Source organism: Molossus molossus, unplaced genomic scaffold (genome assembly GCF_014108415.1).
Source record: "Molossus molossus isolate mMolMol1 unplaced genomic scaffold, mMolMol1.p scaffold_m16_p_20, whole genome shotgun sequence".
In the NCBI taxonomy this organism is placed as follows: domain Eukaryota; kingdom Metazoa; phylum Chordata; class Mammalia; order Chiroptera; family Molossidae; genus Molossus; species Molossus molossus.
Genome location: NW_023425356.1, coordinates 41,543,999 through 41,832,356, shown reverse-complemented (window position 1 = coordinate 41,832,356; position 288,358 = coordinate 41,543,999). Strand labels below are relative to the sequence as shown.

The following is a 288,358-nucleotide window of genomic DNA, read 5'->3' as shown; positions in this document are numbered from 1 at the left end:
TTGAATATTTATGTTTATAGTCTACTTGCTGAATTTGAGATGCTTTGCCATAAAAGACACAGATACAAATTAATTAACATAGAAAAGATGATGTACATGTCAGAAAGATATATTGAATTTTTAATATTCGAGTGGAAATAAATACATCGGACAGTAGCCTACTCAAATTGGACCTAATTCAAGGTGCTAACGTCACCACCACCTCCCTGTCTCGTTGGGACCCGTCCTCAGAGTTCCTGTCGGGCTGTGGGATCTGAACCCGCGCCCCACACCCAGCACTGGGGAAGTTCACGCTCTGACTCTGCACCGAGTCTGGACCTGCCTGGCTGCAGTTTGGGGTCAGATCCTCCTTTCCCATCAGCAGTGGGCATGAGCGATAGCACGTGGAGCATCTTTCTGTCTTTGCTGCAATCACACACCGGAGACGTTGTCCATCGCTCACCCACAAGTACTGTCTGGAGCCCTCTCTGCTCAGGACACTGTTATAGGCCAAAGGAACAAGATACATATCAGTTTGGGCGCTTTGGAGCCCGTATTTTGTGGGACCGACAATTCAAATGAATAAATGTGTCGGGCAGTGATGGACGGGCGTGGGCAAAGGGATCGCGTGTGCTCTCTCGGAGGCTGGTGTTCGTGGCATTACGTGGCTCCATGTTCATCTGAGGACATCTCCTTTCCCTTAGCGACACGGGATAAACATTCCAGAACCAAACACCCTTCACCAAGTCGTCCGTGAAGGATGGCAGGGAAATGTTCTGCTCCCATTTGAGGCGGGGGCTCTGCCGAATTGTTCATCACAGAAACAGCAGCCGTACCAGCCAGGTCATTTCCGGTCAGTCTAACCTGACCCACGCCCCTGAGTCTGAGCTCTTTCCATGTGCCCTCCATGTGCAGTGCTTAGATGGGCCACACCCTCAACATCTGTTAGCTCACTGAGTGAGATTTCTGGGAATCAGGAAAGGAAAAAGCCAAATAGAGCAGATAGTTAGGAAGCTGGGTCTGGAGCCGGGCTGCCTGGCTCTCCACCTGCACCCCAGGAACTCCCAGCGGGGTGATCTCAGACAAGCTGTTCAACCCCTCTGAGACTGGTCTCCTTGTCTCTAGAAGGGGTGGTGCCGTCAATACCTAATAGGGTTGTTGTGAGGATGACATTTGTTAATATATGTACAACACTAGGATATTATCTGGCATATCACACTTAATACGTGCTTACTGTCATTATAACTCCAATTTCTGGATGAGGATATTGAGGCTCTGAGAGGTGAAGTAACTCACCCAAGGTCATACAAGTAGTGAGTGGCAGATTCAGAATTTGTACTGAGGTTTTTCTGACTCCAAACCCATGCTCTTCCTGCTGTGACTGCCTCTGTCACTAATTCATAGGACTTAAAACAACGTTCCTTATAAGAGACCTAGATCCAGGTAACAAGCGAGAGACAGGCAGGCGCGCTCATGAGAAAGTAGGGTCATAAATGATGCTGGTGAGTGATCGGCGATGTTTATCAAGTGCTGTTGTGCCCAAGGCCCCCCGTCAATAAGCAGTGATAACTCAAAGCAAATGGATTTTCCTTTGGCTTGATGATTTGCTTCATTCCTTCCTTTTTTTATTTGTCTGACATTTAACTGAGGCTGTGGAAGGTTTGTAGAAAAAGATGCAATAATCCTGCTCTCAGGCTGGGGGAAGAAAGAGCAGAAGATACAAATGACCAACCAGGGGAGAACGTGAGCAGGTGCTCAGGCTGGTGGGTCCGTCGCAAGGGGACCAGAGTGAGAAGCGAGAGTGTGGTTGGTTCAGGTTGGGACTAGTGACAAAGGTTGGTTTCCGGTCCTGTAGGAAGTAACCAACATTAATTAGCCAGGAGCTCTGTGAAACAACGATGCCAAATTGAAGATCTAGTGAGGGAAGTTGCACTGGGTTCAAGTTACCTGCAAAAACATAGCAGACTCAGTGCAATCTTTGGAGGTCAATGTTTGTGACGGATCATTTGTGTTTGCGAAATACTTTTTTAATCCCTCAGTATTTCCATGGGAAGAAGTCTGAATTAGATACCTAAAGGATTTCTTTGGTTCTGTATTAGTTGAGGTACAGTCAGAAAATGAAAATCACACCAGTTATTGACACAGAGAAAATGTAATCTGCAGAACTGTTAACCAGATGGTAGTTGTTAACTAGGTAACTGAAAGTGTAAAAAGAGAGTTTGACGGCATCACTAGGTAGCAACTGCAGGAAGCAGCTCCCAACCTCTGTGGAACAAGGAAAGAGGTTGGAATTATTAAAACTTAGGAGCTTGGAGGAGGGGTCCGTAGGGGCTGGGACCAAGACCTCTGAGGACAGGGTGCTGGCCCCTACTGTCATCTCTTTGTGGAGCACAAGGAGGCTGATCTGCAAGGGCCAGAGAAATTGCAAACTGTATCCAGTGGCCACTGCAGGAGGGTCAAGAATCGCTGGAGTTCTGCTCACAGCAACAGGAAGCAGACCAGAAGCCAACAGCAGCCGACAGAAAGAGGCAAGTCCCTTCCTCCGCCAGTCTTGCCACTTCTCTCTGGCGCTGCTTTTGGCGGGGCCTGGCATGGAAACGGCTGGCAATACAAGTGTGAATACAGCACAAGGACGACCACAGCTTCTTCATCCCTGTCTTCAGCCCGAAAGGGAAGACAGACATGGGAACCAGGAAGCACCATAGGTATGTGTGATACCGGAAGACCATGCAGGTGTCAAGGGAACACTGACTTAGAAAGGATTCTTCTTAAGGGAGTGGACAGGAAAGACTTTGTAGATCATTCTTGAGCTGAGCCTTCAAAGGTGAGCTTTTGGGCCAGGTAGGCCTGATCACTAAGAGAACATTCCACACACGGAATCCTGGGCAAAGACCTCGAAGCAGCAAGGAGTGGGGTGCATTCAAAGATCATGAACATGCCCTGGCCGGTTTGGCTCAGCGGTTAGAGTGTCGGCCTGCGGTCCTGAGAGACCCGGGTTCGGTTCCCGCTAAGGGCGCGTACCTCGGTTGCAGTTTGTCCCCGGCCCTGGTTGGTCGTGCGGGTGGCAGCCACTCAATGTGTCCCTTTCACGTCGATGTTTCTCTCTCTCTCTCTCCCTCTCCCTCTATCTGAACAAAATATCGAAAAATGTCCTCGGGTGAGGATTAAAAAAAAAAAGATCATGAACATAACTGAGCCTGGCTGGACTGTGGGATAAGAAGTGGGGGGCTGTGGTAAAGGATAAGGTGCACGAGGTAGGTGGGGGTCAGATCATCAAGACTTCTCTGTGCCAGCTGAATTGTTTGAACCTTATCCTGGAGGCAGGGAAAGACTTCAAGTAGGAGAGTAACACGAGCAGAATGGTGTTTTTGAACAATAACTCCTGGGTCATTCTGGAAAATAAGTTATAGGAGAGCAAGGGAGGCCAATTAGAAGACTTGAAACATTCCGGTTGCACAATGGTGAGAACCTGATCGGGGCAGTAGCAACAGGAATGGGATGGAGGGACAGACAGGAAAAGTACTAAGAGAGTAGTAATGAGATGAGCAGGAATTGAGATGAGAAATAACCGAGGAGCCTGTGTTATTGGCTTAGGTCGCTGGACAGATAGATGGTAGTGCTGCGCTCCAGGATGGGAGGTAGCAGAGGTTGCCCTATGGGTAAGGAAGGAAATACGATAAGGGCATGACTTAATCTTTCTCCATGTGGCTTGACCACTTCAAGTGATGAAGAGATTGTTACCTTAAAAGGCAGCTGAGTTGGTGTTGAGCTCATGTTTAGCAGGACTCCACAGTCCAGATGACGTCCCTACTGCTTCCCAAGAGGTGTTGCTCATTAAGAAGGTGGAAACCATTCAGCGATTCCAGGAAAGATCTCCGGGATTTTTGACACTTACAGCAGATGTGGTCATCATTTCCCATATTGTCATTTTTTCCCTTTCCACAGGATGGCATTTAGGTCCGGGCTGGCAATATGGCCGATGACTGCAGAGATTGACAAGTGAATAGATTTGTCCTGGCGCTTAATGACTGATTTCTTAATTTAACTTCTGACTTGAAATCTCCTCCTTAGTCGACATCCAGAAAACTTTAAAAATATCTTTTATATTGTGCCTGAAGTGAGCTCCGAGCTCACATGATGATGTCACCGCTATTCTCAAGTTCTAGAGGACTCCTGTTGCATTTTAGTTTGCTAAGGACTACTGTCATGATTGGAGTCTACAGCTGTTGTTTTTTTGTATCTTCTACATTGAGAAAGCCATCACACCATGGAGGTAATAGAAAGCCAGAGCTGCAATAGGGTATCTAGGAGGCCTCCCTGGCACTTGGTCTTATTCATTCAAATCATCTTTCTTTACGTACAACACCGCTGCCTGAAAAGGACAGAGAGGGAATAATTCGTGGGCATGCAGGGGGCCCACAGATTGCCCAGAATCTCTCTTTTCCTTCTACCTCTCTGACTTCCCTTTACACGTCTTCATGCACCCAACTATTCAGCACTGCGTGCGATGCAAAGTCCAGCTCAAAACCGCCTCTTTCCAGATCCCCAAGCTCACTGCAGTCCTCTGAGCTCCTGCGACATCAAGACTGTAACTCCTTCAGCCCTTACCCGTCAGTACTGGGCATGCCATCTCACCGCTCTTGTGAGCGGAGTGTAGATCTCAGGAGAGCGGAGACCCTCATTTACCTCTTTATGGACTTGGTGCACAGACGACTTCGGTGACAGCCTTGACCCATGTTCTCCTGGGCTGAGCCCAGAGGTCACTGGATATTTACTTGGAGGCTAATCCCTGACCTTTCTGTTGTTTACACTCATGTCTCTGAGTAGCTCTCACGTGGATGGGGAACGTCTAGCCCGTGGGCCGTGTAAGGCCCTCGAAGTCAACACCAGCTAACACCATACGCCTCACCAAAGTAGCCTGACCGAATAGAGCAGGCTAACTTTTAAGCTGATAATTCTGTGAGGCCCATAAATGATGTTATAAATATCCAAATGGCCCTGGGCAGAAAAAAGCTTCCCCACCCCTGCGAGAGGATCTGGGCACAGGACACAGACATTAAGGAAGCTGCTCCCTTTCTGTAATCACCCTGGTCGTGTCGTCTATTCCTCCCCAAAGGCGAGCCACTCTTTTTAATTTGCACCATATTTATTAACTTTCTGTCTCCCAGTAACACACAACACACAGTCTTGATAAATGAGATCCACTTCTGCTCTCCGAAGAAAATCAGCTGCCATAAAAGTTAATGTGTTTAGTTCAGACAGAAAAAAATCTCCCCCATGCTTTGGTTTCTTGGAAATTGGTGCATTCACTTTATGACCACATTTGTTAGCCAGAATGATGCCTTGTTTGATCTCTGAATTTGTTTAAGATCCTTAGGAAAGAGCTCCTGGCTGTCACTCACCGACAATTTACGCACTAGCCTGGCACACAACCCTGGACATAAATAAGGAAATGGAAGCTTTCTTTTTTTCTTTTGGTTGTAATTTCCTCCCTCTGCCTAGCTGGTACCTGAGTATTTCTCAAATGGTTTCTATTAGCAGGTTTTCTGAGCATCTCAGTAAGACAGTGTTGGTTTAGTATCTCCACACTGGAAAAGAGAGCAGAGTTATTTTCCAATAGTAGAAAGAAACGATTTGGGGCTACAGTGGTTCCATAGAAAAGTAAATATCGGAACAGAGTTCTAATATTGCACCATTGAATATTATTTTCCCTTTCAGGCAGCTCTCTCTGCCCTGAAACATCAGAGGATAAGTCTATCATCTCCTCCTGCTTGTGAGCTGCTGGCTGCCAGAAACAAAGAATTTGAAAGAATAGCTGAGAAAATGTAAGGAAACCTGTTTGCTGATCACTGTTCCTAATGCTCAGGTCTTTTATCTCTGTCACAGAGGGTGAATGGGAGAGATACACTCCATGTAATTTTTTACTTCTTCAACTTCTCCTCACCTCTCCTGGCCACAACTGCACCATCACCACTATCACCACGACCACCATCATCACCATCATCACCACCACCATCACCATCATCACCATCATCACCACCACCATCACCACCACCTCCTCCATCACCATCACTTCCTCCATCACCACCACCACCTCCACCATCATCACCACCACCTCCTCCATCACCATCACTTCCTCCATCACCATCACTTCCTCCATCACCACCACCACCATCATCACCACCACCACCACAATCATCACCACCACCACCATCATCACTCTGCTAACAAAAACACATGGTATCTTACCTTTGCTTCTAACCTTGGTTTTTAGCAAGAATATGTTTTGGATGAAATGAGATTTGTTTTCTCCATCCAGTATTTGAATTGGGCATTTTCTATGTGCCAGAGGATGTGATAAAATACTATTTTCTAATAAGGAGGTAAAATTTGCACTATTAGCTAGGCTAGTGATACCTTCTGGGCTACAATTTGTAGCTATTTAATGATGAGGTTAAATTTGTTAAGTACAGGGGTCATTTAAATTTCAGAGGGGGTTGATCCAAGGGTCCAATGTTGTCCTCAAAGACCTGATCTTTCTTGCCTTCTATGGGTAAGGCTGTCATCCCTCATGGTGTCAACATGGCTGCAGCAGTTCCAAGCTTCACATCTATAGAGCATGCCATCCAGGAGAGAGTACTTTTCTCTCCAAGACCACAAGCCATCTCTGAACCAGTAGTTGTGGCTAAGGTGATGGGTTGTGCTGATCAGTTTAAGCAAATGAGGGTCCATCCTTGGAGCTATAGGTCAGATCAGCTTCTCCGGAGACATTTTACCAGTTCCTAATACTCATCACATTTTACCAGGCCAGGTCTGAGCAGATAATACCTGGTTACTAGAGAATTTCCCAGCTGAACTCAAACGTGCCTCTTCTTCATTCAATCTATTAACTTATTTAGATGTTGCTCACAAGATGAAATCTCAGTCAGTGACACAGACAAAGGGCATCAAGAGTAGATGCCCCAAACTTAGAGCCGAATGTAAACTACTTGTGTTTATACTTGAAAAATTTTACCTTTGCACCTGAAATTTGACCAGCACTAGCTCAACATCGCCTTTCAACAAGTAAACAAATAAACAGAAACCCAGATGCTTGAGTCTTGAATTCAGGAACTTGAACCAGAAACACAAATCTCAGAGTGAAATCTAGTCAATAAGAATGGAATGCAAGTTGGGGCGTGTACGTTATCTTGGTGTTCAAATAGCCCTCAGGAGCTGAGATTTTTATCCAAGTCTCAAGATTGGAAGTCTCCCTCTCTGGGTTTCATACTCTTAGGCTCTTCCAGGATTTGGTGATGTGATATGAAAATCTTTGTGGTGATTGTGAAACAGATTTTGGACAATTTTCAAAACCTATTATTATTATTATTCACCTAGGAAGTGCTCCATCCATATACTTCTCTGGTTTTGGGTCACTTTAGATTTTTTCCTAAGAACCCTTCCCCATTGTTCCAAAAGCAGTTCTCTGAAAAATCTATTTTAGAGACATAGTTAGAAATGACAGGAGTCAAAGAACCCGTCAAAAAGAACAGATGGTTATTTTCTGTGAGAAACAAATGCTTAATTTAAAAACTTCTATTCAAAGATTTAACCAAGACAGACTGGTCCAACCCTTGTTGTTACTGAGATCTGTCAGTCGGTTCCTTGCTAACACTGACATAAAAGATTTGGCTTTACTGTTAAAAATCTTTATTAGTCCATAAAGATACAATGCCATCAAACAGGGGCTTGATTGAATACATGAATGCACAAACAGATGGATAGGTACACCATGAAGCAAATCACCTACAATATTAATGGACTCTAGGTAGTCGTGTGTTTATGGGTGTTCACTGTTTGCTTCTTTCCATGTTTCTGTGTTTGAAGCCATTTCCCTAACCAAGTCCAAAGTTGAGATTAAAACTCTCCTTTTTATTTGAACCCTGAAAAGCCTGAAAAGGGGACAAGGAAAAGGACGGGCTTACACCCTGGATGATGTCCAGATCGGTGGTTACAGAACACTCTTCTAATTGTTATGTCACTACAGATTTAGTGCTCACAACATGTGTCTGCGCAGCTTTACTCGGGACATGAAATAATAATTTAATTATGACAGGCAATTAAAAATGGTGACTACTATATTTGTGTCTCCTTAAGAAACGTGCCAATTTTCTTATTCATTCTGGCATACTGTGTGTGTGCGTGTGTGTATGTGTGTGTGTGTTAGAGACGAGTGGAGAGGGCAGTGGAGGAAGAATTGAAGAAATGAGTCATGCAATCTTCTGCCTCACTGAAGAGACAAAGAACATAAAAGAGTTTAAAATCTACTCTTCTAGCATGCGTGTGCTATAAAACTGAAGCGAAAGTGGCAACCCCTATTGCCTTAAACAATGCAAGATTTAAGAGTTCTTTTGTTTTTCATTTTAATTTTTACCAAAACAATAATTGTACTTGGTAAAAACCAAATCATACAGAAGAACTCAGGAAGCCTGATATTTTTCCAGCCAGCTCCTGATTTAGTTTCATCTCTTTTCATTGTTTCTGTATTTAATTATTTGGCCACTTATTTCCACAAGTATAGTTACTATAATTATAACCCTATATCCTAATTACAATTCATAGTCATTATCAATTAACTCACAAGAAATGAAAATGTATTTCACATTAACCTCTTCTTTCTCATCCTCTTCCTAATATTTAGGATTTGTATTATTTTTCATTTTCCATTCTTTACTTTTGTGACGTTAAATAACACGATTAAATTATTTGTTTCCACCAACTTTCTGCTGTGTCATTCCAATTTGGAAAATGGCCACACTCTTCCTCTCCATATCACCCCCCCCCATTCCATCTGTCAGCTATGTCTTATTTTATGTTGTCAAATACTTATTAACAATTACAATTTGTTCTGAAATTTTACCAATATTCCTGCTCTGTCCATGGATTGACTCTGAAATTTAAAAGTGAATAAATAGTATCTACATTTGTATAATAATGTAAATATAGTTTACTGCTTGGCGAAGTAGTATGTTAGGATTACTTTGCATTTTCTATAGGTTTAATACTTGGGTTCTTGAGCCACTTTAAAGAGACTGTTCCTGGCATCAAAGCCACATAGATGTTTCTGTTTCCCACTGTGTCATTTACCTAAATTCACATCACATTTGGCTTTGCTTCTTACTGCACCCCGTTTTTCTTTTCTAGAGACAGTTTATTTGGTTACATGGAGTATAAACGGAATTCTTAATTCCTTTGATAGTCAAATGGACAGTAACATACAAGCGTTATCTGTGGGGAGTCCTTTGTGTCCCCACCTGTTGCTGGTGAAAGTAGGATTCTTGGGGTACCACAGAAATAAGAATTTCCAGAGGCCCCCATGGGAGGATGAGGTATCATGGAAAGCTTGATTTCTGTGGAATGAAACCCTGAGTTTCCAAGGTCCCATCTCCTTCCATCCCGCCATGGGAGAAGTCCCATTCTGTCCCCTTCAGGGCCAAGATCAAAGCCAGTGCCCAGAGTCTCCACTCCACATTGGCACAGTCCAATCCTGCATCTGGCTAAGTTAGCGTGTGTCCCCAGCTGCAGTCCATTGTGTGCAGGGTCCACATGGCTATGGAGAGAGCACAGGCCAGTGCAGGGAAGCAGAAACGAAGCAAGAGGAACTAGAGAAAGAACTTCTTTGTCTTCAGATTATATATTCCCAAATTTTTGCATGCTTGCCTTGACTCCACCCCTCTAGCCAGTTACCTTTTTCCCCAGTTAGACTCACAGGCAAGCACCTTCCTTAGGTCACCCCAACTTCATCGTGTATGTGCCCATCTTCCCTTTGTTGGATCCCTTCCCCCAGTGATTTGCAGGAAATGGACCAGTGGTTCCCTGGGTAGTGTGAAGTTGCAGCTTCCTGGTGAAGTTGCCCAGATGACCATGCTTAGAACATGTGCCCTCGCCTTTGCTCCTTTCCTATTATTAGTATTAATAAACTAGCTAGTTATGACAGTAACACAAGGACTCCCTTGAAGTCCTTGATTTTTTGCAGAAATGCAAAGTTGCCTGAGTTATGTGACTTGCAATTATTATTTTCTAGACAACAGTGCCAGTTGTGTGCTTTCCAATGTATCAACGGTTGCCACGTTTTCTTTCTAGTCTTTGAATTTCATGGCAGGAAATAGGAGTACTTCCTGGATGTTATTGGAGCCTGTGAGAAACACGGTGACTAGGTCCGGCTGTACTCATGCCCAGCCATAGTCCAGGGGAGCAGCCCGTAGTCCAGGGTAGTGCGGAAGTTTTCATCTATGAACATGGCCTCATCATTACCAGTTTCTTTGGCCTTGGCCTGTTTTTCAAAAAGTGGCCACTGCTCCATGGGTGATTCAGCTCCGTGTAGGCATTGCATGTGTCTTTCTCCAGGACAGACAGCTCAATGTGCTTAGTTAGAACCTCTTTAGAGTGCTGGTATTTGGCCAAAGTTCTCATTATCTGAGAGTGTTCACGGAAGAATGTAGAATTGACATATGTCACTTCCAGAAACTCCCTAACACACCTATCAAGGAGCCTGGCTGTAGCCTGAGGTGGAGAACATTCAGCAGCTTTTTCATGAAGTTAGTTTCTGGCAACATCTCCCCCAGGGCTTTCTTAGATTCCTGTAAAGTGCTTCATCATCCCTGAGGTCATCCCCATGATCTCCATGAGATCAGCACAGTCTGCATAGGCCACGCAGAACTCCCAGGTGGTGATCACAGGACTGTGAGTCAGACCGGTTTCTTCATGACAGGACTGGCTCCCAGCTTCGTGAACCCGGTCAATGCCACCAAACACTAGCATCTTCTGGTGGAGTTCTGGAGCAAATCTCCTCTATAAACTCAGGTTCAGCTCATCGTGGTAGGTGAGGAAAGGCGTGGTCACAGCTCCCCCTGGGTTGATGCTCATTATGGGAGCTCTAGTCTCTAGGAATCCTAACTCATCTGAGAAATTTCTTATATATGTGATGATCTTAGAGCAGATAATAAATTTCTGCCTCACAGAGTCATTCAGGATCAATTCCAAGTATCTCTGACAGTATTGTGTTTCTTTGTCTTTGAGGCCAAGTGGAGATGAGGTAACATACGAGCGAGGAGACAGCAGTGTGATCTCGTAGGGGTTGATGCTCAGCTCACCTTTCTTGGTTTTCCCAGGATTCCCCGAATGCCAGTTATTCCTCCTGATGCAGTTTGTTATTGATATGAATACATTCTTCTGATTTTAACTCCTGGGATTGGCCATGACTTGCAACTAGGCCCCCTCTCCTCAAAGGTCGTAGGAAATGAGCTTCTCCCCAGAAGCTTTTGGACATGGATCCTACCTGCCACCTTTTTTTTCTTTTAGTCCTCACCCGAGGACATTTTTGTATTTATCTTCAGACAGACCAGGAGGGAGAGAGGGAGGAATAGAACAGAGAGACACATTGATGTGAGAGAGACACATTGAGTGGTCACCACCCACATGACCTCAACTGGGGCCGGGGACAAACCGCAACTGAGGTACATGCCCTTAGTGGGAACCGAACACGGGTCTCTCCAGTCCATGGGCCGACACTCCAACTGCTGAGCTAAACTGGCCAGGGCCTACCTGCCACCTTTAAGGGGATGTCACTCAGGTGGTCCCCAGGCTCTAGATAGCTGTATTCTTGAACGAAGTGAGTGAGCGAGACATTTACATGGAGCATATGTGACTGTAGGTCTTCCCCATTGACCTTTACTTGGTGGACTGCTTGGCTGTGACTATTGTCGTATGGGTTTGGGTCCAGGCTGTCTTCCTCGGCACCCACGTCATTGTCAGTGGTGTGGCTGGTGGCGGCAGCGTTGGCCTGGCTTCGTTGTTTCTCACTGGGCTCCTTCTGCTTGGCCTCCTTCTCCGCTGCCCTCTCCTCAGCTTCTAGGCACCTCGTAAGCTCATCTTGGCTCCATTTTGGCTTGGCACTGTCCACAACCACCTCAGCCCCTGCACCGGAGCCCGGCTGGGGGCCCGGCCTGAGGGCACCCCTCTGTTCTTACAGGGTTTTTGTTTTTCCTATTTGCACCTCTCTTATTTGATAGAAGAGGGGACATTTCAGCATTTTATTTTATCCTCAATCATTATCAGTTTTAATCATACATTTTATTCCACTGAGTCTTCCCTCCTGGTCCTGTCCGGCCTGGACTGAGGTTTTCCAGATCTGCGGTAAAGAGCATCCCTACAATTCCCATCATTGTCTGACTTAGTTGCATTAACTGTTCCTTGACTCCTGTCTCCCTTTTTCTTTTTTATTCCAGTTACGCTGAAGTGCCTCCTCACATTTTAAAAAATGCCTTCATGCTTTAATCTTCTCTCGTTATTGGCCAGGTAGAGGATTTGAGGATGAAAATAATGTTCTTCAGCATCTTTAAAGCGCCTTTTGCTTTCTAGCTTCCAGGATAATTCTTCACAAGTCTGATGACAGTCTGATTCGTTCCTCTGCGGGTGAACTGCGTATCTCTCTGAAGGCTTTGGGGACCTTTGTAGTGTCGGGTGACTGGACGAGCTTGCATCCAGGTGTAAGTGTTTTAAAAATTCATTGTGCTGAGCACTGTACCTTGTTTTCAGTTCCAGGAATTTTTCTTCTCTCTGTAATATAATTTTTTTTCTTATATCCCCCCCCCCAACCCGAGATTCCTAATAATAGGATAATAGCTTTCTTGCATCACTTCTAATGTCTCATTTAAAAATTTTCATAGCTTTCTATTTCTTTGACTCATTCTACGTTTTGAGAGATTTTTCTCAACTTTAATTTCCAATCCAATGGAATGTCTCCTTTCGGGAATCACTCTTTTGGCCTCTGAGAGCTTTCTTTCTTTCTTCTCTGATCGCGCGTGGGGTAGCCCACCTGTGGCCACCAAGGAGGCGCAGCCCTCATACCTCCCTTGGAGCAGAACCTGTTGGAAGGAGTGCAGGTAACTGACAAGCCCAGGTGAGGACCAGTGGGATCCATCGCAACATCCACCTGAGCCCTCGCTCGCTGGGAGGCTGCCAGGCAGTGGCTGAGCATGGTGGTGCCGAGGGCCCGGTCATTCTGCCCGTCGGAAGCACCCCAGTGGGCTGGTGAGACTTCCTCAGACGTCACTGCAGCCTGCGTGCTGATTTCCAGCCTCTTTCCTTCCCCCTCTGCTTTCACGCTGTTAGACTTGCGTCGCAAGCCGAAGGCTCTCCAACAACTCCTGGTCCCTCTGCCCTTTGTCCTTCCTGGGAGCTGCCCGCCATCCCCTGTATGTCTTACTTTATCTTGGCCTTTGCTGCCCAGAGACTAGAAATGAATTTACCATCGTCTCGCACCTCTCTGAACATATTGTACTTATTCTCATAACACCCCATACATCTAACAAATAGCATTTTAGCTCTTATAGTGACCTCGTAGATTAAAGTCACATTGCAGTAACCTGAAATTAACTGGGAAATAAACATGTCACCGACCCATTAGAAAAAAGTCAGGAAGCAGGGCTAGGTGTGTCCCGGCCCCAGGTTTCCAGAGAAGGCACATTTTTTAATCATTCTAAGAGATCAAATAATATTACAACAGTACTGAACGTGTGATTCTGTTCCATCTGTTACTGCATAACATTTTCAGATGTTCTGGCTGGATATACAACTACCTCATTCAAACAGTCTGCAGCAGGTGTCAACAGTGCCCGGCACTTTTAGTTATCCTAGTACTTGCCCAGGTCTTGTCTTGCCACTGGATTTTAGGGTCATTGAGGGCAGGGATCATGTCATATCCTCAATTTCTGATAAAACCAACAATAGTAATAGTTGCTGTGTTCCTGTATGGTAACTATGCACCAGGTGAGGTAGTAAACTTTAACTCCTTTGTTTCCTTTAATCCATGCAAACCATCCAAGCCAGTGTTACAGATGGAAACACGAACTCTCAGAGAGATCGTGTGAATGGCCCAAGTTCCCACAGTTAGGAGGAGATGCCCATCAGCCTGCCCCCAGGATCTGTGCCCTCAGTCACACCCACACACAGCCTCTGCCTGCGCCCGACACAGAGACACCCATAGCTTGAGCTACATAAACCAACAGGTCATAAAAACCTAATGTCACGTCGTGTGTGTTCTATAGACTTGTGATGGGGATGGATATAGAGGTCTAAGCCAGCTGCATAGACATCGAAACGATCTTTCTGGAAGGAAGCGCACCGTTTATCAATATCAAATCTGACTTCATTTGGTTTCCTAACCCTGTGGAACTCTAATAATAAGCTCTTTTTTCGTCTTTGAAGTACAACTGCTGATTATGAGGCAAAAGATCACAAGTCTTTCCTTTGCCCTCTTTAGGGCTCTGGGAGGGAGGTACTATGTTAACGTGTGCATGCTTGCTCTCTTACAGAAAACCGCCTACGTCTCCGAGCTTCTCCTCGTGCCCCTGGGGAGGGGACTGAACCAAATCATCCACCTCTCCTGCGACCACTCGTAAGAAAATGTCCTTGATCCAGAATCAGGCTGGGTAAGTGTACACAAACCATGTGTACAGGAGCTTTGGTTGTATCTTTTGTGATCTCTTGTTTTGCCACTACTCAGAAACATGAACTTTTAAAATTTTATTTATTTTGTATTAATTTATTTTTGTTACAGATGTTTCTCCTTTTCCTCCCATTGACACCCTCCTCCCGATGTACAGCCCCCACCACACCCAGTACTATTGTCTAGGTCCATTGGTTATGCTTATATGCATATAAGTTCTGTGGTTTATGTCTCCCCCCTCACCACCCCCCTTCTCTGAGGTCTGTCAGTCTGATCCCTACTTCCATGTCTCTGGGTCTATTTTGTTCAGTAGCTTATTTTGTTCATTATATTCCACAAGTAAGTGAGATAATATGATATTTGTCTTTCCCTGGTTGGCTTATTTCACTTAGCATAATATTCTCCAGGTCCCTCTCAAAGGATAGGAGATCTTTCTTTCCTACAGTTGCATAGTACTCCATTGTGTAAATGTATCACAGCTTTTTTATCCACTCATCTATTGATGAACACTTGGGCTGTTTCCAGATCTTAGTGATTGTAAACAGTGCTACTATGAACACAGGGGTGCATATATTCTTTCTGATTGGTGTTTCAGGTTTCTTAGGATATATTCCCAGAAGTGGGATCACTGGGTCAAACGGCAGTTCCATTTTTAATTTTTTGAGAAAGCACCATGTTGGAAACATGAACTTTTACAACAACAAATGTCGTCCTTTCTGTTCTTGGAATTCCTCTGCGCTTCACACATAGCTCATCGGGGATTGCTTGTCATGACAGCTTCAACTTTGCACTCAGCAGTCTATCAGAAGGTTAGAATGTATCCAGGAATGAAACACGTGACTCCTCTGCCTCAGTATAATTATTTGGCAGCAAAATTCCATTTGCTTTTCCTCTTAATCGTTCCTACCACCAGCCTGAGATGCCAGAACATACACATTCACCTCCCTGCTCATCCCTTTAGGAGTTACCAGAGATCCGTGGTCACAACCCCAGAATGTGAAGTGGTGGTCCTGATCTTTAGAACTGAGGACACATGGACCAGGAACTCGTGTGCAAAGGATGTTTACCAACTAAGGCTGGCTAGCACCCGGGTCCCATTTTAGTCGATGGGCGACCTAAAGGTCTATAAACAACACATACACGTATGCTCTCTTGATTCTAGTTGATAACGTTTCACTTGTCTACTCGAAAGTGCCTTGTCCCCTAGCCCAGAGGTAGTCAAGGTGTTGCGTTTTCTCAAATCTCACTTAATGAAAGCAAGACTTTGAGAATTTAAAACATTTTTATGACAGATGGACTTGGTCTGAAGGACCAGGAGACAGTTGCCTAAAGAGCTGACGTTCATTCATTCTACAAATATTTATAAATTACCACTCAATTTTGCTGTGGATCTAAAACCAAAGTCTATTTAAAAAAAAAAAAAAAAAAAGGCAAAACAAAAACAAAGTAAAGAATATAGTTCTACTGCATAAGAAACTCTTGAAGGGTCCCCCCAAATCTAATAAAAGTGGTTACCAATGACAGCGAGGCCACAGGCAGATGGGGAGGGGAGGTGGAGCAAGGCCTTGCATTATATACCTTTTTACCTGTTTTTATTGATAAGGCACGTGAATGTCTCATTCGTTGTACAATTAAATTCCTTGATGTCAATGCATTAGGTTCAAACCATCTAGTTTTGATCCCCCTCCCCTCTGACAGCTGTCAGTTGGTTCTCACCTATGAGTCTCTTTCTATTTTGTTTGCTAGTTTATTTTGTCCATTAGATTCCACATACAAGTGAAATTATATGGTATTTATCTTTCTCTGACTGGCTTATCTCACTTAGCATAATACTGTCCAGGTCTATCCATGCTGTTACAAAAAGTAAGAGTTCCTTCTGTTTTATGGTCAAGTAGTATTTGGTTGCATAAATGAACCATGGTTCCTTGATGTGTCATAGAAGTCCCACTCCGGCTCCAGGACCTAACAGCTGTCCTGCCTCTGACCTCCAGGAGTAACGTGTGCATTTGCTTACCATTTGAACCTTGATGGCACTTAAATTTGGATGTGAACCCACCTGCACTTTGTCTCCAGGGAACCATTACAGATAAGGCACGCGTGGCTGTCACCATGGGTACACCAACTCTACTGCCCCCTAAGCTGGGGGAGGGCTTGGCGAGGAAGAAGTTACGGTAATTCACAGTTTATCAGAAGGTATATTTATTGGCATGGTGAAAGAGCTGGCATCTGGGCATGATTTCCAATCAGAGAAGTATAGAATTTATAAAAGAGCCATTTGACTTTCTAATGTGACACGAGAAGCATGACTTCTTGTAAAAGCATTTACAGAAAAGCAGGAGGCACGCCACCAGGCTGACGGTAAAGACGGTTCCGTCCACGGCAGCTGGAGCTGTCCCAGGCAGCAGCCAGGGTCGCTCGGTTTGGACAAACCCACGATAAGAAACAGTCGTCTGAGAGAGGGAGGTCGAGCGAGCCGTATAGCAGTGCTTGGAGTTTTGAAGAAAGGAGGGCGATGCGGGCACATTTCCAAACTAAGGGCTACCTTGAATGTGACAACCAGAGGGAACTTGTCCTGATGGTTGGTCCTATGCAGAATCTTTGCATTCTGTGCGTTCTCTGCTTTTCCAAGAGGTAGCGAACATGAATCATGACTGTGGTTTATGTTAACTAACATCAACGGGCAGAATGTGTGCACCAGCACACGCGCAACGTTTAAATAGTTCCCTTTACACTGACATAGGAGAGGAAAACAAAGAGGTAAAACAAAAAGCTAATCATTCTGCTGGCTTGAAAATATCAATAGTCTATTTCCAGCCATTCTCGTAGAAATATCTACTCTGTATTTTCCAGTATAATTGTTATGCTTATGTAATTTTCTAGAGCATGCTTAACGTTAAATTGGTGTAATGTAATTTTCTTTTCCTGTAGGTATATTTCCCCTCAGTATGTACGTAAACCCAGGTACTATGAAATCTAAAATGTATGTTTTTATTCCTCTTCCACCTCCTCCTTCTTCGTGAGTTGTAGAAAAAGAAGCAGAAAGTGTGCTTGATACAGAGAATCATGATCAAAAGAAGGCGGAGTCGCATCAATTCAGTTTGCTGCTCAACTAGTAGCAGTAGTCAGACTCAATGCACAGTTCTGGGCGCTCTGGAAATGCCCTGTGACACTGGAGAGTGGGCTGCGCTTTGCAACCATGTCCTGAGGGGCCACCATAAAAATGGAGCCACGTAAAAAGAGAAGAGAAAAGAAAATACCATTTATCAAGCATGTAATTTGTACCAACCCCACGCTAGATGCATTCTATACCTTAACTCTTTTATTCTCCTCAAGGCTCTGTAAGAGGGGCACCCCTGTCCCAGTGATGACGATGACGATGATGACCATGGTGGTGGTGATCATGATGGCTCCAGTTGTCAAGCCTTGGTGTGGGCCAGGCACTTATTACATCTCCACTCAACCTTTCTTTACTCAACAGTCACTTATTGAGTGTCTACCCTATGGGCCATGCCCTGTTCTAGGCACTTGAGATGCATCAATATACAAAACACACAAAAACTCTGGCTCTTGGGAAAGATTTGCTGGTGAGGTTAGTGCAGGAGACTCCCAGGAAATTCACAAAAAATAGGGAACAGTAGAGACTATGTTAGAAGGGGGTATGTGCTTTGAAAAAGGAATGGATCAGCATATCATGAACAGGATTGTGGTTCAGGTTGCAGTTTTAAATCAGGCGGTGGTAGGTCTTACTGAGAAGGTGGCACCTGAAGCGGCAGAAGAGGCTGGTCGTGTGGGTATCTGGAGAAGAGGGCTCCATGCAGAAGGAACAGCCAACGGGAAGGCCCTAAGGCAGCAGTTCGGGGAGTGTTCAAGTCGGAAGGCCAGCGTGGCTGGGCCAAGGAGGTCGTACATGGGCCAGATGCTGTCGGGTCTTGCAGGCCAATGGAAGGAGTCTGACTTTGGCTCTGAATGAAATGATAAGTCACTGGAGAGATGTGAGCAGAGGCCTGACATGGTCTAATGTATATTTTTAAACAATCACTATGGTGGTTGTATTGAGAATAATACTCCACCTTGCAATGGTTCTCTGAGTGTCCTAGACTTCGAAATTGACCAATGAGAAGCTGGGGTAGAAAAATCAAGGGACCTCTAAGTAAGTGGCAGAGTGAGGAGTCAAACCCAAGCTGGCATTGCCGGACTCCACGCCTGGACTCGTTTGATGACTGCCTTGGAAGAAGAGAGTCTAGGTTCTTATCTGTTCAAGTTCATGATGACTGAAATGCAGATGTCATGTACAGAAAGAAGCGGTGTGTTCGATTTGGCTTGGCATTTGAAAGGCTAAAGAAATAAAATCATGGATTAATTGAGTTCCTATGTTTGTAGTCACCGTGTGAAGGATTGAAGGTATAAACTCCCCCCTTAGGTAGAGGAAAGATGGGTATAGGAATCCTTTTAAAAGAATCCATAAGCGCAGTGGGGGCAAGAAGAAGTGGTCAATGCCAAGGTGGATGGGGGCAGTTGTGGTGTGTGGCCCTTTGGAGTCGGCCAAATCCTTTCTCGCATCGAATGTTTAGTTTTGTCTAGTTGGTCGTTGGCTCTGTGTTTTGTTCAAATGGCTTTTTTCTCTCTTGAGGTACTTTCTAGGAAACAAAGCAAAGATTTTTTTTTCCTCTGAAGATTCCCCTCCGGGTCTTGCCACTGACTTTCGTTTCCCGATTTCAGTCTGTTGACTTTTTCTGTCTGGGACACATGGCAGAAATCCAGAAAACAGAAGGGGACAGACGGCTGTCCACGCCTTTGATGTCAGTGCGCTGTGTTTCATGGCCTGTGTGTGTGTGTGTGTGTGTGTGTGTGTGTGTACCTGTGCAAATCAGATTCCTGCCTGGGCCGTGCTTCCTGTCCAGGGGTTCTCCCGACCCCCCAATTTTTTTGTTGGAGAAGCTTGATCAGTATCGCGTCACCATGTTGGAGGTGGTGCCTCTGCTGGTAAAGCAGCCACGGTCCCCTTCCAGCCTTCTGCCTCTGCTCCTCTCCCACCCTGCCGCCTTGGCCGTCCCCTCGGCCTGACCCTCCCAAAGCTCCCAGCTGTCAGAGAGGCAGTATTGTGAATGGAAACAGGATGGTCTGTGAGCACCCGGCCTGTGCTGACTCTGCAATGTGCTAAACCGCGTGGCACTGAGACATCCCCGGACCCTGCTCATCTATAACTCAGACATCGAAGTGCCTGCTCCCTGGGGTTGTGTTAAATAAGGTAACCCACGCCATGAGCTTGCCTCCTAACTATGGCTCATGAATGTAGCTAGTCATAGGGTTATTGTAGGGACATTATCTCCTCACGTATGAATTTGCTGCTGTTCTGAGCCCTGGGCCATGGCTTTAGCCAACAATAACAGCCATCAGTCCCTTTGAGGAGACGTCCAGAGGGCTGGCCACTCGCTTTACTTCATCCTTGCTGGCAGGGTGGGGACAGAGCCTGGGGAAGGAATCACAGCCCCTGCTGAGATTTCACCTCAGTGCCTTCCAGGCAGTAGCTTCACCCCAGGAATTAAGGAAATGTCTGTGTTCCCCAAATCCTGCACTGGGCACCATCCCAAGGGAGCTCAGTGTTCGGAATGCTGTGTCCTTGGCAGTCTTCTGTCACATTTTATGAGACGAGAGAAACTGCAGCAAACAGGAGCCTTCCTTGGAGTGTTTCTAGGGAGGTTATGAGGACGTCACTGTCAAATCACCAATAAACACAGACTGAGTGTATCCTTCCTCCGGGGCAGTTTGCTGGGGGCCCAATCCATTCAGTCCTTCAAGTCAGCTTAGTATCTGCTTACTCCCCACACCACTGTGTGCTCAGGGTGGCTTAATGTCCCATCTTGTCACCCTCTGACATGAGACACTGGGGACAGGCATCCGCCCTCAGTGTTGGAGACAGCTGCTCCCTGAAAGAGTCGACCACTGATTCATGGGCTTGAAGATAAAGCAGAATCCAAACTCCTCAACAGAACGCATACACTGCACACAGGAAGTGCTCTTCTGTTTCGGGGGCACATTCAGGGTGGTGGCACCCAGTGGTGGCGGTGGGGACCTGCAGAGTGGGCTTTCTTGGTTTGCACATCGTTCCACAGACACGCATGGACCCCCCCCCCCCCACGAAGCCCTGCACACCACGAAGCTCCCGGCTGGAGCCTGGGGCGGGGAGGAGGAGGACAGCCTGAGACAGCTACGTTCAAGGCAATGGGGTACACGCAGTGACAAAATAAAATGCCTAAGGAGCACGGAGGAGGTGGCAGTTTATCCTGACCACACCCCAAACAGCCTAAAATCTGTACTTATAAGAATGTAACTTGGTGAGAGCCGGAAACCAGACAGATCGCCCGATGATTTAAGAACTGCTGAATGGCAGGCTCCTGCGAGGGCAAGGATTAAGCCTCTTCGATTGGCATTGTGTATCAGCCACGCGGTTGAGAGCACACGGACACTGGATGTGGCGGAAATGCGGCAACAATCAGGGAGAGGGTTCGATGGCAGAGTGGGCGGGGTGGGGGAGGGGCACCCTAAGTATGGACGAATTGGCTCAGTGCTGACTCTGGATCAAGTCACCTCTCTTCCTTCCAGAATCATTTCCATCCATCTTCTTGGTGACTCCGGCTAAATCAATTAAACTTCGAGCTGTAATCTGTCCACCACGTCGGAATTTGGCAGCCACCCTCCCTGACAGAAGCATCCAGGAGGCTGGTAGTCTTAGAAAGGGGCTTTGTGTTTCCAGAAAGAAAGATGTTTTAAACCTCCGAGGTTTTATCATTTGCAGGGTGTGACTCAATAAGAATATCATTACCCTTGGGGAAGAAAACCAGACCCAAGACACATGAGCTGGGCAAATGTGTTCAAGCATGTCAGGATGGGCCAGAGGGTCATCGTCAGAAATAGCCCCCTGGGGCAAGCCTGAGGTCGGAATGCAGACCTAGAATGTGGGGACACTGGAGCAATCTTCCCTTTATACTCAGATAACATCAGACCCTCTGGGGTCAGGTGTCTCATTCCGGGAGCTGCAGCTCAGAGGGCTTTGGACAGGCATCAGAGGAGAGCTGTCAAGGTGATTGAAAGTCTGGAAAATAATACCTACGAGAGAAGGTTAAAGGACACAGGTCTGGCACCAACTAGCTGTGCGATTTTAGACGAGTCACTTCAACTCTTTGGAGCTCTGTTGGCTCTTCTGCAAAATGAGGACAGAGGCCTGGCTGAGCACCGGGGTCCTCCCAGGTCTCCCAGCATTCTCTCACCAGGGGAGGAAGCTAGGCAGGAACTCGATCATTCGTTTGAATTCCGTGCCTATCTGTTACACATCCGTCTTCAGGGAGACAGGGTGAGAGACTAAAGGCTGAGGCTGTGGACGGGGACATTCCGCCGGAGCAAAAGCAACGTGGGCTTGCGAACAGACAGCAGCACTCAGAAAGATGAAGAAAGCTCATCTTGAAAGTTTTTCTTCGAAATGACGTTTCAGTTCGCGTGTCTTCAGAAATGATAAGCCGACTGCCCCGCCTGGAGCCCTTGTCCCTTGTCCCTTCCATGCAGTCGTGAGAGCCTCTTGGTTCCTCACCGGGGTCAGGTGAGATGGGAGCGATGCCGTTTCTGCTCCCAAAACGATGCCAGTTGTTCGTACCTGCGTGCAGACTTCAAGTCACCATAGGGCTTGTTCTCTGTGTACGACCGGGAGGGGCACCTACAGAGAAACCTCGCCCTTGCTTTCAGGATGCTTCCTGAGTCAGAGGCTGCCTGCCAGCTGCTGGCATGTCTCCAAGAAGTCCCCAAGGGTGACTCGCCCCTGAAAGTACCAGCCTCAGAGTTCTACCCCCAGCCTCTTCATCCTCTACGTCCTGTCTGGAGGAGCAAGACGGGGAGAAATGTGCAAAACCTGGGACGAAGTTTGAAGAACAGGACTCTCGAGCCCACGGCCCCCATTCCTCACTGCCCGGGTGTGAGGGACTCAGCTGGGCACAGAGTGTGGGACACAGCGTCACGGCCATGCTGACTGGGCTACCACCTGGGGCCCGAATGTCCGCCTTGGACCAGTACTCTTGGCCAGGACGGATTCTCAACCCTGGCTGCACCAATCACCTGGGGGGTGTTTTTTTTAAAAAAATACTGATGCCCAGGTCTCCTCTGAGATGAATCAGGATCTCCGGGATTTCAGGAGGAATTTCATTATACCATAAACTGTACCACTCTGTGCTTCCAGGGGCAATGAACTTAAAGCGCACAGGATGTCAGAAGAATCCCAAAGGAATAGAAACGCCAGCTCACAACCCCCGTCCCTGATGTGTGTAGCCCTCCTTTAAAACCCTCTTGTGGAGCCGTGATGCTCGTTGGTGCCTATGCTAAGCGTGCAGTGGACTTACCACATTTGATTATTTCACGTATATGAAGAACACTCTGCAAAAAACAAATTGGTTGTAGGTCATGTTTTTTCTTTTAAACCTTCACCTGAGGATATGTTTTATTGATTTTATATAGATGGGGAGAAATGTGCAACAGCATTTGAGAGAGAGGGAGAAAGAGAGAGAAGAGAGAAAATCATCCATCCATTGCCTCCCGTATGTGCCTGCACTGGGTATTGAACCCACAACTTAGGTATGTGCTCTGGCCAGAAATTGAACTAACAACCTTTCCATGTATGGGGCAGCGCTCTAACCAACCGGACCACACTGGCCAGGGCCAGGTCAGTGTTGATATCCACTTACCTGTTGCTGTTTCTCCAGCCACTGGGATTTTGTCATTGCGCCTAGCACGTACTAGGAGGTTGGCATGTTTTTCATAACTGATGGGCAATCCTTGATCTTGCCCCTGAAAATTTCAGCCCACTAGGTGCTTAGACAGTGTTGGGGTAATTTATTCAGAAGCTAGAACTGTGGTCGCACTGAATCGATATTTCATATCCGTCGGGGCCACGGGGTGGGATGCCGATTTACAGAATCGTATTTTCCATCTACACTTTTCCTGCCCTGCCTCATCTGTCAGACAAACAAAGGGCTGGCATTTGCATTATCACAGCAGGATGTCTTCACCCTGTCTGTATAGGAACCGTTACATAGTTCAAAATCCCTTGCAGAAGGGCTAAATAGCGACCTTTTCACTGTTCAGGACCACTTGAGAGCTGGGTCCTTCGATTCCTCTTCCACCTGGGTGTTTGTTGTTGATCCTGAGTATTCCTTTGAAGCTCTGTGTGTGCCGGAGTGTGGATGGGGCAGAATGCCCTCCATCAAAGCAGAGCACTTGCATACAAACTGCAAAACCGATTATGCCAGCCATCAGTACCCACTTGGAGCTCCTGTTTCTCAGCCCTGTTCATCTTCGTTCAAGCTACCCGAAAGGCTTCATTCACGACTGCCCTCTCCTCGTCACCTCCAGATCATTCTTCAAGGCACCTCCCTCGGAAGCCTTCCTCGGAAACTCCGCGTCCTGACGATATCTACTGTTCCTCCCTGACCACACCTACCACTGCACCTAAACTCCTTGAGGACCCAAACCGTGCTCATTCATGTCTAAATCCACAGCACTTAGTAATTGTGAGCACGTGATATGTTTTTGATCAGTATGTACACTCGATATACAGTTGTCTGGCCATCATCCAAAAGTATGTTCTGAGACAAAACATTTTCTCCTTATCACCTGAAGGAAAAAACAAGTCACAAGTCTTTGCTACTGAAGGTTCCAGGCTGGAATGTGGTTCCTCTTTGACCTCCAACCCCTTCCTAGAGTGAGTGCCCTCTGCCTTCTGCCACCTCGTAGCACTTCTCAAGTCTCCCTCCTGGTTCCCTACCGGCCTCGGCCTTGACCTGCTCCCAGCCTCTCACAGCAGAGCACCGGCCTCCTCACCGGGCTCCTCACCGGCCTCCTCACCGGCCTCCTCACCGGCCTCCTCACCGGGCTCTACTCACCGGCCTCCTCACCGGCCTTCCTCCACCGGCCTCCTCACCGGGCTCCTCACCGGCCAACTCACCGGCTCTCACCCCAGGCCTCCCTCACCGGCCTACCTCACCGTTGCCTCCTCACCGGCCTCCTCACGGGGCGGATTTCCGCCTCCTCACCGGCCTCCTCACCGGGCTCCTCACACGGCCTCCTCACCGGGCTCCTCACCGGCCTCCTCACCGGCTCCTCACCGGGGCTCCTCACCGGCCCTCCTCACCGGCCTCCTCACCGGGCTCCTCACCGGCCTCCTCACCGGCCTCCTCACCGGGCTCCTCACCGGGCTCCTCACCGGCCTCCTCACCGGGCTCCTCACCGGCCTCCTCACCGGGCTCCTCACCGGCCTCCTCACCGGCCTCCTCACCGGCTCCTCCCGGGTCCTCACCGGCTCCTCACCGGCCTCTCACCGGGCTCCTCACCGCCTCCTCACCGCCTCCTCACCGGCCTCCTCACCGGCCTCCTCACCGGACTCCTCACCGGGCTCAGGCCTCTCACCGGGCTCCTCACCGGCCTCCTCACCGGGCTCCTCACCGGCTTCCTCACCGCCTCCTCACCGGCCTCCTCACCGGCTCCTCACCGGACTCCTCACCGGACTCCTCACCGGCCTCCTCACCGGACTCCTCACCGGCCTCCTCACCGGCCTCCTCACCGGCCTCCTCACCGGACTCCTCACCGGGCTCCTCACCGGACTCCTCACCGGGCTCCTCACCGGCCTCCTCACCGGGCTCCTCACCGGGCTCCTCACCGGCCTCCTCACCGGCCTCCTCACCGGGCTCCTCACCGGCCTCCTCACCGGCCTCCTCACCGGCCTCCTCACTGGGCTCCTCACCGGCCTCCTCACTGGGCTCCTCACCGGCCTCCTCACCGGCCTCCTCACCGGCCTCCTCACTGGGCTCCTCACCGGCCTCCTCACCAGACTCCCTGTTGTTACTCTCTGCCACCTCCAACCACTTTTGCGATCCGTTTCTGCACTCATCTTGATAAAAAGAAAGGCTCACTTTTGCCTTGAACTTGCTCAAGAACCCATCATGGCTCCCCGTTAGTGTTTATTTTTCCCTAAAACACTTCTTTTAGTCATTGTCAAACTGCTTATCCTAAGTCTATTCCCTATTCTTCCTCTTGCTCTACCCACTCAAGACAGATGGTCCACTGTGGTTCACTGGGTTGTGTCCCGGCCCATCTGGTTGACATGCTCACAGCCCTCCCTGTCACTCACCCTGACAGTTTCTCCCTCTGCAGGTGACGCTCTCACCTCCACTGCGCGCTTGTACCCTACCCTTCTGCAGGCCCCTCCCCCATCCCCCCCCAGGCCCCATCATCTCTCCCGCCCTGGTTTCCTTTTACATTCACAGCTGGTACCGTCGCTGCTTACTGATCCCTGAATATTACCTAATTATTGTATCTTCTCCCCAAATTGATTATAGGCTTCTGAGACGATTACACTATTTCTTTTCAATTTTTCACTTTGCCCATCACAGTGGCTCTGACCAACTTGTTGATGCTGATCATCTCTTAAGGAAACCATGCTGTGGCCGATACAAAGGCTACACAAGGCCAGACTGAAAGGTTATAAAACACCAAGGAACAAGCTCTGAATTTGTTCAGGGAAAATCAAGTTGGTCCACATAGAAGGCTCTTGTATGGGATTATTTTTTATATATAATTAAGATACTTGAGGACAATTATTTTGATGTTAGGAATAATCATAGTAATCATAACAATAGTAACTGTAACCATTATTTCATTTCAGCACATGTGAGAACATTTAATGAGTGTATGCCACGTGCTAGCCTTGGGGTAGGATAGAGCTGGTGGAACTGGAAGTGAATGAATAACCTGTAAGCAGATAATAACAACATCATGTTGAGTGTAGATAATGTTATAATAGTTGAAAAAAATTTTAATGTATTTTGATCTACAGTTTATGGAAAAACTCACTGAATCAGGGCCTTGATACGGGATTTTTTTATTTTTATTTTTTGATATTTTGTTCAGATGGAGTGGGAGGGAGAGAGAGAGAGAAACATCGATGTGAAAGGGACACATCAAGTGGTTGCCACCCTCACGACCCAACCGGGGCCAGGGACAAACTGCAACCGAGGTACGTGCCCTTAGTGGGAACCGAACCCAGGTCTCCCTGGACCGCAGGCCGACGCCCTAACCGCTGAGCCAAACCGGCCAGGGCCAGGATTTTTAAAGGGAGAGGGTAGAACCTTGCAGAGTACTGGGGTGTGGCGGGGAGGGGGAAGGGAAGGGTGGAGTAAAGTACTAAGAGCAGAAAATTGCATGAAATTTGAAAGTACAGGATGTTTCTAGAGAACAGTCAGTTATAAATAGTTTAGTTGGAACATAAGGTATTGGGAAGAGGGAGGTGTCGTAGAAAATATGAAAGGGTAGGAAAGTTCATGGCTACCAGGTTGCATAGGACTTTTTATGTAAGAAAAAAAGAAGCCGTTGAAAGTTTTTGAGCAAAATTCTGATTGCCAATTTGTGCAGGATCCTATGGCACAATTCCCTTGAGGATGTCGGAGAAGTAAAAACGTGGCCTGAGGCAACCAATTTCCTTTTTGCTTGAAATGCCAGACCCGAAAGGAATATGTCAAATAAAACTGAAAACTGTCGAACGCCGCAGACAGCCAGGGGTTTGCTCTCTGATGTGTGGGATTTGGCTAAAAGTATAATATTTGCATGTTTCCAGCGTTGTCATAGAAGCAAGTGGCATGTTTTTGAGGATGCGGATCTCTGGTGTTTCCTGGCCAGTACAGGGTGGTCTTTATGGGTGGGGTTGGGTGTCTAGGGACACGTGCACCTCTCAGAGTTGAAAGGATGGAATGGTTCTTTCAACCTTTGGCAAGAGTGCCCACTGAAATACCAGCAAATCAGGCAGGCTGAACTCAAAAGCCATTCCTTTCACCAACTGTTTTGTTTTGCATTTATTTAGTCAGAATTAATATTTACTGGAAGTGGTAACTTGCGTTCATTTTCTATGGATCGCTAAAATGTGCTCATCGGAGCTGTAGAACAAAGGCGGCCATGCCCAGATATTAACTAGAACAACTTGATTAGCGATGATGGTATCACAGCTCTCCTGTAGCATTTCGCAGAGACTCGTCCGATCACCATGACGAAGGGCAATCTTAGTAGGAGGGTAATAGACAGGTGGTTCTTTGTGGTTTCTACCCCAAGACAGATCTGAAGGAGAAAGGATGCTGCCCTATAACTACTGTCCCTCAAAAGCATTTCAACACCTCAGTTAAATTGGTGGGGGGAGTAATGTTATAATAGTACTAAAAACTTTTAAAATTTATTTCGGCAGTGGTTTTTGGAAGTATTCATGGAATCAGGGCCTTGATACAGAACACAGAATTTCAACAGGGAGAAGTAGGACCTGGGTGGATAGAGTAATAGTGCTAAAAAGAGAAAATGGCACGTGATTTGAAAGTATATCATAAAATAAGCAATTATATGTATTGCTATTGTTTGATTTTTAAGCATGCGCGTTTTAAATTTTACTTAACTGGTCTTATCACTCCAGTCGCATGGATTATATTTTGAGAGCCACTTCTCAGATCATTAATAAATCGAAAGCAAGATTGAGGGACTCTAATGCAGCAAGCAGAGGCGGGAGAATGGGCGGGAGACAGCACGTTTTGGAAAGTGCTAGCCCAAAGGGCCGGGTGCACAGCTCTTCTGGGAAGTGAGCAATCCTGAATTTTAGATTCTTGACTAGAAATGCTTCATCTTAGGGTCCCTCCGGTTCCAATCCAACCGAAGACACATACATGCTCTCTCCCTGCAGTCTCTGGACACTGCACTTTCTGCATGGAGTGGGCCTGTGAGATTGTGCTGGACAGATGCTCACAGATGCTTCGACGTCACGCATGTCCGCGGACCCGGACCTGAGTGAAGAAATCCCCGTGCCTGCATAGGGACCCCGCCCTGTTTCCAAAAGGGGTAAATGCCGATTGCTGACAGATGTCCTCTCTCTGTTGATTTGTTCACAGTTGTCTATTTTTTTTTAATGTTAGTTTGTTTTCCTGTGGTTTTGATAAAGCTAAATTGATTGCAAAGGTGAAAATAAGAATTTCCTTTCCCCCGGGGCTATGGTCAGTTTTTCCACATTGAGCTGGAAAACACTCATGAGTTTTAGCGATGCTTGTGAGACCTTTTGCCTAATATATTCCTTCTAGGCGACACTGGGTAACCAATATGAAAGATAGAGAAAGAATCAAATATAATGACAATGTCTGAAAGAATCTGTTATCTTGAGCAAACCGGCCTATCGAAAGGACTAGTAGTAGTAGTGCCTGGCCAGTGTGGCTCAGTGGATTGAGCATCATCCCATGGACTGAGAGGTCCTGGTTCGATTCCCTGTCAGAGCACATGCCCGGGTTTCAGTCTCGATCCCCAGTAGGGGGCGTGCAGGAGGCAGCCGATCAATGTTTCTCTCTCACATCAATGTTTCTATCTCTCTCTCCCTTCCCCCCCTCTCTAAAAAAATTAATTAAAAAATTTAAAAAAACTAGTACCTTAGGCATATGTTGACTAACTGTCTTAGAGGAGTTACTTCAGCGCTCTGTTCCTGAGTTTCCTCATCGGTAAAACAGGGATAATAAAGAGGGTTGTGACTTATAACATGTGGATGCTTAGCTGAGAGACTAACCTGCAGTAGTTCCCAACTAATTCTAGTTTTCATTGTTTAAAATAATTATTTTTTTCTTTATTGATATTACAGAGAGAGAGGAAGGGAAAGGGAAAGAAAGATAGAAACATCGATGAGAGAGAGCATCGATTGGCTGCCTCCTGCATGCCCCCCAGTGGGGATCAGGCCTACAACCTGGACATGTGTCCTGACCAGGAATCAAACCAGCGACCTCCTGGTGCATGGGTCAGCGCTCAACCACTGAGCAACACCGGCCGGGCTAGCTTTCATTACTTTTATTAATGTTACTTTTTTCTGAACTTGGGACCATAAATGTGTACAATCACAATCTATCCTCCTCAGGGGTTTAGAAATAATACTCACCATTTACTGAGTATATATTGTGCTCTGGTTATTTGGCGCTTACCTGACTGGGTCCTCACAAGAATCCTATGAGGAAGGTATTAGAAACCGCGGATCGGAGAAAGTAAATAACTCGGCCACACCTAACAAGGGGTGGAGCAGGGATCTGAGCTCAGGGCAGAATGGCTCCAAAGCCCATTTTCCCACTGCTTTGTATCCCAACATGAAACTGAACTCAGTTAAAAATAAGCACATAGCTGTCTGGCCAGTGTGGCTCAGTGGCTGAGCGTTGACCCCTGCACCAAGAGGTCACCAGTTCGATTCCCGGTCAGGGCACATGCCCAGGTTGTGGGCCCGATCCCCAGTGGGGGGCATGCAGGAGGCGGCCAATCCATGTTCTCTCTCATCGCTGTTTCTGTCTCTCTCTCCCTCCCTTCCCCTCTCTCTAAAAATAATTAAGAAAAAAAATATTTAAAAAAAAAAAGCAAACGACTAAAGACATCTCTCTCACAGGGCAGATTGCTTGGTGCGTCTCAGAGCATTTCAGCTTAACACCGAGGTTAGTTAGCTTGGTGGGTCTGTCTGTAGACGTCTGTTTAATGCCAGTCACATGCGGGCATTTTCACTCCAATTATAACGTCAGTTCTAAATCTGTTGGTATGTCACCAAGGCACAAGTGAAAATCCAGAGAAGAACTGGAGTGCCACTGTCCCCAAGCAGAAACATCCGTGGAGGCTTATCTGAACAGAAGGCCCATCTGAAAACCTTGGAGGTTTGCCCGGCCCGTTTCCTGTCTAACTGAAGGCAGAGAGGCCCAGACCCGGAGCCAGGAGGTTCACGCTCGTGGGATCAGCAACCTCAATTTGCAGCTTTGGACCAGCAAGGCCAAGAGCAGCCCGCAGCCGGGGCCCTGCCCGTCACCGCTCCGCCGGGCCCACCAGCACAAGAAAGAGCTTAGACAAGGAAAGAGTGATGAGCGAGATAGCAATGCCGGGCGACAAACCAAGTGGAGGAGAAGAGGAGACAGATCCCCTGGGTCATTTTTACCGATGACTCTGCTACCCTCGGCATCCAGAAAGGACCCTGTGCTCTCTGGGCGATGCTGGCAGCGGCCGTGTCTGGGATACTGTGCACCATGCGCCCTGTGTCAGTGCTGAGCGATTATAATGGAGGTGGCTGAGGAACTGGAGCGCAGCCAGAGGGCATTATTTTGGCAGATTTTTTTTTGCTAAAAAGGAGTCACCTCCATTTAGAGCTGCAACACCTTACCCGGTGGCACTGTGTTCTATCCCTCAGCACGAGGTCACCGTGCAGCAAGACGCTCTGTGGTGGCGGAGCCATGGCCGTGGCTGCAGGAGTAACGCCGGCACCTGGTTGGGGAAGCAGAACCCCTGAGGCATCCAAGGCCCTTCCGCAGATATTCCGCCACCTCCTGGGATGGTCCTGCCTGCCCTGGCTCCACGCCAAGCCAGCTGCCCCCTGCTGAGGTCGCTCCCCTCCCTTAGAGGAGGCAGGACAACACCTGTGGGAAGAAAGGGGATCCGTCTCTTCATGTGCTGTCTTCTTAGGGGGAGGAAGCTTTGCTAGATATCCCACGGAGACTTCACATTTCGTTGCCAGAATTATTTTTATTATTGATTTTAGAGAAAGAGACATTGATGTGAGAGAGAAACATCAATCCGTCGCCTCCCCTATGCACCCCAACCAGGGATCAAACCCACAACCTGAGTACATGCCCCTACAGGGAATCGAATCTGCAACCTTTGGGCATACGGGATGATGCTCCACACTGGCCAGGGCCAGAATTTTTGTATGTCCACATTTCTGAACCCAACCTTCACAGGAATGTGACTGGCACGGTTATTGCAGACTCTCTGGGATCTGCCCCTGATGTTGGGGTGGGGTGGACTTCCCCAGAACCACTGAGCAGAGGGAGACGCCTGAATGAATGGAGGTGAGGCAGAGAGAGCTGGGGGACTGGACAGTGGGTAACAGCCAGCAGTGGTCTCTACAGGCCTCTGCATTGCAGGGTGTGACTGTCCTGCCCACCTCTGCCCCAGGCAACATCTGACTTGCCTTCATTTGTCACCACTCCACGGCTGGGCCCTGCTGTTCCCAAGGAGAACAAATCCCTTCCCCCTGAGGTTTCTGTGCCCCTCGGCACCTAATCATCATATTACTTACACCTATTTGGTGTTTGTTTACAGATACCTTATTTTCACACCTATCTCTCCAGCTAGACTGTGAGTTCTCTGATCATAGAGGCCATACAGTGTTCACTTTTGTATTTCCAGCACCTAGCATAATCCTGGAATAAAATAGGTGCTCAGTAAAAGTTCAAGTAAAATTCTTTCTGAATATCTTTTATGAACATCTATTTCATCATTACCCAGAATTGGGGAGGGGGAGGTGCAATTTTGCTTCAAAAAGTGGGAAAGAATGGAGGATGGCTGTTGGTTTGTTTTATTACCATGAATGTTTAATCTGCCTGATTTAGAAAAGGGATGTAGGGCCCCAGGGTGCTGGCTGTAACGTGCTGTGCTTAATGCCACTGTCCCTACACTTCCCATAGCTCACAGGACAGGGTGGGATGTGGGCATTCTGACCTCATCCATCTGTGCCGAGTTCACAGACAGACGTATTTCCCAACTTGCCCAAGGCTCTGGCAGGGAAAGCTCAGATCCCCAAACTCAGGTCATCCTTGTGCAGCAACAACCAGCTGGGTTTTCAGCAACTTGGATGGAGCCATCTGTTTTCCCAGCCCACATAAAAATATGCACGAGAAGGGTGCAAATCAGCAAATCCACCGCTTCCAGGGGACCCAGCTGGGCTGCGCCCTCCCTTTGGGGACCACTGAAAGGTAAATCCAACGCGGGGAGACAGAGGGCCAGCAGGAAGACTCAGGAGCTGAGCAAATCCTGACGCTGTCATCCCTTTTCCGCCTTTGCCGAGAATAGAGCCCATCTGGCTCCCCGGCCACGTGGGCGCCGTGCTTGTGCGAGTGACACTGCGGAGCACACTGAGCGCCCGGAAAATTACTGGCGGCCTCACGCAGTTCCCACCAGGCCCCAGGAACCGGCCACAGAGGGACACCCTTCTCTGGCTGCCTGGTCAGCTCTCGCCTTCCCACATAACAAGCCTGGTGAGCCCAGGTGGTCGGGAACAGAGGGGCTTTTTGTGTCCTGATCTTAGAGAAGAGAGCCCCGTAGCTTTTCCCACACCCCACCCCCTTCTGTGGCTGTCGTCTCTCCTTTCCTACCACGCCACATCACAGCCGCCTTGACTCTCCAGTGAAGGCAGAGGACAGTGGGTGCCACATGAAAAACAGAATAAAACGGGGGTGCTGTTAGCCAGCCACCCAGGTGCAGATGGCTTTTGGCAGCCCAGAACCCAGCGGTGATTTAGAAGGGTCTGTCCCAAAGTCATTACAGCTAATTGCCCAGAGTTACAGACTCATCAGCGGGCAAAGAGCCAGCCCGAAATCCGCAGGGAGTTCTGGAGGGATTAATAAACAAAGTGGCAGGCATGGGAGGCAGCTGATTCTCTCTAAAGAAATGATTTCGTTCACTCTCTATTCCTCACTCCTGGATCCAATGCCCATTACCCGCCTCTTGGAAAGCGTTCGTCCAGCAGGGCTCTGGGTCAGGGGACATTATTGTGGGTCTTGTTTTTCACGTGGTAACACAAACACTTTCACCATGGGACTCGTGCGTTCTTCACGACTCCTGGGTCATCCGGGAAGAGGCGTTTCATCCTGGGCATCTTCTGGGCTCTGGCGCGCGGCATTACACCAGAATTGTGCGTAGAGACACGGATGCAGCGTGAGAGGCATCACCACCGCCTGTGCATGGAGAGCCTTGTGCAACGGGGAGCCAGAGCCCTAGCTTAACTGACCCCATCCACAGAGTCGGGGGATCTGTTCATCAGAGCTGGTGCTGAGGGGAAAAGGCACGACAGGGACCTCCTCTTCAGCTTTCTTTTCCTTTGACTTTTGTGCTGAGGTGTCTTCGATTGCTCCTGAGAAGCAGGGATTGTCTCAGGAAGTATAATGCTCTTTGGCCTACACCCCTGCAGGCTCGCCCAACCCCACCACCCCTGCTGGTCCCGTGTAGAGGGAGCAGCCGTGTGTCTGCTAAAGCCACAGTGGTCTGTGTCCTGCTTGCTTTCCTTGCTGCTTGTGAATGTCCACTTCCTCTAAGCACAGCCCGAGAAGTACAGGTGAATGAAAACACCAAGAGCTTGACTTTAAACTTAAATGCACGTATGTGTAACCAATGGACACAGACAACAATGCTGGGAGGCAGACGGGGAGGAGTGAGTCCTGGGGGGGAGGCGAGAAACATCTGTAACCAAAATAAATTAATAGAAATTGAAAAAAAATGAAAGATACTTAGAAACTTCAAAAAAAAAAAAAAAAAGAGCTTGACTTTATCAATGAAGAGGAAAATGCATTCTTTATTAAAGCAGAAACTAGGTGAATGAATATCTGTGCAAGAAAAAGAAGTTTTTCTGGGCTATTTCAGAGGAATGATTTAATGACCGTGCTGCTCCTTGAAGATATTCTTATTTGGTTCTTTTCAGTGCTATTTCCTGCTCCAGTTGCTCAGCGTGACTACAGTCTGTCAGAGGGATGACATGCTTTCAGTAAGGAAAATCTCATGGAAAGGGTTGGTGGCATTGACTTGCTCCCAGCACACTGGCCAGGCAAGACCTCGGAGGAACAATGCTCCATAGCAGGGGCCGGCACTCTTTCTGCAAAGGACCAGAGAGTACATACTGGATGTTTTGTGGGCCCTGTGGGCTCTGTCTCAACTATTCAACTCCATCCTTGTAACGCCAAAGCAGCCATGGCCAATATGGCAATGAATGAGTGTTTCTATGTTCCAATAAAACTTTATTTTTAAAAACAGACCACATAGAAGATTTGGCTCATAGGTCATGGCTTGCTGACCTCTGCTTTGTACTAAAGTTCTAGTAAGTTTTCTTCTTCGGCTAAGTAGTGAGTGGGAGCTCATAAACCCAGCTCATTCTGAGAAGATGATGCCCCAACATGAGATGGTAACCACACGAAGGTGGGGCTTCTTCCTTCTACTTTCTCGCAATAATAATAACTAACATTCAACAGCTATTGAACCCTCCAGACATCTTTCAGAAGCAAATATAAATCCTCTCCGGAAGAAGGTACATGGAATTAATTCTGGGCCTCAAATTGCTCCTACAAATGATTTCCCAAATGCAAAGACCTAGCATATAGTCAAGAAAATTAGGTAGCAATTAAACCAAGCACCATGATGTCAACTAAAACTGATTTGCAAATATGTTAGCTGGTAGAATTATCAGATACAATCACAGAGCAAAAGTGCTTACTATTCTTACAGGGAAAAAAAAGGCAGGCTTGATAGCAAAACAACAAAAAATTAAATAAGACAGCATAATGTTTTCTTTATAGAAACAATAGTATTTCTAAAAAGGGAAAATAAAACAAGCAAAAATTAAAAACTTAATAATTTTTAATAGCAGTTTAAATACACCAAAAGACTCAGTTAGATACTGGTAGCCCCATTTTGGGGAAGTACCCACTTTTCCACAATTAGCAAGCACCTCCAAAATGATGTTTATTTTGTTGGACCTAAAGTTGCACATACTTTCCAAAACGTGGCCAACTTGGTGGGAAGAAGTGTTTGTATTGCTAAGGGAGAAAGGAAAATGTGTCTTTTTCTCTTCCCCACATTAAACCGATAATTTTCAATCCAGTTTTAGAGTCACAGTCTGCCTCCTAATGCCAGCCTTCCCATCAGGCCCCAGGACATTGATGCTTCTGTCCTATCTAGAAATGTTGGTCTTATGACCACATCCCCTTGATCTGCTGCAATGGAATTCAGATTCTTACTTCTAGTTTCAGTTTGTTCTAGATAATGAAATGAGAAAAAGAACAGCCTGCTACCAATCAAAGGGCCCTGGTGTTTAATAACCAAGCATGAACAAAGTTGAGAACAGAAAAAAGAAAAAACAGTAGAGGAAGTATTCAGAAAAATATTTCTTCATCTAAAATTATTTAGAAGTGTCTACATGAGAATGACGTTAGTTCCACGGTAGTCCCACTGCTCAGAGAGAAGACTATGTAATCACATTCCTCCAACAGCCCTGGACACTGCCCTGAGCTGGATGTTCTCATAGCTCCCAAGGTCAGCCGCAGCCCTTTTATAACTAACTTCACTGTGACTGGGCTCTGCTCAAATGCCTTCACAAGGGCCCTGGAGATTTAACCAATTCAATTGGATTTTTTTCTTCCTATAATCAACAGCCCCATCCTATTTTGTGTTATGGGTTTTCATGAATTTTAATTCCCTCTATATTTTAATCTCCACAAGACTATTAGTATGAATATAATTTACCATCTACTCTTTCCATTTTTCTTCATTCCTTCTTGGATTTCTGAGATGATGTTCCTCCTGTCTGAAGAATTCCCTTTATCATTTCTCTTAGTGTAGGTCTCCTGGTGATGAATTCTCTGTTTTTATCTAGAAAAATGTTTATTTCACTTTCACATTTGAAGGATATTTTCACTGGTTAAACAATTTCAAATTGGCTTTTTTTTTTTTTCTTTACGTGTGTTCTTTTTCTTTTGGCATTGTATTGCTTTCTGGCTTTTATTTCTCTTTTCAGAAAATAGCTGACAGTCTGATCGCAACTTCTTTTAAAGGTAATGTGCCTATTTTTTCTGAATGTTTTCAACATATGGGTTTGTAGAAATTTTACAGTCATGAGCTTAATGGTAGTTTCTTTGTCATTTGCAGAACTTGATATTTGATATTTTTCACCAGTTTGGGGGGGAAGAAAATCTTAGCTATTATCTTTTCAAATACTGCTTCTGTACTATTATCTCTCTCCACCCCTTCTGTGGCTCCAGTTAAATGTATGTTGGATCTTTCTCCATGTCCCATGTATGTATTACATGACTTTCTGCATTCTTCATCCATTGGCTCTCTGTACTTCAATCTTAACCAGTTATCCAGTTAACAGTTTCTCTTTTTTATGTCCAATATGTAGTTAGACCCTCTACTGAGACCCTAACTTTAGTTATTACATTCTTCTGTTGTAGGAGTTCCATTTCATCATTTTATAGACATCAGTGCTCTGGTGAACTTTTCCCTCTTGACATCTTTTTGTCTTGAACATATTAATCAGTTTTTTAAAATATCCATTTCTCACGATTCTAATATCTAGGTTAACTATGGGTCTGTTTCTGTTGCCCATTTTTGTTTTAAATTCTGTTTTTTTGGTATGTCTAGTAATATTTTATTGAATGCACATTGTTTATGAAAAATTATGGATGTTCAGGATGATATCCTTTTCCGGAGGGAATTTATCCTACCCCCTCACAAACAGCCAGAAACTGGGCTGATGCAGGCGTGTTCTCTTTGTAAGGCTTGCGCGCTTCCGCACATCAACAGGGAGCCTCGGGTGTTTATCCGAGCTCCTCCTTGGCCGATTCTGAGCTTCGATTTTTATCTCTTCACCCTCCTGAGACTGCCCCCAAACTCCTTTTTTGGCTTGTTACCTGCTTTGAGCTTGACGCTTTAGCGTCTTATCTACATTCCTTAAGAATGTAACGAATGCCTCTAGGTGGAAATCAGAGTCTCTTCCACACCTCCCTTCTCTCAGACATCGTGGCTCCTCGGGTCCTGTCTCCCTAGATAGTCCTTTCCTTCCGTCCAAAACTGTCAGCTTCCCTGAATGTAGCACAGAGAATATTGGAGTTACCTTAATGAGGTTCTCTCCTGCTAGGGTTTGATTCCTCAAATCCTGGATATTTTGGCTACTCTTTGATGTCTTATCAACATGTGTATTTTTTTTTTTTAATCCTCATTCGAGGACATTTTTCCATTTTTTGTACAGACAGAGTGGGAGGGAGAGAGAGGAAGAGAGAGAGACGGAAACATCGATGTGAAAGGGACACATCGAGTGGCTGCCACCCGCACAACAAACTGCAACCGAAGTACGTGCCCTTAGCGGGAACCGAACCCGGGTCTCTCCGGACTACAGGCGGATGCTCTAACCACTGAGCCAAACCGGCCAGGGCCAACATGTGTATTTTGTGTCTTATATGTATGGATTTTCTAGGTGTTTTTAACAGGAGACTTGGTCTGCTGTGAGACACTCCACTATCACCAGAATAGGATGAGCTTCCTGTAATAGCAGCATACAGTGTTCATCTTTCCGCTCCCACCTTTCTTCTTTGTTGGGTACAAGAAAATGAGGCTCTCTATCCCTTCTCAGATATGAGACTCTTCTAATTCCACGTAAAGGTCTTGTGTCTTCATGACGTTAGGCCAAAACCTACCTTGTTCATACTTCTGAACATGCCTAGACCTTCAAGTAGAAGAATGTGGCCGTCACGTATTTCCTGGCGTGTGTTAGTCCAATGTCTGGAAGATATATTTCCTTAAGCTGGGTTTCCAAGGCTCAGGTTCCCCTTTGCTAGTTTCTAGATTTCTCTAATTTAGTGAGGCTATTCCTATTATTAAGGTGGTGTCTCTTCACTTATTCAGAAATGTTTATTTGACCTCAGTCATTTCTTGGTCCTTTACTCTTTGAACCTGTAGGTTTGTTACAAAATGTCCCAAGATGAGGAAAGTACGAGACAATTCTGTATAAATCTGTTAATATGCTCATTGCTATTTTTCTTTTTCTTTTGTGACTCCTTGAAAGAAATATCTTTTAACTATATTAAGAATCCATCTAGTGAGGCCCATGTATTAAAATCCCATTAGGCACTATTAAATCAATTAAGATATATCATTCAGTAGCCATTACATTGAGCCTAATTTAAAATGCGAAGGTTGGAGCCATAATGGATCACTGTGTTGTCCGATATGGGGGCTCTTCATCTGTTGCCAATAACGATGAGACTGGTTTCTGAAAAGGAAAAGCCATCTGCAGTGGCTTTGAAAGTCAACTGACATTTTGTTAATTAGCATTTGTTTACATCAGCTGAATAACAATATCAGACTACAATAAGGAATGAGCAGTTAACAGTAAAAAAAAGGCGACATTAAGTTTTACCATTTGGCATCTAGTTAGAAACACAAATTCTGGGATGTAGAAGGGGACTCAGTGACGTCTATTTAAATGTAAAGTAAACTGGAGAAGGGAATGAGAACTCAGCAAGGTGAGTTACCCTGTGACTCTTGGGTCTTCCAGGGGACCAGAGGAGCAAACCACCAGCTGAGAAGTAGTCAAAAGGGGAGAATATGAAGAAATAGATGGAATTGTTTCCTCATTTAGCAGCTTTGTGAAACACGCCAGATCTCCCGGATTTCGGCAGTCAGCAGATTCCAAATGACTTGGGTAATCAGATTAAGATGTCACATTCAACTCAGGTCCTGAACTGTTACATCAACCTCTGGCCACGAAGCAGGTGGGAAGTGAGTAGAAAGTGAGGGGCCTGGTTTATCAGGAACATGTTGACATATTAAAATTAGACATCAGGCAAATAATGACACCGTTGTGATTTCTCCCTTGCTTTCTTCCCTCCCTATGATGTCCAGGAAGTAAGAATGTCAAAACTGAAAATGACTAAGATTCTTTCATAAAAAAATCGCTGGTGATACGTTACCAGATTTCCAGTTAATCTTAAGTGCTGTTATCAATAAACAAATAGATCACAATTTCACTGTAATCCACAGAGAAGCCCACTTGCCACCTCTGTATTTGTCGCGGTAATTGATGCCATTGTTAATGTTTGCTAACAAAAGAGAAAAAATAAATTCTGCAATTTCTGTCTTTTCGGAATGTTCATGCACTTTCTAGCACAGAGGTCCAACGTGTCGAAACTTTCATACGGATAAGCAGGGCACAGCTTCTTCAAACAGCGGGCAAGCTGGGTTTGCCTCACATGTACAATACTCTGTAGCATTATGTTCTTCTAGGAGAGCCAGAAACAAAACAGATTGCCAGAAAACAGCTCATGATTTCCACGATGGTGAGCGTGCGAACAGCTATGCAGTTATGGAACTAGATAAGCATTTTCTCCTATCTCAGAGGTTTGGTGTGATTGTCCTGCCCGGCCAGAATTCCCCGTCCGGGAAGCAGGGCGGGTAGTTGGTGACGTGGAAGTCTGCCTCGCTGTGGCGGGTGGGATCTGCAATGCTGCCTATTTCAACATGCTCATGTACAAATTAGGAATGAAGATACAGAACATTTTAACACACACACAAACATGCATCAACTTTTCCATTCTCCAGCTCACTCTGGCCAAGTGACACTGACCAGCAATGACCAGGATCCAAAGCTAGTTTTTTAAACCACCCTCATTTACTGAAAAGCAATGGATGAGATACTTGAAGGACCAGTTGCTCAGAGAATTTTCACTCCACTGGAGCCTGTAATTGTGTCTTAAAATAAGTGGCTGATTTATATTTTAATTATTAATCTCACTTTTAACAGATGTGTTCTGAACCTGCCCACTCCTCATTGGATCAAGCCAAGTGAATTATTTCCCTGGCGGTGCATGGGGAATGCTCGTAAGTAAAATATGTGCACTATGATTTCTCTTACGAAGATGATTAGCTAATACCCACCAGTTTTCCTAAAGATTTTGAAGGGGAGATTTTTTTTGTAAATAACCAGCCCAAAGTGCAACATGATGGCTGAGCACTATTTTATTTTATTTATTGGATCTCTATTTGATGTTAAAATTCTTGCAGTTACCCTTTGGCTTCAAAGCATGGAAAAGTTTAGATGTTTTATTAAACATTTCCCTTCTTCACCAGTAACTTTTATTTGAGATTTACTCTGAATATGCGTATCCTGTTCTGATACATAGGAGACTAATTCCTTGAAAAATAAATTATATTTTTCACACTGAATGATCAACCATTTTATATTTAATCAAAGCGTGTCAAGCACTGTAACAAATAGCATCTCCTTTATAAAAAATTTTTTTTTCCTTTATTGATTTTAGAGAGAGAGGAAGTGAGAGGGAGAGAGAAACATTGATGAGAGAGAACATCGATTGGCAGCCTCCTGCATGCCCCCCACTGGGGATCGGGCCCACAACCTGGGCATGTGCCCTGACAGGGAATTGAACCAGCGATCTCTTGGTGTGTGGGTCGAAGTTCAACCACGGAGCCACACCGGCCAGGCTAATGTAATCCAGTCCTCCCACTACCTTGGAAATTAGGCATTATTATTTGCATCTTATGTATGGGGAACTGAGGCTTCCAAAGGTTAAGAGAGGAATTCAAAGTGACACAATTAGAAAGCAGCTAATGAAAATAAATCTTGTTCTGTGATTCCAGGGACATGCTCTGTCACAGGACCCTTGGTCATTTCATTGAGACAAACAGGAAGATAGTTGACATTGTTAAGGTGAAGGATAAGATGGTATCCTTATCTCTACATTTTTAAATCAATTTGAGCTATGCCATCTTTTATTTAAATTGGTCCTCTTTTCTCTTAAAAATAAAAAGTAAAGCCAAACCCTCCACTGTGACTAGAACATTCAAAAAGGTTCCTATTAGTCTCCGATTTCACCAGTTTAGGAGTGAAGTAGGCATATCTGCTATTGAGCTTTCAGATTCAGAAGTCAAAGGGGATTAAGAGACCCAGAAGGATCTCTGGGAGTTAACAGAAACTTTCTTATCCTGCCATAAATCACTCATTTCTTCCATTTTGTTAGGGATCATTTCTTCCCGCAACCTGGACAGTGTTTGCATTTTCTTAAGTGTTCATGTTCCTTTAAAACCGACAGAGATATGATCTTCAGTATTTCTAACTCAGTAAAAACTCGCCTTTTAAAGTATGGTTTAGGAGAGGGTGTAGGCTTTGTTACAGACAGACTTGGCATGAAATGCCTTCTGTGATACCCCCATGCCATGTGCACAGTCACTAGTAACCTCTGAGCCTCATTCCTGATGATGTTTGCCCTACAGAGTTTTTGCTGAACAAGATGAGATTAGCATAATATCTGAGACAGCAGGAACATTTCACTGTGAAAGTTATTCCCTTTCTGTCCACTTCTCTGTGTTAGTTTATTTTCTATAAGCAAGTTTCTCCATTGTTGCTTTTTCTGGCCTGGACAGGCAATCTATTATTACTATTATCCTTATTGTCATCATCATCATCATTATTATTTTAATTTTGGTAAAATGCACATGACATAAAATTGACCATGTTCACAATATTTAGGTGCACAGTCCACTGGTATTCAGTGCATTCACGTTTTTGTACAGTTTGCACCCCCATCCATCTCTAGAACTTTCTCATCTTCTCAAACTGAAACTCTGTTCCCATTCAGCAGTAACTTCCCAGTCCCTCCTCTACCAGCCCCTGGAACCAACCTTCTCCTTTCTGTCTCTGTGACTTGACCCCTCCAGGTACCTTAGGTGGAAGCATACAGCATTTGTCCTTAGTGTAATGTCCTCAAGCTTCATCCACATTGTAGCACGTGTCAGAATGTCTTTTTTAAAGCTGGATAATATGCCATTGTACATACACACCCCATTTTGCTGATACATTCATCTGGACAAATCATTTTGATTGTATGGATGCTTGGGCAAAAATGTAACTGAGATCCTCTTCCTTCAAAAGGGACTTCCGTGCCCGGCTGGTGTGGCTCAATAGTTGAGCGTCAACCCATGCATCAAGAGGTCCCTGGTTCGATTCCTGGTCAGGGCACACGCCCAGGTTGTGGGCCCGATCCCCAGTAGGGGGCATGCAGGAGGCGGCCAATCGATGTTCTCTCTCATCAATGTTTCTATCTCTCTCTCCCTCTTCCTTCCTTTCGCTCTAAAACTCAATACAGAAAATAAAAGGGGGGACTTCTGTAGCTCAAAGCTTTGTGGTCCTCAGCACCTCCCTGCTCCTCCTATTTGTAATCCAGCAGTTTTGCTTAGTGTCTTTCCCTCTCCACTGGGTGTGTCATTTAAGTAGCAATGGCCAAACCCTACACCTGAGCTCTCAGCTGGACCGTAAGTTAGGCAATCACCCAGTGTGAGGAGAAGGTAAATAATATTTACTATGAGTTTAGAAATCTTCCCTCAGTGTGGATTATGAGGGCTCTGAATTTTTGTGCCCGGGAGACTAGGAAAGACGATGTTGTCAGTCGTCTGTTTCTTATGTCTGTCCCTCTTTCTGCCTCTCCCTTGCCCTCTTTCTTCCCCACGCTCGTGACACTTCTCTCGCTGTCATGACCTATCTGAGTCTATGTTCTGTCCCCGAAATGGGTGCAAGGGAGCACAGTATTAACCCAGCTAAATAATTCTCTATTTCGAACTCGTCCTGAGGAATTCTCCCGTTGTGTTCATTTTGTTTTGTATTTCTAACTCTCCAAGTCTTAGGAGCAAAAGAACAGTGACGCACGGAGCACCACAGTGTCGTATCGTGTCGTTCAGCGGGGCTCTGAAAGAGTGGGAACGTTGGTACAGATGCAGTCCCCTTACACCAAACTTCAGGCCGGTTCTCAAGACGTATATCTTTTTGAAGAACTGTTTCAATCTCAAACCCACTGCAGGTAGAAAGAGCACATGTAAACATTCATCCTTCCTTTTAGAAAGTGAAGAAATATAAATCAATCTTAGTTGCTTGCCTTCAGAACAGTATGAAAAGTCACCATTGGAAATGTGTGTTCTCCCCAACCTAGGCAGCTTTACAATTCTCTTAAGAAAAAGGAATGAGTGGTTTTGAACAGAGCTGTTTAAAGTCCAAGTCTCAAAGCAAACATTTTTGTAACCAAACTGTCCCTAGAAATTCTTCTGTCACAAAGACTGGATGATTTGTCGAATTGTAGCCCTGGCTGGGTTTGCTCAGTGGTTGGAGCATCAGCCTGCAGACCAAAGAGTCATGCATTTGATTCCTAGTCGGGTAGGTACCTCGGTTGCAGGTTCGATCCCTGATCCCAGTTGGGGTCATGGGGGAGGCAACCAGTCAATGTGTCTCTCTCACATCAATGTTTCTCTTTCTTTCTCTCTCTCTCTCTCTCTCTCTCTCTCTCTCTGCCCCTCCATCTAAAAAAAAAATCAGTGGAAAAATATCTTTGGGTGAGGATTAAAATAAAAGAATTGTAGAATTTTAGAGCCAGACAGATCTGGGTCCAAACCTAAGTGATGCTTCTCTTCTGGTTCACAAAGTGGAAGATGTAGGTGAAAATGAACAAGCACGGTGGTTTGTGTGGTCCGTGGGCCTTTAGGATGCTGGAACAGGATCAGGATATTTGGGCATCAGAGAGGTAGAAGAAAGAAAGGGAGAGACAGGAAGGGAAAAGGGGCTCAAGGGAGGGAGGGAGGGAGGAAGCAGGAAAGACAAGTAGTATTCATTGCATTTTTTCCAATAGACATTACCATTCAGATTCAAGAATTAAATTATCGCAACAAACCACTAACAAAGATATTAAGATCCTGAATTTGGAATTGAAAAAACTGAAGTTCAAAGAATGTAAACACGTATATTCTTAGCATTTACTTGGAGAAAGGAGGCACAGATAGGAGGGACAGAATTCCTGCTGAAGGGGACACAGGGAGCGAGAAAGGCAGAAAGGACACGTGTGATGGACTCACCCACCAAGTGCTTCGTCTGCGGTACTGTAATGAGGAGATCACAGCGGTGCCATCAGTTACGTGGACCCTGGGGTAACATTGACGGAAGTGAATTTCTTCCTCATTTGTCTGTTGTGGCAAAATAAAAAGTGTTAGTACTATTTAAAACGTCTTCTTTCTGTAAGCTCTGTTATACCGCTGATGTCTCCTTTGACCCCCTCACCAATATGGGACGTAGTAGATTATAGAAACAGGTGGGAAATGGCCTAATCCCAGGCACGATGCTAGAAAAGAGGAAAAAACCACTTTGATCCTGGCAGTGTTTGTACCCCAAGACGTGAGTGTGGATTGTTCCAATTTCAGCTCCTGGAACAATCGGTGTTCTGACTGACTGACTGGGCTAATAACTGATTTCAGGAGAAAAGACTCCTGAAGTACATTGTAGGTGTAATTTGTAAGCGGGACTTTGCTGACATGTTATTTAAATAATTTGGAAAAAGTGAAGGGCTCTCAAATTTCACCAGTCTCTTTTGCCTCAAAACATACACGTCTTGCCCTGGCTGGTTTGGTTTGGCTCAGCGGTTAGAGCGTTGGCCTGCAGTCCGGAGAGACCCGGGTTCGGTTCCCGCTAAGGGCATGTACCTCGGTTGCAGTTTGTCCCCGGCCCTGGTTGGGTCGTGCGGGTGGCAGCCACTCGATGTGTCCCTTTCACGTCGATGTTTCTCTCTCTCCCTTCCTCTCTCTCCCTCCCTCTCCATCTGGACAAAAAAATGGAAAAATGTCCTCTGGTGAGGATAAAAAAAAAAAATACGTATCTCTTTGGGGGTGGAGGGTTTCAAATGTAGTGTTCTGAGGGTTCACATAGACTTCTCTGGCAAATCATTTCACTTCTGTATGTGTCTGTTTTATCCGCAGAAAAACAGGAGCGACCCATGCAACTCCAGCTTTCTAGGCTTATTGATTTTCTGGGGGTTTGTGTATAGATTACTGGATTAACTCTTGACTTTTCTGCCCCAATAAAGATTTAAACACAAATTTTATTTTTTAATCCTCACCTGAGGATATGTTTTTATTGATTTTTTTAGAAAGAGAGAAACATCGAGGTGAGAAACATCGATCCATTGTGTCTGTATGTGCCCCCACCAGGGATCGAACCTGCAACCTAGGCATGTGCCCTGACCAGGAATCAAACCCACAAACTTTTTTTAGGTGTACAGGACAACGCTCCAACCAACTGAGCCAAATTTTCTTCCCCATTATCATTCCAGGAACTTTCACAGAGTATCTATTATGTGCTAAGAACTGTGTGTATAATATTTCTAATTTACACTATAATCCTTAGATTAGGCATTATCATCTCCAACATATCGATGAAGAAATTTCCCTAACTCAAGAATTATTCAATATTTGGGATTAATTGGGGGATGAAGGCTATAGGACATTTTCAAAACTAATTCACCAAAACAGGTTTTTGTTTGTTTGGCTGGTTGGGTTTTTTGTCTTTGTTAGTTTGTTTAATCCTTTTTCTTTAAGATTGCTTCCTTAGGCCGGATTCACCAGAGAATGATTGTATTTGTCAAACCCATGAAGGTGAACTCTTTTCCAGGGGGCACCACGCTTACTCCGTTCCTTGGGCAGCTGCTGAACTTACCTTCCCAGAAACAGAGGGTCCGCCCCTTTCCTGGTGTCCGTTTTGGACCCTGAACATGTTTCGGTCACACCACCTACAATACTCCATCGACTTTAATCGTTACATGCCTATCTCCCCTTACCAGATTCTGCCGTGAATCCCCAAAATAATTTCTTTTGTCTTTATTGGGAGAGAATTTTTAAAAATCTTTATTGTTCCATCAGTTGGGTAGTGCCTAATATATAGTAGGCACATAAAAAAAGCATGAATGAATGAATGTAGTACTGATAAATTAGCTTTCACAGTATTGTATGGATTTCAACTACAAGCAAAAATAATCTATGAGTGTTTTATCTCGTCTACATTTGTATCAGTGTGGTGGTCTCCTCAATCATTTTATCATTTCCTGGGCCCCATACCCTCTATAAAGGGTTTTTGTAAGTACTCTCCCTTTTAGTTCAGGAGATGCTCTCATTTCTACTTAACATCATCTAGGCCCGATATGATTCCAGACTTTCTGCTTCATCCCTGCCCTGTGCCCTCCTTCTTCACCTGTCTCTTCACTACTGATGGCCAGGCAGAGGGTAAGCATTTCTCTCTGGTTTCCACTGACGAGATCAGAAACATTGGAGGCAGAGATGGTGACCATCAGCTCATACCATTATTTCTTGCTTGATCAACATGAACATTAGATTAGTTACTGGCTCTCCGCTGAGGTGGGTCTATGATTAACCTCTTGTCCCTCCTTTTCCCGATGTACCTGTGATGGTTACATTGATGTGTCAACTTGACTGGCCCGTGGGCTATCCAGGCATCCGCTTCAAACATTGTTTCTGGATGTGCCCAGTGATGGTGTTTCTGGAAGAGATTAGCATTTGAACAGGTGCATTGAGTAAGGCAGGTGGCCCTCCCCAGGGTGGGTGGGCATCATCCAATCCACTGAGGGCCTGGATAGTCCAAAAATGCAGAGGAAGGTTGGATTCACCCTCACTCTGCTTGTTGCCATGATATGGGACATCTGTCTTCTTTTCAGACTGCACCCCTCACATGCCTGGGTCTCAGCCTTCATAACTGCACGAACCAATACCTCATATGAAATCTATTGCAAGATAGATCCTATCAGTTCTAGTGCTCTGGAGAAATGTAATAGAATGCTTCATTTTATTTCCTCTATTGAATACACCTGAATTATTATTGTATTAGTACTCTTTCTTAGTTTATACCCTCAATTTGTTGAGAAGCATGTCTTCAAGTAACTTCCTAAGAAGGGTGCACGGGAGGTAGATTTTCAAAGTACGGGTATATTTGAATATATTTTATTATTGTGTTGATCATTTGGTTGAGCAGTATATTCTAGATTAAAAATATGTTTTCTCATACTTCAAAGGCATTGATCTATTTTCCTTTAGCATTCACTGTTATTTTTGAAGAGTCTGATGCCAATCTGGATCGCATCCATTTGGACATTACCTCCCCTCTCCAGTCCTCCCTCATTGCTGGAAACTATGATCTCACATCCAAAGTTTCACCCAGGTCCACCCAAGTGTATTCACTAACGCATCCTGCATCCAGTAGGCTCTCTCTTCTTTTTTAAAGTAGGAATTGTTTGGTTCTCTAGATTCTTTGTACAAATGTTACTGAGTGAGGCCTTCCCTGACCATTCAGTTGATGTGGCAGCCATGCCTCGGCAATCAATCTCTCTTCCTTCCCTGCCTTATGTTTGTCCAGAGCACAGAGAAATCTCTGACATACTGAACAATTCACTTACGTTCCCCCTCCTCTTGCATCACAAGAACGTAAGCTCCAAGAAGGCAGGGATTTGGGTCTGTTCTGTTTATTCTTTCATGCACAGAACTCTGTCCAGTATCGAGTGGGTATTTCATAAATACCTGTTCAGTAGCTTTGCTTCATATTTAAGGAGGAGGATAGCAAAGCTCCATCTGCTGTGCAGGGCTTGACAACTGTCAGACTTCACTTTAGATTGAGCCCAGGGCCAGCGGTCCTTGAGGAGAGCTGGCCGTCACACTGGGGACTCGGGTGACAGACTGAAGAAGAATTTACACCAAAGAGCAAACACCCACATTCTCTCTAGAGTCCATTCTGAAAAACGCTTGAGAAACAAAATTTTATTTATAGTTATGAGTAAATAGCTTTTAAAATAACATGTATACGGGGGATGTGGAGAGAGACTAGAAATCAGAAGTAACTCCACCGAAATAGATGGTAGAATTATTGGCAGTTATTTTTTTCTGTATTTTCCTGTATCTTCCAATTTTTTATATTTATTACAAAGAATTGGAAGTTAACATAACATGTTATCAAGATGCTCCCGTGAGTGTTATCCCAGTATCAGCGCATCATGTGACCTGCTCAGGTGCACGTCGATTCAGCACTTCCCCTTCGGTCCAGGTCGCCGTGTGAATGTCCCCTTCAGCTGTCCCCACGGACTTGTAACTCCTTCGCCATTTGCAAATAGCACTCTCACTTAAGCATAAGTTTATTTAGAAATCTTATCTTTCATAGAGTTGTCAACATTCCTGCTACCTAGGTAACAAAGTATGGTTCTGTCACTAACATCCTTTCATTTTTAGCAAAGTGAAGTCTCCAAATCTTTTAATAAACTTGTAAAGATAAAAGCCAACTTAAAAATATTTTTTTTCTCTTAAAGAATAAAAAAAAAGGAAGGGAGGTAATAAGTAAAACGAGCTGCATATTTGACTGTGGTTCTTGGAGACACCAGAACAAGTGTGGAAAGAAGGGTGACTTATTTTATTTTATTTTTTATCCTTACCCAAGGACATTTTTCTATTTTTTTGTTTAGATAGAGAGAGAGAAACATCGATGTGAAAGGGACACATCGAGTGGTTGCCACCTGCACCACCCAACCAAGGCCGGGGACAAACTGCAACCGAGGCACATGACCTTAGCGGGAACCGAACCTGTGTCTCTCTGGACCGCAGACCTACACACTAACCGCTGAGCCAAACCGGCCAGGGCAAAGGGTGACTATTTTAAAACAAAACAAAACAAAACAAAAAACACCCTGAGGCACCCATAAAATCCAGTTCTAGTTTCCAAAGTTTAGTTGATTCCATAAAGAGTACACTGACCAGCTACACATATTGCCTCTTAAATACACATAGGCCCATATACACTATTATCTTAGATTATGGAAACAACGCTTCTTATTAGCTAAAACAGGAAACTATTAAAAATACAAGTAAAGATTTCAACTAAAATGCCATCCTGTAAAATCTAGAGATAATGTCTCTAGCATGCTGTTTTGAATTCTACACTTTTATTAAAAATTATATTGTGAATACCATATCATGAAAAGTTCTTCAAAATCAGAATTTTTCAGAATCATTAATGTGCCCATTGTCTAACCATCTGATGCAACTTTTCTAACTTCTCTCCAGTGTTTGACATTAGAAATAGGAGGTAACGAGCATCTCTGTGCAAAAAGTATTGTCTATATTTCTATTTCATTGCTAATGACAGAAGTCTAGAGAAAGAAACCCCGGGTCAAATGACCAGAGGCTTTTAGGTTCCTGAAACATAATGCAAATATATCTCTAGGTGATACTGGTCACTCCCCGCTGGGTTACCTGACAGAAGTCACCACCTGACCCTCTCTAGTCCTGAGTTAACAATTAAATAGATTAAAGGTGATGTTTAGATTTGTGAGATTATTAGGGAAGTTGGACTTCCCCATCTTTGTTGACCGTTTGTAATTCTCCATAAATTGCCCGTGTCTTTTTATCCATTTCCCCCCATAGAAGTGTATAGTGTTTTTCATACAGATTTAGAAAACCTTTGAAAATAAATGTTACTAACTCTTTGCCTGACATCAATGGCAAACACTTTTTCAAGTTTATAATTTTATTTTATTTTATTTTATTTTTTTGTACAGACAGTGTGGGAGGGAGAGAGAGGAAGAGAGAGAGAGGGAAACATCGATGTGAAAGGGACACATCGAGTGGCTGCCACCCGCACGACCAACCAGGGTCGGGGACAAACTGCAACCGAGGTACATGCCCTTAGCGGGAACTGAACCCGGGTCTCTCCGGACCACAGGCAGACGCTCTAACCGCTGAGCCAAACCGGCCAGGGCCAAGTTTATCATTTTAATGCTTTTTCAGGATATTTTCTTTTTAGTTTAAGAGATGAGAGTTTTGATATACAGAGTTTAAAACTTGATGTCACCCAATCTATTGATCTTTCCCTTGCTCAAAGGGTCATTCTCCTGAGGGCCACCCCATCTCCTAATATTTGTGTTGTTTTATATACTTACATACATTATATTACTTAGACATCACTGGAATTGATTACTGTGTGTGACTTATGGGTTAAGGTAAGGGTCTAGCAGTTTTTTCCATATCCATTTATCAAGTAATCAAAAAAAATTTTTTTTTTTTGTCATTCTTACATATTTATTCTCCCAGCAAAACTCCCCAAGAAAAATCCCATTGAGAGAGTATTGGATTGCATTAAACCTAAAAATGAATGTGGGTAAAATTGATATATTTTTAATAGTCCACACAGACACACTGTATGTCTTTGCATTTATTTAAGCCTTATTTCATGTTTCTTGGTATAATTCTGTGGCATTTTTCACAAGGTTTGACACATTTCTTATTAAGCTTATATTTCTTGGTGTTTGAGATTTCTGTTACTCTTGTGAAAGAGATTTTGTCCTCATTGTATTTTCTGACTGTGGCTGGGATGTTTGGAAAACATTGATACTTATATTCATTCATCACTTCTATTTATTTTGTAGCTGATTCTCCAGGGTTTTTCTAGGTATGTGATAATATCATCTGCAAATAATGATAACTTTGTTTCCTCTTTTCCAGTAACCACACTTCCTATTTCTGTTTTTTGCTGTGACCCAAACTTATAAAACATAATATGAAGCAATAGGGAGAATAAGCGACACCTTGTTTTGTTCCTGATATGAATGGGAATGTCTCTATTGGTATTTTTGCAATAAATGAGATAACCTGTCAGTGTAAAATATTCTTTAATGTGCTTTATGAAATTATTCCTCTATTCATAGGTAACAACAAAATTTTTCCCACTAGAAATGATTGTAATACTTTATCAATGCCTTTCAAAATTTAATGAGCATATAGTTTATCTCATTTGATCTGTTAATATGATATGATGACAATACATTTTTATAGCTATTTTTTTCCATCACCATTTATCACCCCATATCCTCCTCCTCCTCCACCCACATCCCTCCCCCTGCCATCACCACATGGTGTCTGTATCCATGAATTCTCTGTCTTTTTTGCTTAGTCCCTCTACCTTTCCAACCCCCTCCCCCAACATCTGTCAGCCTGCTGTCTGTCTATTGACCTTTCAATATGACGTGATGGCAATACATTTTCTAATATTAAACTAAAATTATAGATTCTCTAGGTTGTGCTGGATTGTTCTTTTTAAATACTTTTAGTTCAATTGGCTGTTAAATTATTGAGAATTTTAAAATGTATTAGTTCTGCCCTGGCCGGTTTGGCTCAGCGGTTAGAGCGTCGGCCTGCGGTCCAGAGAGACCCGGGTTCGGTTCCCGCTAAGGGCACGTACCTCGGTTGCAGTTTGTCCCCGGCCCTGGTTGGTTGTGTGGGTGGCAGCCACTCGATGTGTTCCTTTCACATCGATGTTTCTCTCTCTCTCTCTGTTCCTCTCTCTCCCTCCCACTCTACCTGAACAAAAAATGGAAAAATGTCCTCGGGTGAGGATAAAAAAAAATAAATAAAATGTATTAGTTCTTGTTTTTTTGTCCTATCTTTCTTAGGTATTATTATTGAAAATAATAATGGCAGTTGTGATCATTTTCTTTTTTCTTTTTATTGATTTGACAGAGAGAGAGCAAGGGAGAAGGAGAGAGAGACAGAAACATCGATGAGAGAGAACATCGATTGGCCGCCTCCTGCATGCCCCCCACTGGGAATTTGGCCCATAACCTGGGCATGTGCCCTGACTGGGAATTGAACCAAAGACCTCCTGGTTCATGGGTCGACGCTCAACCACTGAGCCACACTGGCCAGGCAGTTGTGATCATTTTAAAAGCTCATACCATGCTCTAAACACTGCATTTTCTCAGGTAATTCTTAAAACAGTTACAAAGTAGATGTAGCAATATCTACATCTTTCAGAGAAGGAACTGAGGCCCGGAGAGGGGACCTGTCTCCACTGTCTGTGCTACATCATTGGGAGAGTTAAATATGAATTTAATAATTTTCCATGCTCTGGGATAGAATACATAAAATAGAAAAAGTGGTTTTTGAAAAATGAGAAGACTGATTCATGTAGGTACAGGAGGCAAAGCGATGCTTTGAAAGTACACGGACTTTTGACACCAGACACATGCTGGTTTGATTTCCAGCTCTGTCCATTACTTGGTAGCACTTAATAACTAGAAACGATGGTCTTAGACATTTTCCATTTCTGCTTGGGCCTCTTTTTCTCATATTTTTTTCATAACACCCCGTTGCCCCAGGTGTTGTGGGACAATGAAATGTTGTTTCATAGTCATATGTATTATTCTCTCATACTCTTAGTATCTCTATATCTATTGCTATATTCCCCTTGGTCTTTGGTGTTTAATTGTGTGCTCCCCTTTGTCTTGACTAGATTATCTCAATATTTTTCTGTTGTTTTTTAAACAAACATTTTAATTTTAGAATAGTAAGCTGAATAATGCACCCCCAAAAGATGTCCATGGTCTAATCTCCAGAACCTGTGAATGTTACCTTGGTGCGGCAATAGGTACTTTGCAGATGTGAGAGACGTAGGGTTTTATGATGGGGAGCTTACTCGGGATTACCGATCACAGGGTCCTCATAAGAGGAACACAGAAGGGCAGACAGGGGAGAAAGCAATATGACGACGGAAGGAGAGATTGGAGTGATGTAGCCGCAAGTAAGAAGATGCTGGCAGCTTCTAGAAGCTGGAAACAACAGGACAGATCTCTTCTGGAACCTCCTGAAGGAACCAGTCCTTGATTTTCGCCCCTAAAGACTCATTTTGGACTTCTGATTTCTAAAAGAATACATCTGTGCTATTTTAAGCCACTAATTCTGTGCTTAGTTGTTACAGCAACAACAGGGAACGAACATGAATAGTTTTATTTTTATTTTTTTTGCTTTATTGATCTTACAGAGAGAGGAAGTGAGAGGGAGAGAGAGATGGAAACATCGATGAGAGAGAACACAGACTGGCCACCTCCTGCATGCTCCCCACTGGGGATCAGGCCCACAACCTGGGCATGTGTCCTGACCGGGAATCGAACCGGAGACCTCTTGGTGCATGGGTCGACACTCAACCACTGAGCCACACTGGCTGGACTAACATGGATAGTTTTAGATAAACAGAAAAGTTGCAGACTAGGACAGGCTTTCCAATGACCCCATTCTCTGGTTTCCCGTTGTAGAGATCTTACATTAGTGTGGTCCACATGGCACAATTAGTAAACTGATATTGAGGCATTATTATTATTAACTGAAGTCTATACCTGATTCAGATCCCCTTAGTTTTTACATAATGGCCCTTTTCTGGCCCAGGATCCCACCCAGGACACCGCATTACATTGAGTTGTCCTGTCTCCTTAGGCTCCTCTTGCTGGGACAGTTTCTCAGACCATGTATGTTTTGGGGGGATTGTGACAATTCCAACAGTGCTGCTCAGGTATTTAGAATGCCCTCCGATGGAATTTGTCTGATATTTGTCTTATGGCTAGACTGGGATTATAGGTTTGGGGGAAGAAGTCTACAGAGATACAGTGCCATTCTCCTCCACTGCGTCAAGGACCCATATTGTCAACATGACCTATCACTGTTGACGTTGACCTTGACCCTCTGGCTGAAGCAGCATTTGTCAATTTCTCCACCATCGAGTTGCTCTCTTCCCTTTTTTGTGCAGTGTTTTTCAAACAAGGAGCTTTAAGATTTTGTCATTTCCACTGCCTTTTTTAAAAAAAATAAGTAATTCATATCTGCTTTTATGTTGAGTAATTCTTCTGTCATGCTTGTAGATCTTTTTTATTCTTTTTCTAACTTCTTGAGTTAAATCATAGGTTTATTTATTTTTATTCTTTTTGAAAAATGCATAAAATATTTAAGGATACACGATCTCCGACTGGCAAGGGGTTATTTGTTTGTTTAAACATTTAATCATTCATTTCCATATTTATAGCATAGTGGTAAAAGAGTGTATTTTATATAACTTCTGCCTTTGGGAACTTTGTCAGTTTTTATTCGGTCTTTTATATGATTACTTTCTATATTTCCATAAATACTTTTAAAGAAGTTCTGTTTCTTATTTGCAAGGTATGAGATTCTAAATTTTGTAGTGGAGAGGAACATATTTATATTACTATTGAATACTCAGTTCCTCAAACAGGGCCTGATACATAATAGGACTTCACTAAACAATGATTGAGTAAATGACTGCAAAATTTCCCTGTTCCTACTTGTAACAACCAAAAATGTCTCCAGATATGCCCAACTATTCCCTCAGGAACAAAATCAGCCCCAGGAGGGACCCACTTCTCAAAAATGATAATGGTCTGCATAGGAAATCCCAGAGGACCTGCTCAAAAAGTATCAGAATTACTATTTGACTTCAGCAACATTTATTGATGGAGATAAAATCAATATTAAATAAAGATCGCATTCCCACACCGCAGTAATAAACATTCAGAAAAATGTTCTTATAAAATAAATAACATGAAAAAAGAGCAATAAACATTAGAATAAATCAAAGCCGTGTAAGAACATTATGAAGAAAATTACGAAAATGTAGTGAAAGATATTTAAAAAGACCTAAGAACAGAGAGGTCTTTCCAAGGTATGTATGAAAAGACTCATTATTACTGAGACACCACTTCTCCGGAAACGCTGCAACCTCTCCGAGCTCACCGCCTGCCAAGCAGCCTGGCATCCGCTGGCTCTGAGCTTCTCCTCGGGCTACTCGGGCTGGAAGACCCTCTGCGCCCGTCCAGTTCCTGCTTTCCCTCCAGACCCAGCTGCTCTGAACTGCGTGTCTCCCCTCGAACAGAGCTCTCGATGGCCCTGTTCCTGGTGACCCCACCTAGACATCCCGTCTGGCACGGGCCTTTGCTCCATGGGTTAAAGACAAGAGAATGAACGTCCACTCCAGAGAAGAAACCTCTTCGTTTTATAGACTAGGGGACCAATGGAGTGACTGAGTGACTTGTTCTAAGCAACACGGTGCACCGGCAGCCGGGGCGGGGCAGGAGAGTGAAAACCACTCGGTTCTCTAGAGGTGGACACATCTGGATGTCAATGGTGCTTTGGCCACTTACTGGCTCCCTGACCTTAGGCCAGTTACGTCGCCTTCCTGAACCCCTTTGTCCTTACTTACAAACTGGGGAGGAAAATGTATTCTTTGTAAGATTGTTGTGATGCTAAGAGATAAAGTATGTAAACTGTCTGACATGTACCATCGGTTTGCAGTTCTCTCCTTATTACACTGCCTCCTCTGCAGGACCAATTTCCTCGACGGTGGGATCTGTGTTGTATCAGCTCCTTATCTTCCCTATAACACCCAGTTCAGTTCAGAGCATTTGGTGGGAGCTTCGGAAATACATTTTTAAAGAAAAACGTTGTTTTCGAAAGGACGACAGTTGCTAAGTGAATGTTCTCTGGAAGAACATCATTCACTTAGATAAACAATTTAATTCTACTCTCTTGTGTGTATTTTTTTCCCCATTCTTATTGCTCTATGATGCCCTTATTTTTACATACATTCCCATATGTGCCAAAATACTGCATAAACAAACACAACGTTAGTAACAAATGAGACTTTCTAGCCTATGAGAGGGAAATATTCTTGAACAAGCTTCAGGGGCTTATAAAGTTTTAATCTCTGAAAAATAATTAAGCTCTCCCCAATGTTCCTTTTTTCTTTAGTATGAAAGCTCTAGATACCCGAACTGAAAAGATTTCCAGACTCATGCCAGAGGGAAGCTTCTAAGTTTACATTGGCACCAGGCCACCTACGGGGTGAGAGAAAGTTCACACTTTCCCATTGTGCGGAGTCACATGTACAAAGTCCTTTTGTCCAAGTGGCCCTGTCACGTGACATCACTCAACATTTTTCACTTGGCCTTCCAATCACGTCCAAAGTGTCATACCCCCTGAGGCAATGTAATGTGTGAATAATGGGAATTGGAGGTGAAGCTGGGAGGGTCCCCAGTTGGTAAGAATGTCACTGCATCGAGCGAACCGCTCCCAGACATCTCCAAGTTGACTTAGAACATGCACAAAGTCAGGTTCAGAGCCAGTCATTTCAGTGCGAAGAGGTAAAAATAGATCACTGGTCAGGCTGTTGGAGGACAAAGAGTGGGTGAGTGTCTTTTGCTTGAGAACAGAGTTCGAATCAGAATGGAGTTTGTAGCATTTTAGGATCCGTTCCTTTTAGCAAAGAGAAGCCAAGGCAAACTGATCCTTTCTTAGAGAGTAGCAGACAAGAGAGTTGGCATTTCCTTTCTCCCGTGGCAGTGTAAAAACACGCAACTTTTTCTGGTTCTGACAAAGAATCAAGGGGCTATGCGGCAGGACTATTATTTTTAAATTCCTGCTTTAAGCTGTTCATTTTTACCTTCTCCAGTGGTCTGCCTCTCACGCCAGGCTCCACTCCCCTGTGGCTGTTTGATCACAGGGACCCACAAAGGCCTGTGTCTGCTTGTTTCATTCTGCAGGTCCTCAGCCAGCTCCCTGAATGCTTGTTCGGACACCGTCTCGTTAGCGATTCTGTGCGCGCTACCCAAGCCCTTCCGACAACAACAGATCTTCATGAGACTTCCATTTTTTAGCCATTTAAACCCTGGCTACACACTTTAGAGTATTCTGTGGCTCCTGTCTTTGCCAAACTTAGACAGTAATTTTCCCAAAGATACAATTGTTGTGACTTATCTCCACTGTGTATGTGTTAAAACAGTATCTTTCTAAGGACCGTATCACCATGCCTTTATGTCGTAGTTGGTCAGGGGAGTGTTATTTTCCTTAAGGGTTTTTTGAGAAAGGGCTATGTTCCAAGTCCTTATGTCACTCTCTAATAGGAATAAATGAGATAAAAAGAAATTGTGCCCTGGTTGGTTTGGCTCAGTAGTTAGAGCATCGGCCCGTGGATCAAAGAGTCTCAGGTTCGATTCCCTACCTCCGTTGTGCCCAGCCCTGGTAGGGGTCATGCGAGAGGCAACCAACTGATGTGTCTCTCTCACATTGATATTTCTTTCTCTCTCCCTCCCCCTCCCACTTTATCTGAAAATAAATGGAAAAATATCCTGGGGTGAGGATTAAAAAAAAAGAAATTTTGAGGAGATGGGGCTATTTGTCCAGTGGTGTTACTTATGAAAGGATTTCTGGGGCCCCTAATAAAATTTGCTCCTGGCTGAGAGGGTGACTAGATCCAAGGCCACGTGAGAGTTGGGTGAGAACGACAGAACACAGGTCTTCCCCACATTTCTAGAAAGGCTTCCGACATTCCGAATCATCGGTTTTCCGGCCATTATCCAGGATGTCTTAGGGAACCCAACCCCCTTTTCATGGCGCCTTGGTGAGTATTGATCATATCAATTTTAAAAAGATGGCACAGGAATTTCTAAGGAGAGAGTGGTGTTAAGCTAGAGGAAGTGATGCTTTTTTGAAGCCGTATGAATTTTTAAAGAAGGGTGAGAAAACAGCAGTTGGCCATCTGATGGTTAAGAAGCTGATGAGGATTATGGGGGCGCTAGAGAACCCAGGATCTTCCACTCATATCACACTGGCTTTTATTCCTCTTCACATATTTCTCCTTGATAATAAGCCTCCCTGACAATCAGGCACGCTGCAAAAAACCTCCTGCACCACCGTTTGAAAAACAGGTCATTAATAAAGGGTAGAATACAGGAATCATACATTTGTGTAGCGCTCTGCTACAAAATGCCATTTTCTCTCCTTAGAGTCACCACATGGAGCTAAGCCCAATGTGATGTTTTCAATATTTGATATTTGAATCTAATAGTATGAGTTTTCCTTATCCATTATAGCACCCCTACTCCAAAAGTTAAACCACCTGAGATTTTATGTTGTGACTAGATATTTATATAGCTCTTCTATGAAAGGTAAGCCTTCCGAAACACTGAATCATCCATCTACTGGGTACAGATAAGCCATGGGAATCATTAGAATGAAGACGTTTTCTGAAATGTTGGGCAACATCTGAGCTCGGCATCTGTGTTAATGCAGGATGGTGAATAGAAAACATTGCTGCTTCCATTTATGGGCCTGGAACTCTGCTTAGCTACAAAATGCCAGCTGTCCCCAAGGTCCAATTGCCTGCTACTCAAGAACAGTCGATGTACAAAATAGAGCCATGTACACACTGGCAGAGGAGCCCTTGACAATGGTGCAGATTCAAGAACAGTCAGGACTAAGGCCTCTCAGATAAAAATGTTTCCCTGTGTTACAATTTCCAAGCATTTTCCCACAGAATCAAAGTTTTAAAAAGTGTGTCTGTTTGCTCGTTTTGGTGTTTACGTCAACCCAGACTATTTATCTACAGTCTGGAAAAGCAATGTTGAATGCTAATATTTAAATGACCTGCCAATACTATTATGCATGCCAGGTCACGTCACTTCCTGTATAAAGCCCTAAGTGCCACTGAGAACTGTTTACTGTGGATCAGAAATCCATCACGGTCTCCCCCACTGCCAGCCTCTTTCGCCTGGTGTCTCTCCCTTCACTGTTCTCAGTCACTGGAGCCTTGATTAAGGACTTATTATATGCCAGCCTCTTTAGAGGCATTATCTGACTTAATATTCACAACAGCCCTAGGCAAGAGATGATATTATTGCCACTTTATAAACAAGTTAAAACCAAGAAATTATGTAACTTGGCCAAGGTGAGCATTAAAGACAGAAATTTAACTCTCTAGATATTGATTCAACTCCTAAATGTGTGTATAAGTGAATTTATATACCTCCTTTATTATTTTTTTAATTAAATTTTTTTTTCTTTATTGATGTTAGAGAGGTAGGGAGAGGGAGAGAGAGAGAGAAACATCGATGAGAGAGAACATCGATTGGCCGCCTCCTGCATGCCACCCCCCACTGGGGATCGGGCCTGCAACCGGGGCATGTGCCCTGATCAAGAATCAAACCAGCGATCACCTGGTGCAGGGTCGACCACTGAGTCACACCAGCCAGGCTGTGTACTTCTTTTAAAAAGCTTTGGTACTGAAGTTGTGCTGGCTTTGTAAAATGAAGCAGGAGCTTCTATATTTTTTTTATTATGGTCCAGAATCATTTAAATGACTAGCTGTTCTTTAAAGGTTAGATAGATTTCAGCTATGAAACCTGCAGGTAATATTTGTAGTAAAAGATCTGTTTGACCTTTCCAGTGTTTTCTCTGGTTATTGGTCTACTCAAAGTTTTTCATGTTCTTGGGTTAATTTTGGTCATTCATATTTTACGGAGGAATTATCCATTTCCTCTAGATTTACAATTGTTCCCATGGAGTTGCATGTAATTCCCTATTGCAATATTTTTTAAAACTCTCCTATATTGTACTTTGTCTCTTTTCTCATCCTTATTTAAAAAATATTTTTTTATTCTCTCTCTTATTTCCTTTATCAAGTTGGCAATAGGATATACATTTTATTGGTTCTTTTGAAATACCAGCATTTAGATTCATTTATCATTCTACTAAATTTTTTTTTTTCTTATTTGGTTAAGTTCGATTTCTTATCTTTATAAATTCTCTCTTCCTAAATTGAAAAAAAACATTTTTTTTTCTTATTCTTTTTCTAATTTAGATAGATAGCAAGTTTCTTCATGTTTCTTTCTTTCTTTTTTACTAAAATAATCAAGGCATTATGGCTATGTATTATGATTACATTTTAGCTCTGAGTACATCTTTGGCTATGTCCCATAAGCTTATGTACGAAATGTTCTTCTTTTTTATGCTTTCTATAGAACTTAGAATTTTACCTTTAAGACTTTCTTGACCTAGTGGCTATTTAGAAATGTGTTTCGTAATTTCCAAGTAGTTAATGTTTTTTACTTTCAGTTAACATTATATTATATACTCTTAAAGCAAATGGAATCTAGCAGTATAATGAAGAATAAAAGAAAATGAATCATTAGGAACTATTCAAGGAATGCAAAGGTGTTTATACATTAGAAATTGATCAAAGTAATTCATCAGAGCAACAAGAGGGAAATGGCGTTTAGTACATTCAACAATCATTCCTCTAACACCCTAGGTGGAGGTGGGACTTCCAGAGAGCTGGGTGAGAAGCTCAGCAAATACTATCCCCAAAAAGCAATACAACTCAACAAAACTGTAAAAAAAAAAAAAATCATTTCAAACTCTAGAAGTGAACCAAAGCATACAACAAGTTGAAAAGTATTCTTTACTTCTGTTACCTTCCTTGTTGTGCAGTCTCTTTTGTCTGATGTTACTGTAGTCACTTGAGCCTTCTTTAGATCAGTGTTTTTAACGTTTCTACTTTTAACCTACTTGTATTTTTATATGTAAGATGGATTTCTTATAGAAACATTATATGTCATTTACACATGGTGCAATTATTAATATGGTTAGTTTATTTTATTTATTTATTTATTTTATCCTCACCCGAGGACACTTTTTCATTCTTTGTTCAGATAGAGCAGGAGGGAGAGAGAGAGAGAGAAACATCGATGTGAAAGGGACACATTGAGTGGCTGCCACCCGCACGACCAACCAGGGCCGGGGACAAACTGCAACCTAATATGGCTAGTTTAAATACACTCTGTTGCTGCTTATATTCTATTTGTCTCATCTACTCTTTGCTTCTTTTTTATCATTTCTCCGGCTTTAAAATTTTTTTTAGTATTTTATTTTCTCCATTATTGGCTTGTTAGATACATCTCTTCCTTTTATATCTTTGTCTTATCACAGGGTAGCGTCAAATAAATTTATAACACTTCCCATACACTTTAAGAGCCTTATAAGAGCACTGACCTTCTCCCCTCAAACAAATCTTGTGATATACTTTACTTCTACATGGTATAAACCTCACAATGCATGTGAGTAGGGAAAAACAACAACAAAACAAAACAGTTCTCCACCTGTGTTTCTGTTGACACTCACACTTCTCACAACAGATGTGCGATTTTCCCCAGAACCAGCTGGGTGTCCCACAATTCCATTCAACTGTGGCACTATCTACCTGGAGAGAGCACCAGATTCTACAGTGAGGGACACGGCTCTACAGGCTGCCTCCCCATCTCAGGTACAGTTTGGCTATAACTCAGAGGTTTCTACTTCCCGTTCCTTGGGTTCAGTTCCTATGCGAGAGCCGATCACAGGTCTTAGAGAACAGTCTACTTGCTGTTTATCACCTTATTATAAAAGGACATGATAAAGGACACAGAGGAACATTCTGATGGAGAAGACACATAGGGCAAGGAGTGTGGGCAGGGGTGTGGAGCCTCCATGCCCTCCCAGGTGTGCCCCTCTCCCAGCTCCTCTCCCTGGTCATCAGCCTGGAAGCTTTCCAAACCCCATGACTTGGGGATTTTCATGGAGGCTTCATCACGCAGGCACCATAGATGGATCATCAGTTCCATTCCTAGCCCCCTCTCTGAAGAATGGCGGAGGGAGGCTGAACATTTGAAGCATCTACTCTTGACTTGGTCTTTCTTGTGACCAGCCCCTACCCAGGGGTCCACCCAGAGTCACCTCATTTAGAACAAAAGACATTGCTATCACTCTGGAAATTCCAAGGCATTCAAAAACTGTATGTCAGGAACTGGGGTCAAAGACCAAATTCTAGAACAAAAGATGCTCCTGGTGCTCTTATCACTTAGGAAACCACAATGGTTTTAGGAGCCCTGTGCCAGGAACCGGGGGCAGAGACCGAAACATATATGTATTTTTTATCATCTCAATATGCTTACTACTTTTCTTTAAACAGTCAATTACCCATTAAAGAGAGTTTAAGAGTAATAAAAATGTATCTTATGTTTAACCATATATTTGCCATGTTCAGTGTTCTTAATTCTATTGTGTTGATCCAAATTTCTTCTAGTATCATATTCTTCTACCTGAAGAACTTCTTTTAACACTATTTGTAGTATAGGCCTCTGAGTTTTTATTTAAACTTTTGTTAAAAGTCTATGTTTAACCCTGGCCGGTTTGGCTTAGCCGTTAGAGCGTTGGCCTGCGGTCCGGAGAGACCTGGGTTCGGTTCCCGCTAAGGGCATGTACCTCGGTTGCAGTTTGTCCCCAGCCCTGGTTGGTCGTGCAGGTGGCAGCCACTAGATGTGTCCCTTTCACATCGATGTTTCTCTCTCTCTCTCTTCCTCTCTCTCCCTCCCGCTCTATCTGTACAAAAAATGGAAAAATGTCCTCAGGTGAGGATGAAAACAAAACAAAACAAAACAAAAGTCTATGTTTAACTTTCATTTTTTAAAAGAGATGTTTGTCCATTATAGAATTCTAGGTTGATGCATTTTTCTTTCAGCCCTTGAATGACACCACTTCATTGTCTTCTGACTCTGACAAGAAGTCTGCTCCCTTCCTTAATTCTCTTCTCACTGTATTGTGTCCCTCCAACCCTCACCTGCTTTTAAGATTTTTACTTATCACTATTTTCAATAATTTGAGTGTCTTGGCATGATTTTCTCTGTATTTCATTTGTGGTTCATTGAGCTTATATTTGCAAGTTTAGAGTACTCATCAAATTTAGACATTTCTCAGCCATTATTTCTTCAAGTATTGTTTTCTGTCTCCTTCTGCTTTGTAGGGTTCCAAGTACACATATGTTAAGTGGCCTGATATCGTCTCACAAGACTGATGGTCTGGCCATTTTCTCCCCAGATTTTTTCCCTTCTATGTTTCATTTTAGCTACGTTTCTAATATCGTGTCTTCAAAGATTATGGATACTTTTTCTGTGGGATCTAAGATGCTGTTACCGTCATTCAGTGTAATTTTCATTTCAGGTATTTCAATGAGAAAAATAAAATAAGGAAGGGAGATCAACCCCAGGTAGATATTTTAAATATGGCCATCAGGGGAGCCTTACTGACTGGGTGAAATTCGACCTGAAGAAGATGAGGTCAGGAGATTCATGTATCCCTCACCCTCCAAAGTAGTTTCTATTGTACTTTTAGCACTTTTCTATTTAATCTGCTCTTTCCTTCTAATGTAGCAAGGACAGTTTTCCACCGTCTTCTGTGTGTTCCTTTTTGTCTCAGAACCTTCCTGATTATGTTCTTTCACATTTTTTCCATTTGTCTCTCTCCTGTTTTCTTTTCCCTTACTATTGATTCCTTTTTCTGCTTCTCTCGTAGCTTCTGTATCGATATGGTTTTGTTTTTCTCTTTTATTCTTTCCAAAGCTTTGACTGCTCACTCTTTATCCTCTTTCACCTTGTATTGGAACACTTTTACCTCCTCTTTAATTTTGTATTTCTAGAAACCACATCTTCTTTAATTTAGTTGCTATCCAGAGGAAACTTTCTGTGGCAAGTCTTCATCTGGGCTCTTTATCTGACTTGTGCACGTCATGTACTTTTTCTTTGTGGCTGCTTTGTGATTATTACTCAACTTTGAATGGGACCAATTCTTTCTGGACCGATCTTTCTGGACCGATTACTTACAAAAGATTGTCTACAATTGTGTGCAAAATAAAGTGAAATGCAAGAATTAAAAAAAAAAAAAAAGATTGTCTATTCATGAACTAAATACAGACAGAAGGTGGCTTGGGCTTAGGACTTTCTCTGTTTCCTACCACATACGTGTCTACACTGCATGTTCTCAAATTCCAATGTTCTGGAGCCACCTTTGGGGTGAGCAGAAAGTTCAAGGTCTCTTGTATGCCACTTTTTGTTGTATCCTCACCAGAGGACATTTTTTCGTTTTTTGTTCAGATAGAATGGGAGGGAGGGAGGGAGGGAGGGAGGGGGGAGAGAGAGAGAGAGAGAGAGAGAGAGAGAGAGAGAGAGAGAGAGAGAGACATCTACATGAAAGGGTCACATTGAGTGGTTGCCACCAGTACGAGCCAACCAGGGCTGGGGATAAACTGCAACCGAGGTACATGCCGTTAGTGAACCCAGGTCTCTCTGGACCGCAGGCCAACGCTCTAACCACTAAGCCAAACTGGCCAGGGTGATATGCCACATTTTGGGGTTTGTTTGTTAGTTTGTTTGTTTTGGTGGTACATGCACCTAGCAGGAACCGATCCCGGGACTCTCTGGTCCACAGGCCAATGCTCAACCGTTGAGCCAAACTGGCCAGGGCCGTTTTTAATGTGTTTTAATGGTAACTTCGTGATTATTGTTCCTGATCGTTTTCTTTGTCTATTCTCAGCAGTAGGTGAGCTGATTGTCACGTATCTCTGCTTCTTGTAGAAATGGCAGGACCACACCGATGATCACTCAGCTCCTCACCTCCTGTCTGTCTGTCTGTCTGTCTGTCTGTGTTTTAAACTAGGTTTAGGAGTTTAGGATGCTCCCGCAGCCCACCTGCACCCTGCCACACCTACTGCTGCAAGAAAGTGAAGAACGGGTTGGCCCTCCACATGGCCAACTACTTGGAAGAAACCCATGTGCTCCTCTTAGGACTATTGTTCGCCGACACTGCTCCTTCCTTATGTCATGTCCCCTCTGTGGTTTGTTATTGTTTTGTTGTTGTTATTGGGTGCACAGAGAAGAGTGGAACAGAAAAGTCTACATTCTAATCTTTAATGGGGAGTTTCTACTTTTTATTTTAATTCCATTCCACTCAGTAAAAACGTGTTGAGTGCCTATGAAGAATATGGTGCTGTGCTTAGCACTGGGAAGACTGGAAGATGAAGGGAGAAAACCACAGCGAGTATTTGAAGAACACAGGCAACCCCATTCTGCGGGAGCGCAAGTGCAAGGGGAGAAATCCACCCCCGTCAATAGAGCCATAACAGGAGTGTTGTTTCAGCAGAAAAGTCTTTGCAATTTTGCCTTAAGTGAAATAGTCCTATTTATGTCCTGGGAACCCTCAGGACTAGGCCTAATAATAGCAATGCTTGGAAGTATTAATAAATGATGCTGAACCATTCAAATAATTATGGTAACTAATATTCAGCATATTCTTTGGCAGTTACTTTCATCCAGAACCATATGGGCCACTTAACAAAATAGAATTTTATTTAAAAAAAAAAAAAGACCAAATGTAGGATAAGCAGTTCTCTGGAGTGGCTGCTTGCCTGAGAGTGTGACTGTGCCCTGCAGACTTAAAGTAATTGTTCTCTGGTAATTAAGTAAAAAAAAAAAAATGTGTCTCTTCGGGAGGCCAGGTAAAGAACAAAAACAATAAATGGGACCATGAGCTGTAGGGACACTGCTGTCGCTTCAGACAAAGAAGTAAATTTAAATATAACTAAGTAAGAAAAAGGAGGGTGTCGGGGGCTGGGGGGAGGTGAAACATCTGTAACAAAAATAAATTAATTAATAAAAAAATAGATAGGGAGGTGGCTACCACTCTTCCTTCTCCTTAAGTGTGGGGATATTGTAACCAAAAATCAAACCACTAGATTTCATGGGTTCTTTATTGATTTAATTTTATTTTTATTGTTGGAAGTATTCTAGATGTCCCCCTTTTTTCCCCATAGACTTCTTCCTTCCTGCCCCCAGCCCCCTCCAAGACTTCGTGGGTTAAATCGCTTCTCCCTGTGCTCCAAACCATGCCAAGAGCTCTCTGCCTCAAAGAAACAGTAAAGACAAACCATTTACTCCCTCATTTTCCCTGTTATTTTTTTGTCCGTCTCCATTTTTTTGACTCCTCTGTATTCCCCAAAGAACTAAAGTTGACCGAATCTCGGTTCTGACCTGCTGTTTGTAAACGAGACATGACAAGGTGAACAGGGGGCCATTGTTCTCTCTGCATGCTGTGGGATGTCCTGCAGGTGGACGAGCCATGGGAGCCCTTGGAATGGGGAGCGTCCCGGGATGAAAACTCCTAAGCACCGCTGGCCGAACATCCAACCTTGACCCTCCAAAACGTGGGTAAATGCTCATGTCCAATTAGTGATGCTGGCTCTGGATTGGATATAACTACATATAGGAAGATTCGGGGAAATATACATTTAGTACATTAGCAAAAATAATCAGGTGGATTTTCTTGGGAGAGATAAAAGAAAGAGAATTGTAAAGCTAAGAATTCTGAGGCAATGATTCTCTGAAATGTTGTCCCCAGACCAACAGCATCCACGTCACCTGGAAATCTGTTAGAAATATAAATTCTCACCCAGCCAGAGTGGCTCAGTGGTTGAGCATAGACCCAAGCACCAAGAGGTTGCTGGTTTGGTTCCTGGTCAGGGCACATGCCCAGGTTGTGGGCCCGATCCCCAGTGGGGGGCATGCAGGAGGCGACCAATCGATGTTCTCTCTCATCGATGTTCCTATCTCTCTCTCCCTCTGCCTTCCTCTCTCTCTCCAATATCAATATAGGAAAATAAAAAGAAATACAAATTCTCAGGCCTCTGCTCAGACCTACTAAAACAGAAATTTTGTGGTGGGAGCGAAGGCACAAGGAGCAACCATGGTGATGAGAGGTCAGGAGATACCTGCGTGAAGAGATGGATGACTTCAAGGAGAAGACTGCCCCCTGATATCCCTAAACCTAGCACCTTGAAAGCCTCCACACCTCGGCCATGAAGTGAGGGAACGTGGCGAAATTTCCAAATGGACTTGGATGGTCTTCACCACCTTGTAGGAATGGAGCCACCTCTGAAAGGGTAAAGGAACTGGGAGGTTACAACTGGAAAAGTGCATTGAAAAGGGTTCATGCACCCTGGCTGGTTTGGCTCCGTGGTTAGAGCGTCGGCCTGCGGTCCAGGGAGACCCGGGTTCGGTTCCCGCTGAAGGCACGTACCTCGGTTGCAGTTTGTCCCCGGCCCTGGTTGGGTCATGTGGGTGGCAGCCACTCAATGTGTCCCTTTCACATCAATGTTTATCTCTCTATCTCTTCCTCCCACTCTATCTGAACAAAAAATGGAAAAATGTCCTCGGTGAGGATAAAAAAAAGGGGGGGGGGGGTTATGCTGTTGGCATTTTTATAGGCTCTTTGGGATATTGTTAAAGATAGAAATTTTGACATTTAGTTTCAATGGTGCTTAGGAAAAATGGCTAGGCTCCAGTGCCTCCTGATAAACCCTTCAAGCCAGGCCCTAAAATAGCCACCTCAGTTACCCTACTCAAGGGACGCGGACAGAGGCATACAACAGCAATCAAGTTGAGTTACATCTAATGACTAATGAGGAGGAAACAATTGGCAAAACTCAAATTGAGGGACGTTCCACCAAACCCCTGGCTCGTGCATTCAAATAGGTCCCGCGTCGTAGATGATGGGGTTGTCGCAACAGTCTCCTCAATTTGAACGCAAGTGAACCTGAGTGTGTGGGTCGAGACTGGTACTCGCCGCACCTGTACCCATGTCCTCACGCGCGAAGCTTTTTCCAGAATAGGGACGACCAGCACATGAATTGACCAAGAATAGGAATTGCTTGGCTTTTTAATTGTGAATTGTATTAAAACTTTCCAGAACCCATGGTTGATTTCCTTGTCCACGTGGATACTCGGCGGTTCTCAGAGTTGGATGTGCTGGAGTTGCCCAAAGCAGGTGTGGAATATCACACAGTCTTAACTTCAGCCTTTCCCAGGGCGACGGGAGCGCAGAGTTGACCGCTGACACCTGAGACCGGAAGCGTGGCTTCTTGTGATCTCATTCAAAGTGACTGCTCTTTGATTTCTCTCCTTGTGTGCTCTTCCTTGCTCCTGGATTTCTATGGTGCTTGCAATCTGAACCGAACACCTAACACTTGATTTTATCCAGCCTGGTGTTTCTCCCCAGTTGTCTCACGTGCTTATAATTCCTCTCCCAACCCAGACGAGACCTCAGAGACAAGAACTGTGTCGCCCGTTACATTTATGTCCTGACAAGCGTCGCACAAACCTGTAAGAACAGAAAAACATTTGTCAATTTATTCACAGAACGCAGCGAATAAATACATGAATGGTAATGCCCATTTCTCCTAATCAAATGCCAATTAAAATAAAAAGCTCCTCTCAGAAACATGTGTGTTGGATTTGAGAGAAGTTGAATAACACATTATTTACTAAAATATGCAAGAATTCTCCATCTGCGTATGATAAGTTGTTATTTGTGTTATTAACGGTTGCCTGTATATTCCTTTCAACTTCTTGTGAGAGAATTACTGTGTGCCTCTTTATTTAGGCCCAATAATGATGTGTCTGCGAGCTCACTCATTGCTTATCGCAAATGAGCTGTTGGACTAAGCCAAGCAAGACTATGAAATAAGCAAAATCTAGCTCTGCCGTCCCTCCTATCCCCCTCCCCCACTCTTCTATCTCCTCCTTAACTAGCAATTAATTAGCTCATAAGCGCTAAAGTATTACCCCTCTAAAGAACTATTTGTCTTTTAGTAAAAGAGTAATTAAGAGCTAACTTTTGGAGTCTAAAGAAATGAATCTCTAATTGCAAATTTTCTATCTCTAATTGAAAAACCAGTGGGAGAGAGATTTAGGGAACAGGTTTCTTAAATTCCCCCATCTAGGAAGAAGCCCATTTTAACTACTTATGAAGCCAGTGCTGGTAATATTTATGAAAAAGATCCCATGTCTAAGTAAAGTTGAGAAACTTGATTTTGTTTTCATTTTACAGAGGTATACTCATATTTTGGAAAATAAATTTGGGCTGATGAAACTCACACTTCATTGTCTTACAAGTCAGAATATAATTTATTAACTTGTTTATGCTTTCTCATTACTATAGTATTTACGTATTCTATTTAAGACACAGAAGTCAAATACCTAGTAGAAGTGCCAACAATCTCTTATACTGTGCTCAGAGCAGACATTGCCAATCGAGCACAGAAGTCAAATACCTGGTAGAAGTGCCAACAATCTCTTATACTGTGCTCAGAGCAGACATTGCCAATCGAGCACAGAACTCCTTTCTTTCTTCACACAGCTCCAAGCATCCATTGCCCAGCAAAGGATAAAACCTTTGCTGCTACTGCTATTCTTTTTTTTAGTCCTCACCTGAGGATAATTTTCCATTTATCTTCAGATAGAGTGGGAGAGAGTAAGGGAGGGAGGGTGGGAAGCAGAGAGAGAGAGAGAGAGAGAAACATCAGTGTGAGAGAGACACATCAATTGGTTGCCTCCCGCACAAACCTGACCAGGGCCGGAGACTGAACTGCAACCTAAGTATGTGCTCCTGACCGGAATCAAACCCGCAACTCTGGTCCATGGGCCAACGCTCTAACCACTGAGCAAAACCGCCCAGGGCACTATTGCTGTTCTTGATATCAAGATAACTAGGAAGTAATAATTTATTAGAATGTTATTTGGCAAGAACGGGTTAAAAAATAAATGACCTAGTACTAAAGAATACAATTGGGAAACAAAATAACACAAGTGAAAATAAGATAGAACAAAGGAATTACAAAAAGGAGTAGGAAGTCAAGATGGCCGAGGTGCATGGCTCTGTGTGGTTAATGTCATTAGAACTCTAAATAAATCAACTGGATTCAGAAGTTCAAAAATGAAAGAACGGAGGTAGGAAGGCAGAGAAGGAGGCAGAGAGAGGGAAAAGTTTGTGGCTGGAATATCACAGGAGGAGTGATTGATTTGTTAGACAGCATCCTTATTTCTATGACAAGTGCAGCCGTGAACTTCAGAAGGCTCTCCCTCACCCAGTAAAGAGCCCTAGGCATAATTCAATGAAGTCAGTTCCACAGTGGGTCAAGACAGTGTGTTCTAATTTGATACCAGAAAAAGAACCTAGACTACTGAGAGGTGTGGGTGGATAATCCCAAGGGGGATTTGAGAGTTTGGGCAAAATATTTTCTACAGTTGGGCTATTACTGCCAACCTACAACATAGCATAACTTTCTAATACTATAATGCCAAAAAGCAGTATCATTCTTAGGTGAGCCCTGATAAAATATTGCTCTTCCTCTCTCCCTATGAAGTCTTATTTATTTATCTATTTATCTTACTATGTTTTTATTGATTTTTTTTAGGGAGAGAGAGATAGAAATATCAATGTGAGAGAGAAACATGGATCAGCTGCATCCTCCCCAGGGATCGAGCCCATAACCACAGCATGTGCCCTGACCACTGGGAATCGAACCGGGACCGCTCAGTCCATGGGAGGGCACTCAATCCGCTGAGCCACACCCGCCGGGCTTGGAGTCATATTGAGAGTTCACCAGAAACTTCTGTCTTTGCATTCCCTCCTAACATTGCTGGGTCCTGTAATGAGGCGTTGCTGGATTAGTTATATTTTAGAAGAACTGCTTCTTGCAAATGTAGGAAATGTACGGAGTTGACCATCTTTTTCTGCTCCACAGTGTTGCACAGACTGGCGCCCCTTCCTCTAACATTGCAGTTGTAATTCCAGACGCTCCCCAGTCCCGGACAGTTTCTGGCGCACCTGGTGCTCAATAACATGTACTGAATAAACGAGTAGCTAGGCCCCTCATATTATTTTCTTCCATGGACTCCAGGTTTTGAAAGAATTTGTCTAGTACGCAATTTGCTTTTGGATAATGATGAATTTGCATTTTCAGATCAGTAAGATAGAAAGTTGGCCCTCTAAATTCTGTTTGTTTGTTTGTTTGTTTTTATCCTCACCCGAGGACATTTTTCCATTTTTTGTTCAGATAGAGTGAGAGAGAGAGAGAAACATCGACGTGAAAGGGACACATCGAGTGGTTGCCACCCACACGACCCAACCAGGGTCAGAGACAAACTGCAACAGAGGTACATGCCCTTAGAGGGAACCGAACCCGGTCTTTCTGGACCGCAGGCCGATGCTCTAACCGCTGAGCCGAATCGGCCAGGGCTAAATTCTGTTTTTTTATGCTGTTGTATTTTTACTGAATTTCACTTACAGAGAATGAAAGACACTTCCTGGTCTTAGACTGTTGCCTTCGATGGGGATCTTTTCTCGATGACACCTACATGGGCCTTACTGCATTCCATAAACCAAACCAAATTCCAGATGTTTAGGAGGTAAATGTAGAAAGTGAAATGATGGTAATAAAAAAACTAAAAGAAAATGTAGATGAATATGTATCTTTTCCACATTTAAGAAAGAAATCTAGCATAAAACATTAAGGAAAAAAATGTAGGCCGGTGGTGTAGCTCAGGAGATTGAGCATCGTCCCATGGACTGAGAGGTCCGGGTTCGATTCCTGGTCAGGGCACATGCCCAGGTTGCAGTCTCCATCCCCAGTGGGGGCCGTGCAGGAGGCAGCTGATCAATGTTTCTCTCTCACGTCGATGTTTCTCTCTCTCCCTGCCTCTCTCTCTAAAAAATCAATAAAAGAAAACACATAAAAAAATATAGATCTTATTACATAGAAGTTAAACTCTTCTGCATATAAAAATGTCTAAGGGCAAATATAAAGAACATATTTACATTACTACATAAAGGTTGAATAGCCTTCACTTATAAAGCATTGATACAATCAATAAGAAAAATAATTTCTCAATAGAAAGACTGGCAAAGGACACTGGAAATTTTAAGAAGAAAAAGTAAAAATAGGCATTAAAAACATTTTTAAGTGGTCAGAAGTAATAGTAATAAATGGAAATTAAAAGGAGATACTCTGATCTATGACTTTAGTCCATATTTCAAAGGTAATAATACTTAATACTGGCAAAAATATAAATTTTTTGGAAAGCATTTTGACAATATGCGCCAAAAAACCTTTAAATTTCCCTGGCAAACCATGGAGAGGTTGTATGTATCACATTATTTTTATCACATTATATCTAATGGCCAAAAAACTGGGGGAGAAAATAGATGTCTAAAGAGAATGGGAATAGTTAAAATAATTAAACCATGAAATGGAAAATAAATTTGATGAAATTATGAAATCATGAGAAAATTCAGATGAAATAATATTAACTGACAACAGGCTGTGTGTGAAGCTGTACAGGCAGTGTAATTCCAGTTACTGAAAACCTGTATATCTGAATATTCATAGAAAAAGGTTGGTAAGTAAATGTACTAAAATATTAACTCTTTGCTGTACACCTAGAAACAATTTTTTTCTTCTTCTTTATACTTTTCCTTTATTTTCCAAAAGTTTTTTTGCAATGACCATATATTACTTTCCCAAGTTTAAAAAGTAGCATATGGAATAAAAATGCCTGATCTAAATGGAAAACTCTGGCATGCTTCCATAAAACCATTCAGCTTGTTCTAGATGCGTTATCTCTCATTACATTCTCTGGGCTCGTGCCCTTAAGAAGTTCTCAACTTATCTCCCCCGGGGCAGGTGCACTTCAGGGATGGATGATGCGACTTCTCTAAGACTATACCTAAATTGCTAAAAGCCAGGTTGAGCCTGATGGGGTCGATGTGTGGTTTGTAGTAAGAGAAAAAGACTGTTACCCACAAAATAGTCAGAGAGATGTCCAGCAGACTTCAGAAGCAAGCTTTCTGCCTGGGACAATCTCCCCAGGAGCCTTTCTTGATTCCTGGAAAGGTTAGGGGTTCCTCGTGTTGTGTTGTCCTGACTTGACCGCAGCATTTACTACAATGTTCTGAAATAACCTGCTCACAGGCCTTTTCCCCTCGAGCCCAGGCTGTGAATTCCTTGTGCACAAGTCTCCGTTTTACTTCCTGTCTCTGCAGTTCTGAACACAGTCCCAGTCAATCAGGAAAGTGCTTCTTGCCTAACGCTTTCATCTCTACCTCGGCCATTAAAAAACAAGTTCAAATGAGAAGGAAAAATATCAGTATCTCGAAAATAAGATCAGGGAATGACGGGGTATCCTTCCTGCTTCCCCATCTCAACGTGGCAAATCATATATACATAAAATTGGTGGTTTTAGATTGTTCTGGCCAAAAGTGGCTGCCTGAAACCCAACCCTCGTATCATTATCACATGCTCACTCACAACTCTCCCCGTCCATCAACAGACTAATCATTACCTTAAATAAGCCCTTCTTTTAATAACTTTGCTTAGAAATGACTGCATCAAACCATGAAATAGGATCGTTTCTCATTTTACTGAGATTGCACCCACATTTACTGTCACAAACTGCTGTGGTCACTAGCTGCTCCTATCCAGGGGCCTTCTCTCTATTGGTTGCCGAGTTGCCTCCTTGTACAGCCCTAGACCGAGGTAACAATTAGCTCTACAGTCTGCAGAATCCCGGGAGACTCTGCAAGCTAATAAAACCCTTCCATGTGGGACTTGCCTGTACAGTAGTTCCCCCCTTGTCCACCAGACCCCCAGGGATGTTGGAACCTGCAGATAGCACTGAACCCTACAGAGGCAATGTGTTTTCCTATACATACATATGTATGATAAAGTTTGGTTTATAGCCCTGGCCGGTTTGGCTCAGCGGTTAGAGCGTTGGCCTGCGGTCCTGAGAGACCCGGGTTCAGTTCCCCCTAAGGGCACGTACCTCGGTTGCAGTTTGTCCCCGGCCCTGGTTGGTTGTGCGGGTGGCAGCCACTCGATGTGTCCCTTTCACGTCGATGTTTCTCTCTCTCTCTCTCTCTCTCTCTCTCTCTCTGTTCCTCTCCCTCCCTCCCACTCTACCTGAACAAAAAATGGAAAAATGTCCTCGGGTGAGGATGATTAAAAAAAAAAAAAAAAGTTTAGTTTATAAATGAGGCACAGTAAGAGATGAACAATAACTACTAATAAAATAGAACAATTATAACAATGTACTGTACTGAAAGTTATAAGAATGTGGTCTCGTTCTCTTTTTCTCTCTCTCAAAATATCTTGCTGCTCTGTGCGTACCTGGTGGATGTTGTGGATGAAGGGACCATTCATGTCCCGATAGGATGGAACAGGATGGCAAGGAATTTCATCACACTACTCTGAACGGTGAGACATTTAGAACGTATGACTTGTTAATTTCTGGAATTTTCCATGTAATATTTTTAGCCTGTGGTTGACCACGGGTAACTGAACCCCAGAAAGGCAAAACCACAAGTAATGGGGACTACTGTATTGGAGTATCAATTCTGTTTGCTCCGCTAGGAAACCTTCTCGAGTTGTATCCGTCCTAAGAACCGGCACCCTTAAAGGGCCTCTGCTCTGTGCGGCCCGCCCGACCCCTCTGTTCTGTAAGCCTTCGCTGGGCCTTGGACGGGTTTCATCCCAGGTCTGTTCCTCTCCTTAGACAGTAAGTCCCTTGAGGGCAGAGATAATATTTCATGGATTTCTGTAGCACAGGGCCTGAAACACAAACAGTCAATATGAATTGAATCGAATCACTGAAGAAAAGAAAAATAGATGTTTTTAGTGCTTATTTTTAGACTCTTCATTGGGAGTTCCAGACATTTCTTTCTTTTTTAAAAAAAATTTTTTTTTTAATCCTCACCTGAGGATATTTTTCCATTTATCTTCAGATAGAGTGTGTGTGTGTGTGTGTGTGTGTGTGTGTGTGTATGTGTGAGAGAGAGAAACATTGATGTGAGAGACACACATCGATTGGTTGCTTCCCACACGACCCCGACCAGGACTGGGGACCAAACTGCAAGTGATGTACATGCCCTTGACTGGAATCAAATCTATGACTCTTTGGTCTCCAGCCACGGAAGTTCCAGCCATTTGTAAACAGAATTCTAAGCTTTTTCTAGAATGCAGTGTGGTTGATAGACATCTTTGAATCATAGTTCTATCACTGAGTAGCTCTATAAACAGGTAAGTTAATGTCTCTTGAGCCTCAATTCCCTGACCTATAAAATGGGAGTGATTGTAATAGCACTGTCCCCAGAATGAACGAACTTGGCCATTCTCCCGCACATATCAGAGGATGGAGCATCTTCCAGCTGTGTTTAGCGTTTCCCCCAGGCCTTCCAGAGTGGTTTTCCTCTTGTTCTTCGAGGTGCTCACTTTCCTCAGTTACCTCATGATCCTCTAGAGCAGGAGTCAGCAAACATTTTCTATAAAAGGCCAGATATTGACTATTTTAAGGCTTTGCAGGTCACTCAGTCTCTGCTCCATATTCTTCTTTGGGTTTTGTTGCTGTTGTTTCTTTAAACCATTCTTAGCTCATAGCTATACAAAAACAGGCCTTTAGCAAGATCCATAGCCTATATGGGTTTACGGGTTTGCTGAACCCGGCTCCAGAGTGAGGGTCCTTAAAGTGTGCTCCCCCTCCACCAGCAGCAACAGCAACTCCTGGAAACTCATTACCATAAATTACTGGGCCCCTTCCCAGACCTACTGAATCAGAAACTTGAATGTGGGCACAGCAAAGGTATTTAATTAATGCTCCAGGTGATTTTGACGCAGCCATTTAAACTTGGCTGCACGTTAGAACCCCGGAGAGCTTTAAAACCTGCCAATGCCCACGCTTCCCGCTGTACCAGCTCAGAAACTCTGGGGTGGGCCCCAGGCCTAAGTGCTGAGAGGTCTGCAGGCGATTCAACATGCAGCCCCTTGGGTTCCCTCTGGTATGAACCTAGGGGATAGCTCTTGCCTGTGCAGATACAGTGCTGGTAGCATTGCCAAGGTAACCAATACTTGCGAGTCTCTTCTTGTTTTGATCATTTCTCGGAGAAATCTCACTATAATCAATGAATCAAATGATAGGTTTCCAAGCACTACATATAAAGCACCATGTTAGGTACACTGGGGATGTTTTATTTTATTTGTTTAGTTTTATGTTTTTATTGATTTTTTTTTTAGAGAGAGGGAGGGAGAGAGAGATAGAAACATTGATGTGAGAAACATTGGCTCCGCAGCCTCACGCACACCCACTAGTGGGGATCGAGCCAGAAAATTGAACCAGGACCTCTCAGTCCATGGAGGACACTCAATCCACTGAGCCACACCAGCCGGGCCACTAGGGATATTTTGAAAAGTATATTAGGATGATTTCTTCTACCTTTGCTAATTTGCATATATAAAGCAAACTTCTCCCCCCCCCCCCGCCTATGTGGCTCAGTGGTTGAACGTCGACCCATGCACCAAGAGGTCACAGGTTCGAATCCCGGTCAGGGCACATGCCCAGGTTGTGGGCCAGATCCCTGGAAGGAGCCAATTGATGTTCTCTTTCATTGGTGTTTCTATCTCTCTTTCCCTCTCCCTTCCTCTCTCTCTAAAGTCAATAAAGAAAAAAAAGTTTTTAATTTAAAAAAAGCAAACTTCTCCACTTCAAAGACGCTCATAATTTCAGTTTTACAAGGGAGGACCGGCTCAGGAAACACCACCTATTCATCTTTTCTCACTGCGTTTAAACCTAGTCGCTGGTCACTGTTTCCTGGCCCCCCTCACCGTGACTGCAGTGGGCTGGGTCCACTACTCCCATATTCCAAATGGCGTAAGCTGTAGGGTGTCTCATTCTTGTTTCAAAAACACGGTTTCCTGTAAATATTCTGTGGCAAAGCCTTTGTATGGTTTTATGTCGGTAAGATAATTCTAGAGTGCCACATTTGACAAATGACATCAGCCAGCCTGCCCTAGCCATAAACCATTTTAGAACTCATGCATAATTTGGCTTCAGGTCAAGGTGGTGTAATATGAACCAGCAGAATATACAGCACAGTGTGTCCTTAGCAGCTATCCTAAAGATCAGCAAAACTCATTCCTGTAAGAGAAGCTCCTCTGTGAAGCAAGGTCAAGTCCGTGGTCATCAGAGAAGGCTCCCTTAGCATTGCTCCGTGCCTGGAGGTGCTTCTGCCCTGTGACTCAGCTGTGGTGGTCCTGTGGCTGCCCCCCTTATCTCCATTCCCCCCTACTGCAAAGGATCGCCCTGTCTCTGTACTCTAGGACCCCCATTTTGTTCAGGAATCAGATAGCCATGTTCTTTGTGGGAGAAGGGGGGCTTGGCCTCCTCTCTGGCTCCAAGGGTTAAATCTTGATGGTTTAGGTAAATCATGGTAATTCCATTTCCTTTGTCAGTGATTGGTTTAGGAATAAGCCTGGGACCCATAATTCTGGCCAATGAGACCTGAGAGGAAGTCTGCAAAAGGAGCTTCTAGAAAGTTCTCTTTGGTGTTCAAAAAAACATGCGAAAGAAGCTGTTTCTTCTTAGGCCACTGATATCGCTTTGTGAGTATATGGTGCTTGGTGCTTCTCCAGCCACCTTGCAGCCACGAGGGGACATGTCTGGGCCGAAAGGCAGCACAGTGAGAACCGTGAGACAGAAAGGTGGAAAGAATGTCAGCTCCCCGAGGAACTCGCTCAACTACTGGATTAAAGACCCAGAAGCCACTGCTCTCCAGATTTCGTGTGAGTAATAAACGTCATTCTCTAAGCCAGTTTTGGTGGATTATCTTGTTTTACAGCCAAAGCATCATAACTAATACAGATGTAAAAGAATCTTATATTATATTTAGTGTCTGTTTACTCCCCCAAAAACTTGCATATTAGTACCAGGGATTTTTCTGTTGGGAGAGAGACTTTTGTACTTATTCCTTTCTTCGTTTTCTCTCTTACTGACTCCAATGTAAGGCTATGTCTCCCTGAGGACTTTATATCTCCCACTCTTCTTCATACAGACCCGAGTGAACCATTGACTTTGATATTACATCTGCCTAAAACAGAATGGTAGTCCCATCCATACCAGGCACAGATACAACCAAGGATGGGCTGACTGTGCAGCTGCTGACATTTTAATCTGTGTTGTTGTTCACATTGACATTGGCATTACCACAGCCATCAGCCTGAGAACGTCCAAACCTTCTCAGTGCTTGACATAATATTGACGTCCGATCAATGTTAGTTGGATGCATGCATTAATAAACTCTAATTATTTGCAAATAGCACACCACGGAGAATTTGGAGACTTGATGATGTCTGAGACTCTGTTTCTGAGATAGAACTCTAAGCGCTAAGTTGCCTTTTTCTGCCACGGCTTACTTAAACCAGAGAGCGGAAGTCCTGTAGCTTCCTTTCTAAAAATGAAGTTTCCCCCCTCTCCATCTTTCTTGCTCTGATTCTTATGTTTATTCTGTCTGGAAATTTCAGAACTTAAGTAATCTTATCTTGTAAATATTTTTTTTTTTTTTTTTTATCCTCACCCGAGGATATTTTTCCACTTTTTGTACAGATAGAGTGGGAGGGAGAGAGAGGAAGGGAGAGAGAGAGAAACATCGACGTGAAGGGACACATCGAGTGGCTGCCACCCACACGACCAACCAGGGCCGGGGACAAACTGCAACTGAAGTACGTGCCCTTAGCGGCAACCGAACCCGGGTCTTTCCGGACCGCAGGCCGACGCTCTAACCGCTGAGCCAAACCGGCCAGGGCTTGCAAATATTTTTAAAATATATTTTCATGTCTGCAAGAAGATCTTCCTTTGAAGCCCAAAGAATTCCATCATTGCTCTTTGAGAGTTTCTGACATAGCAGGGAGAGTGTGTGTGTGTGTGTGTGTGTGCGCGCATTTTGAGAGGGCTATGTGGTCACGTAGGCTCTATAGTAACTAGTTTATTTGATGACTTCAAGGACAACAGACTGTATATAACATGGCTTTGAAGAGTGCCTTTGTTGGAAATATTTCATTCAGCAGACTGACTTTGGTAGTTGGGGTAAAGACATTATTGGCTTTGTTCAACCTCCTGTGTACTTTGCCCCACCGAAAGCCAGATTTGTGACCTTCAGGGTGAGCTGGCAGGGAAGGGAATGCACTCTTGTTTTCTTGTGGAAACATCATCATTAGTCTCAGAGAGGGACTTAGCTTCATGCTAAGATTCCATGTCTCAAGAACCGAATCCTACTCACTGAGGGAGGTTGAATGGCCTCAACAGAGAGAAAGGCTGAGACCAGGCTTCTTACTGTTTCAGAAATTAATTGCCAGTGGACAGGATTTCTCCAATAGTTCCATAAAGGAAGAAAGTGTGTATGTTAATTGTCCTTCCTGTAGGCTCTTGTTATACATGTGCGGTTACAAAAAATATTGGCTGGATTCTACTGATTAGTATCAATCCCTCCACAGCGGAGTTGCTTGAATCGCTACCTAACACTTAATGTTTCTTTGTGAAATAGTGACTTGCTTATATGTCTGTCTCTTCCATTAAATGTTAAGTGCCTTGGAACCTGGTCCATGTTTCAGGTCGTCTTAGAACCCAGTACCTGAAACACTTACAGTAATAGCAGGCACTCAGTAAATATTTTGAAATGGAACTAAATCATTATATAATAGTAAAAAGGCCCAGACTCAATACATTGACAGGTGTTTACTAAGCCTGGAAGAAATAAGGCAGAGACTGTAAATAAAGGTATTTTGTTTATATAATGAGAAGGGTTTGGAATCAGACAGACCATGTTTCAAATCCCAGCTTTGCAACTCAGTAGTTGTTCTACTTTGAGTTCATTACTTAACCTCACTGAGCCTCATTTCATACTCTGTAAAATGGGAATAACAATACATTTCTAAATGAGTTCATATGTTGAAGTCCTAACCCCCAGTACCTCAGAATGTGAGGTATTTTTAAATAGGATCACTGCAGATATAATTAGTTAAGATTAGGTCATACTGAAGAAGGGTGGACCCCTAATCCGATATAACTGGAGTCCTTATAAAAAGGGGAAATTTGAGGACAGACACACGCACTCATGGAGAATCCCATGTGAAGAGTAAGGAAGAGATCTGGGTGAAGTTTACGTAGCCGAGAAACAGCAAAGATTGCAGCAAACCACCAGACCCTAGAGGAGAGGCATGGAACAGATTCTCTCTCCCAGCCCTCAGAAGGAACCAATCCCACCAACACGTTGGTTTTGAACTTCTAGCCTGCAGAACAGTGAGATAGATCATAAATGTGTGTTGTTTAAACCACTCTGTTGGTGGAATTCTATTACAGAAAAAAGTTATATGAAAGGTGGAGGGTAATCACGTGCTGGCAGTAGCAACTTCCATCATAAAATTATAAGCAAAACTTCAACAGAAGAACGCACGAGAAGATGTGCAGCAAGACTAGTCATTAGGGAAATGCAATCAAGACTATAGCGAGATACCACTTCACACCCACTAGGATAGTTAGAGCAAAACAGGCGATAACAAGTGTCTGTGAAGACGTGGAGAAGTTGGAACCCTCCTGTTCCTCGAGGTGATGAAAATGGTCCAGAATTGGATGGTGGTGATGGTTGTGTAGTCATGTGATTATACCAATAAGACTAAATGGTACAATCTACAAAATGCATACCTGCTCTGTGTTTGTCAGAATTGGTCAACTACTATGGTAGATAAACCAAATCTCAAAGACTTTTGAGTAAACCTAAAACTTCAGTAGGAAGTACAGGAGGAAGAGCTCGATGCTGACGGGGATTTTGGAAAGCTTCTCAGAACAAAGGACACTGAAGCCAGACCGCAAAGAGCCGGTGACACTCTAATAATGGCCATTTGCAAAGCATTCATAGCTGCTCTGTAAATGTGCAGAACGCCAAGCCTTTAATTCTCTGTATGCATAGTGTGGTCCTTCTGTTGCAAGCAGAGAACCTGAGGTTCACAGGTCAAAATGGCTTGTCGGGCCCACGGAGCTAGTGAGTGATAGAGATAGAGTGGGGTCAGCTGAGAGGCAAGCTTGAAAGGTGTTAGGGTTTGAGTTGTCTACACAGAGGAAAGAACATAGGCAAGACAAGGGGTGAAAAACAGTAGAATATGGATGGGAACCAGCAACTCAGCCAGGTAGCTGGGCCATCCATTCAGTTAGCAGTTGGAACTGAAATCAGTCTGAAAAGGGGCAGGGACCAAATCCTGTAAGGTTTTGTGTGAGTGATGGAGAAGTTCAGACCTCACTCTAGACTCAAAGAGCTGGAGGTTTACAACTGGGAATAGAGGTTTAGAGAAAGGACTCGGACACAGTAGTGGGCAACCAGAGAGATGGGAGTCAGGGTTAAGAGTCCAGCAGAGCCCTGGCCGGTTTGGTTCAGCAGTTGAAGCATCAGCCTGTGGACCAGAGAGTCCCAGGTTCAGGTCCCACTAGGGGCACGTACAAAGAAAAAAGAGTCCAGCAGAGAGGGACCAAGGCCTAGACTAGGGTTGCAAAACCAAGCAAGGAGGAAACAGAACCGCTATTTCAAATGTGTGAAAACATTATAAATGTTTATGCTAACGGCTGCCTTCCATTGACACTGGGCATTTGCATACGGCAAAGCTGTACTTTATCAACAAAGTTATTTAGGACCCAGAACTGATTTAATTAAACGAGTGAGGAAGCAAGGAAGTGCTAGCATGCCCCCAGCCTTCTAGCTACCTTCGGTCTGTAATCTCCTACCTCGGTAATGGTCTCCTGGCTTGGAGAACCCACAGAAGGGCTTGGAGTAGCCAGCAGGTACCATGGTCTGACAGTGCTAATCCCTTCTGGTCCCTTACAGGTGACAGAGGCCACAGTGGAGGAGGTGGAAAGTATACTGAGGCTACCTACCACTCAGAAGATTGCCCAAGAAAAAATTGTTCTTTTCCATGTCCCGTGGTCACCATCCGTGCGGTGTAGTCTAAGGAGCAGGTCTAAGAGCGAGTCCCAGACCTGTCACTTATTAGCTGGGTAATCTTGGCTTTGCCCTAAAAACTTAACCTTGCTGTTCCTCAGATTTTGCATCTAGAAAACAAAGCTGTTTATAATAACAATAACTTCATAGCACTTTAAGAGGGCTTAGATCAGTTACAACATGAGGGGAGTTTAGAAAACTTTCCGATTACGTTCTAACACCGCAAACTATGGAAGCATTTAGTTTGGAATGTCCCCATTCCTCTCTTTCTCCCTTTAACATAGGCTATGAAAACAGCAAGGTGTCCGTATCTCGATGAGAACATATTTTCCATTGGCTCTGAAAAAATTTAATTCTCAATAATTGTATCTGAAATCAGTCCATAACAGCAGAACCAGTACAGCTTTTGCAAACTGGAGAAGTAATTCCTTATTAGTTGTTTTAGGGGTTCTTGCTAAAATATGGTGAAGGGAGCTGCAGTTGTACTCCTTACATTTATCTCCAGTTATTGTTTCACTTTCTGAAAGGGAGTCGGAAAAGGAAAGGCTGTGTTCAAAGAGGTCAAGCTGAGACCTCCCTGTGTCTTGCTGCCCGAGCCTGTAGGAACAGCAAAGCCTCCAGCTCTCACGGAGGGTACTCTTAGTTGGAGAGACAAGACAGCATGTGACATAACAATACTGTTAGCACATACAAGCTGGAGGCAGGACAATACTCTAAGCGGGTATCAGCAAGCACCAGATGACTTCATCTGTTACACCCAGTGGAGCTGTTGTTTGCCCTGGGCAAAGGGCTCCACACTAGAGAACCAGCTTCTGGTAACTGGGCAAGGCCATGACCTGGAGAAGGAAAGGGAGGAGACAGCCTGGGGGCTTAGCTGACCCCACCTGGGTGTCTGAAGTTCCCCTCCTTCATCCTTCTGTCTTACCCATGGCTGAGTCTCACACCTTGGTTGTGGGTTCTTAACACTCCATACTTCAAATGACTATGTTCCATGTTTTCATCTTCTGTCTACCCAATTTTGGAAAGTGAGATAAAAGAAAAATACATACCCTAAGGAGAAAGCCAAGGAAGAAATAAATAGAAATAAGAGCCATAATTAACAGAGCTAGAAAAGCAAGTTACTCAGAGTAATTCACACATCATGGAGAGACCAATTAGAACCATTAGCAAGTTGTTAGCACTGACTTTAATCTACCTGCTCTGATCCCCCCTCCCCCACCCCACGGTTCAGTAGGAGCTGTGTGGTGTCATTAGAATTAACCATTATTTTAAAAAATACATAAACAACTCTCAATCCACAACTACTTATTGGGTGCTTTACCTGTGTGTGCATTGTGGTACCCCCAAAGGAAGAAGATTTGGACACACACACACACACACATACAAATATTCATTTTCAAATCTTGATGGTAGAGTTAGTTGACATAAAAGGTATGTCAGGTCCCCAACAGTGTGAGGCTATAAAATTTCAGCAAGGGAGGAAGACTATGGATACTCCAAAAGTTCAGGAACTTGATGCTGGGTTGCTCAGATAGCACATTTCAGAGTAGTGCTTATTTTGGGATATTTACTTGTTTTTTAATAATCCATCCAAAGCCACTTTTAACTTGATTATTCAGAAAAATTAACCTGATTGGAACCTTTTAAAATAAATCACGTAAAATGAATTCATATAAATTTATATGAAAAGTTATAAGAGGCATATAGCTTTTACCATTTTTATATGTATAGCTTTTACTATTCTTTTTTCAATCAGCTTGCATTTTTCCTTCGTTTCCTTTTTATAGTCAATGATAAAGAGAACCTATGTGGCTCAGTCAGCTTTGGCTGATAGAACAAAACACCACAGACTGTGTGTCTTAAACAACAGATCTTTATTTCTCATAGTTCTGGAGGCTGGAAGTTGAAGATCAGGGTGCCTGCGGGGTCAGGTTCTTGGTGAGGGCCCCTTCCCACCTTGCAGATAGCTGTGTTCTGGAAGGGAGGGGGGGGGGGGAAGAGAGGGGTCAGGATTGGGGGGGGGGGAAGCTCCCTACTCTCTTCTTATAAAGGCACTAATCTCATTATGAGGACCCACCCTCATGACTTTATCTCCCAAGGGCCCTACCTCCTAATACCATCCACGTTAAGGCTTAAGGCTTCAACATATGAATTTGGAGGGATACCGACCTTCAATCCATATTACTCTACTTAAAAATAAGAACAAAAGATTAAAACTTAATGTGGTTTGAATGTTCCTATAGAGATAACTATTTATACACTAAAAATGTAAGATTAAAAGGAAATTCACTGACAGTAATGCCTTTGAAGATTAAAATTAAAACTTGACTGACCAAATAAAAAGTGTACTTCGAGTGTTTGAAGTTACAGAATTCAGAGATTCTGGTAGAGTGGAAGGGCAAAGAGGAGATGGTTTTATTACTTGTGAAGGGGGAATCATGTTTTCATTCTTTTTATATAAGTCTGTTTATAGTCATTTAATAATGATGAATAGCTAAGGAGATTATTCTGTGATAAAATGTCTAGTAGATTTTGCTTGTGCTGACCAAACTGATTTGCAGGCAGCTTCTGCTGCATGGTTTTTGGTGCCTACCTACATCTAAGGAGTCTCTCCAGCACCTTGCTGCTCCACCCTTGCTGTCCCCTCCCCAGCCACTGTGACTGCCCACCCTCTCTTCTGTAGCCCTTGCTGGAAGTCACCATAATCCCACTGTCCCTACTATGTATGGCGCGTGCTCTCTCTCTCTCTCTCTCTCTCTCTCTCTGTGTGTGTGTGCGCGTGTAGTGGAAGACTCTGCTCTTCCGAATTTGGGGAGGAGGTGGGAGAGGTGTCTAACAATCCCAGGTGAAATTAGGAATGGGTTTGCACATTAAATGTTTATCAGCAGTTAATTTCTACAGACATTCCAGCACCAAAGAGGGTGCACTGAGAAGCAACAGGGGCTTAAGTTCATGACCTCTCATTCCAAGGGGTATTTGTGCTTTTGTCTTTCTTATCTTGAAGATGGCTCTCCAAATTGTAAGTGCTTCACAAACCTACAAAATCTGCATTGGCTCTGGTCAGCACTGTCATTTAATGACAGGATTCCCTTTGTGGACTTTTTGCAGACTGTCCTGAAAACCTCACTGTCATATGAAATGTTGCTTCTAAGGAGTAGTTTCTAACGAGTGGCAGCAACACTGACATACAGTTTGTTCTTGGCCCTGGGAAGTTGTCTGGTCCCTTAATAAATGTTCAGTGATTGACTAATAGTGAAATAAATGAAGGGAAACTAGATATACTTGCGTCACTTATTGAGTCCTTTCTCTGGATGGTAGAATTATGGTGATTTTTATTTTCTTCATGCTTGGCTGAGTTTCCGAAATTCCTAAATACAGTTGACCCTCGAATAGCACAGGGGTTAGGAGCACTGACCTCACACAGCAGAAATTCCACATATCATTTTTGACTCACCCCGAAACTTAGTTACCTTTTTGTATCTGTAGGGGGTTGGTTCCAGGAGCCCCGTGGATACCCAAATCTGTGGATGCTCAAGGTCCCTATAAAATAGCATAAATCAATGCATACAGTAGGCCCTTTGCGTCCATGGACTCCCAACTGTGGATCATCATAATAAACAGAACAGGTACTTATTGAAAATATGTGTGTGTGTGGATACACACACACACACAGTTCAAACCCATGTTACTCAAGGGCCAACTGTATTCTACAATGAACATGTATTACTTTAAATAACTGGAAATTTGCTTTAAAAGGGCACAGTATGGGTGTTCTTTAATTTACCCACGTATGAAGTGCTTGCTCTGTGGCCTTCTGTTCGTTTTCAGGATGCCAAGTCAAAAGAAGACCCACAGTGCCTTGCTCTCAAGAAATCTACATGGCTGGTCACTGTTCCCAGCCCGGAAAGGATAGGACACAACACAGGTCAACATTTCTGGAGTTTGGTCTATTGAGGGTGGTCTATGTAGAAGAGGGAAGGAGAGACATGGGGAAACACAAATGCTTTCTATCCTTCAGGATCCTTTTATAGGATCATATCTAGGGTTTCTCCCTACCATAGGAGAAGATTTCAGGCATGGCCTAAAAACCACAGAGAAGGGTTGAACCCAGCAGATAGACCCCCCCCCCCCCCCCCCGCCACACACACAACTTCAAGAAGGAATGCAAAGAGGAAAAAAAGCCTACTAAATTTGGGGTTAAACTATATATCCGCTTATATTTATTGAGTTCTTGCTATGTGTCAGGCATTCAAAGTGTTTGCACACACTGCCACCTCGTTTTATTTTTCTTTCACTTTCACAACAAACTTATGAGGTAGGAGCTAGTCTATCATGAATCCCATTTTACAGAGGAGAAAGGCTAAAAGAAATGAAACAAATCGCCTAAGATAAGAGACGGTGGCTGGCAGCCCCTGGTTGGAATCTTAATTAGCCTCCTCTCCCTTCTTAACCACCCCTCTTCAGAAGGCTAGACTACAAAGAGTTCTGGTTCCAAAGAGAAAAATGAACTAGAAGATGGATAGTTTTAAAAATGGAATACAAGTCCGTTTCAAAAACAACGTGATACCAGCCTTTTACATTGAAAAAGGGAGCCACCTGGAAAATCTTTTTCTTTTCCCCCAAAAAGTCCGACTTCCTAGCCATCATGGGTGGCTATGAGCTCATTTCATTAAACCAAACTATGAATTTGCTTTTCAGTTAACTGTCTCATCATCCTCACAGCTGATGTGTCCTTTTCATTTTTCATCTTGGCTGAAAGTGAGAAATGATTGGTTTGTGTGTAATCCTGGGGACCCGAGGAGTTTTTTTTTTCTCCCCTATTGTTTTCCTGGGTGTCCTCACGCCGGAGGCCTGACATTCCTCACGTGTCTAGGGCAATGCAGGAGCAGCGAAGCGAGGGGAAGCGGCACAAAGGCGTCCAACCGCTATCAACGCTGAAAGATCAATTAAGTGCACACACGGAACACCCAATATGACCAAGAAGAAGAGAAAAATACCTATTCCCAGAGGGTGGGAAATTGGTGGACCTCTTGTAAGGATCCACAAAAAACGGAATAGGTCAAGTGTTGGATAATGATCTTTCTGGACCCCCAACCATCCCAGACGTGCCCAACAGGGCAGCCTCCGCCCGGTAGTCCCAAGAGGCAGGGAAGGGCGGGGAGGGGGCGCGGGGCGCCGAATCTCAGACCCAGGGTGCGCCGGCTCTTTCCCTCCAGTCCCGCGAGTGCCGAGTTGCCCAAGCTTCATTCATCTTGCAGCAGCCAGGGCTCCAGGGCAGGGCGGAGGCGGTTCGCTGGCGGGGCCGGGGCCGCGGGGCTGCGCGGAGCGCCGGGGATGCCCGGCCTTCCTCCGTCTGCATCCTGCAGGCGCAGCCTCGCGGCCGGGCCCACCGGCTGGCCTGGGTCTCCCGCAGAGCTGGGCCCTCAAGGCCTCCGAGCCGCCCCGCAGCTTCCACGCTGCTGCCTGGGTGACAGGCCCAAATCGTGGCTCTCGCGCCGCGCTCTCCCCTCCCGCTGGCCCCGCGGCGCGCGCACACACAAACACAAACACAAGCACACACAAACACGCACCCCTCCCCCGCCCCCGCCCCCCGCAGCCCGACGCGGCCCCGCTCGTCCTCCCGCCGGGTCCCTTTCTCCGGTGCGCGGCGCCTCCGCGGCCTCCGCAGGCCCCTCCCCGGGGGAGGGGAGCGGGACGCGCGGGAGCCGGGCGCGGGGAGGGCCCGCCGGTGGGGGAGTGTCTGGCTGCCCCCGCCCCTCGAGTGAGCGACTGGGCGCGGAGGTTCCCTCCCTCCCTCCCTCTCGGTCCCCTCCCCGCTCGCTCCCTGCCCACTCCCCGGGGGCCGGTCCTGCCGGGGCCGCCGCTGCCGCCGCTTCTTTCACACTTTAGTTGGGAGCCGCGCGCCGCGCTCAGTGACTGGCGAGCTGGCCGCGCGCCGCCGCCTCCCGCCTGCACGCACGCGGGCCGGGCTCCGGGGTGTTCGGCTTTTACTCCCAGCCGCGGGGAGGAGGGGGAGCCCCGGACACTCGGTGAGGAGGAGGAGGAAGAGGAGGCGGAGGGAGGAAGAAGCAGGCGCGGAGGAAAGGGGCGGGGGGCGGGAGGCTCGCTACCTTCAGCCCCCCCGCGAGCGCCCAAGGTAAGCGGGAGCCCTGGCCGCGCCGGGGCGGGGTGGCTGGGGCGGTGCGCGCCCCGTCTCGGCTCCCCCGGCACGCCCGGTGGGCTGGGAGCAGGCCTGCGGGGTGCCTGCCGCGCCGAAGGGATGGGAGCCGCGGTCGTGGCGCTGCCGGCGCGGGGCCCGGGCTGGGGCTGCTGCCGGTGCGGGGCTGGCGGGGCTGCCGGCGACGGAAGCCCGGGTGGGGGGCGCTGCAGGGGGCGTCTGCTGGCGGGGGCGGAGGGCTGGAGGCGGTTGGGGCTGCTGTTGGCTTTCGTCACATTGAGGCCTGGGTGGCTGGTGTTAGACACCCCTCCCTTCCCACCCGCACCCCCGCCGCCCTCAGCCTTCCTGCACCTCTCCAGCTTTGCATGTATCCGCCTTACTTTGCAAGCCAGAGCTCGAAAGAAAAAGAAAAATAAATATTCAGAATCCTTCGCCGAATCTCCAAGCCCCTTCTCCCGCTGCGACTGATGGATGGATGTGAGGGTGCTGTGATCCCCGGGGTTTAGGAAGTTTTGACCTTTTGGGACGTGGCTGGGCTCCGTGCATCTCTTTGCCCACCTCGATGTGTTTATTATTCGTGCCCATGCGAGGCTGGCAGCGAGTGCTTGGTTACTGAACAAGGAAAAGATTTCACTCCTCTCTGCAGGCAGCTGGAGGAGTGCGGCTGGCTGCCTTTGGTAGGTTGCTTAATGCCCTTCCTCTATCATCCACCCTGCCGCCTCCCTCTGCCGAGGGATTTTATTTTATTTTTCCACTTACTGCTTCTATGAGAGAAGTCCGTGGGCTTAAGGGCTCTCATCTCCTCCTATTCATTCCTCTTCCAGAGCTCGTAATTGGCTCAGGCACGATGATAAAATTTGGGGTGGCTTTCTTGGCTCCCAGAGTGGCATGGTCAAAGATAAATATATATATGTACACACAAACACGCATAAATCCCGACAGATGACAAGCTCAGTGTGAGACAGAAATGTTTTGTTTCCTGTAGGAAGTTGAAGACCTATGTAGGAGGTATCTAACATCACACCGTGGGTTCGGAAAATTGTTTTAAAATAGATAGCGATTATGTTGTGTGCGGTTGGAAGACAGCCATAAGTTCAGCTATTGAGGCAACTCTGAAAAGTGATCCACCGTGGTCACCTAGAACCTCAGTAAAGACAGGCAGGCTCTGACTCAGGCGTTGGGAGGGGGGCTGACACACAGCAGATTTCATGTAGTACTTTTTTTTTTTTTTTAAGGAAACAGTATGGACTGTTTGGGGAAGTGACACCTTCATTACACTGACAGATGTTATAAACACTTCCCTACGCACAGCAGTGGGGCTGGCCTTCTACCTAATGAGAATCACCTTTTAGGTTGATAGACATGGGATGCACCCGAGTAGGAAAGAACTCATGGGTAACATGGGCCTGGGCTACTGTAGCTTTCTTGGGGGAGAGAAGGTGATGTTTCTGAAGGGTCTCAATTTAGGAGTTGTCTCCCCTTTTCATACTTCCAGAACTGGATTGTAGGATCAATAGAACATGTTCTGTGTTGGCTGAGTGGAAATGAAACTGATCAGACATGGAAATTAGTTTAAACTTGATCACCTGTTATTGCTTTGCTACCTAAGAAGTAGTGGCTTTGACAGGACAGCTGAGTGTACGTATCCACATTAAACCAATGCTGGGACTATCATGTCACCAATCACAAATGCCACATTGAAAGTAACCTCCCCTCCTGCTGTGCTAACTGGGTTCAGAGAAGGGCTCTGGAAGGCGACTAGGAAAAGCAACAACAAACTCAGCACTTGGCTGAATAGATACCCGAGGAAGAGTGGGGTGCATCTCTTGTCAAACTCATCTCCATTCAGGCAGATTTCCAAGAAAAATGGCCTCGATTGGTAGGGAGGTCTTATATCCATTGTTACAAGTTTATCCTAGAAGGACCCTGAGCTTCTACCTTTCTATTTCAGCACTGACTCAGTTTCACTGATTGAGAGAACTGAAAATTTTGCCAGTAATTTATCCTTCACCCCACCCCCCCTTTTCGTGAAACATGGATTTCTGGGAGTTAATAGGCCACTGTCTGAAGTAGTTTGAGCTTCTTGAAGAATCCTGGGGCATAAACCAAGAGATTGTTCATTTGCTGGGACTGATTCAAATATCCTACTGAGGAAGAAGGTGGCTTACCCCATTCAGAGTACCATTTCCAGGCTGATGGTGCCTCTGCACTGGGTTGGATTTTTGACCAGGCAAGCCTTGAGTGTTACATCCTGAATGGCTTGCTCCAGGCTCGTAGTGGCCCCCTTCTACTGAGTGTTTGCCGTCAGAGAATGGGATACCCCGGCTGGGCCAGGGAGGTATGGCACCTCTCATTAAGGGCAGAAGGCAGGTGACTCATTCACAGAGGGTCCTGAGTGTGATAAGTATCTCCAGCTTCACTTGAACTTATCAATACAACTTGGAGCCATATGAAGCACAAACAAGGGCATTTTGGTCCATTTTATGGCCCTTCCTTGGAATTTTAGAAGTCCCATAGCATGGGAAAAGTAAATGTTGTGATTAACTCGGTTCTTGTTAAAACATGAAAAGCAGATTGCAATAGATCAGTATGAAATACTGCTCAGAAAACTGAGAAGACGAGGATAGGGCCTGCGTGCAAGGAGGCTTGTAACACTGAAACTGTATTTTAAAATTGGTGACAGTTGTGACTTTCAGAGGTCATAATTCAAGAGCTTATCTGAAGTGGCATGTAAATTATATATGTACGTATTTTAAAGTAGGCAATTATTTAGCTTGGCTATCTCAGTTCTGAAGTTTAATTTTACAAGTTACAGTTGCAACAAGAAACAACTTGACATGCTGTGGTTATGCAATTATGACAGGAGTGATTGGACATGCACTCAGCTAGGCGAGAAGTGAATGCACAACACTGTCTGCAGTCACCGGGTATTAAGAAGTTCCTTGACTTTTTTTTTTTTTTATTGAACATGTTCCTGGGTAATGCATTTCCTAGGTTGTAGGTCGGTCACGTAATGTAGATTGCTTTCTCTCCACATGTATGAAAAGAGAGGCAGCTTTCTTTCTTTTGTTTTTTAGATATGTTTTTATTGATTTTTGAGAGAGAGAGAGAGGAAAGGAGAGATAGAAAAATAGATGTGAGAGAGAAACATAGATCGGCTGCCTCCTGCACACCCCGCACTGGGGATCGAGCCCAAAACTGGGGCATGTGCCCTGAGCGGGAATCGAACCAGGATCTCTCAGTCCATGGGAGGATGCTCAATCCACTGAGCCACACTGGTGGGATGAGAGCAGCTTTCTTAATCTGAAGTGGACACTGAGAAGGTTCATCTGAGTGGCCCCCATAGCAGCCAGCACTTGGAAGTCACTCAACAAGTGATTGAATGGAATGGAATTCACCAAATTAGTTAATATCTAGAAGGTATATATATAAAAAAACTCCTTGGCATTGCATTAGATGTGGGCTTCCATTTTAATAAATCAGTAGGATAGTTTATTGAGAGCTCCTTAGGATATGCCTCAGGTAGGATATTTAAATGTCAAAAAATATGTGACAGAAAAGTAACCATACCAAGGATAAGGTCCTCTCCAATTACTGGAATTTCTGGTTGGGGCATCTTGATTTGGAAGAGATATAATATCCATAGTTGACAAGTATTTCTTCATTCATAATTGTCACTCTGATCATTATCTTTCGTGTCTGAGGGCTTCAGTGAATGACAGTGCCCCGTATGTCTAGTGTGGTTTATGGTTTTCCGAGTCCTGTGCAGCCTGTCTTACTGGGTGCCGTGGCCTCTGTGCTCAGGGTCTTCCATGGGGGTCTGTCCTGGACCCTGCCTGGATCAGGGAGTAGAGGAGGGTCCATGGGAAGCTCAGTGGCCCCACCTCTGGATTTATTCAGTATTCACAGCTGCCCCCTCTAAAGTAACTAAAAACAAGGAAAGTCGAGACCTGTGTCTTGCAGTGAGCCCACCAGGGCTGCCAGCATCCTGGGCTCTGCCCTCACTCTTCTCTGGCAGCTTTTACCCCCACTGCCTGAAGCCCAATGTCCCTCCCCTTCCTGTCCTTTCTGAAGCTTTTCCGTGGTTTTCTGTCCCACAGATTTTCATCCACAGACCCTCCTGCTTCTTACCCCACCACCTAACTTTTGCCCGCAGGACTTGGGTTTTATGTGCCTGAGTGATCTTCTGGAGATTTTAACCACATCCCCAGGCCCCTGTTCTCTCCGACCCCTCCCACCTCTCTGTCAAGCATAGATTTCTGCCCTCAGGGCCCCTCTACCCTGTCCTCCTTTGCCCCACACCCCCCTATTACTCCCACTTCTCTCCAGCAAGCCTTCAGATCTTCCAGGTACCTGCCTCTGCCTGTTTCTCAGGCTCATGCCATCTCAGCAGGTGTGCTTAGGGGTGGGGAACCTTTTTTCTGCCAGGGGCCACTGGGATATTTATAACATCATTTGCTTCGAGGGCCATACAAAATTATCAACTTAAAAATTACCCTGCTGTACTTGGCTAGGCCCATTTGGAGGCATGTGATGTAGCTGGTATTGATTTTGCGGGCCTCATAAGGCCCGTGGGCCAGACGTTCCCACCCCTACTTTATAACATTCATGACCTGAGCCCACATGCTTTGTATTTTGCAGGAAAAAAAAATGGCATTAGAGCACCCCCAAGTTTAGGGGTTTTTCCGCTTCTTTTTATCACTTTTAATTCTATGTTTTTGGACTTTGAAGGCTCTTAGGCCATTTAATGGTAGCCGAAGTACTTTGTTCATTCGCTTCACGTGGCTGCCACAGCCTTCGTTGGATAATAGGTAAAGCAATGGCTCCGTGGTTATTGTTATTTTGAAAGATTTGGACAACAAATCTTGAAAAGCATTTTATAGATTTGCATAATAGCACCACTGAAAGGTTTTATTGCCCACAAAAATCTACTTACTAATCACAGAAGTAGAATGGTTTATTTAATTTCCTCCTCATTACCTTGATTTTTTTTTTTTTCTCTCCTTTGGTTAAATAAATGTTACTGTAACTTGAACCGGATTTTTTCTCATTTGTTGTGGTATTACTGCACTCCATGAAAATTTTATAAGCTCGTGGGACACATTTAGACCAAGCTGTGTTGTGTCTAACATTGCTGGTTTTCCCTATAAGTTTGTGGTCTATGTTGGCCCCGCCAATGGGGTCAGTGGGAGAAAAAGTGCTAAACTGAGGACTACTATTGGCAAAACAGCTCCTGTTGACTCTTTGCACACGAACTTAGATTGGTCTTTTTATGAAGCTGGACTTCAAAAGTAGACCCAGTTGTAGTTGTGCAACGTCCTGAGTGCTCCAGGGCTTTGGGAAGAAGGAGCTTTAAAGCACAGAAAAAGAATGTTTTTGTGTTTTTTTAAGTAAGATTTCCCTTTCTCTGATGGGTTTATTTTTATTTGAGTGCAGTGGATAGCAAAATAATTTCAGTTCATTGTCAAACCATATGTCTGGACATTCCCGACCTCCCTTGGCGACATGGTTTTCCCCGCCTGAGCAGGGCGGGCAGGTGGAACGTGGGGACATTGTGCATACCTGTCGTCACCGACCCTGGTGGGAGAGGCAAGACACACTCAGCAACTCGAGAGTAGCAGCGTGGATCACAGCCACTTCTAAAAGCGTCTCCCTGCACCCCCAGTTGACGAGGAGGTCTGCCCATGGTTGCTTACAGTGCAGTAGCACCCCAGTATTCACACCGTGACTTCCGTCATGGGAAGATTGGAAGGCCGGGCGTACGGTCAGGAGGTGCTCTATGCTGCCAGGCTGTGGTTTGCAGAGAACTTTTCCAAGACATAAATAGTTAATACATGCCAAGGGGTGACTTCATGCAAGCTCTGCAGAAGGTAATTTTCCTAAGATAATGTTTTAACAGTTCTCACAATTAAAGAGGTTCTACAGGAATAAGCAACCCAGATCTCATTCTATGTCTCAGGCAGATACTATTACTATTTGGAGGAAGGAGATGAGACTCCGGGAACCTTTTTGACTTGCTTAATATTTGTTGAAAATGATCCATGGCAGTCCAGATACAGCTCCCAGAACAAATCTTACCCTTGGTGGCCTCCCCAACACCCATCCCTGCCCTGCCTTGGGATCCCTTCCCTGTCACTTGTGGTCAGAGCCATTTCTCAAGTCTTAGTTCAAACCCCATCTCTTCCCGGGAACTGCTTTTCTGAACAAAAGAGTGGTTTCTCTCTTGCCTTCCATGAATTCCTGTAACACATATTTGGTGTTTATTTGTTTTATTTCATTATTAGTTTTCATTTCTCTTTATGCATTTTTGTCATCCCACAAACTATAAGCTGTTCTATCATGCCTGCTGGGCCTTGAGGGTGTATTATGCTGAGTAAGCAGCTGTTGGTTGATTGAGAGCTGGCCATTGGTCTGAGGCTTAGCATTTTTCTCTGTGAAGACTTTGTTCCCATTTAAAACTCTCCTCCACCAAATGAAGAAATGTGTCTGGGAGGAGGAAAGATAATGGGAATTTTTAAATTCCTTTGGTGGCCAAGGTCAAGACATCTAATGTTCTTACTCAGATAGTTTATTAAACAAACACTTGCTTTTGTTGATGAGACTTTGTGTTATCTCTGTGCCTGGCGCTGGAGAGATGCTGGTGATGCAGATAAAAAAAAAGGCCTGGTCTTGTCTTTGTGAAATTCTCAGACAAGTGTGGGAATTGACATGCAAACACGTGAGAGCAGTGAACAGACAAAGGTGCTGCGGGAGTTGAGGGAAGAGAGCAGCCAGCTCTGTGGACAGGTGGGCTGACCACACAGCCTGTTCCCCTGGGAGAGCTGGCCTGGGCCCGATGTCCAACATCGTTATCGATGGCACCCCCTTTGCCCTCAAAAGCCTCCCAGTTTGGGCAATGGTTATACGATTCCCCAACACAGAGACGTCATGGAAGGTTCCTCAGAGAAGGAGGTATCAGGATGACACTCAGAAGCTACTCGAGAGTCCTTAGGGTGTTGTTTACATTTCCAGAAATATTGGGGGACTGACACTGGTTTGCTGACTTTATTTTTTTCTCTTCACTATGGATTCATGGACTGGTTCACAGACGGCAGTTGTGGATGGGGCTCGGGGGCAGGTGGACGATGAAGTAGGGCGTTTCAGGTAGAGGGCACAAAGGCGTGGAGACCACTGGAAACGGGTCACTGTGCCGGCGGCTTCCACGCGCCCTGGAGCACGATGGGGTAGGGGACTGATGAGGCGCACGCGGCCTCCTGCTCACCGTGTAAGCAGTGACAGGCACTGAAGGATGGTAAACACGGGGGAGACATAATTTGCATGATGGAGGTTCCTTCCTGAGTAAAAGACGAGGGGGACAGAGACTGGCGTCCCAGCAAGTGAGCTCTGGTACTAACTCGGTAGGACGGGATGGGAACGGATGCCTGAATATGGAGAAAAGGGACAGATAGGAAGCAAAATTGGTCAGGCCCGGTGACCCTTTGGAAATGGAGAGTGATGAAGGGGACAGGGTGCAGGATGATTGCAGAATTTCTGGGTGGGTTGTACCGTCTTTCAGTGAGATGGGGAATTCAGGCATTGGGAGGAAAAATCATTAACGCAGTTTGGAGTATGTTGAATTTTAGGTGCTTATATCCTTTTAGGTGGAGCTATCCTGAAATTCTGGTCTAGAATCCAGAAGAGAGGCTTGGGACAGAAGTATGGGTGTGATCTCAGCTCAGTCATTGTTTTCTCAGGAACTCATTCCCGGATCTCCATGACGAGGTCAGGGCCCTCTGACTTCTTACTGCACCCAGCTTCTTGTCTGCACGCACTTACCAGGTTTACCACTGCAGACTTAGCTTGTGATTCTTCAGATGCTGATCCCCTGTCCTCTCACAGATGCTCCTGGACTCAGGATGGGTTACATCCTGATAAAGCCACCGTAAGCTGAAAATGTTGTCCATCAACAAGGTGTTTAATCCGCCTAGCCCACTGAACACTGTCGCGTGGCCTAGGCTGCTTGAATGCGCTCAGAACACTCACATGATCGGGGTGGAAGCTCATCCTGACTCTAGGACCCTCTGCGATTGCCTTCCTCTTACTCTCCTTGTCAGAAGCAGGAGACGGAGACAGGAGTGTAGACACGAGGGGATGTGGAAATGCAAATCGAACTGTTCAGAACCCGCAGCAGCTCAGCAACTGCAGCTCCAGCTGTTTGCCCGGGAGCCTGCAGCTGCCCCGGAGCTGCCCTGGCTGCTGCTGGCAGAGAGCATCCCGCCGCTGCTCGCCCAGAACACAGAAGTGGGAAATGCAAAGTGCGGTTTCTACCCAGCACACTATCGCAGCGTTGTAAAGCCGAAAAATCATACGTGGAGGGCTGTCTGTAGGTCTGCTTTGATCCTCTCGAGTCCCCAGGACACCTGCCACACAGCCGGGGCCCGCACAGATGTGTTGAACAAATGCACAAAAAAGGAATGAAAGAGTTTTCGTAGATGTGGCGGTTGAAGCTACCTGGTTTGGCCTGAGCTTGCGGGGGAGCGTACATAGAGCGGGAACGTAGAGCAGGGAGTTTGGGGAACACCAGCCTCTAAGGCGGTGATGGAAGAGGACAGTGAAGGGGACTCTCGAAGGCCCGACAGCTCAGCAAGCCTGGTGCTGGGAGAAAAGAGGGCGCCTCAGGCATCGGCACGTGGGCAGAGCTGTCGCTTGAAGAAGTAAAAGAGTTCTGAGCCCTGGCCGGTTTGGCTTAGTGGTTGGAGCCTCGGCCTGAGGCCCAGAGAGACCTGGGTTCGGTTCCCGCTAAGGGCACGTACCCCGGTTGCAGTTTGTCCCCGGCCCTGGTTGGTCGTGCAGGTGGCAGCCACTTGATGTGTCCCTTTCACGTCGATGTTTCTCTCTCTCTCTCTCTCTTCCTCCCACTCTATCTGAACAAAAAAATGGAAAAATGTCCTCGGGTGAGGATAAAAAATAAAAGAGTTCTGAAAAGGCTTGCCCAGAATTTCTCATTCGGATGTCATATCGAAGCAGAAATATTTATCCTATAGGAGATACCAAGGTATGGGTCCTTAGCTTTGTAATATTATATTCGTTTGTGCCGCATGCAAAGCGTGATGTGTTAGCACTCAGTTTTACGTGTTGGGAGTCTGAGGTTTCCCTTATGTCATTTATGCCAGCACCTGATGTGACATGCTAAACATTTGAGGCCATGTTTCAGAGGATGACGAAAGAGCTCAGGGTTGAGTTATTGTGAATTTGTGCATGTGCATGTTGAGTTTTTAAAAGACGTTTTAATTGAGTTTCAGAGAGAGAGAGAGGAAGGGAGGGGGAGAGAGAGAGAGAAACCTCGATTGGCTGCCTTCTGCACGTCCCCCATTGGGGATCCAGCCCGTAACCCAAGCATGTGCTCTGCCCCGGGAATCAAACTGGCAACCTTTTGGTGCACAGGATGACGCCCAACTGAGTCATACTGGCCAGGGCCATGTGCATATTGATTTCTAAGGAGATTAAAATACTTGAGTGTTCACATGTCACCAGGGGAGAAACCATCCACAGTAATACATATGTGTGTGTGTGTGTTTTTAAGCATGTTTTTATGTATACATTTCTATATCATGTGTATGTGTATGTATACACATGTGCATTGTAACGAAGAATGGCTAATTGTCTGATTCCAGAAGCCAGAGATTCCAACTCTGTCATTCAAGGTGTGTAGTATAGCAACTCTTGCCGCAGAACATGGCTGTTACCTGTTCTCAGTCTCCACTGGAACTCGGGATGGAGGTGGGGCAGCATCGTAATGTACTGGAAAGAATGTGGGTTTTGGATTTAGAAGATTCCCAGCTTCATGATTTTGAATAACAATGGTAATTATTGACAATGGTAATAATAAATGCTAACACATACTGAGTGCTTACTCTTTGCCTGGGTACTGTGCTAGTACATTACATGCATTTTCTATGATGTTCACAACCATCCAACAAACACCAACAACTGTTACCGCTACTTTATAGGTAAGGAAGAACTGAGGCTTAGAGTGGTAGGACCTTGACCAAGGTCTTGTAGCCAGTAAGTGGTGATGCTGAGATTGGAATCCAGGCTCTGGGACTCTTAAGTTGGGCTTTTAATGATCAATTCCTGGCCAATTGTGTTTTCTGTAGATACCTTTCCCCTTCACACATATACACACGCACACACACGCACACACACGCACACTCCCCCTCACCTACTGGTTCTTTGCGAAATCATCTTATTCATATAAACTAGATTGTGTTTCTAAATGATGAGGACTTTTTTCTTTTCACATACTCACAATATCATTGTCATGCCTAAAAATATTTTTAGCAACAATTCCTTAATATCAAATATCCAGTTGGAAAGCACATTTTCCTGATTGGCCCATAATTTTTAAAAAATCATTAATTTGTTACATTCAGGGCTCAAACAGTTCTCACACCTAAGAGATGCATCTGTCTTTAGTTGTAGTCTTCTTTTCTCTAGTTTCTTCCCTCTCCTGCCCCCCAGAGTTTATTTGTTGATGAAATGGGGGTTCGTCCTATGGGATTCCCTGCGTTCTGTAGTTTGCTGACTGCATCTTCTTTCTTGGTGTTCATCAGTGTTCTTTACCTGGATTTCTTGTAAACTGGTAGGTAGACTAGCAGCTTGATCAGAGAGTTTGGCAAGAGTGCACTATGGGAAGTGTCCTGCCTTCTTGTTTCTTCTTTTGTGAGGTTAAGACTGATGGGTGGAGTTGGGTGTTGTCAGCCAGATCTTTGCCTTACAGTTTCCCAGGCCCTTCAGACGTCACTGATGGTCATTGCTTAGCTACATTTTTTCCCTTAAGGGTTGTAAAGTGATATTCTCTCATCCCTTCTGCATTTGTTAGGTGGAGTTTTTTTTTGTTGTTGTTGTTTTTTTATCAAGAAGAATCAACTACATCAGTGATTTGGTTACATCAGGGTCTAGTTTATATGGGAATAGTAATGCTTGTTATTCCCTCTGTATTAAATAGTGTTCAGAACAATGAGTTGATTTTCTGGCATCTTCCAAAGAAGATCAGTGAGGGTTTTGTTAGTTTTACATATCATTATGGGCTCATGGGTTTTAACACAATTTATGTGTTTTGATCCTTTGCAGTTATTTCTTTTGAAGCTCAAATTTCCTTTGGCCTGTGGGAGACTGTCCTTTAATTTGGCTTCTGAGTCCTTTAGACATGACTCTAGTGGTCTTTAATGATATCTTCACTTTCTGGATATTTCAGACTTACCTAGTACATTTCCTAACCCAGACCTTTTTAGTGTTAAATGGTATTTAGAGACCATAGTCTGGGTGGTAGGTGTTCTCATTGCTTCTGGGTTGGTCATTGTTTATAGATCTGTTCAAGTGGATAGAATTAGGAAAATATATATGTATGTATATCTAGCTACTGAGATATGGATATGTATGTTTATAGGTATGTTTTTATGTATATATATATATGACATGTGTATGTGTATATATACATATATGCATATTGTTCCTATTTAATGTAAGCAAACATATCTTTATTGTTTCCCTCTGAGAAAAAATGTAGCATACTACAGTTCTATACCTTGCTTTTTGCACTTAGTATATTTCAGAGATCACCCTGGAGTCATTTTTAAAAGACTTTCACTGTGTTTTACAACTGTGGAGACGCTGTTGTATAAATACACCAAACTTTATTCATTTGGAAATATGATTGTTTCCAGTTTTGCTCTTACGTTGTAGTGAGAATGGTTTGTTTTTGTTTGTGGGGGGTTATTTGCAAATCAGAACTAAAGCCTGAACTGAAACATTTTTCCTTAACTAAGTGGCAGCCTAGTGAATGGTGTGGCAGTGAGCAGCGGTGTGAATATTTACGTCCATATTTTTGCACATCTCAGTGGGGTCCTTACATGTTCATCTGTATTAATAACATTTCATTTGATTTATTTCAATCAGTACAATTTCACTTGTAAATACTTGATCTGTATTTTAAAACTGTGTATTTAGTTCCTCAGTTATTAACATTGAAATCTATGACCCATTTGGAATTTATTTCCATGTATGGTGTGGAAAATGGATCCAGTTTTCTTTTTTTCACATGGCCATCTGAATATCACAGATAACTTATTAGAAAATCTGTCATTTCCCCACTGACTTGAGATATGCCCCTCTCATAGACTTAATTTCCATAAGTAATTATTTGGCTGCTTTTCTGTATTTTCCATTCTGTTGTTTTGGTTTGTCCTTTCATGTTCCATGACCCTGTTGTTTTAATCATAGAGGCAACAACAACAGCTAAAATCTAGTGTAATATACAACATAAGAACCATCATGAGATACCTTTTAATACCTACCAGATTGGTGACATCTGGCAGCATCAAGCTTTGAGGAAAGGCGTAGAGCAGAGGGAACATGCATGTGACGCGGTGACAGTAAAAATTGGTGTAATGATTCGGGAAAGAAGTTTGGAATACCTCGCAAAATGGGCCCCGGATTCCTTAGCCTTCAGGACAGCAAAGCAAGGTCGCAGAGCACATAACGTCAGTTTGCCAATCTAATGTTATCATTTGCTATGTAAATTGGGGTGTGATGACGGATGGGAAGCACTGCCCTGGAAACTCATACACCTGTGCGAGGATGCTCTTAGCAATGCTGCTCAAAATAGCAGAACACCGGAAACAACCTGTATGTCTCCCAACAGTATATTGAATAAAGAAACTGTGGGTCATTTATGATAAACAGTAGTGAGGGTACCGTACAACTGTGAATGTCAACAGGGACGAATCTCGCAAGCATAATACTGAGTGGAAAAGCAAGACAAGGATAGTACAGTGTGATTCGATTTATGTGAAATTCAGAAAATGCTAAACTAAAGCACACACTGTTTAGGATTGATTCATATGTGGGAAGGCTGGAAAGAAAACCAAGGGAACCTATTAACATAAATGCAGGAGGTTTGTGGTTGCTTCGGGGGTGAAGGATAGGGAGCAATTAGGAAGGGACTTCAAAGGTGCGTGTGATATTCTGTCGGTAGGTATGGAGATGTTCGTTTTGCTTTTCTACATTAAATTATACATGTGTGATGTGATTATTGAATCACAAAAGAGATGCAAACAACAACAGCTAAAATCCAGACTCAGGAGTGGGCCAATAAAACTCCAGTAATTAAATTTATCCTTGAGAAAACTTTCTGTTCAATGTGAACCATTTGGCTCCTTTTACTTCTCATTTAGTCACAGTGACTTTTTAATCGGTTGTGTGAACGACTGAAGACAGAGATTTGCTCTTACTGTCTGGGCAGGCAGCAAGAAGTATGTTATTTCGTGGTCTACAGGCATGAGTACACACATCACCAAGTACCACTACAGGTAGGGTCGTGGGTTCTTTGTCACTTAAGTAATTTTTTGTACCATTATGCAGAATATCATCATGACCAACTCTAAACTTTATTCAGAGAGGTTTTTGAAGGAAGGCGACATCATTCATAGCAAACATTCATCAAGCATATGCTATATGCCAGGACATGCAGCGTGGACATCCATTCATTTAATCTCGACAGTAGTCCCAATAATTAGATATGCGTTCCATGTTCCCGATGAATACACAGGCAGTAGAAAGGCCAAGCCACACAAGAAGTACATGATGTCCAAAGGTCAACTCAGGAGATACATGATGGGATTTCCATGCAGGTTTTTCTGGCCCCAAAGGCCATATTCCTAACTTATATTCCAGAGTTGTTTTTTTTTTTTTAAGAACTGCAGGTGCTAATCTGCCCTTTTGTTGCGTAGAGGCCCATCTCAGAAAAATTAGTCTTTCTACACTTAAAATTTTAGAGAAGTAAATCCTTGGATCTTTTGTTCTTCATAATGTCAATGTGAATTTTTTAAAAGATTTTTTTTAAAATATGTTTTTATTGATTTTTTTTTTTTACAGAGAGAGGAGGGGAGAGATAGAAACATCGATATGAGAGAGAAACATCCATCGGCTGCCTCCTGCACACCCTCCACCAGAGATGGAGACCGCAACCCCGGGCATGTGCCCTGACCGGGAATTGAACCGGAACTGCTCAGTCCGTGGGGCGACGCTCAGTCCACTGAGCCACGCCGGCTGGGCTCTGTGTGTTTGCTTACTCCCCACCCTTGGTGTGAAACGACCTGGCATAGGCTTGGGCCTTTAAGAATTTGATTAACAGGGCGGTCAGAGAACTGCCAGGGATTCTACTGTTTTCTGATTTGAAGCTTTTCCCTAATATTTCATCCTCAAGATTTGCCTCAAACCCCAAAACCCGTCTTGACTGGGCCCATGCAAAACTGCTGCAGCCCATCTTTCCCTTCGGCGTAAAGATTCTCTGTATCTATTTCTCCACCTTGTCAACATTTTTTACTTTTTATTATTATTATTTATTTATTTTTTATCCTCACCCGAGGACATTTTTCCATTTTTTGTTCAGATAGAGCGGGAGGGAGAGAGGAAGAGAGAGAGAGGGAAACATCGATGTGAAAGGGACACATCGAGCGGCTGCCACCCGCACGACCAACCAGGGCCGGGGACAAACTGCAACCGAGGTACATGCCCTTAGCGGAACCGAACCCGGGTCTCTCTGATCCGCAGGCCGATGCTCTACCGCTGAGCCAAACCCGCCAGGGCTGTGAACATTTTTTAAACCTTTGGTTTTTTTCTTGGTTCCTCAAGGGTTACATTATAGATCCCAAATTGTGATGCCAGGAACTGAAACTGATTTTATCTTTTATCTGAGTCGTTATTTGGCATGTGTTTTTAAATCAGACCCAGCACGAATCGTTCTCACTATGCTTTGAAGTGGCATGATGTTTGTTTCCCGAGTCCCCCCATTCCTACCACCCGACTGCTGGGAGAGGACACAGCCCGGTGAGGAGACTGGGTGGGAAGGAGCGGTCCCCACCCCACCCCGTGAGCGTTGGGTTGCTAGGGAACCAAGCGCGCTCGGGAGTTGTGACTTGGCGAAGTTCTGTGCACGTTTCGCAGAGCACCTTGGAACCTGTTTGAAAGCACGTCTCTCCTTAGATCAGCGCGCCGTCGGCCCTGGAGCCGCGGGCAGCTCGGGAGATGCTCGGGCTCTTTCCCCGGGGGTGGTCGCACTTGCCGTTTCAAGGGCCTGCGTGTGGCAGAAACATTTTCCTACTCCAGATGGGAAGGTCAGTGTACAGGTGGTAATCCCGAGCTGAGCTGTGATCTCTGTGTGGCTGGATGGGTGTCTTTCCGAGCCCTAGGAGGGTAGTTTTTGTAATGATGCTGAAGCCATCTTTGTTTTTTGTTTTTTTTTAATGAATTTTTATTTATTTTTTTGTTACAGATATTTTACCTTTTTACCCCATTGGCACCCCCCACCCCACCCCACCCCCGCCCTGTCCCTGGCTTAGTTGTCCATGTCCATTGGTCATGCATACATGCATATAAGTTCTGTGGTTTATCTCTTCCCACCCCCCCACCCCCCCATCCCCTCTTCTGAGGGATGTCAGTCTGTGCCCTACTTCCATGTGTCTGGGTCTACTGTATTCCTCAGACTGTTATGTTCATTATATTCCGTATATAAGTGAGATCATGTGGTATTTGTCTTTTTCTGCTTGGCTTCTTTCACTTAGGATAATACTTTCCAGGTCCCTCCATGTCGTCTCAAAAGATAAGAGATCTTTCTTTCTTACCGCTGCATAGTACTCCATTGTGTATATGTACCACAGCTTTTTTATCCATTCGTCTACTGGTGGACACTTGGGCTGTTTCCAGATCTTAGCTATTGTAAATAGTCTGAAGCCATCTTTGTATCTTTCTTCTGTTTTCATGATATTTGGGTCTCTACCAAGTGTGCGTTAGGTTCCGGTGTCAAGAAAAATACTTCCCCTTCGTATATTCTCAGATGAGATTTGTACAATGCTTCTTCGTGTAAAGAGAAAAATCTCTTGTAAGTGTCCCGATTTTTCACTTAAAAAAAATCATGATAACACACACACACACACAAATGATGATCTCTAAGACTAACCAAGTTAAAAAGGAACCAATTAGAATTAAACGCCTATGATTAGCAAGGAAGTAAATTAGTTTATCAGAAAATGAATACATGTGAGATTCATGTTGGTTTTCCACTACTTGGTTAGATCCTGTAATAATGATTTCTTGGGATCCCACTCTTCCTGGGATCCTAGATGTTGTCAGGTACAAAAGTGAGATTAGAGTGAGGGCAAGGGCGTAATGTACTTGGAAGAAAAAGAAACACTCATTTGTGATCAGGAGTTGCTCTTTGGAAAATAAAGTTTGTATTAGAGCTTGTGGCAGCCTATTGAAGCGGCACAGGGCGTCAGGAAGACGGAGAAATTCAGCCCTAGTTAGCGCTGCTTGTCTTCTCCACGCAGCCTGCAGATAACCTTGTAATTTACAGGAACACATTCAGAGTGCATTTCCCTGATTGCTCCCTTAAAGGGCTATTCAGGAAGGACTCGAGTCTAGCTGGGTCTGTTATATTGTGCTTTATCGGGCCAGCTGCGTGGGTATGAAAGGGTAAGGGCAACTTGTAGAAACCCAGGCCTCAATTGGGATGTGTTCATGAGATTAAGTGGGTTTTGTCTTCCTTTGCACATTGTCCCTGACCCCCATTTCTCTACAGAACTGAGCCTTTGATGTGGAAGTAACCTCTTATCACATTCTACACGTCTCAAGTGAGTGGGGGGAAATTCAATAGGTACCTAACTCGCATTTCCCAGAATTCAATGAATATACATCTACTTTTGGAACATTTAATATGATAAACTCAGAAAATCTCTGAGGTGAGATTTGCTTTCTAAGCTAAATAAAACTCTCCCCATGAGTCACATCCACTTATGCGTGCATCTGGTAAACCAACGCTTGCACAGTAGTTCAGAAATCCACAAACAACTTTTCCCTCCGAAGTAAGTAAAATACATCCTCTTGGGTTATTTTGATAGCTGTAATCAATCTCTTATGTGTTTACCTTTGAAGCATCATGTCTTTTGGAGGGTGGCAGGGGCAGGCAGGGGAAAGAGGAACTGGGGCATTTAAGGAAACGTACCCAGGGCTCTAGAAACCCATTCATGGTTGTCGGGATGGCAAATGAGCATTGTATTTGATATGACTATTTGTGTTTTTTTTTATCAAGTGTAAGGAAGTCTAAAATAGAAAGTTACATGTGTTTGTTGTACTGAGAGTCAGGATAAGGTCACACTGAAGTCACAGCAGAACCCAGGGTGTGCGTTTTGCACGCCCCATGGGTGGACTCCAGTGCAGATGTGCTAACGGGTGTCAGGTAAGGAAAGGGGCTGGAACCTCCCACTCTCAGGGTTTGGAAACCAGGAGGTGGGCCACTGGGAGTCCGGGTTCCCATTTGCACTTTTTTACTAAACCGACTCTTTGTTACCTGAGAACAGTCAACTCAAACAAAGAGCAACTAGGGAATTAATAACCCAATGACAGGAATATTGAGATTGGGCAGAGAAGAATGAGAAGCATCCTAAATAAAAACTGTAGCAATTCAGTGTTTCCTTGCTGAGTAGGTGCATGACTCAGTGCACTTGGTAATACATTAAAATGGTCGTCCTGAAATTGGAAACTGTGTGTTTAATATTGTGACATCGCAGTGGGGAGGGTTCCTTTTTGGTGGTGGTGGTGGGGAATTTGCAGGTCAAACATAAAGCCTGAAGTGAAACATCATTTTTCATGAATTAGAGGGACAGCAAATGAACAGAGGAGGTGAGTGGATTTATTTGGGAGGGGTCTGTGCTTGTTGGCAGACCCCATCCCCAAAGAGACGTCTGTGTCTCACAGTGGGACCCATTCTGTCAGTGAGCACAAACACTGCTCTATTGGACTTTTTATTGCCTTGATTTTTTTTTTTTCACTTATCATTTATTGTTTTGAATGCAGACCCACAAAGGGTTATTATTTGGGTCATTTGCTAGGGGTTGGTAAATTGAGCTGAAAGTTGAAATGTTTGTCACGCAGGAGGAATTTTTATCTGCGTTAGGTGATTGTGAGACATGAGGAATCCTTGATAAGCACTTCGAAAAAGGATTAGTCACTGAGCCACTAGATAGATCGAATGTGAAGGCATGTCCCCCTGAAGGCTTTCCCATCCTTTGGGGATAGTCTGACCTTTGAAAAACCTGTGGTAAGCCTGGTCAGATTGCACCAGCTTTTCTCTTGCATCCCAATCAGATGAAGTCTCATGCATACCCAAAATGGCAAATCAGGGTCCTTTTATTTGATTGTGACAATGCTCCATCACAAAATTCTAGAACCAAGTCTGTGCCGTAAACACTTGGCTATTCTCACAGTGACCCAGCAGGTTCAGCTGGCAGCATTCTTTCTCCTGCAGACGACCAGGGGCTATTTCAGGAGAGAAGGTGTAACATGGGTAGTTCCCAACGTTTCCATGTTCTATTCAGCACTTTTCTGTTTACATGCCCACTCGGTTTTCAAAGGAAGTTCCCTTTGGCGTGTTTTGCGGTGTGGGGACATATCAGGCCAGCAGTTCTCTAAGCAACCTGCCTTAGCTTCTTCTTGGTCCAGGTGAGTCACAGCCGGGGGACCAGAAATCTGTTCTATTTGTCCTTGCCAGTGAGTAGGCTCTTGTGTTGGGATTGGTTCTGCTCTTCAGCCTTTGTAGAAAGAAATCACCTCACATCAGTATTGGGGAAGAAGTAGGTGGAATGAGGTAGCAATGGAAAGATGTAGGTGTAGACTGTGGGCTTGAGATGGGGAATGGGGAGACAGCAGGAAGTGACCCACGGGTGGATTTCAGACACAACCCCCTTTCAGGGATCACGTCCTGGAATAAAGGGCTGCATAATAGATCTTGGTGAATTAAAACAGAAAGAATAAGAAGAAAGTGATCTTTCTCAAACTAGCACAAGTCCCTCAGTGATGAATGAGGAGTTCTTTACAGACCACCAATTACTAACGCCTTGCAGAGGGAGCGTGGTGGTCCACGTGGCCTGCCCCGTCTTTGCACCTCCCTGTCCACTTGGCACGCTGCCTGGTTCTCTGCGGGCTTGGCCACATACATGCAGAATTGAATTAAATGCAATGGTGACTCCACGGGCTCTGGTGCTCATTGTTTCATTTCCCTTCTCTGCGGGTTATGTCTGACTGTTCGAAGCCGTGCTCTCGGTTGACTTTGTTCCTATTTTGCCCTTTCTCAAGCAGTGCTGCAGAGTAGCTACCTACAGAAGAGAAATCAAAACATTTATAAGTGTTTGTATAATGGCAGGGAAAGCCAAATAGCAGAATAGGGATAAAGTAAAATGGGCAAATCTTTGAGAAATAAAAGTGGTCGACTATGGAGAAGAAAGTGTAGGGACAGTAGGACAATTGTTTTTTTCAATAAATGAGAAATAAAGTGTCTGTCTTTCAATTTTAAGATACTATTTAATAAATATACTGCAAGGTTCTTTTTATTTAAGAGTTTATTGTTCTGGTCAGCAAAAGAAAATGAACTATATTAGATAAAAGATCTGTAGTTTATTTAATGTAGAAAATACGGCTTTGGAAGCAACATCCTGATAACTGTACCTGTGTCTGGATAAGATGTTTCAGCAAGTTAGAATTTGTCTTGGGAAGAAGGGTTATGCTGAGATCAAGGATGTTTTCAGGTGGATATCATGGATTTCAGACTTTCATCGTGATTTTTGAACACGCTGAATGATTTTGACCAAATTTGTAATAGCTCAAGAACTGTCTTAGAACTGACCTATGATTTGGTGTGCAAAGTTGAAACAAAAATGAAAGACAATTTATTTCCAAATCGATCTAGAAGATCTATCCAGTGATGTCAGTGGGGTGGTTAAGTCCCCTACTATGATTGCATTGCTGTCGATCTCTCCCTTAATGTCCTCCAGAAGTTTCAAAATATATTTTGGTGCTCCTGTATTGGGTGCATTTGTGTTTACCAGGGTTCTATCCTCTTGTTGGATGGATCCTTTTAGTGTTTTTAGTGACCTTCTTTGTCTCTTGTTATGGCCTTCATTTTGAAGTCTATTTTGGCAAATATGAGTATTACTACCCCAACTTTTTTTTGTTTCCATTTGCGTGAAAAGTTTTTTTTTTTTTCCCCATCCTGTCACTTTCATCCTGTGTGAGTCTTTTGGTTTGAGGAGGATCTCTTGTACACAGCATATATATGGGCATATTTCTGTAAACTGAAATGAATTACAGCGAGTTTTATGTGGCTGAAGGTGACTAGTGGTAAATGACAGTGCTGAACAAGAACTTGTCAGTTTTCAGATTTTCTTCTGCCCTGTACTTTGGATTAATTCTCTCTGACACAGTGAGAGATTAATTTGCCAAAAACATTTCTCCCCCTAAATCTCTGTGTGATTGAGATTTGTTTCTCTCAGGCAATTCTAAAATCCAACAGAGATAGTATAAATGAAATATTTCCCATTTGGAGAACATGCCTTATTGATTCTCTGTATTTTATTGCCAATGTTGTTTTGTTTCAGTATGTATGGAGGCTTAAACATTAATATATGTGCCTTATGGGAAAGTTTATGATCAAATGCAGGAATCAGTGAGGTCCCATCTGGTTCTCAGGTTTTGGCTTTAACCTGGCTTTGAAACCTGGCTCCTCTAGATTCTAGAGGACTCTTCCACAATGGACCAGGAGACATGACTCCCTTATTCATGACTGCAAAATAATTAAGAATATTTACCTTTTTTTTTTTTTTGCAGTCAAGTGTGGCTCCTGGGCAGCTTTCCAGCTACTTCCAGACTATGGTGTGGCAGATCCAATTCCCTCTCTCTCCTAACGTCAACTTAACTAAAAATTACTGGTTATGTAAATTTCTTTTAAAATGCCTCATCCTGAGTTTGTTACGAGAGGGTACCAGGTTCTGTATGATTCAAAACTTATTTGATGTTCTCCTGGTGTAGTTGGGACACCTAATTTCGCAGAGATAACTGCATATGTAGAAACCAATTTTTGTGACTGTTCATCATTGAATAAAATTTCAGAGTGAGCTGACCGAAGAGGCTGCCCTGCCCCCCCCCCCCCCCATCGTGGGAGTACAGGTGGCTTTTGAATGGGATGGAGTCCCTGGTGAATATAGTAGCACTGGATGCCTTTTCTAGTCCTGTGTTTTTAATTTAGTTTACTTCCCTAATCCTCATTGTTCAGTATTCCTGTCAGACGAAACAAGGATTTCTTACGAAACTATGACGCCAGGTTTAGTTACCACTCAGAGGAAGACAGCACTACCTCCCACTGTTAAGGCCAGAGGATGTCCCCCCTTGTGACTGCCCGCAGGCCAGCAGTGGGCGTTCTTGAAGACGTAAGTTACAGACTTGGGGTAACGCGAACGAGTCTCCCTGCTTGGGAATGTCCCTGTTGGTGGCAACCACTCTGGGGAAGCCTCACACATGGCAAATGATGCTTAGGTACTTATTTGTCTGTTTCTTAAAGAAATACATTAATTAAGACAAAGAAACGAGAACAAAAGTGGCGTAGGGGTCAAACAGATGAAACCAGAACAGTGTTAAACTCCCGCGATGCATTCCGTGAGGCCCTGCCTTCTTCGGTTAAAGGTCGTCTGCACAGCCAGCCCTGAGAGTCCCTGTAGCCAGATGAGAGGAAGAAACATGCTCAGTGGCAAGATTCAGTTATAAGATGTAAATATATCCTTGCTTGGTGCAGGTACAACTGTTGCTGTCACGTGGGGAGAAACTTCTCCCTGGGAAGGGACACTGTGTGATGCAAGCTTAATTGTGCTGGGAAAATCCAGATTTCTTCCTGAGCCTTTCTAGAAATAATCCTGTTGATGAGTACAGTCAGGGAGCAATGTAAGACACCACGTTTTACACATCTGGAGGGATTTGCCCTCGGGATACAGTCATCCTAAAACCCTGATAGCTAACAAAAAAAATCTAGCATCTGCTTTTCTTCCTGTTATCTCTCTAGTGGACTTGAGTTACTAGGGTGATGCCACAGTATGTGCCACGAATAATTTCTCAAATTCTTCCAGCAAAGGAATGCCTGGAGCTTCACGCCTGTTGCATTGGATATGTGTATAGTTGTACGACCGAATATCCACGGGAGAGATTCCTCAAACACTAGTTTTGTCATCAGGCTCCAGAGGTGAAGCCCATCCTCGAATCCTGGGAACAGTGATACAGTGCACTTGCAGTCAGTTGTTGAATTTATTTGAACTGAGCCTCGCAGTATTAATGATGACAAAAGGAATGCAGTGAGTCAGCTGCTTTGGATCAGGAGAGACATCCCGTATGAACATCTGAGTGATGCCAGAGTGGATATTCTTTTTTGGTTGGTGAAAGTGTTTGAAACCTGTAGACGATTTCTTTCTGGTTTGGACCAGCTGCAGAGCTTGGCAGGAACTCTCTGAAGTAGTTATGGTCAGACCCGAGTTACCAGCGCTGCATGATTCTGAAGAAACGCCCAGTAACCTGAGGCACTGAGTCTGTGGACCTGGTTGGCCGTCTCACTGACCACTAGTTTACAGAGAACCTTCGAGAGGTAGGAAGTGAAGTGGGAGGGTGGGTTATCTTTGCCTTCCTCCCAGAGCATTGTGAAGAGGTATCTCTGCCCTTAAAAATATGGCCACATGTGTGAGACTCTGTGTGTGTGCATGTGCATGTGTGCGCGTGTGCATGTATGTGTGTGCATGCATGTGCGTGTGCATGTGTGTGTGCGTGTGTGTGTGTGTGTGTGTGTGTGTATGCATGTGGTGGGGCGTCTTCAAGCCTCTTCTTCCACCACCCACCCTTTGCCAGAGAAGTCACAAGGAAAGGGAGAAAGGAGAAGTCTCGGTCAGAGAGGAGGGGTCAGGAAGGTCACTCAGCCTCACATTTGCCTATTTCCCTGAAAACAGTGCCCTTGTGTACGCATCGCAGGTGCTGCCTCCTTCCTCCCAGGTAAATCCATCGGCCATTGTGTGCCTGCTTGTGTGGTTACTAATAATAGTCTTATATTTTTGTACACCCTGAGAGATTTTTTTTGCAATAGAATATGTGACTTCAGAGCTGCAGAGTCTAATTGTATCTCTTCCCACCGCCCCACAGTCTCACACTGAACCCAGAGGTTAATAGTTGCTCATAAATGCACGTTGAATTAATTTGGTTCTGAACCCTGGGAAAACCATTCTTGGGCTGCTTCTGGAAGAGAGGCTAAACATGACTCAGCAGACCCTTCGTGGAGCACTGGGCACTCTGGGAATGGCTGTGTCTGGGCACCACGGCTTGACCATGTGCACCCGAACTAACTGGAGGAGCCCTTCAGATGGAAAACTGATGTCAGCAAGGCAGAATCACAAAGCCTAGCCAATTCATGGATTTGGGAGTAAATATTCCAGTTCCATGGTGGTTTTTTTTATTTGTTTGTTTGTTTTTCAATGCTATTACATATAGCTTTATTTAGCGTCCTAGGTTGGCTTGCATTTATTGATATTTGTTCCTTCGTTAAAATCTGAGAAAACCATTTGTGCGTTTTATGATTTAGGAACTAAAATTGACACTTCTTTCCCTGGACCGTGTGGCTGAATTGGTTGGGCATTGTTCTGTGTACCAAAGGGCTGCTGGTTTGACTCCCAGGCAGTCTGTCAATGTTTCTCTCTCTAAAAATCAATCTTAAAAAAACTTGATGCTTCCCATTACTAGTTTATTGATTATTTTGGCCACGTTGGGATCATTTATGTAGGTTTCTTCTTTTCTGTGTGCCTCCATTATTTCGTTTTTCAATATTTGAGATAATTTGTTTTCTTAGCAGAGGTGCATTTGATGAAGATTAATAGTTATTAAACCGTGTGCTGGTTGTTAGATTGGCCATGTGTGTGATTTTGGGCCCCTGACTTCTTGGGACTTTAGTTTTCAAAATGATAAGACAACGTTCCTATGCTTCTTCCTAACCCTGACCCAGGCATGGCCGTATTCTAGGTGTGGGAGACATAGCAGTAAGCTTGACATGGAGTAAATTGTGGGATGCTGGATTCAAGATGGGCATGAGTGGTATTCATGTGTTTAAAGAACACTACCCAGGAATACAGAAGGCAAGGATCCCTACCACTAGCTTTGCTAATAATTAGTGGTGTGACCTTGAAAAATCATGTAGCCTCTTTGGACCTATTTTCCTTATGTCTCATGACCAGATACTGGTCTGGACAAGTTTTCAGACTCCAGTGCTCATCAGAATCGCCGAGGAAACTCATTGAAATGACGGTTCCTGGGCTTTGCCAACAGATCGTTTGCTGCAGTATGTCTGGGATAGAGCCCAGGAAAATAGAGCCTGTTTTGTTCTAATGTAAGTGTTCTGTGGGCCACACTGTCAAAAACACCTGGTCGGAGTTGGCCGGACCATGGGAGGTGACTGATTAGTAAGTCATGAAATCAATTTGGTGGTTTTGGAAAAGCCTTTCAAAAATGACATGGAGAAGAGAGAATATCAGGGGCATCGTGGAGCAAAGACAAGTAAAATTAAAGCCACTGCCTACATGTTTAGGTGTCTATTACAGCAGCACCCCACTTTCAGGAACCTAGGGTGCCTACTCTCTGCCTATTGACTGGAAAGTCCAAATGGAAGGTTTGGAATTCATCATTTTCTTGGAGCACTGGTTATTTCAAGAAGGCAAATTTACCTGGGGTAGGGGCTTTAATACGGAAAGGTGTCACCTGAACAGCTCCGAGAAGTGTTGATCCCATCGTGGCAGGGACAACTTCCTCTAGGTATCATAACATAGAGTAACAAGACCCTTCCATAGAGTAAGGAATCTTCTCCGCCAGAATATAATAGGAAACCCTGCTCCCTTCCACTCACTCAAAACAACTTGGATAACACAGAAATAACAGTCCCAGGCCAAAAAGATTGCCAGGGACAAACTACATCTTCCCTGCAACAAAGTCATCTTCCTAAAGAGAGGATTGATTGCAAGGAGATCTAGGTGCTTATTCCTGACAAACTGAACATCTCCCCTAAGCCCTCTCTCTACTAGTATTTGCTCAGTAAATATCCATTGGATGCACGCTCTCGAAAGCCACTTCAGTTCTGAGATGCTCAGTGAGACTTTTCTTTTCTTCAATCATTCTTTCCTTGGAGGAATCATATAATTTAATATTTGTATCCGTCACAGTGAACGGTTTTAATTTATGGTAATGATAATGGGAAAAGAATAAAGCTTTGTGAAAATTAATCAGCATGTTAGCTTAGGAGGCAGTCAGCAGAAATCATTCATTTAATTTATTATAGATACACACACGTGTGTGTCCAAATGGGGAACATCGTCTTCAAAGCAGCTTTGGTGATTCTGTACTAATTCCAAAGAGCTTGGCATTGCTCGACAACACATGAAAAATCAGAATATCCATCACCAAACACCTTGTGAACTCTTTCTTTTGAATTTGCCTTCAGAGTCTAGTTGTGATCCTCATTAGAAAACCAGTTCCATTATATTAATGGTCACGCCTCATTTTTATGAAAACCAGTGTTACTCAACATGATTACCTCCCTTATTTGGCGAGCTGGCAAGCTCTGCTCTGAAAGCCTATTGGTTGCCTCCCAGAATCAAATCCATCTTCCTAGGATGTCATTCACTGTCCTGAGCTATTGAACTGGGGCAGACTCTGCAGGCAGCCCAGAAGGAGGGGTTCCAGACGTCTTTGAACAACCCTCCTCATTGTGTTGCTGAAACTAGCAAGCACTCCGAAATGTTGATACTCCTGTGTGCAAAATTCCTGAAGCATTTGTTTTCAAACAAACCTGGATCCCACTTACTCGATTTTGATAGACACGTTGCCAGTAAAGTGTCCAGATGGAAATAGGCCAGTTTATGCAGCGACAAGGACCTGAATGGGCCTTGCCTTGTGATTCCTTCGAGGAAGGATGGAATGAGCGAACGTCACCTTTTCCTTCTCATGGTGGATGCTGTTATTCCAGCTCCTCTGTTCTCTGCCTTCAGGGTTGCAGCTGAGCTAGGAGCAGTGCTTGAACAGGAAGAGCAAGGGTGACTGTCCAGGCAGGGCAGGGCGTGCTACAAGCTAGACGGATTACTGTCAGAGCCCTCCGCAGGGAAAAGACAAGCTACATACAAAGAATATGGCCTTTGCAAGCATAAGGAAAAACAGGCAAAATTTAGAGCTGCTTCCATAGTGACAATGCTATTTTTCCAGTGCAGTTAGATCCAGAGCACACCCCTCCCCCAAAGACATCCACGTGTCAAGACAGCTCTCAGAGTAGTCATGGAATACTTCGAAGGCTTATCATTAACCCCCACCCCCACCCCCCAGATGACTGGTTTGTTTTAGATTACTAATAAAGTAAAATTTTCTACAAATGATAGACCTCAAATATGAAGACTGTAGGATAGCTATCTTGACTAAAACAGTGTAAGCAGGGATTTTTAATTTGGGGAATTCTTGACATTTATGCATAGTCCAATTTTAGATATCTGAGCTCACAATTGAAAATGATCAACTAAAAGAAAAACTTCAGTTTCCCACGTGATACTTGGAAGATTCAGATATTTCGTCTGAGTGAGGCAGTTGCCAACATCAGCATGCTAGCTTCTCCTAGCTCTGTCCCTTGTCACCGAGGTTGCTGCCTCCCATCTGGGAAGAGTGGGAACCAATGTTTTCATAGTGTCTGGTTGAGAAACCACCAGGCGAATTTGGGTAGAAGATCGAACGGACGGCTTTGGAATGAGGCCAGGTCTGACTGGGGAGACAACATTGTCATGCTCTACGGTGGGGACCAGCAGAACCCCCGGGTGGCCTCTCCCCCTTCCCGTGTCTGTAGCTCTGGAGCTGCTTAAGGGGGTGACAGCAGCCCCTGAGATCGCACCCCAGCCTTGACTAACCACACCGCCTATTCTAAGCCCTGAAAATGGGTGACTGGTTTGGACTGTTTCCCCCTCTGCCTCGGGAGAGGCTGACCTTTTCGGAAACGTTTGCTCATGGGCCCTGTCTCCTTTGTGGCTTGGTGGCAACGAAGACATTGGTCCACCACTGAGATGATTCAGAGCAAAGAGCCTCTGATAACTTCTCCTTTTTCTGCTGCGCTCTGGGGACTGCTGGGCTCAGCTGAGCTAACTTCGGTTTTGCTCTGCTGGGCTTGGGAAATGGCTCTCAAACGACCCCAGCCAGCCTCAGGAACCGGTCAGGAGACACCTGTATTTCTAGAGTGCCTTTCTCCTGCAGGGTCATTACTTTCGCACGTAGATTTTTCTCATTTAGTCTTTAAATCTGCAGCCCATACAGAAGGCTGGGTGTCATTGGGCCAGTTTCCTGAGACTCAGAATGTGGTCAGAGCCTGTGCTGGTCACACAGCACATCTTTGGGGAGGCCACACTGAATTGGGTGGGCCATGTCCCTTTCATATTCTGTTCTTGTCTGTTTGGTTATTACAGTATCAGAATTATTTTGTTAGAATGCCCATATGCTCTATTACAAAAGTACAGTACCCTGGAGTCTTTCTATACCATAATAGGTCCATGGGGTTTCTGTTGTTGGGTGCTAGTATAGAGGTGAATCGGTTTTATTTATTTACATTTTTTATTTTTCAGGTATAGTTGGCATACAATATTATATCAGTTTCAGGTGTACAACACAGTGATTAGACATTTAGCTAACGTTCAAAGTGATCACCCCAATTAGTCTAGTATCCCTCTGACACCATACATCATTATTATATTATTGACTATATATCTCTTGGCTGTACTTTACATCCCCAAGACTATTTTTATAACTGGCAACTTGTACATCTTAATCCCTTCACCTTTGTCATGCAGCTCCTCAACCCCTCTCCCATCTGGAGACCGTCAATTTGTTCTGTGTATCTATGAGTCTGTGCTGATCAGTTTTATAATGAAGGAAGCAGAATTTGTGCCAGATTGCCCTGGATCTGTCTGCAGAAAGTCCAGCACAGACGCCGAGTGGTGTGATCTTGGTTATTTATTTAATCTTTCTGAACCTACGTTTCCTTAGGCTCCTTGAGACATCAGGGAGGAATGGAACTGCTTTCTAACTTGTTGGTGAGGTTAAGCGAGAAAACATATGTATGACACAGTATCTGGCATGGAATACTCAATAAATGGTGGCAATTAACTAAATGATTCTAGACTTTAGTTACTTTGTTTCTTGGGTTGGTTTCTGTGGGGACATAACTAGTTACCAGTTTAACAAGCAGATACTTCATGGAAGGAGAAGTTAGAGGAATAACTTCTCATGCATTTATTCTGGAAATGCCTGTTGAACACATACATACCAGCCTCCCGAGACACATCAGTGGAGGATGTAGGCAGCTCCCTGCCCCCCAGGAGTGTCCAGTCTGGTTGGGGACATGGACAAGAAACAGGTAACCCAATAAATAAGTCTATTATGTTGTGTTTTAGAAAGTGGTAAGTATCCTGAAAAAAAGAAAGAGAGCTTAGAAGAGGTATAATTTTAAATGAATCTAATTGGAAAGCAAACATTCAATTATTTTATTGTTTCTTTCAATCTTACTTTGTATTGGTTTCAGGTGTACAGCCTTGTGGTTAGACAATAATGTATTTCACAGTGTTCCCCTCAATATTTCCAGTACCCCAACTGGCCCCCTTTCTATGTAGTTATCGCAATAATATTGACTACATTTCATATGCTTTACTTACTTCTCGAGACTACTTTGTAACTACCACTTCGTGCTTCTCAGACCCTTCACCTTTGTCACCCAGTGCCCCAGCCTCCTTCCCTGGGGCAGCCATCAGTTCTGTCTGTGTCTGTGAGTCTGGTTCAGTTGTGTTTATTTTGTTGTTTAGGTTCCACATAGAAATGAAATCATGTATTTGCCTGACTTAGTTTTAGGAGGATCGTTCTGACGGCTGCCCCCAGAGCAATGGGGAAGCAGAGCGTGTCTTGGAGGTCATCACCTTTAACCCCTTCATGTCAGAATAGAAACAGGCAATCAAGGCTTGAATCCCGCGTCTGCTGCTGTACCGTGAGTGGTGTCCGAGATCCAAAATTCAGGATATCTTCAGAAAAGTCTTTAAAATTTCCCATTACTCTCTGAGAGCCAAGATTTAGGTCATGCAAGAAGGGAACAAATACTGATTCCATTTATTTTACCAACAGTGTATCTTTGGGGGGTGAAAGTTGAGGCATTTCTGTAGCCTAAAATTACTTTTGGTATATTTGTCCATGTATCTGAGTTTATAGATTGCATACTTCAAATAAGAAATGAGATTTCATGAGGTTGCTTGTGACATTTTATTAGACAAATTCTCCAGGTCTGGTTAGCAGTGGAGTTAGCTGTCAAGCAGCTGTGGAACCAAAATACTGCAGTGATGTAAAAGAGGGAGGTTCGCCCTGGCCGGTTTGGCTCAGCGGTTGGCGCGTTGGCCTGCGGTACACAGAGACCCGGGTTCGGTTCCCGCTAAGGGCACGTACCTCGGTTGCAGTTTGTCCCCGGCCCTGGTTGGTCGTGCGGGTGGCAGCCACTCGATGTGTCCCTTCACGTCGATGTTTCTCTCTCTCTCTCTTCCTCTCTCACCCTCCTGCTCTATCTGAACAAAAAATGGAAAAAATGTCCTCGGGTGAGGATAAAAAAAAAAAGGAGGGAGGTTCGTGATCATATGTCATTTTTACCTTAAGAAAGATGGCATTTCTAAGGCATCTACTTTTAGACAGTTAGAAGGAAAGCTAACTTAGTTCGATGGGTTTGCCTTCCCATCCTCATTTTTAACCCTGGTCAGTTACTCAATGCCCCTGCTTTCTGCTTTGGAGAAGTCCCAAAATGTCTTTGGAATCAAATGTACTTTTATCTTTTCTGTTGCCTAACCTGAAGTTATTAAAAATAAGTTAATGCGTTAAAAAAAGCCAAAAACTTTCTTCTTTAATTCTAATTTTCTAATTTTTAAGCCCATGATTTTTTTTTTTTAATAAGGAGACCTGTAATAAAGATTAGTCATTACTCAACTGCTAAGTTAATTATATAGAGAATGGATGAGTATCCGATTTTTGGATCATCCTGGTCTTTGTACTTCTTTTCTGTCATTTTGCCTACATTGTAACTGTGCTCCTTCTATGATTGGGCTGAAAGAGGGAAAAGAGATGGGATTCATTTATATTTGTCCATTGCAGCCATGCACTTCAGAGTTTCACCACTTTTGGGGGGCGGGGTGCATTTTCTCTGCTTTTGCCCCTGACCTGCTATTACCCTTTGGTTTGAATTGCATTCTTGAGGAATTGAATCAAAAATTGATGGGAGAAAATCAAATCACTTCAGTCTTTAAAATAAAACAATATTTGACATTGGCTGGCCTTAGGCAATTTTTATTATGTTTCTGATCATTTTTAATATAAAATTCCAACTCACTTTCTTCCACTCTAGCTTACAAGGAAGCCAAGAAAGCAAATGTGACCAGTTCAGATAAATATGTATTTGGGGAGAATAGAGGTTTCTTTTATCTCAAGTTCTCCTTGTCTGTTTCTAACCACTTAGCTGGAATCACACTTTCGGCTAATAAATCACAGTGTACCTCCCCCATGAGTGAGAAATTTAAGATGACGAGTTAGGATGAGTAGGAAATACTGTTTACAGTGGAGCTGTCTGTCTGCAGTTTGGGGATGGTTTTTAAGTTCAGCTTTGGTACAGTAATTAGTATAACACATGTCTCTGAACTTGAGCAGATGTTCATTGTCTGTGGGGCTTTGTAAAGAACCTGCCCCACGAGTGTGAGGCGTTCGGGAGCCCAGCGGATTTCTGTTCGTACACACACAGATGTGGGCACACTCTCCTGGATGAAAGTGTGTAAACACCTCTATATACACAAGATGACCCTAGCCAGAGAGGTGTCCGCTAATCCATGGGAGCAAGGTCAGGGGCACATTCATGGAAGAAGTCTAATGGGACAGCTTTGTTAGCTGATGGATAGGATTTCCGTGGTCAAGGTTACCAGAGAAGCAATATCAGGAGGAGAAAAGAATGAACAAGAGTGCAATAGGGCAGTGTGGAATGCTGGCCGTTCCGTTAGAGGTCCTACCCTGCACCACTCTGTCCCTTCATTTTCCTTTCAGAGCTCATCTCAGGCATCATATCACCTTGTCGTAGGTGCGTTCCTAAGGAAGGCTTTGTCTGCTGTGGACATGCATGCTGGCATCAGACACTTACTTGCTATGCTCTTGATCAAGTTACTTAATAATTAGTGAAATTTATGCAACACTATATGCCAGGCAACATTTTTAATGTGTTTCATTGGTTTAGTCTTTTTTTTTTTTTATTCTCACCCGAGGACATTTTTCCATTTTTTTGTTCAGATAGAGTGGGAGGGAGAGAGAGGAAGAGAGAGAAACATCGACATGAAAGGGACACATCGAGTGGTTGCCACCCACACGACCAACCAGGGCCGGGGACAAACTGCAACTGAAGTACGTGCCCTTAGTTTGAACTGAACCTGGGTCTCTCTGGACTGCAGGCCGACACTCTAACCGCTGAGCAAAACCACCAGGGCTGGTTTAGTCTTTTAATTACTACAGCATCCCTGTGAGGTAGGAAGTAGTGCAGATGGGGGAACTAAAGTACTTGTCCGAGGGCACAGCTAGAAAGGAGCAGTCCTGAGCTTAGAACAATGGCACTTTGACTCCAGAAACTATTGTCTCAACCACTAACAACACTACAACTTTGCTAGGCTACAGTTTATTTATGAAGCCGTGTGGTAAGGTTTTTTAGCACACTGTTCAGCATGCAGTAGGTGCTTGATACTTGGAAGTCATTGCTATAATTAATATTTCAATTTGGTTGAAATATTTTTCTTCTTCTACGTACCTCTCTGATAGCGTTACTGCACTGTGCCACAATTGTGGGTTTGTCCGTTTCACACACTGAACTGTAAACGTCCTGAGGGTGGGAACTCTCCTTACAGAACCTGACCCCAGTGGCTCAGTAAATGCCTGTTGAATGAATAGCCTGTGTGTGTTGCTATGTGTGGCCTTGCTGCAGGGACAGTAGCACTGTGTATTGTCCCCACCCACGACTCCAAGGCACGCACGCAGCACCAGGTTTGAATTCAACCCCTTCCACCTATCGGCTTTGTATCTCATGCAAATAATTTATCTTCCTTCAAACCTCCACTTCCTTGTTTATTTAATAGGACAACATTAAATAAAGATCCAAGTAGATAATGCATATCAGGAATTTAACAGAATGCCTGGTTTATAATGATAAATAATTCCTATCATCATCATCATCATCATCATCATTATTGAATACCTGCTGAAAGTCTATTCAGTAAATGGTGTTGGGAAAATTGGACAGATACATGCAAAAAATGAAATTAGACACCCTTTTTACACTGTACACAAGAATAAACTCAAAATGGATTAAAGACTTAAATGTAAGACTCAAAACCATAAAAATCCTAGAAGAAAACATAGGCAGTAAAATCTCTGACATTTTTCATAGCAGTATTTTTTTCTGATATATCTTCTCGGACAAGGGAAACGAAAGAAAAAATAAACAAATGTGATTACCTCAAATTAAAATGTATTTTCACAGAAAGGAAACCATCAACAAAAAAAGGCAACCAACTGAATGGGAGAATATATTTGCCAATGACATATCTGATAAGGGATTAATATCCAAAATTGATAAAGAACTTACACAATTCAACACCAAAAAAACAAACAAACAAACAATCCAATTTAAAAATGGGCCCTGGCCGGTTTGGCTCAGCGGTTAGAGCGTCCGCCTGCGGTCCAGAGAGACCCGGGTTCGGTTCCCGCTAAGGGCACGTACCTCGGTTGCAGTTTGTCCCCGGCCCTGGTTGGTCGTGCGGGTGGCAGCCACTCGATGTGTCCCTTTCACATTGATGTTTCCCTCTCTCTCCCTTCCTCTCTCTCCCTCCCACTCTATCTGTACAAAAAATGGAAAAATGTCCTCGGATGAGGATTAAAAAAAAAAAAAAAAAATGGGCAAGGCACCTGAATAGACACTTCTCCAAAGAGGACCTACAGATGGCCAAGAGACATGAAAAGATGCTCAATGTCACTAATCATTAGAGAAATTAAAATTAAAATCACAATATAAGTCATGTCACACTTGTCAGAATGGCTACCATCAATAAATCAACAAACAAGTGTTGGCAAGGATGTGGAGAAAAGGAAACCCTTATGTATCATCGGCAGGAATGCAGATTGCTGCAGCCACTGTGGAAAACAGCATGGAGTTTCCTCAGAAAATTAAAAATGCAACTGCCTTATGACCCAGCAATTCCACTTCTGGAAATATATTGGAAGAAACACAAAACACTGACTGAAAAAAATATGTGCACTCCTACGTTCATAGCAGTGTTATTTACAATGGCCAAGATTTGGATGCAGCCCACATGCCCATCAGTAGATGAGTGGATAAAAATGCTGTGGTACATTTACACCATGGAATACTACTCAGCTGTAAAAAAGGAGGAAATCTTACCTTTTGTGACAGCATGGATAGGCCTGGGAAGTATTATCCTAAGTGAAATAAGCCAGTCAGAGAAAGATAATTACCATATGATTGCACTTATATGTGGAATCTAATGAACAAAATAAAGTAACAAACAGAATAGAAACAGATTCATAGGTACAGAGAACAGATTGATAGCTGTTGGGGGGCTGGGTGAAAAAGGTGAAGGGATTAAGCAAAAAAGAAAAAGAGAGAAGAAGAAACCCACAACTCATAGACACAGACAATAGTATGGTGATAACCAAAATGGAAGGGGGAAGTGAGGGTTGGTAAAAGAGGGTAAAGGGAGAAAAAAAAGTGACCGAAGGAGGCTTGACGTGGGGTGGTGAACACACAGTACAATATACAGATGCTGTATTATAGAACTGTACACCTGAAACTTATGTAATTGTATTATCCAATGTCACCCCATTAAATTTAATAAAAAATTCTATAATTATTATTATTGAATAACTGCTGAAAGCCCAGTACTCAGCTACTTGTTGGGTATGCAGAGATGATTCCTCCCTCATTCAAGGACTTCACAGTCTCACAGAGGAGAAGCCCTGTTGCTAAGTGCATTATAATTGTGTGCAATTATGTACAATAATAGCTGGAGTTCAGATAAACTGTGGGGGACAGGATTGAAATATATCCTCTTGATAGAGGATATATCCAAAGTGGGTTTTGAAGAATGAATAGAAGTCCTTAAAACAGAGCAGGAATGAAGTCCTCATGATCAGGATTGTGGACTTAATAGGCAAGGGGGATCCATTGAAATTTTTTGAAATTTTTTGAGGGTGACATCAACAGAACTGTCCTTTAGGTTTTGAAATTTTTTGAGTAGGAGGGTGACATCAACAGAACTGTCCTTTAGGAAGATTAATCTGACAAAATATGTTAGTGAGGAGATAAATATCACATACACCTTTAGCGAAACCCCCGACATGGGACAGAAATCCATTCTGCTACACCCCTTGCAGCAGATGCCTGAACACACCCAGCAAGAGAACATTCACTACTCCTGAGGCAACTCCCTCTTGCCCTTCTTTCTCCTTGATTCCCTCCTTCCTTCTCCCGCCACCCATCCATCCACCTCCTCATCCACCCACCCATCCACCCACCCATCCATTCATCTATCATTTCTTAAGAGTTTCCTATGTGCCGCTGACTAGACTAGGTGCTGAGAGTAGAAAGCGGGAAACAAGGTGTCCTGCCCTTGAGGAGCTCCCAATGATCGCACGTTCATTACTGAATCCTTTTTATTGGTGGAAATGTCTTTTTTCTTAGCCTGAGTGAGAGCGGCTTTCTTCGAGCCCCTCCTCTTGGCTCTCCTTTTCTAATTATTTCTTGTAAAACAAACCAAATGTTCTTTCCTTTCATGTGATTGCTTTTATCATTTTAAAAACTCTACCACGGAGCCTTTTAATCAACCCTTTCTCTGGAAAATTCATTTCCCTGAAAAGTTTCTCATAAGGCAGGATTCATAAAACTTAAGGACTTTGGGAGCTGGCTGGGACTTTGGAAGTCATTTAGAATTCATATGTCTCAACCCTCGTCGCTTCCAGGTAACCTCTGAGTCACCAGTAAGTTGTGACTTGCCTAAGATCACTGAGCTAGTTAGCGACAAATTTAGGATAAGAGCTCAGGCTTTCAGGTATCCAGACTTGCAGGACCAGTGGCTTTCTGGAACCTTCTCTCCTGGTAACCCTCCCCAAATGCCCTGTCAGTGTTTGCTGTCCTAAAACGGGGAACCAGAAGTTGCATGTGGTATCTCAGATGTGTTCTGACCTGGGCAGAGAGCTGTGATGACGGATGAAAAGGCCACCTTCAACAGAAGGCGCCAGGCTGCTTGCCAACTTCATCACCTCCAGTTCTCGTCAGTCTCTCAGCCATCCTTGGAGGGTGGGTGCAGAGCTCCAGATTCTGATGGGGAGGGTTCACGTAGGAGCGAAGTAGTGTCCAGTCCCCAGCCATAGAGCTAGCAAGTAGAAGTACTGCAAATCCAACTGAGGACTGCCTGACTGCGGGTCACAGAGGGCCATGACTGACCATACTTTCTTCATTAGGAATGGGTTGTAATGACGTTTCAATGTCGTGTTTGAGAGCCTGTGTTGACTTTGTAGTCATCCTGCACTGGGGACTCTTCTAAAAACCTAAAATAGTAGTCTTCATTTTTCTTTCTTTTCAATGCTCCACTCTTAGTTTTGTCTGGTCTCCTTTGTTGAGAATGGAGCCAGGCTCATGAATGGGCCTGGCCCCTAGGTGTGCCTGCTGGCTCTCCCCCTGTGATTGCGAAAGTGGGGCATTGGCTTCTTAGATGTCAGTCAAGATCAGTCCTGCAGACCTCAGAGTGAAGGTGAGATTAAATGAAACAATGTCTGTGGAAGGGCATTGCAAATTGGCAAATTAGTGCTAACCCTGATGGTTTAAAACAAGCCTGCCTTGCCCCTGGGCTCCAGCTGACCTGCCCCTGTCTGCTTTTTGCCCTACTTCAGGTTTTTCCTGCTCCCAGGAATGCCCCCTCCTTCCCTCCTCCTCCCCTCAAAATGACAAAGATGTAGGAAAGGACAGAGGTCCAGGGTGGAGCCAATGAGAAGTTGTGGTGGCGCACAGTGAAGGTCTCCCAGTTGTTACACAAACTTGAATGCACTCTTAGGTTGTTGTTGTGGCAGGGTGATGCATCTGAACAGTGCTCTAATCATTTGTCTGTTCATCCAAAACTTGCCGGGATTTCTGCAGAAGTTCTTCTACTTGGCCTCTCCAGTGTATTTTGCACACACAACCAGAGGGGTCTTTATTTTATTTTATTTTTTTTAATCATCACCCGAGGACATTTTTCCATTTCTTGTACAGATAGAGTGGGAGGGAGAGCGAGGAAGAGAGAGAGAGAGAGAGAGAGAGAGAGAAACATCGACGTGAAAGGGACACATCGAGTGGCTGCCATCCGCACGACCAACCAGGGCCGGGGACAAACTGCAACCGAAGTACATGCCCCTAGCGGGAATCGAACCCGGGTCTCTCCGGACCGCAGGCCGATGCTCTAACCGCTGAGCCAAACCGGCCAGGGCCAGAGGGGTCTTTTTAAAAAGCCTGTGGGGTCAGGCAGCCGCCCTGCATCAGCCTCTGGAACATGCCCATTGCTCTCCAGGAGGAGTCCTCCTGGGCCCTACCCAGCCCTGGGGCTCGGCCCCTCACCAGCCCCTCACCTCCTGGGGTGGGAGTTTCTGGGTCTCTGACTGCCCTGCATACTCCTGCCTCAGGGATTTTACACAGCCTCTTTCTTCTTTTTTAAAGAAAGTCCTCCCCCAATCTTTTAATGAGTTAAGCCTATCTTAATCCCTGGCGTACATGTCATTTTCTCTGAGAAGTCTTCAGGGAGGTCCCCTTTCCTCACATTGGGTGCTTTCCCTTTGTAACTGTGATAGTACTTCCTGTGACTATTTGATGTGTGCCTGTCCCTCTCACTAAACTCTGAGTTCTCTGAGGGCAGGGACCGTGGCTTGTGACGCGAGACACATAGGTGCTTAGCACAGTGCCTGACGCATAGTGCGTGATCAGTAGATAACGGCCATGGAGACAGAAGTGTGATTCACCATTCTGCTGGCCCGACGGAGACCCTCCAGTGTGCAGAGGCCGGTCCATCCGCTCCCAGGCTGACCCATGGAGACCCTCCAGTGTGCAGAGGCCGGTCCATCCGCTCCCAGGCTGACCCATGGAGACCCTCCAGTGTGCAGAGGCCGGTGCATCCGCTCCCGGGCTGACCCGACGGAGACCCTCCAGTGTGCAGAGGCCGGTCCATCCGCTCCCAGGCTGACCCGACGGAGACCCTCCAGTGTGCAGAGGCCGGTCCATCCGCTCCCAGGCTGACTGGACGGAGACCCTCCAGTGTGCAGAGGCCGGTCCATCCGCTCCCAGGCTGGCCCGACGGAGACCCTCCAGTGTGCAGAGGCCGGTCCATCCGCTCCCAGGCTGACCGGACGGAGACCCTCCAGTGTGCAGAGGCCGGTGCATCCGCTCCCAGGCTGGCCCGACGGAGACCCTCCAGTGTGCAGAGGCCGGTCCATCCGCTCCCAGGCTGACCGGACGGAGACCCTCCAGTGTGCAGAGGCCGGTGCATCCGCTCCCAGGCTGACCCGACGGAGACCCTCCAGTGTGCAGAGGCCGGTCCATCCGCTCCCAGGCTGGCCCGACGGAGACCCTCCAGTGTGCAGAGGCTGGTCCATCCGCTCCCAGGCTGATTCAGCCGGGTGCACGAGCACATGCAGATGTCACCTTCGCTCATTCATCCTGCTGACCCTGATGGAGACCCTCCAGTGTGCAGAGACTGGAGTCCATCCGCTCCCAGGCTGATTCAGCCGGGTGCACAAGCACATGCAGATGTCACCTTCGCAAGCAGAGTGTGCAGTCCTCTGGGAGTGGAGAGGCTGGGGTGTCCAGGTCTGTGGCGAAGGTGCCTTACGAAGGTCACATTTAAGCTGAATCTAGCTGTTTCTTTGCCATCCTCATCTCCGGGTATCAGACTACCTCATACCCTGCCTGAGTCTTGACTCTAAGCCTGAATAGACTTTTCTTGCTCACCGAGAGCTCTGTCAAAAACAGGACATAAAGTTAACTTGACATGGTTGCTCAGTGGATTCTTGTTAGTGCCCGGTACTTACCAAAATTGGCTAAAGCCCCTTATTAGCTTGGACAGAAATCTGTCTACTGGTTTACTTTCCTGGATCTACCCTATTTGAAGAAAAAGAGAACATGCCCAGCCGGTGTGGCTCAGTGGTTGAGCGTCAACCCATGCACTACGTGGTCGCCGGTTTGATTCCCAGTCAGGGCACATGCCCAGGTTATGGGCCTGATCCCCAGTGGGGGGCATGCAGGAGGCGGCCAAGGGATATTCTCTTTAATCAATGTCTCTATCTCTCTCCCTCTCCCTTCCTCTCTGTCTGAAATCAATAAAGACAAATTATTTTAGAAGAGAGAGAGAGAGAGAGTGAGCAAAACTCTGACCCGTCTTCTTTTGCAGAAACTTCTCTCACTCTTTGTGGATCCCAGAGATTTCTGAGAGGCTTCAAGGTGAGGATCTCCCTGTGTGTCCTGGGTTGCTTTTCTCCCCTTAAGTTCTGTTGCCTTTCAGGTCTCACTTGCAGGCTCTGGGAGGCAGTTGTGGGGAGAGGAGCCCTGGAGTGGAGACCAGGGGCCTGGAATATTCTTTAGGTCTGTGATCGTGGGGGTTATATAATCTTTCTTGGCTTTGCTTCCCCATCTGTTATATGAAGTGGTTGAAATGAATGAACTTACTGTCTCCCCCCAGCTCCTGGGATTAGAAAGCTCCGCCTTCAAACACAGTGACCCTCCAGCACCCAAATAGAGGCTCATTATCTCTGCGGTCAGTTTGAGGAGTGTGCGACTCACCTTTTCCATCTTTCCCATCATCCTGGCTTGGAGAAGTCTGTTTGGTTGTCTCCCTTCTCTTCCTGCCTGCCCTGCAGACATAGCTCACTTGTGACGTGACCGTCCTAACATTTTTACAGGTTGAAACAACTCTTGGGCAATGGTGTGAGGGTCCACTGGACTTCAGGGCTGGCGCAGTCCATGCCTTATCTAAAACAGGGTCAAGTCCTTCAGGTGGAATCCTGGCTCAGCTGCGTGACCTCTGGCCGGACACTGAACCTGTGGAGACTGAGGATGGTCATGGGTGCCGCAGCAGCGGGCGTTGTGCCGTGTGCACAGTCATGTAAAACACGGTGAGCGCTGTTCAAAGCCATTTTTAATGTCTGTGCCTATTTCCATTGGAGCCTTTCCCAGCGGGCCTGCGCTGAACTCTTTTTTTTTTTAATCCTCACCCAAGGATATTTTTCCATTCATTTTTTTATTTTATTTTAGATAGAGTGGAAGGCAGGGAGAGGGAGAGAGAGAGAAACATCAGTGTGAGAGAAACACATTGGCTGGTTGCCTCCCGCATGACCCTGACCACCAGGAGTCAAACCGAGGAACGAGCCCTTGACCGGGAATCGAACCCGTCACCCTTTGGTTCAGACTAACTGCAGAGCCAAACCGGCCCGGGCTCCACTGAATTCTTTAGCTGTCCCGTGTGGCACATCACCGTGAAGTTTCGGGTGAACAGAAGCGCTGCACGGAGAAGCATGTAAAAGCAGGGCGTCCCTTCCCTGAGCAGCTCTGAGGAGGAGGAGGCTGGGAGGCGAGGAGGGGCCGGAAGGAATGATTCTTTTCCTAAACGTCGTGAGAGGTGGTTTACCAGGTAATACACGAGAGCAGCTTCAGATGGGAGGACGGAATGTGGACAAGGCCGGTCACACTTCACAGTGTATCAACGTCAGTAAAATGTACCCACATGAAATACGATTGCTATTCAATGATGTGAGCATTGAGCTGCATTTGGTTGTCGACATGAGTTAATATTTTTTAGACACCTAAGCGTTGGCCAGTTTTGATAGTTTTGATTTCCTTTTGGATTCTGGAGCTAATTGTGTTTTCCTAGGGTTGCAGATGTTTCTGTAGGTTGGTGGGAGCCTGTGGGCCCCACGGTGCCGGTGCCTCTGGTGGATAAAGTGGTCCTAGAAAGCGCAGGTACGGGGTCTGGGCGGGGGCTGGGCTGGCCCTGGGCTGAGATCAGGTTGCTTTCTTGAGAACTCAGTGCAGGAGTGGTGACATCTTTGTGTCATTATTGGGGATGGGCAAACCGAAGGATAATTAGGCAGGTGAACGTGGGGGCAGGGACTGCGGTCATCCTGCCTTCTCCCACCACCCTGCCCTCAGCCCCTCCTGTGCCCCTTTCCCGCCTCACTTGCTCTCCCCAGTCATTCGTTCGTTCGTTCATTCATTCATCAAACAGTCATTGAGTACCCACCAGCTGCCAAACACTTGGGTTACACAGATGAATTCAATATTCATTCGGTCCTCAAGGAGCCCACAGGCCATTTCTTCTCCATTTATATCACCGCTTGTCAAAAGGGCCCTTAACAAGTTGCTAACATTGGAAAAATAAGTCCTTGGACTAGAGAGGCAACAGCTTCTTCTTAACTGTCCTGTGGTCAAGGGGGGTGTCCACACTCCTTACCCCATGCTGATCACACGTTGTAAGACAGTTCTTTGCGCTTGGGAAAGGCATGATGTTTTTCTCTTAAAAAAAAAAAAAGGGAATTAATTCAAATCTCCAATTCTAAACTTTTGTGGCTGTATGATTCTAAATTAGTTTAGGGAAGGAGGCAGACAGTTTTGAGCATGTCTCCATGGACACTGGATGTTGTGTTGAGGTGTCTGCTTAGTCCCATTTGGTGCCATCTGGCATGAAAGAATGGTTGGATTTTGGTCTGAGGGCAACTCAAGGTACTTAGAGGGATCTGCTTGTCTCCTGATACTCGGTTGAAATGTTCTAGCAGCTTAGTGAACCCGCAGGTAGCTTTAACAGGTAAAATACTGTGTGCTAAGAAATACGAATAATTTATTCAATATAAGTATATACCATGAGATATACTTTGGGACATACTTATACTAAAAATGATTTGTTACCTGAAATTCAAATTTAACCGGGTGATTATTATTATTATTATTTTGCTTGCATCTGGCAATTCTACGTAGCATCCACCTATAATTTGTGATCTCGCAAACCTAATGCCCCAAATTACCTATTAGATAGTAAAAACTTTTTCGGCTGAGCAGCCCAGCCTCCTGCTGAATGTTCTCCGCTCTAAGCTCCTCCCACATACAAGGTGTTGCTGTTTTACGCGTAACACACTTGACTGGACTTCAACTGGTGTTTCTCTTTCCCCCACCACTGATGAAGTGACAGCCAACCATTCTATTAAAATCCTTGAAATGTCCGTACATAAAATGGATATGCTAATTAGCAGCCAGTTACTGACATTTTGGAAAACAGACTTTTTTGATTAAAAAGCATTTGGTGGAATTAGAAATGAAATGCATGAGTGCTTTTTGGCTTTGTATTTCTTATCTGATAAAGTAGCTCTGGAATTTATTTGGGGTCAGGACCGGTTAACTCAAGCACAGGCCAAGGGCCACCCCTCCAAATACCAGGTTTTTCTACAGTTCGTCTTTGGTTCCTATTAGCCTTGAAATATTTATATCTGTACCCAGTCATTGTGCCTTCGTTCCAGATCTGGTGCCTCTGTGAGGAAGAAGGAAAAATACAGCCCCACATCCTTGCAAAATTTATAGGTTTTTGGTGAGTTAAGAGAGTTGCTGAAGAACTCAGTGGAGAACATGAGAGGTTTTGCAAAATCTTTAAGATGACTAGGAACTCCTCTGCTTTGCTGATTTTTTTTTTTTTTTTTATCCTCATTTGAGGACATTTTTCCACTTTTTGTACAGACAGAGTGGGAGGGAGAGAGAGGAAGAGAGAGAGAGGGAAACATCGATGTGAAAGGGACACATCGAGTGGCTGCCACCTGCACGACCAACCAGGGCCGGGGACAAACTGCAACCGAGGTACATGCCCTTAGCGGGAACCGAACCCGGGTCTCTCCGGGCCGCAGGCGGACGCTCCAACCGCTGAGCCAAACCGGCCAGGGCTGCTTTGCTGATTTTTAGTGAAGGAAGAGGGTATATGGAGTAATGAATTTGCTGTTTTCCATGATTGTATTTGATATCAAAAGATAAGTCTCAATCTTTTTTTAGCCTTAATTCAGTCATGGAATTTGGGGCACTGAAGTTCAGGATCAGTGGTGTCCAAGTCAGATGCGGTGGTACATGCTTTTGTTCTCCCAAGTTTGTGGTGTGGGGGCCATTTTAGCCCTCTTTTCTGAGCTGTCCCCAGACACAGGTGGGTGACTGTTTTCAGGGCCCTGGGTTCGCCCTCACCCTGGGCATTCCCAGGTAGCACTGCATGGCCCCCTCCTTGTGGCCTCCTATGTCACAGCAGATCTGGCAGCCCTTCCCCTGGTGCCCCTGGGTGTGTGTGTGTGTGTGTGTGTGTGTGTGTGTGTGTGCTGGTCATCTAGGCCTGAGCCTTCCCTGCTCTGGTTCCAAACCGTGGCCGAGAAAATCCCTCTCCTTCTGCTCAATCTGCTACGAGTGGTGCTCGGTGCGCTGTGCCGGGCAGGCCGAGGGAGGGGTGGGTACGCAGAGGCTTTCTTCCCAGTTCCCTCGCGGCAGTGGACTGGGAAAGGTCTGGTTGAAAATGTGCCTACGTGCCGTCTCTGGGCTTGTCTTTGTAAAGTGTGGCTCTCAGTGCACTGCTTACCCACACAGACGCTCCCGATGGTTCCCATTACCTACATGAAGGTTCTTTTTTTAATCTAAGGGTAGCAGCATGGTGAGGAGGAGAGGAAAATAGGATGTTAAGATGAGAGTGATCCAACACAAAGGGAAGTCTAGCGTTGGCCGGTTGGGCTCAGCGGTTAGAGTGTCAGCCCGCAGACCAAGGAGTCTCAGGTTCGATTCTGGTCAAGGGCACGTACCTGTCCCTCTGTTGCGGTTTGGTCCCCCACCCTGGTCGGGGTTGTGCGGGAGGCAACCAATTGATGTGTCTTTCTCACATTGATATTTCTCTCTCTCTCTCTTTCTCTCCTCTTTCCCTCCCTCCCTCCCACTCTATCTGAAGATAAATGGGAAAAAATATTCTCAGGTGAGGATTAAAGAAAAGAAAGAGAGGTGCTAATGATGCAGAGAAAGGGGATACTTGCTGGAGGGAGTCCTTGGTCCATGAGAAGGGAGGGGAGCTGGTCCTGGCAGAAGGAACACGTCTGGCATTGTGACCGGTTAGAAGGTGGCATGTGGGACATGGATGCAGTGAAGTCGGTGGCATTCATGTTGGGAAGACTGGATTTTCCTCATTTCGTGGCATCTGTTTTCTTGATGCTGTGTTGCAGTATCAGCTGAGAGTAAGGAGTGAAGGCTGAGAGCTGAAGAATTGCAAGTGGTCAGTGTGGAGAGTTGAAAAGTACACACAGAGGCAGTGCAGAAGTCGCACGTGACAGAGCTGAGGGCCACGAGAAGAAGCCTCCACGTAAAGAGAAATTGTCACTCGTGTGGGTCTGAAGCAGAGTGACCTTGGAACCCAGTTCTGCCCACCCCTCAGGAGCCCCCGACTTAGCCATAGGCTTCTCTGAAGGTCAAAAAATCAAACTGGTCTGTGCCATGCTGCTCTGCACCCCACGGACTGACCAGTTGTCAGAACACCCACTCCCTTTCTTCCCTTCGCCCTTTCCTGTGACTTCTCCCACCTCGTACCCCTGGAGCTCCCCCTTATTCATTCTCTGAGCACTTAGCAGTAAGGCGTTGATCCCAGTGCCAGGAATACAGCTGTAGACAAGGCAGAGGAGGTCCCTGGTCTAATGAACATCTAAGAGGGGCAGGAGCCATCACCAAGTGAAGAAATGATGGTACAGTCATTCCAAATACCGGTAATGTTGTCAAGTCAACGCATGGAGGCAGTGAGATCCAGTGACAGGGTTGTTCGATGCGAGGTTGGGGTGGGCGGGAACTTTAGAAGGTTCCTTTGAACATGACCTTTGAGTTCTGAAGGGTAAGAAGGAGCCAGCCATGGGGAATCTTGGGCCACTGGGAGCCTTTTCTCCCTTTCAGAGAAGATACTCGACGAAAGAGAATTCCTCTGGGAGTGGGGTGAGGAAATCCTCTTGGAATTTTTATGCAGAAGATTCACATATTAAAATATCTCAGCCTCATCATGGAAGGAATCTCTCTCGGTCCATACCCTCTTCCCCTTCCCCTCCCTCTCTTCCTCCCTCCTTCTCTCCCCAACATTTCATCAACTATTCCTTTCTGGAAACAAAATCATCCTGAAAGCGCAAGAAGGGATTTGGGCTTGTATCAGGACCACTCCAAAGGGAACTCAGGAAATGGACCTGAAACTAACTCAAAATCAGCAGCCGTGAACAGCAATACAAAAGGAAATCATTCCACCCGGACCTTCCCCTGGCTCTCTTCTTCCTCCCATCTTAACTCTGGCTGTTCGGTTCCTGTCTTATCTGAGAACCTTTTCCCACCTGGTGTCACACCCTGAGTGTAAAGAGAGCACAGCTGTTGGGGGAGGGGCTGGCCCTGTCAGGTTGTCTGTGCTTTGGGTGGGGCCCAGAGGAACTTACTTTGTAAGTAAGTTATCATGTGGCCATTATACATGTTGTGGGCTTTTCCCAGAGGGAAAAAAGCAGGAAGGCTACAGAGATCACATGCTCAGGTTCTCAAAGACCTGGCTCCTCCTCACTCTTGATAAACGAAATAGAGAACTTAGCTCCTTATCACACTGTGTTGCCCTGGGAGTCCTGAGCGGGTACTGTCCTGAGGAAGAAAGCTTCCTTCTCCAGGTATGGCTGCCTTCAGGAAGCTGAGAGCCAGAAGGGACCTTGGAGCTTGTGTAGATCGCCCAGGGAGGTCTCTGGGTACTCCTTCCTTGCCAGTGCTTTGTCTGGATGACTTGGTGACAGAAGAGCAGACTGTCCCATCTTGCCATGCAGCCCCCCCAGTACCATAGTGTGGGGTTCCCAGCCTTTTCTTTACAGGTAGAAAATCATCATCTGGGCCAGGCACACTGATGTTAATAGACAAGGTTGCTGAAGGCCAAAGGTGACCCTTGTGGGTGCGCACGGAGCAGAGGGGACAATACCTTGGCACTTGTCAAAGCCAGGGGTGACCCTCAGGTTAGGAAGTGCTGCTGCTGCTGATTGGATCGCGTGGCTACTGGACTGTACACCCTTGAGAGCAGGGACTGGGTTTGGTCATCGTTGACTGCTTCATGCCCTTGAAAACGTCTTTTCAACTGATAGAGAGCCCGTGCATGTGGTTATCCTTGTCTAAATGCAGTAAGGATATCTTCAGTGAGAAACAGCTCTAGAAAATTCTTTCTAAGCTTCGTGGACGCGTCAGTGGGCTGCCGGGAGACACTCTGCTAAGGTCTGAGCCCTGGTTCCCACACGCCTCCACTGCTCCACTGTCTTACCTCGAGCAGTTTCTTCACCTGTTCAGGTTTCTCATCTTACATTGAGGATAATAATGTTACCTAGTACGTGACCAAATCCAGACCCTACCCCAGAGCTATTTGTCTCCGAAGCCCTTGCTCTAAATTACTCCATCAAAATGCCTATGTAGAAGCCTTTTATTAACACAAAAACATTTATAAGACCCTGGAGAAGTCCAAGGTTTTTTGTTTTTGTTTTTTTTTGGAAAGAGTTTATGGTTTAATCAAAATAGATATTGCCAACAATGCCTAGATTTGTAAAGCACGTGACATACATCACTGGGTATCATCTTGGGTTTTGGAATTACAAAGATGGTCAAAATGAAGAATGTATGAAAAAGTTGGGTAAAAAAATGAGCCTGATGATTTCTGAAGGTTTCTGTGGTTGTTACCTTAGCAAAAATTAAAAGGCAGTAAGACTTCAGCTAGGTAACAAAGACATTTCTCCAAAGAAACCAAACCACAAGAAGTAATGTTGGACTTGTTTCTGGCTTCTACTCCCCTGTTCTGATTGGGGGTGAGTCTCACGAGACTGGGGGGCCACTGAGCTGGATGTTAGAATGGTTATTGGGAGAGGGCAGTAGGAAATAATGTCTGATTCCCCCACAATAGATACTCAGGGTTTTTGTAGAAATCAGAATGATTGCGACTTGCTTTAAAATAGCACCAGAAAATATGCCAATTGCCTTTTTTTTTTCTTTTGTTGGTATTAGAGTAATCTATCTAAATATTTCCTTGAGGGAATAGGATAATTCTAAAAGCTTTTTTGAGTGAAGTTTACTAAGAAGTAGAACAAACATATTGTAATACCGTAAGTTTGGAAAAACATCTCTGACTCTTTAAAGGCCATAGGATGAAAATCCAAACAAATTGAGGGTGGGGGGAGGCAGATGAAGGGAGAAGGAGAGAGGGTTTTGTGTGTGTGTGTGTGTGTGTGTGTGTGTGTGTGTAAGTTTGTGAAGTGTATGTCACTTAAAGTATGTGGTATTAAGTTATGCATTAAGCATTTACATTAAAAACATTTGTAGGAGACCTGATTTACTTTTTATAATTAAGGGGACCTGGCTGAGGGACCAGTCAGACTCTACGTTTTTAAAGAAAATCAAGTCCTAGAAAGGGTGCATTTCCCTTTGAATGTTGCTGCCAGAGATGTCTCAGAGATTTGGGGGGTGGAGGGGGGAATCTTACCAAGTTCTCCCACAGATCAGAACTGAAGAGTCCTAGTTGATGTGTTGTTGGGGAGCCCAGTGTTCTAGGTAAACTGAAATTCCACTTCCAACCTTTGGAGAGGCAGCAGGGGAGAAGTACCTCCTTAAAATTCTGAGTCTTCTGATAGAAGAAAGCTCCTTCTTTTGGTTAGTGGAAATTTCCATTCCCAGGATACATGCGTTTTTCCCTCAATGCAGCTTCCTCTTGGTTATGTGATTGAGTTATTTTTAGAGAGTTACCATGTTTCTCCTCATTCCCTGCTGAACTACACTGTATCTTTTACGTCTTCTCCATGAGTTAATTCCCACAACTCTTTTCTAAACCTTTCCTCCACTGAGAGAGATTTTATTTTATTTATGTTCTTCTTTTAAAAAAAAGGAAGGGAAACATCTGGTTTGTCTAGAAATCAGATATCAGACCTGCTCCCAAGTCAGAGGCTTGATTATGTGCTAGTACTTTTGTATCTTCTAACAGTTTGAATTCATTCATTGGTGTCTTAGTTCTTTTGTTCTTACTCAACCCAACAGACCCCACTTCAAAATAAGAGACAGTAGCGATGTCATGGGACTGTCATGTGCCAGTGTTGTGCAGGTCCATGACTTCACTGAAATCTCACACGGCAGTCCTCAGGTGGGGGGATCATTCCCAGGTGATAGATGAATAGGTAGAACCACTAATCTTAACCCCTGTGCTGATATTACCTGGTTATACTATCTAGTAAATGTACAATTCTGAGCTCAGTGAAAATTTATTTATGAATTTAAAGCTGTTATATACCCAAGAGTCTATTAAATTTTTTGGACTTGATTTAGAAGCACGTCAAAGAATTTGACAATAATACAGAAATACGTAGGTGCATTTTGCATTGCTCATGTCCAGCTAGTATCCATGTTTATAGGGGTTGGTTTTCATTAGTGATATTATGGGTAGATATCAGTGAATGCCACAGCCACACTCTTGGGCTTCACGCAGTTATGTTGTGGTCAGTGGATGAACTACAGTTGAGTACACCATGGATGTTCAGGTCCAATAGAACTTGATTCCAATCCTGACTTTTTCCTACTCTTGAATGACCTTGCAAGCCACTCAACCCTGTTAACCTCAGTAGAGTCATCTGTAAAATGGGAATGATAATACCTCATATTGCCGTGGTGGTGATTACCTAAAGTGGGAAAATCTGTGTGAATTGCTTAGAGCCTTACACATAGTAAATAGTCAATGAAATAGTAGTTGTTCATAGCAACTGTTATAACCCTAGAATCTGTGAATTGGAAAGGATCCTATGGTCAGCTGGACGAAGCACAAGTTCTGGTGCTTCTAGCATCAACCTGAACCAAGTCATTTGTCTCCATGACTGTCTGTTTCCTCATCTGCACAATGGAAATAATATTTAACCCAGGGCTGTGACATCTGTAAAGTGTCTACCACTAATGGACCCTCATAAATGGTGGTGCACCCCTCCCTTTGGCTGACAGCCTCTGAGGACGAGGCAGCCCTAGGAAGCTGGCATTGTTAGAGTTCTACTTACAATTGAACATCAGTTTCCCTGTGACATTTACCAATTTGGCTATGATCCCATCATTTAAATGACGGAGAGAGCTATTTTTGCTCTCTGGGTCATGATTTTGATTAGACTTAGAAATATGGTCAAGACCCTAACCCACTTATTTGATTGTCAAGATTTAAAGTTCTTATTCTTCTGTGGTTGATCTTTATCTCCATCTTCCTGGATACATTCTGTGCAGAACAAAACATACTTGTGTACATGAAAAACACAGTTCTAAATCAAAGGAATATGCCAGGCGGTCTATCCGTTTCCATTAAGTGTGGATTGGATGCTTAGTACTCTCTGTGGTTTCTTGCCAGTGATTCAGAATTTAATATTGAGATCATCAACACGTTAAATAATTCGATGCTGGGTGCGACATTTTAATTTGTTTTATCTCTGCTCCCTTCTCCTATTCTGTCTAATATGCACTATAGTTTGAAGTTTGTAATAACAATAGTAATAGGCTGGGCTTTGACTGTGAAGTAAACCATGAACAAAGCAGCTAAATAAAGACTCTTACTGTATATTTTCCTGAAGGGAGTTCCTCTGCTAGCAGCAGCATCTCTGAGGTTTAGGTGCTAAATCCTTAATCCAAGCCTTAGCGTTTTGTTCTCCTTATGTGCAAATTCATTTTATTTCCTTGGTCTGTTCCTGTGTGCCCTGCCTGGCAGCTCTGAGTGAGATTATTATGTGCAACGTTAGACCTTACCTAACCTGCTTTTCAGTGTTTTGGAACTGGGAAGGTAGTAGCTTTCTGATGTGAATAGCTCTCTGGTTTTCAAATCCAAAATGCGGTGGGGATGCCAGAATTTCTGTCCCACCGGCTAGCAAATCTATAAATGCCACGCTAACTTTCCTCCTCCGCTCTTGGAAGGCGACTCTATCTCCAGGGCAATCACTGTGAACATGTGTCCTGGGGTGGGCTCCTGGAGACCTCAAAGCAAACCATTTTTATTGAAATAAACACAGTAACTGCAAAAGATAATTTACCTACTTGGTATTATTTAAGGGGCATTGGGAAAATTCTTCACCTCAAGTTATGGTCCCTGCTAATTACACAGTTGGTGATTTATTCCTCTAGGGTCCACACCCCTCCTTCCCAACCCACCGTGTGTCTCTGAGGGACAGTGCTGACACCCCTAGGATGTGATTCCATCACGTCCCTTTAACTGACTCCCTTTTCTAGAGCTGCAGAAGGGATGATGGGGCAAGAGTGGGTTCTCCTTGGCCTGGAGTCCCTGAAAGAGGGGGTGTCAGGTACAGACATCCAAGCAAAGCCTGGAGCACACTGGGTCCCACTGCATGCTGGGTCTCCTGTCCTGTCTGGGCAGGAGGGAGGAGCCAATCAGCGGTCGGGTGTACACGGACAGCGCCGTCCGTGGGTTCCAAGCAAAACACAGCCTTTTAGAATGAGCTGGTCATTGAAAATTCTCTCAGTTAAAAATGTCTTGCCTTTGGGTGGTTGTGGGGAGACCCACGTGCCTCTCACCCCCATTTGTTTAAGCTTCATCGCTGGGGAGGACCCTGCCTTCCGAGGAGGACAGTCCTTTCTGTCTGAGTATGAAGCACTGTAGTTGGGAGATTGGGCATGAATCGGCCCTGGACAGATCCCCAGCGCCTGGGGGTGCATCTCTGCAGAGGAGGGTTTGCTCTTCCCCCTCGGTCTGTTAGTCCTCTCGCGGTCTCACCTCCCCGTGGGCCGGGTTCCAGGGCGCCCGCTTGCTAGCTGGGAAACTTTGGGGGGAATCATATTACCTTTGAACCCAGTTTCCTCATGTAAAATTAAGGGAAGGACATATCATCTAAAGGAACAACATATAATCTCTATCCTTCCTGTCCACCTTCAAGGCTGTTGTGAGGAAAATTAAGCAAGTACTTTACTCAAGCCTGTGACAAACACACGATGAACACCAAGCAGGGCTGGTGCCAAGCACACGGGTGTGACATGGTCCCCTGTCTAGAGAGGTCAACAGAGTGCTCTTCCAAACAAAGAAGGTTCCTTCTCTCCTGCCATGTCCTCAGTGTGCAAACACCTAGTATGAATATAGCCCTTGTTCGTGTGTGGCGTGATGTATGGTGTAAAATTCTAGGAGACCCAACAGGGACACTAGTGAGTGGTGGATTAGACTGCCCAGGGGTGCAGAAAGACCGCCTGGAAGAGGTAACATTTGAGTCAGGCCATGGTGGGTGAATCAGGTTTTATGGAAAGTTGAACGGGTTTGCCCTTAGTTTTTGCATTTCGCAAACTGGGGGGAATCATATTAGCCTTGAAGGTGGACAGGAAAGATAGAGATTATATGTTGTTCCTTTAGATGATATGTCCTGGTCTCTGGACTGACCTCCAGGAAGCACTCCTTGATTTTCAGCTTGTCCGTTCATCCTGATGACATCAACTCTCCGATCTGTGTCTGAATACATGCAATACGGGCTTGTTTTCAGCTGAAAGTTGTTCAGATGTAAAATGGTATAATGAAAAACCTATTAATTTATCCGAGCCCTTTTTAAACCTGATACTACTGCACTTTAAATTAAAACATGCTTTATTTTTAGACCTGGCATTCGTTTCTAACGGCAGAGTAATTATAGCGCACAGGAGCGTGCATCGGTTTGGAACACACTTGCTAGAGATGCTGAAATAGAATTTGTCTCCTTGAGGCAGGGGCAGGAGAAAAGTCACAGGCAGTGAGACAGGTTTCCCAGGGGGCAAGTTGAAGGAATGAACGTGTTCCTCAGGAGGCATCAGTTAATGGGGCCCTGTGTTTCTTACAGGTGCATTTTGTAAAATGAAAGTTTTGGTCTCTAGAAAAAATGTCATGTGGGGATAATGGTGAAAGTTAATTAAAAAGGTCCACGTAAGCTTGGATCTCTTTATTACCACTTTACCGTAATAATTACATCAATGTTATATTATTGGCTAAATATTTCCTTTGCGGGTCAAGGGATGTGATTATATGGACTCCGTGTTTACAAGAGAAAATAGTTACCCATGTGGGTGATGCAGTAGAGACGCCTCTTTAGTGAATTTTTTGGGGAGATTAATTCTTTAAGCACAGAAACTTCTAATTCTGAAAATTTTAGTGCTGGACTTTTTAGGATTTAGGAAATGCTTTACACGTTCGACCGCAGTAAATGCAAAAATAGTTTCGTCGTCTTGATGCCTTTAGGATCATTGTGGTGGGTGCCAGTTATTACCTTGAATCTGTGGAGAGGTGCCCGGGGCGTGGAGTGGTCGGGTACTTAAAGAGTGGAGGACACAGGTACTTTGTATATTTTCCTGTTTCTCACCATCCACTGTCTTTTATGCCATGCTCTTCCCTATTCTTCAACCTCATTTCTTTCCCATAGCAGATAAGCGTGATTTGTCAGCCCTGTCTTTTAAAAAATCCTATTTGTATGTCTCCTGATGGAACTCAACACCCCCTACGAAGTATTGTTGCCAAAACACTGAACGTGAATCTAATCAAACCTTTATGTCCACGTACCGATTTACAGGATGTAGAGGGATAAAATGAGCATTAAATGATACTTCAAAGATGCAGTCAGAAAAACCAAAGCAGAAAAAGCCTGTACAGCACAAATGACCAAGTGGGTACAGAAAGATGGACATGCAAGGGGAACCTACAGATTGAAAGAGACCAAAGAGACTCGCCAGCCAGTTCTACTGTGTGGACCTTACTTGGATCCTGACTTAAACAAACTGAAAGAAAATGGAAAAAAAAAAAATGAGGCAATTGGCGGAAATTGAACATTAACTGGGTATTCGATGAATTTAAGGATTCTTGTTATTTTTTTAAGATGTGATAATGATGGCATGGTTATGTTTGTTTGTTTGTTTGTTTGTTTGTTTTAGTTTGGCCCATTTGGAGATAGATAATGATATTTAGAAGAGAAATATTATGAGTTGATCTGAATGAAATGAAATAAGTTGATAATTGTTGACAAATGAGTGAAATGAATCAATACCTTTGAAGTTCAGACATAGGTACAAGGGGCTACATTATACTGTTCTCTATATTTTAAATGTTTGGAATTTTACATAAGAAGAAAAATTTTTTAAACAACAACAAATCAAAACTCTACTTAGAAACCAGCCCTGTCTTTATATTGCCTGTTATTTCATAGACATTTCTAGAAAGAGTGGCCTGCGGTCACTGTGGAGGCTTAGTTCTTCCGGACAGCACGTACAGGTTCTTCTTCTGTGCCCTGTTTCATAACCATCTCATTGCCAAACCTTCTTCTCTTTGTGCTTATCACTAGGAGTTCTTAACCTGTGAGTTTGTAGATGAGCTTCAAAGGATGTGTAGTTCCTCTGAGACTCACACCTGGTGTATATATACAGCTGCACATTTTTACGGGTGAGCCTCATCTCATTTATCAGACTTGCAAGGGTCCCGGATTGAAGAAGGTGAAGAACCCCCCTCTGCACGCCGTGCTGAGCAACCACAGTCGTAGCTTTTTCTTCTACCCGCACGTTTGCTGTCTCACATCTGATCTCTGGTTCACATCTCGTGCTGTGCCTCAGCCCTGTCCATCCATTTGTCTGCTCTGTGTCTCCACGAACAGCTCAAAGACAACCCGTCTGGGTGATGGTTTTACCATTGACCCAGTGCTCAGCATGCCAGATACCTTTGAATTAACCTAGATTTACTTTCTTCCTTACCTTAACGCTGGCATCTGAATAGCCATCAGATTCTCATCATTTTACCTCCTAAATGACCTCTTTTGTGTCCTCTTCTTATCTGGTACAGTGTCTTAATGTGGAGGCTCTCCACCCCTCCCCTGGCTACTGGACTGCCCCATGAACCTTCTTACCAACGTCCCTGCCTGTAGAGCAGTCCCTTCTGTTCCCAGAAATGATGTTACTAATGCAGAAGTCTGGTTGTTTTGCTTCCCTGCTGACATCAGTGGCTCGCCAGGTCTTAGAAAGCCCCTGTCTGTCTAAGCAGTCTCATTTCCTGACACTCCCTCCTCGCACCTGTTTGGAGCAGGACAGATTTGTCAACCCTCCTAGGCTGTGCTTAGAAATTCATTCCACCTGGAAGTCTCCCGCCCCCCCTTCCCCATTCTACACGACCCGTGCTGACAGCGTGGGGAGCACTTTATCTTTCAGGTCTCCTGGCTGGCCCCTCGCTCGAGCACTTGGGCGCTTCTGCAGGGCTCCCTCCGCCATCTGCGTGTACTGCCATTCAGAGCTGTTGTTTTAAGTGCTTTATAACTGGCTACAGGGCGATAGGCCAACCTGTCAGTACCTTCAGAGCATCTCGGAGACTGTCTAGCTTTGCCCATTCTGCGGGCATGGGATAGGTGGTGGCTGAAGGCACGCTGGCCTGGGCTGCCAGAGACTCTTCCTGACATGGGCGCCACCTGGGGCTCTTTCCAGGAGATAGTGGCAGGGAGACCGCAGCGCCCCCTCTTCCTGAGGTTCCGTTTCCTCCAGGGAGGAGAGGTGTCTGCGTGCCCCTGGGGGGGTGGGGAAGGGAGAGACCTGGTTCAAGCTCAAGTTTTTCTTTGGTGACTCATTTCCCTCCCTTCCTAGGTTCCTCTGTTCTCTCCCATTTCTAAGTGGTGCCTTTAAAATAAGTGGGGAGCCCTGGCCAGTTTGGTTCAGCGGTTAGAGCGTCGGCCTGCGGTCCGGAGAGACCCGGGTTCAGTTCCCGCTAAGGGCATGTACCTCGGTTGCAGTTTGTCCCCGGCCCTGGTTGGTCGTGCGGGTGGCAGCCACTCGGTGTGTCCCTTTCACATCGATGTTTCTCTCTCTCTCTCTCTTCCTCTCTCTCCCTCCCGCTCTATCTGTACAAAAAATGGAAAAATGTCCTCGGGTGAGGATAAAAAAAAAAAAAAATTAAAAAAAATAAAATAAGTGGGGAGCCCTGGCCAGTTTTGCTCAGTGGTTAGAGCAATGGCCATGGACCAATGAGTCGCGGATTTGATTCTGGTCAAGGGCATGCACCTCGGTTGCGGTTCGGTCCCCGGCCCTGGTGGGGGTCATTCGGGAGGCAGCCAATTGATGTGTCTCTCTCACCCCAATGTTTCTCTCTCTCTCTCTTCCTCCCTGCTACTCTATCTGAAAATCAATGGAAAAATATCCTTGGGTGAGGATTAAAAATAAAAAAAAATTTTAAAGTCAGTAAAGGGTTTGAAATAAGACTACTCTCTTCCTAAACTCGTATGAATTTTATTTTTAAACTTATGTTATAGTAATTTTAGCCATGAAAACAGGGTTCTGAGTAGACTTCTTACTACCCAGGAACCGCTGAGCTCAGGATTGAGAGTGGACCCATTTCCCCAGAAAATTCATACTTGCATCTTCTGAGAACAGTCTTCGGCAGGAAAGGTTTTGTCAATGATTTGAACATTCTGCCAGTGAAAATGAAGATCTCTACCTCTGATCCATGTATGAGCCCCCAGGTTCGTGGCTGTGAGTTCATAAGTGACTTGCAATCAGGTGTCCCCACGCGGCACACATGCTTCCGGTCGCCCGTGGAAGGCATGGTGTGCTGGCCCTGCGTGCTGGGGACCGGGAAGGATTTCGCAAACCACGGGAAAGCCCGCCTGCCTGCCTGGGGTGTGGGATGTGGGTGACACACAGACCACACGATGGAGGGAGGCATTTGTATGGTAGGACTGGGTGTGTGGCGCAACTCGTTTAGATGACAGCATGGTGAGGTCGTAGGTGGATGCCTGGTATTGACACTGGGGGGATGATGTGCGGTCATCTTGCAGAGACGTTGCAGAAAGGGTTTGTCACTCAGGGTTCAGTCCGAGGTGTGCCCCTTTGCTGGATTTACGGGGTCGGTGAAATGGAAAGCATGGCCACCACCGTCTAAGGAGCCCTTCAAGCCCAGTGCCCCCTCTAGGCAGGGCGCTCTTCGCTGCCGTCTCCTGGACTCCCCCAGGCCCCTGTCATCGCTTGGTGGGTGTCTAACCAGCTCACCTGTAGCCCTCTGTCAGGAAAGGGTCTTAATGGTAGACTATGTTGTCTGCCCAGTAATATAAGCACATTTTTCAAAAATTTGTTTGTATTGATTTTTTAGAGAGAGAGAAACATCAATATGAGAGAGAAACATTGATCGGCTGCCTCCTGCACACCCCCAGTGGGGATCGAGCCCGAAACCTGGGCATATGCCCTGAGCGGGAATCAAACCAGGACCTCTCAGTCTATGGGATGATGCTCAATCTAATGAGCCATACTGGCTGAGCTAATATATGCATTTTAATGGGTGTAGCAATACCTTAATACAACAGTGAGCCATTTGTGAGTTTTGTGGCGACATTAGCAGAAGTGACAGTCCCAGTCAGGTACACCTTATAGTTTGTGGCATGCCCAAAATGTGCGCGCCCCCCCCCCCAAACATTCACACACACACAGCTAGGTAAAGGTTATCACAATAAACATATAGCCATATTGCCTACCTTTTACTTTAACTTTCCTGCCCTCAGCTATGTCCATATCAATATTAAACTTAATTAAATTTTATCTGGATGAAAGGCTTCATTAAGGTCAGGGAGAAAAACTAACTAATTTTTTGTGCTAATGAGTTCTTTTGTTCTTTAAAAATCAGAAATGAGGATGGAGGGGGGAGAGTTTCAGCTTACCTCTGAATTCATCAGTATAAAAATTGCTTATTAAAGCTGCAATTTAGAAACACGAATGACATAAAAATAATTGCCTTTTCTTTTTAACACTTTATAGTTTTACCCAAGTTTGGAATATCGATTTTAATCTCAATCTGCCCATCAACAATTTTAATATTCTGCCCTATGGCTCTAAAGCAGTGGTTCTCAACCTGTGGGTCATGACCCCTTTGGGAGTCGAACGACCCTTTCACGGGGTTCGTCTAATGGAAAACACGTATTTCCAATGGCGATTCATAACAGTAGCAAAATTACAGTTTTGAAGTAGCAACGAAAATAATTTTATGGTTGGGGGTCACCACAGCACGAGGCACTGTATTAAAGGGCCGTGGCGTTAGGAAGGAGAACCACTGCTCTAAAGAATTACACACACACGCTTCTCTGTAACTTAGGCATGCTGTCCAGCATGCTCAGACAGATGAATTAAAAGTTAGCTGCAGAATTCCCCCCAAAATGAGTATCTCCCACACTGGTGGCCGCTTTGGTTCCAAGTTCACAAAAAGGCCATTAGTGAATTATAAGCATCTGAAAGCTGAACTTTTCCATGTTTATAAACTTCATGAACAAATGTTCCATTGAGTGGTTATAGCCTTTATAAATAATTTTGACTTCAGAAATAAATATTAATGTTAGTTTGTGACTGGAGCTGAATAAAAGTGCTAATCAATCCCCAAGTGCTTTCTGCTTTGCTTTTAACATTGAAATCAGAAGTTACAGCCAAAGCCAACGGCTGCGATGACATTTCCCCAGGCAGTGACTGAAGGCTTCTTCAACAACCACTGGACACGTGCGTGTGCAGCGTCGACGTGTTCCTGATGGAAATGTTGGAGGGCGCGTCTTTCTTGTTGACAAGACAGAAGCCTTGGTGGGTGGGGGTGATGGGATCGCCGCCGTGTCTCCTCTGAAGGGCTTATTCCCTTGAAAGAGTTTTGGTTAGAGTCCCCAAAGCCCGGGACAGAGCAGAATTCCTCCTCTTTGCAAGTGAGGGTGTCAGACCAGCCCTCTTATCCATCTGAAGGGAAATCACACTTCTCATCTCACTAGCGGGGTTGCCATTCATCGGACAGGGGTCAGTGGACAATGATGTCAGAAACAGCAGAATCGAGGGTGGCCCTCAAAGTAAGCTCTGTGTTTTTCTGCTTGTGAAGTGAGGTCATATTTGCCTCATGCAGTATCAGCCTGAGCCCAGCATGGCCCGTGGAACGAGGGGGGCGTCACCACGTCGAACGTTGTTTGCACGCGAGAAGGCCGTGATTTGTCTACTTCTCATGCTCCGTCTGTGTGGCTGATGGCTCAGAGCAGGCCTTGGTTGGCCTTTCTGTAGCTAAAGAACACAGAGACGTTCCGGGACTCGCTTTATTTATGGTGTCCCAGGAGGTGGACGAGACTGCGTGGGGTCCGTGGGGTGGGAGCGTGACCCGTCTCTTGCTTGTTTCCTCTCCCTTCCTGGACCTTCGTGAGTATCTTCTGTGTGACCCAGCGTAGTCTGATTATAAACTGCTCCATTTGATGAGCAACTTTTATGACCTTTAAACAGTTCGGTAGCTTTGCCTCACTTCTCTCGTCTGTACCATGGAAGCTTGCCCTGGAGAAAGCCTACGAGTGGAAAACTTGTAGCCAGGAGAGAGCCTCCGGCCTGTCGCTGGGAACTGCGGTGCTCCTGGGGCTGGTGGTCTCTATCCGCCGGGCTGTTGCCCTCCTGAATGGTAAGCAAGCTGGCTGGCATGGGTCGCAACCTGTGTCTAGAGAAATCCTGGGGCGGGGCAGCACTCTAGGACATGTCTGTAAGTGGTGAGGATCACAGCCGCCCCACTTTGGGGAGAGGAGGACAGATTTGTGTAACAGCCGAGCTCACCTTGAAGAAAGGAGTCCTGCTCCCTTCTCCCGAGAGTCTAGGGGCAGAGGGGAGGACTCTGCTCCCTGACGTGTACACTCCGACTTCTGGCCTGGGGGGCCCCAGGGACGAGCATCCTTGCCTTGGGGGTGGGTAGAGCAGAACGTCGTTTCGCTTTGGTTTCGCAATCTTTTCTTTGCTTGCCATAAAATTTTAAAATATTGACTAATGTACGGTTTAGTACCACATTTTTTACTAGATGTGCCTTTCTCCGGAAACTAGTGTTTCATTTTCCTGAAGGAAATAACCCAGGGTAAACACGGGCCTGTGTTTGCCGTGTGTTGTCTTTTTATTAGTGTGCTGAGCGCACTGATGTTACTGTCCTTCCTTGTTCCAGAGCCTTGACTTGGCGTCACTCTGCTGCCGAGTTGTTTTTAATCTCGGGAGAAAGCTCGACCCGAACTGGTTTTTCATTAGGTTATTTGTTTATAACTGCCATGTTTGACTTGTTCTTCAAGAAATAGCTGCTCGTTTTCACGTGTGAAACTTTGGGGATTAAGGGACACTGAGTGCCAGATACTTTCTAGCTTTTTAATAGTCCCTGAAAGCACATCAAGAAATTACATAATTGTGTGTGTGTGTGTGTGTGTGTGTGTGTGTGTGTGTGTGTATTCTTGAGCCTGATTCTTGCTGTGGTTTGTCAGGCTGATACCTGAGCTCTTTTCATTGCTTTCTGCTTAAATTGAACTTCCTCTTTAATGAACCAAATTAGATCATTTCCTTCTCGTAGCTAGCAGCTTACAGCAATACGAAGAGTTTACTTCTGAGATAGAAACTTGATGGTCTTCAGTGATGTGTTTACATTCTTTCGCAGTGAAGATATCCCCATTCTTCCTCTTTAGAAAGTTATGATAGCACAGTCCCACATTTGATATTTTTCATGTTAAAATTCTCCCAAGCGTCAACACAAACCCTCCCTTCTGCACAGTCTTCCTTGAACCCACCCAGGCATGCTTGGTTTTGTGCTAGCTCTATGCAGTTTTTCCCTACTCAGCTTTTAACCCCCACCCATCCCTCCATTGGAGACAAATACTTTCACTATGTATTTGTATGTGTCTAGGTGTGCCTAGTCTAGTGCAGGCCCATGGCAGAGTAAATGCCGACTGAACAAAATGAATGAATGATGTGAGCATTTGGGGGGAGAGAGAAGACCATGCCAGGCAGGAGTTATCCGGGGAAGCTTCCTGGAGAGGGTGATGCTGATCATTTGGTTGGACATTATCTCTGGCCTTGTAATGACGATAACACTGCTGCCGATATTTTAGACTTGTAACTAAACGCTCCCTAAGAAGATGGCCTTGCTGCAGAAGTAGTCAACTGTGAAGATACTGAGTCTTCTGAACTTAATTCTCACTCGTAGGAAAGACTTGTTGGGGACATAGAAGCGACTAGCATTGCATCTCTCGCCTTGAAAGGAAAATTGGTATGGAACCGGTACATATGGAGCAAAGATGAATAAAATTGGTTACGGGCTGCCAAGGTACCTCTGCTCTCCCAGGGCTCAGACTGACACCAGTCAGACTGAGGAGCTCGGCAGTGGGGAAGAACTAGGTGCCCTGAGACCCCCAGAGAACAGACAGGGATTCTGGCGGGCGGGAGCAGAGGCCAAATCGTTGGATAGAAATATTTTTTACATAACTGTTCCCTCTCTTGTCTTCTGAAGTGGAATCAGTCCGCCGCAGGCCGTCTGGCCGCTTTGTGATCATTCACGTGCACGTTGGTTTGGGGGCTTCGTACACGGAAAGCCAGTGTTACCATAGTGCACTGCCTGGACTCTTCTGGACCCTTCTGGACCCTTCTGGACTCTTACATCTATCTGCTCAGGGTTCTTCGGTGCCTCTTTGATAGGCATCTTGCCAGCTCTCAGTGCGTTTGGGTCCCGCATTCTCAATCTGATTGGTTAAGGGCTGTAACGCAAATCAAGGGAAACTGTGATTGGGGTCGCATCAACTTTGAGTATCCTGAGGCTGTTCCTTGGGAGTGGAACTTTGCATAAAGACCATTTAGGCAATAATAGCCATTTTTGTCATTTAAAGGCATATATACTTCCTGATACACAGTCACTTATTTCTAAGATAGCTACCTTCTAGGAAGTGTCTACTCAGTGCTTGGATCACGGCAGTTGCTTTGTAGACTTTGGGTCAAATGCTCAGAGCTTTCCTACAGTGTAGATGGTATTACACCCATTTCACAGATGAGGAAACTGAAGTTAAAGAGATTCATTAACCTTCCCTGGGCCTTATAGCTGGTAAATAACAGAGCCGGAGTCTTCCCCAATCTGTTCGACTTCAAAGGTCTTTTAACCGCCCCACGCTGCCTCTGTAGGTGTCCCGAGTGGTCTGTGCTTGGTGTGGGGGAAGCGTGGCTGCCGGACTCGGATCCTGCCCTCTTGGAGCTTTGGCTCTGGGGCCAGGTATTTGAGGGCTGGACAAGTGATCCCAGTAGAGGAAGTATCACTGTTTTGTGGTGAGCGTACAGATTGTTCTAATGGCGTTTGCCCTTTTGCCCATCTTCTGCTAATACTTGCTTCTCTCGGGAAATTTAACCCAAGATTGATGGGGGGGCAGAGTTTGTCGTCATCTCCTTGGCTGGGTCCCATTGGGGGAACAAGTAAAAGGATCGTCTCTAAAGGGGTTAACATATACACTGCTAGATCTCGATTGAAGCAATAAAAAACTATATACTTGGCACTTGTGTACTGAGTAGTACATAGGTATGGTTTTGAGTTTGCTGTAATTGGAAGTAATACTCCACAAGTATTTCAGTTTAACATCTTCATTTACTTACACCAACTCTAGTTTTTATAACAATCTGGCTTGTTGCAAGTTATCTCAAGAGATTAGAAATTTTCTCATAACAAAGTTAATTTTCATTCATTTCTCAATATATGCCATGGAAAGAATTAAACTTAGACTAACTTGGAGTTTAAGGGGCATTAAAATTTGCTTCAGGAAACATAATGGTGATAGAATGCTGAAACTTCAAAAAGCATGAGACATTAAGTAACTCTTGCATAAATGAGTTTGTGGCAAATTTAAGTAAGTAGGACTTGGAGTAGTTTTCGTATTTCTATCAAGTTTCTCTGTTTTAGAGGTAATTCTGCCAAAGGTTTTCCCATTCCTTGAATAGCTAAGCATATGTTTTTTAAAAAACACAGACTATCTTAGTAGTAATTGTATTTACTGAAACATTATTTTGCTGCCTTCTCTGGATGTCACCTCATATTGTTTGTTATGAAGTACTTTTGTTTCTGGATCTTGAGTCCTTTCTTGGAAACATTAACGTGATAGAGACTTTTCTAGGGCCCTAATGTTTCACGTCAGCTTCTACCATCTTCAGTAGAAAAGGAGATTAGCAAGTGGTCTGGGAAATAATTTATTTAGTAAACAGCCTGATAGCCAAGAAGTTCATCACTCTAACAGAATGGGCTGCACTTTTCCAACATACACATTGTTCCTGGAGAGAGTGATGGACGACCGATGCTTTCAAGGTTTGCCTTCACAGCCACAGGTCAGAGAGTACAGAGCATTAAATCTGCACCCACAGGGATCGGCGGCCAGTTCGGCCCGGGGAGCGAGAGAACCTGCGCCCGGCTTCCTCGTTTAGTTCCCGAGACTGAATGACTTTCTCACCAAAGGATTTTATTACTGTTAGTTGTGCTGTTGGTTTAAGATCCCAAAGCTGCCCCGGTATTGTTCTGGCCAGAATTCATTGAGTAACACCTTCTTCATTTTCAAGACCCATGGTATTTGGCAAATACGCGTTGAACACCTTCTGTACATCAGTCACTTTGCTAGGAGTCGGGGATAGAATAGGAGAGTCCCTGCCTGTCACTCAGGGTCTCGTTCTGGAGACGGACACACAAGCAGGCAGGGAGGATGCGGTGTGGGGAGAGTGGGGGTCACGCTGCGGATCCCCAGGCTTCCTGACATTTTGCACTCGGAGCGGTCTGGAGGTGAGCCCTCCTGCCTTGGAAAGGGTTCATAAGGCGTCTGCGCCCATTCCCTTCTCTTTGATTTTTACTTCTCTCACTTGTTCCCTGGTTGCTTCCAGGCCCCCACCCCCACCCCCCACCCCATTTCTCTCCTGCTCTCTCCTTCTTCAGGGCCTTTCCGCACTGGGACTCCACACGCAGCCTCCCCCACAACATGCAGAGCCAAGCAAGCCAGCGCCCCAGAGAAAAGTGCATTTCCTCTGAGCTACACTGGAGACCGGCTCTGCTTTTCTCTACACAGCTTTGCCACAGATTCAGTTCAAAATCATGTTGGAAGGGAGTGCTAGAAATTGATTCGGGGTAGCGGAACCAGTAAGAAGCAGGAGGAGGTCACTCAGTGAGTCCCCAAACCCCAGCATTGACCGTGCTCATTCCATCAACTCCACCATGGTCAGGAGAAACAGGACTCCCTAAAGGATGTCTTCACCCCCAATACAAGGCAGCTTCAATAGACAGTCAACAGAAATTGAGTTGTGGGTGTGTCAGTAAGAGGTACTAAGGTCAGAGATGTTATGAATGCCACCCAATATGCTTTGATACTCTTAGTGATTCTTTTTTTTGTTCACTAAAATTCTGTTACTCTCAAGGCAAGGAAATCAAGATGAGGTGACTGCCTCTATTAGTGCAGGAGGCGTTTCCCCTTTATCCTCTCCCCAGGGCCGTGCTCCATCTGATCCACTTGACTGGCCTCTCGAGGTGTTCTGTCAGCCGTCTGAGTCGTCCACGAAGACCCTGGCAGACGACAGAGCCCGTGTGGTGTGTGTGAGAGGCTTTGCACAATGGGAAAAGGTGTAGAAACTTTATTCATTGTTGTTGTATCTGTGATGCCAGCAGGTGCCCTGAATTCCGTAGCGCTCCATCACTGTTTGACACTGAGGACAGGTGTCCTTCCTTGTCTCCATTTTTCTTGTCTTCCTTGTGTCCGTCTTCTCTGCAGGAAACGCTGATGCTCGTGTGCCTGCCGTCATCTGAGCATCACTGGTAGAGGTGGCATTTTTGCTGTCAGCACCTGTCCCCTCCCAGCCTCCAGGAGCACCTGTATCATTCATTGTGTGGCCAGGCCTCTTGCTTAGGCCCTCGGAGCAGTCAGCCACCCAGGGCTTCAGCCGATTGATTCTTATTAGCAGCATGGTAGTCCTGTCCTTCTAATGGACTGTGACAGTGCCAGTGGTCAGGCTCCCCGGTGCCTTACACACTCTGTCTTTGGTCTTCTTGACAGAATGTTGTGGTGTCCAGCTTCTAATAAATGGGTGGCTGAGTTGGGCGGGAGAGGAGCTCCATTGGGTCCTTTTCACTGGATTCAATGAGGCCATGGCTTTTACCTGCAGCCACCTGATCTAGAAAGCTTTGGCAGGTTTGGGGGTGTCTCCATGTCTCAGGTCCTCCTGATCATTGCCGCTCCCCAAAACATGTCTCGGTGAGCCCGTTCCCTGCACGACAAAGCCGGAGCCCCCAGCCAGGAGCCAGCTAGTACTTAAAGACGACACAGGTCTGGCTGCTGCACTTCCTGTCATGGAGATTGATGGTCTTTGGCTGTTTTGCTGATATCATTGCACATCTGTTTTTTTGGAGAGTCTAACAAGGAAAGAGACTGGTTAATCTAGCAAGAACCCATTACACCATGAATGATAGAGGCTGGGCTCCTGTTTTATTCCTACTTTATTTGTTTGCTTCATTGGGGAAAACAAATGGTCATGTCACCCTATGGAGAATTTCACTTTCTCTTTGACATACAGATAAACAGCCTCCCACATGTCATTTGTTTTTGCCACTGCAGGAAGGGTTGATTTAAAAAAAGCAAAACAAACCCACATTGTGATATGCTGTTTTCTGATATCATGACCTTCCTATATCATGACCTTCACTATGGGGCGGGTAAGGGACACCAGTAAGATACATATATTTTTTAAGAAATGAAGGACCTGTCACTACAAATGCCCCCAGAAGCCCAGGCCCATTAGAGCAAGGTGGATGAAATAATGACAGACTAGCAGCAGGGAGGAGGACATGAGTCTCACCTTAAAATGAGTCTTCATTTTATTTCCTGTAATGTGTCTTGGAGATGAGAATTCAGCTTTCATTAATTCATTAAAGTAAAACATCAAAGTGTCCCTTTCCTTCCCTCTTGGCATCTTCATCTGGCAGGACGTCCCCAGGAATAGGGACCTTCATTTGTCTCCACTAAAACCCTGAGTTCAGCTCTTGGCATAGAAAATGTATGGGAGGTGGTGGTGGTTAGCAGGTGATAGATGCTGGCTAATTTGGATTTTCCCAGGGCTGAATCCTAATTGACCACTTTATGGGCTCTGGTCCCTAGTAATGTGTACATTTCCTATTTATTTTCCTTGACACTCGGGCTGTTGGAGCCCAGCAGAAAGGCCTCTGTGTTTTGTGATCTTCCCGTTCCTGGCCGGTATCTATTTGTGATCAGCCGAACCTGATCAGAGCAGTGGGTTTGCAGGCCCATGTCTCGGGGGTACGTGGATGTGCGGCAGTGGAGGGTATGGATTCGGAGGTCTTGGCATTCTGTTGCTAGGTTACTGAACCCTGAATTTTTGAATCCTGAACACGCATTTGTGTTCCAAAATTGTATCTGTGGTTGAAAGCAGCTGCTGGATTTATTTTGGGGAGGAGCACGGTGAGATATAAAATAAATAAAATGAAAGAGACACAGTACATCAAAAAATAATTATAAGGAGATGCTTATGGCAGGCCAAGAAAAGGAAATTGATCTCTCTCGTCCTTCCCCTGCAACACTGGGAGAATTGTTCTGTTCCTGGGCAGGGGCTTGTGGAGCCATGGTGGCAATGCGGTCATGAACTTGACCTTGGAATAGAAGCTCACTGATGTAATTGTGGATGCTAGCTAGGTATAGGGACGAGGGTGTTACTCTTGGGTATATGTTTTCTTTCTTTCTCTTTTTATTCCTTTTCTCCTAACTTCTCTCTTCTATTAATAATTTTTTATCTTATTGACAAAAGTTTCTATTTAAAAATAACCTTTAGTCAGAGAGTAATTTTACCAAATTAGGGTGTAATTATACTATCATCATTTGACCTTTTAAATAGCCTTTAATAATTCAAAAATTTCAACGGCACTTTTGGGAAAAAAGTTACTTTTCCATCATTTCCATAGTTCTCTCAGCCTGCATACTTTTGCTTTCTAGCCAACATGCCAGGTAACAAATATTTATTAATCTCCTACGTGGTGCCAAGACTAGCCCAGGATCAAAGACATCAAAAGCATGACTTGCCTTGAAAATTTCTTCAGTGAATTAGGACAACAAGAGAACCATGCACAAAAATCAGTAACATTAAGCAGTGGTACAGGAGATGTCCCGAGACTGTGTATATAATTATTTCCTAAAGGAGGGGTACATGCCGACTTCAGCAGGCGGGGGATTCCGTAGGCCAGGCCAGACTGGGACGGAAGGACAACTACAGGCATGTAGGGACAAGGGCAGGTGATGACGGGGCCATGTGGACACACGCTGATGAATTTGGAGGAGGAGGAGATCTGTGTGCCTTGCAGCAAGGTGTTTAGAGGTGATAAGACTTGCTCTGCCCCTTGAAGGATGGGTAGAATTGAAATAACAGGCCGAGATCAACGGGGGGAGCTCCCTGTTGAAGGGGAAACGGAGCAAAGGCAGTTAGGGTTAGGATATGGCCACCATCCAGAGCTTAGTAGCTAGAGACTGGACTGGCTAGAACGGGGTACCTGTCCACAGCTGGAGGAGGTTGGGGGTGTAGATGGGAAGCCTTGATTTCTACGAGAAGGAGTTTAAACTTTCTTCAGGAGGCATTCATTTTTCATTTCTTTCTCAAGCACATATTTTGAGCTAAGCACTGTTAGGAGCTGAGGATACAACGGGGAGCAAGAAGCATAGAGTCTGTGCCTCTCAAGGAGTTTATGTTCTGGACTGTGGAAGCGGTAGGCAGGCAATTAGAATTAAGAATCCCGTACTACATGAGGGCTAGGGAGGGGAATTATCAGGGACACTGGGACCTTTTGGGAGGGACAGCTCGCCTGAAGCAGAAGTTAGCCAGGCGGAGGCGAGGAAGGAGACCCTCTGGGCAGGGCAGGTGGCAGGTGCAGAGGTGGGAAGACCATGCCAACCTGTTACTTGCCATTGGGAGTGGGTCATTGGGTCTCTTCTCTGCCGGGCAGTGCACCCAGCGTAGCAGGGGAGACTGATACATGGTTTCTTCCCTCAGAGCACTCAGTGTCTATTTATAGACAGATGTCTAAGAAACACCAAGTAATTGACTCTGTAGGTACCAGTTTGGGAAAGAGAGGAAAGGGAAGGAGAGGAGGGAATGGTGTGGAGGCTTCAGGAGCAGAGAGGTGGGCGTGTGAGCAGATACTGAAGGGGACGGTGGGCTGTGAGACCCCTGATGCGACGGAGAGGAGGCTGGTCACCTTAGAGCAGGAGGAACAGCTGACAGAGTGGGTCAGTGGGTCTGGGACCTGGTAGACCCCGCGTCGGTCACCTAAACGCCTTGGCTGGCAGTATTCTCATTCGTAACATTAAGAACCTTGACCTCAGTGGTCTCTGAGGACATGTCTAGCCTGAAAGTCCCCATACCTCGGACTTGACCTCAGAGGCATTAGTGGGTCCTGGAGGATTGGGGGCCACGGGAAGGATCTGATAGAATTAGTGCATTCGGAATCGTAATTTGTCTTTATTGTAGAAAATTAATGGGATAATTACTAACTTAAGAAGTATAGTATTTCACTAAAATTTTTAATCATGTTCTGATGCTTTTTAAACCTGCCAGTAGGACCATCCTGATGCCCATTGGACCAATGCCTTGTGAGATTTTTCCTTTCTCAAAAAATCAAAAACCCCCAAAGAAATATGTCCTAGAAGAGGCTGAGGAGCAAGTGAGAGGTTTGGAGGCTGGGTCCAGAAAGCCATCTACAAATACAAATCTGAGTTCCGGTTCTAGAAATTCTTTCACATTTTCAGGGAGATCTTGGAAGTAGGAGATGTTTGCGGACCCTTCCCAGGGTGGTGAGGGCAGTGATGTGACAGAGGCGACGGCGGGGTGAGGGCCTCCCAGATACAGGAAGACTAAGCAGCTCGCCAGATGTGCCTTTGTCCTGAATATGCCAACATGCGCCGCCCTGTCGGTGGGCCCCAGTCCTGCTGCCCAGGCCGAGTCCTCCTGAGCTTGTCACTCTGGTCTCCTTCTCTAAGTCCATTCTGCCGGCCAAGAAGGAAGGAACACCACGTCCACTAATTATGCTCCTTCAACTGGGGAACATTGGGCTGATTTACAATGATTATTTCAGAGCCGACTGCAGACGTTTGGTAACGTTTCTGAGGTCAGACTAGCTCATAACCTGTAACCCTGTCATGTTCTTTAATGGCTTTTCAGTGGCTGAAGAACAGCATCGAAGCTGGGGAGGCGCTTCTTGGCCCCGCTTTGGGTTTGCTATCTCAGACTGCACACCAGCCAGAGGATGGTAGGTGTGGAGGAGAGGAGAGTCGTGCGTGAACTCGTCGGGGGCAGGAGAGCATCTCCTGGTACCTTAGAAGGCGAGGCCATTACTCAGCCGACTTCGCTTTGTCCTCCTGGGTCTCTCCTCTCTCGCTCCTCACTTTTGTTTTCTTTAAGTAGATGATGGCACAGAATGTGTTTTTGGCCTCGCTCGACACAATCGATGACGTTTCCGAAAGCCGTGTGCATTTCTGGGGAGCAGGGCGGAGGCTGAGGGGCCTCTCTTGTTTTCTGTGTTCTTAAACTCAGTAGGCTGAAGGGGCATTGATTTGTGCTGGCTGGAAAGGATATTTATAATTTCAGTTTGTTTGGTCTTCTGAGGACATCATTCTTAAGTACTTCTTTGTCTTGAAGAGCTAATCAAAGATTTAAATTTCAGCCAAAAAAACAAAACAAAACACAAAACAAAACAAAAAACCACTTTGATTTTTCAAGTAGGTGAGTTTTAGAAGCACTGCTGAGCATCTCTAGATTCTAATTGAAAGTCAGGAAATGTACATCAAGGTCTGGCTGACTTATCCATTTTGGAATCTCTGGTCTCTAATGGAATGTTAAGAGCTACGTAAGTCCCCCTCCCCCTCAAAAGAAATGATTGTTGAAATAAATAATTAGCGTAATTTTCTGGGGGCAGATTAGGGCCAACAGTATAAGTGCCAAAAGCTTTCAAAATTGCATTAGACTGGTATCATATTACATATTATTCCCTTTCTAGCTTTTTAGGGAGCATATACTGTACATGATTTTAAATCGTCTGTGATGGCTCAGATGAACATCTATCTGTAACTGTGGTTATTGGTGAGGTTAACCAAGAACTAAAGAAGTTACCGTCCATGCACCTAGGACATGGTCTGTGGAGAGCACCCTATCTTAAAAGCACCTGACATTTCTTTGTGAGAAGAGTTTTCTAAGAGAATTCATTCACTCAACATCTATTGCAGACCGACTGTGCGCCTGACCTGTGCCAGAGGGAATATAGAGAATACTTAGGGCATGGTCGTGACCTTGGAAATCTACCAGGTGGAGAAGACAGACAGGCACATACACATGTGGTGGCGGGAAGATGTGAGCTGCACATCCGCTGAGGCTGTGACAGAGCTTGGGACAGCTCGCTGACCTTCATCTTGTGCACACGCAGCAGCCCGGGGATGTGCCACACCGAGGCTGACCTCCTCGTCCCCAGCACGGCACAAACACAGGCACTGCTCAGGGCTCTGTGCAGGGGCTGCAGCTGGACCCTGAGCTGCTCATTGCAGCTCGCTCGGCCCGCTTACTTCCGTGCAAGTCCTAAGAACCACCGAGACGCCACGGTTAACCTCTCAGCTCTCTTTCCATCTCTTTAGTCTCCTTTACCTCCGACCCTCTCTTCTTCAAGTTCACCCCCATCCCATTAAGTAATACTGGTGACGGTGATGATGATGACAGTCACTGCCCCGTGTTAATTGTTTACTGATTGCCAGGGGCTATCTTAAGCACTTTTTGTATATCACCTCATCTACTGCTCTCCAGATTCATGCAGGCTGAGCCCATCTTATAACCGAGGACCCAAGGCACTGTGAAGTTAATAACTTACCCGAAGCTATACAGTTGCTTTCCCTCACAAAACCACAACATATTGTGTATAGTCTTTGCATCTGCAGAACTTTTATGGGTGTGTGTGTGTGTGTGTGAGAGAGAGAGAGAGACACACACACACACACACACTAAGTCCTTCACCAACGAAAACATTTTACCTATTTGCTTTCTCTAAGTTTTCAGGGCACTTCCAGATCTTGAGCTGTGATGAGTGGCACGTGGAGGTTCCGGAAGACAGAATTTCAGATAGCCAAGGCTTACCCTTGGGGCGCCTGCGTCAGCAGCTCTGCCCAGCAGGGGTGGGTTCAATCACCAGATCATTGCTGACTTCTCTCCAGACCCGGGACAGGCAGCCTGAGGCGGAACACACGCGATCACCAAGAGATCTGAGACCAGAGTTTGCACGGGTCTCGGGGGGAAACAGCAGGAAAGGCGATTTGGGGAGGGGAGAGGGATGCATGCTTAGATTTTGAGAGAAACACTATTCTTCCATGTCTAGGATTCAGATCGTTTCAAGGTGTTAATATATCACTTTGTGGAGAGTATATAATTTTGAGGCCATTAAATATATCCATACTCAAATATCAGTAAAAGTCTTCAACTAAAATATAAGCAGACTTTTTTGTTTGCAAATGATTCTCACATTGGCTCCTAATGATCGGTTTAGGTAATTCCTATCTTTTGGGTCTATTGGTTATATTTCCTTTAATTTACCACAGTAACCAGCTTAAGGCTGCAACATGAGCCAGGCCGTACGATGCCTAGAGATGGAACTGAGTAACAGATGTGGAACCCAGTAGTCCTGAGGCTCTTCATTGAGTGATGAAAACATCATACTTGCTTTCCCTATGTGTGCATCAGACAAGGATCTTCGAATCTCGTCACCATGAAAGTGACGTTCAGGTTTCCAAGGGTTGATCCAGCTGCAGTTCTGTTGGGCTTTGTGGTGTTAAACAGGATCAACAGCTTCAAACTGACAGGCCATCTGTTTCACCGTCCTCAGCAGTGAATGCTTCTGGGGGGTCTCAGAGCAGCCCAGGGGGCTGGGTGTTCCTTCCTCTCGTGTTGCATGAAATAAAGCTGAGGCAAGCCCTGAGTTAATGAACGTGAGAGAGCCCGTGACTCGCAAGAACATCGCTGATCCTTTCTTTCCCTGCACTGTGCATTAGTCATCGGAACTTTATTTTTTTGGTTATGATCTGTTAGCCCTGAGTGCTAGCCCTTCGAGGGCAAGAATCCTTCCTGTCTCCTCTTCACAATATATTTCAACACGCAGATCACCCAGAATGTTCTTCACTGGCCGTTCAGGCAGGATCACGACTTGTTTATGTTAAAATGAAATTGTGCCTTTATAGTCATTCATACTTATTCTTCTTCCAGTTTCTTGTCATTTCGTGATTTTTATCTTTCCCTTTCCCTCTGTTTCACTCATTTTCTCCGGGCTGCCTAGAGGAGCACTCTGGGCAACCCGATTCCACCCAGTGTTTGTGCGAGGCCAGGGCTTTGAAAGGGGAGGTCCTGCACCTGGCATGGCAAAGTATGCACAGAAGAATATGACCTTGCATTTACACGTGCTTTTCAAAGCATTTCCTTATCTACCTGGATTTTCAAAACAATTTTTAAAAAGAGGGGGAACTGCTATTATTATTAGGGTGCTGACAAAGAAATCACACGATTTTGTCCCAAGTGACATGGGGAACCAGCTGCACAGCTGCCAAGAGATCCCTGTCATGGGTGTCATGACACAGAAGGCTCCCCGCTGACACAGGTGGACAGATTCCTGCCGGTGCTCTTGGTATTCTGAGTCTTGGGTGTGGAAAGAAGACAGAAAACTTGAAGTCCAGGAATACCTGCCGTTGGCCTGGATCACTGAGGAGCAAATCTAGAAAAGGCATAATTCTGCATGGGTTCACCTGCTGTGGGTGGGGACTCCTCAGGAGCTCGTGTGCTCCTCCCTTGCCTTCCCAGGAACAGTGTCAGCCATGCGTGAACTGTGTGGGCTTCTAGGCAGATACTACAGGAGTAGACTTTTCAGGTGCAGGGTAAGACCCCAAACTCTTAAATCCTTAGCTGAAGAATGATTATTCCACAAGCTTTCACTAACCAGCTTCCTACAAGAAATAGTTTTAAAATGCATTCCATTTTTACTTACTAGAAGCTGGATAGAAAAGAGGAAAGGGGCCCTGGCCGGTTTGGCTCAGCGGTTAGAGCGTCCGCCTGCGGTCCGGAGAGACTCGGGTTCGGTTCCCGCTGAGGGCATGTACCTTGGTTGCAGTTTGTCCCCGGCCCCGGTTGGTCGTGTGGGTGGCAGCCACTCGATGTGTCCCTTTCACATCGATGTTTCCCTCTCTCTCTCTTCCTCTCTCTCCCTCCCACACTGTCTGTACAAAAAATGGAAAAATGTCCTCGGATGAGGATTAAAAAAAAAAGAAAAGAGGAAAGGGGAGAGCTAAGCGTTGTTCATTTTATTTCACCATTGAAATCAACACCCTTGGGCCCAAACCTCATTGGTGATCATCTTTAGATCTCATAGGCCCTGGCCGGTTTGGCTCAGCGGTGAGCGTCGGCATGCGGTCCGGAGAGCTCATAGGGTTTCCTGAAATTTTTTGGAAAACAAGTATGTCCTAATTGGGTAAGAGTTGAAACAAAGTTTGTAAATAAATTGGGTCCCAGTAAGAAGTGGCCTCGCTTGGGCATGTGTTCAGGTGGATCCTAGACTCAGAGAGAGGAAGTCCAGCCTTGGTGCCGAGGCGGGCGTGTGACCCGAGACACTCCCACTCCAGCATTATTGCCTCCTCGTCCCCACCCCTCACTACAGAACATCCAGCACAGATATATCATCTACGAGAGACATCTCTGCACAGTTCTTTTTTGTGGAAGTGAGAATTTTCCCATGAAGAAAGCAGAAGCTTAACTTCCCGTTTCTTTGGAGATAATAGCCTCTTACTGATTGTCATGCCACCAAAGGAGCGTGAGGCAGGGATGAATGTCTTCTCTGATCCAGCGGCTGCTGGTCCCAGGAAAGTCTGACTTTCCCAGATCATTCTCATGTCATATGTGACATCTCTTCATGCATCACGTTGAGTGTGCATGACGGGTTGTGAAATGGTGTTAACAGGAGCCCAGGGATACCGGAGCTTCACGACGAGACATCACTTTTAGGCGACTTTGTCCCCCATCGCCCCCGGTGGGCTGCTGTATTAACTCTCATTTTAGTGAAGCGGAGCAGATGGGCAAGCAGACTGATTAGTTATTTATACATACATTTTTTTCTATATTGGAGCTTAGATGTTGGCTCTTTCTTCAATAAAAGAAAGCAGTTTTTAGATGTTGCCTTATCTTGATTTCCCTTTTTAATCAGAGGAGGAATGGGGGTACTTGGCTCCTGCACTATTAATAACGTGGCTCTCTTCTTCCTAACTGCTGGCTCACAGCTCTCGCTGCGCCCATTGCAGTCAGAGCGGGATGTCTCTCGAACCCTCCAAGCTGCACGCGGTGTGTCCATATTCTCTCTGGCCTCGGATTTCTTTACAGAGTTTACCGCTTTCAATTCATGTTTTTTGGAAGTATATTTTGTGACAAGGAAACTGTTTATAGTATTTTTGGCTTTTCTATCCAAAATGAAGAAGTCCATGACTAATTGTTAGGAAGCAAAATTACCCATCGTATTACGTAAATATAAATATTCTCCCATTGAGTTTTTTTTTTTTAAGGACATATATCTCTTTGATTTTTCTGAAAACAGATTTTGCTTATTTTTTTCCTTCCAAATGTTATAAAAGTGGGGTTTTTTTTCTCTGACAAAGCTATGCTTCCAGTTCAAAACGTTAGGCCAAAGACAAAGGGGCATCAGCAGTTCCTCTTCCAGGTACAAACCCAGAGGTAAGGCGATCACCACATGGAAAAGATTAGTGTACGCCCGTGTTTACTGTAGCATCCTTCACAATAGTCAAGGACAACCTAGGTGTCCATCAACAGATAAAAGGATCAAGACAAAGTGATATATACATATACGTGTGTGTGTGTGTATGGACTGTGTATTCATAGAAAAGTAGCAGTCGTGGGTACAGAAAGGAACTCTCCCATGTTGTAATGTGACGTGTTCTGGACCAATAGCCCCCTAAGGATGCTGAAGTGTTCCCTAAGGAGGCTTGAGGCCTAGTGTAAGGACAGGGAGAACAAACATGTGTGGTTGCAAATGTTTCAGTCCTTTCTAAAAATTTTTAATTGGATTTACAAATGTGGTAATGTATTTTATCAAGAGTAGGAAAAATAGCCTATAAAGATGGCCTTAAATTCCCTGGGCTCATAGCATTGTGAACAGGGACTGCAACTCCCCATTCCATGGAACAGGTTATGTAGCCATACAACCATCTGGGGGGCCTTCTACACAAAGCCATGGGCAGTTCACCACACCCCATGGTTTTAGAGGGGCTGGTGATCCCCTCATGTAGATTATTTAGTTTAAAAATCGTCAGTGGGGCTTGGTGTTAGAAGCTTCCATCAGACATCAAAGAGGTGTTTCCGTTCAATTCTCACGCTGTGATCTGTGAGTTCAGAGATGGCATATTGTTAATAACGACATGTGAAAATGAGACTCTCATCTGCTCAGCGCTGTGGTCTCTGCATGCTCGTTCGCACCATCAGACTTACCTTTCTAAGTGGTGTGGTTTCCAGGCGGTAAATGAATAGAGGGTGTGGGGGTTGGGGGAGAAAGGCTGAGCAAAGCTAATGGAAAAATGGAAGCTAAAAAATAATGCTAGGGTTTGTGTGAAGGACAGTACACACCAGGGAAATGCTTTCGAGCAGGCTACCGTAGCAGTCATTAGGGGTACGTTTTTGAAGATCTGTTGTTCAATTTGAGGTCTCAGTTGAACTGAGGTCAAATAGGAGAATCTTGAGTAGAAATGAAACCCTGACATATATCAGACTATAAAAGATGCAGTTCAGGGAGTTTTAGGGGTTTTTTTGTTTGTTTATTTGTTTGTTTTAGCAACGTCCTTTACATTCTCACATTGCTGTGAACCTGGTCTTCCTAATGATCTCCTTGCTTTCAATGTTCATATTCTATGGGGATAGGGAGGAAAATCCTATATGGTCTTGTTTATTGCTGTATCCCCAATATCTATCAAACACATGTCTGTTATTGAGTAGTTTTCGGTAAATATCTGTTGATTAAATGAATGAGTGATTGGACAATTGTTTATGTGCAGAATGCAAATAACATAGTAAAACACTTCACCCAGCAATCCATGGTCAGCTTTACGAATTGGGGACCTTATGCCTCTCAAATAACTTCATATCACCTTGAAAATAGGCAAGCTATTAGTGTGTGTGTGTGTGTGTGTGTGTGTGTGTATTTTTATCCTCACCTGAGGACATTTTTTCATTTTTTGTTCATATAGAGTGGGAGAGAGGAAGAGAGAAAGAGAGAGAGAAACATTGATGTGAAAGGGACACACCGAGTGGCTGCCACCCACACAACCCAACCAGGGCCGGGGACAAACTGCAACCAAGGCACATGCCCTTAGCTGGAACTGAACCTGGGTCTCTCTGGACCGCAGGCCGACACTCTAACCACTGAACCAAACTGGCCAGGGCAGTATATATTTTTGATGAAATTGTAAAATTTAAAAACATCACTCTTTAAATTACTGCTGTAAAATGTATAGTGTATATGTTTCAAAAACAAGATCTACACCTGCTTATGATTTGGAGAGGATTCATATTGAGCAATAGTGTGTTGTTGTTTTTTAAAATATAATTAACTGGAAACGTCCTGTGTCATGACTTGAATATAAATCATGCCCCCACCTCCATGCCTGAATAACAGAGAAGTCCTTTAAAAATTCTTCTATGTTTTATGTTTGTCAGCCTGTTACAAATGTATTTGATTTTTGTGTGATTTTGACATTTTAAATTCAAGTAAGATTTTTTGATGCAAACACAACTTTAAAAAAAAATTTTTTTTTCTTTATTGATTTTAGAGAGAGAGGAAGGGAGAGAGAGATAGAAACATCGATGAGAGAGAACATCGATTGGCCGCCTCCTGCACACCTCCCACTGGGGATCGGGCCCACGACCTGGGCGTGTGACCTGACCAGGAATCACACCGGCGACCTCTTGGTGCATGGGTTGACACTCAACCACTGAGCCACACCAGCCAGGCTACAGACACAACTTTAAAACACCACACCATGCTTTTCAGGGGTGGTAGCCAAGGGTAATTCATATCCTAGATTCTGATATTTACTTCTTGGATAATATGTGAGGCTGTAACATGAACTAGGAGTGAAGAAGGGGAAAGAGAGAACCCTAGAGAGGACAACTATAGATTGTCACCAGATTGCCCCTCCCCTTTGGGAATTTTCTTAGGGTTCCCACTCTCCTTCCTATTTTCACGTTGTTTATTCTGAAGAGGTGGCAGCGGAAAGGGAGGCAGGTGACATTTCCCCCCTCCCTTCGGCTTGCTCACCTGTGTATGTGTGGGGTGGTTTTCCCACATTCCTGTTTTATTTTTTATTTTTAATTTTTATTATTATTATTTTTTAATCCTCATCCGAGGACATTTTTCCATTTTTTGTACAGACAGAGTGGGAGGGAGAGAGAGGAAGAGAGAGAGAGGGAAACATCGATGTGAAAGGGACACATCGAGTGGTCGCCACCCGCACGACCAACCAGGGCGGGGACAAACTGCAACCGAGGTACATGCCCCTAGCGGGAACTGAACCCGGGCCTCTCCGGACCGCAGGCGGACGCTCTAACCACTGAGCCAAACCGGCCAGGGCCCACATTCCTGTTTTAAAAGGAAGGAATTCCTCTGGGAGCCCACACCTGTGATCTTACCTGGTGCGGCTGGAGATGCGGAGGAGGGGGTGCTGCCCCGGGGACTGGCTGGCAGGGATGTGGCCCGGAGAAGCAGTCACAGCACCCTCAGCAGCCACCTGGCTAGGGCAGTGTCCCTTCTCCTACCCTTAGAACCGACTCTGTCCCCGAGCCTTCTCTTGCCTCACATGTCAGTGATGTGCCTTTGAAAACCACGATAGACTGACAGCAGGGATTTTGACACTCCTAATTTAATCTCTCACAGTAGGCTCATCTTTGGATCAGAAGTGCATGATGACAGAAGGAGATTTGACTTTGGGTGGTGGGCACACAATGCAGTATACAGATGACGTGTCAGAGACTTGTACACTTGACACCTATATAATTTTATTGACCAATGTCACCCCAATACATTTAAAAATAAATAAAGAGAGCCCATGTTTTAGTATCTAAAAATTAGGGGGATAAGAAAGACTTTCTATATTTTATGACATTTTATAGTTTATTTTTAAATTTTGAATAAAGTCAGCAAGGCCTCCTCCAGGCCCTCCACACAGCATCACAGTGTAGTCCTCGTCCCTGTCCCGCCACGCTGACCCCTGTGAACAAGTGTGCGTGTGCGTGTGCGTGCACACACACACACACACCCACGCGTGCGCGCACGGTGCTCTCCCACAGTCTAGTTAGTGTCTTAGCCCGGGCAGTTCCTTATGTCTGGGTGATGCTGCCCTCCTCTCAGCCTGGCACATTTCTACCAAACTTTTAAGACCCTAAAAAATACCACTTCCTCTTTTCATCCTGTCTTTGCCCAGTGGTAATTTCATTTGCTTTTTTGGATTCTGCATTGTTATAGATTCTTGTGAAACCTCTGTCATGGTACTTAATACACTGCATTGTGTAGACTTTAAAAAATAAATGTAGGTCCAAATAAATGTAGGTCCTGGACGGTTTTGCTCAGCGGTTAGAGCGTTGGCCCGCGGACCAGGGAGTCCCGGGTTCGATTCCCGCTAAGGGCACGTACCTCGGCCCAACCGGGGCTGTGCAGGTGGCAACCAGTCAGTGTGTCTCTTTCACATCAATGTTTCTCTCTCACTCTCCTGCTCTATCTGAAGATAAATGCAAAAATGTCCTTGGGTGAGGATAAAAAAATAAAAAATTAAGCGCTGGCCGGTTTGGCTCAGCGGTTAGAGCTTCAGCCTGCAATCCAGAGAGACCCGGGTTCGGTTCCTGCTAAGGGCATGTACGTACCTCGGTTGCAGTTTGTCCCCGGCCCTGGTCGGTCATGCGGGTGGCAGCCACTCGATGTGTTCCTTTCACGTCGATGTTTCTCTCTCTCTCTCTCTGTTCCTTTCTCTCCCTCCCACTCTACCTGAACAAAAAAAAATAGAAAAATGTTCTCAGGTGAGGATAAAAAAAAATTAAAAATTAAAAATTAAAATTAAAAATAAATAAATAAATGTAGGCCCGGCCGGTGTGACTCAGTGGTTGAGCATTGACCCATGCACCAAGAGGTCGCCAGTTCGATTCCCAGTCAGGGCACATGCCCAGGTTGTGGGCCAAATTCCCAGTGGGTGGCCATGCAGGAGGTGGCCAATCGATGTTCTCTTTCATCGATGTTTCTATCTCTCTCTCTCTCTTCCTTCCTCTCTCTCTCTCTCAAATCAAGAAAGAAAGAAAAATAAATAAATAAATAAACAAATAAATAAATAAAATAAAAAATAAATGTGAGCACGTCTGCCACATCAAGCCCCTATGCTTTATAGGCCACTATGAATAGACCATAAAATCAAAATGCTGTTTCTTTAATGACATTACTGCTAAATCTCATAAGAACAGGTGTGTGTGTGTGTGTGTGTGTGTGTGTATTCCAGATAGCTTTCAAAACATGAAAGTGTATTACCACAAGGTTACCTAATAATGTAGGAAAATGATACGCATTGACCAGGGGAACAAATCCTCCTTGTTTGTAAAACTTCACCAACTAGCCCTGCACTTCCTGTTAATGACCAGTGATAGAACATGGTCTGAAAACCAGGCAAAGACATGGCCAGTCTCGTAGCCACGGAGTCAGTATTAAAATCTGCATTTGCTTGGCTCGGTTTAAGATCATGACCTTTGTATCTAAGTTCATTTAGCAGATCGATTTAGAATTAACTTGTAATGTTAGGCTAGTTTGAAAAACTCCCTTCACTTCGATTTTATGGTTGAAATGACGATTCCATGACGTCTGTGGATACGTGTCATGCGTGCCCTGGGAAGGAGGGTTCAGGGGCAGCAGTCTCGTGGGAAGAGGAAGCCTGCAGCTGTGTTTTGGTGGCTCTGTGCTGGACCCCGGAGGCATTGGTTCTCTGTGAGGGGAAGGAGAGCTGGGAGAGGATCTAATGCAGAGACGGCAGTGGCTGGATGCCTCTCTCCACAGCTGTGCGGAGGTGCAGGCCTGTTACGGTGGGATGGATGGAGACGAAGGGATGGATAGAGGGTCCAAAGGAAACATCTGTAAGACTGCAGTAAGTCATCTACAAGAATACAAGGGCTGGATCAGGATAATGAAAAAATAAACTAAATAAAAATGAGCGAGCTATGCAGAGCAAACCCTGAGAATTTGGGCCATGACATTGGATGGGGCAGGGGAAGGTAAATTTACTTAACTAGGGGATTATCTCCTTTGTGGTTTATCCATAGATACTCTTCCCGCCTTTATCAGGGGTCAGATTAAGGCACAAGACTCTGAAAGAGACAGACAACCGCCTTGTGTTCTTTTCTTCAAATTCCTACATTTGCTCAATGCTTAAAACAGGCAGCTAGCTAAGCAGATAATGGCAAAAGGAAGTCGAAATCTTTGTCCTCATCTCCTTTCATCCTCCAAAAACAGTGTCACCGCAGGTCAAATAAAATACTGAATTATTTACAGACCCCACCAGTAATGTATAAACTAGCCCGTGTTCAGCCTGAGGAGGAAGGCCACCTCCCCCTGGTAAGACGGAGGAGCTGAGGTCAGGCCGACAGGGAGGATGGGGAAGGTGGAGAACTTTTCCAGCCTCCCAAATGGTGCACGTCCAAGATACTCTAGAACTTTAGCGAACATGCATACACTTCACATATATGTGTGCCAAGTAGTAGTGCTCAGATATTAAGTTCAATAAATATATGTAAATTTGTAGCTCCTCAGAAAGTTCAGCCAGGGGTGAGGCCTTCTGCTGTTGCTTGCTGACGGGGGGTCAGGTTGGGTGGTCCATGTTGCATTGCGTGTTGCAGAGCCCCGTTGCACCCCTGGCACAGTGAGGCCGTGCAGGGATTCCAGCGCATTGCCGGACACGGCACAGCGGGCCGCCGGGACACGGGTTTTGTCTCACACACCCTGATCTCGTGTTTTGCTTCTTGCAGGTGCGCACATCTTGACCGACTCAGAAGGAAGGTCGGATTTCTTCGTGTTTAAAGAAAAGAAAAATGTCCTCGTGTCTGTAGAGATGATTTGCAGTTCAGCCCGGCTGAAGCTGAGCGAATGAGACTATGGGCTGTGCCTCCGCCAAGCATGTTGCCACTGTTCAAAATGAAGAGGAAGCCCAGAAAGGGAAAAACTACCAGAACGGAGATGTGTTTGGCGGTGAGTGTCCTCGAACTTGATTCTCCGCCTGTTGATTCAGGCCTTTCACTTCCGAGGGAGTGAATCCTTGTAGTGTTAACAGTGTCACACTGTTGGGGGTGGGGAGGTTGCTGGGAAAAGGCTGATGAGGTGTGATAGAAATCAATGCAGATCTCATACACTGGACAATTCTCATAATTTATGCACAGAGGATTTCAAGGAGAACCACGGAGGTTTTACGCAGAAGCGAGCATTTCAGTCAAGTTTTCAATAAGTAGTAGGACTTAAATAGGTGGGCAGACAGCGTCCACAGGTGCCCTGGTAGAGAACTGTAAGACTGCAGACAGAGAAGTCCCACAGTGGAGGGAGGGAGGATCTGTGAATGAGAGAGGCAGGTATTCTCTGCGGTTAATAGTTGCTCTTTATGTGAACGATAAAATTTCAGATTTGAAAATACAAATGCAACAAATTTAAGTCATCTTTCAGCCTTTCTGTGATATTCCAAGATGACTTTAGAATATCACAAACTGCCAACCCATGGCCCACATCCGGCCTGCAAATCCTTTTTTTTTTTTTTGACTCCCAGAGAATTTTTAAATGGAAACAAGACGGCCTTTAAAAATCAGGATGTTTCACATAAAACCTCACGTTTCTCCAGAAGATCTGGCAACACTGGGGCTTCATTCCCAGAGGCAGCAGTGAGCGGGGTGGTAGCCGTGGCCCCTTCATCCAGCGGGGGTTCCAGCGAACCGCTGAGCCTCCCTGGGACCGCACACCAAGCCCAGTTCACTCACTGACCATTGGCCTTACCTGCCTGGCCCCTTCTAGGCTTCTGAGTTCACCTAATCTTACGTTTGTTCCTGGAAGAGCAGCTGTTGCTTTAATGAAGTGTGCCTGTGTGTCAGTCGCACATTCCACTTAGCACAAGGCCGCGGAGGCAGATTTTGTTGAATTACTTGAACAGTAATTCACACGACTCGACATTTACACGGCACTTTATTCATAAAAGCACCTCTTCATCTCTCGGGTGATAAAGAACCTGGTCGAAAGGATGTTTACATGTAATCAGCTGAAGCTGCACGAGTCAGACACTGTCGAGTAATTGTACTGTGTTTGGAGTCTCTGATTTTGACCCGTTGCGTTGGTGGGTTCAGTCCCTGGGGGAAGAGTTGGAAGTGCCGTGGAAGGGCCAGTGCTCGGCTTCCAGTGGACGAGTGTCCACGGGGAGGAGGATTTTGTGTTGCTTTAAGAAGAAGTACTTGTTGCCTGGAATGAATTTGCTTCGAGTGGTGACTAGATAGGATTTAGAGCTCTTGAGAAGAGGCACATCGCATCTTGGTGAGAGTAGAATCTAGATCTTTGAAACTACGGTTTCTGGAAAAACAGGTCATTGGAACCTAAACATCCATTTGCTAATTTGGTTACAACTTTTATAGCCAAGAAGGCTTTCGATTGTCCTCAAGCACCATTTGTATTTTGCCGATGTCAGCATTTAATAAAGGAGCCGTGTATTGGGCAGCCGTGGCCTCAGGATCTCCGTGGTACTCAACAATGAGTGTGTCTTTCTTGATGATGAGCTGCTGGGTCAGCTGGAGTGGCTCCGCCCCATGTCTCTCAGCTTCCTTCTGGGATCAGGAGGCATGCCCTCCGTTTGCAAAGGGTAAAAGCGCAAGTGATATACATGATGCCACTTAAGATTGGGCTTCGAGCTGGCACGCTGTCACTGGGACCAGCGTTCAACCCAGGTCACGTGAACAAGTTCAAAGGCAAGAAGCAGTGAAGGGCATCCAACCACAGAGCATTCATGGCTAGGGTGTGGATGTAGAGAAGCGTCAAGAATTGGGGCTGACGATTCAGTCCACCCCGAGCCTGCCCGGTCTGTCTGGCTCCCTGCCGTCCGTGCCATAAAGTGTAGCTGAGGCCTCTGCTAATTTGTCTTCATCCTCCTCATACTCATATTGAGGTTTTATTCACTCCTGCATTCGTCCTCTTGTTATAGTCTCCAATAAACAGGTGCAGGAACACAAGGAGGGAGAGAGCTTCATAAACTAGTCAGGGGACATCATTTTTCTAGTCCTATCAGGGTCTGGGGGCAGAATTGTCAGAGTCCGAAGTGCACATCAATGCCAGTGTCCCTGATACTGCTGAAAGCTCGTGTGTGACTATGACAAGAGCAGGTCCCATTTGTGTTTCTCCACTGACACTGGTTTACAAGCAGAAGTGTACAATCTCCAATATCATCACAGAGGGTCTCAGGTGAACGGTAGATCTGACTCACTTTTATCCATTTGATATCATCCATTGTTTCAGTGATCTGTCTATTACCATGTATAACAAAGGACCCCAAACTCAGTGCCTAAAGCAGCACTGATCTATTTCTCATGATTCTACGGGGCAGCTTGGGTTCATCTGCTGTTTTTGCCTGGGCTCAGTCACGCAGCTGCATTTAGCTGGGCTCAGCTGGGCTCAACTGACCAATGGGGCCTCAGGCCTCCCTGTCCCCTAGGCCTCTTTCCAGCGAGATAGTCCAACTTTTCAAGTGGGTGTGTGCTTCCAAAAGATGAAGAGGATGGAACCTGTCAGCCTCTTAAGACCTGGGCTTGAAAGTCTAAGAATGTCATCTTTGCCATGAGTCACAAGCCCTGCCAGGGTCAGTGAAGCACCAGGCTCTCCATCTCTGGAGCCTGTGCCATGGGAGGGCAGGTGTTGTTGGGGGGCCGTCTCTGGAGACTGGTCACCGCCCCCATAGAGAGAGGCAGTGAGAATCTGGACGGTTATATTCTGCTTTCTAAGTCACTCGTCCATTTTTCAGTGAATAAAGTGGCCTCCTTCACTTTTTTGAAGCTAAATGTGTTTCAGTGTTTGGAAATGTTGCTGCCACATGTCGCTGAGGCGCTGACAGTCTGCTGGGTGCGGCGTATTCGGGGTCGGCTCTGCAGTGTGTGTGTGTCTCTGAGCGTGTGTCTCTGCGCGTGTGTCCACACACGCGTCCCAGCCTGTTCCTGAAGGTGTTGATTTAATGTCCTAGCTTCCGAGGACCTGCTGGGGAGCACTGACAGGCGACGCGTCTTTACAAATGGTAATTTCTGTTTTTAGGAGCAGTTTGGTGTCTGTGACATATTGGTGTAGGTAGGAGACTGACCACTCCAACTGTTTGCAACAGTTTATGGAGAATATACCACCATCAAGGATTAAGTGCAGCCTGATTTCTAGATTTCATAGAATTCGGGAGGGCACAGACAGGGACATTGATCCCTGACATTCACCCACAGACTTTCTTTCACTTTAAATATCGAAGAATACAAAGTGCCGCATCTAGAGCTGTGCCTAGTGTCACGTGGCCCTTTCAGAAGTAAAACCCAGGCCAGAAAGCTCATCTTCACATTGGAATTTCCTTCCCTCCTTGGTCAGGGCAGATGTGAAGAATGGTCCAGAGATCTGCTGGGGTCGTGCCGAGGACAGCTGAGCAGGCTGCCAAGACCAGCCTGCGGAAGATAAGTGACCAGCAGGTTCAGGTTATCCTGGACTAGTTAAGCGAGTTCTAAGGAAAGCCAAGTGCTTATTGGGTTTTAACAGTGGTTCACTCACTCTATTAAAAGTAGGCGCATAGAACAGATTCAGGTCTTGTTAGGGAAATGAATAGGTCCAACCTGAGATCATTATCTCTTCTGGGATCCTCCCCACGAGGGCAAAACTCTTTAGTTGTATTGACTTTCCTATTTGCAGGAAGCTCACCGGTCTTGACGAGGCTTTGAGCCTGAGGACTCTGTCTCTCCCAGTCCCCAGGTCCTGGGAATCTTCTCCTGCATTTCTTTTCCTGCCGCCAGCAGATCCGGGTGGTACAGCCCGTACTCCAGAATCGTGCACGTCCCCCTAGCTGATCTCCACGAACCCCCTTTCTTGTTTGCTTGGCTCTCTGCTTGTCTGTTTTGAAATGTCCGTATTCTGCGCCACGTCCGAGTGGGCTCTTTCCGAAGGACCCGCTGTCGCGAGTGTTCCTGCTGCAGAACTTGCCGTCGTGCCGAGCTCTTCGCCAGTGAAGTCCTATCTGTGAACATGCGATGTCTCATACCCCCCTGTGAGGCTGGTTTCGTACTGCCCGTCGTATTCCCTGTTATCTAGCCAGGTGGGACAGTTCACCGTGCGACCTCATGGCACTGTCCCCAGGGCTCGGGCCCTTGCTCCGGCCTTCCTCTCCGCAAAGCCTGCTCTTTTTCCAAACTTCACCTAAAGTGAAGCTTTTCTAACACCTTCCGAAAGCTCTCTTTCCTACCACACTTACGTACTTGGTTTATTTGTTTACAGGTCTCATCTTTCATTGTTTGTTTACGCGTCGTCTCTGTTAGGAGCCGCTTAGCCGTCTGAAGGTGACCACTGTGTGGCCCTGCGAGGGCGCAGGGGCGGGAGCTGGAGGCAGAGAGGCTGCCAGGGGTCAGGCTGAGCCCCAGCCATGCCGGTTCCCCCATAGGACCGGGTGGCCTTGAGTGATGCCGAGTTTGGCTTGAGGACCAAGAGGGTCTAATGTCTGCAAGTATTCCGTCCAGGGGAGGTGCTCAGCTACTACAGAAAATGCTTCTGGGAATGGTGGTGAAAACGAAGAGGAAAAGCACAGTAAAGCAAGAGTTCGGCCGAATGTTTTCCCTTGGGCTCTGTACTGCTGTGTGACTTAGGTTCTGTTCTTATCTTTGGTTACGTAAGTTGAGAACATAACGTGTGTGTGTGTGTGTGTGTGTGTGTGTGTGTGTGTGTGTGATGTCATGTCAAACTTTTACTTATCTGAAATACTATCGGGACCAACTTCATAGGTTATGGTGAAGATTAAATGAGAAAATGTACTAGATTCAAATATATCAGATTTCAGATTCAAAGCAGCTGAGGCAAAGTAATAATTCACTCTTTCTTCCCATAATCATTTCTGACTGTGTAACGTGAAGATTAGGTCATCTGTTGGTATTCGTGAGACGGTAACAGAGAGAATACTGTTTAACTCTGTGCTGCTCAGTAGAGTAGCCGCTGGTCACAGGAGACTACTGAGCGTGTGAACTCTGACTAGTCCTAAGCGAGGTATGTTGTAAGTGTGACATCTACACAGGATTTTGAGGACTTCCTATGGAGAAAAGAATAGAAAATCGCTTATTAATATTTTTCTTATTACACGTTGAAATGATAATATTTGGGATCTATTGCGTTAAATGTAAGATTTTAAACATTAACCTCACCAGTTTCTTTTTTACGTATTTAATATGGCTACCAGAAATATTTAAAGTGCATACATAATTCACGGTCTGTTTCTCCTGGAGAGGGCTGGTTCAAGTCACTGAAAGGTGGTGTTGGTGTTCAGAATTTCCTTTCCAGTTTCAGTTTGGGAGTTTACTTCTCTGTGACTCTACGAGAAAAGCAGCTTCGAGGCTGCAGAGGTGGGAGGTGCGCTCAGCTGGCGGGAGGCTCTGGGGTCCCCAGACCCTCAGAGAGGTGGAGACTTCCAGGCAGCTGGACCAACGGAGAGGAGCAAACGGCCTTGTTCCCCTGTTTATGCTAATTAGTGAGTCTTCGCTGCCTCTCAGGTAACTTTTGTGCTGGCCTCAGGACATGTCTATTGACTTCTGAAGTTGTTTCCCAAAGGTCAGCGAGGAAATCCCCCCCACCCCCATTTTTGTTTCCATTGAGTTTGTAAAGAAGAAACTTAAGGACAGGAGACGTGTTTGAGGGGTTTGTTCTAGAAACTAGGTCATAGTCATAAATAAACTGGAAAAAATATGAGTCCGGATGAGTGAGGAACCTGGCCCTGGTTTGAACTTTGAAGCGTCTGCAATGCTTGGGCTGAGCCTCCGAAAGGTCTTAGTGGCTGGAAGTGTACATGGGGCTCAGGAAATGACAGAAGTCAGCCCGCCGGGCCAGGAGTTCATTGCACACCTCCAGAGGGCCGGTGTCTTAGCCCGGGGTCTGACTCAGAGGCTGCTCCACACACCCTCGTTTCATTGTCTTCTCGATGGCTTCTGGGCCATTCTGATTGGTGCTTTTACTTTGACTGGAGAGGAGACACGCCTGTACCCCGTGCTTGTGACAGAGTGATCGTAGGTTCTCTCCCACGAGCTTCCTCACCTCTTGTGTTGTCTTTGACAAGCACTTAACCTCATTGCTTCTGAGGTTCCTCATCTGTGATATGGCGGTACTGATGGTACCCACCACTTGGAGTCGTGTGGAAGATCAGATGTAAAGCACCTTAGAACATCGTCTGGTCCATAATTAGCACCCAAGCATCTGTTGTAAATCTGAGTAGATTGATCCAACCTCTTCACTGGACCCCTGGCCCAGCTCAGAATATACCCTGCTAGAAGCCCCTTGGTGCAGATCAGTCTGGCGGAGGCAGAGTTAGAATGGAGTTCCTGTTTGCAAAAATCTTCTGTGACCCAAAGTCAAGAAGTGCTCTATGCTTTCTATGTTTAAAAACAGAAAAACGTGAGTGCTGTTGTTCCTTCCTTTGCCAGCCGATGTCGGGAGCCTGTTCTTTTAATGTGAGATAAAGGAAGGTGGGAAATAGGACCTTTGTCACTTCGCCTCGAGGCAGCCTGGTTGCAAGAGGAGGGAGCCTCCAAGTCCTCAGAGGCCATTGGCAGGGACACGCTGGCAGTGCCCTGGCTGATGTCCCTTCGGTTTTATGTCTTGAGAGATTCCTTCTATTTCTCTTGCCCCTGCAGGGGACTGGTCTTCTCTGTGGCTGCCTGGAGCCAGAAAATGAGAATGAACTTGGCATTGGAGAAAGCAGTGAAGATGCTGCTGGGTGCCTCCTGACCTCCTGGACCTTCCAGTGAAAGGCAGAGAGGACGGGGGCTGTGGGCAGGGCTTGTTCTGTGCTGGGGCAAGTTCTAAAAAAGTGACCAAGCAACAAGAGAGAAGAGGGGAGGGTTCTTTACCCATAGCACTTCGCAGAGCTATTTTCTCCTGGGTGGCATCACAGAATTCAGAAATCCAGAGCAATGGCTTCTTCCCGGAACCCTGGCTGAGGTGGCAGAAAGGACCTGCTAGCCATGGGGCCCGCCTGCCAGCACCTGCCCAGCGGCACCTGTCTGATGCTTAGACCTCGTTTCGGCCTGGCTTTCCTCTGCAGACACCACGCAGCACCTGCCTTCTGTACCGGGAGCCTCACAGGTCGCTGTGTTTTGCCCCTGAATTATTACATCAAAAGCACAACTGTTTGACTCAGATTTCACAGTTTATTAAGCCTTCTTCTGTGTGATTATTAGTATTATCCCCACTTGATACAAAAAGAAACAGAAGCGAGGAGCAGTGCTGGTTCACTTAACTGAAGAAGTGGGACTGTGGCTGGAGGTGAGGATGCTGACTCTTTCAAAACGATTTTTGTGTTCTATTTTTCAGCGACAGTTGACATTCAATATTATACCAGTTGCAGGTGTACCACATAGTGATTAGGTATTTCTATAACTTAGAAGTGATCACCCCGACAAGTCTAGTACCCATCTGACACCACGCATAGTTGTTACGATGTTACTGACTTTATTCCCCGTGGAAATGCTGACTCTGGATTGAAGGAGAGTTCTCTCTCCGGAGTATCTATCTCTGCCATTGCATCCAAACCAGCCTTTTTCAGGCGTCTGTGGGAAGTAATTGCTAACTGGCTGCTCCAGCTCAGCCTCTGCTTTAATGAGGATGTCTGGAGACTCGATCGCAGTAATTAGGGCTGTTTCCAGTGGGCCTGGGATTCACTGCCCTGGTTAATGCACGGGCCTGGAATCTGGCAAATTGATTCCAAATCCTCACTCGGCTACTCGCTAACATGCAGTCTTGGCAAATTGCCGAGGCTCTCTTTGCCTCAGTTTCCCCTGTAGTATGGGCAATGCTAGTTCTTACTGCCTTCGAAGGACAGTTGTGAGACTTACATGTATCCGTGTATGTCAAGCCCGTGGAATACACTTGCCACATAATACGCAGAGTGACTCTCATTTGTCACTGTCATAGTAGCCTTGACTACACTAGGGGTAGGGGAGGGAACTTAATCAGTTTATTGAGAAAGTGTGACTCTCTCAACCTAAAAAGTTTATCAGTTATCCACATAATACTTATCTCTTCATTTGGTAAATGTGTTCTTTCTCTGTTTTGACCTGGCCAGCTTCTGTTCTGTGTAAGGTGGGTGAATATGTGTGTCCTTAAATCAAAAGACTAAAGCACGTGATTTAAAAGTAGTTGTAATAGTATGCCTTATTTCTATAAAAGTGTGGTTTAAAAAAATAATCCCACCATAGAAGTTAACAAATATATTTTCATTTATCAAATACATCCGTATGTGTGCGGCTTGATTCAGCACCCTCCTGCCCTTGGGTTGATGCTGTACAGTGAGGGTGTATATAGAAGTGAAGGCATTTCTTTGAGAAGCGCCATGGAGAAGCCAAGAGGCAGTAGACACAGTGATTGTAATTCAATGAATGCAGCCATAACTAACTGCAATGAAAAGATGTACAAAAATAAGTACTATTTCAGTCACATTTCATTCTTCAAAAATGTTTTGTTATTTGTAAGTATAATATTAAAAACTAAATCTTCTGACTCACCTCTTCATACTAAAGTTTTTCCAGGTGAATCTAAAGATTGAACTATAAAATATGAAATCATAAAAGCACTATAAAAATAGAGGAGTGTTTTTATAATCTTAGGTTGCAAACTGTCTCCTTAGTAATGCCGCAGAATCGTCTGCCGTCAGAGGAAGGTTGATAAACTTGGGGTGGTGAACGCACAACACAGTGTACCGAGGGCGTGTTGTGCAATTGTGCTCCTGAAACCTGTGTAATTTGTCAACCAGTATCAACCCCAATAAATTCAGTAACAAAGACAGGTGGATATATTTGACTACATAAAAATCTAAAATCTCTGTGTCAACCAACAAACAAACCACCATCAATGAAGTTAAAAGACAAATGTCAAACAGAGAGAGAATAGTATTTGCAACACAAATAAGGGCAACATGACTGATACAGAAAAGACTTGAAATCTGGAAGGAAAGAGCTAATCATTCCAGTTGAGAAATGGACTAAGTTTGTGATCAGGCAGTTGAGAAAGAAAAAAGTACAAAGGGATCATAAACATGCATGAAAGGTATTCAACTTCTTAGTAACCAAATAAACCTCGCCAAAAGGAAAAAGAGAAAAACACCAAAGCAAAACAAAACATTTTTTACTGCTCAGATTTGTATCTATCTATCTGTCTATCTATCTATCTATCTATCTATCTATCTATCTAACCAGATCTGGTTAGATAGATAGATAGATAATTAATTGAGAATGCCCTTTGCTCTATCAGTGCTACTTCTAGGGATTTATCATAAGGAGATGATTGGACAAGCAAACCTTTATGCTCAAGGTCTTTCTCGCTGATGAAGCACACAGAGGTTGGCCAAAGCAGGTTTACAGTTGTGAGTATGCAGAACAGAATTTATTCTTGTATCATTACTTGTTCATTGTTATTATTATTAAGCTTCTTTTGCCCACCCCTGTACATCAAATACAGCCATTCAAGACTGAGGTACTCTGTATTTATTAAGGTAGAACGAGGTCTGCAGATGTTATTAAGTGAAAAGTGTAAAAGAGTTTTACACGGCGTATCTTGTGTGTCAGTTGGATTTGTTTAGAATACCTGTAAAAGTCTGTGCATAGAAGAAATGTTTGGAAGGCTGTTCACCAAAACATTAACAATGGCAAGCTCTCTGCGGTGCAGTTGCTGGCGATTCTAAATTCTTCTTTGGATTTTTCTGTATGGTTTAAATTTTTTACGCTTAATATGTATCGTTTAGTACCACTGTTTATTTTGATAGGTGTAATTTTCTGTTTCCATCTTCCAAAGGCCTTTTGCTGGGTTTCAGGGCAATGTGAAATCTGTCCCAGAGGAGACAGGCTGTGTGTCACTGCAAAAGCCCCGGGCAACAGGGATTTCACGGATAGGCTTGTTTGTCCAGGTGAACAGAGTCTGATCACCGGCTCGTTGGCTTCATTTAAAACCCAGCAGTTCTGTTCAGTGAACTAAGTACTGACTAGCGCTCAGGTGTAGGTACTGGGGCTATAAAGACGGATTCAGCCTGGTCCCTGCCTTTTAGGAGCTGATAGTGATACAAGAGATGGGCCTCTCAACACAAAAGGTTCGTATCGTCGGAGGAGGAGGGTCTCTTATCCCAGGACTAGGGAAGCTTACAAAGAGGATGACTGAGGTCTCAGCGGAGTCTGAAAAGATGTATCACAGACAAAGGAACGGAGGAGAGCAGGAGTTTCAGGCCAGGAGACAGTGGGGAGACTCGGAGGTACATTGGGCCTCAAGTACGTGGAGAAGAGGCAGGGAAGCTTTACCACCCAGAGGGGAAATCACTTTAGAAACTCACATTAGAGCCCTGGCCGGTTTGGCTCAGCGGTCAGAGCGTCGGCCGTGGACCAGAGAGACCTGGGTTCGGTTCCTGCTAAGGGCACGTACCTGGGCTGCGGTTTGTCCCAGGCCCTGGTTGGGGTCGTGTGGGTGGCAACCAGTCGATGTGTCTCTCTCACATCGATGTTTCTCTCTCTCTTCCTCCTTCTCTCCTGCTCTATCTGAAGATAAATGCAAAAATGTCCTCAGGTGAGGATAAAAAAAATAACCAACAATTCACATTAGGGCAAGAGTCTTAAATCTTTGGAAATTGTACACTCATTTCTGTCGAGACACTGTAGAGTTCACCCAGGCCGTTCAGGGATCGTCATGATGTTGGGGATCTGGACCCTGGCTGAGCATTTAGGAAACAGTGGGCAGGACGTCCAGGGCATCGCTGCTCATTTCTTAAGCCACGTGGTCAGCCTCACCTCCGGTCAGGTCATCGCGGACCCCGACGTGCGAATGCCGAGCACGGCCTCAAATACATGTTGAGCCTCTGTCATCTCCGAGGAACCGTGGAACCAGGCAGGCCAGGGTACGACGCTGTGGCGTTTGTCCCAGCTGGGAATCCAGATGACTCTGTTGTTCATTATCACACGCTGGCAGTGTCCCCACGGTAGATGCTGCAGGCATCGTCTGTCACCTGGAAATTCTTCCTGTGCGGTGCGGGAAGGACTCTAAAGCCATGGCGCAGGTTGCTGCCCCGAGAGGCAGGTAGGCAGGTGCAGCGCAGGTAGGGAAGCCCGGAGTCTGTGCCCCGATCTTAGAGGGAGGACTGGCACACAGTGGGGGGTGGCATAGCATGGCCATCCCCCTGGGACAGGGCAGGAGTTGGCCTGCCCCTCCGTTCGCCCACCCGGCCTTCCTGAATGTTCTTCAGCTGTTAGATATTTCCAGCCGAGTAGTTTGTGATCATAAACTGGAGTCGCAGTTTAATTGTGTGTCGGATCACGGCGTTCTCGGCAGCGGGGAAATTGCTCCATCCCGGTAAGTACTCCTGAGACGGCTGTTCTGTCGAGTTCACTGGCCAGTTACAAGGCGAGGCCCGTTCCAACGGCTCACAAACGGGCCCTGTGTGCCCCTGGCTGGTGGAGACAAAGAAACAGTCGGGTGACCTGCCCGCCAAGAGTTCACCCCATTTTAGAAAAATACGCCATGTACGCACAGGAAATAATTCGACGAGAAATAGACACTTGAGAACACGAAACAAAGCGCTACCCTGAGTGCTGGCACAGATGCCCACCAACACCAGGCCGTGGGAAGAATCAGCGCCGGCCTGCTCGAGGGCGGAGAGGAGGCAAGTCCGACGGGGAAATGAAGACAGTTCCTTCTTAGAGAAAAATCTCGCTACTTGTCAGTAAATCATCATCCTTTTATGATCGTTGACCCCTTGAAGCTAAGTCTTATCATTTGATCCTGCATCACCATGGCTAACATGTCATAGTGCCTGGTGTGTACGTTGTTTGGTGCTCGAGACCCGATGTGAGTGACAGGACAGCTGCTGCTCACCAGGTTCTGTTGTGCCCTTTCTCGGGGAGGGAGTGGAGGCTGTGGGAATAACTTGCCTAAGTTTCCCGAGGTACGATGTTCACTGAGAGGCTCTGTCTGGTCTCAGAACTCCCCTGAGCACATGTGTGCTTTGGAAAGAGGAGGCGCTGTGTTAGCCCCACCAGGGATTTTTTCAAATGTACAGGATACAGTTCCTCCAGTCCAGGAACTTTCCATCCAGTGGACGAGCAGAGCATCAGACCGCCTACCTCTTCCTTTCTAGCCACTGTCCGTGCTGCAAGCTCTGACTGTTGAGCCCTGTTGTATGCAAGGCCTTCTGGCCTGGCCCAAACCCTCTGCACTGATGACAAACCTGTGCCTTCTCGATGCCAACGTCACTGCCATGAATCAGCCGTGACAGTGTCTCCAGGGCTCTGCAGAGGGAGCACACGCCTGTTATGGGCTATGTTTTACACTGAGTTTCTTTTGATTGTTGTTGGCAAACAGTCACTAGTACAGGTAAGAAGACACCTCCTGGTTCGCACCTTGTTCCTGAGCCAGCTCCTGTTGACTAGGATCTGGGGGCTTATTTCTGAACCAAAGGAAGGTCAAGGCTGGGTTTAGAGGCTGGGAACTCATTTACATGCCGGACTCTGCAGTGTGGCTCTGCAGTTCCCCAGGCCAAACGAAAGCCTAAGTGTGCTGTATAATTAATCCCAAATTCTCTAGACTGTGGATAGGAAGACAACAAAGTTTACAATAGTTGAGGCTTCGTTTCTTTGGGTATTTCTGTTTATTCACTTCATTGCATTAAAACGCGCTGATGTTAAATGGAAAAAAATCTCGTTATGAAAAATTGTACATGTGGAATGACTCCATTCATCAAGTGACAATATATATTTAATGTGTATGCACATGGACCGGAAACAAAGCCTCTTCATGTTGAACGATTATCTCTGATTAATTGTTACTGGGGTGCTAGTTACCAGTGAGTCTCTGTGCTTCTGTTGTATTTGCCACATATTCTAACATCTCTTTTTCTAAAGGAAGTTTTAGCGTCGACCCATGTACCAAGAGGTCGCTGGTTCGATTCCCGGTCAGGGCACATGTCCAGGTTTGGGGCCCAATCCCCTTTAAGGGGGGCATGCAGGAGGCGGTTAGACGATGTTCTCTCTCATCAATGTTTCTATCTCCTTCTCCTTCTCCCTTCCTCTCTTTCTAAAATCAGCAAAGAAAAAAAAAAAGTTTTTTAATTAAATCAAAATTTTTTTCTGGAAATACACTAGGATGAACATCACTCTTAAAAAAGAGAATAATCACCCTGGTCGATTTGGCTCAGCGGTTAGAGCATTGGCCTGCGGTCCGGAGAGACCCGGGTTCGGTTCCCGCTAAGGGCATGTACCTCGGTTGCAGTTTGTCCCCAGTCCTGGTTGGTCATGCAGGTGGCAGCCACTCGATGTGTCCCTTTCACGTCGATGTTTCTCTCTCTCTCTCCCTCCCACTCTATCTGAACAAAAAATGGAAAAATGTCCTCGGGTGAGGATAAGAAAAAAAGAGAATAATCTAGAAGACTTTATAAAAGGAGTTTATTTATTTATTTTTTTTATCCTCACCGGAGGACATTTTTCCATTTTTTGTTCAGGTAGAGTGGGAGGGAGAGAGAGGAACAGAGAGAGAGAGAGAAACATCGATGTGAAAGGACACATCGAGTGGCTGCCACCCGCACAACCGACCAGGGCCGGGGACAAACTGCAACCGAGGTACGTGCCCTTAGCGGGAACCGAACCCGGGTCTCTCAGGACCGCAGGCCGACGCTCTAACCGCTGAGCCAAACCGGCCAGGGCTAAAAGGAGTTTATTTACTTAGTACTTCTTATGTGTCAGGCATCATTTCAGGTGTTTTGCTATTTATTAATTCATTTAATCCTCATAATATATTATGAGACAGGTTCCAATAGGAACCTATCAGGTTGGCCCCCAAATCTGTATGTTTAACCACTGTGCCTTGCTACCCGATCTTCAGGTCCTTCCTTTTTTTTTATCCTCACCCAAGGACATTTTTTGATATTTTGTTCAGATAGAGTGGGAGGGAAAGAGAGAGAGAAACATCGATGTGAAAGGGACACATTGAGTGGTTGCCACCCACCCGACCCAACCAGGGCCGGGGTACATGCCCTTAGCAGGAACTGAACCCGTGTTCTCTGGACCACAGGCTGACGCTCTAACCGCTGAGCCAAACTGGCCAGGGCTTCAGGTCCTTTCTTAAGGCCACTGCCTACATAGGTCATAAAGTGTGGAAAACAATGGTGCAAGATCCCAGCTCTCTAAGAGAATGTTTGCCATTTTCAGGTACCTGTTGCCACTGGAAATATTAGCAGGTGGTCCTTCCCCTTGTTTTCAGAAGTTACCATTAGGAACCGTTGTTCATAACCAGGTTCTCAGATCCCCCACCGACTTCACCGCCATGAATCACTGATGCCAGTGGACGCCAGGGCCCCGGACGAAGAGCTCACTTTGCTGATCTGTGCTACGCTGGTTAAATAAACAGGTTTCTTCGCCTGTTTTCAGCCCTGTACCCACTAAGTTGCTTAAGATTTGAGAACAAACTGAAAGGTAGGAAGTAACCGTGATATCATTCCCCATTTTAAGTTTATTTTTAGCCAGTGGGCCTTGTCCAGCTCTTTGTTTCGAAGCATAAAGAGGAGAAATCGGCGGAGTCACTAACGTTCGGTTGAGCTGTCCTCATTCTTTGTGACTTGAATCTCGATCTCTCGGTTCTTCTCAGACTTTCTTCTGTAATTCTCTGCAGAAGTAACTTCTAGAATCACAGCGGGGCTACATTCTGCCTCTGGTTTTATTAAAAGGGGCAAAGACAATGGCTGGAGCCCAGTCAGCCCCGTTTATAAGGAAGCCGTTGAGTTGGTGGCTAGAGAGTTTGGGGACCTCTGGGTTCAGCCAGAGTAACTGTTACAAGGTGACCTCTGAGGACTGAGTGTGGGTGGTCGCTCTGGGAGTCCTGGGCCGACCTGCAGGACGGGTCGAGCAAGGAGGACTCTAGAGGGGGAGTGAGGATGAGGAGGGACAAGAGACAGGAGAAATGGAGACAAGACAGGGCTCTGATCAAGGCTCGTTTATTCTGGGGAGATCCACAGTATATATATGGCAAGAAGCAGAAAAACAAGAACATTTGTTGCCAAGCCATGTTTGTGGTGACCACCCCGAAGCAATTTCAAGTAAATATCATGTAAATATCACCGGTGGAACAAAAGACAAACAGAGCATAACTGGCTGAGTAAATGGTTACTTAAAGGAATGCAGAAACATTGTATGCAGAGATATCCTGCCTTGGGGCAGGAGATGGCAGAGCAGATTTTAGCAAAATGGATGCCATGCAAACAGTCTCCCACACTGGGCATCCGTGATCAGAGGTTCTGCTTGGTCCCCAGACTGTGCACACTCTGCCCTCCATTTCCCTGAAGCCAGGGGCCACTGCAAAGATGATGTATGATATCGTTTTGATTTTTTTCTTTTAGAAAACGGATGGTGGTGGTAGTGTTCAATAATTAGCAGCTTTCTGGTCCAGAGTCGGCTGAGGTGTTGATTGCTTCGTGATGTAATTTTTTTCTTCTAAAAACTTTAAGCCCTGGCCAGTTTTGCTCAGCGGTTAGAGCGTCGGCCTGCGGTCCGGAGAGACCCGGGTTTGGTTCCCACTAAGGGCACGTACTTCGGTTGCAGTTTGTCCCCGGCCCTGGTTGGTTGTGCGGGTGGCAGCCACTTGATGTGCCCTTCACGTCGATGTTTCTCTCTCTCTCTCTCTCCCTCCCAATCTATCTGTACAAAAAATGGAAAAATATCCTTGGGTGAGGATAAAAAAATAAATAAAATTAAAAAAAAACTTTAAAAGAAGTATTACTCATACCTTCTGTAGCTTCCAAGCCATGAGCTGGCAGGTGAGACGCGTGGATGGGGGGGCACTGTCCCCCCTCTGTCTGTCCGGCTGGGTTTCTGTTTATCGTCCACCCAGCGATGCTGGAACCGGTGTCGCTCCACTGCCAGTCGGCGTGACGCTCAGATTGCTGACTTTCTCTCTTAAAGTTTTGTTAGAAGTAACGGTAGGCTACATTGGTTCTGTTATTTGAAAGGGATAATGAAATGTATACTAGAAGATAATTTTCAACAAGATCAGTCAAGAAAGAGAACATTTCATTTCCCAGATTACTGACTTTGTCCAGAACCACTGTACGGGGGCTTGTTCACGTTCAGCTTCCAGTCTAGTAGTTTTATTAACGCGTGGCCCGGCCACACTATAAAAGGGCAAGAGATAGTCAATACAAACAGGAAGTCCAATTCTAAAGGCTAGTAGAGATAATAGTCTTATGGTTGGAATAGTAAATATATATATATAATATCCTGCTACATATATAATTACCAACACTTTTTTTTGGAGTTGTGATTTTACTTTAATTTTTTTTCTTTATTGATTTTAGAGAGAGAGGAAGTGAGAGGGAGAGAGAGATAGAAACATCGATGAGAGAGAACATTGACTGGCCGCCTCCTGCATGCCCCCCACTGGGGATCAGGCCCACAACCTGGGCATGGGCCCCGACTGGGAATTGAACCGGTGACCTCCTGGTGCACGGGTCAACGCTCAGCCACTGGGCCACATCGGCCAGACCCAGCACATTTTAAAGCTGTGAATAAAAATGATCTTTGATGGCTTTTGAAAGGTTGCAGAGGTGAAGTCTCTTATGCTGGGGAAGGGGAATAGTGGACAAGGAGGGCGACCGTGGGCACACTTGTCCACTCCACTTCCTTCAAGGTCATTTAAGTCCCGGCTCCAGTTATAAGATAAATGGATATTTCCATTTTTATTTAAAATCTATTTTCAACAGCCATGTGCATGGCTGTGAAGAACTGAAGGTACAAGACTGAGTAGGCTGAAGTGGAAAAGCATAGTGCTGAAACAGCCATCAATGAAACTAATGAATATTTGCAAATTGTGAAACCAAACCAAACTGGGCCGAATCTCCTTTTAGAGTGTGTTTCGTTTTCCATTTTGAAAGCCACGTTAGAGACGAGCTGAGTTGCGTTTCAGTTCCCTCCTAGCTGCAGGCACCCATGTTTCACTGTCAACGTCACCGTCGATTTTGCTCTGTGACCAAAGGAGAAATGGTCAAACTCTCTACGAAATAGAATTTTATTTTCAGTGGTGCACCCAGCATTGGGGGCGTGCATCCTGTCAGCTGTTTATCACCTTTCTTCATTAACCCTTTCCCTCCCATTGCCTTCGTTCACTCCATACATGTTTCTCTGTTAAGTTTGGATTTTGTGTTTTGACCACAGCGTGTCTCCTTTGTTTCTTGCTTTATTTCCCCTAATGCAATTGACATTGCCAAGAGTTAACATTGAAAAACCAGTATGCTTCTAGCTCTGATGGAACTCTGAAAATTGCAGTTATTTACTCGAGGAATATTTACCGAGCAATTGTTCGGTTGGCTTTTCGGAGCGATGTGCCCTGTAGTGACAGTCCCTGGCCTCATTTTGCCTGCAGCCTAGGAAGTGACCAGGAAGCAGACAGGGGGACATACAAGCCACTGTCAGGTGGGGATCCGCCATGAGAACAATCAAACGGGATAGAGTGACAGGCTGACTCTTTTAGACTCACGGTCGGAGAAGATCCATCTGAGTAGTTGACGTTTTGGAGCCAGGGCCTGAAGGAAGGGAGGAAGCCTGCGGAATACCCAGGAGCAGGGCTGCAGGCAGAGGAACAAGGGCCAGATTCCTGAGGGAGGAGCTGGGAGGTTCCAGGACAAAGCCCGAGGTCCTCCTGCCAGGAGAGTGGCGGGTGGTAGACCCCGGGGAGCCTGAGGTTGGCGTGTACATTGCCCTGCGGCTCAGGTGCGGACTCTGGACTCTGGACTGGGAGCCAGAGAGGGTTGGGGAGTGCGAGAGTGAGGTAGTCTGACTTCAGTTTTTATTTTATTTATTATTTATTTTTATTTTTATTTTTGTTACAGATGTTTTTCCTTTTTCCCCCATTGACACCCTCCTCCCCCTCCCTCCCCGCCCTGTCCCCAGCTTTGTTGTCCATGTCCATTGTTCATGTACACATGCATATAAGTTCTGGGGTTTATCTCCCCCCCCACTCCCTCTTCTGGGGATTGTCAGTCTGTACCCCACTTCCTCGTCTCTGGGACTACCCCATTCCTCAGACTGTTATGTTCATTATATTCCACAAATAAGTGAGATCATATGATACTTGTCTTTCTCTGTTTGGCTTGTTTCGCTTAGGATAATACTTTCCAGGTCCCTCCATGTCGTCTCAAAGGATAAGAGACCTTTCTTTCTTACAGCTGCATAGTACTCCATTGTGTGTATGTACCACTGCTTTTTTAGCCATTCGTCTACTGATGGACACTTGGGCTGTTGCCAGATCTTAGCTATTGTAGATAGTGCTGCTATTTAAGGCTTACTCATGCTGCTGTGTGGGGAATAGACTATAAGAGGGGAAGGAGGTGACAGAGGCTGGTTCGGGGGAAGGATGGCAGTGGCCTGGACCAGGGAGCTGTCAGTGGCGATAGTGAGGCGTGGCCAGGTTCGGGGTGTACTGGGGAACCACTGAATGTGGGCTTCCTTATCCGCAGGGCTCTCAGTTGGGAGTGGGAGTGAGAAGTGACTTTCTGGACCCACAGAAGCTCCTCCTCTCCAGGGGTTCCCAGGAGACGAGGTTTTAAGTTCCGAGCAAGGACCATGTTCTCACTTCACCACACGGGTGAAAAGGGAAGTCTGGTTCTGTGAAAGTAAAGGCTTCTGAAAGATGGGGCTGTAAAGACGAATACGGTCAGAATCCCACACTCGTGGCTCTTGACTTTCTTTGTTTTACCCTCTTGAGACAAATCCCTTTGCTCCTGGGACACAGAGCGCAGCGGTTCTGTTCCTACTGTCGGTGACAGCGCTGGCTGCACGCGGCCCCGGGCCCAGGGGAGGAGATCCGTCCGGGGCTCTGGAGCCTCCTGGGATGAGGTGTTTCTGCTCAGCATTGCGTCTGATCCAGCCTGTCTCATTTTACTCAGCCTGAGTGAGGAATCTTCAGCAGGACTTGCTTTTTCCTTTTTGGCAAGTTGGTTCAAGGCCAGGGATGCCTGGAGAGGTCCCTCTCCTACTGGCCGTTTCTCTCCCCTTCACCTGGCTCTTCCCTTCCCTTCCCTCCAACCCTCTGTGTGGGCTACTTCACCTGTAGCCTAGGTCATGCAGGCTACTTGAAAAGCTTTAAACTCTGAGGTTTTACCAGCCTCCAAGTGCAAGCAGCATCTCAGAAAAGTAGGTCTCGCGTGAAGGAAGGCGGTGCTGCGACGGAATGTGCTAAGGCCCTGGGGCTGTTCTGCAGCTCTGTGTGAGTTGTTCGCCCAAAGTCTCCTTTGGCTTTTTGTATAGAATTGTGTGGGCCTTTCATACTTAGCTCCATGTTGAAAATGCCTGACTTAAATCATCCCAAGACTTAGAAATTACAGTTCTTTTTTGTACAACTTTTTCCAGCTTTTTTTGTATGTAATTTACATATAGCATTGTATAAATGTAAGGTGTACAGTATGAGGATTGAATATGCTTGCATATTGCAAAATGATTACCTCAACAAGCTTAGTTAATACATCTGTCACTTCGCATAGTTACTTTTTTTTTTTTTTTGGTGAGGACATTAAAATCTACTCTTAGCAACTTTCAAGTGCATAATAATCATAGGCACCACATGACACATTAGGTCCCCAAACTTATGCAGCTTATAATCAGAAGCTCGTGCCCTCTGACCAGCATCCCCCTATTCCCCATCCCCCAGCCCATGGTGACCACCGTTCTACTCTGTTTCTATGAGTTCAGCCACATGTAAGTGACACCATACAGTGTTTGTCTTTCTCTGTCTGACATTTCACTTAGCACAATGCCTTTAAGATCCATCCACGTTGTTACAAATGGCAGGATTTCCTTCTTTCTCATGACTGAATAATTTTCAAATATATTCATACTGGAATATGTGTGTGTGTGACATTTTCTTTTTTTGTTTAATTTTTTTAATCCTCACCCAAGGATATGTTTCCATTAATTTGTAGGAGGGAGGGAGAGAGACAGACAGAGAGAGAGAGAGAGACATCAATGTGAGAGAGACACATCGATTGGTTATCTCCTGCATGACCTCAACTGGGGTCGGGAATCGAACCTGCAACCCTTGACTAGAATTGAACACACTACCCTTGGGTCCGCGAGGCCGATCCTCTAACCGCTGAGCCAAACCAGCCAGGGAGACATTTTCTTCATGCATTTCTATATTTAGGTTGTTTCCATAGCTTGGCTATGGTGGATGATGCTGAGTGAACATGGGGTGCGGATCTCTCTTTGAGATAGTGATTTTATTTCCTTTAGAAATAAAATCAGAAAAAGGATTGCTGGGTCCTATGGTAGTTCTATTTTTAATGTTTTGAGGAACTCCTTACTGTTTTCCACAGTGGCTGCACCAGTTTACATTGCCCCCAGCCGTGCACAAGGCTCCCTATTCTGCACACCTTCGCCAGCACTTCTTACCTCTTACCTTATCGGTGACAGACATTCCAGCAGGTGTCAGGGGTACAGCAGTTCTTGGGTGCTACTGTGCACCCCTCTTGAGGAAGCAAAATGGGACTGTTATCTTTAACAATATTGGAGATCGTAATCTACATTTAGATAGCTTATATATAGAGGCGGGGGAGGGTCCCCAAGGACCACCTCCCATCAGCTCTGTATCCTCGGCTCTCACTACAGAGCCTACCTCAAAATTGCTTAGCCGTACAGTTTAGATGGTAGGGATTTAATTGAACTGCTCAGATGCTCTTCTGAATGACTCTCATCCCCTCTCCCCAAAAGATAAATGTTCCCAACCCGCTACCATCATTTATAAGTGAACCGAGCAGGTTGTGTTACTAAGGTAGGCTTGTCCAGACCGACCAGGCTGTGGAAGGTAGGGTGTTTTTATTTGCTGCGTCGCTCACCGTCAAGCTCTCCCAGACCCATTATTCCTAAGGAACCATTATTTGTCACCATCAGAACACACGTGAGTCTCTGTGGGGGGAATAACTGGGTGATACACAGCACCTGGAAATGTCCTTTGTTTGCCATGAATGCAGCGCTCGTGAGAAGAGGTACTGCCTCCACCTCCCTCCCCTCCACGTGTGAGGCCTCGGCCAGCATTCCAGCACCTTCCTTCGGGAACATGAGCGTTCCTTTCGTGAGATCTGCAGGGAAAGTCAAGTCATGAATATTTTTCACACGTGGAGAAGCTGCACTGTTTTATCACAAATTATATTTTCCCTTTTCCAAATTCTGTGGCAGTGCTTGTGAACTTGGGAGTTGCTTTCATGGAAAATGCCTCTCTCTAGTTTCTTCCTGTTCTTGTGGATGGTTTTACTGCCACTGAATAATTTCTAACAGTTGTATAACCCAGATCAAGTCAGGCCCCCGGAAGCCAGCTTCAATCCAGAGACTTATTAATAAGAAACACTAAAGATCATGTTGCATTTTTACTGAATAACATCAAAGAACCCCAAAGAGGCAACCCATTCATAAACCACTCAACATACTGAAACCGTGAATCCCTAGTTCTGTCAGTCTGCTGGTTTTTCCTCTGTCTTTCTTTTGACTACCTCAGAAATCTCCCTCGTTCTCCCATCCTTGGCAGAACTTTCCCCTCCATCCCAGCCCCCTGGGGTTTTCTGCTTTGAGCAATATCTGTTGTCCTCCCATTAGCTCTGCTCTTTGCAAAGAGCAGCAGCCCATCTGGCCTGATGGCGGGGCCTTGGCGGGAGGGCTGGGTGCTGGAATACTCAAGTGCACATGCTTTTCTCTGCTCTGGTTATTATCTGAGAATCTTTTCCTACACAGGAATCCACTTAAGTCAAAACCCAATTAGAGAAATTAAATCAGATGAGCATTAAAATGTACTTTGCATGCGCGCACGCACTCACACACACACACACACCATTGGCCAAGTTGTTCGATGTTTGTGATGACTCTGTGGCAGCCACATTAGATGGGGAGGAGTCGGTGGAATGGTCATGTGTTTTCCTCCCCCGGACCAACCACCCTACAAATTCACGGCGACTGATCTTGGATACGGCAGTGAAGAACTGGTTACAAGTAAATCCGCGGAAATTTATTGCCAGCCCTAGAAAAACAACCCCCATTTCAGACCCTCTTGATGATGGTGGGGTTTTATTGATTTCATAGTCAAAGAAGGGCCTGAGAGACACTCTGTTAGTTGCTTTTCTTATTTGCTCTTACTGTCTTCTAGTTTATCCTGAAGAGAATATCACTGTGTATGTTTATTTTATTTAATTAATTTATTTATTTTCCAAATCCTCACCTGAGGAAATTTATCCACTTATCTTCAGATAGAGTAGGGGTTGGGGGGGGAGAGAGAGAGAGAGAAACGTCGATGTGAGAGAGACACATTGATTGGCTGCCTCCTGCACGACCCCGACCAGGGCCGGGGGCCAAATGACAACCTAGGTCCGTGCCCTTGACTGGAATCAAACCCGTGACGCTTTGATCCTCGGGCCAGCGCTCTAACCGCTGAGCCAAATTGGCCAGGGCTGTCTGTTTATTTTAGATCCTATTCTATAATGTCTTTTCTTGATGCCCGACCTGAGAAGATTTCTCTTCAGGGTGACATTCCTTCAGGGAGGATACACATTGTGATAACGTGGTGTCATCGTTCCGTAAGGGAGATCAGGACACAGAGATACTTTCTATCGGACACGCACCTTGTTTCCCTGTGCGGGAAACCTGAACAAGAGCCTGGGGTCTGAGTCACACTGCCTGGTCCGAGGCCTGGCCCCAGTCCCTCCCCCGGGTGCTGCAGCTACATGAGTGAGTGTTCCGGGCCTCAGTTTCCTTATCTGTGTGATGGAGGCATCAATGGTCCTACTTCATAGAGTTGTGGTATTTGCTGGATGGTTGTATGTCAGAGCTGGATCCGAACATTAAGGGGCTCTGTGAGGATACCTCTCCTCCTCCTCCTCCTCTTCCTCCTCCTCCTCCACCTCCTCCTCCACCTCCTCCTCATCCCGTGCAGGAAGAGATCCTTGATTTATTGCTTGGTCTCAACTCTAAGATTGTATCCCAGGTTATAGTAGTCATCACAGAGGCCTTCAAATGAAGTTATCTTTCAAAATAACAAGTTTGTGTAAAGGCCTGCGGTCATCGCTTGACCGTCGATTGGAGAAAAACCCGTTTTCTTCTCTTAGAGGCAGAGCCGGTCGCTTGCCGTGGGAACCTAAGGCTCACAGCCCTCCCTTGGACGTCGCGTTGTTTCCTAACCTAAGGAGCGCAGGGTCGTTGTCTTCCTCTGATCACAGGCTCTGGAGACCTGACCAGGGAGCGTCTCACACTTCCTCCGACGTCACCCATGAATGTTGGAGTCTGTATAACTCATTCCTATCTCTGTGATTTACAGATGTTTCCAAATCCTTTTTGAACCCATTCATACTATATCATCTCACAAAGAAATTTCTTCGCTGGACTCGGACGAGCCTGGGTTTGAACCCACTACTGCCCCTTGTCCAGCCAGTCAGGGGCTGGTCTCTGTGACTGTAGACAGGGGCTTATAATACCCGCCTACAGTGCTACCACGAGGATGAAGTCAAAGCAGGGGCAGGAGAGATGACTGGACCGGCTTTTGTCTTTTTTTTTTTTTTTTTTTATCCTCATCCGAGGATATTTTTCCATTTTTTGTACAGAGTGGGACGGAGAGAGAGGAAGGGAGAGAGAGAGAGAAACATCGATGTGAAGGGACACATCGAGTGGCTGCCACCCGCACGACCAACCAGGGCCGGGGACAAACTGCAACCGAAGTACGTGCCCTTAGCGGGAACCAAACCTGGGTCTCTCCGGACCGCAGGCCGACGCTCTAACCGCTGAGCCAAACTGGCCAGGGCCCGGCTTTTGTCTTGAATGGTTATTAAGGATAACAGGACCCCGCTAGGAATAGCAGAGAGGACTTAGCTGGTCCCCAGTGGTTCTGCTGCAGGTAGAGAGCTAGCCAGCGGTACGGGACAGTCGGATCAGGGCTCCCGACACTTGATTAACTTGATTAACGGCTGTCAGAACACCCACGCGTGCCCGCCGTCTCGGGTGCGGCTCTGCCTCCTCCTGGACCGCTCGTTGGGAATCATTGCAGCACGGCGTAGAAGGGACACCCCTCCCCACAGAGAGCCCTGGTTGTCGCTCATGCGTTCCGACGGGATCCAGGCTGGGTTCGGAGCTGGTTGTATGTCTTCTGTCAGAGCTTGTCAGAGATGAATGTTAGGGGCCCTTAATGACTGGATAATAGTCCCCTGGTCACTGAATAATGAACCCCAAATGAATGAAGGAAATGTGTTGTCTGGCCTCTGAAATGATTAAGTGATTCAAGAATGGGGCCTGCAGGGCCCGGTCTGAATTATTAAAGGTGCTGTAGTGAGAGACGCTCTGTCACCCTCTCGTCCTGGCAGCCGAGGGCCCCTCACCGTGTCCTCTCCAATCGCACGGACAAGACCTGGCATGCTGAGACCAAGGCACCCTGCACAGGCTTCTCAAGGGCTGAGAGACTCTGTCCCCTCCCCCGGGGCACACAGCTGGGAGGTCACACAGCCAGGTCCAGAGGAGACAGTCCTGGAGCCAGCACTGCATCCTTGGTGACTCACTGCTGTCCCGTGGAGGGGAGGAGCTGGGATCAGGTTCAGTGGCAGGACCTTTGCCCCAAGGATAGACCCCTCCCCTGTCCGCCACCCAAATCTGGGTGCTCCCTGCCGGCCCATCGCCATCCTAGGTGAAGGCACACTGCAGGGGGGCAGGAGGTAGGGCCTGGCAGATGCTGCATCTCTAGCTCCAGCCCCAGCAGCTGACTTCAGGGTGAAGACGTCACCCTTGTCAGCTTTGTGTCTCCTCTCCCTGTCTTACTCATATGTTCTTCCTTCCCTCCCTCACACCCCCGGGCCACCTTGCTGTGCCTTCTTTCAGAGAGGGGCCGAAAGCCTTGGGTTAAGGTGGTTGGGGTGTCTCCAGTGGGGATGGCTGGGGACAGCCCAGAGGACAGACGCTTTGCCAATGACAGTGGCTTCAGTGCCGGGCCTTGGTGGGGGCCCATCCCCCTCAGAATGCAGTCTGCCTCTGGTGGGACCGCGTACCAGGTCTCCCCGGACTAGCCTGTCAGCCTGGTCTCTCCGCGCCTCTCTGCGCCCCCGGAATTCCACGCCAGCCATGTGGACCGGCTGCCAGGTGCCCCGGCTTGCCACCTGCTCTCCGGCCTTTGCACTCCCTGACCCCTTCCCACGTGCACTCCCTGACCCCTTCCCACGTGCACTCCTGTTCCTCGGAAGGCCAGTGGGATGTCATCTCCTCCAAGACTCTCCCCAACCTTGTGCAGGGGGTCCCTTCTTTCTGTTCTTGTCACAGCCACCCTGCACACGTGCTCTCCTAGTGGTAGACACCCCACACCTGGCGTTGAGCTGCTTCAGAGCAGGGTCTGCTTCCTTCTACACGTAGCCCCAGGACCGAGTGCTGCGCTCCCTGCACAGAGTAGGTGCTCAGTAGATACTGCTGCAGAAGGAAGGAGAGACGCAGGGAAGACAGCAGAGGACAGCCAGGCACCTGCCCGAAGGACAGAAGTCAGGTCTTCCCTCCACTTTCTCGTGTCTGAACTAAAACCAAACGTTCCTCCCAGTCCTTTGGGGCCAGAAGCGTGTTCATAAATTGCTGTGGTGTACAGTCAACGTGTCTCATCCACACAGCAGTCAGTAGACGCCACCATAAGGAAAAAGGGCCGGGGAGACGAAAGGGTACTTCCCGAAGAAGGAAGTACAGATGAATGATCAACACGTGGGAAAGGTATTCGGTACCACGAGTTAATTTGGAAACATCAAAACAATTTAAAAATTAGTTACCACTTCACCCTTCAATTGGTGCCATGTGTTTGAAAAAACGTAACACCTTCCTTAGTGAGGGTGTGCTGAAATGAGTTTAAATCACTGAAGCGACACTGAACGGAGCCGGCACCGACACAAGCCCTTCTCTTCCCGGTGCTCAGTATAAACAAGCACCAGGTTTCACTAGTGAATAAGGATACACTAGGCTTCCGAGATTCTCCGCCTTGGAGGCAGTGACATTTCTGGATGATGAGCTGTCATAAAGGGGGATACAGACACTCACGCATGGTCTCCCCTGCGGCAAGATACCTCCATGTCTACACTCCACAAATATAAAGTCTAAAAACATCATTTTCCTACTTATTTTTCAACAATATATATTTTTACACCATTAGAAGAAGTTAATGTATCAAACCATCTTATTTTGACATTTGTTCTGGTTTGAGACAAACTCTGAAAAAACAACAACAACAACGAAGAGTATTCCATAGTAAATGCAGCAAAGCCTTGTTTTAGAGATGTTCAGACCGTTTAGGACGGGCAGTTTGTGATCCTAGAAATTGTTTAGTACGTATTGCATTGGAAAGAACGGAGTCGCTTGCTACCGGTGAGGATAGAGTAATGATCGTGAAGGGGCTGCCTGGTTCGGAGAATTGCTCATGATGGGTGAGGGCCTTCGACTGTCCGCTTTGTGCACGAGGTTGTTCCAGAGGTAGTCAGTCCGTCCTGGTGACCTGGGTGTGACAGAGAGGACTGTGGTCAGTCTTGCACGATGAGGGGGAGCTCCAGGTAGCAGACGGTTCTCAGAGCACGCGCCTTCGCCTCAGACAGCTGAGTTTGCGAAGTGAAAAGAGAACCTAAGAAATTTGGAGGCAGAAGAGATGCCTGTAGCCCAGAGAGATTAAAAAAGATTTCTTAAAGAAAGTGAGACTTGGGCTAGAATAGTCTTTGAGTCAACTGAGAGAAGGGATGGAAACTCCAGAGAGGGGAATGATACAAATTTTTGTTCAAAGCCTAAAGCTAGCTCAGCCAAGGATTTCACATGGGGGACCTCGGCAGACCAAAGGTAGGCTTGCAGCGGGCAGTTTCACGCCGCCCACTGTGCTTGTATGCAAACATGCAAGGAAGGGTATTGGTATTTTTTTTTTCTTAGAGAGCTTTTTTGGAGAACCCAGCAGGGGGAAAAAAGGACCACTGAGATCAAAAAGACTGAGCCCCTGAGAAAGACCAGGGCTTAGTTACCCAGCAGTGTTGCATGAGTGTTTGTTGAAGGAATCGAGTGATGGAGGCAGGAACAGCTGCTGGGGTGGATGGAGCACTCCCAGTAAAGGCCACTTTTTCCTGATGCAGTGACCTCATCCGTCCGTCTTGGAGTCCTGCTTCTTTGTCTGTCCACAGAAGGGTTTTCCTTCCGCAGTTCCTTTCTTAGGAGCAGCCTCTACCCTGAAACAGTGGTTCTGCCTGTTCTGAATTGGAATGTCACCTGTTGGTCTTGGGCCCTCCAGGTAGGCGGAGCCCATGGTGATAATAGTGTGAAGACAGAGAGGGAGACGGAGGAGCATTATTTTGTAGCCCTGGTCGCACTTAAATAACGATCTTTTTTTTTTTTTTTTTCTAAGCGTAATTGTTATTTCTTACTCTGTTTGAATTATTTTCTATTTTCACTCACGTAATATAGTCAGAGAAATACTACAATAAACCCCTTCTCACTTCCTCTCTCCTCATTTGTTAACACAGTGAAGTCACAATTTTGGGTTAAAGTAATTATTGATGTTTACGTTATATATTTTTTTGCATTAAGACTAGCATTCCCTGCAGACTCAGCAACAGCTAACATTCATTGAGCACTTACGATGGACTGGGACACTTTCTGCATGTTATAGTTCATGTGACTGTGTGAAATCAGGTACCATTTTACGGGTGAAGAAACCGAGGCCCAGAAAGGATAAGTAACTTGCTCAAGGCCGGAATGCTAGGTATTCCAGCTCCAGAGGCTGAGCTCTTAGCCACCGTGAATGCTTATCTGTTGAAAAATCCTACCAAGTAAGGAAATGAAGGTCCTAGGCAAGAATTTGAAGTTGTACCAGGATTTGGGGACTCAAATTTAGTTAGCTTGGGAGACAGAATGTTCAGTGGGAAAAGCCCAAGGGGAATAAGTGTATGCTATAAAGCAGGATCATTTAATTGGTTGGTTTGTTTTCGTAAATACTTCTTGTACCTCCTTTCCCAAGCCCTCAGCTTTCCCTGTGCACAGCACGATAATCAGTCTGCCAGAGGATCTTCCCACAATCCAGGTCGTTTCATTGAGACGCCCAGACGTTGGACTATTTTGAGATGAGGACACGAACATGGGACTTTTGAAATTGGAACGGTCCTGGAAAAGATGGGATTTATTATTATAGATGTGTCGCTGATCAAAAGCAGGCTGGGTGAGAAGGTATGAAAGAAAGAGCGAATTTCACCAGTTTAGCAAACAACTGTAGCCCTGGCCAGGTGGCTCAGTTGGTTGGAGCATTGTCCAGATACACCAAGTTTGTGGGTTTGACCCCGGTCTGGGTACATGAGAGAAGCAAACAATGAAGGCACAACTAAGTGGACTGACAAATCTATGTCTCTCTCTCCCTCCCTCCCTCCCTCTCTTATCAATAAAACAATAACAAAAAACGTTTTTCATCAGGTCAAATCACTTGCCAGAAAATTCACATATAATTTTTAAAAAAGAAAACAATGGTAAGATTTCTTCTTACCTCGGAGAGCAGCATCTATAGGGTTCTCCTGCTGTCTCCCTTCTCCCCATCTAATCAGTACACTTAGGAAAATTGTTAACCTTTTTTTTAATCGTCTCCATCTGATTGACTCCTTTTAAAATTAGTTCTGTTGATTACAGAAGTAACCTTGTTGCAGATCTTTCTGCGAAGCTTGGGAGGTCTGGGCCAGGCCAGGAAGTTGTCCCTAAGGGAAGAATTGCCAGGACCCAGAACACAGTGGCTGAGCGTCAACCCATGCACCAGGGATGATTCCATACTCTCCCAAAGCCAGTCTAGCTCTAAAAAAGTTAACCCAGCACACCCACGTGTACATGTCCAGAACAGACTTTCCGTCAGCAGCGAGGCACGGAGATTCGGTGGGAACTGTTCTCGGCGAGATGGAGCTGCCACAGCAGTCCGGCCCCTCTCTGATGGCGCCCAGGAGTGACACGCTAGAACTGCCACCAGGGCGTTGCCTTTGCCCAGATGGATGGTGGCTTCCAGCTGTTTGCACAGGGAGGGCGGGGAGCGGGTTCCCGATGGGGTGTCAGTGATCGTTTGTGATGGGCACTCGGATAAACCACCTGACAAGACCAACAGGAAGAAAAGGGACGTTGAGAACAGGCATGAGGGAGCTGGAGGGAGACAGCGCCGCTTCCCTCCTCTTGGTCACGTTGGCTCAGTGCTCTGCTGCCAGGACCTGTGGCTGGGGACAGTGGCCATGCTGTTTGCCGCCCGTGTGGGACCCGGGGCAGGGGGCCTGCAGTCCCACAGGGCTCCCCCATGCCTCCAACAAAAGGAACACTAGCCCAGCTGGTGTGGCTCAGTGGTTGAGGGCTGACCCCTGCACCAAGAGGTCACCGGTTCGATTCCCAGTCAGGGCACATGCCCAGGTTGTGGGCCCGATCCCCAGTGGGGGGCACGCAGGAGGCAGCCAGTCGATGTTCTCTCTCATCGATGTTTCTATCTCTCTCCCTTCTTCTCTCTCTAAAATGAATAAAGAAAAAAAAAAGGAAAACTGGGTTTCTGTAGTGGCTGCTTCGCTCTCATACCCACGTGCTCATCCGTCTGCACAGAGGCCCTTGGCAAGTGCCGGCCTTGATGGCTGCGTCGCCATGGAAATGGGTGACACATTTGTGATGCGTTGTCTATTTCCAGATGGACATCTTCGTTCCTTGGAGAAACTCAACAGACCATTTTTACCTTCGCTTTGTACAAATGGTGGCTGATCTAAGGGTCTCGCTGGCTCTGTTTTCTCCGGGATGACTCTGGGGCGGAGCGTTGAGTAGCGACGACGGGCCTGGCTTTGTGGCTGTGGGCGTTTGCTTTTCCTTTCCGGGGTCCAGGCTCAGTGCCTTCCTGCAGCACAGCCCGGGAGCCCGCCACCACCCGGTCCTCTGTCTGAATTAGTGATGATTCTGTCTCGATGTGAAAAGAAAGTCTGTTTGGGATGACGCTGCTTCAGGTCATGCAGCCAGCAGCTTTTCCCTTTCGTTGATGACAAACATTGGAAAAATATGAGTAGTGGGTCTGCTGCTTTCCATTCAGTTGCGTTCCCTGGAGGGGTGGGAAGGGCTGAGGGCTGCGTCTCGCTGGCGCGGGGAGGGGAGCCGGCAGGGCAAGGCCGGGTGGCCCCTCTGGGAGACACGGTTCTCTGCAGCCGGCAGAAGGGCCGGCTTTCGCAAGGTTCTTTCCGAAGGCTGCTTAGTTCCTCAAATGTTGAGCTTTTCCCAAGCTACCATGTGAGTGTTTGGGTCCTATAGACAGGAATCATACGATCCAATGGAGTTGTGTGGAAACATATACTGCGTGTGTGTGTGTAATTTATATTGAAATAATTACAGACTCACTGTAAGTAATTAAGATCACAACTTAGATCAGTGAAATGTTAGCAATTAGCCCAGTGACCCATGGTTTATAAATATGACTATCCCAACCTGAAGTCAAGGAGGCCCATCTGAGCTGATTTTCATCTCTGTAATTGTATTGAAGGCATAATTTGTCAGTGTCTCTTTCTTAAATTAACAACTGCTTTTCCAGATTCTGAGTAAATAATCCTTAATTAAATGTGCCAATTTTTATTAATTCCCTTTCTGTTTTTTTTCTCTTCTGAATATCAAATTGGAATGTGAAAGTCTCGTGTGCTGTGGATCAGAAGTCATTGATTAACTCGTTAGCGCATTTAGGACTTGTTTTTCCTAAAGGGCTCATTATTGTAACCCCACACCAGTCTTTCTAATTTCTTTAGAAAGAAGCAGAAGCAATAACTACCTTGGATTGTCAGGTGGAAAAAAAACAGTTGGCTTAGCCATGAACATGGAGTCTTTATTCAGATGTATGCAAATGTATTACTTTCATAAGGATGATAATTTTGAGAAACATTTGAACAGCATAATTACTTGGAGAAATGTTACTATAACAAATGTCTTTGGGGTAGTGTATTAAGGGATAGTGTGACGAAGCCTGAAACTATAAAGAAAATAAGGCAAGTTGGTTGATGAAATTTTTTAATTCCATAATTTCTGTGATTTTCCCCCAACAAATCGGACACGAGATGACTCAAAGTCACACGTATTTTTTACCTAGTGTGCCCAAGTCATACCCTGTAGACAGGAATCTGATGCAGATGTCATCATCACCCTCACCACCTCTCTACCCTGGAAAAGAGCTTTAGCTGCAAGTTTTCCTGAATTTGTCTTAGAATGTTGATCAATATTGGGATTGATTGTACTCTCTGTTTAGCTGTTGTGAAGTTTGGGTTTCACCATGGCCCACTACGCTCTCCAGCCTTGAGTGATATAGCCGCCTATTAGAGCCATTGGATATTACAGTTCTTCATTCATGTGACTTTACAGAGAGATTCGTGTGTGTGTGTGTGTGTGTGTGTGTGTGTGTGTGTAGCATGTGAAATAATGGCCGAGAGTTCCGCATTTATACAGGGATTACAAATAGGATAAAGCTATTTCCCATTGTGTGTATCTATTTCTTGATCAATTCAGCTCTTCAGCCTGAAACAGTACTTTGTTTTTCCAAAAGAGAGAAATTAAGGTGTGAATGAACTGCTGAAAATTGCTGCCACTGATACCTTGAAGTCATATTCTCCTAAGGAAAACATTGGTTCCTAAGGAGAAACATCTTCCCTAGACCATGATGTGATCTGCCCTAGTGTGTGCAGAGTCCAAATCGTCTTAGAAGTGGAGTAACCTGTCTCTCTGCCACCCTGTGCTCTCTGTAAAAGGACCAGGTGATGCCACTGTCATTAGCTGTCTCTGTGGCGCTGAACTTTTCCCGGTAGACAGAGGAGAGCGCCCCCTAAGGAGAGGCTGGTTAAACCATCCAGGTGGTTTCAGATGCATCCCACGGAAAGGGAGAGGGAAAGATGCTATCACATGACACCGTTAGGCTTTTCTCACTGACACTTTCCTACCGTTGTGAAAAAAGTCATAAAATGTCTTTTCTTTTTTTGGTACTCAGATGAGTATAGGATCAAACCGGTGGAAGAGGTCAAATACATGAAAAACGGGGCAGAAGAGGAGCAGAAAATAGCAGCCAGGAACCAAGAAAACTTGGTAAGAATTGAATTTTTCATATAACCACGCATTCTGGTGACACCCTTGTAATAAAATCTGCACTGCACGTTTAAATGGCAACTTACACCCTGGGCACCAGGTTTCTTGAAAATGCCGTCACTATTTATAGCTTGCCTGGAAGCCAACCATTACTCCTGTATCCTGTTTGTTCCTGAATAAGCCTTTCTTTCATCTTGATAGAGAATGCTCCAGGGGAAACAATAGCAAAATTATTAGTGTTTTAAAATGGTTAGATTTAAAAGAAAAAGCATGAAATAGGGTTGAGATTTATGGGGAGAGGACCATTCTTTTCTTTTCTTTTTCTCCACCTCCTTTAACTCTTATCCAGGTCAGAGTGAATGGCTAAGTTTCATTATTCTGGACATCTAGTGTATTGAGGAAAGTTGACTTTCAAAGGAAAATAATGTACTTTTAAGATAGGTCTCTATTGAAGTAGTCAGTATTTCACATTCGTGATGTTAAATATGGGTTTTGAGTTAATGTGAGAACTGTAATGACTTAAAATAGAAAGCTAGGAACCATTTTTTTTTATATGAATCAATAGACATGTTCCAACTTAATATTCCATCTCTGTAAAAACATTTAGTTAACTGTCATATTAGCTGATTTCTTAAAAGAGGTTACAGATCATTAAGAAAATGCATTTATTCAGGTGTGCTGGAGCAAAATTGCTTTTATATTTTATTTTGGGGCTGACTATTTGCTATTTTTTGTGTGTTTGAGTGAATGTACTTTTAAGAAGCTTGCGATATCAGGAGATATTTTCTCCTGACTTAAACTCCTTTTTCTGTGGTGTGCTCTGTTGTTATGACTTGTGCATTAGCAGAGGGCTTTGGCAGAATAGTACCCAGTGCTCCTGAGTGTCTAAGGCTGTCATTTTCCACGATGCGCTAATGAACATAATGGGCTAATTCTTTTCTATGCTGTGAACATCTGATCTACAACTCAAAATACCAAAGTATCAACAACTGAGCATTTTAGATCACTTTAAAGGAGTGAAAATACTTTATCGTACAATTTTTCTTCAAAAATGGGATTTGGATCACCAGGTTTCACTTAAGTCACAGAGATTCATCATACCTATGGTATGTCTGAACATCAAACCACAAATCCAGAAAAAAGGTCGCTATGCCTAAATAGTGGAATATCACCCTGTTGATGTGAATTTCTTTTTTTTATCCTGGATAGATAAATAGAAGACCTAAATAATTGAAGCATCAGTAGTCATTTTTCTACTTTATGTTACTGAAAATCAGAGTTTTCCTCGCTTGATGTAATTTTGGCTTGATTTACGAATCTCACCTTTAATGTTTCCATTGGAGGCAAACAGTTCTGGTGACTGCCTGGCGCTGGCTGTTTCTCGGATCTAAGCACTAGCGTCCATTCCTGCTTCTCATGCCCGTATTTCTGAGACCTCAGGGACGAAATGACCTTTAACTTACAGCTTGTGAGTTTCCCTCAGCGTTCTCTTACCATATTTAGGCCAGTGCAACGTTCTCCCTGTTCTCTTGGTTTTATAATCGATCACCTGCTCAGTGCCCGAGAAGCTTTTTCAGCACCGTGGCCAGAATCTTCACCGGTGCTTTTCTCTGCCGACTGGATTCCAAGAGAGAGATTTTTGCTCAGGGATCCTCTGTAGCCCCCCCACACCCCTTTACTCCGCCCGACAATCCGAGTCAAGGCCTCCAACAGCGGTCTTCACGAATGTCAGTACTTTGATGGATAAGGGCGAGCACACGGTTCTCTTTGATCGAGACTTCTAGACTGCTTTCCAAAATCCAGTGATTTTCAGCTGTCTGAGAGCACGTCACCTTTGTCACCCACGTCACCCATGCCATCCCTCGGGATGCATAATCAGGTACTGACCGCGCTGTTGCTTAAGAAAACGAACAGCCTCCTACGTCTGAAGCTACATTGGAAGGTGGATGAAGTGCGTTTAACAATTCTTGATTTTTACCTCCATCAAAATAATCTGAGTCAAGAAGTTTTCGTGTTTCAAAGAATGACTTTATTTAAGATGTCGGTCAAAGTATTTTTTAAAATATTTTTTACTCCAACTGTTGAAACTAAGGAGCTCAGCAAACAGAACCAAGGCAGAATGACAGTGGGCTCTGGAGGCAGAAACTGCCCAGGTTGAAACCTCAGCTCTGCCATTTGCTCATTGCGGGATCGAGGTCCTGCTCTAAACCTCCCGCCCATCAACTGGGGAGAAAGACAGTGCCTCCTGGTGGTGCTGTTTGGAAGGTTACATGAGATGCTCATTTTTAGGCTTTGAGGGCAGTACCTGGTATGTGATGGGCACCTGGTAAGAGTTAGGCATTATCATAGAAAAGAAAAGGAACGAATAAAGGATGTCAGAGTCAGTGTTTCTTTCCTTTTTCCTTTTCGTTAGTTGGTGAGAGATTGCTAAATGAATACTTTAGGTTAAACGCATTTTGAAAAATCTTGCTCTGGAACTACACAGATCGGTAATTATTTAAACAAGTATGTTTTGAGCACTTACTATGCCTAAGGCCCTTGTTTGTATAGAGAGACACGGGAAAGTTGAGAGAACAGTTCTGTTCAACAGATATTCTGTGGATTGCCTCTGAGTGTGAGGCTCTGTACCAGACTGCAGAAAAATAGAAAATTAGGCAAAGCCCTGACCTTCACCGCCAGCTGCTGTGTTGCTGATGCTAAGCACCAAGTGACTATAAATAAAACAGGATGAGATTGATTCCAACCAGGAGGGCAATACAAAGTCCTGCTGCTGTCAGAGGAGGCCGAGATCTGTTCATCGGGGTGTTGGACCCCACTTCATGAAAGGGCTGGTATTTCCAGTGGGCCTCGAAGGACAGAATGAGCGGTGAGTGTCCCAGGAAGAAGTAACAGGACCGGAAAACGCAGAAGAGATTTAATAAAAAGCACAACGTCCTGTTTGGTTGGGGACTAGGGAGGAAGAACAGAGCGGGCTAGCCATGGGAAATTAGAATCAGAATGTAGATGAGGTCGTGTATAGAGAGCCTTGGTGCAGCCGAGAGGTCTGAAATGAACTCCCCGGGTTCAAGGGAGCCTTTGGAGGTTTTCGACGAGAGCTTGGCACGATGAGATTACTATTCAGGAACGATTGTGTGGCAGCAGAGGTGCGTGTGGATTGGTGTGGGGGGCCAGGTGGAAGACCGTTCAGAATAGTTTCTGCAGGAAACAATGAGCCTGAACTAAAGTGGTGGCGGGGAGAATAGTAAAGATTTGGGCTGGGTGGCAACAGAAGCAACAACATTTGACAACTCATTGTAGATATTAGCAAAAATAAAACAAAAGAGAGGAATCAGGATAGAATGGTAATACCAAGATTGTGACTGGTGGTAGTAAGGACAAATAGTATCGTCAGTGAAATTGTAAAACCACTGGAAAGATTGGGTTTGCTGAAAATACAAGGTGTGTCTTCCTGCCTTCATTCCTTCATTATTCATTATCCACAGGAGAGAAAGTTAAGCTACTGATCACACAACAATGTAACAGGTGCACTAACAGAGCAGGTATACCACCAGGGTCTTGGGCTCTGTGCTTTGGGGGACACAGAGACCCATCAGAGGTAAATCCCACTCTAGGGAGCTCACTTGCTGGTAGCATATAGAAGCCATGTGACCTAAATGACCACAATTCAAGGAACATTGTGAGTGTAGATGTTGATTTTGAGCAAGCAAAGCTTTAGGAACTCACAGAACATGTGTGCGGAGAAGTCTAGCAAAGAGCAAAGATGAGGGATATAGTAGGTGTTCAGTATGTGTTTGTTGGCATGAGTGGATCGGTGAATGAATGAATATGAGTAGTTGGACCTAGAGGTGCAACCAGTAGTTGGCACCTAGTAATTTGCTCAGTACTCTTTTTAAAAATGTTTTTATTATTTTAATTGCAATTGACGTATGGTATTATATTAGCTTCAGGTGGACAGGAGAGTAAGTTTACATTTATATACCTTTCACCACAATAAGTCTAGTATCCATCTATCGCCGTGCATAGTTATTCCGATGTTGATTATTTTCCTTATCCCCATGACTTACTTATAACTGGAATTTTTAGATCTCCCGTCACTGGGACCCTTGTCCGCAGTTCCCGTAGGTGGAGGAGATGCATGCTGGTTTTCTGAGGCTGAGGATGAATCACTTACATGTCAGTCGTTTATATACTCTCCATGCAGAGATGTACATTTATCCCCGTTTTCAGCATTGCTGGACATCATGTATTCTATTTTACTTCTCTCGACTTTAATTCCTACTTAAGGAAGGGGGTGTGAGTGGGAGATTACACATAGATATACAGCAATATAGGTCCTGGCTTCTTCATTTCTAGCTTTATAATTTTGGTCAAATATTTAAAGCTTCTGGACTTCAAGTTCTTCATTTGAAACCTGAGAATAACAAAAATTATTGTATTAGAAGAAAACATAGAATATGTTTACAATCCTAGCAAAGGGAGGCTTTCTTAAACAAGACATGGAGAGCCAGAGCTATGGAGAAAGAAAAGTGGTTTATTTCATTAGATCAAAATTAAGTACTTCTATAACAATAAATACTAAAAAAAAAAAAAAAAAAAATAGTTAATAGATAGGCAACAGCCTGGGTGAAACTATTTATGCCATATAAATGCAAAGGATCAATATCTGAGATTTATAAAGAACGCTCGTAAGTAATTAAGAAAAGGGTAACCCATTAGAAAAAGAGGTAAATGAAATGAACAGATGGTTCAGGGTAGAGGATACTGGGCAGTAAGCGGGTGAAAAGATGTTCCGCGTCACTAGTGCGGCGGGTGCTCTCCTCCCCGACTCGCTGCATCAGAAGACTGGCAGGTTTCTCCCCGAAAGGTGCTGACTGCAGCCGAAGGTGTGCTCGCCTGGACGGCGGCCGGGCTGCTCTCTCCAACACCTCTGTGCTTGTGCGCCCTCAGCTAATTGTATGTTTTCCAAGAGCCAGTGTGAGGGTTCCCAGACCTGTTTATACTGGTTGAATGGCATTATAATTATGTGATTTAGTTAAGTAATATGTACACCAATGAGACACAAGCGTGGAGAGAGAGCTGTTTCGGTGACAATTAAGGTGAATACTTTAGAAATCTTGACGAAGGCACAGTACTGATAGCTCTCTGTCCAAGTGAATTTTGCACTCAGATTGCTTCACAGGGTCTTTCTCTTCACATAGGAGACCAAGCCAGGGGATCTTAGATGCGCACTGTAAGGCCGTGGTTAATGCAGGGGGTATGCGGAGCTCCAGTCAGTAATTCCTCACGTCTGGGAACATCATTCCTCCGTCAAAAGATGGGAGAGGAGAGGCACATCTGTGTTTTTAAAATAAAATAATATATACATTCGTACGTTGCCCTGCTTTAACTGACTTTACCGTTTGATTGCCTAATACACCTTTCACTGTAGTCAGGGAAATGCAAATGAAAACATGATCCTTTAGATTGGCAAAAATCTCAAGTTTGCTAATATCATATTTTGGCACGGTTGTAGGAAAATGTGTATTCACATGCTAGCGGTAAACAGCTTGGAGGACAGTTTGGCAGAATCGATTCAACTTGGAACATGTACACCCATGACCCAGCATTTCCACGTCTCGGTACGCACCCCGGCAGCGGCCTGGGGGCATGGGGTGCTTGCACAGACTCCTCGCTGCGGTACTGTTTCTGAGAGTGAAAAGTGGAAAATGACCTTAATGCTTGTCAATGGGAGACTGGTACAGCTGTTGCCTAGTAGGCAGCAGTGCTATGGAGTGACTCAGCTTTAGGAACTGTCATGGAGAAATGCAAGCTGTAGAATGGATATGTGTATTATGATAACACTTAAAGGTTTCTTAGTGAAACAGACCAACAATATTAGAGAAAGAGAGAGGCGGGGAGAGAGAGAGAGAGATTGATTTTGCTAAATTGTCCTTCAAGTCTATACATAGACTCATACAGAAACCTAGATGGAGGACCTGGCCTGTTTGGCTCAGTAATTGGAGCACTGGCCCGAGGACCGAAGGGTTGTGGGTTCGATTCTGGTCAAAGGCATGTGCTTGGGTTGCAGGTTTTCCTGGCCCTGACTGCAGCTGTGCAGGAGGCAACCAATCAGTGTGTCTTTCTCAACATTGATGTTTCTCTCCCTCGCTCTCTCTCCCTCTCTACCTTCTACTCACTAGAAAAATAAAAAAATCAATGGGGGGGGAGACACTATGTATCCAAAACTACTAACAATGGGTACCAGAATTAATGGGGGATGTAAGCATGCCAAGGCTCAGTTTCTTCCTCTGCAAAATGGGGATAATATTTGAACCCACTTTATCAGGAAGTTGTGAAAATTCAGTAAGATGTGCTTGCACACTGAGCGCAGTGTCTAGCACAGAAAACGCCACTGTTGGCAACATCAGTAATGGAGCTGGATTGGGTAGGAACGATGAGAAAGAGTGTTCTTAGTATCTTAAATACCCTTGGCTTTTCTTTATTCTCTGATACCCGATTAACAGAAGGCCGTTAAAAGGAAGCTCAGGGATCATCTCGCCTCACTTTATGTAGGTTAGTGGTTCTGCATATAAATAAATTAATCCAGACTCGGTAGTAGCCATTCCCCTTGGTTTCCCCAGAGTAAGTATCTTGACAAATACAGACATTCAGTTTAGTTTGGAAGCGCTCCCCTCTTACACATCATCTTGTTTTCTTGAGTAACATTTGTCATTCTTTATCTGTCTTCCCATTGGAGTTAATTAATCATTTCATGGTGGATCTTTTTTTTTTTTGGTGGATTTTTATTTTTTGGTGTTTCCTAGATTTACCTGTATTACATTGGGTTTTTGATTCGCTATTTCCAGATATCTTTTTTTTTTTTATCCAGATATCTTTGTATAAATGAGAAGATTCTTTTCTATCAGATGACGTATAACACAGGTGGCTACACTTTGATTTTATACTTATGTGTAGAGGTGAAGACTGATTTGAGACACCCTTGCCTAAGTCACCAACTCCTGAGTACAATCAACTGGCAAAATAAAAAGTGTTCTAATGTGCTTTTGTGGAAAAGGAGAGTAGAATCAAGCTGTAGGGGTGACCACATCTTCCATCCACCTGTTGCGTTTGTGAGAGCGCCCATACCTACCTCCAATGTGCTACATTTCCAATAAATGTCAGAACATCTAGTTGCGGAAATGAAGACTTGGAGATTAGGAGATGTGTTTGATAGAGGAAATGCTCCAGAAACTGTGAGAGTTCTCCCTGGACCAGTGGTGTCCAGCTGGTGAGACTAGGACATATCCCTGACCCACCGAATACACGTGGTTGAAGCTGTCCCACATAGGAGGCCAGTGTTCTCCAAATTGATTGACAGCCTGAAACCAGAAAATAGTCTGCAATTCCATTTGTCACTGTAGGTCCATGGGAAAGGTAAGAGCTTACCTGCGAGGAACAAAATGCATGTGAAGGAACATTGTAACCTGTGATCTATAATGTTTATTATACAAAGAGTCTATCGAAACTCTTCTTTTTAACAAATACAACCATGTTTACTCATTCAGTGACTCTCTAGGGCAGCTACTACCCTAGCCAACTGACTTTTCTGTTTAAAGGTTGTTCCCTGTGATCTTAGGAATGACTGTTTATCTTTGAGTGTTCGTCCTCAAATGGAAGGCCAAGTAATTGTTTTTGGAAAGTGATTAAGACAAAAGATTGTGACTTTGAATTGTCCCAATTTCCCAAGTCATTTGAACACTCCTCCTCCTGTTGAGAATAAGGTAAAACAAACTGATGTTACAGAGTTGGGAGGCCACTCTTCTCTGCTCCTTCCTTCCAGGTGCATGTTGGATTTGGGCTCAGGCTGGGGCCGGAAGGGGCTACAGGGGGAGGCCTGCACTGGAGGCAGATAATTCCTGGTTGGGGAAAATCCCAAACCAAAGCCAAGATGGAGTGGGTCCTGGAGCATCTGATTCAGGCGAGAGAAGCCTCTTCCTAGAGCAGCTTCATGGACGTCATTCTAACAGAAGCCTCCTCCTCTGAAACCCCCTGCTTCTAACTCAGTGGTCTCGTTCCAGTCCCTGTTCTCTCGTGCATGTGATGTTGGTTTGGCCTTGGGTTCTCCCAGCTCAGTAGAGGAAGAGCATCAGGATCCCGGACACAGTCTACCTGAACCTTTCGTTTCTTAAGGCCATAGCAGCTCATGTGAGGAGAGGTTTGGGTGGTTTCCTTCTCGTTCATTCTGATCGTTGTGGCACAGAAGGAATGGGAGGAAGGATGCTCCCTCTCCGTCGATCTTGGAGATGTCCTCTGTCCAGCTAGCATTTTTGTGTTACTTGAGCCAGGCACATGGAAGGTCTTCTAGGTTCTTCTGGCACTGTGGTCATGGGTTTGAGAGTAGACCTGGAGTAGACCTCAATTCTCCACGGAGGAGGGATTGTCGAATAGAACTTCGAAGCTTCAAGTGTTGAACAAAAGCAAAGTCTCTGATTCAGGGACGGAGTGTTACGAGAATGAAAGCGGGCCCACAAAGGTGCTTTGTAAACATAAAGCCCAACACAAATTATGGTGATTGTTGTTGTCACTAAAGGACACCTGGGTTTGTTTCAGGGATTAGCGGCTGTTCCAGGGTGGAAGCAGAGTTCGGGCACAGCCTTCTTCTGGCCTGAAGTCAGAGTTGATGCATAGTCCCCTTGAACAAAGGCGTGTGATCAGAGCACACTTCTTTCTCCAACAAAGAAAGAGCAACATTGACGTGTGTGCTCCACAGATACAGAAATCAGTGAATCCAAGGCAGGCTTCGGAGCGGCTGCTGCAATCACCCGGAAAGCTAGGCAGAGCAGAACATGCCTGAATCCCGTTTCAGATGGCTTTTCCTTCCTCCGTTCCTGCCAGTACACTGAACCGACCACACGCGGGGACACGCCCTCGGGATCCTGGTACAACACACCTCTTGACTGAACCCCTATTCCAACGTGCTCAGTTCTCATTGTCAGCTAGGCACTGTCTGGGCACTGAGGGGTGTCAGGGTCGACAGAGCACAGCTGCAACTCAGGAACCTCCGGGGAGGCAGGTCATCGCGGAAGGTCTCTGACAAGGCCCTACTGAAGTCCCTGGGAGAACAGGCATGGGACCGGGGACCCTGCCCGGGGTCTGGGGAGGGGCCTGGATGAAACACGTCTCCACGGGCAGCGAAGGCTCAGAAAGGGATTTCAAGCAGCAGGACTAGTGTGACCCGGCGCGGAGATGGGGCACGAATGCTGAGTGGACGGGGAGGCCGATGGAGCACATTGTGTTCATTTGGTTAGTTGATATATGTTAGCTGTTTCGGGGTTTCAGCACATCAATTTCTGGTTTGTGGATACCACATTCTTTCACCGGTTGGCGGTGTTTGTAACCACAGAAGAATTAGAACAGACCTCTGCTCATCTCATTTAAAGATCGAGGGTGTTGATAATGACTTCCCTTTTCCCAGCATTGTTGCAAAAGGTGATGGCTTTTAAAGATGCCTTCCTGGGATGCCAGGGACTGTCCAGAAGTCGTTGTACACAGTCCCTCCTGGCCTTCTGCTCGGCAAAGGAGGGCTTCTCATTTTTCCTCTGCAGTGCAGCAAACACAAGCAGCCTTGGATTGAGACTTTTGGCCAAGAACTGATACTGAAATACAAAGGGAAACGAAGCCCTTCTCGAAAGCTTGATTCATTTGATGCACTTAGTCATTTTAAATATTGGGTTTATGTATCTAAAAGGTGGCCACTGTTTACCCAAGGGGCCCAGTTACAGCAGCAGAGTGGGGAGAAGTGAGTGACAGCCGAGAGGGCCACCTAAGCCTCACCCATCCTTGTTAGACTATCTAGAACAATAACACGGCGGTGTACCTTTTCTGCGAGTTGTTCCTGTTTCTCTCTTATCTCCTACGTGATGCTAAAAATAAAACCTAAGCATCTAAGTTTCACTCATCATTTGGCAAACTCAGTGAGGTAGCTTTACCCGAAGTTAATAATTTATGCCCTGGAGGTGAGGGTATTAAAACAAACCTTAATATATTTCCAAGAGTCTGGGCTGCGAGATGTGTCTCTCCTTGTGGACTGTATTTGTGAGCAAATAATACCCAGTATTGACACAGATAAGGATCCACCAGCCCTATTTGTTTTCAGATGATTCTTGGTAATACAACACATTCTGTGCCTGGCATTCAGATTAGAGAAATAACCAGGCATCAGAAAACTCATACGTCTTCTTTAAAGGCAGGCGGATGTATTGTTTAGCTTGTCAACATCATAATAGATATATGAAGAGGCCATTGTCACTGCCTGCTCCATTCATAACCGGCCTCATTTAATTTATTTACTGGGTTCTCCATATGATAATAGATGGCAACTTTATTCTTCTCTGGAAATTAAAACAATTGAAAATGACAATGACATTTTCCAAAAGTTAATGAGCTGGCTCCATTTTTCTTGCTGGTGCTCACCCCACAGCGTGATGGGAAAGCTCAGATTGCTGCTCACTGGCAGACCTCTGCTCATCACTGGTCACTGGAGGGCTCGCTTAATTGCAGGCCGACCTTTTGTTTCTTTACTACCTTATGGATTTGCACAGTTAAGGCCACTTAGACCAGAAACGAGACAGGAATCTGGTGATTAGACCTAGAAGATGAGTATGGATTGGTCTCAGAAACAAGCAGAGGGTTCACTCTCGGAAGTGGGGTGCAGCAGCACTGACATGAACCTGGGTCTCCCAGATGCTGACTCAGGTTCCTTTACTTCTCCTGAGTCTGGGAGCCTGAAAGGAGGGTCAATGAACACCAGCCGTAGGGCAAGAACAGAAAATCTCACTACTGTGAAACGGTCCATGTGATGTCTTAACTGTACTTTTTAAAAATATATTTTTTTTATTGATTTTTGAAAGAGAGGAAGGAAGAGGGAGAGAGATAGAGACATTGATGAGAGAGAACATTGATTGGCCGCCTCCTGCACACCCTCATTGGGGACTGGACCCACAACCTGAGCATGTGCCCTGACCAAGAATCAAACCAGTGACCTCTTGGTGCACGGGTCGACGCTCAACCACCGAGCCACACCAGCTGGGCATTAGCTGTACTTTTAAATTAACCTTTCCCTGATTATAAGTGTGCTATTTGCTTGAATTACTTTAAAACATACTTGGGAAATAGAGAAGTGAATAAAGAGAAATAAAATCAGCCATAAATCTCCCTGGCCAGTTTGGCTCAGCAGTTAGAGCGTCGGCCTGCGGTCTAGAGAGACCCGGGTTCGGTTCCCGCTAAGGGTACGTACCTCGTGCTGGTGGCAGCCACTCGATGTGTCCCTTTCACATCGATGTTTCTCTCTCTCTCCCTCCTGCTCTATCTGAACAAAAAATGGAAAAATGTCCTCAAGTGAGGATAAAAAAAAAAATCAGCCATAAATTCCATAACAGTTGTTTATGTTTTTATTCCTAATATACATAGGAATATAATTTTTTTCTGAAAAAAGAAATGGACCTGAATTTCTTACAGAGCTAAGCAGTCTTGTCTTCTGTCCAGCCATCATGCTCCTGGGGTATTTTCCCAAGTGATTTGAAAAACTAAGATCACACGAAAACCTTCATGTGGATATTGATAGTAGCTTTATTTATAGTTACCAAAAAAAAAAAAAAAAAAAAAAACCCAGAGGGAACCAAGATGTCCCTCAATGGGTGAATGAACAAACTATAGTCCATCCACACAATGGGATGTTCTTCAGTGATAAAAAGAATGAGCCATGAAAAATCTGGGTGAATCTTAAGTCTATATTGCTAATTGAAAGAATCCAGTCTGGAAGGATGACCTTCTGGAAAAAAAAGCAAAACCATAGAGATGGTAAGTAAATAAATCGATGATTTCCAGGGATTTGTGGGAAAAGGAGGGCTGAATAGGTGAAATATAGGAGACGTTTTTCAGGCAGTGAAACTATTCCCACTGGTACTGTAATGGTAGATACATGCCACTATGCATCTGTCAAAACTCAGAATGTTTACAAATTGAAAATAGCTTTTGGGAGGTCAGGGGATCCCAGGATAGAATGTAGACTGACAAAAGAATCTGCCAGTATCACAAATATATTGAATAACCTCGGGGGGTGGGGGGGTGCTGACCAAAGAAACTGTGGATGAATGGAGACTGCAAGACTAAAAGTAAGAGAAACTGTACATATGCACTATACTCTTTCTTTACTGTGGAGCTAAGCATTAACAATTTTGAAAAGACTAGAGTTAATTAGTGGGTGCTGGATGGTAAAGCCAGGTTCTCACTGGTGGAGGGAGAGATTACACACCCATAGTGGGTGCCTAGAAACACCCTGTGGCCACAGATTAGAGCTGGAGACATCAGTATGAATTGATGTTCAGCCCAATACAGAAACAGATGGATACATGTAGCAATACTGATAGAGATGTATATACATGTGTAACCATACACATGTGGGCATGCATCTATTTGTGTACCTACATGCATTACATGTATAGATACATATATTTATATATGTATGTGCATGTGTAGCTACGTGTTTACATGCACACACACAGACACATATTTTCTTGCTCTGTTAGCTGATAGGACCTAGAAGCAATGTCACCACAGTAACAACAAGCATACCCATTGCACAGATTTTGTCTCTAAAGAAAAGAAACCAGGGCTCCTTGCATAAATGACTGACTATCAGACTGAGGAATCTATAGGATGATCCTGAAGCATCCTGTAGTGCCAGAAAATTAGGAAGTGCTAACACACACACACACATGCACACACACACACATGCACACACACACACAATGACGGGGTGTGTTATAGGGACACAGGAGCCAACTGGAGAAGCTCCCAGTGGCCAAAACAAACAATTTGAGCAACACAATTAATAATATAATATTAGATTGTACTACGTATCCAGTATGGTGTACAGTGTACTTTACACAAAGTAAAAATGAGCATCCATGGGTCCATACTGACATAAATAAATGATTGAATAAATAAACGGAGGACCGTCCCTACAGAAGTTCAGATCATGTGCCCTCGAGCGGGCGGAGCACGAACTTCCTTCTTCAGATTTGGCTGTACACAGTGACCGCCGCAGAAAAAGCACGTTACGGAAATGAGCAATAAAGGGTATCGATACAATGGAAACCTGACAAACACTTCCTCAGCCAGGTGATGAAGATTATCATCAACAGTGATGAGTGATGTTGATAGCAACATCCTCTTGATGCGATGTGAGGAGCATGCATTTTACCTCTGCGGTCTTCCTCCTCGAAACCCGTAAGCTCAGTCTACTAATGAGAAAAACATCCGACAGATCCCAGCTGAGGGCCGTTTTACAAAATACTTCGCCGGCACTCCTGACAACTGCCCAGGTCATCAGAAACAAGGAATATCTGACAAACGGTCACAGCCACGAGGAGCCTAGGGAGACAGGGCAACAGTGTATTGTGGGACCTTGGAACAGAGAGAGGACCCTAGGTAAAAGCTAAGGAAATATGAATACCGTATTAGTGTTGGCTCATTAATTGTGACAAATATACACCCTAATGTAAGATGTTAATAATAGAGGAAATTGCGGAACTTGTCTATTTATAGACAGTGTAAAACTATTTATAATTATACAATATATTTAAGTATAAAAATGAACATGTACTATGTATACTATGAATATACCATAATTTAATACTTTAGTGAACATTTTTCCATAATACTTTTTGTCTCCAGTCATTCCCTTAGGACAAATCCCTATGTGTAGAATTATTGAGACAAATGTATACACTTAATTACCCTCTCTCCAAAGAAGGAATCTCAGGCCAACATGCCTTTCCGCCACCGAAGAATGAGACTGCTCATTTCTCTTCTTTACCACGTGGGCAGTTTTGCCATTTTTAGTTGTTGCTACCTGTATCTTTTTGTTTTGATTTGCATTTCTTTGATTACTAATGAGTTTTTCACGTTTTAAAATGTGTTTATAACTTAGCTTGTGAAGCCCACCGGGATGAGATCCTTGTCTGTTTTATTTGGGACCTGACATAAGGCAGGTGCTAATAAATACTTAATGAAAAAGTGAATAAATTTTATGTCTCATATTTCACTTGTGCTAGAATCTGATATTTTCCTTTTATTGGAATCTAGGGGGGAAAAAAGCAAGACAAAAGCATTTGTTAATTCTGCTCTTAGACATGACTATGAAACTGTATTTCTTCATGAGGAATTCCTAAGTAAGGGCCTCCTTGGACCTTATTCAGATGAGTGGGCCCCTCCTTGATGATGCTGCCTTTGAATTTGACCCAAGACATTGCCCCACAAGAACATTGCACCAGATGGGAGGGATGGTTACATTCAGTGAATCGTGACCTGAGCTGAAGTTACCCCAGATTACATATTCTTCTGACATCAGTCACCCACCCATCATCGGTACATCAACAATGAGGGTACAGAACTAGGAGGGCGGTATTTTTTTAAACATTTATAAGATCCATCAGTTATTCCAACAGTGTTGAATTAAACACATGAATTCAGTTGGACAGTATCACTTCCCCGGCTGCTTGGAGATTGGGGTCATTCGACAGATTTCAGACCCCTGGAGAAGAGCACCCTGACCCAGTACTGTGGACCCAGGGCATCAGAACTTACAAGGTCCCTGCTTCAACCTCAGGGCAGCTTGGAGTCTTGTCCATGATGAGATGGCTGATCTGAGGTGAAACTCTTTGAACTGGATACTATGGGTCTTGTTCTTCGTAGAAAATACTCTCAAAGGTGACGGCTTAAAGTGCCCATCAGTTTGGGGAGTACATTGAGATGACCTACTACGAATAACAATATTTTTTGAGTTGAAGCAATGTTGATTTTTTTTTTTTTACTCCTTAAAGACAGTTCTGCTTCTCCATTTTTGCAAATAATGATATTTTCCTTTGTTTTAAGGCAAAGATAAATATACTTAGCTGGGTAAATGGGGAAAAAAAATAGGTTTTATTTTCATTTTAACACTAGCTATTTACACCTCCTTTGTTTTATTTTTACATAAATTTTTATTATTATAATTATTTTCATATCATGGGTTTCCATGGAAAATTAACTTCCATTTGTAGCATCTTAATTTGTCATAAAATTACCATAAACTTTACACAATGTACTCTTCCTTCATATGTCAGTGTGATTGGATCATACGCTTCTAGTTTTATTTGTCTTAAAGCTTTTTTTAAAAAACTTTTTCAAAAACACTGATTTGAGAGAGAGAGAGAGAGAGAGAGAGAGAGAGAGAGAGAGAGAGAAACACTGATTTGTTGATCCATTTATTTATGCATTCATTGGTTGATTCTTATATGTGCCCTGACCAGGGATCGAACCTACAACTGTGGCATATTGTGACAACACTCTAACCAACTGAACTACCCGGCCAGGGCTAGTTTTATCTGTCTTAATTTTTTCTTTTTGTTTCATGACATCTTTCTTTTCTATCATTTGGCTTTTAAGGTAGTTTTTTGGTTTATTTTAAACCAAGAAATCATAGTAGCATTAAAAAATACTGACTGACAGTTCTGACTGTGTAAGCCGAAGCCATATCAGTGTTGTATGACCAGATCATGAAATGAATCTAAAGACTAAAGTCCAAGAAAAGTTTGCCTATGTTGACTGACCACACGAGTATGGGGGAGTTATCTCTGGGGAGCAGAATAATGGAACACCCCTCTTCTTTAAAAATAATATTTCTGCATTTAAAATGTTTTCCTCCTTAGGGAACATTTATTACTTTGAAAACTCAGGAAAAGGAAATTATACCAAAAGCATTTAAAACACAAGGATTTACTGCAGAGCAGAACAGCAGCCTGAGTATTACTTCAGATGTTAGTTACTCCCCCAGACCCCCTTCGCTTATAATAGACCTCATCATGAGACGAGGGAAAAGGGCCATTCACCCAACTTCCATCTCTGTTGGGAAGCAGCAGAAACTTCACCCTGCTTTGGGTGGCCTGGTAATTGGATGAATGTGGCCATAGACTTCTCAGGGTTTTATAATCTCAGATGGGAAATACATTCACATGTTGACTAATTGCTTTAGCTCTTTAGGAGTTCTTTAAAAAGATACAATGTAAGTACTGTTGTGAATCTGTTCCCATTATTTAGCAAAATTAAACTGATGTTTAAATTTTATTACTAGAGTTCATGTCAGAAAAGTTGACTTAATCAAATTGCCCAGAGAATGGGGTGTGCTGCTGAAACACCAGAATTCCTTTATTCTGGTTATTGAAAGTTTATTGAAATACATTTGCCCCCTCTTTGTTAGTAAGTGTAGGATTTTGAAGATTAGTACATTTTTCTTTCATGATTCAGTATCTTGCCTGGCCTTAAGGTCATTGTTAAAAACACCAAAAACTGAACAATAAATCCAGAAGGTGAAGAGATTTGGTTAAATCCACACTAGCCTCTGACATCCCCTGGAAAAGACTTGTTTTTTTTTGTCTGCACGTTATTTTCTTTCATACTTACTCTCTAAGTACTGTTTGAGCATCCTCCCATCCCCAGCATTTTATTCCTTCACTTGGGATCATTAATGCTGAATGCTCTTTCATCGGCCCAGATGGAATTTGGCAGGAAATACAAACATAAATGAGGCTGTCGGCATTCCGAAACTGTAATGGGACTAACTCGTGTTTGGTTATTGCTTTAAAAAGAGAATTGTTTGACAGCCTTATGGTAAACTAACGGCAAATATCCAGCCATTTTGCTAAAAACCCGCTCTGTTTGCTGGGCACAAATAAAAGCATCGGCTTTGAAACACACTTCTGTATAGCCTATTCATTGAGAAATAGCCCCAAGTGTAAGAATGTTTATACAGGTACATTTTTATCATCCCTTGATACTTTAAAAGAATAACCCTCTACTAGAGAATTGGGTCAGGCTTCACTTTAAGTATGTATGATATTTTAATAATATTTTCTTCCCCCTGCCCAGCCAGTCATCATGGATTGAGGGTCATCATGGACTGAGAGGTCCCCATTTGATTCCCGGTCAGGGCACATGCCCCGGTTGTGGGCTCGATCCCCAGTAGGGGGCGTGCAGGAGGCAGACAATTGATGTTTCTCTCTCACATTGCTGTTTCTCTCTCTCCCTTCCTCTCTCTAAAAAATCATTGAAAAATATAATTTAAAAATAATAATATTTTCTCTCCAAACCTCCCAGTTGCTTAACAGTAACAGTTGCTTCATCCTAGAAGAAAACCAACACCACCACTGTCCTGATGATCTATTATTGCCCGTCAAATCACTACCAAATGGAGAGCCTTCGAGTAACAAGTTACCATCTCCTGGTTTTGTGGAGGACTGAGTTCAGCTAGAAAGCTCCTGCTTGGGGTTGCTCACGCACTTGCACTTGGATGTTGGCTGGGGTCACGCTAAGGTTCAGCTGGGCTGGGTGATCCAGATGACTCCTTTCTGGGGTTGCGAAACGATGTGAGCTGTGAGCTTGTCTGGGGTTACTGACAAGCACCCACATGTCACTTTCCCATATGGCTTGGGCTTCTCACAGTGTGGTGGTCTGAGCGCGGTCAAGCGTACCTGACCCCTGGCTTCCTAGATCCAGCGGCACTTCCTCCAATTCCATTTGTCAGAGCAGTCGAGAGCCTGCCCTGATTCAAGGGCGTGGACAGATAGGCTCTCCCCTGGATGGGGGCGGCAAGGTTGCCTGGCAGAGGGGCACAGATGGGAGAAACGGTAGCAGCCGTCTTTGGGAACTACAGTCAGCTGCAGCCGTTAACCTGCTCCAAGGTTAGGGTGGGTAGGGACCGCTTTATGTGAAAAGCATTGTGGGAAATTCAGTTGACTTCAGAGACCTGGATTATGTCCTCAGTTCAAATTTCTGTTTTAAAAGAAAAGCTGACAGAGAAACACATCTACCTCATACTTGAAGAAAACACCTTTGTAGGTACCAGCTACCCAAAAGGCTAAATGTCTCTAATCCAGGGAAACACAACCAATTATGTCATTCATCAGGTCTTCTCAGATACAAGCTGACTCTGGTCAGGAGCCTGGGAAAAGCAGTCTTGGGCATCAAACCTGGCCACAGTACTTCCTACCTGGATGACCTTATTCAAACCCTATGAGGCATGATCTCTCATCTGTGAACTACAAGTAATGATTTCTCCCTTTCTGTGTTTTGAAGAATAAACATGGTAATTTTTGTAAAACACCTAGTATACTGTAGCACGTAGTATTTAAGGGAAGCTAGCTGTTTTCCTCTGATCTCTGTTTTCTAATTTCTATCTGCATCATGTTCCCTGGAAACCTACCAGCTGCTAGAAGGTGTCAGGCACTTAGTGCTTGTTAACTGAAGTTTTACAATTTTTTTAAAAAAAAACATGTTTTTATTGATTTGAGAGGGAGAGGAAGGGAGAGGGGGGAGAGAGAGAGAAACATCAATGAGAAAGAAACATCAGTCAGCTGCTTCCTGTACACCTCATACTGGGGATCGAGCCTGAAACCTGAGCAGGTGCTCTGACGAGGAATCGAACTGGCAACCTCTTGGTGCACAGGGTGACGCTCAACCACTGAGCCACCCCAGCCAGGCAGGTTTTGCTACTTTGTTGAGCATCATCCATAGAATTTTTTTTAAAATGGGATCTTCTCATTAATTTCAGTTTCAGGTCTCTGAACTTACAAATATAGTAATGATTGCTTTGCTTCCCTAAAAAAAAGTTTACCAATATAGGGGTTGATATTGGATCATTGCTTTTAAAGTATATCTCCTTTTTAGTCTTCACGTCTAATTTTCAAGTTTAAATGTGTTCACGTTATTGGAATTTAAGAAAGAAAATAAAATGAAAATTCATGTTTAACCAGACTTTGTCATCACTCATTAATGAGGAAAAATTGTGTCTATCTCCAGGCAGCTCTTTGCCTCAAGAGCCTGCTAATTAGCTAAATGTTTGGCGTATCTCAGTGACCCTAGTAGCCTGCATAATTAAAATGAGCTTCCAACACAGTGTCTGGAATCTTATCTTTCTTCTTGAAAGCGTCGTCTTTAGCTGGGAGCTTTCTAATAACATCTCAGCACGGAGCTGATTTCAGGATAAAGACAGAGAACATGTTCACCAAATGAACCTTTTTATTTTGTGTGTTTTTAAAGAATGTTTAAGTGGGAAGCATTTTTACTTTCTCAAAAGTCTCTAGTCTGTTTTTAGGAGAAAAAGAAATCCCCGGTGGGGTGAGAACTCCCAGTGATTTCCCGATCACTGAAGATTCAACACAGATGCAGAAGCAGTTTAACCTTTTGAAGTTACTCATTTAATAGTTACACTGAATTGTAGGAGCCTTATGAACTTGAAAGGTTTTTGTTTGTTTGTTTATATGTTTTTATTTATTTATTTATTTTTAGAGAGAGAAGAGGAAGGGAGAGATAGAAACATCAATGTGAGAAAGAAACATCAATCGGCTGCCTCCTGCATGCCCCCTACTGGGGGTCGAGCCCAAAACCCTGGCATGTGCCCTGACTGGGAATCGAACCAGGATCTCTCAGTCCGTGGGACAGCGCTCAATCCACTGAGCCACAGAGCCGGGCTTGAAAGGTTTTTTCAGGTTGGCACCGGTATAGTAGAGCATGCTATGAGTTGAAATATGTTATCAATGGCCTAGGGAAAGAAAATGTCTCATCCCTACCCATTTATTTCTTCATTTAATCAGTCACCCATCAAATATTCTTTAATCACCAATTACATGCTCGTTACTGTCCTTCTTTTGGGGAATTATAAAGAATACTTCCAGTCCCTCCAGAAGGGGAAGGCAAGCCAGTGAGCAGGCAGTTTCCATAGGGTATGCAAACAGGCCTAACGAATAAACACATGGTACTGATGCACTTAACCCAAGCTTAGTACATCAGGGAAGTCTTCTTGGTGGAGGAGTACCTTTACGTTCTCATTTAGCTCAACTACCCTCAACATCAAAGCTCTGTGGAAACAGTCCAGAGGAAAATGGACTCAGGATGCGCCGATGTTGACCAGGGACTCTTGGAGACATCCTCCTCGCTGGAAGTGTGTGTTGGGTCTTTATCATGTGCTGGGAACTGTGCTTAGAGCCAGGAATGCAACTGTGTAAAACATGGTCTTTGCCTTTGTGAGACTTCTAGTTTGTAAGAAGCTTAGAAACGATATGGTACATGGTGACTTAGAAGCACAAATTACCATTTAAAAGAGCAGCAGATAAGGGAACAATTAATTATGTCTCTCAAATTCCGGAAAGTGGAGCCTCGAAGGGTGAATGGCAGTTCGGAGGAAGACCTGGTGCAGGACCACAGGAGCAGAGGCCCAGGGATGACAAGGTCCTGCCATCACTCAGAACTCTCCCAGACCTGGCGTGAGGAGCGTGTGGGCGGGCTCGGCTTCTGAAGGGCCGTGGATACCATCCTCGGAAAACTGGATGCACCCTCACACAGTGACGCAGCTCCTGGCTGTGAAATGAGACAGACCCATGTTCAAATCTTGGCTCTCACGCTCACCACAATGTTAACATAACCTCTCTGAATATCCTGAGGACACAATTGCGGTATGTACCTAACGGATTACTGTTAAAGGCTACGGAAGAGAAGGAAAGGGAAGCACTCAGCTCATGCTCACACATTAGCAGACACTCACTAAATGGTAGCAGTTGCTGTTGTTGCTCGGTTTGGGCCCATGCACATTGGAAAGCCACCCACAGTTACCATCTTGCTGTTCTTGCTGTTGACGCTAGAGATTTACCGAACCTCTTTGTGCATCATCTTAAAATGTTTTGATATTAAACAAGGCAATATTGTAACATGCTGACAACAGTGCCGAGTACATAGTAAGTGCTCTCTACGTGCTTATCACATAACTTGATTTAATTTAACATGCTAAGGGATAGAAACATAGTATTCTCATTTAATAGGTGACTACTCTAAGTTCAGAGAAGTTAAGCTTAGTGCCTAAGGCAGTATAGCTAATAGAATGTGGAAACTTTGTTCAACCTGAGTTCCATTCCATAGTGTGGCAGCTGCATCTTAGATTTTGATTTAGACCTATGTGCAAAGTCCGATCATCACAACACATTTTTCACTTTTGTGGGTTCTTGTCAGAGGTTTTCTATTCTTGCTCAGGTGCACGCAATTGTTTTTACAGAGTAGCAGTCCTAGCCGGCATGTAATTTTGCATTCCACTTTTTTCTTAGCATTATATCGTTTTCCATTATCCTTATAGTCATCATGTTAAATTTTAATGGATGTGTAAAAGTACTTCAGATTGATTTCCCTTAGCTTTTATCCCGCTGTTGCGTATTAGTCTGTTTCCTTTTCTTCATTATTATATAGCCCATAATGCTTCTGTAAGCATATCCTCAAACACAGCCATTTTCTTCTGTTGATTCATTTCCTCGGGTAAGTTTCCAGGGGTGGGTTCATGGGTTGACAGTTATGAACAGTTTGATTGTTGTTGACATGCATTGCCTAGTGCCTTCCACCAGCAATCTATGGAGACCGCCCATTTCAACCCTGAGATAAGGAGGCGGCCTCGCCCTGGCCGGTTCGCTCAGTGGTTAGAGCGTCAGCCCATGGACCAGAGAGGCCCGGGTTCGATTCCTGCTAAGGGCATGTACCTTGGTTGCAGTTTGTCCCCAGCCCTGGCAGCCAGTCAATGTATCTCTCTCGCATCAGTGTTTCTCTCTCTCTCTCTTCCTCCCTGTCCCTCCCTCCCGCTCTATCTGAAGATGGATGCAAAAAAAAAGAGGTGGCCTCTCCAGCAATGAGTGTTTTAATTTTTAAAACTGGCTAATTTAATTAAGAATAGAAATGATACCCAAGGCCATTTTCTTTTCTGCAGTTTTCATTATTATTTTCTTTAATAATTCATTCTTTAAAGAAGACGGTCACCCAGTGCAGTACCCCTTGTATGCTTTTTTTCTACTCGTTTTGATTTTTCATTTCAGAAACATTTCTCGAGTATCTGTTCCAGGCCTTTAGTACTTGTTTTGGAAAGAAGTGAAAGATAAGGGGTTTTCTAGTCTGGTGGACGAGATACATGAGCAAATAGACAAGTTCAGCTCTGTGTGGGAAGAATTATAAAAGGTCTCCGCACACGATAAGAACATAGAGATCTAGGAGGCAGGGAAGAATAAACAGAATTCTTTTTTAAAAGCGATAGAGATGCTACACGTACATATATGTGTGAATGTATTTAGCAGGCAGGTACAGATACACGTGTGTGTGCGCATGCAGCTGGACAGAAATCTGGAGATGTGGGGTATTTGGTCACCATTGTCATAGGACTGCAAGAGGAACACGTACTTGCCCTAAGCGAGGAGCACTGGTGAGGGGGGGGGGCAGAGCAACCCGGGGAAGGACAGTGCAGAGGAAGGGCAGTCAGGTGGGAGGAGAGAATTCGAAGAGCAGGAAGTGGTGACCTCAGCCAGGTGACTAAGTGGAGAGGCCACTGTTGAACTGAGCTATTAGGAGATAATTGGTGACCTTGACAGAAGCAGCCACTGTGTCTTTTTAAAAATAAAGTCAGCCTGGTGGCCTTTTTACCTTTTTTTTTTCCTTTGGTATTTGCCCCTAGCGGGAACTGAACCCGGGACTCTCTGGTCTGCAGGCCGATGCTCCTACCACTGAGCCAAACCAGCTAGGGCGCCTTTTTACCTTTTAATGCCACTCAGAATGTAAACATCCTGTCCTTATATGGTATGCAGCATCATGGGTAAGGAACCTGGGCTTTGGAGTTCCTGGTTCAAATCATGACTTTGCAATTTACTAGCTAGGTGACCTTGGGCAAGAATCGTAATACCTTTGTGATCTTTATAATACCTTCACCTTTATTGTAAAAGTAAAGACTTTATTTTTACAGTATCTTATGGGGCTTTTACTGTTTAATGAACTGATGTCTGTACAATGCTTAATGCAATGCCTGGCAGTTGTAGGTGCTCTGCATACAGTAGTTGCTGTAATTATCATGATTACTTTCAATGTAATGGAGATTACTTTACAATTGTGATTACTTTACCTGTCCCGTGCATGCTGTGTTCTTCTAGTCATAACTAGTCATAGGTAGGCAGGACTGGGTGAGAATCCCACTTACTCAGCTGTGGGCCTCAGTCTCCTCATCTGTGAAATGGACACAACAATAGCACCCACCACATAACATTTTTAAGATTAAGACACAATAATGCATAATAAGTGCTATATCAATGATAGCTTTTATGATGATGATGATAATGATAACTACCTCTTTAGACAAAGTTACTATACTCTGTTTTAAGAATATGAGTAATTCTGTGCCTTTTGACTTTTTCTCTTTATCCTCTCCCTTTCCCATACTTCATTAATGTATTCTGAGAGTCTTACAATTTTTTTTCATTCTTTTGAAGTTGCACTTACATTTCTCTTTTGTGTCTTTTGTTTCAGTAACTTCATCAGTTATTTTGTCAATCAACACACACACGCTCCCTGCAGTCCTTGTACTCGTTCTCCTGCTCCCCTGTTAGACCATTTTCGGGGGGAAAACGGAAGCTGTGCTCATTTTCGTGTGTCTGAAAGTGATCTGGTTTTCTGGGCTCAGACTTCGGGATACTTTTGTTTGCCTTTGCATCTTAGCTAGGTCCGCCTTGGTGTGTGTTTCTGCTTACAGATGTAACACAGCACACAGACGGCTTCAGTCTCCGGGCTGCAGGTTGTCTGCGTTTGGCTTTGGTGCTAAGTTCTGGAAAACTGTCTTTTGTTGGCTCTTCTCATCTCCACGCTCTGTTTTCTGTCTGCCGTCTTCTCACATTCTTTTCAACTCAGCCCTCATCTCTGGCTCCGTCTATTTCTGATTCACTAACCCAGTTTTCTGCAGAGTGCGTTTTAATATTTACTGTGCACAGTGATCTTATTTCTTCTGTCACGGGCTGAGGGCATCCTGGCCTGTTCCTGTGTCTTAGCAGGGCTGTTCCCTTTGATCTCCCTGCGAGTGAATGGCAGCTGTCTCTGGAAAATTTCTTGCATGGTCTGCAAGGCTCATATCGGGGGGATTAGTATTGCTTCAAAGATCATCCTGGTATTTTCATTTTTATTTTGGGCTACGTAACTTTCTCGTTAGGGTCGGGTGTTTTGGTTTTTCTAATTTTTATACTACCTTTCCAAGTTTTGGAGTGTTTACTCTATGGGAGCTGACTTCATTTCATTTCCACCTGTTTGGGGGTCAGGAACAGGTATATCAGAGATGACCCCTTTTTCCTCCACTGTCCCACCCTTTCCATAATCAGCAGCAGTCTTTCTGCTGAGACTGTGGATCAGACCATGTGGAGGAGGCGTTTTTATCTTGGCCCAGCCATGTGGTTATGGCCAATATTGATCTCCTAAAACAGGCTGCTGGAGCATTTTTTAAATGTTGTGCCATTTGTGTGGTAGACTGAAACTACAACATTCTTTCTGGATTTTCTCAATTCTTATTAGTCTTTGTGGCTGTATATGTTTGGTTTATTTAGTTAGTGAATTTTCAGGGAAAAAAAATTATGCAGTTGTTTCTTTTTTAATTTAGGGACATACATCTTTTCCTTCCCCTTCTGGTTTTCCCCAGAAGACCAGAATCTGGCAGTTGGTAATGATGAATCTAGAGTCAGTGTGGCGTGGAGGTGAGGTCTGGAGCCCAGGGGAAATGATGTTGATGCTGATCACACTTAACTACTTGTTGGGCCATTTAAGATTAGTTCTGAGCCTCGGTGTTTTGAACTGTGAAACACTAGAAATAATACCTACTTTGCAAGACTGTTGTGGAGATTAGATGTGGGAAGCACCGAACAAGTCGCTGGGCACGCGGCAGGTTCCTGAGAAATGACTGCTGCTGTTGTTAGTGTCAAGTTCAAAGTCAGTTCTGTGGTACGGTGACAGAGTGGGGAAGCCAGGGCTCCAGATGCACAATGACAGGGTGACCGATGCTGTTGCAGAAAAAAATGAAACAACAGCCCTGGACCGAGGGTCAGAACAAGGAGGTTCTGCCAGAATCTCGCTCTGTGGTCTTGGTCAAGTGACTTCCTTTGTGAGGCTCAGTGTCTTCATCGATAAAATGAAGGGCTCCCCACCTTCACCCCTGTTCGGTTCTCTATGTATTTTACACTGGCCTGGGTATTAAAGTCCCGTTTTGCTTTGGCTTTTTCCTGCATGTCTGATCTTGTTCCTCCTGTTAAAAGCCCTTTCTACCATGGCTTCCTGTTGCTGTGGGATGCTACCCTGAGCTGGATGACCCCACATGGGCTCTCCGGGCCCCCCTCTTCCCTCCCCTCCTGGCTCATGCTCTGACCAAGCTCCTTCCCACCTACAGCCTGCACCCCTTGCAGTTCCCACCCAGGGCTGCCTTCTCTGCCCTCCTTCCCCAGGCCAGCCCCACCGACGCCTGCCTGGGTCCTAGTGCCCTTGCCTGCAGAGAGCATCCTACCCCTCTCACTCCTTCAGCACCCCTCCCTGCCCCCGCAAGTTCATCATGGCATGGAGCCTTATGTCTCCTTCTTTGTCATCCTTATCACAACTGTAATTAAAGTTACCTGAGTGACTGTTTGCTTTAGGCCACCTCTGGTTGTTAATGGCTGCTTCCCCAGTGCCTCTCCTACTTCCTAGCTATCGTAGTGCTAAGTAAATATTTGTAGGATAAATGAATGAGTAAATGGATGAATGTAATCGCCAATGTAATGCTAAAGGTGGCATAGTCTTTGATTTGTAATACTTCCTGTAGAACCAAGACTTCGCCAGGTTGGATGCTAAAGAATAATGAATGTTTCATGAACAACTTCAAATTTAATGTTCTCATATGATATTTGCAGCTGTTGGTTCTTTCATGTAAAAACAGAGTAAAATTGCCCTGGCCAGTTTGGCTTAGCAGTTATAGCATCGTGTGTTTGATTCCCGGTCAAGGGCACATACCTGGGCTGCAGGTTCGATCCTCCACCCCAGTTGAGGTCATGCGGGAGGCAACCAATCGATGTGTCTCTCTCACATCAGTGTTTCTCTGTCTCTCCTCCGTTCCACTCTATCTAAAAATCAATGGGAAAATATCCTCCGGTGAGGATTAACAACAACAACAAAAAGAACAAAATTAAATTCGGTTATAGTCCTTGCTTTCAGTAAGAAGTGACCAGCTCTGCTGTACCCTGTCAAATTGGGGTGGGGCAGGGGCTTGGTGGTGGTGCATGGCGGAGCCCCTTCTTCTGTATTTTGTGAATGTCTTGGCCTCCCAGGTGCACCTGTTTCTTTGCTGTATCCAGACTTGCCCTCAGTACATGATACTCACACCCAAGGGGACTGAAGTTGGTTGTGGAGTGAGTCTACTGAGGGTAGGTGGGCTCTGCCTTGGGGAGCACTGGCCAGGGCTCTCTGAGATTCTGGTGTCCTCTGACTCCCTAACACCTGCTAACTTGCCTGGCCCACCATAACCACTCTGAAGAGGGCTGTTAAGTGACTGGTACTTGTCTCCTCTTCTTTCCCTTCCATGACAATAAGCCTTTCATTAGATGTCATTCCATGGCTCATAGAATGGCTCTGTGGCCACCTCATTGGAAACCACACACTGTGAGGAAGGGATAGCAGGTATTTTCATGTCCATTTTAAACTCATTTTAAAAAGGAAAAGAAAATCTCAGTGGGATAGTCCTTGCCAACTGTCACCTGAGATTTGCCTTGGAATGCAGTGGGACTTAGATTTTAATTGTAGAAGTATAAATTTCCCAGAGTCTCAGAACTGAGACTCAAATTACTAGTCTTCAGATTCCTAGTCAAAGACCAATCGCCCATTAACCAACTTTTCTGCACCATCAACTTTTTGCTTCTTTCCATCTCTATGCGAAAGATGGAACAAAAAGACACTGTTATAAATGATTGTTTCTTGTACATGTCTAGCTGGGGGTTTTTATTTTAATGATTTAGACTGTGTAGTTTAGGGTCCTTTTTCTGTTATTCCCACAGTGATTGAGCAACATATATTGAACATCTTCTCTGTGCCAAGAGCTATCCCAGGTGTTTGGAGTCAAATTAGGATGTGGTTCCTCTCTGTAGGTGTTCACACCATAGTGGGGAGCATGGACACCTAAGTATCTAAAGTAGAGTTAAACCAGTGATCTTGTAGAGGTAGGAACGTCTAGGGAATGATCATTTCTACATGGGAGTCGGAGACAGAGCAAGCTATAAGGACACTCAATGGAGGATAAATAGAGAAGAGGGAGAAGGGATCTCTCCAGGTGGAGAGTATGGAGGGTGGAGTGAGAAAGTCTCTAGAATGGAGAATAATAAGCCAAGGTGGTTGTGGCACAGAAGAACAATGAAGGAGCTAGATCTTGAGAGACAGGTTGGGTAGACTTGAAGGTCTTAAGATGTCAAAGCTCAGGCATTATCCAGGCAACAGGGAGCCCTTGATATTTTTCCAAGAAGGCATGTAATATCAGGTTTTAAAAAGACCCCCCCCCCCGCCCCGAATGTGTTCCCTTCTAGCAACTCTGAGTTCCAAACGGAAGATTATGCAAGCTAGAAGTGAACAGAACAACTATGTTTTTGGTAGGAAAGGGAGTCTCATGCACACTAGCTGTCATTTGTGTGGATCTAGTGAAAATGACTTGGGACGGTTGTGTGGGAACTTGGAAAGAGGGGTGGATGAAACTGAACCCAGAGGCTTTGCATTCTGATGGCTGATTGGCTGAGGATTTGGTTGTCCCTGATTCTGTGATACTGGGACTCATTTCAGCCCTCTAAACACGAGGACACTGAGTAAAACCTAAAAGAAATGCTTCCAAGGTATATGCCAAGGGAGGGGAAGCATTCTTGTTCCTCATAAACCACATTGAAAGCGTAAACCAACAAGGTCAGATGTTTTTGCCCTCTGTAACTGTTCCCAGCCATTTCGCAACTCCTTATGGTATGAGCTGCGTGAGCCATGTCAAACAGCGTAGTTCTGGTTGCATGTCATTTTATTTTTTAATTTATTTTTTCTTATTCTCCATGTGCCCTTGTGCCTCTTGGATGTAATTTTAAAACAGCCAATGAGGATACCAAGGAAATGGTGAATTGTGAACCCCGCCTTTTTTTTTTCTTATGAAAAAGTTAACTAAAAGCAAATGTGATTCAGTGGGTGGACTTCATTTTTGTTCATTAAGCCTGTGATTTCTCGTATGTGTACTTAAAGCTGGGTGCTTACACCATCAGAGCCAAATTCCAGTCATGTCCGAAGTCTGACTGCTCCTTCTCAGAAAGAAGCCCAAAAGCAATACAGCCCACTGATCTTCTCCTTGTGCACTTTGGGAAATGTATTTCGAGAATATCTTCCAACAATTTGGCTATTTCCTCAATCAAAACCTTAGAATTTTCCATTAGCTTTGAACTCTGGCAATCTACATTGAATTAAGTAATTTCTATGAATAGGCTATGTTGATTATCCTAAGAAACTCGAAATGATGTAATTCTTATTATTTAGTTCTGTTGTTCCCCGTTCTGATTATGACACTAAATCAATAAAAAAGAAATTGTGGGAAATTTCATTCTTATAGCCATTAGCATTAGAGAGGAGTAACTTTCCATCTTTTAAAAATATGTTTTATTGATTTTAGAGAGGAAGGGAGGGGGAAAGACAGAGAGAGAGAGAGACATCGATGTGAGAGCGCAACATTTCTCTGTTGCCTGCCGCACACACCCCGACCTGGGATCCAGCCCACATTGTAGGTACGTGCCCTGACCAGGAATCAAACCGGTGACCTTTTTGTACATGGGACGATGCTCAACCACCTGAGCCACACTGGCAGGGCTAACTTTCCATCTTTTTAAATTATCATCATTATTATTATTATTATTATTATTATTTTTACAGATGTTTCTCCTTTTTCCCCCATTGACACCCTCCTTCAGATCCTCCCCCCAGCATTGTTGTCTATGTCCATTGGTTATGCATATATGCATATAAGTTCTTTGGTTTACCCCCCCCCCCCGCCCCCCAGCAACACTTTGCATCTTTTTAATGTACAGTCTACAGAGGGAATAGCTCTATGACCATGAACACATCTTTCAGTCTCTCTGGACTAGGTTTCTTCATCGGAAAACAAGAGATTTGTACCAGCTGACATGGGAATAGTTAACATTTACTAAAACCTGTGTTTCTCTTACATATACCCCTGCCATACACACTCCGGGGCTATTATGGAAGTTTCAGTTTCAGAGTTCTGGATTCCTTCTATCTTGTTGCTGTGCCACGCTCAAAACACCACTTTCCTCCTGTGGTAGAAATGCTGCTCCAGCACCTGCCGTTACGTCCACATACCACCCAGTGAGAAGAGGGAAAAGGCCAAGGGGAAGGTACACCCATTCCTTCAAAGGCGAGATTTAAAAATAACACTTTCACTTATATCCCGTGGGCTAGAGCATCCTCATGGGGTCACACCTATCAGTGAGAGAGCTGGGACATGGCTGTCATGTCACGTACTTGTCTTGTACATGTACCATATAGAAGGAGGAGGGGGATAGATCTCTTCAGACAACTAGCTGTCTCCTATCAACATCCGAGGTCCTTTCCAGTTTAAAAATAAATGAAATGAAGATTACATTTCTTTTCTCACTAGAGTCACGACTAGTGTGCGATTTTCCTGCCCCAGGAAATGTGGTTTTTTGTTTTGTTTTGTTTTGTTTTTTATCCTCACCCGAGGACATTTTTCCATTTTTATTCAGATAGCGTGGGAGGGAGGGAGAGGAAGAGAGAGAGAGAAACATCTACGTTAAAGAGACACATCCAGTGGCTGCCTCCACACCACCCGAACTAGGAACCCCAGGGACGAATTGCAACCCAGGAACGTGCCCTTGACTGGAATCAAACCCGCAACTCATTGATCCACGGGCCAACGCTCTAACTACTGAGCCAAACCAGCCAGAGCAGGAAATGTGGTTTTATTTGTTTGTTGTTTGTTTGTTTTAAGCCAACAGTCTAAAACATGAACTTGGAGCATCATACTAAGTGAATTTGCTTCCTCTGGTCATTAGAAGAAACCGTCTTGCCCTATTGATCTCGCATGTCTGGCTGCTCTTCTCCACCCCAGCAGACAGGAGCGTGTCTTCCCTTCCTCAGGTCCTGGGCTAGGCCTTTCTATAGGTGGCCTGTCTGGGTGTCTTCAGGTGACAGAATAAGGATATAAATCCTGTCTTCAGAGCCTAGCAGGAATGGCAGGGAGGAAAGATCATATCCTCGCCTATTTACCGAGAGACCGCGTCGTGGTCCCCTGGTGACGCTGAGGGCCCAGACAGCCTAAATTGTCCATATCCCCCTCCACTTAAAACGTCAAAAGCACTGGCCTGGCTCTCTTCTCTCGCGTGATAAGCAGAGTGGACCTGGCAGTCCAGAGGGGAAGCGTGCGATCTTGATTGGCTGTTGGAGAAAAGTACCCCAAGGCGTGCGTCTTCATTGGACCGTCGGCAGCCAGGGGGCGGGCACAGGCCGGTGTGCAGAGCTGCGCCGTCAGAACGGTCTGAACTTGAGTGGGAAGGTGACAGCGTTCCAGGTGGCTTCTGGCAGGTGTGGCCCGGCAGCCTGGCCAGCTCTCCTCTTACAGTTCCTTAAACGCAGACATTCCTGAATCTGCTGAAGTCGAATTTTCTGGGAAAGGAGGGATGAGGGTGATTAATTGCCTGAACTGTGCTTTTGTTTTTGCTCTCGGGCAAATTCCTCCTCCTCCGTGCGGGGTGCAGTCCTCTCTAGCCTGTCAGCATGTTACTGTCACAACACGTTGGGAGGCTCAGCAGCTTGGCCACTTGCAGCTGGGTAATTAATTGAACAAAAAAGCCCGGCCCTTTTGCAGATCTCACCTGAAGATCTCCGTAGGTGTGGGGACAATGACATATTGAACAGGGCGGCCCATATAATGACACTAATAGTCAACACTGCGTGCAGGCCGCGTTGTAAGCACTTTACAGGCATTAACTCATCGAATACTAACTACTAACAACCTATGGAGATTTTTGTTGTTGTTGTTCCTACTTTACAAATCAGGAAATTGTAAGCATTGAGATCATTTGCCTGGGGTGGTGCAACCAGTAAGAACGGAACTGGATTCAAAGCCAGGCAGCCTGGCCCCAGTGGCTGGAACGACCCCATCACAGTTCACAGTTGTATACACTCAAGGGTGGTAAATTGTAGGATCAATATGATTCCAAGGAAAGAAATGAAGATTTTGGCAAAACATATTTTTATTTTTTTATTGTGGGAAGGTTATAGTTGAGTACCTGCCACGCAGGTCAGAATTGGAAGCTGCTACTGGGCAAAACGCTCCATGTGGGAGAACCCTTGAACCCTCTGCGTGGGGAATGAGCAGAGCTGGTGACAAAGTAACACAGTGCTCAGGCATCGGTCCTTAGAGAACCTCCGTGGAGTACACGCCTGTGGAGTGGGCAGCAATAAGACAAGTGATTGTCTCCCCATCTGCCTGAGGACCCAGCAGCCCTTCGGGAGACAGAGTGTCAAGTTCACAGCAATGGCCCAGAGGTCGTACCACAGCTCACAGGTCTGCCTCCCATGGCCACGGTGTCCTGCGGGAGGGAAGAAAGAGTTTCAGTTCCAGGGCCCTATCTGCAACTCGCTTTGTGAATGAGGAGGGATCCTTTAGGGGGTGACACTGCCGTGTGACCAGAAGTCTTCCCACCCCAACTTTGGAGAATGAAAGCAGGGCTTCCACTGCAGGGGCCAAATGAAAGGGCTAAGGGTCACTGAAAGGGCAAAGTCACCTTGGTCGGTGGCCCAGATGCACCACCGCGAGGGAGAGAGCCTCCTCACCCGGGAAGAACACGCGTGTGCGCTGAAGGGGATGGTGTGAGGGGAGGATGTGGCCAGACCTGCCACCACTGTGGCAGTAACAGCCAGGCCAACCCAGGTGAGGGCCGGGGTAGGGAGAGGTTGCTCATCAAAAATGTCCCTGGAGCAGGGCAGAGCAGCAGGAAAGTGGCAGTTCCCTGAGACCCACCCGAGCTTCCCTGCCAGGGAGACTGGAGGGAGAGGCAGGGGTCCCAGTAAGTCTCCTGAGAAGAGGCCATCTCACCTCCACCCTCTGACTTTTCTTCCTCAGACCAGTTTAGCCTGAGGATGCGACAATGATAATCAAATTATGTGACCATGGACTGAGAGAGAAGTCAGCTGTTTAGTTTAATAACCACACAGGCCCTTCCGAGTCGCTCATTTATGTGATTAACATGTCATTTGATATCATTTGCTCCTGGTGTGTGGCCCTAGACACTGGGATGTTTACGAAGACTTTCTAGAATTTCTCTGGGGTGTTATGTCCACCGAATTGTTATAGGAAGTAGATTTGTTTTTTCTCAAAATGTTGTTTTTTTTATGACTTCTGATCATAGAAACATGTATTTAACAATTTAGTGAAATGTCATCAAGAATAATGCTTATTTTAAAAAAATAAATAAATGTCCATTTGTCTTCAATATTACGGAACTTGAGGGTGCTGGCCGTGGGCAACCTGTAATGATTTCAGATGCTTTTCTCGAGTGAGGAGTATTATTCTTGCTTCCCTCAAATATCACTGAGTTCCCATCTCTTTTATGGCTTTTTAGAAAAGATATTTTCCAGAAGCAGTGAGACTCACCAGGAGCCGAAGCCAGATAAACACTCCGCTGAGCTCAATTTGATTTGAGACCGTTGCAATGTTCCGTTTAAGTAGTTTGGGAAAATACAGACACTCGGTTCCCGTTGGATCCCAACCGCTCACTCGCTTTCTGTTTTTAAACTTCTGGTTCAGCAGCATTCAAGGGAATCAATATTTGGATTGATATCGCTTCTGAGTTAGGGTTCGTAGCTTGAGCTTCACAGCCATGCCTCTTATTAAAGTCACTACAAGTTCTGTGCAATTTTTTTTGAGAAAGTAAGCAAAACGAGATGATTACATCTACCTCCCAACTCAACCTCAGTGGTTATTACTGTTATAAAAGTAATCGTTTCGTAGAATTTGTAAATGAGGGGATGGTGGCTTACAGGTTGAGGCCTGGTGGCCCACAGTCTATTATTTGAACCCTTACGACACTTTTCCTTTGCGTTTCTGATGGTGCAGGGTGTGTGTCCAAAGGAGCATTGGCAGTTAAAGAAACACAAATGAAAGCAACCGGATGCCATTTCTCACCTATTGGTTTAGCAAAATTGCTTAAATTGGATGATGTCTGATGCTGGTGGGCTTTGGAGAAACCAGCGCTCTGGTGCCCTGTGGTGTCATTATAAACTGCTGCCACGCTTTGGTAGACAATCTGGCGATATCTGTCAAAGCGTGTGACGTCTGTTCCTTGGATCGAGGTAGTCCACTGCTGGGACTCTGGTACTGCATTACCAATGACCACCAAGCTTAGCGCTTAAACTTAGCAGCTGAAACCAGTCAGCATGCGTGTCTCTCCCAGCTTCTGCGTGCAGGAATTGGGGGCAGTTCAGGTGGGTGGTTCTGGCTTCAGGTCTCTCAGGAGTTTCCTGTCCAACTGTAAATGGGCTGCAGCCGCCTCAAGGCTCACCTGGGGCTGGAGGGTTCATTTCCTCCCTCACTCTGTGGCCTCGGTTCCTCCCCATCGGGGCCTTCCCATTGGCTGCCTCAGCATCTCCATAGCATGGTTGCGGGCTTCCCCCCAGAACGTATGAACCAAGAGAGACAGAGTGCACGAGAGAGAACACCCACAGGGACGCCAGTCATGTATAAACTAATCTTGAAAGTGACATACTAGCACTTCTGCCCCAGACTCCGGGTCACATAGACCAGCCTCGGTCCAGGGTGACAGGATGTGCAGGGGGTGAAAACCAGCAAGCAGACTGTCTCGGGGGCCTTCTTGGATGCTGCCAACCACATGCAGCTACTTTAAAACAAAAGCCAACCCGAAGGGCCACCTCTGTGCCAAGTAAACGATGATGCAGCACACTGTGGAATATGTTGCAGCTGTCAAAGAAAAGAGTAAGATCTGTATTGAGATATAAAACTATCTTTAAGCCGTGGCCGGAGTGGTTCAGTTGGTTGGGTGTTCTCCTGGGCTCTAAGAGGTTGCTGGTTCGATTGTGCTCTTATATTGATGCTTCTCTTTCTCCTTCCTTCTCTCTCTAAAACTCAACAAAAAATATTTTTAAAATATCTTTAAAACACAAAATTAAAGAAAGAATCATGGTAGAGAGTGCTGTTTAGTATATGTTATATAATTTAAAAAGAGAGAGAGAGAGAGAAGTAATCTGGTATAGCATCCATTATTTTTCTAGAACAAAAAACTGTTGCCAAGGATTTTCTTCCATCTTTTCACTTTCTTCATTTTCCCAGTGAGTTCATTTTTTTATTTTTCCATTACAGTTTGCATTCAATACTGTTCTGTGGCCCTTCCACCTGTACAGGGCGGTGGTTAGACAACTGGGTGCTTTACAGCGGTCCCCCGATATTTCAAGTACCCACCTGGCCGCATACATATGACGTTATTGACTATATTCCCTCTGCTGTCGTTGTTTTAAAATTTAGAATTGGGGCTCCGAAGCCTGCACTAGCACTTCTACTGCCCTCCCCTCCCCCTCCCCCTGCACCCCACCCAGTGGCCGGGCCCTGACTACACAGGTCTTTCTCTCCCAAGGCCCCGGGGGACGCAGGGGGTGCTGGGCTGTAACTGTACCTACGCGGGCCTCAGCGTTTCCTTTGCAGCCGGCTTCCTGCTGCGCAGTGGACTGGCTGAGTGACACGTGGAGACTTCCTGCCTCGGCATCTTCAGCCAACAGGGCAGGGACTTTTGTCTCAACAAGTCTTGCAAGTTCCAAGATGCCCGGCTTACCTGGAATCTTATGAATCATTAGATTTTTTTTTTTTTTAATCTCCCTGAGGTTTCCTCCCAGCTCCCCAGCCCAGCTCAGACTTCCCTGATTCCCTGAGCATGCAGGCTCCTGAGCACTGTGCCCGACTGCTTTCTTCTAGAAGCAGCACGTTTCTCTCTGGCCCTGGGGGGAAATGCTTGCATGGAAACGCGGCTCTGATTTATGAAGTTATGAAGTGTATCTTTGGGTCTGCCAACTTCCTCTTGTTAACTATCTGTCAAATCCCCCTTTTTTTTACTGAGTGTAAGTAACCCTGCTGGCTACCTTCATTGTGCCCTGAGTCTGCTCATTTCTTCCACAACAGCATCTCCGTGGCTCTCTATTCATTCATTCCACCATATGTGTGCAGCACCTTCTCTGTGCCAAGCACTGTGCTAGGACCTGGAAACAGAACAGAAGCCCATTGCTGCTGCCCTAACAGATTTTACGATCTAGTGTAACAGACCAGTGCCCCCCAGTTAAGCAGACAAGTCACTGACTACAGACAGACTCCAATAAATGCTATGAATGAAAAAATCCAGTTGCATATGTAAAGCAGGGAAACTTGGGAAGCCACTGATAACTGTGCCTTTGTGCAAATTAGGAAAACCACCCCCTCTCGATAGAGTAAAAGGCAGCCCTTGCAGGTATGTGCAAACTTACGAGCACACAGTTTGGCAAGCTGGTAGAGTCTTTTTCTGGTCCGCGCAAAGGAGTCTCTTCTTCCAGGCAGATACAACCTACTACTACCAGGGCGCGGGACTTGGCCAGCAGAACAGTCTACCCCTCCCCCACCTTGACTAGGAGCCCTTATGGAGGGCACACTCTGCCCAACCAAACACTGGGCCCCGGGAGCCTGGCTGATCTGCAGGATCAGGGAAGGCTGGGACAAGACCTAAAGGATGAGTAGGTGTTAACTAGATGAAGAGGCGGGATGATGGGGAAGACCATCAAGAATCTTCCAGACAGAGAACAACTGCTTCTTGGAGTCCCCAAAGCCGGAGACAGTCTAGGACATTCCGGGAACGGAGACTAGAGAGGGATATCGAGGGCAAGGGCAGGTTGAGATGAAGCCAGAGCAGCTGGGGGAGTCCAGACCGCGCAGGGCAGACCTCGGCCCAGCCCCTCAGCCCACAGGGCTGGATTGAGGGTGGCCTTGAATGCCAAGCGAAGAAATTTCAACTGAATCACCATTCTTTTATTCATATAGGATCGGAACTATTCTGCCTCCTGTTTGTCTATAAATAGAAGCAATATTTAAATTTGTGTTTCTGAACCTGCTTCCGTTTCAGTTAAAGATATATACAAACTTCTTTCTTTCTTTCTTAGAAAATCTGCAAATGGAATGCTTGCTCTCTGGGCAGGTCCTTGGGCTTGCTGTTGGGAACACGGTTTCTGAGAACCGCAGGGGGAAATCTAGGAAGTCAGAAGGAAGCTGTCTGTTCCCGTCCCCACGACCAGCACACATGCACGCACACGCATAGGCACACGCACACGCCACAGGAATGTCCTCTCCTACATACAAAGTCGAGAAAATAAAGCCAAATGTGTTTTTCTGCTTTAATTTGGCAGCACGTCAGGTATTTAAAATTGTAGCTAACATTTTATTAATTTAAAAACTCCGCTAGGTTAACTGAACATATCCCATCATTCATGAGAACGATCAAAATGAATATACTAGCCCTGGCCGGTTTGGCTCTGCGGTTAGAGCGTCGGCCTGCGGTCCTGAGAGACCCGGGTTCGGTTCCCGCTAAGGGCACGTACCTCGGTTGCAGTTTGTCCCCGGCTCTGGTCGGCTGTGCGGGTGGCAGCCACTCAATGTGTCCCTTTCACATCGATGTTTCTCTCTCTCTCTCTCTGTTCCCCTCCCCCCCCACTCTACCTGAACAAAAAATGGAAAAATGTCCTCGGGTGAGGATTTAAAAATATATATATTATTCTCTAGGGAGATGGTGTGCATGAACATCAGACAAGAATCTCAGGAGGGATTGTTTGACATGCGTAACAATCTGCAATGTTGACCAAGGGCATCAGGGAGTATATTTAAATATGTGTATTAAATACATAAAGTGAGGGAAAGTATCGTATGGACTAACAATTTTACCTTTGTAAAATTGTTGCATCTTAAATAGTCTATTCTCTAATTTTCTGTTAAGTTTATGTTGATAACATTGCATTCCCCGGCTATTCTGTGCCTGTGAGATATCTCTGTGGGCTTTTTTCTTTTTGTTTGCTTGCTTTTGTGGGTGTGAAAATTCAAGTGTGGAGCAGTGCGGGGAGGGGGTGCTGCCAACCGGCAGTTCGGGGACAACCTGGCAGGTGGTTTTCTCTAGCCCATCACTTTTTCTTTTAGTGAAAAATTTATCCATAAAGTCCCCAAATGACCAAATTTCATATTTATTTCTAAACATCTATATAATGCAGTTTTAGATGAACATATATGTCACTGAAAATACCTTATCCTATGTAGAAAGTGCCTTCCTAACTTCCTGAAAGACAAAATATAGTAGTTGATTGGAGATGTTAATGGACATTTTTCCTTAAGGTGCCTGTCATTAGTGTATGCTGTGATATAAAAACAAATAGTATAAAAATATCTAAACATTAATTAAATGTCAACGAAAGCATATTGTTCCAGATCACATTGTAAGGTCTGTTAATGTTCATTTTAAAGACCTTTTGGAAGGAAAGTAGATTAATTTATTTTAATATTGTGGGCTGCCTCCTGCATGCCCCCCACTGGGGATGAAGCCCGAAACCTGGGCATGCGCGCTGACCAGGAATCGAACTGGCAACCTCTGGGTTCATGGGACGATGCTCAACCACTGAGCCACACTGGCCAGGGCTCTTAGCTACCTTCTTTATTTAATCTGAAAAGACTGATGATCAGGAGCCATAAGTAATTTAGTCTCTTCTAGTTTTGTAAATAATGGACTTGCTGGACTTAATGAAAACATGACTGGCTGTCAAGAGCTTGAGATGGTAAAGTTAGTGACATGATGAAAAAATCTATTTTTTAATGGAGCTTTTCCAGCTTTAATGAGGTATAATTGAAAACATTGTATATATTTAGGGTGTACAGTGATTTAATATATGTATACATTGTGAAATAATTGAAAGTTTGTACTCTTTGACCAACACTAACTTTCCCCACCCCCCCATCCGCCGATCCCCAAAAACAGCTTCTGATAATAAAACAGTTTTGGACAGGGTAGCTAGGAAAAATTTAAAAAGAACATTGGAAGGGAATATGTAATATTTGCTATCTCAAATATTAAAATATGTAATAAAGCTATGATAATTAAAAGTATATTGCAGGGCCCTGGCCGGTATTGGTAAGTGGTTAGAGCATTGGCCCACACATTGAAGGATCTCGAGTTTGATTCCTGATGAAGGGCACATTCCTGAGTTGCAGGTTTGATCCTAGGTTGGGGCTTGTAGGGGAGGCAACCAGTCGATATGTTTCTCTCACATCAATGTTTCTCTCTCTCTCTCTCTCTCTCTCAGCAGGGTCTCTCTCTCTCTCTCCCTCTCCCTCTCCTCCCTCTCTCCTTTCCACTCTCTCTAAAAACCAGTGGAAAAAATATCCTCAGGTGAGGATTAACAGCAACAACAACAAAGTATATTGCAGGCATAGGAATCAATGGAACAGAATAAACAGCCAGAAACACACACACGCGCGCACACACACACACACACACACACACACACATGTATGATCACTGGAACACAGCAAACCAGTGGGGGAAGAAAAATATTCAGCAAACCACAAACCAAAATAAAGTCCAGAGAACTAAAGAATTATATGGGTTTTTAAAAACTTTTTTTAAAAATCAAGGAGCAAAAATAGGTGAACATTTAACCAATACTGGGATAGGGAAGAGTTTTGAAATACAAAAGCAGTAGAAGAAACCACAAGGGAAAGCATAACTTTATTTCATCATGTTTTAGCAAAGATAGTTATGAGCATGAGGAACTAAACCAAGTCACAATACGACAAGTAAGTGGAGGGTTTACTGGAGAGGGGTCTGGGACGGTCCACGGGCAGGGACTTGATTGGGCTGGGCCCTCCCTAGGCTGACGTAGACAAGTCACAGTGACCCTGGGTTCTGGAAGGACCGGGAATCTGAGCACTAGACCTCAGCTCAGTTGCGCAGCCCGTGTTTGCATCCTTCTGTCCCACCCTGGACCCATCAGCCTTGGTTGGCAGGGGAGAAGACCCATCGCCTACTCTGGGCAGGAGCAGATTCTCCAAAGGATGTGAATGGGACAGAAGGGACTCCGGGCAGGGTAGAAATGACTCATGCCTAATGTACGCAAACCTGAAACTCCTTAGATCAAAAAGTACAGTAAACATTTAAAAGATAAATACCACCCAGTAAAAAAAATACTTGCAACAAGTATTAGAGAAGGAAAGATTTAACATCTTTAACACAGAAAATGTTTTTGTCAGACAATAAGGATATTCCTAACAATTTAGTTTTTTTAAATGGGCCAAGGATCTGAAATAGACAATTTATTTAAAAAGAAAACACTATACATGGAGTGGAGAAAAGATCAACCTTATTAGCAGCAAAAAAAAAAAAAAAAAAAGATTTAAGAAAACACTAAGATACATTTTTTTGTCTCGAAAATTGACAACATTTTTTAGCCTTTGTGTGTGTGTTTTTAAAGTCATGCCGTCAATTCTGGCAAAGGTAGGGTGGGTCAGACACTCAGTCATATCCTTCTGCTGAGGGTGTAATTGTTACAGCCTTTCTGGATGGAAATATTGCGAGCCAAGAAGGCACACATGCTCAAATTGATCAAATATTTATTCTAAGAAGAATGAAGTCACAAAGATAAGTACAAAAATAGTTATTGCAGCATTACTTGTTATGGTGGAAATCTGGAAATAACCTAAGTCCCCAATATTACCCTGAAATAGTATAAGCCATTAAAATCTTTGGTCAAAGAATGTTTAATTACAAAATTCCCCTTGTATAGCTAAACAGCAGAGAGAAACAAAGAGATGTAAAACTAATACAGGAAATATTCCCCATTGGAAATGGCGCTCAGTAGGATAACAAGTGATTTACTTTCTACTATGAAGGTATTAAATTATCAGAAAAATAACAGCAACAGCATATTTGGTATTGATGTCAATATGGAAATAGACGTTTTTATCATTTGACCTTCAGAAGAGATTTGGTTGCTCATAGACCAGTCATTTCCATACATTCCTTGGATATTGGTTAAACAGGAATACATTAGAGCATGCATCTTTAAAGTTCTTGGTCCTTGCCCAAGACTCATAATAGGTGCTCAGTAAATGTCCACTGTACACATGAATCCCAAATCTCTGTACATGTACAGAGGGCCCCAGGCCCACTGAGTACTTTTCGTGACTCCTGATCCTATCAGACATGGTTTATCACAGACACCAGGATGAGGGAAGATGTATTCTATTGTTTTAGCTCAGGAAAAAAGTAGTTTTAAACTCTATTAATAAGTCCAAGGGAAGCAAACTCATTCCTTTTTTTTTTGTTTTTTTAGAATGACTGCTGGGTTTCTATTAATAATTCTAGGTTCAGTTGTTATTTCACAGGCTGTCTTTACTTTTTATTTTAGAAAAACTAGTTTAGAATTCACATAAATTGTTTCCTACTATTTATTCTTAAATCAAAAAATGGCAATGTCTGCCCAGGTCTGTGTTCCACACTTTAAATGCGCTATTTTATTTTCGTATGGTTATTGTTTTGATTCCCATTTTACACAAATAGAGGCTTCGAAGTCAGGTTTAAAAGTGATGGCTTCGAACTATCTGTTAACTGGGTTATAGTGACTCATTCGTCCGTCCGTCCATCCATCCATCCATCCATCCATGAATAAAACAAGCATCAGTACGAGGAAGTCTGTACAGCACAGATTTGTAAACTTTAGCTTATGGTCCACTTCCTTTGATTCATAATTTATAAAACAAAATCTAAATACAATAAAAAGTATGACCAGTTCCTTCAAAATTCCTTGTATCTTAAATTGATCTATAACAGGATTATTTTAATTTGATGGTTGGAAGATTCTTCAAAATAGAAACAAAAATGGAAACTTTATTGCTTACTATAAAGTTCAAAAGTGTCGTGTGTGTCTAACAACAAGGTAGCATTTCTCTAATTCCAGAGACCTTGACCTTCCTAGCTAGGTAGTAATCTTCTCACTAGCCCCACTCTCTATTATCCTGCTATATTTTCTTACTCTTTCTCACGACTTGATTTGATCTTACTTATATGTTTGCTCGCTTTGATTTCCCTTGGCCTCCACTAGAATGAGCACAAACATGTGTCTTTCCCCCCTGCTCAGCCCCTAGAACAATGCCTGGCAGGTGGCTAGTCCTCAGTTCCACTTCTGTGGAATGAATGAAAGAACGAATGGATGAATGACTGAATCTCTCTGCCTCTATCTGCTATGTTGGAGCAGACCCCTCCTCTCCTTTTTGAGGTTCCTGAGCTATTCCTGGGATTTCCAGGAGATATCTGATAGATAACTTGAACAGAGTCCCCAAAACTACCATGTGGCACCACCAGCCCCCTGCCCCTCACCCACCCTGCCTGGCTTCCTGTGGGATCTTCTGCTGGACCCCCAGACCCAAGAAGCCATCAGTGCCTGGCAGAGGCCCCCTGTGCCAATGCAGCCCCTCAGGACCCAGGCCGAGGGCACCAATGTCCACAACCAGATGCTGCTTCTTTCCCTAGGCAAGAATCCTCGCCCGGTCCACCATTCTGTGGAGCTCCTTACCAGTCTTCTCTGCTGATGGAGGAATGCGCACATACGTGCATGCGCACACTCACAGGCACACATGCATGCACACACATGCACATGCACATGAAAAGACACTTGTTAACTTCCTGTCCCAGAGTTCTGGACCAGAGCTACCTGTGCTCCCCAATTCTCAGGTTTTTGGTAAAACCTCCCTGGTTTGCTCCCAGGTCAGGGGGTGATCAGAGGAAGCTGCACTAACAGAAGCTGAGTGAGGAAAAGTCCCTGCAGTCCCTCTCACACGGAGGCTTTCTTCTGACTCAGCTAACAAGCCTCCGGCAGGAAACACACTTTCCCTGGAGGCCACTCGGTGCCTTGTACCAATTGTCACTGCGGGAGCAGCCCACTGGCCCTCCCGGCCATCTGGACACAATGGACCCCCGAGGTGAACTCGCTTTAGCCCCAGGCCGGGACGGCTGCTGGAGGAGATAAAGCGTCCCTGCTTCCTTTCCGCTCCTTTTGGACTGGATTCTAGAAGGTTATGTAAGAAATGTTACCTAATTAGTAAGTGCTCGCTCCTCTCCCTCACCCCAAACATAAACCCGCAGACACAGGCATGCACAGACACTCGCGTGCATGCACACGCACACGCACAGCAAGAGGCACCACTGCCTGTATCCTCACGGGGTTTCATCTGGCTTCTTGGACACATGAACCGAGGCTGGTGCTAGGGGGTTACCGCCGTGGCAGGTAGAGCCTCCCACCCTGAGCAAAGGAACCTGCGTGCCTGCTGACACATGGCTTTGCGTGTCAACAGCACATGGCCCCGACCTGTTCGTGTGTCCGGGGCAGAGACACAGGGCCTCTGCTGGTGAAGGAGGCTTTGTTCCGGGAAGGCTGTGGCCTCTCGTGGGTCTGGGCCGAGACGGGGAGCCAGGGCCGCTGCCAGGGACTAGGCCAACCCAAAGACAGAATCGGGACAACCCCTATTTATTTAAAGTCAGAACAGGAAGGAAGAAACTTTCCACCACCACTACCAGTTGTGACCACGGCTCACTCTCGTTTCAGGTTTGTGGACTCATGTGATGCTTTTAACCAGAAAGAAAGAAAGAAAGAAAAGCTGTTCAGTTTCGTTTTGGAACAATTCTGTGATGAGAAAGAGTGAAGGAGGGGAATGGGGCGAGCTTACAGAGGTGGGATCTCTGTGGTGACAGGCCCGGGAGCACCAGGCCGAGGGCAAGAGCCATGCCCACTCTTGGTGAAAACATGTCGAGCCCTGGCCAGGTTTAACCGAAAGTTTACGGCTTCCGTCCCCAGCCAGGGCACATGCCTAGGTTGTGGGTTCCATCCCCAGGCGGGGCGAGTCCAGGAGGCAGCCGATGGATGTTTCTCTCCCACGTTGACGTTTCTCTCTCCCTCTCTCCCCCTTCCTCTCTCTTAAAATCAATTTTAAGAAACAACAAACAAACATATCCTCGGGCGAGGGTTAAAAGAACATAATCTTACTTTTCGGGACCATGGCTGTAATTTTGGAAAGGGAAAGATGAATGGGAGATTGTCTTGGCTCAGACAATCACGTCTATTTTTGGTCCAACTGAGTCCCTCTGGGATAAAAGTGGCCCCGGGCATCATGAGGCTTACTAACCTTTATGTCATTTCCTCCCACTCTGTTCCCGAAATGCTAGTTGTGGGGTTTTTTTCCTATCAGCTTTCATCTTGCCTGGAACAGTCAAGAGTTTGTCCTCATTGGCAAACACTGCACCCACCGGTGAATGTTTGCTGGTTTATTTGCAGGCGGGGAGCTGCCCTCGGTTCTCAGGATTGCCCGTCCAATCGGAGTCCACGGAGACAGGCCGCAGCCTCCTGGCTCTCAGGAATGTCAGTGCGGGGTCACGCCTCGATCCAGTGTTGTTCTTACATCACTGAGTTAGCCTGGGAGCCCCCTTTTAAAACATCCTTCCCTTCGAGTGTTGTTTTCCACTGAGGGAGTATTTAGATTTAATTTGGAGCTCTTTGATTATATATTAGTCTGTTTTTTGTTGTTGTTTTTTTTTAAGTAATTTTGTTTTAACTTCACCACCACCAATCGCTTTGTAGTACTCCCACCGAAGGTCGCTGATGGAGCCTGTGACGCCGCTGGCACTGGGGCACAACTAGTCAGGAAAATGCCAAGTGACTTAAAGGGCGAGTGAGAATTCATGCAAGAAGCCCCATGCAGAGGGACGTGCATCCAGCAGTCATGACTAGTCACCTTTTCTGTTCAGTCAAAGAGGCCAAAGGAGAAGGTTACGTTCACTTTGCCTTGAGAGACAGTACAACACCGTGCCTGTCGCATTGGGGCTTAATAGATCATGGATTATTTTACTCAAAGGAGAGTAAGAGAAGAAACTGAAGAGTGATTCATATTTGGATCTCCCAAGAACCCAAGAAAGGCCACGCAAGATTTTTGCAAAAACCCTCTACATTAACCTACTAGAATGTGTGAGGTTCTCAGACGGGTATGAAGTCAGACCCCCTAGTAATGCTTCCCTTGAATGACAGCAAAACTTGACTGGTTCATATGAGCCAAGAGAAAAGGCAAATCAGAATATGTTTAAGGAAGTTCATACTTTTTCCTTTCAAGTATTACAGGATGCCCCCTTCCTAGAAAGTCTGTAATTGGCCCAAAGAGTCATTGGATCACCTGGGTGGGTCACCAGTCTCCTCTCTGTGGTCAGCTGCGGACCAGCAGGCGCTCCAGGAGCCTCCGGTACAACAGGCATGATCCCTGGCTCACCGCCTCTCCAAGGGCCTGGTCCCTGGCAAAGATGCTCCTATGAAAGTAAAAATTCTTCTCTTTACCTTGAATGATTCTTTGATTATAGATTAATGAGATGGTGGCTAATGGCGGCTCTTAAATCTGGGCCTGTTTTAATGAACAGATAAGAATTCTCTTTGATTAACTTGTCAGTTGTCTGTATGTAAACGATGCTTTCTCATGTGCTTAAGGGCCTTTTGAAAACTGTTTATTTTCCTAGTTCTGTTAAGCATTGCCTAAGCGCTCTTGTGTGCAATGACATTTGTGTCCTCAATGAGACATTTTTTGCTAAGTAGATATCGTTTCCAGCCTTTGTGGAATAATCCAGTTTTGGTGGAGATCATCATGCCAAGGTCATTTACTCTACTTAGAATAAATTGGCATGGGGGATGGGCGGGCATTGCCTAGCCCAAGATTAGCCTCCCAGTACTGGAGCAAGAGGCATTTTTATGTGTTTCAGAGTTGGTTCCATCACTCAGCCCTCTGCCTCCTCAAACACATAGAAGGATGCCTGCTCCCCCCCCTCCCCCACTATCTGGGGCTGCAAGGGTGGGGAGTGGAGAGGATACCTGCTAACCCTTGCCAGACCACCTCAAGCAGGGCTACTGGCCCCTGACCTGATATAATTAAGTAGATGCTACCTGGGGGACAGCATACATTCAGTGACGAGATGAAGCCCAGATGTGGCATTTTAGCATCAATAGATGTGAATTAGTTAAAGCACATTATCAATTCACTTAGCCCCGATACCATATTCCAAGTGTTTTCTCTCCTACATCCTTGAACTTGGTCCCTGAAAAGTAACTTTTGGCTCTAAAAGTCTGATATTGCCTAGTGAATGAATGGGTATATTTTTAGGGTTTCTTTAAATATAACACTTTTGGTTTTTTCCCATTTTTTTTTTAATCATTTTATTTCCACCCACCAAAAGGCTTGCAGGGTTTTCTTTTTTTAGTCTGTGTCCCGGAATAGTTGTTTATACGCTGCCAACTGAAAAGGGACCTATGTGTTGTGTATGCCGCTGAAAGTTATTTCCAAGCACAAACTAAGTGTTTTTTAAAACAAACACATGGAGTAAGTAACTCACATGGTTTCATGTGCAGCAGGAAAACCCAGTTCACCTCAGTCCTCCAAAATCTGTCAGGTCTTCTAATCATAAGCAGTGATGATCTTGGACTTGAGAACAGGGAGGGGGGAAAAATGATGTTTGACTTAGTAATTTTCAAGAAGATAAATGGTTCTTTTAGGCTATTGACCCCCATGGTGAGCCAGTTCTGAGTCATACCCCTCCCTGGACTATTTAGGATATACCCATGAACTTGGATAAACTCCATGGGTTAATTTATTAGCTCACACTTCTCTTGGTACAATTGGTCGATCGACAGGTGTTCGCTGAGTTCCTTTTGCCTGGACTCTGTAGGAGCTGCATAAAGTAGAGCCCTGCCTGGGCATGCTAGTCATCACTCCACAGGGAGAGCCACGTGTGAGCAGAATCCCCAAGGCAGCCAGTCTCACCTTGGTAAATGCTCACTCTCCACGCGGTGCCTCTCAGTGTCCACAGACGAGTCCTCTTCATTCCCTTTTAAGAAGCAAGCACTAAAATTTGCAGATATGTTAAGTGCTGGACTTAATAGATAATGTTTATTTGAAAAAATGTTAAACAGCTACTTTTAAAATTATTTTGTGTAGCAAGCACAATTCTAGAACAAATAATATTTTAAAAATTTTCAATGACAGTTGACTTTTAATATTATATTTGTTTCAGGCCTACAGGGTAGTGGTTAGACATTTCTATACCTTACCTGATAGATGATTTCCTAGATAACTCTAGTACCCACCTGACACATACATGGTTATTATAATATTCTTGACTATAATCCCAATGCTGTATTTTACATCCCCCTGACTATTCTGTAACTACCAATTTGTACTTCTTCTGTTTTTTAAAAATATTTTTCTTTTCTTTATTGATTTTAGAGAGAGAGGAAGGGAGAGGGAGAGAGAGATAGAAACATCGATTGGCTGCCTCCTGCATGCCCTGCACTGGGGATCAGGCCCACACCTGGGCATGTGCCCTGACCGGGAATCGAACCAGCGACCTCTTGGTGCATGGGTCAATGCTCAACCACTGAGCCACACTGGCTGGACCAATTTGTACTTCTAATCCCTTTACCTCTTTCATCCAGTTCCCCAACCCCCGCCATCTGGCAACCATCAATTTGTAGAAAAAAATCATTTTTCAGACTACTATTGAAAGTCCAGAGAGGGATATTATTCGTCTACATTTATAGAAGGATATATACTAATTCCTAGTCGTGTGGCCTTTGGAGGTGGGTCTGTGTGTCACCTGGTGTTAACTACCTCGTGTTTTCTGTTTTGGACTGAGCTTGTGTGGCCAACCCAGCATGAGCCTGCTGTGTTTTCTAGCCTTCCTCGTTCTCTGTGTTTACTGCATCATGATTTATTAACATGTACTTAGGTAATTTAGCTTAATTGTGGAGCAACAGAGTTAGAGCTAAGATTTCCTGATTGCTAATGTTTTGGTTTCACTAATTTGGTTCTGTGCTTCCTTTAGCTCACAGAATCCGTTAACTGCCCCAGACACAAGTCTTCACACCATCGATGATGTTCTGGAGACAGTGACACCTTCTTTGGGTGTAACACCTCCTTCACATTATCTTTTAATCATTTTCAGACGTGCAAGTGGAAAGAAAATAATGTGTGGTTAAAGGCCTCTGCATGAATAAGAACTAACTGTACAAACAATAGAACCTACCTTAAAATTTCTTCTGCAGTAAAATGTTATGTTGACTAACAGTTACCAGGCTGAGGTTAAACGGATCTTAATTAAAAATTACAACATCAACCCTACCCAAAGTTTGACTGCATGCAAATCCGAAGAACGCCAAAGAACACAACCCCTAAAATTGTTCAATAGCGCCCCCTAGCATACATAGCTTTCGGCTATCGCTAGGAAGCAAATTCTAGTTGTCATTTCCTCTCTAAAAAAGTGTGTTTTTTTTACATGTCTAGTTATATTGGCACATTCTTCACATTATTCCTGAGTTGAATGTCTAAAGGTCACTGTAAACAGAGGATAGTGTAATAGAGTAGAATAATTTCTTGTGCAATTATTTTCAAAATGATTTTACTTTAACTCTAGCTGTCTTCTGTTCTTCTATCCTGTCTCTGCTTTGGTTGGCTGGTGTGAGGAAATTTTTCTTTTCTTTTGGTCAAAGTCATGTAGGAGAGAGAGAAGAGCAGAGCTGGGAAAGGTTCCTGAAGTGGACTGTGGAAATCCACAGGGTAGATGTAGTATGTGGAACTATCCCTAGGGGGTGAGGGGACATTAAGCGCACAGCCTCTGGAGCCAGATTCTCTGGGCTCTGTGGTCTTGGGAAGGCTCCTTAACCACTCTGTAACTTCATTTCCTCCTCTGCTAAATGGGTGAACAGTCACGGTACCTGTCACAGGGCTATTGCACAAACCGCATGGTCCATGCTCAGTGGCGATCAACAGCTGCTGTTACATTATTTCACCATGGACGCTTGCATGTGGTCGTGACCTACAGCCTGGGCTCTGACATCAGAAAGACATGAGGGCAACTCTGGGAGACCTCAGGCAAGTTGCCCAAACACAGCTCTAAATGAGGATAATAATAACTATCGCATGGAGCTGTAGAATTAGACAACATGCCTAGGTTACATTAGGTAGAACAGATGTTACCCTTTATTTCCTTCTGAAACGCCAGGAGACAACAGCTGAAGGACTCTGCAGAATAATACTAATCCTCTGCGACTAAGAGAACAGAATACAATGCATCGACGTCCTGCAAGGTGGAAAGCAGAGAGTGGGAACTGACTTAAACCCAAGAAAGCCCGCTGCGCTGTAGACTGAACAGGCCCAGAGTTGCTAGCACCACATCTCTCTGGAAACGGAGGTGAAGTGGTTTCCTTGGAAGTCGGTGCAAACAGCAGGCTCCAGGTTCTCGTGTCCGCTCCTCACAGCCTCGTGCTGCTGAAGGCGTGCAGGCCGCACCGAAATCCGGACTTTCGAGTGCAAGTCTGCATTCTGAAGGCCAAGATCCTTGGTGGTCTTCCCCCATCTGGCTCCCAGGATGCTGGCAGGAGGGTTCGCCTCTCCAAGCGAGATAGACCTGCCCTGGGGTCCCCACCCTCCCACGTGAACAGGCCAAGCACTCTGCCCTTGGAGGTCGCAGAACTAAGCGCCCTGCCACGTCCCTGAGGCTCACAGTCCACACGCCCGGCCCATGTGCTGGGAACCTCCAGACACTGTCTCGTGTCCCCTGCTCAACTAGGACAGACAGCCAGGGAGCCCAAGACCCGGGTCTCCCGAGGGCAGACCCTAGTGTGTGCACAGTGAGGCTTATTATCTGATCACCCCGAAGGCCTCCTAGGTATGTTTGCTTGTTTTCAGGTTCGCTCACTGCTTCCTCCCTAACATGTTCGAAGAACCCCCCTGGATCCCTCCTGAGGTGTCCCCAGCACAGAGCTAGCTGATGTTATTACCTGCTCAGCCATCACAGGGCAGAGCAAGTCACTATCTGCCTGTACCTGCTTCTGACCCAGCTCAGAGCTAGAAGGTGAGGTCCGAACTTACCTGCTTGGAGAAGTCTGGCCACGGGAGCTCCCAGGAGAGAGGGGCCTGGATCGAAGAGCGGGTTCCCAGTCCTCCCCTGGCAGCAGGACCTCCCTCAGGTCCTTTTCCCTCTGAGACAGTAGCTGCCGGCACTAGCAAATGCAGGAACCGGACTCCACCTCCTTTCAAGGAGCCTTCCTTGCTCCCAAATCCCCCACGACATCGGGACAAAATATATCTCAGGACAGGTCTCTGAGGTCGACCTGGTTACTTCTTAGAAGTGTAGGGATATGTATATTACTCATAATAAGTGTATCATTAGTAATACATAGCATCATGAAGATAAGTAATAATAATATCTAAGAATTACTGAATATCAGCCCAGTTCAGATGCGGCATTATTTTATTGAATCTCATTTATGAGAGGCATTCTGGTGTCCCCGTTTTGCAGAGAAAGTCACTGCAGCTGAGGTTTAAGTGACGGGCAAGGTTTACAGACAAAGTGGCCACCTCCAGGGACCTCGTTCCCTGGCCCTCACCATGTAGCGCCTTTCTGAGCTCTGGAACTTTCCCAGTAGGGTCGTTACGCTCATCCTACTTCCCTTGGTTACTTTTGATGTTCAGTCTGGCTTTCTTGCCTCTCATTGGAAAATTACACGTTTCCCTTGTAAGGCGGATCGACATCGGGGTCGTAAGCAAACGAGGAACCGTGTTTTCCTTTCACCGAGTGAGTTTGCTCTGAGCTCTCAGAGTCCAAGGGCATTTCAGAGGTTCTGCGTGTGTGACGTTGCGTGTTGTTAAAATTCTTGCATATCTCAGCCTCGACGGGCTGTGGATTTCCCCCGGTGCGTCCAAACTGCAGATCCCCGCTGTCCAGTGGATTGTGTGACGTGCCAATCTTTATGCATAAATCTGTTTTCTGTTGATTTTGGAGTATATAAAATAAGGAGAGAACATAACATAGATTAGATGAAGAAACAAGAAAGTATTTTAAAAGCAGCTTGGGGGAGGCTGGACATGAGAACCCCCTCCAAACTTTGCTGCACGTTTTTTTTTTAATTGGGTAAAGTATCCATAACATAAAACATACCTTCTTTACATGTTTAAGAGTGGACAGCCCTGTGTCATTAAGTACATTCTCATTGTGGTGCAACCATTATCACCATCCATCTCCAGAATATTCACCTTACAAAACTGAAACTCTGTCCCCCTTAAGCACTAACTCCCCTTCTCCCCTCCCCGTCCCCTGGCGACAACCATTGTACTTTCTGTCTGTGAATTTGACTACTGTAGATTGCTGTGTACTGTAGAAGGTCCTGTGTGACATGATCAGTATTATTATCTCAGTGAGTAACAGTTGACATGTATTAGAGAAGGATACCATAAAAACACCATTCCTTCTTCGCTTTGGTCCACCCCATCCTTGTGCCCCAGCTCCAAAGTTCATTCCTAAAACGCTCCTGCCCATTGGGTGCCCAGCCTCATATTCTGAGTGAGATTAGTGATGTCGAACAGTGTAGCACCCAAGCAGAGGATGGCCAATGTCCATTCATTCTTTCCTCAAATCTTTGAGTGCCTACCACAGTCACCAACTTCATAAGGGACAGAGGAGATACTATCAGTATCTTTAAGGGGCTTACATTCTACTAGGTTGGAGCATTTCAAACAACCTGTATTAGGAAGAGACAGACATTCAACGGATAAACCGAGGCGCTGTGACAAGCCCACGCCAGAGTGGGAGGGAGAAGTTGTCCCAGGAGGGGAGGGCTCCTCGTGCTGTTTCCTTTTGCTTGTCTTCACCAGGCTGACGAAGGGACCGGGCCCCAGGGGCTCGCTTCTGCAGTTTTGGTTCACACTCCCTGGTGGACTTGGAGTTGTGTGGCTGGAATAGAAGCAGGAGAGCAGGTCGTGGTTCACTGATCTGGACAAGGACGCGCAAGTTCCCCTGGCCACATCTCTCATCTCCATCCCCAGCCATCACTGAAAGGAAGTGTGAGAACCTTCTAGAGTGGGGTTGAAAGCCCTGTTGTGCACGGTTTAGCTAAATGCCCTTGGAGGCCGAACTTTTCCCTTCTTTGGAAGGTTCAACAGGGAAACACTAATTCATGTCCAGATCACAATGTTTCTTTCAAAGAAAATTCCCAAATAGAGAACCGCCTGTTTAGAGGGGGTGAAATCGAGCTTCCTGCAAGACATGGCAATGATGGAAAGTGGTCCTGGCCAGGTCGTGCTTTTTTTTCTTTTTTTTTGGAGATTGGAGCCCTGTCATCGTGCAGGAAGGGGTCACTGTGCGGTGGAGAGGACCCCCGCACCGCCATGTGGCCCAGGACCGGCACCTGGAAAGCCAAGAATTTAGGCCCCTTAAGCCCAGTTTTTATAAAGCAACATGATGACATTCCAACCTAATCCACCCAAAACTTTCCACTGGATTGCAGTTTTCTCTGGAGCACATATAAAGGGTATTTATTTGAGGAAAAACTCCCACTTGATCATGTCGGGCCATCTGACCCTGGTCATGAAACCTGTCTCAAGCCCAGAACAAAGGCAAACAAATCTAAAACCAAATCATTTCTATGTGACGATACACAGTGCTGGTAAATCAGCTCTCGGGGCGGGGGGGAGGGGGGGGGGAGTCCTGATTTCTACTGTTTGCCAATTTCCTTAGTGTAAATACTCTCATGAAAGCCGATTTCAAACCACCAGCAGTTGACTCTCAACATTCCTGAATATTTAACAGTTGGCTCTCCATAATAAGAGGCAGCTTTAGCACTGGGTATATGTATTGTTTGGCCAGCAGAAATAGTCTTTTTTAAAACATTTAAATGTAAATGGTTGCCACAGAAGTAGAGGGGGCAGGGTAGGTGAAATGGGTGAAAAAAGTCAAAAGTTACAAACTTCCAATTATAAAATAAATAAGCCGCGGCAACTCTAGTTAGTAATGCTATGGTGGAACGTTACTGGGAGAGTAAATATTACAAGTTCTCATCACAAGAAAACAGTTTTATAATAATCTGGGGTGACAGATATTAACTAGCCTTATTATGATTACTTCACAATATATATAAATATCGAATCATTATGTTATGCACCTGAAACTAATATAATGTTACATATAAAAAAAAAATTAATTTTGAATGCTTTTGGAGAGGCCCTCATGATGACTGTTCTCAGCTATTGTACCCTGTCCCTCCATTCCCTACTGTTTCCTCGGGACTCTTTGTCCCTTCACTTTACTTGTCTGGACTTGATTTGCTTTGATCTGGGAGATACAGATGCTGCTTTTCATCAGCGCCATGGGGGCATGTCCAGGGTTCTGCCTGTGTCTTTAAAATTATGTGTCCTTCCCAGGCTGATGTGTCATCTTTAGGTACTGAAACTTAAAAGGGTAGTTTAAAATGGCCTGGCTTTTCATTTGTATAGATTTATATAGATTTGACTTTTTAAAAAAAGAATGCAAAAGAGTTGTTAAAACAGGTACACGTGCAGAGGTCTAGTTCCTTTTGGCCAAGAAGTCTCTGACCTGGGGCAACTTGCAAAATATCTCAGGGCCTCTGTGTCCTTAATGTTTCCACTGATGTTCTCCTCGGTGAATGCTGGCCTCAGACAGTTGTCACGAGGCGGATGTGATAAAAAGTCAACAACAATAATAATAACTGCTGACATCTGCTGGGCTCTCACCACATGGCAGGGCTGTGCTTGGCGTTTGGTCTGCATTAGCACAATGCCCAGCAGCCCTGGTCAGATGTTCCTGGTGTGGGTCTGTCGATGGCAGCTGTTATCTTTATTGTTGTCCTTGATTTTATAATTATAAGAGACAAAAGTGACAAGGAGTCAAAAGCTCTGTTTCTCTATTAGATTATCACAGGAGCATCAGAGAGATACATACCTGTGGTCTCACGTAAGAAACAAATTAAATATGATTGCATCTGTACTCTAGAAGTTTATCGTCTATAACAATAACTGTGAAATTTGGGAAAAAGGCACCTGTAAGTCATCTTCACATGGTAAGAGTTCCTGCTGCATTCTGGTATATTACAAACTCCCAGCAGGGTTTGTTTGTTTAGTTATCCTTCAGAAACGTGGATACAACCGTGTATTTGAGTCACGTGGTATAGGACGCACTTGTTATTTTGAAGACAAAGTTTGGGGGAAACAACATTAGCCTAAAACACTGACTCTGGTCAATGATCATTTAGATGCTTACAGAGGTCTTCTGAAAGAACCAGCTTTGTTTCTAAATGAAAAAAAGATTCTAATTTAGTATTTATTTCTGTGAGGCATGGTGTCCGCTCACAACCTTGGAACAGTTACTCTGAAAACAGTAATACGGTAAATGGTGAACCGTGTGGCGACACCGCTACTAAATGGGTATTTACGGCTTGGAATCAAATTTCCAAGACAGCAAACCTACAACAAGTCAAACTGCATTTTATTTCCAACAAATTAGAAGTGACGATGACAGGCCCTGGAAACGTTAGAAGACTCAAATAGTGAACAGCTCTGATTGGGAAAACAGATGTCAGCTGTTCCTGAAAAGTTTAAACTGTTTCATACAATGTGTGTGTGGAGAGAGTAGTATTTCTGAATGAATGTGACTTTTCACACACTAGGTGGTCTTCAGCAGTGCGGCTGAGTTCATAAACGGTCCCTTGTGAGTGGTCGCCTGACGGTGGTGACCACGTCCCTGAAGGGTTACAACTCAAGCTTCCAAGACACGTTTCTCAGGATCTTGTCTCTGCAAGAACGGGGGCCGGGCCCGGATACTTCACTAACGCCCTTCGACGTGACCTTGAACGTTTTCTTCTCTCAGTACCACTTCCCTTGGTGCTGGCCTTTGACTCGGGGGAAGGTTCCCACTTCAGCTGAGAGGCGAAGAGCCAGGGAACAGAGCGGACTGTCTCCCTCGACTTGCCGGTGGGATCTGGAGAGAAGAGCGGAGGACACGGAGTCAGACATTCAGAAACCACTTTCCATGACGGTGGCCTGAGTAAACTGGCTTGTTTCACCCAGAAACCCCTCATTGCAACACCTCCCCATCAAACAGCCTCAGAGCGATTAGCAGTGACATCATTTGTTCTTACTTTTTCTCCCCAACTCGGTGTCAGGCTGCCCAAGGGACGCAGTCCCATCATGGTCCCACATCAACAGTAAGTGCCTGGCTCACCTGTCTTCTGGGAACGTGACAGAGAAGGAAATGAGGGAACGCACGGGAACTTTTCTCCACAGCTTCTGAAAGCCCGAGATGAGCAAATGGAGATGTTCATGGTTCGACACACCCCTTTTTGCATTTCAGGATCAGTTCTGTCTGCAACGTTTAGAATGGAGCTATTTCCAGCAGCACCATTTCTCCAAAAGGAGAATAAAAAAAAAAAATTAAAAAAGGAAGAATGGTGCTTTCTCTTTATTGCCTAAGAACCCTATTCCGATTTTAAAGAGCTTTTTCAATCCAAATGCTAGCTACAACCAACCAGTCTTTTCCTAGCCTTGGGCTAAAAGTACATCAATAATGGAACAATGCCAGATTGGATTATTGCCTGTCAAGACTGTGTATAGAAATCTAGTGACTGACTCCATCCATCCACCTTGTAAAATAATCATACCATGACCGAATTTACACTGGCGTTGGCTACAAAGCCTGGGGGTGCTATTAAAACATCCGCGTCCTCTGTTTACTCTGACTTCTGAGGGGAGAGGTTTCAGAGGGTATAGAAGAGTGTATGGGCAGGCAGCTAAGTTTAGAATTAGCCAGGACTGATCACAGAAGGGATGGGAGAAATCATAAGTGCAAAAAAGAAATCAGTTCTTTTCCACTAGTTAGAAACTCAAAACTCCTGTATGTGGAAACATACAAAGTGTGTTTTGTTTTTTTTTAAATAAACACACTTTAAAAATCATAATACATGCAACAGAGAGTTTATATATTTGTAAAATATGTATAGTAATAGGGAAAAAACTTCATCCCGAGAGTTCACAGGCAGAAGAATTAAAGGCGTGGTGGTTACTATCGCGTCTTTTCTCCCAGCACCCCCTCACTGCTGAGAGACACCCCTCACCTCCACAGGCAGGGGATTTGTGTAACTGGGGTTAACAAGGAAGACCCTTTTGCCTGTTGGGTCACAGAGTTGGAAGGATTGAATCTGGGGTTGCCACAGGGTCATAAAAAATGAAACCAAGGTGACAAGCTAAGATGAGAAGCAGTGGAGAGAGGAGCCATTGCCTGGACCCCCGGATCCAGTTGTTACTGGTGGGGTGCCCACCTGTGGGTGCCACTGGGATAAGAATTTCCTGAGGCCCCGGCAGGGGGATGAGGTGTCGTGGAAAACTTTATTGGTGATGTAAAATTAAGGGAGTTCCCTTCCAAGGTCCCATCTCCCTCCATCTCGCCACAGAAAAGGTCCAATCTTGTCTTCAACAGGACTAGGATTAAAGCCACTGCCCAGAGTCTCTGCTCCATATTAAAGTCCAGTCCAGCATCTGGCTAGGTTAGCTTGTGTTCCCAACTGCAGTCCGTTGTGTGTGGGGTGCACATAATTCGTGGCTGCGTAAGGCCACATGACTTTGGAGGTACACAGGTGAGTGCAGGTCATGGAGCAAGAGAGAGCAGGGTGCAGCAGCACAGGAGAGAGAGCACTCAGTCTGGGGATGGTCACTGGGAGCTTAACTAATTAACCCTTCAAGATTTTTGCATGCTTGCAATAGCTTTACCCCTCTAGCCAATTCTCTTTTTCCCAGATTAGACTGACAGATAAGCGCCTTCCCTACATCCCCCCAATTTCACTGAGCATGCACCCATCTCCCCCTTTGTTGGACCCCTTCCCCCAGTGATTTGCAGGGAATGGACTGGTGCTCCCCTGGGAAGCGTGAAGTTGCAGCTTCCTGGTGAAGCTGCCCAGAGGACCACATTGACAATGTCTAGCCTCCCCTTTCCTTTCTTCCTTTATTAATATTAATAACTAGCTAATTACGATGATAACACAGTCGGGCCTGAGCTCAGATTCACAACTGTGAGGTGAGCCTTACCAGCTCCTGACCTTCAGACAGATGTCTCCTTCTGCTTCTCTGCCATGAAGCTTACGTTTCCTTCCCTTCAAGAAAAGTGGACTTCTCTGTCCAGCCTTGTTTTTTGCCTTATTACCCATGTCCCTCGGCTTTGCTTGCCCAGAAAGCCACCTTCACTGGGAACACCGACCCGTCCATTATGCGCTATAGCAAGGGAGACAAAGAGGATCGGCTGAGTCAAAGATCTGTCCGCCTTTCTCCACTACACCCTTTCTCTCCATCTCCCTATACGTTCAGTTGACCTTGAATCTTACCACTTCTTATATTATAATTTAGCATTTGAGTTTTTTTTGTCTGACATTTGCAATTTTTTCTTATTGTGTGTCCTTTCTTTTCTCCTTGTTAATTCCCTCAAAATCTTTTTTGTCTTTTGTGTGTGTGTGTGTGTGTGCGTGTCTTTTTCTTGTTGTTTCTCTCCAAGTCTAGCAAGGCGCCTACATAGAGTGGGCACTCAGTAATCTTCTCAACAACTCCATGCTTTATTCCCAGAGCAGCTATCTTATGATTACGAGCTATTGTTTGTTATATGCTTTCTGTACAACAGGCTGCCCAGGGAGGGAGGTACTACTTTTATTCCCGTTTCACAAGTGAGGGAGCTGGAGCTCAGAGGTTATAATCTGCTAAGGCCACACAGTAGGAAGTGGAGAGACGGTCTGACTCCAGAGCCTGGACTCTTGGGTTCTGCTCTGCTGCGTCCCTCTAGTCTTAGTTCAGCCTCGACCCTCTCCTGATTTACGGCCACGGCTCCCTGACCACCTCTCTGCTTCCCCCTCTGAAACACGATTCTGGCATTTGGGGAAAATCCAAATGCCCAAGCATGAGCCCTCCCTGGCCCAGCCCCTGCCCACCTCACTCCCGCATCCGTCCTACACCCTCCTGGCACCCCAGGCTCTCTCTGGCGGTACCAGGTTCTTTATGGATCAGTAAGTGCCATGTTCTCTCCTTTCCTGCCAGGGTATACCTTCTGACCCTGCACCCAGCCTGCCTCGTTCCTTCACCAAGAAGTATCCCTGACCTCTGAATGAGGTGTCATCAAAAGCACTTCCACCACACATACTTCTGTCGGTTTGAAATATCTGTTCACTTTCCTGTTTGTGTTTCAGAGGGTGAGGACTATATCTCGGACTTCTTAGCACAGCCTGGCACTTGAGTTCCCTTAAACAGTGATTTAGTGGAGAGTGGGCCGTGAGTGGGATGCCAACCTGGACCCGCGGCACGTGCAAGAGAGAAACATGGACAGCTTTGAGCTGCTGAGGTTGGGGCTTGTTTTTATTCCAACGTAACCTACCCTGTCCTAACTGATAGGAACATCTTGGGCAATGATTGAAAACGGCGCTTCCAAATTAGTTAGTTCTCTGGGTGTGTAAATACTACTTCTTTGAAAAACTTGGAGATACATCATCTTGTTAAAACGATCCTTAGCTCGGAGCTCTTGGGGTAATTTATAACAACATGGTGGCTTCTTCCTTGTACTCAGTGATGTGGTGTCTAAATGACTTTGTTCTAGATTGGTTGTTACACAATTAAATTCGTTCTGAGCAATTTCTTACAGCGCTGTTTACTCTTTAAAGATTATTTTAAATGTTTCCAATCTACCTTGAGAAGCAACTATGTGAAAAATACCAGATGCTTTAAAATGGATTTGCCCCACTTAACATTCGCTTGATAGAAAATGAGATACGTTGCTGTATTTTCATTTCTAGGTAAAGAATTTCCACAAAGCAGAGACTTTTCACGCCACCTTCATCACTACTAATTCTAACAAAATACTACTCATTCCAAGAATCTGTGTGGGCAGGTAGTTATTTGGAAGTGTTGACTTCATGTAGTTACGATGATACTGTTGGGCCCAAGTCAACAAACTGTTGCATCTCATAGCTTGGGCCTGGTCATTTGTTAACATTCAAAAGTTCTCACAGTGAATATGGTTCAGCGAATTATCACCATTCAAAAGACAGAAGAGAAAACTCCTTTGTAGTTGGAGGAGGCCGTGTCCTATCTCGGGTTAATACCACTTGAGGAATCACGTATAAAACATCAAATGAGATTGTTTCCTTACAGAGTACCTTCTGTGGGTCACTCCTCAAAAGCCGGAGTGATTCTATTGTGTCGCTGAATGTGTTCCTACTTTTAAAATATGTGTGTGCTGCCCGGCCAGTGGTGTGGCTCCGTGGACTGAGCATCGTCCTGTGGACTGAGAGGTCCGGGTTCAATTCCTGGTCAGGGCATATGCCCGGGTTTCCCACTCAATTCCCAGTAGGGGGCGTGCAGGAGGCAGCTGATTGATGTTTCTCCCTAACATCAGTGTTTCTATCTCTCTCTCTCTCTCTCTCTCTCAAAAAAAGAACAAATCAATAAAAAACATGTAAAATATGTGTGTGCCTCCCTAAATCTGCTCATTCGATCTAGTTCATAAATGACCTCTTCCAGTTTTCATGTACCTTCCAAATGCAGTGGATCACGTGTGCGCAACAACGCCGCGTGCAGGGCAGAACGCCGTGAGTCCCTTCCTGTGCCGTCTTTCTGTGTGGCCCCCCATTAGCGGTCTCCGGAGCTGGGAGTCCCCCCGCCCCACTTCTTTACTCCAGGCCTGCAGCTTCCTGCATCCATCTGGCCCCTGGGATTCCTTTATACTCCTGAGCCCAGAAAAAGGAAATGAGGTTTCTCCCACGCTCCCAACCCAGACCCCACGAGGAGGTGAAGTTCAAGGAGGTTTTTTTCAAGAAGCTGTCAGTTCCTCTTGGTATTCTCACTGTCCCGGAGAGGGGCCACCCGGGCACTGGCGACAGCAGCACGAATACAGGTGGTGTGCCGGCCTCCAGCGGCAGACAAACTGAGAAGGAAAGACAAGTTCACTCGAGACGCCGACAAGTGTGTTCTGTTCATCAAGATATAAAACTCCTCCGAGCACGGGGGAGATTGTTTGATTTGCTGTTTAAATAAACCTGTCACTCCCTGACGTCCGTTTGCAAACACTTTGGAGAAGCAGAGGCTTTTTTCCAGCTGATGGAGCCCCTGGTGGGAAGCAAGGGCCCCTGCCCTGCTGGGCCTCTGCATTGGCCGGGCTGCTCCGAAGAACCCAGGGCTGTTTGAAAACGTGTGCGGAAAACCAAGCGGGGGACCGTGAGCGTGAAGGCGTCTTTTCTCTGAAATCAAAGTTCGCAGACTATTTTTTCCCTTGAGTTCAGGTCGCCTGGGCCTCCTGTTTGAAATGCAGATTCCTGGGCCCCGATCCCAGAGACTCCCACTCAGGGAGTTCGAGTGGAGCTGGGGATCTGCACTGTAGCGCATCCGGACGACCCCCGCGTGAGCAGATCACGCACGGCGCCGCTCCCCGTGACCGCCATGCCACGCACCCGCAACGGCCACAAACTCGTGTGAAGTGCAGGCTGACACTGAAAATAAGTTTTAAATACATATGAGAATAAATATTATGAATGCTTACATCAATGCATAAATAGTAAAGGAAATGTTGACATTTTTCAAAAACAACAACACTTAGTCTTAGTCTTCAACTTAGTCTTATTTGGTCTTCGTTTATTTTAGGGACTTAGTCTATAAGTGTCAAATACCATTAAGATTGTTGTTTCTTGCCAAGGGAAACAATATCTTAGATAGCTCTTCCGTCACCTCCCAGTTTAACTCTCTTCCTGGGCCCAGCGTGGCCCCCTCTGTGGGGTCTGCTCCGTCTGAGCTCCCATCAGCCTCTTCTTCCTCCAGCCCATCTTGATTTTGCTTGTTTCTTTTTTTTTTTAAAGACATCTCTTTAAACCTCCCCTCCCTAATAAACACCCAGAGTAGACGTTAAATGATGCCTATGAGCAAATGCAGAATCGATGTGTTGAGGCAAACACAGCAAATCAGAAGGCACACGAGTCCTCCTGTACAAGTTGCTAGGTGTGCTGAGGGACACGAGGAAATGTAAGAACAAATGCAAATAAGTCACACTTCTAAAATAAAGCCCACAATGAGACACCCACTCGAATGGCAGTAATTGAAGGCAGTACCGAGCGTTGGCAGGGATGTGGTGAAGCTGGAACTACTGGTGGAATGTAAAATGGGGGACCACTTTGGAACATGGTTTGGTGACATCTTAAATAGTTAACTATAAACTTACTATAGATAGCAATTCTACTCCTAGGAAGCTACCCAAGAGAAATGAAAATATGTACCCTCCCAAAGACATGTATATGAATAGTCATAGCAGCATTATTCATAACAACTACAAACTGGAAATAATCCAGAGGAATGGATAAACAAAATGTGGTATATCCATACACCAGAATATTATTTAGCAATTAAAATAAGTGAGCCCTACCCTGGCCGGTTTGACTCAGCAGTTAGAGTGTCAGCCTGCGGACCAGAGACACCCAGGTTCAATTCCCGCTAAGGGCACGTACCTCGTTTGCAGTTTGTCCCTGGCCCTGGCTGAAGTCGTGTGGGTGGCAGCCAGTCGATGTGTCCCTTTCACACTGATGTTTCTCTCTCTCTCTTCCTTCCTCTCTCCCTCTGGCTCTATCTGAAGATTAATGTAAAAATGTCCTTGGGTGAGGATAAAAAAATAGTAATAAGGGAGCCCTGGTTGATGTTGCTCAGTGGTCAGAGCGTCAGCCTGCACACTGCAGGGTCATGGGTTTGATTCCCAGTCAAGGGCCCGTGCCTGGGTTGCACGTTCAAACTCCCACCTCAGTCGGGGTGCAATGGAAGGCACCCCATCGATGTGTCTCTCTCACATTGATGTTCATGGATGTTTCTCTCTCTCCCTCCCTCCCTTCCACTCTCCCTAAAAAAAAAAAAAAAAAAAATGGAAAAAATATCCTCAAGTGAGGATTAACAAAAAAATAAAATAAGTGAAATACTGAAACATGCCACAAATACAAAATATGCTCAGAAACATTATACTAAGTGAAAGATGCCGGGCTATGTATTATAAAATTCCAATTATGTGAATCTAGAAAAGGCAGATTTGTAGAGACAGAAAGCAGATTGCTGTTTCCTGGCGCCAGTCATATCCGGTAAGAGCAGGTCATAACTAAATGGATTTAAGGACACCTTACGGGATGATAGAGTTCTTCTAAAACTGGATTGGGGTAATGACTGCACAGCTCTGTAAATTTGCTAAAACTTATAATGTAGTAAATTATGAATCTTCAGTGCCAGGCCCCTGAGCCAGGCACGGTGGCCCCGATGGTGAAGAGGGCACGGGCCCTGCCCTTCTGGGGTTAGTGCATTAGAATTTTCTGAGTGTTCCCACCTGCTTTGTGAGAAATTGGGACGTTCATTGTTCCCTGACTCCGTCAGCAGAGGAAACAATATATACTTTATTCATTTCAAATGTTCACGAAAACATTCTTAAGTTTAGCATGAGGTAAGGAAGATAAAATAGACTGCAGAGGAATTGCAATGATTCTTTTCCTAGAAAATCACCAAGTCACCCTGGTTTAGAATACTCATGTTACACAGATAAGCTCACGTCTGATGGTCAGTGACAAAGCACCACCAGAACATACAAGTCGTTGGAATTTCATTGATGTAAGTGGCGTTTGTGGTCCCACGGGAATATGAATTCCAGAAAGTTCAATGGGGGACCATCCCACATCACTTCGCATGTGGTGAAGGGTGGGTTGGCCCACCCGGGTTTCATCCCTCCCCTTAGCCTGGGTCTTCCATTACAGCCACACCTCTGGTCCCTTGAGTCACTTCTTAAATTGGTTTACCATAGTCTTTTCTTTCATTTGAGGGGTATGTTTTGTGAGCAAAGAATAGAGCGCCTTGAATAACTTTTTTTTTTTAATAATGTCTTAGAAAATACCGAGCAGTCGTACCACGGAGAGCACATGCTTGCTGGTATGTCGGTGTTTGAAGACTTGAGAGTCCTCCTCTCCCATCTGGCTGGCTTGCTGGGACTATGAAGTCAGATTAGGCAAACAGCCAGAACGTGCCTCTTGAATAGAGGCTAGTATTGAATTTTATTAATTCGATTGAATTCAATTCCAGTGTTTGTTGTGGGTGGAAAATAGTCGTTCTTTTCCATCGTGTCCCCGTGAGGGCCACCGCCAGAGCCCTGTGCTCACGCTGGGTCTCAGTGACTGCCGCTGGCTTCCCCAGTAAGAGGCGCTGAAGTCGGTTAACTGGGCAGGTCGACATGCTGTGAGTGTTCTCCTCGGCCCTCTTGGACCCTGGAATCTTCTGTTCTTGCACTCGTACAGTGTTCAGTAACTCACCCTGAAAATCTATTCTCAGTTGCACATTGTTTTCTTAACAGAGTCATAGCTATTGTGAGGCTAATTGCTCTTTTCATGACCACGTGCCCTGTTAAGATGTGTGGTGGCTCTGCCCGGACCTTCGCAAGGAGTTTGGTCCCTGGGAAGTCACCAGCTATAGAGGGTCCCAAACACACCTGGCATTTCTGTGATGAAGAGCCATGCTGTTGCTGCATTGCTGGTTCTCATGTTGGCTTTTACATGTGTGTGTTTATGTGTTTCAGGAAAAAAGTGCCAGTTCCAACACAAGACTCAAAACGAATAAAGAGATTCCAGGATTAGTTCATCAACCCAGAGCCAAGTAAGTCCTGGTTCCTATTTTTATGTTGTTTTCAAAGCTAAGGATATTTTCAGAGTGGGGTCCATTTTGCCTATCAGATAATCAAGACTTATGAGAAAGCTTTATCAATTATGACCAGTTTGGTTTGGTGTAACAGGACAGAATGGAGAGTCCAAAAACAGTCCCCCAATATGTGACAGGGCAGGTATTTAAATGATCAGTTAGAAGGAAATAATGGGGGAATATCTTTATGTGGGGTAGGAAAAAGTTTTAAATAAGTCTCAAAGGTTGCAGATCTGAAGGAAAATGATTCATTATGATGATCACATTAAAATTAAGAACTTCTGTTCACCTAAATATACTATAGAAAAGTAAAAGGCCACAAAACGATGGGATAGTTTATAATACATGTAATTGATAATAGTTGGGCTTGCAGAATATATAAAGTATGTCTACAAGTCAGTAAGTAAAAGACAGAGAACTCATAGAAAAACAACCTAAAGACACGAACAACCATTTCACTGAGGAGGAAACAGGAACAGCTAATGGATGTGAAAAAACACAAAACGTTGACCAGGATGAGGAACTCGGGCACTCTTATGCCTACTGGTGGGAATCTAAACTGGTGCAATTACTTTGGAAACTCTTGTGCAGGGGTGCCAACAGAAATATCCATGGCAGCAGTGTGTGTGTGTGTGTGTGTGTGTGTGTGTGTGTGGTCTTGAAAGTAAAACCCTAATGCCCATCAAAAGTATAATGGCTAGCCCTGGCCAGTGTGGCTCAGTTGGTTGAGTATCATTTCATGCACCTAAAGGTTGCTGGTTCTATTCCTGCTCAGGGCACATACCCAGGTTTCAGGCTCGATCCTCTGTAGGGGGTGTGCAGAAGGCAGCCAGCCGATGGATGTTTCTCTCCCTCTCCCTTCCTCTCTCTCTAAAAATCAATACAAATAATTTTTTTAAGTATAATGTTAACATTATTGCAGGAGTCCCTAATCCCCCCCTTTGCCCACCTCCCTCCACCTCCCCCTTCCTTGGCCTTTACCAAATTATTGTCTGTGTCCATGGGGTAAGCTTATATGTTCTTTAGCTATTTCCTTCACCTTCTTTATCCAGTCCCCCCACCCACTGACCGCCCCTTGGGCACCGGCCAGTCCGCCCATGTGTCCATGCTTCTGGCTCCATTTTGTCCTTCAGCTTATTTTGTTCATTAGATTCCACATATTAGTGAGATCATATGGTATTTGTTACTCTGTGACTGGCTTATTATTAGTTTTAAAAATAACATAATGGCTAACAGAAATGTGGCATATTCTTATGATGAGAAGACCACATATCAGTGAAAATGAACAACCTGTAGCTACATGGGTCAAGATGAAGAAATCTCACGAATGTAAGGTTAGAGCAGTACAAGAAGTCTATACCTGCCTACATATGGTGTCACTCGTATAACGTTCAGAAGTGGGCAGAATTAAGCCATGTGTTGTATAAGTGTGTATATGGTGAAACAGTAAAGACACGCAAGGAGATGAAAAGGTTTTCAATTAACAATAGTGGTCCTGGCTGGTGTGGCTCAGTGGTTGAGTGTCGACCCATGCACCAAGAGGTCACCAGTTTAATTCCTGGTCAGTGCACATGCCCAGGCTGTGGGCCAAATTCCCAGTGAGGGGCATGCAGGAGGCAGCCAATCAATGTTCCCTCTCATCGATGTTTTTATCTCTCTCTCCCTCTCTCTTCCTCTGTCTCTCAAATCAATAAAGGAAAAAAATTTTAAATAGTAGTCCTTTCTGAATGGATGGAAGACTGTGGGACCATGGTTCTCATTCCTAATCTGAGTGCTAATTACAAGGGTGCCCTTTTATCATCGTTTAAAAACAGATAAATAGCCCTGGCCGGTTTTGTTCAGTGGTTAGAGCATTAGCCTGCGGTCCAGAGAGACCCGGGTTCGGTTCCCGCTAAGGGCACGTACCTCAGTTACAGTTTGTCCCCGGCCCTGGTTGGTCGTGTGGGTGGCAGCCACTTGATGTGTCCCTTTCACATCGATGTTTCTCTCGCTCTCTCTCTCTTCCTCTCCCTCCCTCCCACTCTATCTGAACAAAAAATGGAAAAATGTCCTCGGGTGAGGATAAAAAAAATAATAAATAAATAAAAAGGGACAAATAACATTACATGTTTTCTTTACTCTGTGTTATTTATTTCACAGTTAAAAAGTTAAAGAGAATAAGGGGTCATTTTCTAGATTGTTCTAGGACTGAATCTACCTTAGTGATAAGATGGACTTTGCGTGACATGAAAACTACCTCCACTTTCTTCAAAGACAACTGGCATCCCAGAGGCTACAAATCTCTTATGTTGTGTCCCCCTGAATATTAACACCTTCCCTGGGGGTCCCAATTACCTTACTACATTTGACACAGCCACCGCACTCCGAAATAAATTTGACCATTACATACATGTAATAGTTGCCCCATGAGTCACAATCCTAAGTAGAAGACACTGTGTCATCTCTGATTCCTCCCAGGAAACTGAGACAAAGATCACCTAGTTCATAATCACTTGAACCTGGCCGTGTCCGTGGCATTGCTTCAGCCATGGCTGCTGTGACGTGGCAGGTGGGACTTTTCGGGGAGGGGGTACCGATGAGCTCAGGGGTTTCGTTTTTTACTTGCAAGGAAAGCTAGACACTTGAAGATCCACTTACGGTTTGCAATGTCCGTATGACGGTACAACTGACGTTTGCGCCCGTGGGTGAATATGGTGCTACATCACGACCTCCCTCGTTCACGTCCCTGGGCATCGCTGTGTGGGCACGAACTTGATCTGCCTTCGGGAACAAGATACCCGATGCCTGAACCCAGTCGGCTTTTTATCCCGGCCACGCGACGCATGCTGTTTCCAAATGCTTCCCTGATCTGAGTTCTCAGCAGAGACTGGATTAAGGAGGTGTGTTGTTCGTTTAGAGTGAATACTAATTTAACTTGGACAGACTGAAACATGGCGCTTGGCACACTGACAGACCATGCCCTGGTTTGGCTCAGCATTTGGAGTGTCGGCTCTTGGACCAAAGAGTTGAGGGTTCGATGCCGGTCAAGGGCATGGACCTCGGTTGCGGTTCAGTCCCTCGCCCTGGTCAGGGTCATGCAGGAGGCAGCCAATCAGTGTGTCTCTCTCACATCGATGTTTCTCCCTCACTCTCTCTCACTCTATCTGAAGATAAATGGAAAAAATATCCTCAGGTGAGGATTTAAAAAAAAAGGCAGATCATTTTCACATCTCCATTCGATGCGGCACGTGCAACCCATTCTTACGGACTTTGTGCTCTCAGTCAAGGGACCTAAGGCTCAGAGAAGAGTGAAGATGAGCCATCCTGCTCCGAGGGCTGGGGTGTGCAAATGAAGTAATGGACGCCCAGTGCTCACCACCCTGACTTGGCAAGAACGCCTTGGTAATTAGAAACCACCCAGATGCCCTTTAACAAGAAATTGGGGGAAAGAAACTCCAAGTTAATATTCAGTTCATTCACTTGAAGTTAACATTTAAATCCGTGAAGATGAATGCTGGCCGGACCCGGCCAATGTCGTACTAGAAGAAAGGAGTAAGCCCAAAAGATCGCAGAGGGCGTGGTGCACTCTTTGCCAAGTTAAAACAACTAAAATAAATCAGGGTGGGAGGTAAGTTAGCTCTAGGTTGTCAAGGTCCCAGCTTTTGGTTTTTGTTTTGGTTTCATGGGTGCTTATACTATTTTAAAAAATAATAATGAGCTAAAAGTGAGCCTGAGCCCCGCATGAGCTACGAGCAAGGGTGTGTCGTGATGTAAGGATTAGGAATAACTCACTTCCCTGAGGTCCAGTTGAAAAATAATGATGACCGTGAAGAAATAATCGTGTTCAGGCCAAGAGCTGCCAGGAACTCACCCAGTAACTGAATTTCACTTTTGCGGGTGACATAGGAGGGAATTGGGACCTTGCCTTCTCATACTTTTCCGGCTTACGTTTTTATTGTTTGGAAACTTGTTTTTTTTAAACATGAAAGCCACGGATCTTTCAACTCGAAAGCTCATTTTGCCCACCTTCTGTTCATCTGCTTACTTGTCAGCAGGATTCCATCATGTCATCATCTCTGGTCTCTCAAAGCTGAGAAGCCACAGAAGGAAGAGCCTTTGCGGGTGGGTTAACTCAGGAGCTTCGCCAGCGTCGCCTGGGGCCACAGGAGGTCCCCCGTGGGAGTGTGGGGTTGCCCCAGACCAGCTGTAGTTGTTAGAGCGACAGGACTTACTAACACTGCTAAGCTTTACTCCTTTAATCAGGCACCAACATGCAGGCTTTCTTAAGAGAATTTTACATCGAATTAATTGCGCATCAAGTGTTGATACTTTGTAAACCATAACCAACCCGATCATTCTTTCTGGTGCCTTGAGGGAAGACAGAAAGCAAGTGTGCTCTGACCCCGCACTCCTGGTCATCAGGCTGTGCACAGCACAGGAGGGCTTCACCCGGGCCCGTCTCTAGGTGCAGCCGACACTCCTGGTCATCAGGCTGTGCACAGCACCCGAGGGCTTCACCCGGGCCGTCTCTAAGTGCAGCCGACACTCCTGGTCATCAGGCTGTGCACAGCACAGGAGGGCTTCACCCGGGCCCGTCTCTAGGTGCAGCCGACACTCCTGGTCATCAGGCTGTGCACAGCACAGGAGGGCTTCACCCGGGCCCGTCTCTAGGTGCAGCCGACACTCCTGGTCATCAGGCTGTGCACAGCACCGGAGGGCTTCACCCGGGCCCGTCTCTAGGTGCAGCCGACACTCCTGGTCATCAGGCTGTGCACAGCACCGGAGGGCTTCACCCGGGCCCGTCTCTAGGTGCAGCCGACACTCCTGGTCATCAGGCTGTGCACAGCACAGGAGGGCTTCACCCGGGCCCGTCTCTAGGTGCAGCCGACACTCCTGGTCATCAGGCTGTGCACAGCACCGGAGGGCTTCACCCGGGCCCGTCTCTAGGTGCAGCCGACACTCCTGGTCATCAGGCTGTGCACAGCACCGGAGGGCTTCACCCGGGCCCGTCTCTAGGTGCAGCCGACACTCCTGGTCATCAGGCTGTGCACAGCACAGGAGGCTTCACCCGGGCCCGTCTCTAAGTGCAGCCGACACACCTGAACTACAACTGGTGTGCACGCCGCCGTGTTGATGGGGTTTCCACGTGAGACCGGGACCCCCCTCCGCATCTGTCTAAGTGGGTGTCGGTTGATATGGGTTAATTTATCTCATCAGAGTAAACACTTTGTCTCTGCCCCTGCTGGAGAGATTTCGGGGCCTCTCTCTGAAACGAACCCGTGGAAAACAGCCGAGCAAGCCTCGTGATTTCGGCAGGATCCTACCTAAACCGCTACCCAGTCGGAGACACACCCTGCCTCACTTGGCCGAGTGTTTCCAGGCATAGAGTAGAAGCAGCAGCCGGGAAGGACCCTGGAAGGGGACTGGTCCCTCCTCTGACTCGGAGAGATGAGAGGAAAAGCAAAGGCAGACAAGAGCCAGAGCCTGGAGCTCAGGGCCGTTTCGCCTCAAGGAGGCTCGGGGGTTCCTGGAAGGCGGCTGGGATTCAGACCCTGGCCCCCAGGATGAGGCAGAGTGCCAAGGGCTGTGCCACACCTCAACGTGAAAGGGAGAGGCTTTTCCAGAACTCTCTCCCTCCCCCCCACCCCTCGCAGCCATGGCAACCAATAGACACCAATAGTGAGACACTGGACCTGTCTCACCCCAGCACCCTGGCCTCCTTGGGACCCACAGCTATTTGCTGGGAGGAACGCCGGCCATTAGAACCGTGCTGTCTCCGCCCTGGCTGGTTTGCTCAGCAGTTAGGGCGTCAGCCCGGGGACCAATGAGTCTCAGGTTCGATTCCGGCCAAGGGCATGCACCTCAGTTGTGGTTCATCTCAGGCCCTGGTCGGGGTCGTGCAGGAGGCAACAAGTCTATGTGTCTCACGTCGATGTTTCTCTGTCTCTCCTTCTCTCTCCCTCCCACTCTATCTGAAGATAAATGGAAAAAATGTCCTCTGGTGAGGATTAAAAAAACAAAAATTAAAAAAAAAAAGCATGCTGCCTCCAAGGCCCCTTCCTCTCCACACCCTTCCCATTGGGGCACCTCTGCCCTCCTTACCCACGTTACCACGTTCATCTCACCGAGTGCTGTTAACTGGGGCGGGACGAGCAAACACACAGAGCAGGGGCTACCCAGACCTGCCTCCTGACTCTCCCCTTTCTTCTGGTGCAGTCTCTGTCGGGGCATTCACGGCCGCCAGTGCGCAAGGTGTTCATGGCCAATGTCAAGTCCATTTGCTGCCAGCCCACACCTAGAGAGAGCGCTGAATGTCACACCGACGCTGACAACCTTTATAAAGTACACATTTCCATGTAATAACTAGGGTTGCACACGGGAATACGCCATGGGCTGCTTGTCTGTTTCTTTACATCACAAAGGTGTATCTGAAGGAAAAGTCTGGCCCGCACCTCCCAGTCACGGCACCGTGTGTACATTGACAGGAAATTGTATTTCTTAAATCATAGACACCGATAGACTGTTCTGAAATGCATTTGTAGGATTACTGTAATAACACTTATTCTTACTATAACTTCAGAGTAGTTCCATGGAAAAGTCTGCTCTAAATAAATGTCTGCCTCAAAGTTTAGGGGCTCAGCATTTTCCTTGAGGGAGGAGGTTTAAGGAAAAAAAATTGAAATATGCACTTACTACTCTGTGTTTTTCAGCATGCATATCTCCGAGAGCCAACAGGAATTCTTCAGAATGCTGGATGAAAAAATCGAAAAGGTAAGAAGTAAAATAAATGAAGCACATGTTTCTAGGCTAATTGCCTCATGAGTTAGGGTAACAATATTCTGGGTTCTGTGTCACAGGGTTATTCTTGTAAGGGGCTGGGCAGAGAGTTGAAACGCAAGTACTTGCCTCCACCAAGAAAACGTGGCTATGAGAATGTTTAGGGTGTAAGGGAGCTTCCCAGGATCCCGGGCTACCGCTGATCATCGATTAAAGTGCGCAAAGCCAGATAGGGACTCGTGAGCACCTTTGTCGTGTTCCTGTCACTGTGTATTGTCTGCCCTTGATGCCCTGCTCTGACCTCAGACTGCAAGCCAGAAGGCACCTGCCAAAACTTACCTAGTGCCTGGCACCACTCTGAGTTCTTTACAAACATCATGTACATGTTGCAATCAATAGCAACCTCAGGGTGATAACTGTGAGGCGTGTATTACCTGTGTTTTACAGGCAAGGAAACAGGCTCCGAATGCTTGAGCAACTCACCCAGGTTTGCAATAATAATATTATTATTACCATTATTATTATTGGCCCAGTTCTCTGTGGCTCCAAAGCAGAGTCTCCAAGTTGCTTCGCTAGGAATGTGTGGATTTTACATTGACAGTAAGATGCAATGTTGATCTTTGTGGAAACTGAACCCATACTTAAGGTCTCAGCATGCTATGTGCTAATTAACTGAATGACCTATGGACTATGGTAATCATTATAGGCTTACATAATTATAGAATTTAAATTCATCACTCCATGGAAGATAAGGTCTTAAATTCATCAGTGTTTCCGCAGCAGACCCCACTAAGAATAATTGTATAATGTTTTATTGCATCACTAAAAGACCAGCAAATATCACCAGTGTAAACATAGAGATGGAGATGAATTTAAATGGTAGCTTAGTCTCTGTCACTCCCTGACTATGCAAAAAACTCATTTAGGAGTGGAATGTTTTAGTTTTATTTTTAGTGAAATTCTGGCTTATGCATGACTTTTGAGATGAAAAATTTCATCCAGAGCCATTACCAAGTTTCACATAGTGATTCAAAAGCTGTTCAACTTGCCGATAACATTTTGTTTTAGTAAAGAGAAGCATAAAAAGAAATGTCTGTTCCCACTGTTTTGGTGAAGATTTTTCCTTCCTTGGTTTGTTGAGATTTTTTTTCCCCTCTGCTAGCTTTCTGGAAACAAGATCTGCTTAGTAGTCAGAGGTAGTCTGTAGAAATTGAAACCCGAATTGTGATTTTAAACAATGTATACAAATCGGAGGAGGCATTAAAATTACCGGATTCCTTTCCCGAGTGTTTCCATCATTGAAAGTCTACCTCTTTTTCCTCAAAACTGAAATCCATGGTTCCCTTTGGAAGGTCAGCTTAACCACTTTCCTTTTGAGATGGGGTGTAGAGAAGGCGAGTTTAGCACAACAAAAGCAAGTTTATGACTCGATCATTTCTTAGGTGGCAACTTCCCAGGACAAAGAAGCATTTGCGGATTCAACACAAGCAAGTGTTCCCACTTGAATACATTTCTTTTTCTTTTTCTTTTTCTTTTCTTTTAACTTTAAGTGACTTTTTATGTTTCAGTTACAGTCGACATACGATATCAGTTTCAGGTGTACACCCCAGTGATTAGACATTATAGACCTTACTGAGCGATCACCCCCATAAATCCAGCTCGACGGAGAGCTGTTGTTTAGTCTAACGTGCACCCAGTTAGCAGGTTTCTGGGGGGATTTCCTGTCCTCTCTGAGCCAAGCTTGTCTGTTTCACCTCTCTCACCGAAAGCTCATCCTTCTGAATATTGTGAATGTGTGTACATTGTGTGGCGTAAACATTAAGCCTCCAAAAATTAAGATGTTCCTTCTTAGTATATGTGTCTGGCTGAACATAATCTTCATCACCGTTTATGTAACTGAAATTGGGCATTGGGTCCTTAAAAATTATTTTCCTGACTTTTTAACCATTGCTGAATATTTCTTTGCTTCAAGTTAACATGAGGACAACCATAAATGCGACTCGAATCATTCTTCAGGACTTATAGGGTTGATTTTTTACAACGATTAAACTTCAAAGAGTGTCGTGCTAAAAACTGCAGCCATTCTGAGAGGCCTGAGGTTTGAGATTTAATCTCGGAATGTCCCAGAATTTCTTTTTTTCTTTTATCCCTTAAATTGTTGAGAAGCAAAATTGACTGAACCCTGGAGATTTAAACCTGCCCTTCCTTGATTCAGCCTTTTATTTATTGAGTGTCTATAGGGCATGGTCTGAATTTACCTTTCAGTTCTCCTCTTGATACTGAAAGAAACCTCTGCTCTGTCTCTCTCTCAAGATAGATATAAAAAATAAAATAATACTTTTGAAAAAGATCGCTGTAAAAGTTCCATTAGTATAGCGAAACCAGGACCATTAGATGGCTCAGTATTCGTAGTGAAGCGTAGCGTGGACCACAGTATCCTCAGCAGAGACTGCAGCGCCGAGCTCGCTAACCTTTGCGGCACACATGGGCCCGCGGCTTTCTAAGCGGTGAATGGTGGTACAGAAGAGCAAGGAGCAAAAATGCATTCAAAACTCTTCGGCGCTTATTGCGTATCGGACGTTCTGCTAGTCACTCAGGATAGAGAAATAACTAGGAAATGTGGGACACAGACTAAGTAGGAAACAGTCCCTTGTTTGAGGAGCTCAATTGTAAAAGTGAATGTCTTTAAAAATGGAATTTTTTTACGGATGGAGGAGCCCTTAGCCATCACCCCCAGCCCGCCGTTGTCACTGTGAATCACGTCCTTCTGTCTTGAACACAAGAGTTTGTTGGGTCAGGGGTGCATCTGGGGGTCCATTCAGCAGTCGGGACAGCTCCGGGGCACTCGGTAGGGCTCACGGTGCTGGCCTGGGGAAGGCCACCGAGCTGCATCCGAAGATGAGCAAGGGGGGAGGGTGTCAGGAGCTCAGAAGAGCTGGATAACCTCTGTCTGATTTGCTTTCCCTTTTCCTTGTGGAGAGTAAACATCCGTGAAACAATGAGAGTGTCTCGTTTACTTTTCCTCGTTGGGTTTTTTTCTCGGCTCTCTAACCATTATTCCATTGGGATCCGTGGTTATTGTGCCAGACAGTTCACAGGTGCCTGAGCCCTGTGTAAGGTGGTGACATTTGCCTAATTTTGCAGCTTAAAGAGAATATCAGTTGACTGCAGAGCAAGATAGTGATTTTAAACTCTAGATTATTAAAACTTGGCTCCATGGAAAAGTTTCTGAGTATAGCACCAAATCCAGATCACATCCAATTATATATTTTTAATTTATTGATTTGAGAGAGAGAGAAACATCGATTTGCTGTCCCCCTCCTGTATGCCTTCATTGGCCGCTTCTTGCATGTGCCCGGACCGAGGATTGAACCTGCAACCTCGGGATGATGTTCTAACCTACTGAACCACCCAGCCAGGGCATTTTTTTTTTTAACTTTTATTTGGAAATAAACAATTTAAATTTATAGAAAGTTGTAACACCCGATTTTTACATCGGCTTTCTCTTCTGCATTTGAGTTTACTTGTAAGAAGCAGAAGAAGCAAATACATTATTTAAGTCCCTACGATATTAGTATCTTCTCCAGGCAAAAACAGAGATGTCTGTTTTGCTTTATGGGGTGGTAAGAACAGCTGATGAGCAAAGGGTCTCAAAGACCACCCTGAACGTTAAAGAAAGACTGTCTCTGGACAACGCCGTTGGCATCCGCCTTCTTTTTCTCGTCAAGGCTTCTTAAGCGTCACTGGGCCATGGGCATCTCTTCGGAATCTCTACAAATTACAAAGACTCTTCCTGTAAAAAAGCACATGATATCATACGCACAGAATTCTCCAGTGAAATATCAGGGCCTTATCATTCCCTGCAGCCTGTCCACAAGCCCAGGCAAAGAACTTAGGGATGTCTTTAAGATCATTTCATTCATCTGCTTCCTCAGGTCTAGGGCCCCGCTGACCAGTGAGCCCTAGACCTTACCCGATGTATCTCTGATGTTAAAGAGGATGAGAAAACAGAGGGCGGGCCCTGGCCGGTTTGACTCAGCGGTTGGAGCGTCGGCCTGCGGTACAGAGAGACCCGGGTTCGGTTCCTGCTAAGGGCACATACCTCGGTTGCAGTTTGTCCCCGGCCCTGGTTGGTTGTGCGGGTGGCAGCCACTTGATGTGTCCCTTCACATCGATGTTTCTCTCTCTCTCTCTCTTCCTCTCTCTCCCTCCCGCTCTATCCGAACAAAAAATGGAAAAATGTCCTCGGGTGAGGATAAGAAAAAAAAAAAAGAAAACAGAGGGCGGGTAACTCCACCCAAACCCCCTCTCCTGCCCTGGCTGGTTTGGTTCAGCCGTTAGAGCCTTGGCCTGCGGTCCCAAGAAACCTGGGTTCGGTTCCCGCTAGGGGCTCATACCTCGGTTGCAGTTTGTCCCCCGCCCTGGTTGGGTTATGCGGGTGGCAGCCACTCGATGTGTCCCTTTCACATCGATGTTTCTCTCTCTTCCTCCCTCTCCCTCCCACTCTATCTGAACAAAAAAATTGGAAAAGTGTCCTCGAGTGAGGATTAAAAAAAAAAACGCTCTTCTGTCTTTCTTACTTCTCTTTCTTCGTCTCAAAAACCAGCCCTTCACCCCTGAGGGTGGCCCATCAGCTCTCCTACTGTGCTTACCCTCGCCATACTCCTGTAGGATTTGGGGACTTCGCCACTGTCGACTGGAGTTATTCAGTGTGACACTTTGAGGAAATGTCTTGGAAAGAGCAGTGTGTGGATTTAAAATCAGCTGGCTTATCGCGACCTTTATATCCACTGAAAAACCTTTCACACTTAGAAAAATGTTTGGGTTTCTGAAGCAGCTTGATTCCCTTGGCCCCAGAACCGACCTAGCTGGTGAGAAAGATCACGGTAAGTCTACATTTATGAGTTTATTCTAAGGCCTCCCTCTCTTAATATTACATCAGGGGAGGCTGATCCACAGTTTGAATCGGGGTGTCAGAGATCAGAAGCTGTTTGCGTTTCATCCGAAGAGACTGACGCACATGTAACTATGAACCGTGATGTTTGGCTTCATATATAAACTATTCCTGCCGCAGGCTGTTTAACCTCAGAGCTGCCATAGAATAAAAAATAACGTTTGGCAGACAGAGCTGAGGGGAGGTTTCACTTTCTGGTGTGGGGTTTAAAGGGCTCCTCGGTGCATGCTAGCGATGAGAATACACGGTGCTGGGGTCTGCGATGCTGGAGAATGTCGCAGGGCCTGCCCGTGTGTGCAGGAAGTCCTAGCATGTCCCCCACAGCGCTAGTCACTTTCAGGCACAGCCGAGGCCCTGGACACTGGTGGAGAGCAGCGCTCACTGGTGTGCACTTTGGGAGTGGACGGGGCTGCCAATAGCATCCCAGTCAATACTTTCTTGCTCCGTGGTTATTGCTTCTGCTAACGACCAAACCCTTCCTGTGTCTCCTTTCCCGTCATCCCCCTGCCTGGCCTCTCTTCTCTCCTGTGTTTACCTTTCCTCATCTGTCAGACAAAGCTGTCATTATAAGGGTAGGATGTGTTTCGTTTTCTCCCTACATAGGCATAGCTTTGTGCAGTGACTTCTTTTCTTTTTTTTAATTTATCTTTATTGTTGAAATTATTACAGACATCCCTCCTTTCTCTTCCCCGTTGCCCACCCCGCCCCCACCACCCTGTTGTCTGTGTCCACTGGTTGTGCATAAATGCGTATCATAGGTTCCTCGGTCTATCTCCCCGCCGCCCTCTCCCCCTTCCCTCTGAGGTTCATCAGTCTGTGCCCTGCTTCCATGTCCCTGGGTGTGTGTTGTTCGTCAGTGGGTTTTGGAACAGCCGCGATGGGGACACCGGCGTAGGCACCATGGCGAGATGCGTGCACTCTGGCTGTGAGGCCCCCCGCATGCCCTGGAGCACATGGTGACAGGTGCAGCCAAGGACAAGGACACGAGCCCGAAAGCAACGCAGTGCTCAGTCTCCGCTCACTTCCCTGTCCTGGAGGACTTGACTTCCAGAGCATTCTTGGGGTTCTAGCAGCCTCGCTTTCGGGGGAACAGTAGACGAGAAGAGTTCCGCTCTGGAGCCATGTGGTGCTTGCGTGGAGGCAGGGCCAGGCCGCTTTCTACGAGGTGTGACCGACAGCGCTGTGAGCCTCACGGCAGCAAGGGGCACAGTCAGCCTTGGCCTTTGCTGTGAGTGCGTATTGGGCAGGGCAGGTACTCGGGTCCCCTGGAGCAGACACAGCGGCGTGGGCATGTGTCCTCCTCTGACCCTTCCGGGGCTCTTCCTGGGCTCCCCCCCCCCCCCCCCGCAGCCGCTGCTGCGGTTGGCAGCCACGGGCATCGTGCTGCAACTTCCAGAGGGCACTCGGGGCTCCGGAGCGTGCCGCCCTCTGTAATGGCTACTTCATTATTTAAGAATCTCTAAGAGGACTGGGAGCATTAAACAGGCAGTTCTAGAAGGATAAGAACTGGGTCTCATTTGTCTTTGTTTCCCCAGAACCTGTCACAGAACGGTTACGAAATATACTTGTTGAATGAGTGAATGTGCTGACAAGACCCCTGGGCTTAGCAGGGGCAGCAGCTCAGAGGCTGTGGTGGGCAGACCCCACAGTAAGGAGCTCTCGGTGTGTCTCCTGCCAGAGCGGCTCAGCGGGGACAGAGCAGGTGCAGGGCCCAGACCCTGATGGAGAGTCAGGAGAGAGGCTGCAGGGAGCAACAGAGGGAGCCTGCGGGTCGGACCGGCCCGAGCCAAGGACCAGCTCCAGCAGCAGCTGTGTGACCCCAGGCTAATTGGTTAACCTTTCTGGTCCTCCGTTTGCTCACCCCAGAAATGTGGCTAGTAATACTAACTTGTCTGGGAAATTCAAGAAGAATCACTGTAGAGTCTCTAGCAGGGTGTTTGAGTGTGGTAATGTTCTATAATTGGTAGTTTTATTTGGGTTGGGGTTGCCTGTGTCCATATCATCAAGGTCATTTGTAAAGATGTCAGGGGGATTGTCGGGGAGGTTAAAATTGATACCAAAAATGCAGAACTTAACAGCGTGGGTCTTGCTCCAGCAAATCCTTTTCTGGGGTACCGCTGTCTCCTTGCAGGTAGATTATGAGATTAGGAGACTTTCCAGCAGGTTGACCCACCTCACTCCTGTGTGGTATAAAGATGTTAAGGAATTCGATTTGCGTGAACATGTGCAGAGCCAGCTTTGGAGCTATGACTTCAGAATGAGTCAGTGACTCGGTTCGGTCAGCCTGGGTACAGCCGAATCTCTCTATTTTGTTTTCCTGTTTGAAGGATTCACTCTTTTTTAATTCTTGCAGATTTTTTTAAAGCCTGCTTTTAGAAATATTTATTGACACCCGCTTCAAAATGCCTGTAACAACAGCAAAAAGATAGGAGAGGGAATTATTCCCCCTCCCGCCATAATCATCAAAATGATAAGACTGATTTCTTTGATTCATTTAACAAGCTTAACCGAAATGTGTTCTTTGATCCCAGACATGAGGAATTGGGATACTAAGCAATTATCTTATCCAATTTACCTCCATCTTTTTAAACTACCACCAAACAGATCCTCTGTAGCAAAGAATGAGACATGCCCATTTATGTCAGCTGGGAAGGAATTTTGAAGTTCGGTATGTTTCTAAAAAATTTTATTCTGCAATATCTTATCATTTGTGAGACACTTATTCCTCTCTTTGAAATTCTGTTGAGTGGAGACGTATTCAGCTCCATCCCTTACAGAAAGCTTTTTTGGAGAAGACACTTCAAGGCTGTCCTTATTTTAATCCCATTTTGCTAAAAGAGGGAAACCAAAATACTCAAAATTGGTTGTTGGTGGTTTGGAGGTTTGCTCATACCCTGCTTCCTTTCTAAACAAATTAAAAACAGACACAAGGAGCCAGCTGAGTCTCCTGGGTCAGTACCCACCTTATCAATAAGCCTATGATTCCTACATGCAGAGCTTCCCGTAAATGAGTTTGAATGTATTTGCAACACTTAAAACATCACAAGGATCCGTAGCCAGAATATGTAAAGAAGTCCTATTAATACAAACCAATAAAAACCTTCAGTTAAACTTACGGGTCTGTAGCATTGAAATTCTCTTACATGTATACAGTAAAGTTTACTGAAGCATTCTGTGTTCGGTAGCAAAACCAAAACAAACCAAACCACCAGCAGAAACAGCCGTAGTGTCTAAGGATAGAGGAATGAGTGAATAAAAAGCCTCTGTATTCCTACACTATGATACTATGCAGACGTTAAAGAAATTAACAATTATAGATCTCAAATCATATTAGTAAATGAGCAGAGGAATATGCAGAATGATAAAAATTGTATGGTATACAAATTTTAAAACACAAAAATACCATACACTGTTTATAGGTGGACATTCAACACATAGTTATTAAGCACCAGCTGCATACCGGTCACTGATATACAGACACCACACACAGGCATGCATACATAGTATGGTATATTTTTACATGATTTATTTATAAGCGACCTCTGTTACGTGTTTTAACCATTCATACACACCTGGAGTATAATTTACTTGATGTAGAATGAAAATGCTTGAATGTTAAAGCATCAAACATGAGCCAGAAGGACACACGCCCAGCCCGGGGCCGCTGTGCCGCCTTGGGGTGCGGGCGGGGAATGAGGTGGTAGTTTCATTTGAACCCTTCCTGTTTCCAAGGGCTCCGGCGGCCGTGGCTACACAGTCGGCGTCCTCTGTTCGTTGCTGTTTGTTCCTACTGGGCGCTTGGCCAAATGAGTGACCACCCTGCATTTCATCAGCGCTTCACTAGACCGAACAGTCCCTCCGGGCAGTCGGTCCTGCTGGCCCAGGCCCGTCACGTTCCTCTGGGCCTCCCTCGGCTGTCACCCTCCCCCACTGCTCATTCCCGGGAGTCGTGTCCGGTTCTCGTGCCAGTGGAAACCTCAGGCTCCGTCCTGAAGCCCCGTGGACCCTGCTTTTCTTCCTCTTCTGGGGTGCAGCTCGGCCCCCTTAGTCAAGTCCCAGGGGAGGAGGAAGCCGCAGGGACGTGTTCTGCCCAGAGCACCCCCGCTGCCCAGCGGGCCTTCTTCCCTGGATCTGGCGGTTCGCTGCCCTCTGCCTTCTGGGGCAGGGTGGCCCGTCAGTGGCCGCCGCTCTCGTCCTGGCCCGAGGCTCATGCTCCCCATTCTGAGAGCAAAGAGGACGAGGAAAGGGAGCGCCCAGGCCCGGCGGTGTCGCCCCCCGTGTGGGAGGAAGGAAAGGAACGGACTTCTCACACCCTCTCCCCTCCGGCCTGCCAGCGAGGGGCAGTCAGGGGGCAGCCCCGACGTCCCCCACTCTCCACCGGGCCCTGGGCGTTGGAGGGGAGGGCCTGGGGAGGGCTGCTGGGTTCTCCCCTCTAACAAGAAAGCAGGTTCCCACGTGACTCCTGATCGTTCTCAGTTAAAAACTGTAAGGACCCCTGGCCAGTTTGGCTGAGCGGATAGAGCATCGGCCTGCGGTCCAGAGAGACCCGGGTTCGGTTCCCGCTAAGGGCACATATCTCGGTTACAGTTTGTCCCCGGCCCTGGTTGGTCGTGCAGGTGGTAGCCACTCGATGTGTCCCTTTCACGTCGATGTTTCTCTCTCTCTCTTCCTCTCTCTTCCTCCCACTCTATCTGAACGAAAAATGGAAAAGGTGTCCTCGGGTGAGGATAAAAACATTTTTAAAAACTTTAAGGAAAGGAGGTGTGTGCATAGTCTCCCCAAACCTCCCACCCTGTTCAGTATGAATTATAGGGTATAAGCAGTTCGTTCAGAATAAAGGGCTACAGGGTGTGTGGAAGGCACATCTTTGTCAAGAGGTGTATGGATTGAAATCCCCAACTTGCTAAAGCCATTGTCCCCAAGGAAGTGAACCCTGGACCCCTCAAGGCTCCAGCCCTGGACCCCAGGAGGCTCTAGTCTATCAGGTGGGATGTCCTGGCTTGGGGCTGAGGGACTGGTACTTAAACCTGAACTGTTACATCTGAGACTAGAATAATGAAGACATCCCTTTGAATGAAGCCCATCAAATGGTCTGGAAATCTTCCACAAATAACGCCTCAAAAATATTATGGTATATCTATTATCATTACGAGGAGTCAGTTACAACCAGGAAAACTTTTATGAGACAACGTTGAGTGAAAAAACGTAAAATTAAAGAACCACGTCTGTCCTAGATTGAGATGATATGAAAATGGCATATCGATGGAGGGAGATTTAAATGAAACCAGAACCCTCTTATTAGGAAGATGGATTATAAAACTTTTCATTTTAATTTTGATTCTGATTGATGGTTTTCCTGTTCGTAACATAAGAACAACTTTAGAAAATGACATTTGGGAGGAGACTTGTGCTGTTTGAGGACGAGGGCCAAACCCTGGCAGTGTTAGCCTCTGAACCCTGCCCAGTGTGGTCCCAGTGTCTGCGACAGCCCAGGGGCCCAAAAACCCAGGCCACATGTTGATATGGTGGGGAAAACAAAGAGCAGAATAATATCTTCTGGCGTGAAAATTATGTGAACTTCCAAATTCAGTGTCCACAAACATGATGTATTGGAACGAGGTTTATTGAGCCACGCTCATTTATTTTTATTTTATGTATTTATTTATTTTTTGCTTCTATCTGTGGCTGAGCTGCAGCAGGGACCCCATGGAATGCAAAGCCTAAAACGTTTACTGTTCGGCCCTTGGCAAAGGAAGGTGCCCCCGCCAGCTTGAGGACAGCAGTTCAGGAGGCCTAGAGACAGGGGCACCCCTGCTCCTCTGCACCCTCACCTCTTGACCTCCTCGTAGGCAGGAGGCGTCCTTGAAGTCATCTGGGCGCCAACATCCAATAAAGCTAGAGAACGAGGTGCCTTGCAGCTTCTAAAGTGTCCTCCCTTCGGACCGTAGAAGGAAGATTTGGGTTTAGGGAACGCTTCTCGGGGCTTAGCGAATCCTTACCCTCTCTTGGAAATGAAAAGCCTCCGTGCACTGGAATTGTCGTCACTGCTGCTGTTACTCTGGGGACCCTTCCCAGGTACCGTCAGAGGAACAGCTGGAGGCTGTCACTCCTGCTCATGATAAACCGAGACCCTCCTCCAACTGAAATGATAACGGATACGTCTAATTAGAATAAAGCCTATTAGAAACAGAGGCGGTCGTTAATGCCTCAATTGATTTTTCTGATGAAGTACGTCGGGGGAGGAGACTTTACCGGCACAGCTAATTATTTTTTATTTTCTCCGGCACTAGTTGTGAATTGATGTTGGACTGTAGATGCTGTGGGAAAGTGCCCCAAGTGGCGGGTCAATGCAACGTCCAGGCCTGGGGAGGGGGACGGAGCACCTGCTTCTGGCCTCAGCCCCACAGGGGGACTGAAGAGCAGCCCCTCGGGGTGTCCTCTGTTCCACCTTCCCACCCCTCCCTGCCTCCTCCTCCTCATCTTTGTTTTTTTTTTAATTTTTTTTTTATCATCACCTGAGGACATTTTTCCATTTTTTATTCAGATAGAGCGGGAAGGAGAGAGAGGAAGAGAGAGAATCATCGATGTGAAAGGGACACATCGAGTGGCTGCCACCCACACGACTCAACCAGAGCCAGGGACAAACTGCAGCCAAGGTACATGCCCTTAGCGGGAACCAAACCCGGGTCTCTCTGGACCGCAGGCTGACGCTCTAACCGCTGATCCAAACTGGCCAGGGCATCCTCCTCATCTTTGTTCTGGAATCTAGCTCTTGGTTCCCAGATGCTCAGGTGGTGGGATGCATCTCTCCTGCCTGTATTCCTGGTCCAGGGCAGAACTTAATGTCCAGATGCTCAGAGAAACTTGTGTCCGAGGTTGTCATCGGAGGGTGATACGTGAAAGGAAAGGTGGGGGGAGGGGTGTTACATGGGCAGAGACAGGAGACGGCCCATTAAATTTCTGCACCAAAATGCCGATGCGGCAATTGGGTTTCATCACTCGAGATGCTCTCTGGTGCTTGGAGAGCTGGTCCTTCGCACAGCGCAGGGTGGAAGCCGATGCAGGACACATCACTGAGTCGAGAAACTGAGTCAGGAAACCCACAGTTAGGAGGAGGGAGGAGGAGGACGAATCACGGCCAGGAAGCAGACAGTAGGTGGGAGAATCAAAATAACGCACAGGCCAGAAACTAGTGGGTGTTCCCAGCATCATCCCGAAAAGTGAAGGAGAGGAGGATGGGTTCCTCAGTCACTCAGTCACCAGTCACGAGCCTGCTTGGTGATGAGTATCACAACTCCCTTCCAGCAGAAATGAGCGCCGTTTCAACAGACTTCTAGAATGAGCCTTGTTTCTAAAAATTCATGTTCTTTCACCAAACATGAGAGTCTTGACTGGAATATTTTGTTTCTGGCCCCATTAGAGTATGTGTGAGGTTCTTTACTTTTTTAATTGATTTGAGAGAGAGAGGGACACCAGTTTGTTGTTCCCCTTATTTATGCATTCACTGGTTGATTCTTGTATGTGCCCTGACCTGGGATCGAACCAGCACCGTGGTTTATTGGGAGGATGCTCTCACCAACTCAGCTACCCGTCCAGGGCTGCGTGTGAGGTTCTCAGAATTTTGTCCCAACAGCAGAAGACTGAGTTGAAGACGCCTGACTCAATATTGCGGGGAGGAAACTGGACGTGGTTCCAAATGGGGTTTACATAGGGGTCATTTACGTAAATAGAAGTGGTGAACAATGGACCGTGGGGGTGTTTTCCACTTTTGCTTCCCCTGCTTGTAGTCTGCCTCTCCTAAGCTCCAGGCCAACCTCGTTCCAGTCTGTGCCGTCTCCGCTGATACGTACTCGTTATCAATCGCATTGCTAAACAAGGCTGCTTGTTCCAGCATGATCTGCAACATGTTGACAATTCGCTTCACTTGTGAAAGTCCCAGGACACCTCCTGTATCATGTCATTCAACGGCCTCCATCCCTACATACACACACACACACACACAGCACTACCTCCCTCCAGACTCCTTTGTAATCATAACCATTGTGATAGAGGCCATTAGGTATCAAAAAAGACATGTTGGCTAAACTTACTATAAAATGTGGTGGTGGGCCCTGGCCGGTTTGGCTCAGCGGTTAGAGCGTCGGCCTGTGGTCTGGAGAGACCCGAGTTCGATTCCCGCTAAGGGCATGTACCTCGGTTGCAGTTTGTCCCCGGCCCTGGTTGGGTCGTGTGGGTGGCAGCCACTCAATGTGTCCCTTTCACGTTGATGTTTCTCTCTCTCTCTCTCCCTCCCACTCTATCTTTTTATTCTGTTGCACTGGTTTCTGACATGCCCAGTTTCATTTTCACATGTTACATGTGCTCCTCTTATTTTCCTTGCGATCTTCCCTATTTCTTTGAGGCTGTTATCTCCCTCTCCAGAGCCCTGACAGAGGTTCAGTTTTATATTCTGTCCTGTTGTTGCTAAGATTTAGCATATTGATTGTTTTGGACTCTGATGTTACTGGTGATTCCCTTTGCCAGATACTTAATTTTTACATATCTTGGGTTATGTCTCTGGGATATTTTATTCTGTGTTGGTACTTTTTGATGGGTCTGTTTAAAAAAATAACTGCAGCCCTGGCCGGTTTGGCTCAGCGATTGGAGCGTCGGCCCGCGGACCAGAGAGTCCTGGGTTTGGTTCCCGCTAAGGGCACATACCTTGGTTGCGGTTTGTCCCCGGTCCTGGTTGGGGTCATGTGGGTGGTGACCACTTGGTGTGTCTCTCTCGCATCGATATTTCTTTCTCTCTCTCTCTCTCCCACTCTCTGAAGATAAATGCAAAAATGTCCTTGGGTGAGGATAAAAAAATTTAAAAATAACCGCTATAAGACTGGAAAACCACATTATTCGCAGGCAGTGGGCTGAGGGATGCTGGGAAGACCTATCCTCTGAGTCCAAAGGACCAGACTAAGCCGTGCCGTGGGCAGAGGCAGGGTCTGGGCTCCGCTGTTGAGCAGTTTCACGGCAGCTTGGAAAAGTATCTCCCGTGTTCCAGCCGAAAAAAGACGTTTCCCTGCCTGGCACGTGGTACATGGAGGCCTGTCCTACATTAGATGTAAGGTCGGAGAGGAAAACCTTAGCTCCCCTTCCAACTCCAAAATTTTAGCTCTCTCTAGATATGTTTCATCGTGTCCTTTCTCATCGAGCATCTAACGTGTCTGAGTCCTGAGGATGCAACAGTGTATAGAACAGTTCTGCCCACTCGTTGCTTCTATTCAAGAGGGAAGACAGCCAATTAAGAAGTGAATTCATGTATTAATAATGCCAGGTAATGACAAGTAATATAAATACAAATGAAGCAGAGTAGGAGTGCTGTTGGTCTAGGGTGCCCAGGGAAGACAGCGAGGTGGCATTTGAGCAGAGATTCAGAAAATGAAAAGTGCTGGCTGCAGGTGGGCTGGGGACAAGGGCAGCTGGCCAGGACGGAGGGACAGGCAAGCTCCCAGGCCCTGAGGTACAGGGCTTGACCAAGGGCCTGAATGTAACTGATTGATCCAGCTATGGGCCGAATTTCTCACTTAAGCAGTTTATGAACTATTAGATCTATTGATCTCATTTTTCAATATCATCTTAAGGGCTGTAATTTATTAAGTGCCTACCATGTGCCAAGCTTTGTTAAACACCTTATGTATTTTACTTCTAATTCCCACAACAACACTGCAAGTTAGGTCTTACCATTTCCATTTTATTTAGTTAGTTAGTTCATCCTCACCTGAGGATATTTTTCCATTAATTTTTAGATAGAATGGAAGGGAGGGAGGGAGAGAGAGAGAGAGAGAAACGTTGATGTGAGAGAGACACAATTGGTTGCCTCCCGCATGACCCTGACTGGGGCCAGGGATTGAACCTGCAGCCCAGGTTACGTGCCCTTGATCGGGAATCAAACTCACAACCCTCTGGTCCGTGGGCCAACCTCTACCCATTGAGCCAAACCTTCCAGGGCTTAACCATCCCCATTTTAAAGATGGGAAAACTGAGGCTCAGTGCTCCCTCTCAGCACTTTTCTTCTAGCTCTAAACTACTCCAGTGGGAAAATACACAGTTCCCAGTTGACTGTTATATGCCTGAGGGGTATGTATCAGGCCCAGTGCACACTTGCCCACAAGAATGTACTAAAGACCAATAGGATCAAATCGCACCTGGAACCTCACGGCCAGTCCCAGACTGTTGGAACGTGACTTGAGGAGGACAGTCCTTATCTGAAGTCACTCTTCGAGCAACTTCTCTGCACTTGCAGAATTTAAAACTAGGACAATGCCCTTTCCTTTGCTTCTCCTTCATATCCCTACTTCTTAGCCCAGCCATTTCAACAAACAAGAGCTTTTACCCAAGAACCTGGGAGATGTATGTTCTGAGTTGACATAAAAACTTCCTTAAGTTCCCAAGAAAGTAGTGCAGACCACGGCAGAGGGGAGGAGCAGCATGGGCAGAGAAATTCCAGGAAGCAAAAGCTGCGATGCTTTTGTGTCTGCACCAGAATGCCCACGTGGTTCCTCCAACAACCCATCCTTGTCAGTATCATCGGGCATTTCCGGTCCTCCAGCTTGTGGGGTCCTGGGAGGGACCAGGCTCTCTGTGGCTTCCAGTGCGGCGTTGGCACAAGGGCGGAATTGTGCCCGACAGTCCCTCATTCCAACTGCGTAGAGCAAGCGTCTCGACAAAGACTTCCATTTATTTTCGTCCCTTTGCGGGGAAGGGGCGTGCTTCAGCTCCGAGAATGGCAGTGTGGCTCCCAAACCCAGCTGCTCCCACTTCCTGCCTCTGACAGCCGAAGGTTCCAAGGTGCTCTTTAAACATTTCAGTGAGATACGAAGCCACGCTGCAGACGCCAGCTCCCTGCCCTGCCCGCCGGGGCTGGTGTGCAGGGGGGCACCAGGTGAGGCTGAGATGAGGCCACTCAAGTAGCAGCTCTGTCACGTCCCCGTTTCTTGAAATGACACCGGCCCTCTGGGAGCTCATACTCTTGATGATTTTGATTTCCAAGTTTTCTGTGTATAAAATGTCTGGTTCTCAGAGCGGCTGACAGGTGATCATAACAAAAAGGAAACTGATTTGAATTTGGTTACCAACTTACTATAGTTGAGGGGGGAAAGGCAAGGATGACCCTGGGCTCTGGGCTCATCTGAGGTTTGCCCACAAATCACAGGGCACTACTCCCTCCCTGCAGGGTTGGTCCTGGTCGGTGTGAACACCGGTGAAATAATGTCTGTGAAGCAACGCATGCAGTTTTCCGTCTCCTCCTCATAGTAATGTTAGTCATTTCATAGGAACAGATGCTTGGGAAATGAGTTGCGGTTTTGAGTTTACACAGTTTGTACAGATTTGTTCCTCTAAGGGAGCATTTGCTTATGGTCACAGTCAACCTGGAGGGTCTGACATGCGCCTTCTGCTTCATAACCCTGTAACTCATTTCCGGAGTCGGAGACCCGGCTTTGTCAGCGAGTGCCCCAGTTCACGTGTGTCTGTCTGTCTGTCTGTCTGTCATCGGGTCCACGTCTTCCTTGTGGGTGAGGTACCCTCTGAACCCCACACTGGCCAGCTGGGCCTTCACTTTGATGTGAGGCCTCATTTAGACGGAAGAAGGGAAGGGACTTAGGTGTCTGTCATAGAAGCTTGATTCGAAATCATGAACTTCTGGCCTGTCTCGGGTGCGAGGCTGAGGTGGGAGGAAGTGACACCTGTCAGATCATGATTTGTGACCGCAGTCCTCACCTGTCAGCCCCGAGGAAGGAGGTCTCTATTCCTCTGCCAGGGGCTGGACGAGGTTTAAGTATGGTAATAAGAGCAGCAGCTAATATGTATTGACTACCTGCCAGACACTATACTTTTTCCATTTAATCCTGATCACAACCCTACAAGGCAAAGACTATGATTATCCCCGGGAAACCAACGCCCAGTAATTTGCCTGATGTCATACAACAGTGTGTGTGTCCACTGGGTATGTCCTCTGGCCTTTCTTCATGAAAACTCCCGCGCCCCGCGTTTCCCCCCAGCCAGACACCCCGTGTCCCCTCCGCATCCCCCGGGCCCCGTGAGCTATGGTGTGGGGAGCGCCACCAGGTCAGAGGGCATCACAGTGTCTCTAACATCAAGTTGCTGTGTTCGATGTGTCCTGTTTCCACCCTGGAGAACGACTCCCAACGGTCAGGGGCCACGAGGTTCTCCTCTCTAACTCTCCCGCACGTGGCCCGAGAGTGTCTCCTGAGTGGTCCGGGCCAAGGCCAGGGACGGGTCACCATTTGCTTGGGACGCGTCACCAGGGAGCCGGTCAGTGTGGGGGGACTGCTGAGCACACATGGCTGTTCTCGGGAAGGCTGTCGCCCAGTGTCTCTGTCCAGGAGGCGTTTTTACGCAGCAAGTAGAACAAGTCTGCAGACAACACTGGAGCCAGACACTCGCGAGGAACTGGGAGAGCGGGCAGTCGGAGAGCGGAGGAAACTCAAACATGCTAATAAGCGCATGGCAGTCACAGAGGGCAGCCATCTGGAGGCATTTCGGCTCGGAACAGGCACCCCCTGGCGACTTCGTTGTGTGGTCGCATTTTTTAATTTACCAAATGTGTGCATATGCATGCACACACACACACACACACACACACAACATGTATGACTTCTGTGCCAGGCAGTGGTCAATCACTTTACTACTATTAACTCGTTCAATCTTCAGCAAGCATGTGAAGTAGGTCCTGTTGTTCTCTTCATTTTACAGGTGGGGAGACAGACACAGAGAGGTAACTAATCGAGATCCCAGAGCTAGTAAGTCAGAGCCAGGAGCACTCTCAGCCCAATGGTACAATAATTCATCACAACGACACTTAAATATGAGGTGGAGGTGAAATAGTCCCAATGTGCAGATATTGAGACAAAGAAACATGCAATGCATTTGATAGTTTTATACAAAATTGTTAAGTTTTAGATATTTTTAAGAATAAGTTCCACTAATTTAGAAAATTCTGTTTTTAAAGGAATATTTTCCCCCAAATTGGAACACGCAGTATGCTTTTTTTTTTTTTAATCCTCACTTGAGGATATTTCCCCATTACTTTTTCAGATCGAGAGGGAGGGAGGGAGGGAGGGATCAAACAGCAACCGAGGTACGTGCCCTTGACTGGAATCGAACCTGAGACTCTTGGGTCCACAGGCCAATGATCTAACCACTGAGCCAAACTGGCCAGGGCGAAACATGCAGTGTGTATTTTAAAAGAAGAAGTTCAAAGAACGCAGACGGTATCAATGGTGACTTTTACAAAGCCCTTGTGCGCGACACTGGGATGCGGGCAGACGTTTTGTTCCTGTGATGGATTGCAGACCAGGGAGCCATGTGCTTTGACCGAGGCAGCCCAGCCCAGTGAGGTCTAGAGCTTAAATCCCAGTCGTAGCGGCACCTTCACAGAGTACATGCCCTGCTGGGGAGAAGGTGGAATATATTCCAAAGTAAGGGCTGTGGAGTCCATAAGCCTTCGAGTGACCTGCTTTGCCAGCCGGTGAATCAGAGCAGTTTCGCCTTTCTTGTGCATCCCACACACACCAAACACAGTCCTAAGATATGTTACAGTCCCTTGTTTGAGTTTTTTAAAATCCTGTCTTAGTTGAGAGTAGATTAGAACTAAGACATCCCTGGGTAATTCCATCCCCGTCTGTCAAATTGTAAATTCTGGGCATGGAGATGTAGCCATAAAACGTGAGCAGCCCTGGCCCCAGCACAAAGCTGCTGGTTCATTGTTCATTTGAGTTTCTCTCGTTTATGAGAAATTGATCTCCTGAATGGATCATCCTCGTGGTGATCTTCTGGTGAAAAGCTGAGTCTTGTATGTACCTAGTATAAGTTCTTAGCAATATAAAGTAAGGGATGCCCAGCCGATGTGGCTCAGTGGTTGAGCATCAACCCATGCACCAAGAGGTCGCCAGTTCGATTCCCGGTCAGGGCACATGCCCAGGTTGTGGGCCTGATCCCCAGTGGGGGGCATGCAGGAGGCAGCCAATCTATGTTCTCGTTCATCAATGTTTCTATCTCTCTCTCCTTCTCCCTTCCTCTCCCTCTAAAAATCAATAAAGAAAAAAAAAATTTAAATAAATAAATAAAAATAAAGTAAGGGCTTATTTGGGGCTTGGTAAAACTTCCATGCTTAGAGGTCGATACAGTTTATAAAGCAAGTATTTGTGATGTGTCTATCCTGTGCCCAGTGGTCACTGATGAAAATCTGGGTTTTGGTGTGAAGAGACATGTGCTGAGAGAACATTGATACGAGTCACTGTCCCAGGCTCTGCTTTGAATTTCTCATTCACATGTGACTTTTTCCTTTCCCCCTCCAGGGTCGAGATTACTGCTCGGAAGAAGAGGACATCACATAGCACCCATCTTCCACTCACCCCAGGAGCTACTACTGTGTAAATAGGTTGCACCCAGTTGAAATCTTTGCAGAGGTCGGTCCTCCTCAAGGAGCAGCGCCATAGGAAAGGATCGTTCCATATCGTATGCCCCATTCAGTTACAGTGTTTCCTAATGAACTTGCAGAGGGATATTGCTAAAAACAAACAACACAACTGTCATTGAACTTTCTTTGTTGCTGCTAGTTAAAACTTGTTGCAACTTCTCACTTCTCTTGTGTCCAGGTGTGCAGCAAAACTCTGCGATTTCACCTTAAAGATACCGTTTGTTTTACAGAGGCTCTCCAACCTATTTTCTATAAGATGAGGTAGTGGTGAAGTCAGATATCAAACTTCTATTCTAGAGCGGTCCGCTTCTCCGCGCTTCCTTCCCCCTCTCCTTCCTTCTTCCCTGTCTCTCCCAGAGCGGTTCAGAGCCTTGCTTCTCACGGGCCATGTTGCGCTTTGGAGGTGGGGTGGTTGCTATGGCAAGCCTCGTTTCTCTGCCAAGAAGAAGTAGAGAAGCTCTTACTGATTAAACGCATGTTGTGACCTGAGTCCTGGAAGTGACCCGGGTGTGCGCAGCAGGGTGTCATGTATCGGGTGACCGAATCAAGGATTAAGCTTGCAACGTTGGCTTTGCTCGGATGCAGACGGGGGGGTGTGATCACAATCATTTCAAATCCCTCTTCCCCACTTTTTTTTTTTCTAAGAAAATAAACATTTTACTGTTTTTATGTATCCTTGTCTTCTCCCATTCATCCAGTTCAGTGTTTTACGATGATCCTGGGTGTGGAAGATGAGCCCTCCTTTGCAATGTCACCGATGATTGACCTAAAGGCTCCCTACCCTCCCAGGAATAATCTACCAGGCATTAGCTGGGCAGCAAGTGATCAGAAGAGATGAGGGGACACCCCAGGACATGTTAGCAGGGCCCGGAACCACCCTGTTACCTTCATTTTATTAACAAATAAAGCATCCTCTTTCCTGATTCTCTCCCTTCACTGGGCCGGAGCCCTGGCTAACAGTGCGAAGTGTTTCCCTCCCTGGAAACCTAGCACCTTCATACTGGTTCCGAAGTCTGGAAAGCCGATGCCCCGGGGCAGTCGTGGGGAGCATTAACTGTGGGTTCGGTAGAGTTTATTTTTCCATATTATATGAAGAGAATGACCT

General features: G+C 45.4%; 1 protein-coding gene and 1 pseudogene across 1 annotated transcript; one reads left to right on the top strand and one right to left on the bottom strand.

Annotated features, from left to right (window-relative positions):
• Positions 1 to 10,031: 10,031 nt before the first annotated feature.
• On the bottom strand, positions 10,032 to 17,869 carry LOC118636991 (annotated as a pseudogene).
• Positions 17,870 to 166,162: 148,293 nt separating this feature from the next.
• Positions 166,163 to 287,924, top strand: CUNH1orf21 (chromosome unknown C1orf21 homolog). The gene is made up of 5 exons (XM_036273639.1): positions 166,163 to 166,378; positions 198,398 to 198,492; positions 260,949 to 261,025; positions 267,757 to 267,817; positions 287,132 to 287,924. The coding sequence occupies exons 1-5, from the start codon at positions 166,285 to 166,287 to the stop codon at positions 287,168 to 287,170; spliced, it is 366 nt and encodes a 121-aa protein (XP_036129532.1). The 5' UTR covers positions 166,163 to 166,284; the 3' UTR covers positions 287,171 to 287,924.
• The last annotated feature ends 434 nt before the right edge of the window (positions 287,925 to 288,358 follow it).

Coding starts and splice junctions, on each gene's coding strand:
- CUNH1orf21 (XM_036273639.1), top strand. CDS start 166,285: ATGGGCTGTGCCTCCGCCAAGCATGTTGCCACTGTTCAAAATGAAGAG. Junction 198,493..260,948: donor CCAGGAACCAAGAAAACTTG/GTAAGAATTGAA, acceptor TATGTGTTTCAG/GAAAAAAGTGCCAGTTCCAA. Junction 267,818..287,131: donor TGGATGAAAAAATCGAAAAG/GTAAGAAGTAAA, acceptor TTCCCCCTCCAG/GGTCGAGATTACTGCTCGGA.